Raw genomic sequence first — 229,566 nt, 5'->3', positions numbered from 1 at the left:
AGGTTTCATTGTGACCCAGTGCTGCTCAAAGAACCCTATCCTATGTAGTATAGAGGGTTGAAGTAGAGTTGGCTGCCTAGGAGAGAAAAACCCCATCCCCCTGCATTCTTAGTGTGGCTTCATAATACCTTGATTTTAAAGCTGGGGTCAGGGCAGAGAGGGCAAGGTCTGTGACTCTGCAATAATTCCCAAGCATTGCACATGGCAGCCCAGAGGTAGACAAGTTATCAACAGTAGACAAGTTATCAGCAGAAACTGGTTAAGGAATATGAAATCCTCCTTAATGATGGTGACAGTGGATTACCCCTTATTTTTACATGGATGTAAATGAAATTACGCCCCCAAATATTTAAGACGTATGAAGCAGTACAGCTAATGGACTAAATATAGTGCTGCATAAATGACAAACCCAAATCATAATTAGCAAAATAAGACACTGTAAAACTAGGAGAAGATTGAACATAGTTGAATACGAAGATGTTCCTAGGTGATAAGGAAAGGTGTGTTCAAATCACAGGGAAAGCATGTGTTGCCTGTAAACGATGATAGCTCATCTCTGCACAGTACCTCTGCCTCAGGCTCTCTGGCAGCTTCTTCTTGTTGATTTGTAAATAGATGTGTCCCTGATGATAACTAGAACTGCACCACTTATGAAATACTAATAACCTGGAATTCTGTCTCTTCTTTTCATTGAAAATGGGGAAACTGTAAAATATATTACGAAAAAAATAGCATCAGTTTGTTTAAGATGAAATTATTATGAGTATTTTTTGTGCTAACTGTACTATGAGTATTGTTTTGTGCTAACTTCTGTTATGCCTTTGACACAAGAATTATGAGAACTGAAATTTGAGGGAAAATCTCAGTTGGTAAGAAGGGAAGACAACGATGAAAGTTGTTAGAAACGCTAAGGCATTACATAATATATAGTTTTTCCTATGTATTTATATCTAAATTCAACCATTTTATTGGGTATGTTAATAGTTTCAGAGAAAGCATTATCACTTATCACAGATATTTAGCATTCTCTAATAAATATATACATAATTGTACTATATGTAATATAGCATATCTATAATTAATGTGATGGGTATCCTAAAATTAATTTGGAAACCATAAATACAAGCTTGAGGAGAGGGTTTTAAACAGATGCTCTAGGGTACAGAGTGTCATAGAATAAAGGACAAAGGAGTGATGCTCATAGAAAGGACTGCCAAGATTTTCTGCATGAAATTAAATAAACTAAGAATCACAATCACAAATCACAAATCATCCTGTTATTCGTCGATTGCCTCGAGCAGGCCCCAGTAACGACTCCTTCATCCTAGCCCTGAGATTATATTCAAGGCTCTTCAGGAGAATGAGACCCATCATTGTTACTGGTATTTGGCATATTGGGTACGCCACAGGGAGTTTGCCAGACTCTGCCGTGTGGGCAGGCTACATTCGGTAGCCTGCCAGTTTGTCCAAAGTAGGAATAAGATGTCATAAAAAGATGTCACGCGGCCGCGAATGCAGCCACGTGGTTCCGGGAGCTGGTTTTTACAGTCTCTGAGTCTTGGCCGTTGATGGGATTACACAGCGCCAGGGGGCCAGGTGGTGGGTGTGACCCCCGCCTATTGGAATTTGGAGGATCTGGGTGGAGGATGCTCGGCCCCAATCCGAGTAGGCTTGGAGATCTCGGCCCCGGAACCCGCGTGGCTTTGTCCCTCTGCCAGTACCTTCATGTGTGCAGAGAGTGGTCTCAGCATGGTGGTGGCTGGTCCTGGAGGTCTTCGGCTGCTGGAGCCCTGGTGGGGGTGGGGAGGAAAGCTCAACCCGCTCCCCTCCAAGGAGTCCCGGCAAGGACAGCCAGGTGCGGGGGCAGGAGACTGCACTGTTCTCTTCCCGGGAGCTGGTTTTTATAGTCTCTGAGTCTTGGCCGTTGATAGGATTACACGGCGCTAGGGGGCCAGGTGGTGGGTGTGACCCCCGCCTACTAAGAATATAATGTATTTTGTGGGGCCACATTTGGTGGTACTCAGAGCTTATTCCTGGCTCTGCACTCAGAGATCACTCCTGGTGGGATCAGGGTGGGGCATATAGGGTGTTGGGGATCAAGTCTGAGTATACCACATGCAAGCAAATGCCCTACCCACTGTACTATCACTTTGACCAGTCCCATATGCTTATGATTCTTACTGCTTAAATTGGAAAGTATTCTATGTCAGGAATCCATAGCAGTATGGAATGGGGGAACATGAGGCATGATGGTATGACAGTGAAAATAAAAAAAATAGACATTATTAAATAAGGAGTCAGGTACATAACTCAGCAGTAGAGCACTTCATATGTCTGGCTTGAACTGTGTTGTGTGTGTGTATGTGTATGTGTGCTTGTGTGCATGAGAGAGAGAGAGAGAGAGAGAGAATAATAAAAATTCTTAGAGCCAAGTATACAAGGAAGAATATGTCTCTTAGAATATTCTTAGAAAAGTCTTAGAAAATGCTCTTAGAAGACTTACACTGGGCCTCTTAGTGCTTACCACAGGCTGTGTTCTTTACATCGACTGCACAGAGAGAAAAGGCACAGGAAAGAAATAGTGTAACTAGTAGGACATTTGTCTTGCATGCGGCTGACCTGGGATCAATCCCAGCATCACATGCAGTCCCCTGAGCCCACCAGGAGAGTGATCCCTGAGTACTGAGTCAGAAGTAAATCCTGAGTACCTCTAGGTGTGGCCCAACATAAATAAAAAGGAGACACAGGAAACCCACCCTATATACACCTCAGCCTAGCCCTGTACTGTGAATGCAGGGATATGGGGGGAGACTGAAAGAAAAGATATAGATCACAATTAAAAGGCACAAAGTAAAATATTTCCATCTGCTGTCAAGAGAGTAAGATAAAATATAAAAACACAAAAGATAGAGCAGGAGATGAGCACAGAGTTTGCATGGATCAATCCCCAGAACCCCAAGTTCCTGGGAGTACCACCATGAGTGATCAAGCAGTGAACCAGGGTAAGCCCCTGAGCTGTGCTTGGTGTGGCACAAAACAACAAAAACTATAAAACATAACTTGTGGATCAAGTGATTAGAAAAGTTTTAGATACAGAGCTGTGGGTTTTCTGGCTGTTGAAAACTAAAGGACTTTCCATTAGGGAAAGAGATGAGAGAAGCATTCAGCTAACAGGATCGTAAAAGCAAAACAGGAAGGCAGAAGTGTGGATGGGAGATCATGAACAACTCAAACTGGAGACAGGAGTCCATGTGGGGAGAGAGAATGGGCAAATACAGAGAACCTGAAGTAGCAAAACAACAAATTTGGACTTCATCGAGGTGGCCATGGTAGCTACTGAAGGGCCAGTGGAAACATGATGAAAAGAGCTCTCAAAAGCAAGCCGACAGAGGTGACTTTTTCACCCTTGGTTTTCATTACTGCTCCTCCCCTAATAAGGAAGTTTAGGCCTCGTTCCCCTACTCTCTTATTCCCTCTGAAATTCTAGTACTAGAGAGACAGATTTATCCATTATATCCTATCTCTGAGCAGCTTCCCTTGACCTCCAGGAGTTAAAGTGTAGGCCCTCTTGGATGTTGGAGACACTGTGGGATTGTGACCATGAAGACCTGGAGGGATGCAAGCACTTCTGCATCCCCTGAACTGTCCCATGTGTGAAGAGCTGCTGTCTGGGTGAGAATGAGCTAAGAAAGGGACCTGAGCAGTAGGAACTACCCAGAGGACCTGAGGGATGGAGAGCAGCAGCAAACCCTGGATTTCCAGATGGGGTAAGGGGCCAGGGACAACACACAGTGCCAGGGAACTGGAGACAGGTTTAGTCCACTAGCTTAAAAATGGCAATGTTGTTTTATACATACACAGGTTTTCTAAACAGACACAAGCACATAATTCACAGGGAAGGAAACATTTATTTTCCATTCATCTTTTGAACACAATTACACTCAGTTTTCTATGAGTGTAGGAGGAAATTGATCAATCCTTCCAGTTCACAATTTCAAAGTTAAGGTTCCGAATAAGACAATATGGCAGCTAATTAGATATAAATGAAGTTTTCATTAAAGGCTAAAAGCAGTCTAACCTCTTAAGGCAAATATATATAATCTAGGCTTTAGACTTAGTAATATATAAATGAGCCAGGCTTAGACTTCATTTCATTGTACTTCAGTTAACAATCACAGAGCAAGAAGCACCTCTCTGTTCTCCTACATCGGTCATTCACATGCTAGTATGAATAAGGCATTGTGCAGACTCTACAGGAGCAGTGCGGTGAGTGTGCTGGGGTAGGGCGGTGGCAGGCACAGTGCAGGGTCTCTCTCGGGTGGTGGCTCAGCTCAGTCATCTTCTCCTCCACAGAGCAGCAAGAGGGCTTTCTTATAGTCCCCAGATGTATCACCCTGAAACAACAATGTCCTCCTTAAGCACTCTGCCCATATTCCCGTCTATGGGAGTGGGTGGGGGAAGGGATGGATAGGGAATCAGAAAGCCTTGGGCCAAATTTTATTGTTAGCATGATGAGGAACCTAGACCCCAGCCCTCATTTCAAACAGGTTAACACCAGAGGTGCAAGAACTGCGAGAGACATATATGGACACAGAATGCATTTGGGATGTCCTTGATATGGTTATATTCTTGCTTTGTGACTGCAGAATGTACACCAAATGTGCTCATGCCCTTGAAATAGTCTCGACCTTGCTTTGCCTTGTAAATGACATGCCTGGAAATTTCTGCTTCTGTATTTGGTTCCCATCTGCTTTCAGACGGTACTTCCACCATCAGATATCATATAAAACTGAATCCCCACCTTGTCCAGGGTCCAGTTTTCAAGCAGGAGCTCTGCTTGGCCCACCAGCATAATAAACCTGAGCTGTTTTTTGCTAGTCACATCTGTCAAACCCCTGAAATTTAGACTTATCATTAGAGTCAAGTTCTCTCAGCCATGACATGAATGCTATAATATTTTTCTGTTATGGATTTCTAAACATCACTTACATAAAAGTTCTACTACCTTAATCATGGAATAAAGAGAAGTGGCAAAATTCTTCCTAAATTCCTTCCTTATGTTAAACAGATCAATCTCACTCCTGGACACCACAACTCTGATGAGGGTATGATCATCTGTTCCAGCTCCCTTTAAGAAAGAAAAATAAATTAAATGGAAAGAGAGGTACATTGTTTAAAAATAATATCAGGTACTGCATCAAAATACCCTGAACAGGGGTGAATCAATAAAGCAAATCAATACTAAAGAACTAAACAAGTTTTAAGGAGGGAAAAACAAAACCCAAAGTCTATCTTTAAAACAATCATTGTAAAAGGACAATAACAGAGAGAGAAATTAGTTTAATAGACAAGTCAAAGTATTCACTTACTTTCATTGCATAGTAAAGTGTTTCTGCCAGATAGGCAGGTATGCTTCGAATCGATTTCACTAGGAAAATAAAAAATACAATGGTTATTTTGCAATTTTTCCTTTCAAAGTATTGAAAAAATCAACATCAGATTACTTCTCTATGTAAACTTTAACAACCATTTTCAATCTTACTCTAGGTCTCTCCCATTAAATTATTAGACATGTTCTTTTATATCTACAGGTTACATAGGACAGCATTTTTACTATCTTCCCCAATGCTTAATGAAAACACTAACATAAAAAGTATCAATTTTGGATTATGTTAAGTCTAGTAGAAAACAAAGAACCGTTTTCTATTAATGGCCATTTTCCATTAATGGTCATTAACTGCAGGTACAAATGAAAGTCTACCATTAATGAAAATTGATTTGAACTCAACTTAGATTATTTTCCAAAAGATGGATACCACTATAGCTTAAGCATAGCACAAAGAACAGGAACAAAGAGCAAAGGAAGTTCACTTTAACCTGTAAGAAAATTAAGATCACTGGGAAAGAAAAAACTAGATTGTCCTTGTATTTGGAGAGAATATATTACTAAAATAGAACAGACAAACTCAGTTCTCTAATGTTTTCATTCTATTTTGAATATCTAATTAAAATAATATTTGATCTGAAAACTACCACCACCATATCTTCCATTATTATGTCAAATATTTTTTCTGGTGAAATTTTTCAGTCTGTTTAAAACTTTATGAAGACAGTACTTAAAAGAATACGAAAATTATACAGGCATCAGAAATAACATTTATAAGCCTCTCAAATGTTTACTCATAATAAAGGACTAGTTTTTGGGGGCTGGAGCGATAGCACAGCGGGTAGGGCGTTTGCTTTGCACGCGGCCAACCCAAGTTTTATTCCCAGCATCCCATATGGTCCCCCGAGGACCACCAGGAGTAATTCTTGAGTGTAGGGCCAGGAGTAACCCCTGAGCATCACTGAGTGTGACCCAAAAAAAGAAAGAAAGAAATGAAAAAGAAATGAAGGACTAGTTTTGTACAAAGGCCACACTCAGCAGTACTAGGCTGAGAGTGACCACAGGGATTACTCCCCAAAAGATTGTGCCTATTATACATGCCTGATGGATCACTAATTCCAAGCCCAGAGCTGTGATGCAGAGAGACTAGGAGGCATTCATTTGAAGGCATTTGGGGGCCACAGGAGCAGAGGGTAGGAAGGGAACAGGGTATCAAGGATAGTGAGCCATGCACATTAGGTATGTGCTCCATCCCTTTGAAGCATATCCCTGGCCCCCAAACAGTAATAAATTTAATGCAACTTCAAAGATAACTTTGTGTGTGTGTGTGTGTGTGTGTGTGCACATGTGGTTCCAGGGATCTCAAACATTTAACGGTCTCAAACATTTAAGGAACACTTTCTACCACTGAGCCAGCATCTCAAAAATTATTTTTAAACAACTGCTTACTATTTTCATAGAATTAGATAAGCTTATCACTTACCATTTCCATAGGATTAGATGGGTTGGAAACTACATGTTTCTAACATCAAACCAGATTTTAAGAGTTATCTCAAGGAGCTCACTGCACGCAAAAAAAGCAAGAGGTGGACCCAGGTTCAATCCCTGGCACCACATTGTCTGCTAAGAACCACCAGAAGCAGCTCCCTAATACAGACTCATGAGTAGCTGGGCACAACAACCACAAAAAAAAAATCAGGTCAACCTCCAATTTTCATGAAAAACTTTTTCAGATACACTTTTAGGTAATAATGTAAACATTATAAACATTCTAAGATTACCTACCAACAGCAAGGAGAAGTTGCTCCAAATTACCAGAGGTCTCTCGGTCAATGGTTTCCTCAATCTGAAATCCTGATATGGTCATGTATTTGTCAAACACTAGAAAACAGGAAAGTCATTTCTTATCATGGAAGTTTCATGCTTTCCAGAAAAAAGATAACTGAACTATATATTATCCGGCAAAAATGCAAACTTCCCTTCTCCCATCTGGCAGAACCCTGACCTTTTCAAAGCATCAATGCATCAATCTGAGTGCCCCCAACAATGGGTTAAACTGCTCTTTGTTCACTGACTTCCTAGTCTCCTTATTAGCTACATCAGTGAGACCTTTCTGGAAGGTCATCTTGCTGGAAAGGATACTAAAAAATATTTCTTTCCCTTTAAAAACTCATACAGCTATAACTGCTTTTACCCCTTTCTTTTCTTTGAGCTTTGAAAAGTGCTGATGAATGATAAAAACAGCATATCAATGAAGTACTGAGCAGGAGCAAGAAACAAACAAACAAAGAGTAGAGGAGTAGAAAGACAAAGCTTGGATACTGATGAATTAGTCAAGGGGTCCTCCTTACAGAAAGTCCAATTGTTATTTATGTATTTATTCATTTGGGTTTGGGGGCCACACCTGGCAGTGCTCAGCAATGACTTCTTGCATTGTTAGAGGACCATATAGTGGTGCTGGGAATTGGGCCAGGTTCAGCCAGCCAAAGTACATGCATACAAGGGAGGTGTCAAGTGCTGTGCCTCCTGAACTCTCTCCAGTCCAGAAAGTACACTTTTAAAACCCACTATCTGGGGGCTGGAGCAATAGTACAGCGGATAGGGCACCTGTCTTGAATGCAGTTCAATCCCTGGTATTCCATATGGTCCCCTGAGCAACTCCAGTAAGTCCTGAGTGCAGAGACAGGAGTAAGCACTGGTGATCATCAGCTGTGGCCCCAAAACAAAACAAGCTAAAAAGCCACTATTTGTAGGATTTCTGTCACTTACCACTGAACTAATAAGCACAGTACAAGAGCTGAGAAAGAGGTGGAGAAGAGAGATCTTGGTTACTACTGTCAAAGGAGATCCTTGCAGGGAGATACAGCTGGGAATAGCATAACAGTGTAACATCTCTTCATGCTCAGTATTTCTGATTTTACAAACTACAAGAGCAGCAGAAAGAACTGAAATTTCTCTGCTGAACATCAAGGAAAGTATCTATTTGTAGTATACATATTTTACCACTCACCCCTTCTCAGGTGAGAAACACTTCTTGTTCCAAAGATTGTGATAAACTTTTCCTCATCGGTTCCCCATTTCAGCTCTCCGGCCTGAAACAGAGCCTGTGAAAATTTAACATTAATTAATAATCTGTTTTACCACTTTATTTTTTTCCTGATTTTCGTTTGTTTTGGGGCCACACTAGGCAATGCTCAGAGGTTACTCCTAGCTCTAAACTCAGGGATCACTTCTGGTAGTGCTCAGGGAACCATATGGGAAGATGGAGATCAAACCCATATTGGCCTCATGCAAGTCAAGCACTCTATCCACTATATTGTCACTCCAACCCCTCATTTCCACATTTTTTCTTAAACACTGAGATTCATGAAGTTGTTCACAATACAGTTCAATATTCCAATACCAGTCCAAACACCAAAGTCCCCTTCCCTCTACCAATGTCCCCAGTTTTCCACCTACCCTCAAGCCTTCTCCCTTAGCAGTCAAAATAGTTTCTTTTATATTGCTTGATGTAACATATGGAGCGATGGCTGGAGCAATAGCACAGCGGTAGGGCATTTGCCTTGTGCAAGGCCGGCCCACCCGAGCCGGGTTCAATTCCTCCACCCCTCTCAAAGAGCCTGGCAAGCTACTGAGAGTATCTAGCCTGCACGGCAAGCATATTCGATATGCCAAACACAGTAAAAACAAGTCTCACAATGGAGACGTTACTGGGCCCGCTCGAGCAAATTGATGAACAACGGGAGGACAGTGCTACAGTACTACAGATGTAACATATATCTCATAATGGTGTTGTTAAAGTCATGCTCTGAGGATTTACTGGGCTGTTAGATGTGATCTGGGCCTTCTGTGGTACTGTTTTCATTCACTGAGCTTAGTGGCATCTACTCAATTTTCCCATCTAATTTTCTATGCTTTTAAGTGGCTGTCAGCTCTGTGAAATATGGAGGTGATACATAGCCACGCAATTTCGGAGCTTTGGAACTTGGACTGCAGGTGTCTCTGTAGCATTTCTCTGGTGTCTCTCCAAAATCAGTCCTGAAGATGGGCTGTTTCTCTGGCAGTGGTGGGAGCCAGATGTGGGTAGGTGGAATGCTGAGCGTTTGACAGGGGAGGGACTTGGTCTGGCCCTCTCCCCTAAAGTTACAGAGATCTGACCCAGTAGCAACTGGGCGTACTTGGAAAGACTCAGTTGCCAGCATCTCACCACCAGAGCAAGAGCCAGATCTCATTTCCACTTTCTTAACTACACTTGTAAATACTCCCTACTCTGAAACTCTGCTTATTGAGTCTGTAGCTACTTTGGAGCTTACCCCTAAACAGTGTGCCCTAGAGGAAGAATGAATCAAAGCAACAGAGTCACACAACAGTTCACGGCTAGAGGCTTCCTGTACAGCTATAATTACTTGTGATCTCCAAGGAACAGTGGTATGGTAGCAGAAAGTTCTGATTATAACCCTAATTGTGGATATATCCCATCTACAGGCTGAATTTCTGTTATACTTGCTCTGAGCCTGGTCACTAACACAGGATAGGTAGTAAAATCCACATTTTCTCACTTACAAACAGGACTTAACTAAAGTTAACTACAAAGAATTTGTGTAGGCATGGGAGATGGTTCAAAGGGTTGGAGCACATACTTTGTATATAGGAACCACATGTTTGATTCCTGGAAACACATGAGCCTCTAAGCACAGTCAAGAATGATCTCTAAGCAGTGAGCCAGGAGGAGCCCCTGAGTATCACCAGTGTGTGTGTGTGTTTGGGGGGCTGGGGGAGGTGGGGAAGAGGAGGAGGAGGGGAAGGAGGAAGAAGGGGAGGAAGAGGAGGAGGGGGGAGGGTTGTCCAGTCTCTGGCAGAGGAAGCTTTATGAGCAGTCTCTCCTGGGTAGGTGAAACTTCCCTATGGGCCAATGGAACAGGAGAGGGGAAAGGCAGAAGTAGCTTTGAATGCAACTGGTGTGGTGGAGGGGGGTGGGGGTCGGGAGTGACACTTTGTGAACAATTTTAAGCAGAAAAACTTTAACTCTGACTCTTTAAGTGAACAACCTGCCTTTAAGAGTTAATTTTCTCCCCATCCTCTAAGAGTTTCTCTCCAGAGAAGGTATGTAACAAAGATTGGGTATAGGAAGAAGTAAAATCAGTTTAACACATTAAAAATGTAAAGGGTTGTGGCTGGAGAAATAGTCCAGTGGGTAAGGCACTTGCCTAACATTCAGCCAACCACTTAAGGTAAGACTCCAGCATTCCATGTCTCTGAGTACTGCCATGAGTGATTTCTGACTACAGAGACAGGAGTAACCCCTGAACATCTCGGGGCATAGCCAAAACAAACCCTCCAAACAAAATCACCACCCTCCCCACCCCTGGCAAAGAGGTAAAAGGATCAAGGAGATGGCCAAAGGACTGAAGCACATGGTTTAAATTCCTGGCACTACATGGTCCCCTGAGTAGCACCAAAAGTGAGCAAAAAACAAAACAAAATTAAAAACATGCTGTACTAGTAAAGCAGTAGGGCACTTGCCTTGCACAAACCAGACCTGGGTTTGATCACTGGCACACCATACAGTCTACCAGGAGTGACCCCTGAGTACAGAGCCAGGGGCAAGTCCTGAGCACAGCTGGGTGTGGCCTCCAAACCAAAATAAACAAACAAAAAAGTGAATTATCAACAAAATGTTCAACTCCCAGGTGGAAGAATCACTGCGGCTTATTAAAACTATGAAAGAATAGAAACCCTCTTAAAGCCAAGTATCAGTAGAGAAAAAAAAATTCAAAAGTTTATGAAAGGGCCCTTGAGTCACCTCAGATTAATCTCAGCTAAAAAGAAAAAAAGGAAAGGTAAGATTCCCACTGGTGGAGGGTGTGCTGGACTGGTGGGGGGGGGCACAACAGTACAAGAGATAGGGTGTTTTTCTTGCATCTTACCCACCCAGCACTTAGGAGTAATCCCTGAGCACAGAGCTAGGAGTAAGCCCTAAGCATGGCCAGGTGTGGCCCCCAAAAACAAACAAACAAAAAAGACTACTACTAAAGTAACAGTCCAGCTGCTCTGGCTTTGAGAGCCAACAGGGTGTGTTTCTTTTTTTGTTCTGCTTAGATTTGATTTGGGGCCACAACTGGCTTGGGAGCTGTTCCCATCTGGCACTAAGGAACAAGGGGGTAGGGGGGTGGCCGTGGGGGATGGGGCACCAGGCACTGAACCCAGGGCCCAACACATTCAATCAAGAGCTACACTGCTGGACTACATCCCTCGCCTTTGTTCTAAGATATAACAGAATGCTTTCAACACATTTAGTGGAATAATAATAGTAATACTTTTGTTTTTTGTTTTAGGGACACAGCCAGCAGTACTCAGGGCTTACTTCTGGCTCTGCATTCAGGGATCACTCCTGGAGGGTTCACGGGATCATATGGGATGCCAGGGATCAAAATAGGGTCTGCCACACACAAGGCTACCCACTGTACTATGGCTCCAATCCCTATAGTGAGACATTTTAAAGAAACGAAGACAAATAGGCCCTGGGACTAAGTAAGAGTATGGATTCTATTCAAAGTATATTTGGTTTGATTTGGTTTGTTTTGGGGTCACAGCTGGCAGTGATCAGAGGCTATTCCTGGCTTGCTGTTTGGGGGCATTCCTGGAGGAACACATGTGTTACTGGGGAATTAAACATATGCCTCCTGCTTGCAAAGCATGTGCTCAGTCTATTGAGCTATATTCTGTGCCATGAAGGGTCATTTTAAAGGAAGTTTCTAAGGCAGCTTTTATATGCACAGTTCTGTGTAGGGTGCTGAGTGATCGTAACCACCATACTGGACAGAGTATCCTCAGCTCTCAGAGTGGTCTGAAGACCAGCCTGGTCCCAAAGCTTGAGAAATGCAGACTCCCAGGTCCCACTTGGAAGCAGGGGACAGTAGCTGCAAGGTCAGGTCAGACAAGTGCCGCTCCACTCTGAATACTCGGAGAAATCAATAAGAACAAGATTCTCTCCTTCCCACTCAGGAGCATCAATGCTCACATTGCAGCCCCATCACACTTGGAAATCTGCCCACTGCCTGCCCACGCACACGCCCACCAGCTGTCATTGGAATTTGCTGGAGTGGTTCCACCTTTGTTCCATCTGACCCTGAAAAAGCACTCAGAATTCCTCTCCTGGGACACACACTGCTTCCTGTAGAGCCAGATTACTAATGTCCAAAAAGCAATGTCACTGGAAATAAGTGGCTCTAGCATTTTCCATACAAGAAGTTATCACATGAGGTGGGTGCTCCCATCTCAAGACTGCTGCTTAGAGAAAGAGGGCTTTGGGTGAGAGAGGCCCATCAGGAACACATTCAGTGAAGGTTTGCTTGTGTCTTGAATGCCTGTACTTTCTTCATCATAAGAAAAGGAACATTTCCCCCTGGACCTTAGAATACCTCCCCTTAGAAAGCCCTTTACATGTCTGCAGGAATGCAATCCCAGGTCTACTGAGTGCCTCTGGCTACACTAAGAGAGCTCCATGTTAGGGCTGGAGCAATAGTACAGCGGGTAGGGCGTTTGCCTTGCACGTGGCCAACCTGGGTTCAAATCCTAGCATCCCATCTGGTCCCCTGAGCACCGCCAGGAGTGATTCCTAAGTGCAGAGTCAGGAGTAACCCCTGAGCATCGCTGGGCGTGACCCAAAAAGCAAATAAATAAATAAGAACCATTTATTAGAGAGAGAGAGAGAGAGAGAGAGAGAGAGAGAGAGAGAGAGCGCTCCATGTCGAGAAGCAATGACAAGGTAAGTCTGAAAGATACTTCAGTCTCCCCCATCGGAGCACCTAATATATACGGAAGCAGCAAATCTGAGGACTGACTCTGGAGAGGAATCAGCTGAAGTAGGGGGAGAGAGGAGGGGAGAGAGGCTGGAAGTGTAAGAAAGCAGAAAAAAAAAAGAAGCTTGGAGGACCAACTTAAGGAGCCTGGGGTTTTCCCTGAGACTGAAGGGAAGGAAACAAGGAAGAGTTTAAAGGTTCCGAGCAGCAGCATTTTTGGAGCCTTAGGGCAGTGAGGAAGGTGCTTGCCTAGCAAGAGGCTGACCCAGGTTCAATCCTCAGCACCCTAAATGGTCCCCCAAGTCCACCAGGAGTGATTCCTGAGCATAGTCAGGAATAAGCTCTGAGCACCACTGGGTGTGGCCGAAAAACAGAAACAGCAGCATCACATAAATGGCTTGCATTTTGTATACGTTGAATGAGGCACTAGTCCAATGCTACAGACAGCCAACCAGTAAACATTCTTTCCCTTCTTTTGGTTAAGATTAAGAAGTTTGCTTAATCAAGCATACCAAAACAAGGTTTATGGTGGAAAACAACAGGTTTTATTCACCTGTGGGCTGGGTTCAGGCAGCAAGGGTATCTGAGAACATTAGGAGAGAGTCCAACAGGCAGAAAAACAATGAGGTTGAATCACAAAGTGCCTTCAGTACCTTTTATCTCCCCTCCCTGGATGGGCTTCCCAAGGAAAGTCTTTAATTCCCCTTCCCAGAAAAGTTGGGAGCCCTCTCCCCAAAAGTTTCATGCAGAAAGGTTTTGGGGAGTGAGAGTTCTTCCCTGGAAGGATTTCTCAAGCATGTCTCTCAGATACAACCAATGGCTTGAAGAAGCCCATAGGTGACTAAAACCTGTTTGCTTTCTAGCCATAAACGGTTTTAGTGTGCCTGATTAAGCAAACTGTCAGTATAACACTCCCTCTCTCTAGCCAGTCAAAGCAATGATGGCATTCTGAGCCAATGAAAGCTGACCCACCCCCAAAGAACAATATTGTTCTCCTCTTCTACAGTAGCAAGGTCCAGATCACATATTCAGTTATTATTAAGAAAGAACAGTCACCTGGGGGAATGAACATGGCTCTTCCTTGTTTGATGGTAGATGACTAATTATTAAGAATTGTGAATGGGGGACAGAGCAATTGTATATGAGGGAGTATGCTACAGCAGGTAGGGTGTTCGCCTTGTATGTGTCAACCCAGATTCGATCCCTGGCGCTACATATGGTCTCCTGAGTCCCTACAGGAGTACTCCTAAGTACAGAGCCAGGAATAAGTCCTGAACACCACCCAGTGTGGCTGAAAATAACAACAACAACAACAACAACAACAACAATTGTGTAGGGACCAGAAAGTACAAGGGTTTTGAAGTGCTTGCCTTACACAGGGCCAATTTCAAATTTCATCCCCAGCATATATATATATATATATATATATATATATATATGATCCCCCAAGGAATGCCAAGATTAATCCCTGAGAAACATAGGTATAGCCCTCCCCCCCCCCCCCAAAAAAAAAACCCAAAGAATCAAGTACTGGGCCTAAAAGACAGTTCTATGCTATGTAGGAGGAAAGCCCATTTCAATCATCTGGTTCCCCAAAAACCACCAAGAGCAATCCCCAGTATGGCAGTATGTGGTCCAAAAAGTCAAACATATTAAGTATTACTTACCTGAGCATCTTGTTCAACCAGAGCTTCATCAATTCCAGTATCAGGGTCTCTATTGGCCTAAAAGAGATAATATTTCAATTAATTATTTTCATTCAGAAGGAGAAATGATTACATTTGAAGGTTATTTACATAAAGCTTTTCATGGATTTTTAATTCTATCGGGGGGAACAAAAGGACAGAGATCTTCAAAAAGAAATTATGAGTCAGCTACTAAGAGTTTAGGCCAATACTCAGACACAGACACAGGCAGCACAATCAAAGAGAATAAATGATTATAAGAATTTTAAGAGTCCTTACTTGAATATAGTCAGACAAGATTGGACTTGGACTCTTTGTTGTTTAAAGTTTTCTGGGGAATTTTTGTTTTGTTTTGTTTTAGGGCCACACCAGTGGTGCTCAGGACTTATTCCTGACTCTGTGCTCAAGGATCACTCCTGGTGGTGCTGGGAGGATCATATAGGCCCTGGGAAATCAAACCTGGGTTGGGTTGGTCACATGCAAGGCAAATGCCCTACCTTCTGTACTATCTCTACAGTCCTGGCTACATGCTTTTTAAAAAATTAAATTGTACACAGTTTCCAACTGATACCTGAAGGAGAACCACCAACATCCTCTGGTAGTAACCTGAAGTGTCCCCCACTACATCGTCTTCCAGGCTTGAACCATATTCTGAAACAGAATAATTTGAAATCAACTTATACCTTTCTTCAACTGGAAAAATATAACTTTCCCTATTACCTAAATGGAAGTGACATAAAGGAAGAAGATTTGATTACCATGAATGTTCCTTCTCTATTCCATCTCTAAATATCCTGGAGACTATAAGCAAATGCTTTGAGTGGCAAGATGAAAACAAACTGAAGCCTCCAAAAGCAGCTATCAGGCCAAACACATGACTTGGTGATTCAGAAATGCTATCAATAAATGCAGTTACAATACCATCCCTTTACCGGCATACATCTCCCACCACCAATGTCCCCAGTTTCCCTCCTGCCACCTCCCCATCCCCAGAAGGCACTTTTCTTCTGTCTTTCTCTCTCACTCTTTTTCCTCTGAAACCCAATCATCAACAACTTTGTAACTGTGTATCTCACAGTGAGTCAATTTAAAAAATGTAGTTACTAATCTATCACACATGGTAGTACTACAACACTTCTAAAATACTTCACTTCATATTTTAAAAAATTTTTTTGCTTTCTTTCAAATGTTTTCATGATTATTTTCCAAAGATCTTCCATCCTCTGTTTTCTGAAAATATTATTTGGGCATGGCCATTCCTTCCTCCTAAGATGATACTTTTCCTCTGACCTCAGCATTAATTACAGATTTTTTAATATATTTCTTCCTACATCTTCTTGCAACTATTCAACAGAAGATTATAGGAAAGAGGAGGATCTGATCCAGAAGTCTAAAGCTCTTCCTCCAATTCTAAAACAGCTGCTAGTAGGGTGAGAGAAACATTCCAATGGGCTAAGTACATACTTTGCATGAAGGAGGCCTGAGTTTGATTCCTAGCCCATGATCTCCTGAGCACTTCCAGAATAATAAACCCCCGACCTATGAGTCAGGAACATCAACCAGGACTGTCGGGAGTGGCCCAAAATTCAATTAGCTGCTACTGAAGGAAAGTACATATTTCTCTAGGGCATTTAAATATTTAATCATTATTTGAAAGCAGGCAAGATTTAAAAGCCTACAACCTCTATTTTAAAAGCTCCAAGATTTACACATTTATTTCAATGAGTTACTAAAAACAAAACCCTATAAGAATATTCAATTTCTTCCTCTAATGGTACCTATCAAATTCTTTCGAGTATTTCTCCATTCTCTGATTTGTCCCCCTACACCCACTTGAGATGGACAATAACCATCTGACTTATCTCCCACATACACTCTGTCACCTAATCTGCTTTCTCTCTTTTGAAGGGAATGGCGGGGGTACACCTCGTGGTGCTCTGGGCTTACTCCTGGTTCTGTGCTCAGAGGTCACTCCTGGTGGTGCTCAGGAAATCACATGCAGTGCCAGGGATTGAACTGTGCTCAGTCACATGCATGACAAGTGCTTTAATCCTGCTCTATCTCTCCAGACCCACCTGACCCATATTTAACTTATGTCTCCCTCCTCCCTCAACTGGCTCTTCTATCTCCACTGCCCATTCAGGAACTTACCATTCCCTTCATTACGTTCAAACTTTTAATCCAGTTCTACAAAAACATCTGCACTGTAGCACTGTCCTCTCGTTGTTCGATTTGCTCGAGTGGGTACCAGTAATATCTCACAACAAACTGTGAAACTTGCTGTTACTATTTTTGGCATATCGAATACGTCATGGGAAGCTTGCCAGGCTTTGCCGTGCAGGCGAGATACTCTTGGTAGCTTGCTGGGCTCTCCAAGAGGGGCGGAGGAATTGAACTCGGGTCGGCAGCATGCAAGGCAAATGCCTTACCCACTTGTTATAGCTCCAGCCCACAAAAACATCTATAACTTAAAAATTGTGCCTATTCTGTTTCTCTCCTACAATGACCATGCATACATCTTCCATCATATTCTTTCTATCCCCTCAATATACTCTTCGTGCGGAGTTCATGCACAATTCAATCAGCCTAATCAGTGGCTGAATAAATAGCAATACTCCTACATAAAAAAAAAAATTGCTCTTCGTGGTCCAGTCTCCACGCCACTGCACAAAGACCAAAATACCACATGCCAAAATAGCCTTCATCAGCAACCAAGTCCACCACTCCTGAAATCTGTTCAGTAATTAATGGCATCACTAAGTTTCTCTCAACTTTCAGAGCCATGAAGATCTCTCTCCTTTCAATGCTATGGGGTGGGGGGTGGGGGAGCAAGGGGTTGGTCACACCACCTGGCTGTGCTCAGGGCTTATCCTGTTTGGGCTGAAGGGACCATAAGGGATGCCAGTGATCAAACCCATATTGAAAAGACCTTTTAGATTATCACAGCTTCTACTAAGATAAAGTAACTGTTTATTTTGGGGCCACATTCAGGTGATGTTCAGGGGTTACTCCTGGCTCTGCACTCAGGAATAATTCCTGGTGGTGCTCAGGGAACCATATAAGATGCTGATGATCAAATCTGGGTTGACCATATGCAAGGCAATTGCCTTATCCAGTGTACTATCTCTCCAGCCCCTATACATAATCTTTAAGGAATAAAAATTACTTGCACACTTAAAATTTAAAATCAAAGAGAACCTGTAAGCATATCCTTACATACTTGTAGTCACAAATCCTATGCAAAGAAAACTCCACAGGAAACTTTTTATAAACACTGAAATAGGTCCTCATGGTTGGAAGCCTCTTCAAGTGCTGGGGGAGAAGGCAATTGGCATAGAGAAGGGACCATTATGACAAAGATAGTTGGAAATGATTGCTCCAGATAAGAATTGCGTGCTGAAAGTAGGTAAAGGTACAAACACGATAACCTCTCAGTATCTATATTGCAAACCATAATGCCCAAAAGGGGAGGGGGGTGAGGAGAGAGCGACACAGAGAGAGACAGAGACAGACAGAGAAAAGGAAAGTACCTGCATAGAGACAGGCTGGAAGGTGGGCGAAGAGGGGTGGTGGGAGGGAAACTGGGGACACTGGTGGTGCAAAATGTACACTGATGGAGGGATGGGTGTTGGGACATTGTATGACTGAAACCTGATCATGAACAGCTTTGTAACTGTATATCTCATGGTAGCACTGTCTGTAGCACTGTCCTCCCATTGTTCATGATTTGCTTGAGCAGGCAACAGTAATGTCTCCATTGTAAGACTTGTTGTTACTGTTTTTGGCATATCGGAGCTTGCCAGGCTCTGCCTTGCGGGTGGGATACTCTCAGTAGCTTGCTGGGTGAGAGGGACGGAGGCATCGAACCCTGGTTGACCACGTGCAAGGCCCTACCTGCTGTGCTATTGCTCCAGCCCATATCTCATGGTGATTCAATAAAACAGTAGTAATAATAATTTTCTTAAAAAGAAAGTTATAGATCCAGAAAAAGACAGTCCTTCCTAATGAGGAAACAAACATGGTCAATAAACAGTGTATTCATTCATACATTCACACCCAGCAACCTGAGGGGCCTGTCACCTGTGGCTCTGAGTAGCTACAATCCTTATGAGGAGAGAGCATCCTTAGGGATGAAGGGAAACAGTCGTAATACTCGCCTTCTTCATAGACTTGCTTTATGGCTGTCAGTTCTGCAGGGGTCCTCGAGGCAATGATTTCCGTCAGGACTTTCTCATCTGTCCCAGCTCCCTGTTTGGAGATTCATTTTTTTATAGAGAAAACATGTTGCATGTCGATAACATTAAGTTATTTTCCTGGATCAGAACTTACCAAAACTGAATGATTATATAATCACTCCCTAACATAACATTCACAACTTTTTTTAAACATTCACAACTTTCTATGCAATATATATTACAGAAATAATAAATATTGTCTCGAGGACAATTTTATCCTTTTGTGTAATAAGTCTATTGAATTATGTGTGTATACATATGATATGTGTCATCTGTTCGCTTAATTATAGACAGCTTAAAACATTTTAATGAAATAATTAAAAAGTCTAAATAAAAATTTGAAACTTTATACACCTCTACATAGAAAAACAATGATACTTAAATAATTTGTTATTAAAAGTGCAAACCCTTGTTCCCAAAATGAATTCTCTATGGACCTCAGAGAAATTATGCAGCAAAAGTAGAAATAAAAACACACATTGTTAGCGAGAATCTGGAAGCTATATTATCTCCTTGTTGTTAGATCTGTTTATTCACTCAAAATCTAACCGCTATCAAGTGAATTACTCACTGTTCCCTAAGTATACACAAACAGCTCTATTAATGACCTGACTGCACAAAAAAGATTAAATGACAAACCATTTTCTCCTTATCGCCTCCCTTCTACAGTTTTGTTCATTAAAAAGCACTCACTGAAATAACACACACACACACACACACACACACACACGTCTGATCTCAGAACCTCAACACAAGAAACCTGCACTCAATCACAATCACTGAGCCACATCTCCAGACCCCAGACCTCACATAAATATACTGTTTGGGAATTGCAGTGTATGAAGCTAGAGTTCGCTCCCAGCTCAGTGCTAGGAAGTCATTCCTGGAGGTTTTTGGGTACTGGAGGGAACACAGGGTGCAGGGATCAAGCCGAGGCCTCCTGCCTGAACAGTATTCACTCAAGCTCTCTCAGCCATCTTTCTGACCATCTCATACTTTCAACAAAGAGCTAAGATGAAGTCATCATAAATCCAACCTGCTAGACTCAAGGTGGCAAAGTCCCCACAGCCTTTACCTTTAGAGCATGCTTCAGCTCATAGGCATCATACAGCTGAGATGGTTTCATCAGAGCCACAATCAATTTTTCAAATTTTCCAGTTAATTCTGATTTCAGGTCATCTAGAAGGTCCTAAATCAGAAAATACAAATGTCAGATAAGGCAGACATTCTAAGAAACTGTGCTTAAACATGATGATACCCCTTTGCTACAATCAACAATATGTTACTGTCACCAAGTGTGGCACATGAGCTAACCAAAATCCGCTTGCTCATATAATGTATTTGACTCATCTGACAGAAAGCCTAAGCTTAAGAGCAGAAGAGTAAATAACCCTGAGTGGGAGGCACAGAAGAGGAGCAGCTGTCACCACAGGGTCAGCGCACACCTCTGCAAGCACCCAGCATGGAGGAAAGGTGATGAACACTGTACACCAAAAGCTCTGAATGTAGAGGGAACTGGAGTAGGGAAAGGTGGAGATGGACAGTTAGAATCACAGGAGCACCTTATAGGAAAAGATGCTTACAAAAATATTAGCCGATGGTGGGGGGGGCAGAGCAACAGTCCAGAGGGAAGGGTGTTTGCCTTCCACGCGGCCAACCTAGGTTTGACACTGGCATCCCATATGGTCCCCCAAGCATTGCCAGGGGCAATTCCTGAGTGCACAGCCAAGAGTAGCCCCTGAGCATTGCCAGGTGTGACCCAAAGAACAAAAAAATAAAATAAAATAAAAAATATTAGCGGATTACAAAATCTCCTTAAAGCATATAGCTGCTTTCACATTGAACCTGTGGTGAACATGGTCTTACCCGGCCAAACAGAGTTTTAAATGCCACTGCAATTTCCTGGCGCTGGGCATTGCTTCGGGATGTCAGCAGAGTCAGGATGCTCTCCTCATCAGTACCTGCAACCAACATTGAGACCATGGCCTCTGCCCAGACATCTACCCTCTCAATGGTCTTTGTAAGAAGCTCCCCATCACTTTAAATCCTTACCTCACAAAATATGCCTTACTGAACAATTCATTAAACTCTGAAATGCTGTCGCTACAGTAGACATGACTCCCATTTGGGATGGACTGAAAGAAGCGAGTCAGAGAACATGCCTTACTTTAACAGGCAGAGTGCACCTATTTTCTTGAAATAATGTTACAGTGCAAAATGTAGTCTTACTGGGGACAAGCATTTCAAAGTACAGACATCCTTGAGTAAAAATACAAAAAGTCATGGGCTAAGACAGTGTAACAAGAGTCTCAGGATAGATCCCAGTGTTAAATGGAATTCAAGGAAGGTCCTAACTGATAGGGCGCAGAAGGTACTTCTGGGGAAAAAAGATGGAGAAAGGCATCCCCAAAGCAGTTCTGAGGGCTCTAACCACTGTGTATGGCATGCAGGCAAGCCTCCCTGCAGGAGATCACAGGGCGCTCAGAAATAGAAGAGACCCAGGATGCCTGGGCTAGAAGTTTGCCCCTGCTCCTGCTATGACAGGAAACACACAAGACATTCAGAAAGGAGAGCAAGGTGTCAGGGTCTAAGTCGTAGGGAGGAATCACAACATGTGGGGTCCATTAGATGTGGGGACATTCTCAGAGAAAGGCTTTATAACATCTAGAAGACTGGAACTGGGGGACTGGAACCAAAGAGACTTGCTGAACCATTATGTGACTGGTGCAGGGGACAAAATGCCTAGAGCCAAGAACTGTTACCAGTCACTTTCAGGAACTGTTACCTGCTGCTCCCAGAATTTTTACTAGGCAAGTGAGGCTAATAACTCAAGTGTAACAGCATTATAGATCTTTACCTTATCATCTCTCTTCTCCTCCTATGAATCAGTAACTCTTTGGAAAAACAAATGTCACCATTTTTAGAACAAGGAAGCTAAAGTTACCTAAGCCTTTCATGGCCTTCCGAAGAGTTTCAGCATCAGCACGCTCATCAAATCCCGGGAAGTCTGTAACAGTGCCTCTGAGACCCTGGAAAGACACAGCAACATTAATCACAGATTGACACACAGAAAATGAGATCAACAGCCACACTTCAAATAAACCTGCGATTTGATAAGATAGGTAACCCCTTTGATAAAGGCAACTGGACCGTATATGGTGTGGACCAGCAGGACTACTATGGTGCAGGACCTGTCCTGGGCCACTTATATGTCTATGGGAAGGAAGGCACCCACAGCCTCTTCCCAAGGGCAACTTCTCTATGATAAAGGTCCCCCAGTCCCTCACAAAGTTTGTTTATGACGGGATCCTCCCCACAGGTTCCCTTTCCATTAAACCTCTCAGCACTTTGACCTAGGAACTCACTGTACCTGGAAGAAAACCTGAGGTCTACCCTAAGGCTCACACCAAAAGCAATGCTGTGATCAGTAACTTTGAGTCCAGTCCCATTTCTTCATATTTACAAAGAAATTTTTGTCAGCTTGTTCTGTTTTTGGAGACATACAAATAAGTGCTCATGGGGTAGTTCTGTGCTCAGGGTCACTCCCAGCAGTGCTCAGGGGACCATGTACCCTGTATGCAAACCATGCACTCAGCCCACTGAGCCATCTCTCCTGCCCTAATTAGGAATTTTAAGATTAAGTGACTAAGTCTGAGAAGATACTCAGTAGCTCATTGTGAGAGAAAAATACAAATATATTTTAACTTGGAACTTTATAAATGGATGATAGGTAACATACTCTCCAAGGTTCTCATCATACATTATTTTTCTTTTTTTCTTTCTTTCTCTTCCTTCCTTCCTTCCTTCTGCTTTTTGGGTCACACCCAGCAGTAGTGCTCAGGGGGCCATATGGGATGCCAGAGATTGAACCCGGGTCAGTCACATGCTAGGTAAACACCCTACCTGCTGTACTATCTCTCCGCCCCCCCCCCCTCGTTATTTTACTTCTTATACACTGAAATGATGCCTTTGGGAGACTATGCAAGTCTTTCACTCGACTAATACTCTACTCTACTCTGAACCAGTAATCTAGACAGTAAATGTAGGGCTGGCAAAATAGCTCAAAGGACTAAACATAGCCTTTGGATGTGGGGATATCAAGTTCAACCCCCTAGTACCAAATGGTCACTCAAGCTACACTGGGAGTGACCCCTGAATACCAAGCCAGAAGTAGCTCCTGAGCACCACCAGGTGTGGCCCCAAAACAAAATATGAACAAAAATTCAGAAAACAAAATTTTCTGAATTCTGTGAGCCAAAAAACAAATGTGTCACCCCTTGGAGGAGTTACTGAGTCCTTCATACTACAGATGGTCTATCAGAGAAACAGGTGACATCCTGGACTGCCATCAGGAGTGTATATGTTGAGGGAAGGGTAGGCAGTCTTACAAGACTGAAACCTTAACCTGTGAATCTCTGAGTTTATAAAGAGAAATCAGAATACCCAGCTTAGCCTCCATTTTCGCATTTAATTGGGTGTGTGTCAGGGGCAGGAGGGGGGAGGGCGATGACAGTAAGATAGTACAGTGGTCAAGGAACTTGCTTTCACAAAGCCAACAAAGGTTCAATCCCCAGCATCCCATAAGGTCTCCATGGTACTGCCATGCGTTATTCTTGAGTGCAGAGCCAGGAGTAACCCCTAAGCACTGCCAGATTTGTCCCGATCCAAGTCCCCTTCCTGTCCCCCCCCACAAAAAAATGCCACCACAAATGGGCCCAACCAAAAGTAGAATGGGTAGGTTACTTGCCTTCCAGGGGACTTACCACTTTGGTCCCCAGAGACTGCCAAGAGTAATCCCTGAACACAGAGCCAGAAATAAACCCTGAGCACTGCTTGGAGTGGCCCAAATTCAAAAAAACGAAAAACAAAAAAAAGATCAAAAGTTCAGATGAATCAGAGCAACAAATTCTCTTTCATTCATTCTAAAGCTTGAACCATGTGGAGTACACTGATTGGGTACTTGCAGTTTTGTATAGTTAGACATTTTTTTTAAATATTTTTTTTTGTTTTGTTTTGTTTTTGTTTTGGGCCATACCTGGTCATGGTCAGGGGTTATCCCTGGCTCTGCACACAGAAATTACTCCTAGTGAGGTTTGATGGTGGCAGGAGTCTAACCTCAGTTGGCAACATGGGAGGCAAGCCCTACTTGCTGTACTGTCTCTCCAGCCCCTAGTTGGACATTCTTTTCTTAAAAGTATTACATATGCAGAATGATCAGTAACAGTCCTTCAAAAATGGCATGGGCTGGGAAAATTCTTTCTCTTGGGTGAGAGTGAAACATTTAAAGAATGTGTCAAACAATTAAGAGTACATCATGGACCTGAGAGGGAAGACAAGAAGCTGAGCTCACGCCTTGCATTTGGTGCAACACCTGGGACCACATACGGTCCCCTGAGCACTGCCAGGAGTGATTCCCCCGAGCACAGAGCCAGGAGTAAGTCCTGAAAAACACTGCGTGCGGCCCAAACCCTCTCCCTCTCCCCCCACGAAAGTGAATCAGGATGGGAGGGAAGTACAATGGGTAGGGCACTTTCCCTGCATGCTACAGACCTGGGTTCCATCCCTGGCACCACATATGGTCCTGAGACCACCAGGAGTGATACCTAAGTATTAAGCCAACAGCCAAACTAGACGGGAGACAGGCCTGTGAGAAGTAGTGGGGTAGAGGGGATGACTGGGGCTGTGTGCTATCACCTACAGCCGTAAGGGGAAAGCAAATAATTACAAGAGAAGGAAAAGATATCTACCATCTGAATGGTAGCTCTGCCAGGTCTGGCCATGAGCAAAGCACATATACAGAACTGCATAGTCGTTGAGATCCCAATTTTAAAATTTTTATTCAGGGGGCCGAAGTGACAGTACCGCAGTCAAATAAGGTGCTTATTTTGCATGAGGCTGAACTGGGTTTCATCTACGACACCCCACAAGGTCCCCTGGACCCCTCTAAGAGTGATTCCTGAACACAGAGCCAGGAGCAAGCCCTGAGAACCACCAAGGTGTGGCCCAACACCTCACCCCGATTTTTTTAAATAAAAAATTTTATCCGGTTAGTTAATAAGCAGTGACGAGGCTGCCAGAAGATACCTTAACCCCAGAGGATAGGTTATGAGCAGAGACAGAAGGAAGGTGCCTCAAGAGAAGAGATATCTGGGGTTGGAGAGATAGTACAGTGGGCAGGGAACTTGCCTTGTATCAGGTCAACCCAGGTTCAAGTCCTGGCAACACATATGGTCTCCAGAGCCATGCCAGAAGTGAGTCCTGAGTGCAGACTCAGAAATAAGCACTGATCACCACTGGGTGTTGACGTCCAACCCCCCTCCCAACACATACACACAGAAAAAGAGATTATCTTGCCCCTGAATCTGAGGGGAAATGAAGTGAAAGAAAGAAAAGATATATCCTCATAATCTCTGGGGAAAATAATAGCTGTTTATATTTTTGAGTAAATTTTATATTTTTTATATTTGTTTATATATATACTTTTATATTTGTTTATATATATACTTTTTAAATGGCCAAGTCTCTCACATAAGCCACATTCCTCATAACTAGAGTGGAATTCTTCAAGAGAAATCACATAGCGGAACTCAAGGGCCGGACATGAGTCTGACATGAATCACAGGGCACAGCCTCAGCCTGGACATGGGCCAAACCCCACTCAAAATCTCTGGCCTGGGAAATGTGACTTTCAATGACTCACCCAAGAGGGTTTTCCCTGTTTCTTTTCCCTGGCCCTGCCTCAAGTCCAACCACTGTCCCTTATACAAGTTCATTCCAGTCACAGTACGAGCTAATTCTCTGTTCCCCCTTAGTTCATGCTCAGCCTCCTCTATCTGCCTCCAAGAACTTAGCAAGGGTCACAATCTAGGGAACACATAAGCCACTCTGCACCCTCTCACTATCAAAATTTCCTATCTTCTAACTCTCTGTTGGCTTTTAATTCCTTTAAATAGAAAATATCATTTACCCTAAAAGGCCAGTTGTAATTATAAATCATAGTATCTAAATAAGAAATAAGGAACAAAATAAATGATCAGTTATGCCAAATAAATAAAGCTAAGCAAAAACAAAACAAAAAAACAAACCATGATACCAAAGGGTTCCTCTTCTAATCAAAGATTTTAACGACCAGGGCCACTGGAGGGATAGTACAGCAGGTAGGTAAGGAGCTTGCCTTCCACATGCTCAACCTGAGTCCAATAGTCAGCATCACATATGATCACAGAGCCCCTCCTGAAATGATCCCTGAAGGCAGAGCTAGGAATAAGCCCTGAACACTGCCATGAGGTTTGGCCCCAAAACAAAGATAAATAATTTTAAAACATTTTCAATGACATGGGAATAATATATGGATAGCTAGTTCAAGGAAAAGAAAACACCCATTCATCTCCTGAGAAACATTTAACTTAGAGCAGAAAGGGAAAGAAAAGTATTTCCATTTGTTTCCTGGTTCAATTAAATCAGTAGTAATCCAACACCAAGGCAACATCCCACACAATGCTCATCAGGAGGTGCACCAGTTGCCCGGGGCACAGGAGAAGCAGGAGGGCAGACCAAGAAAGCAGAGCTCTGCTTCACCTGGTCCAAAAAGCTGAGAGTAGCCCCCAGCAACAGTGGGTGGAACCCAAAAACAACAACACAAAATCAAAAAACAAGAGAGCCTAAAACCTAAGGGCACAGAACAGACCAGGAATAACAGTTCCCATGATTACTAGTCATGTGAAATAAAATGAAAGGAAAATACAGCACCAAGAAAGGAAAGAGAGGAGCAAGACATAAGGAGCAAGACAAAGTCAGTTTGACATGATATTACCTGAGCTGCAAAGTAAATTCAAGTTCAGGGCGGAAAGCTAGGACCGCTCAAAGGACTGAGGATGCAAACATATTCCAGGGTTAGAGGGAAGACCTCAAGCCTGACCCTTTCCCCCTGGAGAAAGTGACCATCCACTGAACTCTAACTAGTGCTGAGTTTGCCTAACTTTCTTCCCTTTCATACTTCTTACCATCTGTTTCTTTTCATCTTACCTAATTATCCCACTACCTTTGATTTCTTAAAACCAAGTGCGTTCACAAAAGTTGGTGTTTTGAGTCAGTTCAAGGGGCCAAAGAGCTCTTTAAGAGAGATTCTTTAAGGCTAGAGATAGTGGGTTGGGTGCTTGCCTTGCATGCAACTGACCTGGGTTCAATCCTTGCCAACCCATTTGGTACCCTGAGCATCGCCAGGAGTAATTCCTGAGTCCAGAGCCGGGAGTAAGGTAGGGAACATGGCTGACCTGGATTCAATCCCCAGCATCCCATATGGTCCCTGATCCCCACCAGGAGTGACCCCTGAACACAGTAGGAGTAAGCCCTGCACATAGCCAAGTATGACCACCCCCCACCCTAAAAATAATGGAGGCAGAAGAGAGTACATGTACAGACATTAAGGTACACATCTTACATATGGAGAATCCCAGTTTGGTCCCCAGCACTGACTATGGTTCTCCAACATTGTCAGGAGTAGCCCCTGAGCATTTCTGGCTGTGGCCCAAAAAACAAAGTCAAACAGCACATGCTTTTCATGAAGGAGCCCCAGTGAGATCCTAATGGTTCTTATGTTGTCCTGACATCATAAGGATTGATCCCAGCACTGAACTCAGAGTAGCCCCCAGGATTAGTTGGTGGAACCCGAAAACAATAACAAAAATTCAAAGACAAGAGAGCCTAAAACTGAATTTAATTCAACTCTATTAAATGGATCACTAATCTAGAGAATGAAGACAGTTCCTGATTCTTCTAAATACAGAAAAATGTACTTAAAATTTTGGGGGTGGGTGGGGGAGGAATGGTATTTGGGACACACCTTACTGTGCTCAGAGATCACTTCTGGTGGTGCTTGGGGAACCATATGGGGTTCCAGGGATCAGATCTGAGGAGGCCACATGCAAAGCAAGTACCATACCCACTGTACCATAGCTCATTTCTTTAAATATTTAAATAAATTTTTAAGTCTGAGTACTTATGAAATATTCAGACTCTAGATAAGTAGTGGAATGAAAAATCTTTATGAGCAAGTTAAGCAAAAAGACAAAGAATAAATAAGGACTCTACTTAATAAATTCCACTGAAGGGGCAGGAGTGATGGAACAATGGGTAGGGCGCTTACTTTGCACATGGCCATCTCAGGTTCAATCCTCGACATCTCATATGGTTCCCCAAGCACTATCAGAAGTAAGTCCAGAGCACAGAGTCAGGAGTAACCCCTTATTATCACTGTGTGTGGAAAATAAAAAAAGAAAGAATTCCCACTCAAGGGACCAGAGAGCTACTACAGCAGGTAAGGCACTTGCCTTGCACATGGCTGACCCAAGTTCAATCCCCAGCATCCCATATGGTTCCCTGAGCCCCAACAGGAGTGACCCCTGAGTGCAGAGCCAGTAGTAACCCCTGAGCACCATTGGACGTAGCCTAAACACCAATGAATTAAAAAATAATTTACTACGAAATCAGGCAATTGTCAGAAGTCCTTTGGCCATTCTTAGTAAACATCATGAACTACCTTATACCCAAATTTAACATAATAGAGAATGTTACTTTCTAATCCAATAACCATGGTAAAATTGTACGCTTAAACAACTCAAATGTCAGGGGGAGAGTGTGGGGGGGGGGCAGAAAAGAGGAAAAAATTTAATGTGTCCTAAGATATGTTATTGCTAAGGAAATCTTGAAAGCAAATTTGGGTGGGAATCTAAGCCTTAAGCCAGAGAAATAACTCAATGGGCTGGGCACACAATTTACATCCAAGGGGGTAGTGTTCAATCCATAGCATCACATGGTACCTGGAGAACCACTGGTAGCTACTGGACATGCAGGCAAACACTGCCCTGATGAGGCTCAAAATCTAAGATATAAGGGTTAATTGAAATCATTTACGTAGACTGAGTCTTTCCTCTTGTTCTATCTAATCCTGGCAGTGAACTTTGGCTTTTAGATAAGTGATACAAATGTACACCACTTGGTTATTCACTATTAAAATGAAATACTTGCAAACTGGTGAGTGTACTCAAGAAAAATTTTAAGCGCTCCCAATCCAAATTTCTTACTGACAAAAGAAAGAAAACAAGCAAGGAAGCAAGAGAGTGAGCAGGAACTGGAGTAATAATAGTACAAGAGATAGGATGCTTGCCTTGTACTCAGTCTTCCCAGATCCAATCCCCAGCAGTCCTGGGCTGCCAAGTATGATTCCTGAGAGCAGAGTCAGGAGTAACCCCTGAGCACCACTGGGTGTGGCCCAAAATAATTAAAAGGAAAGCAAGCAAGCTATTATGGGCAGTTTAGGAAAAAAATATTAGATAATATAATACCTAAAATTCTATCTCTTTTTTTTGTTGGCAAACCCAGCCAACTCCTAGGCCTACTCCTAGCTCTGTGCTGGGGGACATGAGTGCCAGGTATCTAACCAAAGGGAAAGCACTCACTATCTCTTTAGCATAAAATTATGTCCTAATAACAAATTTGGCCTTGTTTTTACAATGATGTAAAACGTTTTCAAAGACATCAGTGGCCACAAAGTACCCCTGAATTTGAAAAATCCAGATATCTCAAGGGAAAAAAAAAGCATGAGAGTAAGAACTGATTGGTCCCATAGAAATAAGATAAGAAAATCACATTCTTGCTTTGCATATGGGCAGCCGGATTCAGCCCTAGGCATGCATGCTCTCCTCCTCTAGCACTGGCAGGTGAGGTCCCAGAAAACAAAGGAATTAGTCTCTCCCGTAGTCTTCATAATCTGTCTTTTGAAATCTTCATGAGAAAAAATGTTATGTGCAGAATGAAATTTTCTTCTACTCTTGCTTGTCATTCAAGAACTGTACAGGGTATATACACTGTCAATTTGCTCAAGCAGGCCCAGCAACGTCTCCATTTTTTGAGACTTGTTGTTACTGTGTTTGGCATATTGAATACGTCACGGGTAGCTTGCCAGGCTTTGCCGTGTGCGCGAGATACTCTCGGTAGCTTGCTGGGCTCTCCGAGAGGGGCGAAGAAATCGAACCTGGCTCGGCCAGGCTGGCTGTGCTCAAGGCAAACACCCTACTGCTGTGCTATCACTCCAGCCCACCGGGTATATAGTAGAAGGCAAATATCCATGACCAAGGAAAACAGGGGCAAGGAGGACTGGCCAATGATTGGAATCAACCACAGAAGTGTGAAGGGCAGAGGGTAGGTAGGATGGTGAAGAGAGAGCATAACAATGACAGATGAGAATGAGCATGCTGGACAAGAACTGAGTGTTGAAAGTAGATAGAGGGATGTTCCTGATAGCCTTTCAGTATCTATACTGCAAACCACAAAGCCCAGAAGTAGAGAGAGAAAGAGAGAGGGTGGGGAGAAGGAGAGGGAGGGAGGGAAGGAAGGGGGAGAGGGAGAGGGAGAGGGAGAGGGAGAGGGAGAGAGGGAGAGAGAAGGAGAGAGAGAGAGAGAGAGAGAGAGAGAGAGAGAGAGAGAGAGAGAGAGAGAGAGAAGTGCCTGCCATAGAGACAGGCTGGGGGGTGGGGGGGAATGGAGGGAAACTGGGACACTGGTGCTGGAAAATGTACTCTGGTGGAGGGATGGGTGTTGGAACACTGTATGACCAAAATCTGATCATAAACAGCTTTGTAAGGGTCTATCTCACAGTAATCAAAAAAAATTTATTTTTATTTAAAATTTTAAAAAGACTGTGCAAGGTCTTGAGAATTGAACAGATGCAAGGGCTTTATTACTATCGACTTTTGGGGGTTATCTAGTTCTTTTCTGTGAGGATTTCACTGCAGCTGAACAGGGAACTTATGCTAAAGTATAAGAATCTTAACTTACTGGGCACAGGGATAACACAGCAAGTAGGGCACTTGCCTTGCATGATGCCTGACACTGCCTATGGTCCCCCAAGCTGTAGTTGCCTTGCCTTGCATGATCCCTGAGCATGAGTTGGGGGATTCTGGAAGGGGAGTTCAGAGCACACTCAGTAATGCTCAGGGGGTACTACAGGTTGTGCACTCAGGGGTCGCTCATGCAGGTCCTCAGAGAGCAGCATGTGGTGCTAGAAATCAAACCAAAGTCAGCTACACACAAGGGAAGCTCCTTACCCTTATTGTATTATTATCTCTCTGACCCTAACTGTAATTTTTATAGAAAATAATCCTGTAATACTGCTAGAGAATTTCACATATTAAAAAATAGGTACTATTCTCCAGGTGTTGTATATAGATAAGAACTTACTTGTTTTGGGACCACACCTAGTGTTGCTCAGGGCTTACTTCTGCCTCTGCACTCAGGGATCACTCCTGTCAGGGATTGGGGGGAGGGGGGCAATATGGCGAGCTGGAGATCAAACCTGGGAAGACCAAGGGGATCGAATAGGGTACTGGAGATCAAACCTATGTCAGCCACATGCAAAGCACACAGCCTGCTGTACTATCCCTCTGGCCCCTATAAAAACTGCTTTTATACTACGCTCATTCTTCGAAATTATTAACATCCACAACTGGAAAAGTGTGGTCATTCATGCTATCCTGGGTTAACTAAAGCAACTGATTGAAAACTTCAGACCACTGAGTGAAGAGATTTGAGATGCAGCAAAACGAGGAAGAATAAAGGAAAGTATTCTTTGATGCTTATTCAATCATCATATACATCACCACACTGGCATATCAAGATAGGAAAAATAATTCTTAGGAAAGAAGTTAATTCCACATAAAACAATCCTTTATCTGAGAAAGAGCCTAAACCAAAGTTTGCAGTAGAGTCATATGAGAACTGGTTTGCTGCAGTATTTCTTAGTGCAAAAGAAAACAAAGAATAGAAGCACTGTAAGAATTTAATCAAGTCACAACTTATCTTAATCCTCCCATTTTCTTTTAGAAAAGACCATGAAACCTTTTAAATTTTGACAAGTCAATCTGAACAATCCAAAAGATCAAAAACCAAGAGCTGGCTCTTGGAGAAAATAGATTAATCTGATATTTTTGTAACATGAACTAATAAATGAAAGAGGTTACTGTTTAGTTAGAACACTTGTTTTCTTTAAAAAAAAAAAAAAGATATTGACTGTAGCAAGCCAGACTGACGAAATGCATAAACTTAACCCTTGGGTGGAGTCAAGCACTAACTTTGTTCGCAACAGATTACATAATACAGTTAATTTTCACAGATTGCGTGTAAATTAAAAGACTTTCTCTTTCCTCAGCATTGATAAATGTTAAGAAAGGAGGGGACCATCTTGACAGTCAATTCTGAAAGAGCCTCAAGTCGAATTCAAGTCAGAACTCGTCCTCCGAGTTCACCTCTTCAGAAAAGCAGTTTTCCTGCTTAATCTTCCGGAAAAAGAAATCAGCGCCAACGCTGCACAGTTCCTTTCGGTAAAACGGGCGGAGCAAGTGGAAACAGCCCGCGCCGGTTCCTCGGAACCCGCAAGGCCCACCCTGGCCGGCGAATCCAACACGGAAATCTGGAGAACAAGGAAACCCCAACTCCACGCAAAGCTCGGCATTAGCTCACAGGACCGGAGGAGCCGTCCCGGCTCCGCTTCTCATTTCAGCGAGTCAGGGTCCCGGAGCGCAGCCCCCGCCCGCGGCCCGGGGACGCGCCCACCGCCACGTCTGCAGCGGGCAGTCGGGGCACGCGCAAAGGAGAGCGCGGAGGACACGTCCCAAAGCAGATTCCCGCTACCCTGAACTCGCCCAGCTTCCAGCCCAAATGCAGACGCAGCTCGCAAGGTTTACCTGGGCCATGGCGACGGCTTGGTGCTGGCAGGGGGGTGCGGCTGCAAGAAAAGAGAAACAGCTGCTGGGGCGCCAGACCGGCGCTGCCCCGTCCCGGGGAGCTCGTCCTGGGGAGCCCGCCCCGGGGAACTCGTCCTGGGGTGCCCGCCCCGGGGAACTCGTCCCGGGGAGCCCGTCCCGGGGAGCCCGCCCCGGGGAACTCGTCCCGGAGAGCCCGTCCCGGAGAGCCCGTCCCGGGGAGCCCGTCCCGGGGAGCCCGTCCCGGGAGCCCGCCCCGGGGAACCCGTCCCGCGGCGCCCACCCGGGGAACCCGTCCCTTGGGACCACGAGCCCTGGGGGCGCTCACTGCCGAGGGGCCACGGGTCCGCACCTTCGAGCGTGGACGCGGCGCAAGGCAGGACGAGACACAACTGGACCGCTCTGGAGCGCGCAGCGGAGATGCGCCCAAACCCTCTCAGCCGCGCCCAGCCCGCTCGGAGCAGCGGAACCGCCCCCGGCCGGACCCGAGCGGCTGGGGCCTCGCCCCCGGCCCCGCCCCGCGCCTGCGCCGCGGCCGGCAACGCGGGTGCCGGCGCTCCGAGGCCCCCGCCTGCACACACCGTCCGCCTGCGCCTGCGCCCGCCGGCCCTGCTCCCGGGTGTGGCACCGTCCGAGTGCGCTTGTGCGTGGTCCTTGCCAGCGCAAGGCCAGGGGTGCCCAGGCGGCGAGCACTGCGGGGCCGCGGGGCACCGCCCGAAAGGAGGGTGAGGCCGAGTCAGCCTCGTAATCGTGAGGAACCTGCCCTGTTCTCGGATTAGGGGAACTGGAACCATTTCCTGCCCTGCGTGGCCGTGGGTCAGTCGCCTCTCCAGTCTGGGAACCTTTCGGAGACAGTCACTGCCGCCTAGGAGAGGGCCTTTTGACTAGGACCTCCGTTAACACTCATTTCTCAAATTTATTTTTAACTTTGTGGAGCGTTGCTTTTTAACTGGCAGTGGTTCCTTCCTGGACATGTACATATACTTCCTTGGTGACTTGTGAAGGATATTCCAAAACCTCACCCTGGTTTCTGCCCTCAAAACTAGCTTACTGTGACTTTATTTAAAGGCATTCCGGGTAATCCATATGAAATGTTTATGAGTATGAAAGAGGTGGGAGAAGTAGAAAGGGAGGAAAGAGGGAGGATGAGAGAGGAAAGCAAAGACAGAACATGCCCTGCTGGGACCGCTGAGGAGTTGGAGGCACCAGGGCAGGGGTTACAAGGCTAGAGGACGGCAGCTTACAACTCGGAGCAGAAAAACATTTTAGAATGAGATCACTTACAAGGCGGAGCACATGCTTCAATCCCCCTTAACCTTCTGAAACAACCCAGAGCACCTCTGGGCATGACTCAAAACCAGTAATTTTTTCAAAGGATGTAGTGAAAGAACTCAGAGGAGACCCACCACACTTCACACTTCATTCGAAGTTCTGTCAATGGAGGGTCCTGACACTAGAGAAAATCTTGCCCTTCCACAGATGGAAACTGTTGCATGCTCTTAACTACCTAGAATGAAGGTTTGGGAGCACTCTCCAGATGGGGGGAGATGTCAGTATATTCAACCCTGTTCCTTCGGTCTTCAGCTCTGCCTTTGTTCCAGTACCATGCTGTTTTAATTATTACTGCTTTGTAGTAGAGTTTGAAGTTAGGGACGTTGATTCCTCCCATTTTCTTTTTCCCAAGAATTGCTTTAGCTATTCGTGGGGGCTTATTGTTCCATATAAATTTCAGGAGTGTTTGCTCCATTTCTTTGAAAAATGTCATGCCCTCCCCATTTCTTAGATCAGGGTTTAAGTCCTGTTCTCCCAACTAAGTGTGAGTGATCAGTCTATGTGGATGCTTTCTGAACTTATGTTATCACATTTTTACCTTTTGCCAACGAGTCTGATATTTTTGGAGGAGGGGCGTACTAGGGGGACCACATGGTGTCGTGATCCCACATGCAAAGAGCCATCCCCCTTGACTGCTAGGCCAGCCTTCAGAGACCTCAGATGTGTGGGAGGATGTCCACCTGTGGCTCTACAGACAAGATATAGCCTGCTTTGGGGAATAGAGAAGTTTTATGAAGAAGTATGGTAGTTCTTGATACAGAACTCCACATTTGCTTCCTCATGGGAGCTACAGGCTTAATCAGGCCCCAAGAGAATCACCAAAGGTGGCCATCTAGAAAGGGAAGTAACATGCAAATATGTGAGGCTCCCTCACACATGTCCCCCAACCCTCACCTTCCCTTTGAGCCTGCCTTTCTCCTCCATGGGAGCCTTGCTCCATCATCCAATGTCTCTCTGAGTTTCAGCACCCAAAACAGCAGCCTCACAGATATTCTGCAGGCCTGGCATGTGAAGTTGGCCTGGATATCTTTTTCTAGTCACTCATACTTTTCTCCTCTCTGCCTTGACCAATGAGAGCAGAGCATTTCCTCTAGCCTAGATGATTCTTTACCCACACATGGCCTGAACTCCACTTTCTCACTTTCTATTCTCAGCATATCAGGATAAGACAAAACCTCAGTGGGGGCTAGAGCAACAGTACAGTGGGTAGGATGTTTGCCTTGCCAGGTTCAATCCCTGTTGTCCCATATGGTCTCCCAAGCACTGCCAGAAGTAATTCCTGAGTGCAGAGCCAGGAGTAACCCCTGATTATCACTGGGTCTGGCCAAAAAAGAAAAAATAAAAAAAGACAAAGCCTCAGTGATCCCATTCTTACAGTCTGGCTGATTTTCTAGGGAGATGATGACTCAGCTTGCAATATCACCTAATCAAAACTAGACATGAACACATCACTAAGAATACTTGCCTTGCACATGGCCAACCGAGGTTCAATTCTCACCATCCCATATGGTCTCCAGAGCACCACCAGTAGGGATTCCTGAGTGCAGAGCCAGAAGTAATCCCTGAGAATCACAAAGTGTGCCCCAACTCCCAAAACAGAAACTGTCCAGATAGATGAACATTCAGATTTAAAGAAACAATTGAGCTTCGTGGACAGGCAAAATCTTAGGAAATTCATTATGGGAGCATCTTTAAAGGAAAAGAAAGGACACTGCCAAATAGGACTTGGGACCTGCAACTGTTCAGCCTTGAAAGGGATCACAGTGTAGCCTGAGAGACATGAGAAGTCGATCAATTATTCACAGTTTGATGACTCTGACAGTGATGATGACTTTGTCGCTGCTAATGCCCCTTTAAACAACAAACTCGGGACAAAAGTAAAAGAGGAGAAATAAAACCCCAAACTGAAAACTCTCCAGAGAGAAGACATGCCTCAATAGGAAATTTGAAAAAAGAAGAAAAAAAGGATGGCTCTGTATTAGAAGCTCTAAAGAGAGACTTAGAAATTGCCCTCACTCTGTCCATGAAGGAATGTTCAACAGTCACCATTCATGTGGAGGAGTCTCAGGGGGAAAAAAGCATTAAAAAACTAGGCAATGGTGAAATAGAAATAATGACTAAGTCCTCCCATATCTCTAATTGCAGTGTAACCATCGATTATTTAGATCTGAATAAAAGTACTGAAGAAGATTATTTCCATGGTGTTCAAGGAAAAAACAAAGCACCATCTAAAGCTGTGGACCAACAGAGAAAGATGCTTCTGGAAGGCAGTGATGGTAATACATCTGAGGACTCTGAGCCAGACTTTGAGTCTGAGGGTGATTCTGACTTTGGAGATTGTGAAGATGAGGGAGAAAACTACTGTGAGAAAAGAAGCAAAGCTAAAGTGAAAAAGAAAGAACTGAAGGTAAAAAAATAAAACCAGTTATAAAGAAAAGAAACCCATATCAAAATGTAATGCTTTCACCAAAGCTTTCACCATAGCTAGTCTCTACCCCAGCTGCTATCAAGTGAGAATGTCTGCCATGATCAAAAATGGGGTCTTTTTCTTCAGAGGCCCCTGGAATACCATTGCAAACACACAGTGCTCCCACTGAGAGTGAGCAAGTGACCAAAGTGGGTCCTACCAGTCATATCTGGAAGTGTCAATGGGGGTTGTCCCCCACCCCCCGGCAGCAATGTCTGTTAAGTCTCCAAGTCAGAGTTTTCACCTTGGCCTGTCCAGACTCACCAGAATTAAATCTTTACATCTCAATGCCACAAGTCTGTTAACGTGCCCTGCAAAGAAATGGTCAAGGAAGAGTCTCGGATTTTGCAGGGGTGTTTACATTTGATTTGTATTTATATTTGTGGAAGTTATTGAAATATAAAGGAATCCTTTAACCTTGTCTCACATAAATTATCTACCCATTATGATTGTGTCCTCTGGAAAGCTGTTCAAATCGTCCTGAGAGATTTGTTTATATGACTTGTCTTGCAGTGTCATTTTCTTCTGGAACTCATATTCTATTGTCCTTCTGTGTAATTGTCATTGTCCTTCAGCAGTTTGACATGGAGAAGGGTCCCCTTACATGCTCTCCTTCCTCATGGCACCTTACCTATTTAGAGTTTGTCTGACAATAAGGGCTTGTTCCATTTCATCCAGAAGACAATTCTGAAATGTGTGAGTTACTTAAGTTTCACTGGAAGTTATGAAAAATAAGGATGTTTCATATTTTAGTCATATGTTTTACAGTAATAATTCAGAATTATTTTCTAAGTTAAAACAATTGCTCTCCATGGTATATGACATCTATTTAGAAGCAGATGTTATTGTATAGCAAATGAACTGCCTTGGCTTCATATGAAATCCTCACTGTCAAAACCATCAATAAAAGTGAAAGTGTAAAAAATAAAGACAAACGACAGAGGCCCAGCTCTGGGCAACAAAGCTGAACAGCTCCAATTCCAACAGGTACAGCCCGCCCCCAAGGGCCTGGGTCCCTCTCTGGGCACGCGCAGCTAGAACCAGCCCCTAGAAAGCCGGTTTTCAACCCCTGATCTGTGTGGGACGGGCACAGAGGCCCAGCTCTGGGCCACAAAGCTGAATGGCTCCAATTCCAAACAGAAGACGTTCCCAACTCCTCGCCCAGTGCCAGGGACTCTTTCCGGAGCCGCGGCCGCTAACGCGGCCACAAAATATTTTCCCACTACATATGCCTTAAGAACCATAAGCTACCTTCTTAGATGGAAACTTCTCTATTTTAGCTCAGCCACTAGAAACACAGTAGCCAATAACTCATAAGCCTATCTTAACTCACACTGCATATCAAGCAGAATAGTAACAGTGAACGTGAAGGACTAAACCACACCTCTCACAATGGTAAAGCAACGCAAAAGCCCACCAAACTTTCATATTGAAGAGTCTAGCCCAGATGACACCAACAGTACTGTAGTGTTAGACAACCTCTCTGACAAGGAATTCAGAAGGGAGCTACTTAGGATGCTTAGGGAATTAAAAGAAACAATGGAAAGCAATGCCAATAGAAGACAAGAGGATCTGAAGGCAGAAATGAGGAAAATGCAATCAGAAATGTCAGACCTGAAAAATCTCGTAGGCGAATTGAAAAGCTCAGTGGAAGGCCTCAGCAGCAGAGTAAGTGCGGCTGAGAACAGAATCAGTGAGCTCGAAGATAAAGTTCAGAGACTCTCCAGAAAAGAGCAGAAAATGGAAAAGAGACTCACAATTCGGGAACAGATGGCAAGAGAAGATCGTGATGAAGCCAAGAGGGGTAACATAAGAATTATTGGAGTCCCAGAGGTACAGGAAGAAAACCTCGATGAAGAAGAAACTGTCAAAGACATCATTGCTACAACATTCCCAGAGCTGAAGAAAACTTGTGACCACATTCAGGAGGCCCGAAGGGTACCAGCTAGAAGAAATCCGAATAAAAATACCCCAAGACACTTAATCACTTAATCACTTAACTTCCCGTTAGTCGTCGATTTGCTCGAGCGGGTGCCAGTAACGTCTCCATTTGTCCCTGTCGCGTGCTAGTGTAGCCCAATGGCATCTCTTCGCTCCGGGAACATGGAGGGCCTCAAACCGATCGTTCATGACCTTGACAAAGAAGTCTGACCATCTGGTAGGTGGGCGGCCACGCGGTCTCTTGACATCCCGTGGAATCCAATCAGTAACAGCTCTAGTCCAACGGTCGTCTTTAAATCTCATTACGTGACCAGCCCATCTGATTTTCGACACCTTGGCAAATGAGACAGCATCCCTGATCCTTGATCGTCGACGGATGTCAGAACTCCGGATTCGTTCTCTCATTTGAGTGAAACGTGATATTCCAAGTATAGCTCTTTCTATTCTTCTTTGGGAGACCTGAATGGCGTTCTCATCTTGTTTGCGTAGGGCCCAGGTCTCTGAGGCATATGTTAATGCAGGAAGAACAGTGGAATCAAAGAGATGTGCCCGGAGCCGGAGGTTCTTCGTCCTCTTAGCTATTTCTTCGACGTTCTTGAAGGCGTTCCAAGCCGCTCTCTTCCTCCTGCGCAGCTCGGGTGCCAGATCATTTGTCATGTTGACCTCTCGACCTAGGTACACATAGCTGTTGCATTCGGAGATGGCCGTTCCATTGAGAGCGAATGGGGCGTCAGGAACAAAGCTGTTTCTCATAAACATTGTCTTCGTAAGATTCAGCTGTAGTCCTACCTTTCCACACTCACGGTCAAAGTCGGCCAGCATTTGTGCCGCTTGGCTGATGTTTGGTGTTATTAAAACAATGTCATCAGCAAAGCGGAGGTGGTGTAGTTGCCGACCATCTATCTTCACTCCCATTCCTTCCCATTCCAGTCGTCGCATGATGTTCTCGAGGGTGGCACTGAAGAGTTTTGGTGAAATGGTATCACCCTGCCTCACCCCTCTCTTGACATCAACGATCACTTCTTTGTAGAATGGTGAGATCCTGGTAGTGAATCCGCAATACAGCTCACGGAGGATCCTGATGTATTGGGCTTGAATGCCCTGATTGGCTAGGGCTTCAATGACCGCTTCCGTCTCAACAGAATCAAAGGCCTTCTTTAAATCAATGAACGTTAAGCAGAGCGGCATCTTGAACTCCCGAGAAACCTCAATGAGTTTGGTTATCGTGTGGATATGGTCGATGGTGCTGAATCCTTTGCGGAACCCTGCTTGCTCACATGGTTGTCCTTCATCTAGTGTTCTGCCAATCCTATTCAGGATGACTCGAGTGAACAACTTGTAGATGACAGACAATAGGCAGATCGGGCGATAGTTGCCAATGTCATGGATGTCTCCCTTCTTGAACAGTAGTACGGTCCTGCTGGTTTTCCATTGAGATGGAACCTTGCATTCAGACAGGTAGCGAGTGAAGAGCCGAGCCAGTGTATTGATGAGTACTGACGGCAGGTTCTTCAGGTGTTCAGGTCTGACCTTGTCTGGGCCGGGTGCTGTTTGCTTCTTTACTGACGAAATGGCGTGTCGGATTTCGGAAGGGAGAACGTTGGGAACGACATACCCATCCTGTGGAATTTGGTATGTCGGCAAGTGGACATGGCTATCGAAGAGATTTGAGTAGAAGTCATGGATAATCTTCACCATTGCCGTTCTGGAGGATGTGATGGATCCATCAGGACGTCGGAGGGCAGTCATCTTGGTCTTATAGTTGGCGAAGGACAGGCGGGCGTTACGAATACTTTTCCCGGCTTCTGCCGCATCTACCAGTACTTCTGCTCTTCTCTCTTTGAGGTCTTCCTTGATCGCATCTCTGCACTGCTTTGCAAGCTCGGACGTTAGCTTGCGGTTGCCTGAGGCATGCGCCAAACCACGCTGGCGAATTAGCTCAAGAGTTTTCGAAGATAGGCGACTTTTTGTGGCTATCTCTCTCTTGGCGTTCCTCGCACATTCATGGAGGTGCTGAACCAGTCGATTGTATTCCTCGTCAATGTTGTCAACAATGGCATCTTCCCATGTTGCCGCAATAGTACCAAAGAGTTCCCAGTTGGTGGTCGTTCTGGGAGTTCTCTTTTTGAACTTTGCAGCCCTTTCTCCCCGCTCTGTGAAGTAGAATTTTGCACGAAGGAGACGGTGGTCCGATCCCGTTCGAAATTTTGGGACAACAGCGACATCAGTCAGGCAAAACCGTCGATTGAATATGATGTGGTCTATTTCGTTGTGGAATCGTCCACCGGGAGACTCCCATGTCCATCGTTTAGATTCTGCCTTCTGGAACTGTGAGTTACCATGAATGGTCTTGGTCGACATGATGAACTCAGACAGTCTCTCACCCTGTTCGTTCCATTCTAGGCCATGGGTTCCGATGTGAAGTTCTTCAGCTGATCTTCTCGGTCCTATCTTGGCATTAAAATCACCCACAATGATCTTGTAGAAGGTGTGGTCTTCTTTATAGAACTTCTCTAGCTCCATGTAGAACTTCTCGATTTCTCTTTCATCATAATGAGATGTTGGTGCGTAGACAACGAAGATAGAAACTGCAGGCAGTGAGCCACATCTATTCAAATGTAAACGTCCGATTCGGGTTGTTAGGCATTCGAATGAATCAATGCTCTTGGCCAAGTTTGTGTTGACAAGGACACCGACGCCTCCAACACCTCTTTTATCGCATGTTCCAAGGAACAATTCTTCTCCAGTGTCGAAAACGGCATGGTGTGATTCGTGTCTTCTTGTCTCGGTCAGACCAATGATGTCGTACTTGATCATTCGCGCTTGTACCATCAGGTCCTCGATGGATGTATCTGATGCTAGCGTACGTGCATTGAAAGTACAGACGATCATTTTTGTCTTCCTTCGTTGTGGCAGCCTAGGTCGGCCTTGAGTTGTCGGCCTCTCCTTTCTCATCCTTCTCAGTGCTGCCATGTTGGTGAAGCCTTCAGGGTCAGGTGAATGAGACCAGTTGTAGTTATCAACCACCCAGGGATCGAATTGTGCACAGGAGACCCACCCTACCCAGATAAATACCCCACTGGCAGACTTCCACTCTCGACACTACTTCCACTACCCAGCCGTCACCACACTCCAGGACGCTTTCCGGACCCGCGCGGCAGCTCCGGCCGAGACCCACGCACAACTGAAGACCCACAGAACAAGGTAAGCGGAACTCTCTGAGACCTTGGACTCCAGGCTCGGCGGACCCAGGGACAGAGCTTCTCTGCGTGCTCCCACCACCACAGGTGACAAAGGGATTCTAATCAGGAGCCCCACCCTACCCTGCCCTGTCTGCTTCCATCAACCACCCAGGGATCGAATTGTGCACAGGAGACCCACCCTACCCAGATAAATACCCCACTGGCAGACTTCCACTCTCGACACTACTTCCACTACCCAGCCGTCGCCACACTCCAGGACGCTTTCCGGACCCGTGCGGCCGCAAGCGGCCGCGCGACACATCATAAGACACTAAATACCCGTCTTCTGGAATTGTCGTACCATATTTGATAGGGTTCAAATATGGTAACACCTACAAGGGTGATTAGAGGTCACCCCAAAAGCCTCTATACCTCTCGGAAAGACTGGCAAGCTACCGAGAGTATTCCGCCCGCACGGAAGAGCCTGGCAAGCTATCCGCTGTGTATTCGATATGCCAAAACCAGTAACCCCAAGACACATTCTGATCAAAATGACCAAAACCTTAGACAGAGACAAAATTCTGAAAGCAGCAAGATCGAAGAAAGGAATCTCTTACAAAGGAGCATCCTTAAAATTCACAGCTGATTTTTCTGATGAAACCCTCATGGCCCGAAAACAGTGGTGGGACATAGTAAAAAAACTCAATGAAATAAATGCCTCCCCAAAAATACTTTTCCCAGCAAGACTCTCATTCATAATAGAAGGAACAACACACAGTTTCACAGACAAACAACAGCTCAGGAACTTCATAGACTCAAAACCATGGTTACAAGAACAACTAAATGGGCTACTTTAAGGCAAGAAAGGCCCCTCAAATACACCAAATTTTAACAGAACAATGGGACAAAATCCCATAACAATAATCTCTCTCAATGTCAATGGGCTAAACGCACCAATTAAAAGACATAGAGTGGCAGGATGGATTAGAAAATTGAACCCAACATTCTGCTGCCTGCAAGAAACGCATCTCAATAGTCAAAGCAAACACAGACTCAGAGTCAAAGGCTGGAAAACAATCCTACAGGCAAACAGCTCCCATAAAAAAGCTGGGGTAGCCATCCTTATATCAGACCACATCGATTTCAGAGTGAGGAAGGTCATAAGAGACAGTGAAGGCCATTTCTTATTGATCAAAGGATCTGTACAACAGGAAGAACTCACAATAATAAATGTATATGCACCTAATGAGAGACCAGCAAAGTACTTAAAACAACTACTCATAGATTTGGAAAAAGACATCAATAGCAACACAATACTAGTGGGAGACTTCAACACTGCTTTGTCACCTCTTGATAGATCAACCAGACTCAAGCTTAGCAAGGACATACTTCATTTGAGGGAAACAATGGAAGAAAGGGACTTAGTAGATATATACAGGACACTTCATCCACAAAAAGCTGAATACACATTCTTCTCAAGCGTCCATGGAACATTCTCCAAGATAGACCACATGCTGAGCCACAAAACATGCCTCCATAAAATTAAGAAGGTAGAGATTGTATCAACAATCTTCTCAGACCATAATGTGCTGAAATTAGAAGTAAATCACACACAAAAACAGAAAACTAAATCAAACACCTGGAAATTAAACAGTGCACTATTGAACAAAGAGTGGATTAGACAGGAAATCAAAGAGGAAATCAAAAGATTCCTAGAAACGAATGAAAATGAGAACACGAGTTACCAAAACTTATGGGACACAGCAAAGGCTGTGTTAAGAGGAAAGTTTATAGCTCTACAAGCATTCCTCAGGAAGGAGGAGCGAGCACACATAAGTAACCTAACCTCACAGCTTAAGAGCTTGGAGAAGGACCAAAAAAAGGAGCACAATCCGAACAGGAGAAAGGAAATAATAAAACTCAGAGCAGAGATTAACGAGATGGAAACCCAAAAAACAATCCGAAAGATCAATGAAACCAAAAGCTGGTTCTTTGAGAAAATTAACAAGATCGATAAGCCTCTAGCAAAACTCACAAAGAAAGGGAGAGAGAAAACCCTAATAAACCGAATCAGAAATGAAAAGGGGGTCATTACAACAGAAACCACAGAAATTCAGAGGATCCTCAGGGAGTACTTTGAGAAGCTTTATGCCACGGAACATCAAAACCTCGAGGAAATGGATAAATTCCTAGACTCCTACAGACTCCCAAGGCTGAACCAAGAAGACCTGGAATACCTGAGCAGACCTATCACCATCAAGGAAATCGAAATGGTAATAAAAACTCTCCCCAAGCACAAAAGTCCTGGCCCGGATGGATTCACTAGTGAATTCTTCCAAATCTTTAAAGAGGACTTACTCCCGATGCTCTTTAAGCTTTTCCACGAAATTGAAATATCAAAAACACTTCCGAACAGTTTCTACGAAGCAAATATCACACTGATACCAAAAGCAGACAGAGATACCACAAAGAAAGAGAATTACAGGCCGATATCCCTGATGAACACAGATGCAAAGATCCTCAACAAACTACTAGCAAATAGAATCCAACTACTCATCAAAAAGATCATACACCATGACCAAGTAGGATTCATCCCAGGGATGCAAGGATGGTTTAACATTCGGAAATCAATCAACATAATCCACCATATCAACAAAAGAAAAGATAAAACGCATATGATCATATCAATAGATGCAGAGAAAGCATTTGATAAGATCCAGCACCCCTTTATGATGAAAACCCTAGCCAAAATGGGTATAGAGGGGACCTTCCTCAACAGAATTAAAGCCATCTACCACAAGCCTACAGCAAGCATCATCTTCAATGGGGAAAAACTGAGAGCCTTCCCTCTAAGATCAGGGACGAGACAGGGATGCCCACTCTCTCCACTGCTGTTCAATATAGTACTGGAAGTACTTGCAATAGCGATTAGGCAGGAAAAAGATATTAAGGGCATTCAGGTAGGAAAGGAAGAAATCAAGCTCTCACTATTCGCAGATGATATGATACTCTACTTAGAGAACCCAATAACCTCCACCAAAAAACTCCTAGAAACAATAGACTCGTATAGTAAAGTTGCAGGTTATAAAATCAATACCCAAAAGTCCATGGCTTTCCTATACGCAAACAGTGAGAGAGAAGAAAGCAACATGAAAAAAACAATCCCGTTCACAATTGTGCCCCAGAAAATCAAGTACCTAGGAATCAGCTTAACTAAGGAAGTAAAGGACCTCTACAAAGAAAACTACAAAACGCTACTTCAGGAAATAAAAGAGGACATGAGGAAATGGAAAGATATCCCCTGCTCATGGGTCGGGAGACTTAACATTGTCAAAATGGCAATACTACCGAAAGCATTGTATAAATTCAATGCAATCCCTATAAGGATACCCATGACGTTCTTCAAAGAAATGGAGCAAACACTCCTGAAATTTATATGGAACAATAAGCCCCCACGAATAGCTAAAGCAATTCTTGGGAAAAAGAAAATGGGAGGAATCAACCTCCCGAACTTCAAACTGTACTACAAAGCAGTAATAATTAAAACAGCATGGTACTGGAACAAAAGCAGAACTGCAGACCAATGGAACAGGGTTGAATACACTGACATCTCCCCTCAATCATATGCTCATCTAATCTTTGATAAAGGTGCAAGTAATGTGAAGTGGAGTAAGGAAAGCCTCTTTAATAAATTGTGTTGGCATCACTGGACGGCTACATGCAAAAATATAGGCTCAGATCTCTGCCTAACACCATGTACAAAAGTAAGATCAAAATGGATTAAAGACCTCAACATCAGACCAGAAACGATAAGGTACATTGAAGATAAAGTTGGCAAAACCCTCCATGACATTGAAGCTAATGGTATCTTCAAAGATGCCACGCCACTGGCCAAGCAAGTGAAAACAGAGGTAGATAAATGGGACTATCTTAAACTAAGAAGCTTCTGCACCTCCAAAGAAACAGTGACCAAACTACAAAGACAGTCTACAGAATGGGAAAGGATATTCACCGAATACACATCTGACAAGGGGTTGATATCCAGGATATACAAAATACTGGTTAAACTCCACAAGAAGAAAACATCCAACCCCATCCAAAAATGGGGCAATGAAATGAACAGAAACTTTCTCAAAGAAGAAATCCGAATGGCAAAAAAGCACATGAGAAAATGCTCTACATCATTAATCATCAGGGAGATGCAGATCAAAACCACAATGAGATACCATCTCACACCTCAGAGACTGGCCCACATTCAAAAGAACAAAAGCAACCGATGCTGGTGTGGATGTGGCGAGAAAGGGACACTGTTTCACTGTTGGTGGGAATGTCGACTGGTTCAGCCCTTCTGGAAAACAGTATGGACGATTCTCAAAAAATTAGAAATTGAGCTCCCATTTGACCCAGCAATACCACTCCTGGGAATATATCCCAGAGAGGCAAAAATGTATAGTCGAAGTGACATCTGCACTTGTTTGTTCATTGCAGCACTCTTTACAATAGCCAGAAACTGGAAGAAACCTGAATGCCCAAGAACAGATGACTGGTTAAAGAAACTTTGGTACATCTACACAATGGAGTACTATGTAGCTGTTAGAAAAGATGAAGTCATGAAATTTACATACAAGTGGTACAATATGGAAAGTATCATGCTAAGCGAAATGAGTCAGAAAGAGAGGGTTAGACATAGAAAGATTGCATTCATCTGGGGGATATAAAGTAACAAAGTATGAGATTAATACCCAAGAATAGCTGAGATCAGCACCAGGAGGATTACTCCATAACTTAGAGGCCAGCTGGGTATCCTAGAGGAAAGGGCAGTTCAGATAGAGAAGGGATCACCAAATAAAGGATGTTTGGAGGATCCTCCCAGGAGGGGAGATGCATGTCGAAAGTAGACTATGGACTGAACATGTTTGCCACTCAATGCCTCTTTTGCAGACCACAACACCCAAAAGGAGAGAGAGAACACAGGGGATTGCCCTGCCACAGAGACAGGGGGGATGGGGGGATGGGGGTGGGAGGGATATTATCCATGGTGGTGGAAAATGGGCACTGGTGGAGGGATGGGTATCTGATCATTGTATAATTGAAACCAAAGCACAAAAAATTGTAAATCTACAACTGTAAAAAAAATAAAATAAAATAAAGGGAAAAAAATAAAGACAAACTTCTCATCACTTTGTTATTTAGTGTGGTGTTGACTCATGGCTCTCATAAATGTTCTCTACTGGATTAAGAAAGGTTTTGGGGAAGACTTAGTCATTATTTCTAATTCACCATTGCCTAGTTTTTTAATGCTTTTTTTCCTGAGACTCCTCCACATGAATGGTGACTGCTGAACATTTCTTCATGGACAGAGCGAGGGCAATTTCTAAGTCTCTCTTTAGAGCTTCTAATACAGAGCCATCCTTTTTTTTAACTGGGTTTGATACCTGTCAAACTATATGGTCCCTGAGTAATAGAACCAAAAGTAAGTTCTGAGTATCACCAAGTGGGGCCCCAACACAAACCATGAAATTTGGTTTATTCCTAGATTGCTAATGGATTTTATACATTTTAACAATGAACTAATGTTCCATTTATACTGAGTTTTTTTTTTAAATCAGTCTTCTGATAGGTGTTGGAGCGATAGCACAGTGGCTAGAGTGTTTGCCTTGCACGCGGCCAACCTGGCTAACCCAGGTTCGCTTCCTCCGCCCCTCTTGGAGAGTCCAGCAAGCTACCGAGAGTATCTCGCCCACATGGCAAAGCCTGGCAAGCTACCCATGATGTATTCAATATGCCAAACACAGTAACAAGTGTCACAATGGAGATGTTACTGGGCCCACTCGAGCAAATCAATGAACAACGGGAGGACAGTGACAGTGACAGTGACTTCTGATAGTACAGCCCTGTACCAAGAAAAATATTTGTGACCATTATATATAAGCTTTCTGTCTCTCCTCCATCCCATCTTCCTTCCTCCCTCATTTCCTTTCTTCCTTCCTTCCAAATCTGATAGTGCTGGGGGCTTCTCCCAGCTGTACTCAGACCCCACTTGCAATGATGATCGGAGGAACATGTGGTGCCTGGGGTCAAACCCAGACCTCCTGCATTCAAGACATGAGCTTTCTTTTAGTCACCAGGTCCCTCCTCCTACAACAAGATTCATGCAAGAAGTTTCCCTAAAATTTATACCCTTTTTGGTGGGATAAGGTGTGTTTTGCCAGAACAGTGTTAGAACCTAGGGGAGACTTGTTTATCTTGAGGCTAGCAGTGCATGCACTCAGTCTGTGTGCTTGTTTCCAACTTCTAAGTGCTTTTTTGGTGGAAAGCCACAGTGCATCATAGACAGGCGTTCCTGGAATAATGGCTTTTCCTCAACCCACAATTTTCCTCCACACCATCAGTGGGAATAAGAAACGCTCAATCATGTTCTGGGTGAGTAGCATCCCTGAGAAGAAGCCCAGCCACTTTACACTTCCCTAACAATTCCAAAAACAATTAGTAAACACAGAAAGTGGCCCAACAGAGAAAGTGCATAATCCAAAACATTTCTTTTTCACTTCCTCCTTCTTCAGGTCATCAATTTAAAGTATAACACTGAAAATACAGTTTCATAAGAGAATATAAACATCAAATCACAGCATTTTAAAAAGGAATAGATTGAGTGTCTGTTTATCGGTTTTGTTAATAAAGATAACATCAACTACCTAGCTTCTAAGTTATGTAACATTTTATAATCAGTCTTCCCAGGGGAAAAAAAAGAAATAATCTGGGTAGTAAAATAATGGAAAAGTAACAAAAAATGACTAACTTGTCTCTAAGTAGATTCAGACTGAATTACTAGGGCTGACCTGCTCTTGATCCCTTGTTCTACCTGAAAAGAACCCACAACAGAACCCACAGCACATCAATCTGTTTAATCAACCCCAAGGTCCACTCTCTCAGGAGGACACTATCCATAGTTGAGGAGACGTTGCTAGTACTGCCAATTTATCTAATATTGACTTCCAGCACTCTTATCTCTTAATAAGGAAATTATTTCTGCACATGCAGGCTCATTATATTGTGAGCTCATTATCTCACTTATCTTTATAGTTTCAGTGTAGCCAAGTTACTGTTCAATATGTGTTTTGGGGGTAAATAAGCCAAACAATGAGAGATAATCGGATCATGAGGCCCAAGATGAAGTATTTTGCGGTGTTGGCGCAGATGTGGCAAGAAAGGGGCCCTCCTCCACTGCTGGTGGGAATGCCAACTGGTTCAGCCCTTCTGGAAAACAGTACGGATGATTCTCAAAAAATTAGAAATTGAGCTCCCATTTGATCCAGCAATACCACTCCTGGGAATATATCCCAGAAGGCAAAAAAGTATAGTCGAAGTGACATCTGCACTTGTTTGTTCACTGCAGCACTCTTTACAATAGCCAGAATCTGGAAAGAAAAAAAACCCCGAGTGCCTGAGAACAGATGACTGGTTAAAGAAACTTTGGTACATCTACACAATGAAGTACCATATAGCTGTTAGAAAAGATGAAGTCATGAAACTTACATACAAGTGGTACTACATGGAAAGTATCATGCTAAGCGTAATGAGTCAGAAAGAGAGGGATAGACATAGAAAGATTGCATTCATCTGGGGAACATAAAGTAACAAAATAGGAGTCTAACACCCAAGAATAGCCAAGATAAGTACCAGGAGGTTCACTCCATGGCTTGGAGGCCAGCCACACATGCTAGGGGAAAAGGGAGCTCAGATAGAGAAGGGAGCACCAAATAAAGGGTGTTGGAAGGATCCTCCCAGGATGGGAGATGCATGCTGAAAGCAGACTATAGACCGAACGTGATTGCCACTCAATGCCTCTTTTGCAAACCACAGCACCCAAAAGGAGAGAGAGAACAAAAGGGAATGCCCTGCCACAGAGGCAGGAGGGATGGGAGGAAGGGGGTGGGAAGGATACTGGAACCAGTGGTGGTGGAAAATGGGCATTGGTGGAGGGATAGGTACTTTCAACGCCCCTACTGGAAGAATTGCTAACATGGGTTGATGTGTCTTCCATATACCCTCTTCCTAATCAGACATGGTATCTTCTTCATTGTCACCATCTCCACCAGAAGAGACAGCAGGTGCTATGATGAACTACATGGCTCTCAGAGTTTATACTTGGGTTCACTCAATGTTGTACATTGTTTAAGTAAATGTATGATATCATCTTACTGCCCTGAAGATACTATACCTTTCTTCCATTTTCTACATAATATTCTTTTTTTAAAAATTATTATTCTAATTAATTCCCAAGAAACCTCAATGAGCTTGGTCACCGTGTGGATATGGTCGATCGTACTGAATCCTTTTTGGAACCCAGCTTGCTCACATGGTTGTCCTTCATCTACTGTTCTGCCAATCCTATTAGGGATGAGTTGAGTGAACAGTTTGTAGACGATGGACAACAGGCAGATCAGGCAACAGTTGCCAATGTCGTGGATGTCTCCCTTCTTGTACATTAGAGCAGTCCTGCAGGTTTTCCATTGGGATAGAACCTTGCATTCAGACAGGTAGCGTGTGAAGAGCTGAACCAGTGTATTGATGAGTACTGATGGCAGGTTCTTCAGGTGTTCGGGTCGAACCTTGTCTGGGCCGGGTGCTGTTTGCTTCTTTACTGACGAATTGGTGTGTCAGATTTTGGAAGGGAGAACATTGGGAACGACATATCCATCCCGCGGAATCTGGTATGTGGGCAGGCAGATGTGGCTATCAAAGAGACAAGAGTAGAAGTCATGGATAATCTTCTTCATTGCCCTTCTGGAATATGTGATAGATCCATCAGGACGTCAGAGGGCAGTCATCTTGGTCTTGTAGTTGGTGAAGGACAGGTGGGCATTGCCAATACTTTTCCCAGCTTCTGCCACAACTGCCAGCACTGCTTCTCTTCTCTCTTTGAGGTCTTCCTTTATTGCTTCTCTGCACTGCTTTGCGAACTTGGGCATTAGCTTGTGATTGCCAGAGGTTCGCCGTGCCAAGCCACATTGGCGAATGACTTTGAGAGTTTCCGAAGACAGGTATCTTTTTGTGGCTTTCTTTCTCTCGGCACTCCTCGCACAATCATAGAGGTGCTGAACCAGTCAATCTTATTCCTCGTTGATGTCATCAACGTTCAAGATGCTGCTCTGTCTAATGTTCATTGATCTAAAGAAGGCCTTTGATTCTGTTGAGACAAAAGTGGACATTGAAGCCCTAGCCAAAAGGGTGTTCAAACTCAGTACATCAAGATCCTCCATGAGCTGTACTACTGATTCACGACCAAGTTCTCACCATTCTACAAGGAAGTGATCATCAACATAGAGAGGGATTCAGCAGGGCGATACCATTTCACCAAAACTCTTCAGTGCCACCCTCGAGAATGTCTGGACATTCTTGAATTTGATGACTGGAATGGGAAGAAACGGGAGTGAAGATAGATGGTCGGCAACTACACCACCTCCGCTTCACTGGTGACATCATTCTAATAACACCAAACATTAGCCAAGTGGCACAAATGCTGGCTAGCTTTGACCATGAATGTGGAAAGGTCGGACTGCAGCTGAATCTCACCAAGACAATGTTCATGAAAAATGGACTGGTTCCTGACATTCCATTCGCTCTCAACAGAATGAACATCTTCGAATGTGGCAGTTATGTGGACCTAGGTCAAGAACTCAACATGACAAATGACCTGGCACCTGAGCTGCGCAGGAGGAAGAGAGCAGCATGGAACACCTTCAAGATCATCGAAGAAATTGCTAAGAGGACAAAGAACCTATAGCTCTGGGCACATCTATTTGACTCCACCATTCTCCCTGCACTAACATATGCCTCAGAGACCTGGGCCCTACAAAAACAGGATGAGAACGCTATTTGCATCACCCAAAGAGGAATCGAAAGAGCTATGCTTAGAGTATCTTGCTTCACTCAAGTGAGAGAAGGAATCCGGAGTTCTGACTTCTGTCAACGATTGAGAATCAGGGATGCTGTTTCATTTGCCAGTCGTTGAAAATCAGATGGGCTGGACACATAATGCGATTTGAAAATGACCGCTGGACTAGAGCCGTTACTAACTGGATTCCATGAGATGTCAAAAGAATGCGTGGTCGCCCACCTACGAGATGGTCAGACTTCTTCATCAAGACTCTGAACGAACAGTTTGAGGCTCTTCGTGTTCCTAGAGCGAGCAGATGCCACTGGGCTACATTAGCACGTGACAAGGATGAATGGACACGTTACTGGAACCTGCTCAAGTAAATCAATGAGTAACGGGATGTCAGGTGATCAAGTGATTATAATTAATTATTATTCCCATTCTTCCAAAATGAGGAAAACAAGGGTCAGAAAGCTTAAACAATTTGCTGAAGCTCATAGACCCATGAACAATTGGACTGTCTAATCCCAACCATGGCCCTCTGTCCTAGATTATTGCCTGGGAAACATGCAGAAGAGGGATACAGTTTTGTAGGTGAATATTCCTGAAAGCAAAGTGTTCAGGACTAGATAGATAGACAGACAGAGGAGTCAGCCAGGATAGGTAGTTTTGGGGACCTTTAAACCCAGAATGCTAGTGCGCAGGGAGAATGCTGCCTCAGTGGGGGTCCTGTAACTATCTCTGCTCCCTCTCCTGGAATAATCTCCTCTAGAAAAAGCCCATTACAAAAATGTTTGTTCCAATAAACTAAAAGTTTAACTCAATGGATAAAGATAGGCATATGACCAAAGAATGGTGTTCTTCCCCTGATGATAACTGATTCCAAGCAATAAATATTGTACATGTAGGGCAGTGAGGACACTCAGTTTATGAGGATGTTAGTCCCCTGGCCCCATGTTTTTCTCCCTTATTTTTGTCTCTTTTCTTGATCCTCATGGCATCTCTGCTTCTGGCCTGTTTACCCAGGGCCAGTCTCTGGCAGCAATGGCCATCTTGGAGGACATCAGCCAGTGTAGTTCCCAAAACTGTAATGCCCAAGTTACAGAGGTTCCTAGACTTCTCTCCAGTCATAAATGAAGTTTCTTGGTTATATTCTAGAAATTGAAGTATTCAATGTGAAAGGAAATATCTCAATCTCAATAATCATAAAGTGATTATACAGCAACAATTATATAATTAATAATGTATAAAATTTCTTTGGGAGAGAACAGAGAGACAGTTCAAAGTGTTGGAGCACATTCTTTGCTTGCAGGAACCCTGGGTTTGATCCCTGACACCACATGGTTTCCCAAGAATTGTGGGGAGAAACCCTTGACCACTCACCCTATAAACCCATAAGCAGTGGCTCCAAAGAAGAAATAATCAAAATGAATTTTACCAGGAGTATTCAGAACTATGCTATGCCTAACTACACAATTCTATAGATTGAGTTCATGGACTCTAGCATAAATCAGACATAGTCCAGTGTTTAAAGAGGCACTGATAAATCCAGTTGTTTGATAATCATAGCACTGTCTGTCAAGTGGTAAAAGCTATTATCTTCATTTTATGGGCCCAGAAGTTGATTCTTTTAGGGTCAGTCAAATTTGCACTTAGGATCAGAGAAGAACCAAAACTCAGAGTTTAGCTTCCATACTGCCTCTCAGTGCTTAAGCATTTCTTGGAAAAGAACTCTGGAACAAGCACCAAGCTGAGAACTAGAAATGGAAATGCAATTAAGACATCTACTTTAGGACACACCTTCCATAATCTGGGAACTTCCCTGCATTTCTTTTCCCTTCTTTGATTTCCTTCTCTAAATACAATTTTTACTGAACTTGGGGATTAAGACATAGCTTCTACCCTGGTTGTGCCTATAATTATAATAAATGTAAGAATAGTAATAGAAGAAAGATATACATGTATATATGTACATATGTATGTATGTATGTATGTATGTATGTATGTATAATGCCACTACAACACATGAAATTCTTTAAAAAGGATGTGCATTTGAACTGGGTGTTGGAGAATGAGTTGGGTTTGTCCAGAAAGAAGACTGCACTTAAAGAAGAAGGCTATGCTTGTGTGCGAAATATGCAAGAAATTGAGAGGCTGCAGAGATAGGACAACGGGTAAAGCATTATCCTTGCATGCAGCTAACTTGGGTTCAATCATTATGATTCAATTCCTATGCACCCACTATGGTCCCATGAGCCTGCCAGGAGTGATCTCTGAGCACAGAGCCAGGAGTAAGCCTTGAGCATAGCTGAGTGTAGCCACTGATGCCCCTTGCTTTATAAAAAGAGAGAGGAAGAGAAAGAGAGAGATAAGAAACTATAAGCATGATTTCTTGATTCTTGTCACATTAATAAAGGGGAAAGCTTTTTACTTACGCAGATATTTGATTCTTTGGTTTGGGGGTCACATCTGGTAGGAGTTCTCAGGGGATATTCCCAGCTCTTTGCTGGGGTAGAGGGGTGAGGGTGACCCTGCGGTACCAGGGATCAAGCCAGAGATTCCTTGGGAATTATACTTTAGGATACACCTTCCATAATCTGGGAACTTCCCTGCATTCCTTTTCTCTTCTTTGCTTTCCTTCTCTAAATACAGTTTTTACTGAATTTGGGGGTGGGGAAGGGGAAACACAGGATTCCCACATGAAAAGTATGTGCTAAGCTCATTGATCCATTTCTCTAGCACAAGTGAAAGCCTTTAAAATCATATTATTTATAATACAACATAATAAACCTTGCAAATTACCCTTTAATGGGATCTTCTGGATAAATTTTTGTATATCAGATACATAAATATGTAGGAAACCAGCCTCCCACACACACACCCCAAAGAATGATGTGACCTGAAAGGTCAGTTGTGCTGTGATTCTCCATAGACTTCCAACAAGTCCTAAGCAAGAGCCTCCCCCAAACCAAAGCATAGGTGGTTAATTTCAGAGGCATCGCACAGGAGCTGAGCCAACTCTTTGTTCACAGCCTGGAAAAAAGCCAGCTCTGCTTATCTATGTGCAAAATAACACGCAGCAAAGACATTTCAAAGCAGAGGGTCAGGGGTTCTGAGAACCACACGTATTCAAAATCAAGGCTTGGATGGTTTATCTAATAAGCAAAGCTGCGAAGCTAAGTGCTGAAGTCCACTTTCTGCTTAGATGACACATGGATAATGTTCTTCTGTTTTCCTCTTTACCTGATAGCTGCAGAAACTGACATTACCGAGCATAGTTCTATTTTCTCTGAATTATCTGAATGAAACTGCCCCTACATTACATTTCTCTTTTTTTCTTTTTTGGAGGGAGGGCATAACTGGCAATGATCATGAGTTACCCCTGGATCTTCACTCAGGAATCAATCTCCCTGTGGCATATTCAATGTGCCAGAAACAGTACCAACAATTCTTACAATGGAGACATTACTGGTGCCGCTTGAGCAAATCGATGAACAATGGGAGGACAGTGCTACAGTGCTACGGTGCAGTGCTCAGAAGTAATATGAGATTCTAGAGATCAAACCCATGTTGGCCACCTGCAGAGCAAAAGCCTATCTGCTGTACTATCTCTCCAGCCCCTGCATGATACTTTTATTGCATTTTCTGCTGCTTCAGACTACTCCTGAGAGTGAGAGGAAATCCTCAGGTATCCCACCAGAAAACACTGAGTAGCACATATAAATTCAGGGTATCAGTTCTCTCAGGACCAGCAGAAGGTAATGCAGTCCTCAAATGAGTGGATTTAGAAACTGACACCCAATTCTGAGGGTATCCATCTGTCAAGCTGGGTGGTATCTTCTCATAAGGTTCTCACCCTCAAGGAATTTGTAGAGAAAAAAATATTAGCTCCTATTCCACAGAAGTTTACATTTCGATCGATGAACCACTAACCATCCTCAATAGATTCCAGACAAGTTTTGGCTTTTAAGCAAAGACAACTTACTTAGGGGGATTTGACTTCTTATAAATTGAGTATTAGGATTTGAGGAGCGTTTAGGTTCCAGAGTGGCCTGATCTGAGAGTTTTATTTACTAACTTTTTGGAGGGCCAAATCTGGTGGTACTTGGGGGCTATTTCCCGTGGTGCTTGGGGCCCATGATATGCTGGTTACTGATCAAACTGGGCCTCCAAAATGCAAGCAAGCTTTTCCATGCTAGACTGGGAGCTCTAGAGTAGAGGAGCCTGGAGTAAGGGTATCCAAGGAAACTGGCACAAGGCCCTTTACCAAGGGCACCATAGAAGAGAATGTCTCAGCCCTGTAATAGTTTTCAAACATTTTGTCCTGCTCCCAGAAGTTTCATAGAACAATGTTAGAGAAGAGGCAGTATAGAAAACTACTGTTAAAAACAAAAATTACTATTTCATGTGCCTAACAACAAAAAGGCTTGAGACTCCACCCCATGCAGTTCTGTGCTGACCAACTCTGACAGAGTGAGGGTTTTTGGAAAGCCAGTTCCAGAAGCTTTTGGAGGATGGTCACTGGGGAGAATCATGACTCTATTTTGGGAAGGTGGCATTTTAGGGCCACACCTGGCTGTGTTCAGGGCTTACTCCTGTACTCACTCGTAGTGAGTTTGGGGAGCCATATGGGATGCTGGAGACTGAACCTGGGTCAGATGCACACAAGGGAAGCACCATACCTACTGTCCTATCTATCCAGCCCTTACGAGCTAATTTTTTAGGCACTTACCTTGCCTGTGGGTTCAATCCCCAGGACCAAATATGGTCCCCAGAGTATGACCAGAAGTGGTTCCTGAGCAGCTAAGTCTGAATACAGTCCTAGGCAGTGAGGTTTGGCCCTAAAACCCAAACCCAAAACCAACTCCAAGAATGATGTCCCTCCCTCCTTCACTGCTGGTAGGAACGCCGACTGGTTCAGCCCTTTTGGAAAACAGTATGGACGATTCTCAAAAAATTAGAAATTGAGCTCCCATTTGACCCAGCAATACCACTCCTGGGAATATATCCCAGAGAGGCAAAAAAAGTATAGTCGAAGTGACATCTGCACTTGTTTGTTCACTGCAGCACTCTTTACAATAGTCAGAATCTGGAAAAAACCTGAGTGCCCGAGAACAGATGACTGGTTAAAGAAACTTTGGTACATTTACACAATGGAGTACTATGTAGCTATTAGAAAAGATGAAGTCATGAAATTTACAAACAAGTGGTACTACATGGAAAGTATCATGCTAAGTGTAATGAGTCAGAAAGAGAGGGATAGACATAGAAAGATTGCATTCATCTGGGGAACATAAAGTAACAAAATAGGAGACTAACACCCAAGAATAGCCAAGATAAGTACCAGGAGGTTTGCTCCACGGCTTGGAGGCCAGCCACACATGCTAGGGGAAAGGGGAGCTCAGATAGAGAAGGGAGCACCAAATAAAGGGTGTTGGAAGGATCCTCCCAGGTTGGGAGAAGTAGACTATAAACCGAACATGATTGCCACTCAATGCCTTTTTTGCAAACCACAGCACCCAAAAGGAGAGAGAGAACAAAAGGGAATGCCCTGCCACAGAGGCAGGGTGTGGGATTGGGAGGATGGGGGGTGGGAGGGATACTGGTACCCATGGTGGTGGAAAATGGGCACTGGTGGAGGAATGGGTATTTGGTCATTGTATAATTGAAACCCAAGCACAAAAATTTGTAAGTCTACAACTGTACCTCATGGTGTTTCACTAATAAAAATTTTTAAAAATTTTTTAAAAAGCATGTCCCTGTGTCATTTTTCTCTCCAATAAGCTCCAACTTAATATTAACCTAGCTTCAGAGTGGGATGCTAACAACCATATCTTTTGTGAGCAAGTGTGTAGTCCTGATACACTTGCAGCTTCACCACCACCCAGACAAACTAGAGTAGGCACCCGCCCCCCTTAAGCATATTTCTCTCCCTAGTCAGATCACTCCTAAGAAGGCTGGACCCCAAAGTCCATTGAGGAAATTTTTCTAGAGCTCACTGTCAAGTCTCCATGTATACTTCCCATCTCTCCGATTAGTCACTCTGCTGTTACCTGCAATGACTTGCCCTTGGTTTCTCTCTCTAGCAAGGACAGATAAATGGACGTATGGAATGAAGGCAGGGGTTTGCACTGCACAACTTTCTTCAGGGAACAACTTTGTTGCTGCAGCACTCTTGGACTAAAACTTCATTATACTGATTTCTTTACTTCAGAAGACCAAGAATGTGATTTTCTGGGAACCAGAGCAATAATACAGCGGGTAAGGCATCTGCCTTGCAAGCAGCTGACCTGGGTTCAATCTCTGGCATTGTAAATGGTCCCTTGAGCCTGGCAGGGCAAATTCCCAAGCAGAGAGCCAGGAGTAATCCCTGAACATCACTAGGTGTAGTCCAATAACCAAAAAAGAAAAAAAGAAAAGAAAAGAAAATGATTTACTCAGACAAGTGCCATGTTTACATCTTTGGTTCCTGATTTTGTTTGGGGGACACAGTTCCACTCAGGGTTTAAGCCTGACGCTTCATTCAGGAATTACTCCGGAGGGTTTGGGCGGGGGGACCTATTGGGTGCTGAAATCAAGGAAAGCACCTTACCTGCCGTATTATCTATCCAGTACCCCACACTTACATCTGTTTGTGGATCTGAATGAGTTAGATTCCATTCCTACCTGGATTCCAAGGCTCTCCTGAGATGCAGGGTGGCAGGAGTTAAGTCCTGGGCAAAAGAGATGAAGTGGAGGTAGGGGTCGCCTGAGGCCGGTTTACAGAGTCCTTCCTTCTCTCTTTGAGGTAAGAACAGTTACACTTTCTATATGCATCACGCTGACACTTTCTACTTTGGTCCTTTTCTTGCATTTCATTTTCTCCATCTCCCCCATAACTCTCAACACCTCCCCGTTCACTCACTAATTGAATTCCAAAATCTATTAGCTTTTGTCAGAAAGAACCTGCTGTCCAGAAAGGAGCCTCCGCAGGTGAGGCAGCCCTTCTCTGGTACAGTTTCTGAGCCAAGGTTGGCAGCTTTGGCACCTGAGTCTTCGAATAGGGCTCCACATTGGACTGTGATAAAATGTCGCCCCCAAGTGGTTTCTCGTGAGTTATCCTGGGACAGGGCCCTCTTGGACTATCAATCACAGAGGGCAGTACTGTGGTGCTGAGTTAAGAAATTCATTTCTGGGAGACTGTAACAAAATCTATAATACTGACATACCCAGCAGGCACGGTGCTTGCCTTGCATGCAGCTGACCCAGGTTTAATCTCTGGAAGCCCATAAGGTACCCTGAGCTATTTCAGGAGTGATCCCTGAGCAGAAGTCAGGAGTAAGCCCAGAGCACATGGCTGTGGCCCAAACAAAATTCATTTCTATTGATCTAACCAAAATATGCTAGAAATAAATAATAGTTGCTCGGCCATAATGCTTAATAATAAAACACAATTAAGGACTGGGGAGACAACATAAATGGGCTGAATGCATGTTTCACATATGTGAACATGTATAACCAGTGCATTGATCTATCTCTCTGATCCTAAGGTTGATTTAATTATATTCTTGGGAGATGGGTTATTGGGCTGCACTCCACCATACCCAGAATCTATTCATGGCTCTATGATCAGGTTTAATCCCTGGCAGGGATTCAGGGACCTTGTGGAATTCCAAGGATCAACTGCAAGCAAGGCAACTGCCTTACCTTCACCCAATTATACACCTACCTGTGTTTTCCCTACATTAAACTGTATTTGAAATTAGTGAGATAAAATAAAATTATCTCAATGCTATAATTATAAAATTATAATTATAAAAATGCTATAATTCAGAAGTATTTGAAATAAAAGGAGTGACCCATGTTTTCCCAAGTATTTTACATATTTTGTTTGTTCAGTTTTTGGTTTTTGAACTATATGAGAATGGAACCCAGGGCTTTACATGTGAAAGACTAATGCTGTACCAATAACTACAACCCTGGCCCCCAAAATGATCAAGACTAAGTTTGAAATGACTAATTCCTGCTTGAAATTATTTTCTTTTGAAAGTAATTTTGTCAACCTTTTTTTTGTCAACCCTTTCTTTTGAAAATGTTTATTTTAAATTTTCTATTGCCACTTCCCTCTCCTGAAAAGTCGTATTCCGAGCACATGGTTGGTTTCCTGAGTACCTCTGAGAGTGACTCAGCACTGAGATGGAAGCACACTTCAACATACTTCTCATTAGCACATGCCACCAACCAATGTTTTGAGGGAAGGAATGTGCCTCAGGATGTGTCTTGAAAGATTAGGGGGAAAAGAGAAGGGTAATGGGGGATGTGAGAAATGACCAACAGCTTTCATTTGGGCGTAGGTGATTTCAGGATTCTGGAACAGCGAATGCCTTCAGAAGTCAGAGTATTTTACGTAGACTGAAGGGAATTCATTTGACAGAATGACAAATCAGAAACGTGCATATAATGAAAAGTGGCCAGACAAAAACAGATAAAGGGCACCAGTTATGGCACATGAATGACAGTAATGAGAGCACTAGTGAGTATTAGCAGAAAATAGTGAAGTACACTGAGAACAGTGCTATGAGGCACATGTCTGCATATAAATGGGCAGAGTCTAGGCTACAAATCAAATGAATCAGACATTTTAGCAAAAGGAGGTGAATGTGGAATCAGACAAAAGAATAGGTCTAGACAGAGCATATAGCTTGGAGATAGTAGTCACTTTTGAGGTACAGTGGAGCTTAGCAGCAGGGCTCCACAGGTGTGAAGCCCAGCACCACAAAGCAGGGCAGCAATGGAGTACTAGCTATTGGCTACTCAACACCTGCTCTTCAGAAAAGACATTTTAGAAGTGTGTCTGTCCTTGTCCAATAGTGGACTGATGTACAGAGAACTGATGGAAATAGTGCCTAAGCCTGTGTTTGCCAAAGTGGGAGACACCTCTCCCAAAGTCACTGAAGCTGTACAGAGAAACGTCCTCTGGCACAATTAGGGGCACTTTGTTTTCTTAAAGAAGGTAGATTTTCAGGAGGTGATAAATAATTAACTTTTAGTTGAATCACCAGAAGTTACAAAGTTACAAAGTAACTCATGATTTAGTTTCAGATATACAATGTTCTAATACCAATCCCTTCACCAGTGCTGACTTCCCTTCACCAATAACTCTAGTCATCTCACTCCCTGCCCCCCCACCTGCTTCTATGACAGGCACTACTTTCTTTTTTATTGAATCACCATGAGATATAGTTACAAAGCTTTCTTGTTTGAGTTTCAGTCATACAATGATCGAATACCCATCCCTCCACCAGTGAAAATTTTCCACCATCAATAACCCGAGTATCCTCCCCCTTCTCACCCCCCCCCCGCCTCTATGGCAGATAATTTACCCCATACTCTCTCTCTCTACTTTTGAGCATTATGGTTTGCAATATAGATAATGAGCGGCTATCATGTTTGGTCCTTTATCTACTTTCAGTACACATCTCCCATTCTGAACGATTCCTTCAACCATTGGATCATTGACTTAGAGATCGCTTCTCTATTCCAGCAAATTTTATGACTTCATCTTTCCTAACAGCTGCATAGTATTCCATTGTGCAGGTGTACCAAAGTTTTTTTTTTAACTAGTCGTCTTTTCTCGGGCACTCGGGTTGTTTCCAGATTCTGGCTATTGTAAACAAGCATACTTTCTTTTGGAGCACTTTGGTTTACAGTTTTGTTACCTATCCCTTACACCTCTTGTCAGTTGCACAGTAAATTTTTTAAAAGGAGCCAAATAAGTTTGGAAACCTCTGATATGAGTGGTGAAGTCCCAGGGTCTATGTTTTACAGCTCTGACTCTTTAGTAGACAATAGCTAGCCCAGAGAAGGTGAGAGAAACAGACCTACCACAGAGTGGTGTCACTGTGAGATCACTTTAGTTAGAAATAAAGTGAGAGAGAAAGAAAAGTGGGATTCTTGTAAGATTGGCACCCTGGCCAGGCGTCAATGTAATTACAGAGAAACAGCTGTCTTGGGGACCACTGTTGCCCTGAGTGACGCTGGCCACCAGGGAGGCTGTGGTCAGGGCACCATGGGTGGGCAAGGTGGGCAGTGAAACAGGAAAGCAGGGTGAGGCCCACGGATTTGGAAGCAGGCAAATGGCCAAGTTCTCACAAAGCTGACAAAGAGAGGAAGGGTGAAGAAAGTCTGGAAATCATATGAAGTCTGAAAGGCAATCCAAAATTCTATTATTAAAAATATGGTTCGTGAACATTTGAACAAAACCATCCCAGAACCTTGAGCTATACTTGGTATTTTGTAGGCTGGAAATGACATTCTAGAGGTAGGTAAGTGAGTGGTTTTTGCTCCCTTTACCTTAAGTCTTTTGTTGAGGACTGGTCTTGTTTAGGCCAAGACTCAGAGACTATAAAATCCAGATCCCGGACGAGAGCAGTGCAGTCTCTGCCCCCGCGCTTCGGTGTTCCTTCCCGGAGTCCCTTGGAGGGGAGCGGGTTGAGCTTTCCTCCCCGCCCCGGCCAGGGCTACGGCAGCCGGAGACCTCCAGGACCAGCCACCACCATGCTGAGACCACTCTCCGCACACCTGAAGGTACTGGCAGAGGGACAAAGCCACGCGGGTTCCGGGGCCGAGACCTCCAAGCCTACTCGAATTGGAGTCGAGCATCTTCCACCCAGATCCTCCAAATTCCAGTAGGCGGGGGTCACACCCACCACCTGGCCCCCTGGCGCCGTGTAATCCCATCAGCGGCCAAGACTCAGAGACTATAAAATCCAGATCCCGGAACCGCGCGGCCGGTTATCTCATTCCTACTTTGGACAAACTTGCAGGCTGTCGAATGTAGCCTGCCCACAGGGCAGAGTCTGGCAAACTCCCCGTGGCCTACCAAATATGCCAAATACCAGTAACAATGATGGGTCTCATTCTCCTAAAGAGCCCTGAATATAATCTCAGGGCTAGGATGAAAGAGACGTTACTGGGGCCTGCTCGAGGCAATCGACGATTAACAGGATGATGAAATGAAATGAAATGAAATGGTCTTGTTAGCCCCTGCGTGTTTTCCCTGAGAAGGGAATGAGCAGGGGGAAAACTTGGCATGTAGGAGTGCCATGCCCTGGCAGTTGACCTTGTTAAGGGGGGCCAAAGGGAAGGCTGCACCTGATCCGCCTTGGTTGGGTGAGAAGCCACGTTCTCATTCCTGACCTGTTTCGCTAAGAAAGTTCAAGGAACTTCCCGCATACACAGCTGCAAAACAGAATAAGAGATAGTGTAACTCACCCAACTTGTAACTTGGTTTTCCCAAAAAATGCCTACTGCATACTATAAAAGTCAATGAGAAGGTATGGGTGTTTCATTGTATGACCAAGACTTAAACCCAAAAGCTTTTTAACTGCTCTCACAGTGATTCAATAAATAAAATTATAAAAAATCAAAAAAAAGGTGGAGTTCATGCCCAATTCAATCAGCCTAATCAGTGGCTGAATAAATGAATATATAGAAGTACTCCTACATTAAAAAAAAGTCAATGAGTTTTGCAATAAAGTCGCTGTATGCTTCATACAGTCCTCCCTACCCTGTCTTTGCAGCTCTCATTCCCTCTCTTGGGCTAATGCCCGACTAGCTGCGTGGGTTGCAGCAGTCTTTTTTCCCCCTTGGGCAGCAGGGGTTAGGTGTTGAGCCACATCTGGCCTGGCTCTGTGCTCAGGAATCACTCCTGATGGGTCTCAGGGATCAACATGACCTGCGTTTGACTCCTGGCATCACCTGGTATCCCAAGCACCATGAGGTATGGCCCAGAAGACCCCTGGCACTGCTAGTAAAGGTACAAATAGCCCCCAAATTGCAGGGACTTAAAATAATTGCATCTTTACAACAACTTAAATTTAGTAAACATTATGGAGAAGAAATCACAGCTCTGGGCCAGAGCAATAGTTTAGCAAGTAGGGCACTTGCCTTGCACACTACCAACCTGGTTTCTATCCCCGACATCCAATATAGTTCCCTGAGCCTCACCAGGAGTAAACACTGACTGCAGATCCATAAATAAGCCTTGAGCATAGTTGGGGTGGCCCAAAATAAAAAACAAAAACAAAAGGTGGGGGCAGAGGAGAGTATTGTGGATAGGGTGTTTGCCTTGCATACAGTTGACTTGGGTTCAATCCCCAGCACCCCAAATGGTTCCCAGAGCCTTTGCAGGAGTGATCCCTAAATACAGAGCCAGAACTAAGCCTGAGCACTGCCCCAAAACAAAACAAAACCCCAAAACCACAAGTCTTAATAAATTGCATTATGATTTTATGGACAATTATAAATAACCACTATAAAGTCCTATAAATGCTTCATGTCCTCCATAAAAATCAGCACTGTGATGGTACAGAGGCTAAGGCTCATGTGTGGAGCACACACCTAGAATGTGTGAGTCACTGACTTAATCCCCAGCAAAGAATTGCCCCCAAGCATTGCTAGGTATAACACTGGTAGCCCTCAGAGCACTGCCAGGTGTGGTTCCTATAAAGAATTTGGCATCATGGAAAACTAATTTTAGCATTAGTAATCTCCAATTAAGCTCATGTTAACCATAAATTCATCTTTTGAAAGTATAATTAGAGTTATTCAGAATTACCACTACATGAATAATATGTTGCAGGAGTAAATAGAGTAATTGCTTGAGAAACTTGAGGTTCTGTAGAGGACCATGAGAAATATTCTTCTTGTATCTCCCCTACATGGACAGGATTGAGACATCTGCTCCCTGCTCCCTGCACAAGGATAAGAGAAATATGAGTTCCTCTGAGAATGTTTCATGTCTGATGCACTTTTGAGACAGTTGATCCAAGTCTCAGCAGGACTGATTTCCTCTTCAGTCTTTCCTAGGCTGGAGGAGAAGTCTTCTCCTATTATACCTTGATTATGTTTCTGTCTTAACATTCTCTTCTTCTAAGGACACTAGTCAGATTGGGTTAGGCCCCACCTGACCTGATGACCTACTTTGTTTGGTTAGCAATTGCAGCTACAATCTTAGGCTAATAGGTAAAGATGTCATCAATATATGAATTGATGGGGGAACACAATTAAGTCCAAAATATGTGTGTGTGTATATAATATCACATTTTTTAATTTTTTATTTTATTTATAATGTAGGAACACTGCTATTTATTCAGCCATTGATTAAGCTGTTGTTACTGTGTCTGGCATATCGAATACTCTCGGTAGCTTGCCGGGCTCTCCGAGAGGGGCGGAGGAATCGAACTCGGGTCGGCCATGTTGGCCGCTTGTAAGGCGAACGCCCTACTGCTGTGCTATCGCTCCAGCCCAACATGCTCATTATTATAATAAATATTTTAGTAAATTTTTATGTATATTTTTACTATCATATAAATAATATATTGCATAACATTAAGAAGACAGAATGTGGGGCTGGAGTGATAGCACAGCGGGTAGGGCATTTGCCTTGCATGCAGCCTGACCCGGGTTCGATTCCCAGCATCCCATATGGTCCCCTGAGCACGGCCAGGAGTAATTCCTGAGTGTATGAACTAGGAGTAACCCCTGTGCATCACTAGGTGTGACCCGAAAAGCAAAAAAAAAAAAAAAAAAAAGCAAGCGCCTTAACCCCACTATACTATTTCATAGCACTGCACTGTAGCACTGTCCTCCCATTGTTCACCGATTTGCTCGAGTGGGCCCAGTAATGTCTCCATTTTGAGACTTGTTACCATGCTTAGCATATTGAATATGTCACGGGTACCTTGCCAGGCTTTGCCGTGTGGGCGAGATACTCTCGGTAGCTTGCTAGGCTCTCCGAGAGGGGTGGAGAAATCGAACCCGGCTCGGCCTATGGTATCAGAGATAAATTAACAGATATTATGTCACTGAAGATAGTCTTATTTGTGCAGCAGACTGCCTCTGAAGAGATATTCCAAGGTCCTTGGACCATACCTGGTGATTTTCAGTCGAGATGGCATTTTAATGCCTGGGAATGTGGAACCGCTAAGGCTCCATGTTGGAGAGTACACAGGCCACACTGGTGGTGCTTGACAGACTCTAGGATTATCCCTGATGATCCTTTTCCATTTGTTTTTTGCTTTTGGGCCACACCAGCAATGCTCAGGGAGTAACTTCTGGCTCTGCACTCAGGAATGACCATATGGGATGGCGGGGATTGAACCTGGGTGGCTGCTTACAAGGCAAATGCCCTCCCTGCTATATCTCTGACACAGAAAATCTTATAGAACAGTAAGGATCTAACTATATTCTGCGTCAAGAGTGTCCTGCTAGCACATCATCACGATTATCACAATTTAATATTCCTTAGGCAATACACTATACTATTTCATATTTCATAGAAATGCAAATGAGCATTACCTTTAATGAAATTAATATGAAATACATAGGTAGAAAACTATTTACTAGTTATATTAGTGTGTGTATGTAATGAAATACTATGCATTTAAAATTATCAAAATGGGGCCTGGAGAGGTAGTACAGCAGGTAGGGCACTTACCTTGCATGCAGCTGACCCAAGTCTGATCCTCAGCATTCCATACGGTCTCCAGAGCACTGCTAGAAGTAATTCCTGAGTGCAAACTCTTAAACATTGCCAGGTGTGACCAAAAATCCAAATTTAAAAAAATGATCAACATACTTCTGGATTTGGAAAACTATTTACAATATACAATTGAGTGAATAAATTTTTATAAAAATAATGAAAATTCCCACTAAACAAAAAGAAAAATCTGAATACTCCAGCAAATAGTATATTACTGGTCAAACACTAGAATTGCGATGATCACGAAAATTACGAATAGATAAAGACAAGAGTGCTCTTTATTGGTTTGGGGAGATTTATCAGAGAGTTAAGCACATGCTTTGCATGCAGTGGGCCCAGATTTTATCTCCAGCATTGCATGGTTCCCCAAGTACCACCAGGAGCAACCCCTGAGCACTGAGCTGGGACTGATCCCTGAACAATGCCAGTGTGACACAATCCCCACTAAAAAATAAACAATGCCTCTTATAATCACTAATATAAAACAAAAACTAGTGTCCTGACCACTGTAATATGAAAAGAAACTAAATCCACTGCATAGACATAAACTGCAAAGTAACAAAAGCTAATTATTTACACTACATGATTGATGACCTAGGAAAATCCAATAAAAAAATATTATGACAATAAAAATTGTTTAAAGGGATCAAGTAAAATGCCATTGTCTTAAACAAACATCATTTCTTTCTTCAGTTAACAATAGCCACCAATATCCCCTATACATCATCATGAAAAATCATAAAATACTTATACATTAAGGCATGCAGGAATGTCCAAGAGTTCCCACAGGTGGAAAACATTGAGACTGTCACTCTCTGAGACATGATTTAGTTGCAATCAACACCGATACCCACTCCATAGATTTCTAACAAACATCATTAGGTGCTCAAACTCTCACATGTGGTGCAAATATCAGCATCAATTGACTGACACCAGTCAGGGCACTTTGGTCTGGGTCATATTTAGATTGACAGAGAAGCTGAACCCTAACAACTCATGAATTTTTGTTTTATTTTTGTATTATTTTAGCTTTTTAGTAAAAGTCCTTCTGAAAAGTAAACTTTTCTCTCAACTGCCATAACTTAAAGAGGATATTTGACACTGATCAGGAGAGATAGAGACTTAAGGACAACCTCTGACCAAATGCTTCCCCAGATCAAGACTCAGATGGTAGTGGCTAGCAGGAGCAAGAATAAAGGAAGTATGGTAGAAAGGTGTGTATGGGGTTCTAATAGAATTAAAGTTATTATTATTATTATTTCAATTAAACTTATTAAAGTCTCATTTTTTGTGTTTGCTCAGCCTAGAGTAGTAGCTTATTTCAAAAGTTCAAGTTCATGCCTTTATTTTATTCAATACCAAGATTCGCTGCAAAACTACAGGAATCAGGATAGTGGAAATACCTGGGATGGGTGGAGAGTTCAGCAATGATTGTGCACATACACAGTAGTCTGAGGTTTGACCGAGATGCCAAAGCAACCCAACAGGGAAAGGAAAGTGCTTTCTGCAGGCAGGAGTGAGCAGGAGAGAAACTGCTTATCTATATGGGGGAAGCATTAATTCTCCCCTTCCACCATACAAAAAAATTCATTGTGGATGGATACTGTACCAAGAAAACTAGAAGTATAAAATTTCTTTTCTAGGAGAAAGCACAGGAGAGCATTTTTGTGACTTAGAGAAAAGTCAAAAGTTCCCTGGAGAAAACACAGAAACAAACAAAAAGTAGATACATTTAACTTAAAATTTAAGAACTTCTCTGGGGGTATGGTGCTGCCAGCAGGTCAATCTATACCTGTGAGGCGAGTGCATCAGCAGCCTGATGGCACCTTCAGACTTCCAGATACCCCAAAATTGCCGCTGTGCCTTTGGCCAGACCCCAAAAACTTGGGGCAAAGTTTACCAAGAAAGTAAATGGCCAAAAGTTAGGTATTGGGAAACACACCCACAAACCACCTCCGGCTCAGCTATATAATTGGAGGCATGGCCTCTCTGGTTCCTGATTGAACTGCTTAATGGCAATGATCCCAGAGACTCAGAAACAAATCTCAAAACCCAGCGGCATTTGGCAGAAATGCATCCAGTTCCTGCAGTAGGTTACCGGTGCTGGGTCAACCCAGGTGGGAATAGGTTTCGTGCCTTGACCTGTTCCCCCTGGCGGCCCGGTGGCCGCCACCCTCTAGAGGCCACTGGACAGTGAGGTTTGGGCCCGCAGTGACGAGACATTTTGGGCCTCATGGGATGGGGGTGGAGCCGGTCCTGTCCTCCCCACTCCAACGAGACCCCAAGTCATTGCCCACGAACGGCCTTTCTGGCTCCTAATCAAGCTGCTTAATGGCCATGATCCCAGAAACTCAGGAGCAAATTTCGGAACCCAGCAGGTTTTGGCATAAATCCCTCCAGATTTAAGTGTTAAAATGTTGGAATTTCAAACTCGCACGGCCACTACTGCAGCCACATGGCATCATATGTTATTCATAACCAGCAATAGAAAACAAATTGTCTACTGTTGCCTTTCAGCAGATCTGAGTGTTGGGGTAAAATCTCAAATAATAATGGTGTTCTGGTGTCAAAATATTGAATGTGATCAAAGTAGAGAGAGTAATGTTGAAATCATCTGCCCCACAGGTAGGGGGAGGGTGTGGGATGGGGTATACTGGGGTTGTTGAGGGTGGAGAATGGACACTGGTGAAGGTATGGGTGTTTCATTGTATGACTGAGACTTAGACCCAAAAGCTTTGTAACTGCTCTCACAGTGATTCAATAAAAAACATTATATTATAAAAAATGAAAAAAAATTTAAGAACTTCTCTTAAAAAGACTTTGTTCAGAAAATGAACACGGAGTTCAGGCAGATGACTTAAAGAACTAATATAAAAACAATTATTTGGGGGGTCAGAACAATGGTATAGGGTTAAGATACTTACCTTATATGAAGTTGACCTTGGTTCAATTCTCAGCATCATATATGGTCCCCTGAGGAGTGCAAGCAGTGGGCTCTCACCACAGAACCAGAAGTACTCTTTTAACACTGTCAGATGTGGCTCTAAAATATCCCCCAAATTACTCTTATGCATTAGTCTCATCCTACATTTGCAAGGGCTGGAGCAATAGCACAGTGGGTATCTCAAATAATAATGGTGTTCTGGTCCATTAGTCTCATCCTACATTTGCAAGGGCTGGAGCGATAGCACAGCGGGTAGTGGCCAACATGGCCGAGCTAAGTTTGATTTCTCCGCCCCTCTCAGAGAGCCCGGCAAGCTACCGAGAGTATCTTGCCCTCACGGCAGAGCCTGGTAAGCTACCCGTGACATATTCGATATGCCAAACACAGTAACAATTGTCACAATGGAGACGTTACTGGACCCTCTCGAGCAAATCAATAAACAATGGGAGGACAGTGATATATACAGTGATATACATCTGCAAGTAGATATGGACAATATGCAGCAAAAATCCAAGTCTGTAACATAAACTACAATATGCATACAGTCTGTAAAATAAACTCTAACATAAAATTAGTGGTCTTTTACAAAACATAAGCCATTAAGTAAAGTATTCTGAAAATACATGCAGAATGATTACTGAGCATGGATAATAGCACAAATCTAAAGTAACAGAGAGTGCACTGGCCAGCCAGGCTGCAAGTCACTGGCAACTCTGCTAGAAAAGCAAGAAGGGTTAGTGACCAGCACCACCACTTCCCCTTAAAACCCATCACAGACCTGCTCCCAGGAGACACTGCACATATGCAGCAACATATGCAGCTACAGATTTCAAGACAGTCTCTTGAATTTAATTCCTGGAACACCATTTCCCTTTTCCTCTGGGAGATAAGTTCAGTGGCAGGTGGGATGAAGAAGGCTGTGACCATCACACACACAAATGGTTGCCAGATGGCTCTATAGGACAGCACATAGAGGAAGTGTCTCATGTGATCTAAAACAATAGCTACTACCCACATGTGATCTTTACACTAAAATTAGTTGAAATGAAATGAAAATCCGTGATTTCCTCAGTCACTCTTGCTACATGTGGCTGGTGGCCACCATCTCAGCGGTAAAAACATGGAACATTTCTGGATTCACAGGAAGCTCTCGGTGTGGGAAGTGTTTCTTCTCCCTGTATGGAGCTGAGTGGAGGCTGCTATTCAAGCAGCTCTAAGAAGCAACTCCTCTCCAAGGTACTCCTACGCTGGTGGTGGCCACAGAAAGGGGAAAGGAAGACTTTCTTGACTTAGATTACCTCTCCTTGGGTGTGAAATGCGTATGTGGAGATCAAATATACCGACCAGGTTCCCCCAGAAATCTGTTGGGAGAATTAGAAGGGAGATTAATGAAAAAGTAAAAACTCATAAGGAAGGACTCTCTTTATTTCATTTCAAACCTTATAAAGAATTCCCTAATGCAGGAGCAGGCAGACACCCAGAACCCTCCTCTGGAAATTCTACTGTGGGCAACCACCCTTGGTGAGAAGGTTGGTGCAGGCCAGTATTTCCCAGAAAAATTCAGCATGTTTCGTTCACAGCAGGGCAGTCCTGCTAGAATGCCTGGGAAGGGAAAGGAGCTACCTTCCCATCTGGTCCAAACATTACGATCCTTGACGACTACTGTTATCCAGAGCAGACTTCACTCCAGACCAACTATTTCCTTATCTTCATTCTTGGATTTTTGTTGAGGGCAGCTATAAGTCCAACTACAAAAACAATTTCTCAGGCAGCTTTGTAGATAGAAGTAACGCAGTCTGTCAGTGAGACATCAACACAAGGTGCTGGGAAGCTCAGAAATCTCTCTAAAAGAACACGGAATCAGGCTGCATGCCCTCTCTCGCTCAGGCTTCCTCCATCTTGCAGTAAGCACGGTAATCTTCTCTGAACCTAGGGGGAAAGTCAAGGTATATCAGTGCCCACCTTGGCTTTGATGTTTCTGAGCTGCTGAACCAATGCCAGTTTCAGTCGACCCCTGCTGCCCTGTGACAAGAGAAAACAAAGAAACTTCAACTTTGTTCAAGCCCTTATTTAGTCCAGTAATTGAGATAGCAATGCAATAGGAAATTTCCAATAGGAAAGCAAAATTTCCATCTACAAGTTAAAAATGGCTTGCCTGATGAATATATATATATATATATATATATATATTCCATAAGTTCAAGTAACTCTACAGAGTCAGGCAAACAAAAATATAAATTACATAGAAGAACTTTCACTTGAAGCCACCTGAGACTTCAGGGTTATACACAGCGACCTAGAATAGAATATATGATTATGTTCATTAGGTAGAAGCACGTGCTGTTTCTATAAAGGGAAGAAGAGGAATGTTTTAGCTAAATCCTCCAGAAAGCTTTTATCTGAGTACCTGTTGTGCTTTGATTATTCTTCTATACACAGGTCTGCCCTTCTGATAACCCATACTCCTATAAGGTAAAATACTAACTACTTGTATAATTAATCAGATAATTACTGAATCTATAATTTTATTGCATGCACACAAAGGAATGGAAACATTCAAACCAAAAAAAAAATCAACATCAACGTTTAGTTTATGAGCCATATCCTGTGGTGCTCAGGGACTAAGTCCTAGCTCTGTGCTTGGGAATGATGCTTGGTTATACTCATGGAACCATATGAAGTTCCAGGGATAAGATTGAAACCAGGGTCCATCATATGCAAGGCAAGGGCCTCACATCCTATACTATCTCTCTGCCCTAGAACTCATTTTTATTTATTTATTTATTTTTTATTTTTATTTTTTTGCTTTTTGGGTCACACCCAGTGATGCTCAGGGGTTACTCCTGACTCATACACTCAGGAATTTCTCCTGGCGGTGCTCAGGGGACCATAAGGGATGCTGGGAATCGAACTTGAGTCGGCCATGTTGGCTGTGTGCAAGGCAAACGCCCTACCCGCTGTGCTATCGCTACAGCCCCTAGAACTCATTTTTAAATACACAACAGTGATCCCATAATAATCCCTGAGTTTTTGATTGTGGGTTTAACTTTAACATGTAGTTCAGAGTAACTATGAAATTTGGAAACAGTCTCTGTAAATACTTTCCCTATACCACATTAGGACTTTAGCGCTATAAACATGCCACATTAGCAAGTATGAGAGTTAGAAAAGGTAAGCATTTTCCACCATCCTAAATGGTTTGACCATTTACAATACTTAACCTTTTGCCATTAAAAATGTAACTATTGTTCTTATTGTGAAACTATAGGCAAATTTGGAAGCATAGAATGTCAAGCTAAAAACGGGATAACACATAATTTTCACTCACCTAGTTCCAAGTTTCCACCCCTGCAAATGAACCAAAAACAAATCCTGGCACCTTGTCATTCCCAGAAAAGACCGTGCACAGCATACTTAGGATACATTTTGTCTCTTATTCTGTGGACTCACACCAGATGGCATCAGTCCTGTACCTACAGCTGTGCCCTAAAATTAAAGTCCACACAGAATAATCTACTTTAGGAGACATTTTGGATTTTGCAGGTGTGAGTGCGATGTCATTCTCATTCACCTTGCAACTGGATCTCTGAGTAGAGCTGCAGATTCATTATGCTTACAAGTTTGGAAACTGGTGGGTTGTCAAGAATTGCCTCATAAAATTATGGATTATTTTAAGCAGCTGAAATTTATTAACAACAATGAAATAAGAACACTGAAAGAAGATACTAAATTACTTAATAAATTAATTTTGGCCCAGTTTCTTATAATGTCAGAAATTCAGATCAGCTTCTAAAACTGCTGGAGTTACTAAATAAATCATGGTGTCTAAAATAATATTAAAAGAAAAAACTATCTTTCATTGAAAATAAGATAGGAATCTTCTATGACTGAATTATACTTATCTGACCAACAGATGTTTGAATTGTTCTGGCTTGTCTAATGTTTTGATGCTTGGCTCGTATCTACACTGCCTTCAAAAACAGAAGGCAGTGTATCAGGATCATCAGGACCAGCATGTGACCAGTGGATTGGTGGAGTAGGCAACATGTAAAATCCAGACGCAGACCAAGAATGCAGACAGGCAGCAAAAAAATGTGAGTACAAGGGTAGTTCAAATCTGAGAGATGAAATAATACTGGGTTTTGGAAAAATAACAACTGAAAAAATGAAGAAAAAAGACAGCTTGCACACAGACATCAAAGTTTCTAAAGGAGTGTCTAAAACAACACCAAGTCATAGCCAGAGACAGACAGCAACAATTCTCAGAGCAGGTGTGAGAGCTTCCTTCCCAGAGGTCATGGTCAAGTTCCAGGCAGGGACTGGGCAACAGAAAAGAACAACCACTACTTTGCCTGACAAACAGGAACTTAATCACTCATAAATTCTAAATAGCTTTGGACACAAGGTGCCCTTTCAGTGGAAACTACGTGGTGGGAACAGCAGAGGTGTCACACTGGGGGGACTTCCCCAATGACTGCTATCTAGAAAGAACCCAGGGATAAGGGGGTGCTAGGAAGACTGGACTATCACAAAGCCAAGAAATTGCAAAGTGTTTAAAATAATCTGCACTTGGTTCATTGATGTAGTACGAAGTAACTGTTTTTTATCCTTGCAAACAATAATAACTGCCAATTAATTATGCTCACATTGAGCTTCAATGTTCATGTTCGTCATACAACTTGGCCTTAAACTAAAGGTCAAGTCAGTGTCCACCAATTAGAGGCACCAAGCAATCAGACCACTATTGTTCAAAGGATAATATTAAATTGATGCAACTGACTCTGGAATTGAAACTGGGAATTCAAGTCAAGCCTATTGGTCTGATAACGAAAGGTATATAATTTGCTCACATTCTAAATAAAATAAGCCATTCACTTTATCATTAACAAGTCTATTTGGTCAAAGTGAAATTGGGGAATTATCTTAATATTTCGGGTTAAAAGTTTTCACTATAATTATACACCTAGGATAAAAATGTATCCTGGAAGACCATTTATATCTGAATTTCATAGTTACTTGTACTCCAATAGAGCCGAATTTTGGTTAAGAACACAAAGCCCTACTGCACTGTTTCTCTGGTATCCAGAGTGGGGACATGTAGACCCACTGCATAGAACCCATGGGGTATGCGTGGAAATCCCCCCTACATCCTGCCCATTTCCTCTGTCCCAATGATTGGCTCTGAGTCCTGGGTTTCAGGTGGTTAGGTAACAAGCAGGAGCAGCATAGAGTGTGGGGTCATCCTGGATGACGCAGCATGCTCTCCAGCTGTGCCCACTTCCTTGTTAGGTCTTGACACAGCTTGGTCACAGAGCTTGGGACCATGGACATCTAGGAAAGAGTGTCTTAGTGACGAGTCACCCCTAACATTGTGGGGGCAGGTGCTAGGAGATGCTCCTCTGAGCTGCTCCCCCACACCTCAGACCACAGAACAGTCACTCCCGGGAACCCAGAGACTTGCCCTAAAGCTTGTCCTCTCACCACTCTGGCTCCAATTGGCCTGTGACTAAAACTAGAGCAGAGTTAAAGGTAGGAAGGGTTTCCATAAAAAAACAAAGTCGCATGGGTTTGAAGTGATGGTACAGTGAGTAAAGCACTTGCCTTGCATGTGGCTGACCCAGATTTGACTCCCAGAATCCCATTGGTCCCAGGAATAAGGCCTAAGCACCACCAAGTGTGGCCCAAAACCAAAATAAATAAATAAAGCCACAGAGTAAAATAAATGATAAGATCATGTAATTTGCCGCTACAAGGATGGATCTGGAGAACATCATGCTTGAGTGACGTTAGCCAGAAGGAGAAGGACAGACAGAGAATGATCTCCTGCATATGTGGGCTAGCAAGAGATGTAGTAAGAGAATAACAAATGACCAATCACTGTCACTGTCACTGTCCTCCCGTTGATCATCGATTTTCTCCAGCGGGCCCAGTAATGTCTCCATTGTGAGACTTTGTTGTTACTGTGTTTGGCATATCGAGTACATCGTGGGTAGCTTGCCAGGCTTTGCCATGCGGGTGAGATAACAAATGACCAAAGGCTCCAAAAACTGAGAACTGGTTTCAGTAGGAAGTTTGGAATTGGGGATTGGAAGGTGGAATACTGAGACAATGGTGGAGGGGACCAGAGAGAGTGTGGGTCTGGAATGTATTCTCCAAGAAACCCTGCATGAACAGAGTTGTAAATCACAGCAACTAAAATGAACAAATTGCCACGGAGACTCCATGCCCAGCATATGGGTACCTCAGGTGGTGAACCCTACTGCAAGTTTTTTAAATTGAAAAACGGTTCAAGAAATAGTAGAAGGAATTTGTATTGCATGCAGCTGACCAAGTGCTAGATCCCAGCACTTGCAGGAGTGACTCCCAACACAGAACCACAAGCAGCCCCTAGCACTATCAGGTGTGATCCAATCCCACCCCCAGGCCAAATTATAAAACCAAACCCAAGCAAACAAAGTAAAATGGCCACTCACTTCTCTCCCCTTAGTCCTTAGAACTGCATCAACCAAAGCGCTCCCAAATGTAAAATGGAATCCGGAGTATTTCAAAAGCGCTCAGCTTCCTCCTGCCTTTTTCTCAGAAATCTGGATATTCAGACTGATACTCGATTTTGCGTGGAAGTGACTGGACGGAGTTATGTAAATAACTCCGTCTTCCACCTCTTACAGACAATAAGCTGAAGGCAGTTGCACCTGCGACAAGGTCACCTACCCCCGCCGCACCTGGGCGCGCCTCACCTGCCCCGCCCGCACCTGGACGCGCCTCACCCGCCCCGCCGCACCTGGACCGGCCTCACCTGAACGCGCCTCACCTGCCCCGCCCGCACCTGGACGCGCCTCACCTGCCCCGCCCGCGGCAGCCGGGCCTCCCGCGGCTCACACCGCCTGCTCTCGGGAGAAGCCCCAAGGCTCCCGGTGCAGCGAGGGGCGCCCGGGCTGGAGAGCCCCTGCTGTGCCCGCCACGGAGTTCTTCAGCTGCTTGATGACCACGAAGAGCAGGAGGAAAAGAAGGAACAGCAGGAAGAAGAAGAGCGCCAGGTAGAGCAGCAGGTTGAGCTCCCACTCCATGCCGGGGCGCCGGCGCGCACCCGCACGGCGGACCGGGCGGACCGGGCGGACCCGGCGCCCGCGCGCGCAGACGGGGTCGGCAGTGGGCCCCCACCGCGGGTCACTGCGCAGACCCCGGGGCAGGCCCCCAGACCCGGCGTCCAACTCGCAGAACCTCCCGCGCGCGCTGCGGGCCACCGGCGGAGGGAAGACGGTCCAGCTCTGGGCGGAGGGGCGGTCGGAGCTCAGACTCCAGGGGTGGTCGGGGCTGCTGCTCGGCAAAGGATCTCTAGAGCTCCACCCCGTAACTTCCAGCGGGGTTCCTAGGACTGCCTTCAAATGGATTTCGTTCACGTCGCCAGCCCTGGGCTTCCCGAGCACTGGCGACGCGAGGGCCAGAGACCCACGATGGAAGGCGACAGCAAAGGAGAGAAGTGGGCTCTGCAGAGCTGGAGATGACGTGGCGGAGCCCGTGGGCTTAGTCCCTGCTGCCGCGGGGACGCGGGAGGAAGCCTGCACTTCTCCGTGGACAGCCGGCAGTTGACAGAAGGAATCAGGATAACGCATTTTAAGAGGGCGTCTACAAAGTTTTTGTTTTCTGTTGGTTTGGGGGGCCACACCCAGCAGTGGTCAGGGGCTACTCCTGGCTCTGTGCACAAGAGACCATATTCAGCGCTGGGGATTGAACCAGGATCAGCAGCATGAAGGTAAGTACCCTACCTGCTGCACTATCTATTTCTCCAGCCCCAATCTACGGAAGTTTTTGAATGTTGGCTTTGAATGATGAATGCATTTCTTTGGTGAAAAGCAGACCAAACTGTCACAATAGATCTAATTTAAGGTAAATACTCCTTAATCTCCAGCACCTCTTCGTATCTGAGGTCACCCAAAACCCATTTCCTGCAGCTCTGGGGGAAGAAATCCAGTGTTTCACTGTGATTCAATTAAAAAAATAATTAATTTTTAAAAATTTAGAAAAAAAAAGAAATCCAGAGTAACAAACTACTCTGCAGCTGAGGAGGTGTATGGGGGCTGGATCACCAATACCCAGAGTGCACCCTCACCCCCCCGCTGAATACACAAGCTCACTCACCACTTAGTGAGTCTTCTGCAGGGCCCTCCTGAGGCTCAGAAGTGCTGTGCGCTGGGGCAGGTGCTGCCCAGAAGCCCCATCCACGGCACAGCTCTCATCGCTTTGCTATGTTCTTTCCACCCACCCTCACCTCTAATAGGAAAGAGGTTCCTACCACTGCAGGCATTAAGAGTATTTCTCAGGAGTGGTACTAGTAGCTATCAGCTATTATAAATCTATCAAAAATCCCAGGTGTTAGAGCAGGAGAGATAGCTCCAAGGGCAAAGCACCTGCTTTACATGCAAGAGCAGTGGGTTTGATTCCCAACACCACAAGGTTTCCCCCCACCCAGACCCCCAAATCCCATGATGGAATCCACCTGGATGCACCCAGATGGAAGATGTTCCCCAAAGGCAAAGGAAGGCTGAGGAATGAAAGGAGTATCAGAGGAAATGAGATTTCCAGGGACCTTTGTGAGATTGACGCAGTTTTACCTGAAATGAACAAAATGAAATAGAAAAAATATTTTGCAGCATTTTTGAAACCTGGAGATGTGTTTTCCTTTGTATGTTTTTGTTTTAGGCCACATCTAGCCATACATAATCAGGGAATACTCCAGGTTCTGGCTCAGAGATTGCTCTCTGTGAAGTCAGGACTCAAACCCAGACCTCCTGCATGCAAAGCAAGTATTCAGCCTCTTGGGCTATTTCTGTGAACCCTGGAAATGTGTTCTTGACCCTAATTGGTAAAACTTGCTCTTGAGTAACTATTTGTCTTCACATAAAGATTGCAGGCTACCGAATGTAGCCTGCCCACATGGCAGAGTCTGGCAAACTCCCCGTGGCGTACCCAATATGCCAAATACCAGTAACAATGATGGATCTCATTCTCCTAAAGAGCCTTGAATATAATCTCAGGGCTAGGATGAAAGAGACGTTACTGGGGCCTGCTCGAGGCAATTGAAAGAAAGGAAGGGGGTAAATATGAGGAATATAGTTATTTTGAAGGGTATAAGAAAGACAATCCTGTGTAAATAGACTTCAAAATTCATAATTCACCAAAAAATAAATCTCGGGGGGGGGCGGGGTGGGAGAGGGGGGTCAAACAACAGTACAGTGCTACAGTGGGTAGTGGGTAGGGTGTTTATGTTGCATGTGGCCAACCTGGTTTCAATCCCCAGCATCCCATTTGGTCCCTGAGTCTGCCAGGAGTAATTCTTGATTGCAGAGCCAGGAGTAACCCCTGAGCATTGCTGGGTTAGGTCCCAACCAACAACAACAACAACAACAACAACAACACTCCCCCACCACAAAAATTACTCTGTGGGAAAGCCAACAGTGCTGGATTTCTTTGGGCCTAGAATGTCTTAAAATACAAGAGAATATGTCTTAAGTCTGTTCAATATTGAAAAAGAAAAATATTACGGTAGATACAGAAATATGATTTTTAGATTTTTTTCCAGAAGAGTAACAGAACAATGAGTAACTGACTCTACACTTAATAAATACTATGTTCTATAGCAAAATTATAACTTTGATCTTAGGAGTAACACAATCCAGCCTGACTTTAATATTGCTAGAAGAGTCACCACTCGTGGAGGGTCTGCATGTCCATATGAGCTGCTGCTGAACTCTTGACCAGCACATGCATGCACGGACATGCACACGCGCGCGCACACATACACACACACACACACACACACACACACACACACAATTTTTTTGCTCCATGGAAAAAAACTGAAAAACATGATTAGGGTGAACCTAGACCTTTTAATCAGATGACAACATGTGAGACAGGCCAGATCTAAATGGATCCATACTACCGCCAGACACTGGGGTATAGACAGGAAGCAAAGAGACCCATGTCTAGACCCACGTGGCATGTGCTACACAAGACAATACTTGGTAGTGTGCATCCCTAGAATCTATTGTGCAGAGTGTGAAGTGAGAATCCAAAGACTGTTGCTCAGGATTATTTTAGAATTATTTTCTGCCCTGCTAATTTCAAATCTGTCCCCATTAAACCATAACTCTCCTGCATCCTTCCTCGTATACCATGGGCACCCACCATTCTACTTTGTAGACTATGGCTAGGCACCTAGTCATATTCTAGGAACTGGATTTGTGCTATGTGATGGACTTTTTTAATGAATCTCAAGGTTCATCCCTGTTGTACCATGTCAAAGTTTTGATATTTTAAAAACGAATTGGTACTCATGATAGGTAATTTCATGTTCAGTTTGTTTTCTCTCTTCCTGCCCTCAGACTGAACTGGAACATTAGCTCTTCTTGGGACCTGAATTATTGTGTTTTAGACTGAAACTACATCAATAGCAATCCTAGAACTACAAATTACTAATCATACATCTTAGAACTTCTAACCTTCCATCATCAAGAGTCAAATAACACACATATACACACACAGACACATACACACATAAATTTTGGGCAAACCCAGCAGTACTCAGGGGGTTACTCCTGTCTCTGCACTCAGTGATTACTCCTGCCAGATTTGGGGGACCATATGGGCTGTGGGGGATCGGGCTCAGATCAGCCACATGCAATACAATACACAATAGTTTCTTGTGAAAGAATCTATGGACTCCACTTGGAAGTATATCTGGTATTCCTTTCATGATACACCATAAACCAGCTACCAAAGGACAAACCACTTCCCCAGCCCAGGCTTCCTGGTGGTTCTTATGCACATCATACTTTTTCCTTTTTTTTTGGCTTCTTTTGGGGGGAAAGAAGGGGCCACATCCAGCTACTAGCTCTGCCTCAGGAATTATTCCTAGCACGGCTTGGGGAACCTGATGGGATGCCAAGGATGGAAGCCAGGTCAGTTGTGTGCAAGGCAAGTGCCTTACCTACAGCGCTATCTATCCAGCCCCTAAATGTACCACCTTGAAGTCACTGGGAATTGTCCAAGGAACCTCCTAATCTTCTCCACTGTAATACTCTCTCCTACTAGAGGCATTGGCTTGACATATGTGCTTCACTCATGTGCTTTCTCTTAGCTAGTGGATATGAGCACCTAAACATCAAGATGATCAGCATCATGGTAGGGCAACCTTGAAGGCATTTTCAAGAATTCAAAAGCTTGGAGTGAAGAGACAGTTCAATAGGCTGGAACACACATTTTGCATAAAGTTTTGATCCTTGAGCACCACCAGGATCAATCCCACAATCACTAAACTGTGAGCACTAAATGCTCTGAGCACTAAGTCAGGAGTAGTTTCAATCAGTAGCTGCTAACCTACTCTTCAGTTCTTTGTGTTTTCATTTTCCTCTGCCTAGATGTTTTGTCGCATAAAAAAAAAAAAAAGCCTGATTTTTGAACCTGAGACAGTACAGGCTTTTGCATATGGCCAACCCTGATTAAATCCCTCTCTCTGCATATGATCCCTTGGGCATCTCTAGGAGTTGCTGGGTAACATTGCTTTGTCCTTCCACAAGAAGCTTAGGTTTATCTGGTTACACCCATTAATCTGGTTACACCCATCACAGTGCTCCTGAAGCACTTCCACTTCCATTGTGTTTATCTGTAAACAGTCTTCCCTATGCTCTCCTTCCCACCCAGTTAATCAGCTTTCCCCCTAATCAGACTTTGTTAATTTGTAAGATCAGTTTCCCAGAAATCTATGATTTTATATGTATGAGTGAAATATTGCCTTTCTCCTCTCCTTATGCCTTATGAACAGTTTACTTTAAAGTAATATCCTTTTTGTATAGATACAGGAAGACCGTTAACATTATGCTTTGTAAATTAGGATTTGATTGGCCTTGAATACTATTCACTCCCGGGCATCTGCTTTCTCGACTTAAGCCTCAGTTGCCTTTAATTCCTAACACCCCAAAAGCAGGGTCCCGACGAGGGACTGAATGGACCCAGGGCAAGCGGTGAGCTACCCTGGCAGCGAAATGGGCCAGGCCAAGGTGCCGCGATTCTTAACTATAAGTTAAGAGTTTGATCATAGACAAATGCTGTCATGATCCAAAGGTAACGACAAAACTAGGATCCTGCTAGGGGTGGGAAAGACTATCTGGCCTGAGCACCGTAGTCTGAGATCGAGATGGTTCTACGAGTGCAATTCTATAAGTTTAAGATATTTCTTACTGTATCCATACAAAATGATTTATATTATAGTCTTATATGCTTGTCAGACAAGGAGAGAAGAGATACACCCTTGGGATTCCGCTCTAGGGTGGGTCCTCCTGCTGAGAGAGGATCTGTCCTAGGAGCGGCCTTCCCTGAGGCCAAGATTTCTACCCCTGTTGATCTCCACCCCTATTGATTGTGACCACACCTATATGTAATTGTTTCCCCCAGTCTCTTGGAGAGAGATATAAGGAGACTGTAGATTGGGAAGGGGGTGCAGAGACAGAAGGAGAAGAGACAGATGAGGAGAGAATCAGAATAAACTACGACTAATACCTACCAGCCTGGCCCTCGTTCCTTCCTCCGCCTGACCATCGCCATCGACCTCTCCGGGGTGGGAGAAGGGTGAGACTACCGAACGCGGGCGGCGGGAGAGATAGAGCCACCACCGCAGTGTGTGTGTGTGTGTGCTGTGCCCCCTCTTGTGTGAGATTACACAAGGAGTGATCCCTGAGCACAGAGGCAGGAGTTAGCCCTGAACACTTCCATGTCTGACCCTTAAAACACAACAAAAATCTATTTAAAATAATCTGTTTCAAGATACAACTATCTTGGCTGTAGTTACTAGTATGAGTTTTTTCCTTCAAGTTTTTTATTTCTGGTGTCAGGGAAATCTCAATGCTTGAAATTTTAAAGCCTTAGCTTCTGACCATCTCCTGCTACATGGGTTATATAACATTGGCTATGTCCTTAAAGCTTGATGTTTCTGTTCCCTAAATTAGAGGATTGAACATCATTATTTCATAGCCCTTCTAGTTCCAAAATTTAAACGACAGAATTTTTACTGCCAAAACCAAGGGTGTTGAAAGAGTGAGATTATCTGTGTGAATTGCTCCCAGCTGTACTGATGACAGGGTCGCCATGGAACCTGGAGGAACTTCTTTCATGAGGGCAAGTTAGTCTGGGAAGGGCCTCTGACACATTAGCAGGACAGTTAACTACTGCTTGCATACAGCTAGACACTTTGCCTTTTATTGAGCATTATTAAAGCAAAACCTTACATTATCAGCTACTCCCAAAGCAACCACCCAGTCCCCAGGAGTAACTCACTACGCAAGATTCAGCATAAGATTAGCTCCCACGACAGATGCCACTTTCCCTCAGGATAACACTGAGTAACTGAAGTTGGAGGGAGCCTACAGAGCCACACCTGAGGTACCCAAGCTTGGTGTCTGTGCGCTCTCTTAAGTCTGTCTTCCTCAACAGAATTACTACTTCTCCCACCTTTGTTTTCTTGGTGTGCCGGAAACTGAAGCACTAACGTCAAGGAATGTGAGACAGAAGCTGCTGTGTCAGTAAGATGTTCCAGGCAGGCTGCCTGAGACAGGACCTTGTGTGCAGGCTAACTGCATGCCCTGTGTTCATTCTTTCTCATAGTAGACAAAATACCTTTGTATGGTTTACAATGAAGCTGTTTACATTCCTACCTCCTGCATAAGAAAGATTAATCGATAGCACAGCGGGTAGGATGTTTGCCTTGCATGCAGCCGACCCGGGTTTGATTCCTCTGCCCGTCTTGGAGAGCCTGGCAAGCTACCAAGAGTATCTCGCCCACACAGCATTAGCCTGGAAAGCTACCCATGACGTATTAAATATGCCAAACACAGTAACAACAAGTCTCACAATGGAGACGTTACTGAGCCTGCTCGAGCAAATCGATGAACAACGGGAGGACAGTGCTACAGTGCTACATCCAATTTTGAACAAAAAAATGACCTCATCTGACAGGTTAATTCATATCAATATGTTTCGAAGACAGGCGTCTTTGGAAACTCTAGAGTTCATTCGCCGACGCTGCTTGGCGCAAGCCTCAGGCAACTACAAGCTAATGTCCGAGCTTGCAAAGCAGTGCAGAGAAGTGATAAAGGAAGACCTCAAAGGGAGGACAGCAGTAGTGCTGGCAGATGTGGCAGAAGCCAGGAAAAGCATTCATAATGCCCGCCTGTCCTTTGCCAACTATAAGACCAAGATCAATATGTTACCAAGCAGTTATTCATATACATTTATTATTTCTTCTTAGCGCAGTTGTAGGGCATTTTCCTTACCCACAGCCGGCTCGGCCAAGCTGGGTTAAATTCCTCCACCCCTCTTGGAGAGCCCAGCAAGCTACCGAGAGTATCTCGCCCGCACGGCAAAGCCTGGCAAGCTACCTGTGACGTATTCAATATGCCAAACACAGTAACAAGTCTCACGATGGAGACGTTACTGGGCCTGCTCGAGCAAATCGATGAACAACGGGAGGACAGTGACAGTAATACCACAGTAACCACTGGGATCATTAGTGGTAGAGAATGGGCACTGGTGGGGGGATGGGTACTCAATCATTGTATAACTGAAACCCAACACGAAAGTTTGTAAGTCTACAACCGTACCTCATGGTGTTTCATTAATAAAAACAACAACAACAAAGCCCCCACAAAAAACCACAATAACCATATCAAAATAATTTTTTCTTTGCTTTATTTGGTGGCATGGGGGGGGTGAATTTGGCCCACACCTGGTGCTCAGGTGTTAGTCCTGGCTGCTCTGAGCTCAAGGATCACTCCTGGAGAGCTGCATGCAAGGAAAGTGCTTCTCCTGTTGTACTCTCTCTAGCTCCTCATGAGAATTTTATAGCCAGTGCCTTTGTTTTCTTGTCTGTTTGGGGACACACTTCACAGTGCTCTGGGTCTCTCCCAGTAGTGCCAGGAATTAAAGTTGTGTCTCCTGAGTGCAAAATATGAGCTCAGCCCGCTGAACCACACCTAGGCACAAATCAGCATATGTGGATGTACTTGGTTTGCAATTCAATCTGACAAGGAAACAATAGGACTGCATTTGCTCTCAGCTTCTACAGAAATTGAGTATTAATTCAACTGACACGTTTGCCACCATCTGTGATTCACAATGAAAAGTCTACAATGTAATTCATGCCTAATAGAAATGTTTCTAAAACTTCTACATACGAATTTTAAAAAGTAATCATAAATTATATTACTGTCACAAATCGGGCTGGAGTGATAGCACAGCGGGTAGGGTGTTTGCCTTGCAAGCAGCCAACATGGCTGACCCGAGTTCGATTCCTCCGCCCCTCTCGGAGAGCTCGGCAAGCTACTAAGATTATCTCGCTCGTATGGCAAAGTCTGGAAAGCTACCCGTGACATATTCGATATGCCAAACACAGTAACAACAAAGTCTCATGATGGAGACATTACTGGGGCCGCTCAAGAAAATCGATGAACAACGGGAGGACAGTAACAGTGACAATCACAAATCATTACTATACAATAATTTTAAATTATCTTTTGAAAAGATGTTAAAATTATACAATTCAGTTAGCAAAATGTATCAAGAAATGAAATATTTCTCAGTGAAGTATTAAGTGAAAATCCAGTGTATTGATTTATTGTGTTTAGGAGCCCACATCCAGAGGTACCATGGGGTCATTCCTGACTTTGTCAAGGGGACCATGTGGTGCCAGCGATTAAACCTGAGCATCTAACATGCAAAATATGCACTCAACCCCCACCTCTGGAAATTACCAATCTGTTTTTTGTTTTCTATTGTATTGGGACCACACCCAGTGGTGTTCAGGGGTTGCTTCTGGCTCTGCACTCAGGAATCACTCCTGGTGGTGCTCAGGGGACCAGATAAAAGGATGGGGATTGAATGCAGGTCAGCAGTATGCAAGGCAAGCATCCTGCCCACTGTGCTGTCTCTCGGGCCCCTGTAAATTCATTTTAATCTTACGTGATTTTTAAAAGAATATTTATTCTTTGTCCAAATGTGACAATAAAACCAGGTAGAAAAGCATGTTTTTACAACTAGAGGAAAAAAAGTACAAATGGTATTTGACCATTAACAGCTATTAACAATGGGTGGGTGGGAGAACACAAGTTTTTTCAGATTACATCACTGTATCACTGTATCACTGTCCTCCCGTTGTTCATTGATTCGCTCGAGCAGGCCCAGTAACGAATCATGAGACTTGTTGTTATTGTGTTTGGCATATCGAATACGTCATGGGTAGCTTGCCAGGCTTTGGCCGTGTGGGCGAGATACTCTCGGTAGCTTGCCGGGCTCTCCGAGAGGGGCGGAGGAATCGAACTTGGGTCGGTCAGCCAGGTTGGCCGCTTGTAAGGCAAACGCCCTACTGCTGTGCTATCGCTCCAGCCCATCAGTTTATTTATTAAATTAAAATATTAATCAAGTCAAAAAAAAAAGGCCCTCCCGTTGATCGTCGATTTGCTCGAGCGGGCCCAGTAACGTCTCCATTGGGGACTTTGTTGTTACTGTGTCTGGCATATCGAATACCCTCGGTAGCTTGCCGGGCTCTCCGAGAGGGGCGGAGGAATCGAACTCGGGTTGGCCATGTTGGCTGCATGCAAGGCAAATGCCCTACCCACTGTGCTATCGTTCCAGCCCTCAGATTACATACTTCTCTCAAATCCTAACCCTAACACTTGCTTACCAAAAGATACTCACAGCTGACTCACATTGTAGAGTCTTGAACTTAAATAAGACAATTAGAAAAACTTAGACCAGCTAATATGTGCTGCAGCCCATGTACCACTAGGCATAGCTCAGAAGACTTAGAATGGGTAAGCTGGACACTCAAGATCCAGGAGTTAATACATCCCACATCCAGATAAGGGATCTGAAGTCAACAAAACATACCCGTGTTACTAAACTCAAGTTATGGTGCTCACCAACTGAAGGCAATACTTGAGAGCGTTAATGTGAGAAAAACTTATTCAGGTGCAAGCAATTTGAGAGGATGGTGGATTTCTTGTCCTTAAAAAACAAAACAACAAAACCCATGGTGAAAGAGGTGTGTGGAGTACATCTTCACTTCCTACAGCAGTATACCACTGGGCTGTTCAGGGACAAGCAGGCCCTCAAGTTCATCAAGAAAGTTGGGGATCAAAGAGATGGTTCAAAGGATTGGAGCCCATGCTTAACAAATGAGGCCTAGGTTTGAACACTAGAACCACATGGTCCCCCTGAGCACTGCTGGCTCTGCAACCCTTCCCCTGCACTCCCACCCCACCCCTCAAAAAGTGGGGAATCTGTGCCAAGAGGAAGAGAAAGATGAACATGGGCCTGGCTGTCATGAGAAAGGCAGCTGTTATGGACTGAGCTGCCTCATAACCATTTCATTTCATTTTTCATTTCATCATCCTGTTATTCGTCGATTGCCTCGAGCAGGCCCCAGTAACGTCTCTTTCATCCTAGCCCTGAGATTATATTCAAGGCTATGTAGGAGAATGAGACCCATCATTGTTACTGGTATTTGGCATATTTGGTATGCCACGGGGAGTTTGCCAGACTCTGCCCTGTGGGCAGGCTACATTCGATAGCCTGCAAGTTTGTCCAAAGTAGTAATGAGACAATAAGATGTCATTAAAAAAAAAGTTCTGATAAGAGGTCCATGCGTGAATTAAATCTTTTCAAAACAAAATTTTAAAAACAATTTGTGCGGCATGTAGCATTTCTGGTTAGTAACCAATAAGTATGGGCCAACTCATCTGTGGCGGTAATGACTGGAACAATTCCTAGCAATTTCTGAGTGACCCAGGAAGAAAATACGAGTTACATGAAAAAAATCTCTGAGATTTTGAAATGTTCCATCTGGCAAGGAGACAGTGTATTAAGAAATATAACTCTCATCACTCCTATTTACTAATTTCAAATGTTCCTCCCCTCTGGGGCAGCAAAAAGTCAGTCATGGAAAGTACTTAATACCAAAAGAAAACCCAGTAAGTTTACATTTTGATGTGCATTAAAGCATGTCTTCTGTGTTCATAAAGATATATAGGATACCTTAAAGACCTCCTACTCTTTCTTCCTAGGCTGTCTATTAGCTCTAATTTGAGTGTTGATATATATTCCCGTGAGTTGCTGCCCTGCAGATTCCATGATGGTGCTACAAGGCGGTCTAACATCAGATCCCCCAGTTCATGGCACAAAGAAAGCACTAAGTAGATGCTGGTTAAAGAATGCTTGGAATCCTGTCTGTAAACCATTTCATATACACTCTGGCTCTTAACATGCAGACAGTAAACGATCACTTGATCACTTGACATCCCGTTACTTATCGATTTGCTCAAGCGGGTGCCAGTAACGTCTCCATTCATCCCTGTCGCGTGCTAGTGTAGCCCAATGGCATCTGCTCATTCTAGGAACACAAAGAGCCTCAAACTGATCGTTCAGGGTCTTGACGAAAAAGTCTGACCATCTTGTAGGTGGGCGGTCATGAGATATTTTTACATCCCATGGAATCCAGTAATGGCTCTAGTCCAGCGGTCGCCTCCAAATCTCATTACATGTCCAGCCCATCTCATTTTCGACGCCTTGGCAAACGAGACAGCGTCCCTGATTCTTGACCGTCGATGGAGGTCAGAACTCCAGATTCCTTCTCTCATTTGAGTGAAGCGTGATACTCCAAGCATAGCTCTTTCAATTCCTCTTTGGGAGACCCGAATAGCATTCTCATTCTGTTTTCATAGGGCCCAGGTCTCTGAGATGTATGTTAATGCAGGAAGAACAGTGGAATCGAAGAGATGTGCCCGAAGCCGGAGGCTCTTCGTCCTCTTAGCTATTTCTTCCACGCTCTTGATGGCGTTCCAAGCCGCTCTCTTCCTCCTGCACAACTCAGGTGCCAGGTCATTTGTTATGTGGACTTCTCGACCTAGGTACACATAACTGTTCATTTTGTTGTGAGCGAATGGAACGTCAGGAACGAGACCATTTCTCATAAACATTGTCTTTGTGAGATTCAGCTGTAGTCCGACCTTTCCACACTCATGGTCGAAGTCGGCCAGCATTTGTGGCTCTTGGCTAATGTTTGATGTTATTGGAATGATGTCATCAGTGAAACACAGGTGGTGTAGTTGCCGACTGTCTACTTCATTCCCATTCCTTCCCATTCCAGTCATTGCATGACATTCTCGAGGGTGGCACTGAAGAGTTTCGGTGAAATGGTATCACCCTGCCAAAACCCTCTCTTGACATGGATGATCACTTCCTTGTAGAATGCTAAGTTCCTGGTAGTGAATCCATAATACAGCTCATGGAGGATCTACTGAGTTTGAATGCCTTGTTTGGCTAGGGTTTCAATGACCACTTTCGTCTCAACAGAATCAAAGGCCTTTTTTAAATCAATGAACGTTAGACAGAGCAGCATCTTGAACTCCCGAGAAACCTCAATGAGCTTGGTTATCGTGTGGATATGGTCGATCATGTTGAATCCTTCTCTGAACCCGGATTGCTCGCATGGCTGTCCTTCATCTAGTGTTCTGCCAATCCTATTCAGGATGACTCGAGTGAACAACTTGTGGATGACAGACAACAGGCAGATCGGGTGATAGTTGCCAATGTCGTGGATATCTCCCTTCTTGTACAGTAGTACAGTCCTGTTGATTTTCCATTGGGACGGAAACTTCCATCCAGATAGGTAGCATGTGAAGAGCCAAACCAGTGTATTGATGAGTACTGACGGCAGGTTCTTCAGGTGTTCGGGTCGGACCTTGTCTGGGCTGGGTGCTGTACGCTTCTTTACTGACAAAATGGCGTGTCAGATTTTGGAAGGGAGAATGTTGGGAACGACACATCCATCCTATGGAATTTGGTATGTGGGCAGGTGCACATGGCTATCGAAGAGATCCAAGTAGAAGTTGTGGATAATCTTCTCCATTGCCCTTCTGGAAGATGTGATAGATTCATCAGGATGTCGGAGGGCGGTCATCTTGGTCTTGTAGTTGGCAAAGGACAGGCGGGAGTTGCGAATGCTTTTCTGCATCTGCCAGCACTGCTGCTCTACTCTCTTTGAGGTCTTCCTTTATCGCTTCTCTGCACTGCTTTGCGAGCTCAGACATTAGCTTGCAGTTGCCTGAAGCTTGCGCCAAGCCACGTTGGCGAATGAGCTCTAGAGTTTTCAAAGACAGGCATCTTTTTGTGGCTATCTCTCTCTCCTCTTGGCGTTCCTCGCACAATCATGGAACTGCTAAACCAGTCGATCGTATTCTTTGTCAATGTTGTCAATGATGGCATCTTCCCATATTGCCATAACACTGCCAAAGAGCTCCCAGTTGGTGGTCATTCTGGGAGTTCTCTTCTTAAACTTTGCAGCCCTTTCTCCCCACTCCATGAAGTAGAATTTTGCCTGAAGGAGACGGTGGTCCAATCCTGTTTGGAATCTGTACTGATCCACGAATAAACGAGAAATAATAAGTTTCTACTAGGAATGTAAACATGCATTTAGTCACAATTACCATCTGTAATCCACAAAAACAATCATTTGAGCAAAAGTTGCTTAAGTACCTGGACTGACACATTTTTTAAAAGCCAGATTTATTGAGATAGTATAATATAAAGTTTAATTCTTAAAGTATTTAACTCAGTGGTTTTTAGCATGCTACAGACTTATGCAATGATCACCATAATCTTTGTTTAGGAGGCTGTGTATGTGTGTGTGCGTGGTGTCAGGAATAGAACCCAGGGCCTCGTATATGCAAGACAAGTACTCTAACAACGAAATACATTCTTGACCACATAATTTTAGGGCATATTCATCATCTTCCAAAACCACCTTGTACTGTCAGTCACTGTCCATTCTTCCTTTTCCCACCACCCTTGCCCAGGCTTACTTTCTCCCCACCCTCTACCTATCCGACAAGTCCACTTTACCCCCATAGACATATCTTTTCTAGATATTTCAGATTGTAGGACCATACAAAATAGTAGTCCTCTGTGGCTGTCTTTCACTTTAGTTTTTGAGATTTCTCTCTTGTGGGATAGAACAAGGAACAATTCGTCACCTGGTTTTAATGCAAAATAATATTATTTTGTATGGATGCAACACATTTTGTTTTGCACATTTTGCACACATTTGGCCATCCAGCTCATGGCCATTCATGTTATCTACTTTTTGACTATAATGAATGCTTTGAATAATACTGTACAAGTTTTGGGGTGAACATGTTTTCATGTGTAGAAGTGCAGTTGGTGGGTGACAACAGTAACTTGATGGGAACAAATTCCATTTCACATTCCCATCAGCATGTTCTGGCTCTCTGTCATCTCCTCACCAACATTTGCTCTGTCTCTCTCTCCCCCTCTTTGACCATAGCAAACTTTGTGGGTGTGAAGTAATCAACTAACCTTAATCCAGATTCACTAAATGGTGTGGAACTCTCCTTCATTCGAACTAATAGATTTACAGTTTACAAAGCCAAAAGTGGTGTCTTTTAAAGCCACTACATCAACAAATATGTTGATCACAATTACGTTCTCTATGAAGGTGACTTCCAAAACTTAAAATACTAATATTTTTGAAAAACTGATATGTTTCCATGTACACAGTCATCTAAAATAAACAAAAGCCTTCCAAAGGAATGATATGGAGACCAGTGGTGTCCTTAGGTACTATTAGGGTTGCTTTCTGTTTGTTTGAAAGTGTATTTCCAGGAAGGCTTTGATTTCTCTTTTTTGTGAAAGGGGCCAGTAGACCCAGTAAGAATCTTTGATCTAATGGAACATACACTATGCTAGAAACGAAGCAAGAAAAACAACAGGTATCAATTCTCCCTTCTGTATCATCCACAATTCACCCTTTGTGCTTATAGCACAACAAAAAAATAAAAGATAAATTATTATCCTTAAGGAATTTTTATCTCTTGCTAAGGAAGAGGCTAAATTCAGAGCTAAAAAAAAAAAATAACCCAAAGTAGATAATGGTTGAGTGGAATATGGAAAAAGCTATATAATTTTATATAGAATGCATTAGGGCTGGAGCCATAGCACAGCAGTAGGGCTCTTGCCTTGCATGCGGCCGGCCTGGCCGAGCTGGGTTCGATTCCTTCGCCCCTCTCAGAGAGCCCGGCAAGCTACCGAGAGTATCTCGCCCGCACGGCAAAGCCTGGCAAGCTCCTCGTGTCATATTTGATATGCAAAACACAGTAGCAAGTCTCACAATGTTGCTGGGCCCACTTGAGCAAATCAGTGAACAACAAGAGGACAGTGACAGTGTATGTATTAAAGTGGTATCAACAGGCAGAATGAATTTGGATTCATAAGAAAAAAACAGATAAACATTTAAAGGTCTTCCAGTTGATTTCTTTTGGACTTCTGCTTATTACTGGGCTGCCAAGATATAACTATGGTGGTTGGGCAGAACAACAACAAAAAGGCATAAGGATTCCCATGGCACAAAAATGCCTATGAGGTGACTGTTCTTGTTTATGCTATTTTCAAGTGAGTTTATCTGGTTAACTAGACTCTACTTATCTGCTCTGGTAAGGCTGGGAGACCCCAGGGTTCCCCCTCTTCTGGAATAGAAGCCACATACTTACAGCTCCAACAGGCTGCTTCTCTGACTGTCCTTCTCTGACTGTTGCAAATATGTCAGGAGCCTGCCATGGTCACCTGACTTTCCGAGCCAGTCTCCAAAGTTCCTTACAGTATCACTGAAATTGACAAAACTCTTTACCTCAGTGAACCTTTTGACCATGATTCAGTTAAACCACAGCATGACATATACTGCCCCCCACCCCACTTGCTACGTGTCAGTCATGGAAGGTCACTCCCATCCCTCTGTCCTTGGCAACAGGGTTTTGTTACTTCCTCTTCCTGCTCTGCCCATCCAGCCAACCATAGGTACTCTCCTGGGACCTAATGTTACCAGAACAATACTCTGCTTCTCTCTGGTTGCTCCTCTATTTCTACCTCCCACACACACACACACAGTATGATGCCCACAATTTGAACTGGGGAGCTCTCAACCCCCAGCATCTATCCCTGGACTCCATCGAAAGTTCCTAAATACCTATCTATTTGCTACTGAACTCAGGCCTTTTGCAGAATTTGGAGTAAATCAGTATGCAGTTTGCTTTATGCCTTGGGACACAATGGAATCTCATTAACTAGCACTAGCAGATCTGTTTTCTCATAAATGGGCGTTGGGGGTGGGGGAAGGCAGAGACAGATGTTTGACCCTGTTCTGGGACTGTGTTGGCCAGACTTTATATTTCTTCTTCACTTCCATCAATCACACAAATGACACACAACCAAAGTGGTTGTGGGGGCACTATCCCTCTAATATGGTCATGGTTCATGTTTCATAGAATTCTTTTCAGATGGGTTATTTTTACATATTGTCTTCAACAAGCTGGTCTTTCAGGATAAAGCTAAAAGTGTCATCATTTAAAAAATAATACATCAACAAATATGTCGATCACTATCTCCTTCTCTGTGAAAAGCAGACTTTCATGTATTAATTTCTAAAATATTGACAAATATTTTGAAAAAACTGAGTGTACTCAGCAGCTTGCAAAAATACACTTTGAATAGCTAAGTATGTTATGGGTTTCTGAGGATTCTGTGAAGTTTTCCAGTTCTGAACATCTTCACATATTTTAATGAATATCCTGGTTCTACAGTATTTGATTCTGTATCCTCCATATTACTAAGGATCAGGAGAACACCATCTGTCCTTGAGAGATTTTGAAACTCTTTTGAATAATGGGGGGTAGTTTCACTGAAATTTTTCTCTATTGAATAATGTCAACTAAAAGGCTTGAGAAATAATCTAAGAGTTCTCATAATAAGGATGTAAGCATACTTTATTTATTTAGGTTGAATATGCTCCCACCCTTAGCCTAATCCTGTGCTTCTATTATTCTTGCAAACTTTAATAAGTAGCATTATGTTTCAGGTCCAGATACTACGGAAAGTGTATTAAACATACACTTCCATGGATTTTAGTGAGTTATACCCAGGTAAGTAGACCACTTTAAACACATGCCATTAATGGTCTAAAGCACAGAGGGGGGCGTGCTGTTGACCAGAATGAGGTTTCAAGAGGTTACATTCTCTGAGCTGAAGCCTGAAGAATGGTTAGATGCTGACTAGATAGAAAAGATTTGGGAAAGTATTTCAAGTGGAGCGAATGCTAATATGAATGCCTAGAAGTGAAAGATCCTGTAAGTAACTGAAAATCATTTAATGAAGCAAAAGATTAGAGAGAGCAGTGTTTACAGAAAGGATTGGGAAAATACTCAGGTACTAGATTACAAAAGATGCTATAAATCATGCAGTGCAGTTTGGAATTTACAATGAAAATATGCGAAGTCATGGAAGATTGTATGTAAAACAGCATGGCGAGATCTGTGTTTTAGAAGCATTAAGTATAATAGGAAAATGAACTAAAAGAATGTGAGAATGGTTATTGGAAGTATTAGGAACGCAGCTGATACAAAAATTTAGACAAGAAAACAGAAGTAACCTGAATTATGGCTGTGATGATGGGACTGGAGGAAATAAAAGCATATCTTAGTAGGTGTTTCATTTGGAGTTGTTTGTTTATGAGAAGAGGTGGGTGTGGTGAGGAAGGGTCTGCTCACTGCTTGAGTGTTTCCAATCACTAGAGAAAACACAAGTTTGGGAAAAAGAGAATGAGTTCAGTTATAGATAACTTGAATTTGAAATGTCCATACAACATCTAGGAGTTAACAATAAGAAAGTGTTAAATCAATGTAAATTAGGCAAATACCCAAACATAAGCACATGCACTAGACTTTATATCCTTAAATATTAGATGAGGGCTGGAGCGATAGCACAGTGGGTAGGGCGTTTGCCTTGCATGCAGCCAACCTGGGTTCGGTTCCCAGCATCCCATATGGTCCCCTGTGCACCACCAGGGATAATTCCTGAGTGCAGACCCAGGGGTAACCCCTGTACATTGCCGGGTGTGACCCAAAAAGCAAAAAAAAAAAAAATAGATGAGTGCTCGTTTAGGCTCCCCAAGTTCAGCTCTTCTTTGTTTTAACATTCCCACCCTTTGTAGTGGCAGCTCATCCACAGTCCTCGGAACTGCCAAAGAAAAAAGGAGAACAGAGATTCCATGACCAAGGCAAAATCCATCTCACTGCTCTTTGATTCGAACTGCTGGGACAAAACTTTCCTAGTTAAAGAAAAGTCTTATCATTTCACAGGTGAACTGGAGAAAGGAAATGTTAACTTGACTCACTAACTTATAAAGTTGGAAACAACGTTGAAAAAATTATTGAGACGATTATACATTTTAACATTTCAGAACTTTTACTACTAACTATACAGAGAGATGAATAGGGGTAAGGGTCTTACTTTGCATATGGCCAACACCTGTTCAATCCCTGGAACCATATACAGTGCCCCAAGCTTCACCAGTAGTGGCCCCTGAGAACAGAGCCAGGAATAACTCCTGAGCACCTGCAGAGGGGTGGCTCAGCCTCTCAGGCCCCTCCCTACAAAGTAACATATAGAAAGAACAAACAATCCATAATTAATTTTCTCATTACATTAAACATTCACGGCTGGAGCGATAGCACAGCAGGTAGGGCATTTGCCTTGCACGCAACCGACCTGGCTATCCCTGGTTCAATTCCTCCGCCCCTCTTGGAGAGCCTGGCAAGCTACTGAGAGTATCTCGCCCGCACGGCAAAGCCTGGCAAGCTACCCGTGATGAATTCGATATGCCAAACACAGTAACAACAAGTCTCACAATGGAGATGTTACTGGGCCTGCTTGAGCAAATTGATGAACAATGGGAGGACAGTAACAGTGCATTGTTATTAAACATTCACAAGCTATTCTGGAAAAATCATATAGTTGGAGAAAATTGCTGTAAAGAAAATTACCTAATTTCAAAGATAATTTTGAGAAAAATATCTAATTGGTCAAGAGATCCAAAGGATTAAAAATTAATTTTTATTTTCTAACACCTTTGAAACATATGGTTTAATTACATGAAATGTTTTATTTAGATAGCAGAGGAATGTCAGATTGATGACTCATATTCTACCTAAATTTTCCTTTTGGAAATTTTCCTCTAACTGATGAGTAATCTTATTAATGCTGGATCAGCTCCATGATTTGATGCAAAGGGTTGGAGTGACTGCTTAACATGCTGGAGTCCCAAGTTTAATCCAACTATCCCATTACTGCTGGAGTAACCTCTAAGGACTAGTAGGTGTGGCCCAAAAATAAATTCAGTGTTGAGTGTTTTTTTATCAATGACTTTCAATTTGATATTTCTGATCCAAACTCTTAATTTACATAGATGTTCATTTTCATTAAATTATCACTTTATATTCAAAAATTAAATTTAAAAAAAGTAAAGAAATATAGTCTATGCAATTATTTATCACACAGGAATGAGAAGTAACAACACTTTTAGGCAATAATATTCATAAATCTCACAAACATAGTTGTGAGCATAAGAGGACAACTACAAAAGAAAAACACAGCTTGAAAATTCCAATTTGTACAAAAAATCAGGTGAAAACAGACTAGACATTAAAAAGTATAAATAATGGGAGACAGGACACAAGGGCTTAGTTATTATCAATTGTGCACTTATAGAATGTATGATTTTCTATACATATATTATCCTCCAATTAAATATGTGTGGCCATACTTGAATTACATAGATGTAACATTTATGTGCTGTAAAATCTTATCATGTAGAAGGTTGTGTATTCACGGGCTCACTGGATGGCTCTTTCTCACCGCCTGCGTTCTGTGCTCTTGAGCCCTGTGTGTGGCCTGGATCGGGACGGCTGTTCTTTCTCTCAAGCTTGAGCCCCTCTCACTCTGACTCCCTCTCCGAGCTTACAATCTTAGTTTATATAGCACTTAAGGCGGTGACTTAAAGGTTGGTTGAATAGTGACAAATCAACAATGAGAGGTAAAACCACTCCTCCAGGAGATTAACTCAAGGATAAAATCTCATCTAAAGAGATTACTCCAGATTACTAGGAGATCTGCTTAAGGGTGGGATCCTAACAAGGGTGTGTTCTTTCCTCAGCTAGTAATCTACTTAAATAGTTGTAGTAAATCTACTTCTAATATTTCTGGCAATGTCATTCTGTGTGAGCACAGTAAGAGATATAAACATCCCATTATACATTCCGCAGTCCTCAGGCCAGGTTAGTCTTCCTAGCCCTACCAGGGTCCAAGTCTTGTCGTTACTTACTTTGGATCATGACAGCATTTGTCCATGATCATGCCCTCAACTTATAGTTGAGTATCGTGGTGCTTTGGCCTGGCCCATTTCGATGCCAGGGTAGCTCACAGCTTGCTCTGGGTCCATTCAGTCCATCGTCGGGACCCTGCTTTGGGGGTGCTAGGAATTAAGGGCAACAGAGTCAAGAAAGCAGATGCCCAGGAGTAAATATTATTTGGAGTCAATCAACTCCCAAGTTACAAAGCATAATATTAACTGTCTTCCTGTGTCCACACAAGTTCAGTGTCCTTAGATGGGTGTGACCTGATAAACCTAAGCTACCTGAGGAAGGACAAAACACTGTTATCCTACAATGTGCTACAAATTTTTTTACATACAAATTTCAGTAGCATATTGATGACCTCAGAAGCTGCGAATGTCAAATAAAGGTTTTCTTCACACTTTCATCAAAATGAGAAGAATCTGTGCTGGAAGCTGCATTGCTAACTGTTTCTTAGGAGTCACCAACACACATTCAACATCTTCCAGTTCTGAGATTTACAAGTTGAAGCGCAACTTAGCTGACTGTGCTTAACAGTTTCTCTCTATGCTTGCTTTTGGGCTGCTCTCAGTGATATTCAGGAACTACTAATTTCTCTGTTCTCAGAGATCACTCCTGGTAATGCTCATGGGACCACCAGGACTCAAAGCCAGAATCAGCAGTGTGTGCAAGGCAAGTGCCTTACTTCTCTGTTTCCTCTCTGCCCCTTAATAGTTTCTCCTAAGGCTACAATCCAGATGTCATCTAAGGCCTAGGCTAACCCTTTGGAAAGCACTGATTTCCAAGCTCACTTATACGATTATTTGTGGGATTCAATTTCACTCGGGTCATGGATTGATAGCCTTAATATCTACATTACAATTGGCTGGGGTTATATATCAAGTCAACAAGGGATTTTGACTACCAAAACTAAAGTTACAGTCTCCTGTGACCTAATCACCTAAGTGTCAATCCTCAATGTTTGAGAACCCTACTACTAGAAACACAAGTCAGGGACACTGGGGGATAGGGATCATTGAGGTCCATTTTGCTACATTCATATCACTTAATCACTATCCCCAATAATAATACATTGCCTATGAAAGGTATAATTATGCCACCTTCTGACCTGGCTTGATTGATCACTGTCACTCACCAAGGCCAGCAGCGTCTAGTTTGCTCCCACTTTTGCTGGTTAAAGTCTTCCTTCCCACCCAACTTTAAAAGGAAAACAGGGCAAAACAAGATAAAGTAGAAAAATTTCCTTTTAAAGCATTAATGTGAATAAAGAATTTACATATACTAGAAGATATCTCAATCCAGAGCACCAACAGTTTTGCAGACACTTTGGTGTAAATGCAGGCGTCATTGAGAAGAGGCAACCAGAATAGTCTGGTGTTTGATATATCATCATAGGCTATCCGACTTCTTGCATCTGACAAAACTGTACCACTGTAGCACTCACTGTCCTCCCGTTGTCCATCGATTTTTTTCGAGCGGGCCCAGTAACGTCTCTATCATGAGACTTGTTACTCTTTGGCATATTGAATATGTCATGGGTAGCTTGCCACGCTTTGCCGTGCAGGCGAGATGACAAAACTAGGCTGCTCCAAATCTGTCTGGTCTCTAAGCACTGTTAGATTTAAGTGCCATCAAATCATCATTCCTAGCCACCATGTTGAGCATCACTTGGAATAATCCCCATGAAGGAACAAAACTGAACACAACAGTTTGAAAAGACATAAGTCATGACTAGACTTATAAATGGCAGGAATGTGAGAACTATCAGACCAGAAATTTAAAATCGCTACTAACAAAAGTATTAAAAAACAAATACGGCTGGAGCGATAGCACAGTGGGGAGGGCATTTGCCTTGCACACAGCCAACCTGGGCCGACCCAGGTTCAATTTTTCTGCCCCTCTTGGAGAGCCCGGCAAGCTACTGAGAGTATCTTGCCTGCACGGCAAAGCCTGGCAAGCTACCCCTGACGTATTCGATATGCCAAAAACAGTAACAACCAATCTAACAATGGAGACGTTACTGGTGCCTGCTTGAGCAAATCGATGAACGGGAAGACAATGCTACAGTGCTACTAACAAATATACTAAGGACTCTAATGGAAAAAGTAGACAGCTTTCACAGAGTTTCTTAGAAAATCTAGATGATCCTTGAGTTGGGAAATGATTTTATATACAACACTAAGGACACAAACTGATCAGTTAGACATGAGAATGAAGAACTTCTGCTCTAACAGTGTCAACAGGAAGAACAGACAGGCCACAGACTGGGAGAAAATGAATGTGATATCTTGTGACATATCTAATAAGGAACTATTACCTAAGATATACAAAGAACTTCTAAAACTCAACAATAAAGGCATATAAAACTCAATTTAAAAATGAGCAAGGGGCTACAGTAATAGCATAGCAGGTAGGGCATTTGCCTTGCACATGGCCAACCTGGGTTCAATCTCCAGCATTTCATATGGTCTCCCAAGCCTGCCAGGAGTGACCCCTGAGTATTGCCGGGAGTGGTCCACCCTCCCCCCCATAGATAAAGGGCAAAAGAGGGGTTCAGATATAGTTGAATATGTCAAGAAGTTGTGATAATATAGATACAATGGACTAGCATGCAGTTCTAAGTAAAACAAAATCATATAATTTGCCTCAATTTGAATGGAACTAGAAGATAACATGCTGAATTAAGTGTCAGAAAGAAAGGAATAGATACACTGTGATCTCTTTAATATATGGGAATCAAAGATACACAACAGTTAGTAGTAACAAAGATCAATGGGAGAAATGATCCACACAACTGAGTTGGTGATTATGGTGGGAGTTGGGGGAGGGAGGGTTTTGAAACAGAGGAGTGTTGGTGTCCTTGGGGGAGGGAGGTGGTGTTGGAATTATGTGCACACAAAAAAATCATTAACAGTAGTATAAATCAAAGAATCTCAATAAATTTAAAAAATGGGGGAAAAAAGAGGGCTGGAAATATTCTGCAGTGGCAGAACACGTGCTTTGTAAGTTTGAGACTCTAGGTCCCATCCTTGGCAGTACTCTCCCAAATAAGAAAATTGGGCAAAAGATCTGAAAAGACACCTCACCAAAGATTTTCAAGAATTTTTAGGTGGTAAATCAACATCTGTATTTGCTTAACATCATCTTTCTTTACAGAATTGAACTTAATTAACAACACAATTTACCTATTAGAATGAACCACACACTGATTGAAATGCTAGTGTGCTTATTGAAGTCACAATAATCTCTTATTGTCAAGTCATTTCAAGGGAAGCCTTTCCCAAATAATTTTTTTAAATGGAGAAAATTAACATCTTAATAGTTACTGCATCTAATATACTGTGCTAAATTCTGACATTCAGACCACATAAAAGACTACACACAATACAGGACTTGAAGCATAGAAGGATTAACTCCTCAAACTTCCATTGTTTTGGAGGGAGGGGGTGTTAGTTGGACCACACTTGGTGGTGCTCAGGACTTAATACTGGTTCTGCACTCAGGGATCATTCCTGGTGGTGCCTGGGGTACCATAAGCAGTGTTGGGATTCAAACCAAGGTGAAATATGCAACACAAACGCCCTAACCTCTGTACCATTTATCTACCTCCATCCAAAGTACATTTTAACTGATACTTTTCAAAAGCCAAAATTCATTCTTTTCTCACTACCGAGTTTCAGAAAGGCAGACTGTTTCTACATATTTTAATTTCTCAAAAGACTAAATAAATGTCTACTAAAGAATTCAAGCACTTAATAGTCAAAGTGACATCTGCACTTGTTTGTTCATTGCAGCACACTTTACAATAGCCAGAATCTGGAAAAAACCTGAATGTGAGAACAGATGACTGGTTAAAGAAACTTTGGTACATTTACACAATGGAGTACTATGTAGCTGTTAGAAAAGATGAAGTCACGAAATTTACATACGAGTGGTACTACATGGAAAGTATCATGTTAAGTGAAATGACTCACAAAGAAAGGGATAGACACAGAATATTGCATTCATCTGGGGAACATAAAGTAACAAAATAGGAGACTAGCACCCAAGAGTGACCAAGATTAGTACCAGGAATTTTGCTTCATGGCTTGGAGGCCAGCCACACATGCTAGGGGAAAAGGGAGCTCAGATAGAGAAGGGAGCACCAAATAAAGGGTGTTGGGAGGATCCTTCCAGGATGGGAGAAGCATGCTGAAAGTAGACTATAGACCAAACATGATTGCCACTCAATGTCTCTTTTGCAAACCGGGGGATAGGCGGTGGGAGGGATACTGGAACCCGTGGTGGTGGAAAATGGGCACTGGTGAAGGGATGGGTACTTGATCACTGTATTACTGAAACCCAAGCACAAAAATTTGTAAGTCTACAACTGTACCTCATGGTGTTTCACTAATAAAAAAAAAAATAAAAATTTTAAAAAATAAACGATTTTAAAAAAGAATTCAAGCACTTAAATGAACACAATTTCCTGCCCCCGTGCCTGGCTGTCCCCGCCAGGGCCCCTTGGAGGGGGGTGGATCGAGTCCCCCCTCCCATCCCCACCCCGACACTTACAGAACCCCGGCAGCCGAAGACCTCCAGAACCAGCCACAACCATGCTGGGACCACTCTCCACACACATGAAGGTACCCTCAGAGGAACAAAGGCATGCGGGTCCCAGGGCCGAGATCTTCATTCTTACTTTGGACAACCTGGCAGGCTACCAAACGTAAACTGCCCACACGGCAGAGTCTGGCAAACTCCCCGTGGGGTACCCAATATGCCAAATACCAGTAACAATGATGGGTCTCATTCTCCTAACCCTGAAAGAGCCTTGAATATGGCACTTTTTAAAATCTCAGGGCTAGGGCGAAGGAGACGTTACTGGTGCCTGCTTGAGGCAATCCACGAACAACAGGATGATGGTGATCATGAAATGAACACAGTTCTTTCTTTACTACACATGGGGACTTAGGTTTCAAAGAGCTTAAATGGCCCGTCCCCTCTAACCTCACTGTCTGGTGTGAAAATCAACTGTTTAAACTCTTGGACATAATCTCTTATCTTTCCTCATCCCTGTCTCCAGACCACGATCCGCCTATCATTTCTCCTGCTTCACTTTTGTTTTCCTGTAGATGGCAGCACGTTGCAGCTTCTCCTCAATAAAGGTTTTACTCAAAAATCACCTCCCCAAAGGCACTCCTACCTGCAATTATCCCTATTAAAACTGTATCCCCGTAATTGGGAGTACTGTGAGTGAAACTATTACTACTTGTATCCTTCATGGAAAACACCCCAGTTTCTCAAGAATTTGAATTTTCTCCGGGCACAAACACCGTAAGTAATTTACTGCCTAGATGGTTTGCAAGAGGGACACATGAAACTACAATGTATCACAGTAGATTAGACGTGCAGGAGAAACAGTGCCCAGAGAGCCTGATACATAACCATGCGCGAGGCAACACTGTACCCTCTGCCAGCCCGTCTTACTCGAGGTAAACAGATTTCTCACTCTTCCTTTGCAGATGACTAAACCCAATTAGGGTGTCATTCAACGGGGAGGCCGGAATTTGGACCTGGTAGAAGAGCAAAGGGGCCGCCCGGAGGGACACACAGTGGCTAAAGGTGACCGGGGACAGTCAGCGACACTGACCGAGTTTCGGACGGGCCGCCGGGCCCGGCCCCCTGAGTCACGGCGCGGGGACAGCCCCGACCCCGCGGCCGGCGCGGGCTTCTCACCCGGGGCTCGGGGCGTTTCTCCCAGGCCAGCGGCCGGCGTGTCGCGGGCTGAGTGCGGGCGCGGCGTGGGCGGCGCCCCACCACTGGCGGTCGGCGGGCTTCTTTCCTCCCTGGCCCCGTGGGCAGGATAAGGAGGCAAAGCCCGCGCGGCCCACACGCCCCACCGGAGGCCCCGGCCCCGGCTCCGCGCCTGCGCCGTCGGCCCCGTCCCCGCCGCGCGGCGATGAGGTCAGCGGCTGACGTCACCCCGGGCGTCTCCGCGCCCCGCGCGCCGTGGTGACGCGTCCCCGCGCGGGCCCCGCGCTGCTGGCCCGTGCTCGCGCGCTCGGGCCGTGCGGGAGCGACCGGCGCGATGAAGGAGACGCCGCTGTCCAACTGCGAGCGCCGCTTCCTGCTCCGCGCCATCGAGGAGAAGAAGGTAAAGGCGCGCGCCGGGCCCCGCCGCTGCGGGCCGGCGCGGGCGCGGGAGTGAGGCCGCCGTTGTCTTTCAGCGCCTGGACGGCCGGCAGACCTACGACTACCGGAGCCTGCGCGTCTCCTTCGGGACGGACTATGGGTGCTGCGTGGTGGAGCTGGGCAGGACCAGGTGACGGCGGGCCGGGTCGGGCGCCCCTGGGTGCTGCCTGGGGGAGCTGGGGAGGACCGGGTGGCGGCGGGCCGGGTCGGGCGCCCCTGGGTGCTGCCTGGGGGAGCTGGGGAGGACCGGGTGGCGGCGGGCCGGGTCGGGCGCCCCTGGGTGCTGCCTGGGGGAGCTGGGGAGGACCGGGTGGCGGCGGGCCGGGTCGGGCGCCCCTGGGTGCTGCGTGGGGCAGCTGGGGAGGACCGGGTGGCGGCGGGCCGGGTCGGGCGCGGCGGGGGCCTTCGGGGTCGTGGGCGCCGCACGCCCGCCCGGCGCTGCGGGTTGTCGGAACCACACTCGAGTGGGACCCGCCGGCGTCCCGGTGTTAGGGCCATACTTGTTGCGTATGATTACGCTTAAAAGTACATTTTCTTGCATGAGCATTGTCACTTGGTTTTTATTTTGGGGTCACCTCCGGCTGTGCTCAGGGATCTCTCCTGGTGGGCTTCGGGGGAACATGTGCAGTGCCAGGGCTCGAACCCGCGTTGGCCGCGGGCAGGAGAAGCAGCCGACCCTCTGTACTATCGCCCCCGCCTCTGTGACATAATTGTTCAGATCATATAAAGCACTACAAGCACCAGGGATCACACCAAATCTTTAGTTTGGGGCCGCTGTGGCCCCAGAACAACAAAAAAACTTAAACTTTTTTGAAGTTTAAGTTGAAGTTGAAGTTTTGCCATCTCGTATCAATAAACATTTTACTTAGAAAAGGGAAGGAACGGTTATAGTGTGTTTTAATCTGTCGGAATATTTTAGTAATTACTTTTTTCTGTCAGATTTTAGTATTATACCAATGTGTGTAGTTACTGTACACATACAGGTACATATTAAACATGCATATATAATTTCAACTAACTATAATAACATGTTAAGTGTGTTACTAGGGTAAGATTGAAAGTTAATTTTCTGTTTGTCTTCTTTTTTAATTCGGAAGGAAATATATTTAACACATTTCGACTTTATGTTTGCAGAGTTCTTGGACAGGTTTCCTGTGAACTTGTTTCTCCAAAACTCAATAGGGCAACAGAAGGTATTCTTTTTTTCAACCTTGAACTTTCTCAGATGGCTGCCCCAGCTTTTGAGCCTGGCAGGTATTTAAATCTTTATCTTAAACTGCTTTAGCCAGAGGAAGCCCAAACAACAGTGAACTGTTGTTTCAGTACCTGGTGTTCTTCCTTCTCGTAACAGTAGCCCATTCCTATTATTTTAGGCAGTCAGATCTTTTGGTGAAGTTGAATCGACTCTTGGAAAGATGTCTAAGAAATTCAAAGTGTATAGACACAGAATCTCTCTGTGTTGTTGCTGGTGAAAAGGTGGGTAATAGGCCCCAAATTCTTAATCTTAGTTTGAGGGTTATTGATTATTCCTTTTATCTTTGGAGATTCAGTTCATTCACATTTAATGTGGTTAATTTCAAATATTCATAAGCCTACCATAGAACTTTGTGTTTCATCGCTGAAAGGACAAGGTTGATGAAAGTAGCAACTTGGAAACTGGGGGAGGGGAGGGGGCCTCACTGAAAGCAAGGTATGTGCTCTACTACTTAGTTATATCCATGGCCCCAGGACGTAAAAATCCTAGAGTATTTTTGACTCCAGAGCAGGCCCTTGGCCTTCCCATAGTTCCATACTTGAATACAGTACTTCCTGTTTGTGTTCTCTAACTCCAAGCCTGATCTTTTTAATTGTGTCTCCTACTTTAAAGTTTTTGGAGCCAGAGCAGTAGGACAGCGGATCAGGTATTAACACTGCATGGTACAACCCCAGGTTTTATTCCCAGTTCCCCATATGGTCCTCTGTGCAACTGCCAGGAGAGATTCCTGAGCACAGAACCAGGAGTAAGCCCTGAGCACTGCCGAGTATGGGGACCCCCCCCACTCCATTCCTTCCTTCCCCCACCCCCCAATCTCAAACTTTTAGGCTATACTTGACAATGTTTATGATATCATGTGTGCCCCCCCATTTTATTTTTCTAGATAATTTTTTTATTGTTACACTAGTAAGTAGCCACATGCATTAATATCATAAGGAAAATTTGCAGTGTACTTATTTCTTATAAACAGCCACTGGTTGTGATTTAAATTTTTGTTTTAAATTCATATTCAGGTTTGGCAAATACGTGTGGATCTGCATTTATTAAATCATGATGGAAATATCATTGATGCTGCCAGCATTGCTGCAATTGTGGCCTTATGTCACTTCCGAAGGCCTGATGTCTCTGTTCAAGGAGATGAAGTAACTCTGGTAAGTAACCCGGGATGTGAACTAGGCTCCTTTCTGTAAATGAGTATTCTTATGTGCAGTAGCCAGTTATTAGGAAGTCTTATAGATGACCGGTAGATAGGATCTAAAATTTAATGATTACATGTGATCAGAATGGTCCTTGAAATGGCCCTTTCTTAGATCTTTGGTTTCTGGCAACACCCAGCAGTGCCCAGGGATTACTTCAAAGTCTGCACTCGGATCACTCTGTGTAGGCTCAGGTGACTATATGGGTGACAGGGATTGGACTGGGTCAGCCACATAAAAGACAAATGCCCTTCCCACTGTACTGTGGCCTTCTCTCTGGCCTCTTCTTTTTTTTTTAAAGAGTCTTTTGAGAGTGGGGACTCTTCACACATACTGTGCCATGAGTAGCATTTTGAAAAATACTTTAAAGTCCTGGAGTTACAAAGTCAGAAAGAAAAAGGTCACTTAGCTAACACTGAGCATTAAAGGAATTTAATTTTTAGATATTTGATGTGCAAGATGAATTTTTATATTTTGCGACAATGGTATTTGAATCTTTTTTTCCACAGTATACTCCTGAAGAGCGTGATCCTGTTCCATTGAGTATCCATCATATGCCCATTTGTGTCAGTTTTGCCTTCTTTCAGCAAGGGTACGTCTTACTCTCATTTTAAATGCATATGGGGACCAGAGCAATAGTATAGCAGGTAGGGAACTTGCATGCGACCAACCTAGGTTCAGTCCCTGGTGATCTCCAGTATCACCCCAGAGCAGTGCCAGGAGGGATTGAGCCCAGACTCCAGACATGCAAAGCATATGTTTAGCCCAGTGAGCTACTTCTCTCGCCTTGTTAGTCAATTTTTTATTAATATGCCACCAGTCATAATCAAAGTAAGTTTTCAGTTTAGATTATTATTTAAAAGCAAGTACAAAATTAATGTGATTTGTACTAATAGTACAAGCAGTACCGAGTTAGGATCAATCTTTTGTCCATTAGTTATTGGGCCAGGTTGTGGCTCAGTGCATGTCTAAGGATCTGTGTTCAGATCATTCCCAAGCAGCGCGAAAACTTGAAAAAAAATTTTTTTTGCTTTTTTTTCTTTTTAGATTTATTTCTGAGTCTCTGGGATCAAGGCCATTAAGCAGCTTGATCAGGAGCCAGAGGGGCCGTTCGTGGGCGATGATTTGGGGTCTCGTTGGGGTGGGGAAGACAGGCCCGGCTCCCCCCACCCCCACCCCCATCCCATGAGGCCCAACAAGTTTCGTCACTGCGGGCCCAAGCCTGACTGTCCAGTGGCCTCTGGAGGATGACTGCCACCGAGCCGCCAAGAGGGAGCAGGCGGAGTGACAACACCCTTTCCTCCCTGGGGTGGCCCTGGAGCGATAGCACAGCGGGTAGGGCGTTCGCCTTACAAGCGGCCAACATGGCCGACCCGAGTTCGATTCCTCTGCCCCTCTCGGAGAGCCCGGCAAGCTACCGAGAGTATTCGATATGCCAGACACAGTAACAGCAAAGTCTCCAATGGAGACGTTACTGGGCCCGCTCGAGCAAATCGACGATCAACGGGAGGGCCTTCTTCTTAGAGTGATTCATCCATATACTCAGACTATGCTCTTGACTTTTTTTATTATTTTTTAAATTATTTTTTTAAGGCAGCCAAGAGGGTTTATTTTGCTAGAATAAAATGCAAAGTTGCATGGAGATCAGGAGGAGGAACTGTTCTGAATAGTACCGACTTCATCAGGTGGGCTCTAGGCTCTGCGCTCCTAGGCCCCTCCCCCCCCACCACACACACACCAGAGAGGCTTCTTTTTTTTTTTAATGTAGGAGTACTGCTATTTATTCAGCCACTGATTAGCTGATTGAATTGTGCATGAACTCCACCTTACTTTTTTTTTTTTCATTTTTTATAATTTTATATATTGAATCACCGTGAGAGCAGTTACAAAGCTTTCGGGTCTAAGTCTCAGTCATACAATGAAACACCCGTACCTTCACCAGTGCCCATTCTCCACCACCAAAAACCCCAGTATACCCCCATCCCACACCCTCCCCCTACCTGTGGGGCAGATGATTTCCACATTACTCTCTCTACTTTGGTCACATTCAATATTTTGACACCAGACCCACCATTATTATTTGAGATTTTACCCTAACACTCAGATCTGCTGAAAAGGCAACAGTAGACAATTCGTGTTCTTTTGCTGGTTATGAATAACATATGATGTCTCGTGGTTGCAGTTGGGCCATGTGATTTTGAAATTCTGAAATTTTAACACTTAAATCTGGAGGGATTTCTGCCAAAAGCCACCGTGTTTTGAGATTTGCTCCTGAGTCTCTGGGATAATGGCCATTGAGCAGCTTGAACAGGAGCCAGAGGCCATTTGTGGGTGATGACTTGGGGTCTCGTTGGGGTGGGGAGGACAGGCCTGGCTCCACCCCCATCCTGTGAGGCCCAACAAGTTTTGTTACTGTGGACCCAGACCTGACTGTCCAATGGCCTCTGGAGGATGATGGCCACCGAGCCGCCAAGGGGGAGCAGGCAGAGGGACAACACCCTTTCCCTCCTGGGGTGGCCCAGCAACAGTAACCTACTACGTGGTTTGGATGCATTTCTGCCAAAAACTGCTGGGTTTTGAGATTTGTTTCTGAGTCTCTGGGATCAAGGCCATTAAGCAGCTTGATCAGGAGCCAGAGGGGCCGTTCGTGGGCGATGATTTGGGGTCTCGTTGGGGTGGGGAAGACAGGCCCGGCTCCCCCCACCCCCACCCCCATCCCATGAGGCCCAACAAGTTTCGTCACTGCGGGCCCAAGCCTGACTGTCCAGTGGCCTCTGGAGGATGACTGCCACCGAGCCGCCAAGAGGGAGCAGGCGGAGTGACAACACCCTTTCCTCCCTGGGGTGGCCCTGCGACAGTAACATACTGCGGGGTCCGGACGCAGTTCTGCCAAAAGCCACTTGGTTTCGAGGTTTGTTTCTGAATCTCTGAGATCATGGCCATTAAGCAGCTTGATCAGGAGCCAGAGAGGCCGTTCGTGGGCGATGACTTGGGGTGTCGTTGGGGTGGGGAGGACAGGACCGGCTCCCCCCACCCCCATCCCGTGAGACCCTGCATGTCTTGTCACTGGGCACCCAAACCTGACTGTCCGATGGCCTCTGAAGGATGGCGGCCACTGGGCCGCCAGGGGGAACAGGCCAAGGCATGAAACCTATTCCCACCTGGAGTGGCCCAGCACTGTTAACCTACTGCAGGGAGGTTTTGTTACTGTGCAGATACATTTCTGCCAAATGCGTTAACCTACTGCAGGGAGGTTTCGTTACTGTGCAGACGCATTTCTGCCAAAAGCTGCTGTGTTTCCAGATTTGTTTCTGAGTCTCTGGGATCATGGCTATTAAGCAGTTCAGTCAGGAACCAAAGAGGCCATGCCTCCAATTATATAGCTGAGCCGGAGGTGGTTTGTGGGTGTGTTTCCCACATACCTAACTTTTGGCCATTTACTTTCTTGGTAAACTTTGCTCCAAGTTTTTGGGGTCTGGCCAAAGGCACAGCAGCAATTTTTGGGTATCTGAAAGTCTGAAGGCGCCATCAGGCTGCTGATGCACTCGCCTCACAGGTACAGATTGACCTGCTGGTGGCACCATACCCCCATTGACTTTTTTAAAATGCTTTTAAAAATATCCATTATGTTAAAATTAGAAAACATTCAGTCTCAGATTTGTTCAGCTCCGTTTTGACATTTCTTTCAGAACATACTTACTGGTGGATCCCAATGAACGAGAAGAGCGTGTGATGGATGGCTTGTTGGTGATTGCCATGAATAAGCATCGAGAAATTTGTACCATCCAATCCAGTGGAGGGATAATGCTGCTGAAAGACCAAGTTAGTCATGACTTTCGCTCTTAAAAGCTTCCTGGGGGCATGCAAATGCTGCCTGATCCCATGTGCTGCTTGTGCCCACATGACCAAGCACATGTGCACGCATCTCCCCTCTTGAGATGTGTACTGCCATGCTTCCATATCTGATGCTGAGGTGTGTGTAGGAGCTTTTTCTGCCTTTAGAGAAGCCTGTGTTCTCACACTCCTCTCCCTCTTTTCCCTTCCTAAAAAACCTCCAAATGAAGTGTTTCACTTTAAAAAAAAAAAAGGCAGCTATGAAGCCAGCAATGTCTTAAACTAGATCTGTGGGTCATTCAAAGAAAGGAAAGTATACATCTCAGTGGATGATTTATGTGTGGCTTTATCTAGTGTCCCTTAAATTGTCTGCTGCTGCCAGACGTAAGTTCTATCACTGAGCTGCATCCTCAGCTCAGTCCTTCAAATATTTTAACTTCCACATCTTAATGTAATCTGTGTTTCCAGTGTATTGTTTTCATTTGAAAATAAAGGTTAGGCTAACTTACAAAGATACAAAAACTACTTTTCTTTCTTCGAATAGCTTTATCTTTAAATAAATGGAGTCTACTATTGCAACTAGGTTTTGAGATGCAGCAAAATAGCTGGTGTGAAAGTAGCAGAAATAACAGAGCTAATACAGAAAGCATTGGAGAATGATCAGAAAGTTAGGTAAGTTTAAATTTTTTTCAGAATTCATTGACCTTTCTATGCATTTTTCTGTTGACACTTATTACAAAAGGATAACCGTCAGTTTTTCACTTGAGTAATTGAGCTATTACTTTATTACAATTAAAAGCAAAAGTTTTAAATTAACTTTTTTTTGTGGTGGCGGGATGGTTGGTCCATATCTGATATATGCTCGGGGCTTACTCCTGGGAGTGCTTGGGGGACCAGATGTAGTGCTGGGGATTGAACCCAGGCAGGCCACATGCAAATCAAGTTTCCTATCTAGTATACTATTACTTCAGCCACAATGAACTTTTTCTTAAGGAAAAAGAATGTAGTGATTCAAATTAATAGAATAGAAAGCTGTGGTTGATATCAGTGTTTGCTCACTTGAAGAACGTAGTACATGCTTGGAACATAGTCTATTAAGTGGCAAATACAGCAAGTGGGGTGGGGAGGGCGTCAACACCCTGTTGATTTGGGGGACCAAGGATCAAACCCAGGGCCCCAGGGCTTCTGTGTATAAAGTATGCACTCCAGCCCTTAGAGAAAGCTCCCTGGTCCTCTACATATTTTTAATCTTACAGATTTTGAGGTTAACTTGCTAGCCAAACTTGTTTCATTTCAGATTCATCCCTCAGAGGCAAGGTGGTTAACTTTTTCCCCTTAGTCATTTATTCCCCTTCTAATATCCCCCGTCCTTACCTCATCTGGTTTCCACTCCCCCCTGAAATTTACACAGGAAAGAAGGTGGAAAGTGTGGCTTTGCAGAATCTATGGTACATCAAAGGATCACAGCATTTAAAATGGAAAAGGCCCCCGTTGATACCTCTGCTGTGGAGGAGAAGGCAGAAGAAATCATTGCTGAAGCTGAACCTCCTTCAGAAGTGTATCTTTGTTTTTAAATTTGGTGCAATCAGGGTATGTGAAGGGCTTGCTTAGTGAAATTTATTCTTTGAAACATAGTATTAGAAGATACTTAAGATAGAAGACAAAGATAGTGACGTGAAAAATTAAGGATATCCACCTCCTCTTCCATTCTTTTACTAAAAGTTATGAACATCCATAACGTGAAGAATAAGTTCTGTTCTTTAATCAGTTGTTTGGTCAAGCACTTGCTTTTACATATTCTTGAAGCTACTCATCCATATACCAGATTTCTCACTACAACTGAAAGGTTGAGAGCTAGTGTATGTGTTTTGCTAATTTCTCAGTTGCCATGAAATTTTACCAATTCTTTTTCTCTTTGTTCAGCTATCCCTATTATACGTATCATAATGGCTTCCTCTAAGAATTTAAGGCACAGGGATTGGAGGTGCTTACCTTAAACTTGGCTAAACTCTTTGATGCCTGGCACCGCATATGCTTCCTCAGGCATTACCAGAGTCCTTTGCGTAGAGCCAGGAGTAATCGGAGTACCACTGAATTGGATATGCTCTCCCCCAACACCCCCAAGATTTCAGGCATAATTGCAGTGTTCTTAAAAGGAAACTTTGATTCTGTTTTTCAGTACTGCATCAAATAGTATTTTATCCTTTAGTTTTCTTAACTTGTAAGTGTTTCTAAACCTATACTATGGACTCCTGGTACTGCCCAGATTGGAGAGGGCATAGAAAATACTTGGGGTGAACTTGAAGACTCTGAGAAAGAAGACGAGGATGAAGGTGGCAGTGAGGAAGCTATCGTTCTTGACAGTATCAGCATGGATACTGTAATGGAAGTCTCTAATAATGGAAGCCAAGGTAGGTGGTGCTTTATGGGTTTTGTTACCTAATGTCTGTTTCCTGGTCTCAGTGATTTATTATATTAGCAGTTCCTTTTTAGGAGAAAGTAAATAGGAGTTAAACGCAGTTAAGCTATTGAAGTTAATGCAGTTGTTAAGTTCTTTCCTACATTTACTTACCTTCACAGGGCAGCGGCACTTTGTTTTTTGGGCCGCATCAGACAGTATCAAGGCCCATGTTGTGCTGGGGATTTAAACCAGACCCGCTGCATGTTGTTGTTCTCTCAAGGCCCTTGAGTGGCACTTTACATCGTTAAAAAAGTTTTGCTTTTTTATTTGTATGTACCTGGGCTTGTTTTAGAGGGCTATGGTGTTTTTTTTGGGGGGGTGGGGGGTGTCATTTAGGAGTATACTTTGTGGTAAGTAAAGGTAAAGTAAAGGCCCTCCCGTTGATCGTCGATTTGCTCGAGCGGGCCCAGTAACGTCTCCATTGGAGACTTTGTTGTTACTGTGTCTGGCATATCGAATACTCTCGGTAGCTTGCCGGGCTCTCCGAGGGGCGGAGGAATCGAACTCGGGTCGGCCATGTTGGCTGCGTGCAAGGCAGACGCCCTACCCGCTGTGCTATTGTATACTTTGTGGTATCAGGGATCAAACTGCTCAGCAGCATACAACAGGGCAGGCACTTTAAAGGCCCTGTACAATCTCCAAGAATGAGGTTTCTTTAAATGATATCACTTCTGCATACCTCTCTACAGTACTTTCTAAATTCAAATATTAAAAAAAAAAAAACCATGTCATAATGTATTAGTGCTTTCCAAACAGGGCTTTCTGCATATAGAAATGTTTTTTGTCTATATGATCCAATATACATATACCTATTGAGCAATTAAAGTTTGACTTGTGTGAGGAATTGTTTTCATTTTATAATAAAAATTCTATAATACAAAAACAGCTGCAAGGTTTGATAGTACAGTGGGTAAAGCACTTGCCTGGAATGTAGATTATGCAGTTTGATCTTAGGCCTTGCATGTTCTTCGTGCACTTACAGGTGTGCACCCTGGGCACTGCTGAGTGTAGTTTCTCTAGCCAAAATGAAGGATAAGGCTGGTGGGGGCGACAAAAAAAAAAAACCCACATGCTACCATGGGAGCAATATGAGAACCTAACAGTTCTGCGAGTACCCAGGGCCTCACACATTTGATACACGTGCTTCTACTGGAGCCATATCCCATAGAACTGAAGACTAGACTTGTGGATACTTTTTGTTTTAAAACCAAACTCAGCAGGTAGGATGTTTGCCTTCATGTAGCAAAACTCTGGGAAGAAGCCCTTAGCACTCCTGGATATGGCCTCCAAAAACAACAGAACCACCAAATCCTTGAAAAACAGTCATGCATTTAAAAATAAAAAGGTACAAAACATACCAAGACATATAGGAACTGGACCAACCTCTAAAGGATACAGTGTAGAGAATTTTATAGCATTGAACAGGACTAATTTAATTACACCTATCTTGGTAATGTGTAGGTTTTTAATGTTAGAGGACCACAGCCAACATCTCTAACATGCTTAAGGAAAAGAAGACCAAAGATACAAAGAACTTCTGAACTACAAACATAACATTTCATGATAGATCCTGGCAGAAATAAATGCATTCAAAGGAGATAAGTAAGCACTTTTAGACTAGTGTCAACCGCAGTAAATGGAAAGAAATGAGGTCTTCATGAAGTATAAGTCGCATTAGTTTCTGGAGAATTTTAATGGAGGTTCTTCTTTCAGTGTTTGTAATTGTGGCGCCGTCTTGTGGAATACCATAAGGAATTCAATATTGTCTGTTTCCAAATTGGTTATATTAAACATGATTTATTTCTATTTTCTTCTCACTTTGCTGTCAGGACATGTGCCAAATGGTTCATGGGGAATAACCCTTGGAGGTGGGAAAGAACCAAGTTGGTCTGTGAGCCCCTACCCAAAGAGCAGCTCAGGCTGCTTGGTTGAAACTGGAATCTTCCAAATTTGGACAAATTTCAAGTTTTTCCCCCCCTTTCCTATCCCCCGCGCTCTTCTCCAGATGCCCCTATAGTACTCTCAGACAGCGAAGAAGAAGAAATGATCATTTTAGAACCAGACGAAAATCCAAAGAAAATAAGGTAACAAACAGATAACTTATTGAGGCTTATTCTGATTTTAGCCTGTCCAAGAGTGCCTTTCATTAGAAATCCAGCCTTCCTGTGGCTTTCAACCTGAGATTTAGAAAAAACATTAAGGCCTGATTCTGTAAGATAGATACCTTCTTCAGTTATGTATTTTACTGTTAATAAATGGCCATGTTACATTGTACCAGGGGACAGTAATTGAGGTTTTCTATTTTGATGATCCAAAATTTAATGTGCAGAACGGTGGGTTGTCGGTACATCAGCAGTAGAATCAGCTCCCAGTGTCATTATTGTGATTAAACTGCTTATTACTTTCTATTTACAGAACACAGGCTATCACTTTAAGAGAAGAAAAAGCACCCAGTAAAAAGCCAGTGAGAAAAAGAAAAAAGAAGAAAGCTGCTAATTAAAGTTCATACTTGTCTATTTGTATAACTATTAAAAAAAAGTTTATATAACTGCTAACAATGTACTTGGTGCTTAACTGCTTCTGAATTCACAAATCCAATACATAACCTGATTATCCAGTTTTTTTTTAACAGTAGTACGAGGGAAAAGGAAAAACCAAAAACCTGGAAAACATACGGGTTTTTAAATAACTCATTTCAATAAAGCATAAAAATAGATGAGGACTACAAAAGGCATTTTCATGTGCAAAAAGTGGAAAGAATTTTAAAAGACCTTCCGTAAGTGATAGTTGCTCAGTGCTGAAATCAAGTATGGGTTGATTTCAGATTATACCCAAGTCAGCAAACTCAGTTGCTTAGGAAAACAAATGTCTTCACTGAGATAGATGATGAGGGTCTATTTTCCTAAAGCTATTTTTAGGAAAAAATATTTGCCCTAATTTTTCTCAATGAAATTCTAGTCACATTTCAACCTCAAATTAAATTTGACTTATTCCAAGTTTTCCAAATCAATTTATTTATTTTTATCATCTTGACAGGTGTCATTAATGTTAATAAAACCACTTAAAATCAGCCAGATATCTAAGATAGTGTAAAATGTACAAAAGATACACAAATTTAACCCATTTAAAAAAAGCAATAGATACCATAATTTGTACTTGACTATAACTTCAGTATTCAGAAATGATTGTAAAACTTAAAACCTCAAATAAAAACTGTACATCATATACTTTGATTTACACCTTAGTAAACCAATATAGCCTCTGTCACACATTTAGTGTTTCTGGTGGGTTGAGGAGAGAAACGCCATGATACCTGCAAGTAAGGGAGAGAAATCTGTATTAGGAAACAGTGAGAAAACCATAGGGTTATATTAGAATCTCAACAATGTTATTTCTTGGGTCCAGGTATAGCTCAGTAATAGAGCAACTTCTACCTTACAGGCATGAGGCCACAAGTTCAAGCCCTGGCATTTTCCACATGCCAGATGCCACCCTGATAGCAAAGACATCTGGGATCCCTGGTACCAAAACGTATGCAATCTCTGGCAAGCTGCAAACAAATGTGCAAGTGAAAACTGTTCACTGACTAACAGAGGGAAGGAAAAGTGACGCTTCTATCATCGACCACCTAAAAGTACACATATACCCATGTCCCCTTTCACATCCTCAGCAGATGCAGGGCAGAAAGCATCTCACTGCTACCTAAACCAATGAATGTGGCCAGATGTGCTCAGGGATTGAACTTAGGCCGCCTCTATGGATAAGCATGTGCTCCAGCTCTTTGAGAAATGGCAAGGCCTCCTGACCCCATAGTTTTTGGAAAAGCAAGATTGTTTGGTACATAATTCTTACTTTGAGTGTTTGTACTTTTCTCTTATTGACTGCTGTGCATGCTGTGGTGCTCTGAGGTAGGTTTGGTGAAGGTCCATGAGACAAGGCTTAAGATTTTCCAGAGTATATCCAGTCTTTTGAACCAGTGATTCAGGCTACAGAGAAGGGAGAAGAGACAATGAATTTTGTTTAGTAAAACCTAAACACAATGGGTATTTAGCATTAAACTTGAGTTTGAAACTCCAGTACTAGAACTAACTTTTTTTTTGGGGGGGGGGGGGGAGTTGCGGGGGAATACACCCAGTGATGCTCAGGGGTTTCCATATGGGATGACAGGGATCGAACTTGGTCATCTGCCAGGCAAATAAATGCCCTCCCCGCTGTGCTACCGCTCAGGCCCCTCTCATGCCAGTTCTGATGGGCTTTTCCTCCTTTCCCTACTAGCAGGGAATTCTTTAAACACACCTTTCAAATCAAAACCTTTCAACCTTACATCATGTTAAATAAATAGAAAGTCACTTTAAGCAATGATACAGACATTACAACATTACAGCCATTATAATAGTTTTCTCAGTACAAGTTACCTGATAGTTGTCTTGGACCTAGCTTCTTAAATTGTGGGTCACAACCCCATGTGGGGTAGCATAAAAAAGAAAACTAAAAATCTGACAAGAGCAAATGAGTTTTGAACCTCCAATGACCAAAAATTATTTCAAAATCAATCACATTAGCTATAAATCTAAGGTGTGTCTAGAAGGGCTCACCCAAGTTCTTCGGCAAAATGAGTGGAAGAAGTTTACAAAGAGTCCTGTTCTAGAGACTTCATTCTGGCATTAGCATTACATCACTGGGAATAGGCAAAGATGTGATACATACCCAACTTTGTCCTGTAACAGTGTAGAGTGCTAAATGAAAGGCGGCCCCAGCAATAACGGATGGCAAATACTTGAGGTATGGCTCAGCATCTATCAGACTTAACTCTCCCAAAAACTGGAATGAAAAATGCATATGCTTTATGATCACAAGAATTCCAGGATTTAAATTTCAAATCCTTAGCATGTAAGTTTTTTAAAAAAATATCCGTCTTTTAAGATCAGCTCTATAGCAACAGAGGGAGATAAATTACAATAGCTCAATTTTTAATTTCACATACTATCTTTTAAAAAAAAAATTGGGGCCATACCCAGCTGTGCTCAGGGCTTACTCCAAGCTCTGCACTCCTAATGGGCTCAGGGACCATATGGGTGCTGGAGAATAAAACCAGGTCATCTCTTTATAAGGCAAGTGCCCTAGTCACGCAATAGTAGCTTCAGCCCTTTATTCGCAATTTTAATGTTTTCCCCATATTCATCTTTTATTTGTTCCCTTTTCTTTTTTGTGGGGGAGGAAAGTGTGATGCAGGGCTTTTCCAAGCAATGCTGAGATGACCCACGGGCCAGTTAGAGCGATTCTTAGCCAATGGGCTGGCAGTTTAATGAAGGTGGAGGTGCTGCTTAGGTCCAGTGGTATGGGGTCTCCAGGGCTGCACTCAGTGGTATTTAAGAAACACCTAGTGCTGAGGATTGAATTAGGATCAGCCTCATGCAATGCAAGTGCCTTAACCCTGCAATTATCTCTGGTCTTTTTAAATGATTCCTACAGCAATTATCCTGGTTGCCATCTTACAAGACTCGACACACTGCTATTCTTAGTTTTTGTCAACTTATATCGCCTTCGGCAAAGGTAGGCTTTCTCTTACTGCAGAGCACCAACCAGCCTGGGAATAATGAAAGAATCCCCTAATCAAAACTGCATAATAAAATCAAGGTTTTTCCATAATTATCATTACACCAAAGAGTATTATTCAATAAAATGAGAAGAACTTACCATTGCTAAACTTTCAACTTTGCAGTTTGCTGACTGCTGGTGTAGAAAGTATTGGGTAAGAAACTGATTTACTGTTGGTGCAGCCAAATCAAAAGCAAGGACTTTCAGAACTAGGTGCTCCATTCTCAGGACTTGTTTCTTGGTATAGGTATCATCTGTAATGTACACAAATTCTGCTACTTCGGGGGGGTATATTTCTTCAAACTTTCTACAATAAAGAGTTTTTAGCAATCAGTCCCCAAACAAGCACACTTCCTTATCCCAACTCTAGTCCCTTTAAGCACAATGAAGACCCCAAAGTCCCTCTCCAGTGACCTGTTCCCACTGACAGGTGACCATTTCCAACAGAAAATAATACATGTTTCATGTTTTTCTAAGTTCAACAGGGAGATTTAACTGGCAGAAAGCACTAGGAACCAGTCTTTTTAGTTCTTGTTTTGTTTCTTAGGTCACTTCTAACAGTGCTTAGGACATACTCCTGGCTCTGTTCGGGGAACCACATGTGGTACAAGGTACAAACACTGCCATAGGCAAGGCAAATGCTTCACCAACTATACTATCTCTTTGGCGCACACACAAGAAGTCTTTTAAACGTATGTAAACTAGTCCTAGTGTGTGTGGAAAAAGTAGCCAATAACCATGTTCATTAAAGGACCCACAGTATCCACATCTGGGAAAACTAATGTACTAAGGATTTTAGCCACAAATGCCAAAACTAAAGCAGGAAATTACTTTGTATGGTGTGCTAAAGCATCACAAAGTTTATAACTATCATTTCTTCCCTATGCAGAAAAGTAACAATCACTGAATCCAACAAACCAAGTTGTACTTACGAGGCCAACAGCATAGCCGCAGTGCCCACCAGCTGAAGTTTTCCTCTCAACACTGACATTGATGAGAGGAACCTATCAATGTAGTTCACTGCCAAATGCAGCGTCTCATTCTGTAGTTTATATTCTTCTCCTACTTCCACTAACCAGTCCACAAGGATAGCTCTCATACTGTTAGTGATATCTGGCTGTTTCTTCATGTAACCTACTTTAGGTTTACATTTAACCTGTTGAGAAAGTGTTAAAACTGAAATAAGACTATTTTACCATTAGCAAAGATTCTATGCGCTGGAAACAGTAAACTAGTCATTAGCAGTTACAAATATTAAACAACCTGTCAGTTTCATTCTTGTAGGTAATCTGTCACTGTCCTCCCGTTGTTCATCAATTTGCTCGTGCGGGCCCAGTAACATCGCCATCGTGAGACTTGTTGTTACTGTGTTTGGCATATTGAATATGTCACAGGTAGCTTGCCAAGCTTTGCCATGCGGGCAAGATACTCTCGGTAGCTTGCCGGGCTCTCCGAGAGGGGCGGAGGAATCGAACCAGGCTCTGCCGGGCCAGCTGTGCGCAAGGCAAACGCCCTACCGCTGTGCTATCGCTCCAGCCCCTTGTAAGCAATAGAATGGAAATTGTACTTACCTCCATCTCCCTAAGGTATGTGTGTATGTCCTCATGGTAGTCTGGTACGTCATTCACATTCACTGGTTTTTCATCTTCCAGAATAACTGACATGTCCATAGTGTGTGGGGACTCTGGGAGAAGTCAAAATGTGATCAAGCTCTTAGTAATTTGTTATTTAACAGTGAAGTGTGGATGCTCTTATCAGAAACTCTATGATCAATCAAAACATTCACTTCATCCCAACAGGTATGCACAAAAGCATACCTCACCATGGTTTTGTGCCCTGTACCTTTATTAAAAAATGACTTTAGAATGACTTTAATAATAAATAAAAGCTACTGGCCACACACAGGAAAGAATTTGAGGATGGGCTATTAGGCTGAAGAATGGAATAAAGGATGGCTGTTAGGACAGAGCTAACCCAAGTTTGGCGGTTTTAGCTCTGTCCTCATGTATGCAGACCCCAAAGACAGACTGACTCAGCGGGACTTAAGTGCTCACAACAGAGTTAAAATTTGTCCCAAAAACCTATACAAAAACTTACAAATTATTATTTTTGGCCTGGGGGATAATGCAGTGCTAGGGATTAACTTGGAGCTATATCCTTTGAACTATTTACTTACTTTTCAGTTACTTCTCTCATCAATGCAACTGAGTTGAACTGGATTGGATTTAGAGAGCTGCAGAGTTGACTGAAGAGCTTTATTTTAAAGAAACAGTACAAACCAGGCAGCACTGTCTGCAGCAGACACCCAAGTGTAAATTACAAATCAATTATAGTACTGGAGGACAATGTCCCTCCTACGTAATCAAACTGCCTTTTGGGGTGGAGGGTGGAGGGGTAGTGTCACGCCCATTGGTGCTCAGAGCTTACTCCCAGCTCTTGCACTCAGAGATTCCTCCTGGATGGGCTCAGGGAACCATATGGGATGCCAGGGTTCAAACCTGGGCTGGCCATAAAAGTAAGTAAAGGTAAAGGCCCTCCCCGTTGATCGTCGATTTGCTCGAGCGGGCCCAGTAACGTCTCCATTGGAGACTTTGTTGTTACTGTGTTTGGCATATCGAATACTCTCGGTAGCTTGCCGGGCTCTCCAAGAGGGGCGGAGGAATCGAACTCGGGTCGGCCATGTTGGCCGCTTGTAAGGCGAACGCCCTACCCGCTGTGCTATCGCTCCAGCCCATACTCAAGGCAAATGCCCTTTTTTTTTTTTTGCATCACACCGTGTAATCCCATCAACCAACGTAATCCCATCAATGGCCAAGACCAAGAGACTATAAAACCCAGCTCCAGGAAGCTCCCGACATCTTATTATCTCTCTCTTACTTTGGACAACCTGGCAGGCTACTGAATGCAACCTGCCCACATGGCAGAGTCTGGCAAACTCCCCGTGGGGTACCCAATATGCCAAATACCAGTAACAGTGATGGGTCTCATTCTTCTAACCCTGAAAGAGCCTTGAATATGGCACTTTTTAAAATCTCAGGGCTAGGGCGAAGGAGACGTTACTGGTGCCTGCTCGAGGCAATCCACGAACAACAGGATGATCGTGATCGTGATCGCGTCACACCCGGCAATGCACAGGGGTTACTCCTGGTTCATGCACCCAAGAATTACTTCTGGCGGTGCTCAGGGGACCATATTAGATGCTGGGAATCATACCCGGGTCAGCTGCGCACAAGGTAAATGCCCTACCCGCTGTGCTATCGCTCCAGCCCCATTTTTTCCCCAAATGCCCTTCTTGATGTATTATTAAACTGCTTTTATTGAAACAAATTTTAAGTTTGCAGGGGTGTTACATCTCACAGAATTTAAGGGTACACCCTCGCAGACCACTCTGAATAAAGTGTTCGTACAAAGTGAATACTGACTACAGCACCACCAAGCAAATACATCTAGAGTTAGAGTAAAATAAAATCCACAAAACCCTTTCATTAAGTACTAAGGATCAGCTAAGAAAGTAATTTTTTGGTTTGATTTGGGGCCACACCCTGTGGTGCTCAGGGGCAACTCTCAAGCCCAGATGGAGTGGTGTCATTCCTGAATGCTCAGGGGATGTCCGTGTGGTAGAAGGAAGACAGCCTGTACCCCAGCCCATGGAGGATCTCTCCAACCATTTTGTAGTATTTCTTAAGATGCAAAACACCACTAATTGAACCTACTTAATGATTACCTAATTTTCCCCTAAAACTTACCAAAACTACCATCCATTGGACAATCAAGAGGTACCAGTGGTTTTCTCGGTCCAGGTAAACTAATAGCTGAATTAAACGCCAGGATATCTTCGCATTCTTTTTTGGGTTCATCAGGCCTTTTCTGTGGCTCTTCTGCTTCATCCACGTGGATGGTGAATGCAGGCTGTTTACTGTTTGCTTTCCAGGGAGCAGCAGTGAGTTGCTCATCGTTTACAGGAAGATCCTTAAGAGGTGCAACCTGAAAAGAAACAGAGAGCTAGCTTTGAGCTATCGCATGGAAGTTTTGCTTCCTTTCCCTGTGCGCCTGAGCCTTTCCTTTGAGTTAAAAAACAAAGCCCAGACAAGCCCCAATGAGTAGAATTCAGAAAGGGGCTCTGCCGTCTATCACAAGCATCTCCACAACGGTCGGAGATACTGAGCGTAAAGGAACCGAGCGGACATGTAGGGAAGGGATGACAAAAGAAGGCTGTCGGCCACCGCTTTCACCGCAGGGTGGAACCCAGAACAAATCCGGCTAAAATGGCGCAATTTTCCAAAAAGTCAAGGTTTTCTTCACACCCTCCTACAGCGAGGCAGCCTCCGACCGAAGCGGGGCCGGGCCGGGTGCGAAAGGAGGCCGACCCGTGCAGCGGCAGGGCCGGACCCCGCGCGCCCGCCCCGCGCCCCGCGCCCAGCCCGGCCCGGCCCGGCCCGGCCCGGCCCGCCCGACTCACCCGGCGCGCCTTGGGCCGCTGCAGCTGCGGCGGCGGCGGCGGCGGCGGCCCGCGCAGGCTCCCGGCCTTGAGCACCGCCAGCGCGGCGCGGGTGCGCGGCTGCGGGGCGGGCGCCCGCGCAGGGTCCACATTCTCCTGGTCCTCCAGCGCCAGCAGCGCCGCGCCCGCCTCGCGGGCCGCAGAGCCGCCCAGCATCCCGGCTCCGGGCGCCGCCTGCAGCCGCGCCCCGCCGCCCCGCCGCCGCGGCCCGAGTGCGCGCCCCGTGATCGCGAGCCGAGCTGGAACGCGGCGCGGGCCGGAGCCGACAGAGCAGGAGCGAGCCGCCGCCGCAGTCCGGCAGTGCGCGCAGTTCAAGTGTCCCGCGACTATTGAAATGGACCAATCCGGGCGCCGCGCCCGTGACGTCACTCCGGCGCCGCGCCCGTAGCGAGCGAGGGCGGCGCGAAAGCCGGGGCGTGGGAGGAAACGCGCCTGCGCGGGCGGCGGCGGCGGCGGCGGGGCGGGGCGGGGTGGGGCGGGCGGGGCGGCGGCGAGCGCGCCTGCGCGGGCCGGGGCGGGCCGGGCCGGGCCGCGCCGCGCCGGCGCCCGCGCCGCTTGCTGGGCTGGCCTGATCCAGCCCCTTGGGCCCCACCCTCGCCCGCCCGGGAAGAAGCGGTGGGTTTAGGGCTCTGCCTGATCCGTTCTTAGCCGGCCATCCTCCAAGTCGGCAGCCAACATACAGCACCCAGTGTAATTCCGGAGGCCTGCACAAGCCGTGTTCCATTAAGAATTAAGGGTCGTGTGAAAAGACCGACTTGGAACTTGCAGCCGTCAAGGGCCACTGGGAGAGGGCAGCCAGTAAGGCGTTTGCCTTGCACGTGGTTTGACCCAGGGTTGATCCCTTGCACCCCCATAAAACCCCGCCAAGCGCACCATGAGTGATCCCTGGGTGTAGAGCCAGGAGTAAGCTCTGAACACTGCCAGCTGTGGCCAAAACGCCAAAAAACAAACCCAACCAAACAAAAACTTTCTAGCTACTTGTGCCTTTAGCAAATTTTCATATTTAATATACAAGGGAAAAAAAGACATATACTTAAGCTACTGTTTTCTAACATACATGAATCCCTCCTTTAAAATGAAAGTTTCCTTTTTTCCAGTATCATTTTTTTGGCACATAAAAAACAAAAGAATGCAACATTCCAGTCTGGGAATGGGATTTAGTAGTAGGGCCTTTGCTGGGAGGAATGAATTCTATCCACGCCTAAAAACAAAACAATTCCTCATATATAAATCAACGAGTTGAGATTAACAAAACTTCGTTAGCTATTTTTCCTATGTCCTCTGCTGACCATTTTAAAAACAGAATGTGTGTGTGTGTCTGTAATGTCACAGCTTAAAGCTTCAGTTTATAGTCATTGGTTTGCAAGATTTACAATTAGGAATGTTCAAGTACAAATTAAAATTTCTTTCCATTGCATAGGCTGAAAAAAGACATGAGTGCCTATTCCTAACCTAAGAAGCCATCACTAGTTCTGTACTGCTCACTTTGAGTACAGTTGAGCAACTCTACTGGTTACAGCATATCATTAAAATTCCCAAGTCTTATTTTTCTGGCCATGATTTACAACGCCAAGTCAACAGACATGGGTCACAAAACGTTATAAATCTAAGATCCTAGAGAAAAGTCACCCCTACCCCCCACCCCACTGGCTGACAACATGCATAGTTACTGGATGCAAACAGGCACCAGCACTTGGGTTCTACTTCTAGTCTTACAAAGTTAAGAGATGGCTAAGAGGGTGGGAGAGAGAGTACGGTGTATAGGGCACTTGCCTTGCACTCCATCGACCCAGGTTCAATCCCTGACATCCCATATAATCCCCTGAGCACTGCCAGGACTAATTCCTGAGCCAGAGCCAGGAGTAATGCTTGAGCATTACCATGTGTGGCTCAAAAACAAAAACAAAAACAAGCTAAAAAAAAAAAGCAGCAGGATGAGAAAGAATAAAATCATACAATTTTCCAAGACACTGACAGAGCTAGTGGGTCTTAAAGATACACAGCAAGGTAGCAGTCAAAAACACAAAAAAGAACCGATTCTTGTAAATGTGTTGTTGGTGGTGGGGTGGGGAGTGGTGTTTGAAAGGGACTAGGGAGGAGGGGGGTGGGTACACTGGTGTGGTGTTGGAATGATATGCATGGGAAACCATCATTAACAGTATGGTAACTCAAAGAACCTCAATCAATTAAAAAAAAAAAAAGTTAAAGCAAAACAAAATTAAGAGCAGGGCCAGAGAATGGTACAGCGTGTGAGGCATTTACTTGCCTTGCATGTGATGGACCTGGGTTGTATTCCCCTGGCAACAGACATGGTCCCCTGAACACCACCAAGAATGAGTCTTGAGAGCAGAACCAGGAGAAGCAAGCCCTGAGCACAGCGGGTATTGCCCCAAATCAAAATGATGTCAATATCAAATGACATAATGTGTATTAATGCATTTTGAAAGCTATAAAGTAGTTTATACATGTATGTATTGCAGTCTGTCAAATATTTAAACATTTTTATTTTCCAGTATTTCTCAATAAAGTTTAAAAATATCCATTTGCTAACAATTCACTAAAATCCATTATGACTCCAATTGCATTTAAAAAATTTTAAAAACTCTTAATTTTAAAGTTTCGTTTGTAAAAAAAAATAACATTACTAAAAAAGTCACATTCAAATATTATTTTAGGTGTTAAAAATCGCTTTAAAGGGCTGCATTGATAGCACAGCAGGTTGCCTTCCACCCAGCCAACCCAGGTTCGATTCCCAGCATCCCATATGGTCCCCTGAGCATCGCCAGGAGTAATTCCTGAGTGCAGAACCAGGAGTGACCCCTGTACATCGCCGGGTGTGACCCAAAAAGCAAAAAAAAAAAAAAATCGCTTTAAGTTATAGTATATTTAGCTTATAATTCAGCTTCAACTTTTTAAAATTTCAACCGCCAACGTTTTTAGAACTTTACCTGGTTTATAAATCATGCAGCATCAAAAAAAGCAATCAAAGCATTTTGGTCATAACTGTCCAAAATCTCCAATAAAAGAGGTACTTTGGTTTTGACATTGGTGCCTTTGAACTTGAATTTGTCTATGAAAAGATCGGTGATCATACCTATAAGAAAGACATTAATTTTCTATTACTGATTAGTTTTAATTAATGACATATGATAAAAGTGAATGCTTGAGAATATATTTCCAAGTACCCATAACTCTACTATTTTAACATAAACAAATTTTGAAAGGATAGTTTTTTTCTTTTTAGATTTTTATTAAACGGATAGATTTTTTAAAAAAATTTATTTGGGGAATTTTGAAGCAAATTAAAAAATATTAAGTATTTTGCTAATAATCCTTGTAAACTGCAAAAACTGATTATAAGCTATTAATTTAGACTGCTGCTGGCCAGTTTTGAACTGCTAGTGGTATATTTCACATGACAATGACTTATTTCTCCCACCAAGCAGATTATTTTGACATTGTATAGAAAAATCCTATTCTAACAACTTTATTTGCATTGAAATATTCCATCAAATGTGCTGGCCATTCTTAGAATTTGACTTATTCCTGGGTTGAAAGATCTCCTGAAATTATTTCACCTTTGAGTTCTCTCAGACATAAAATGAAAACAATTCAAGCTATCAACTCTTTATCTAAAATCCTCGATGCAAGATACATTTCTGATTTTTTCACATTTTAGAAAGATAATAAGGAGAGTAAATCACATTATGGCATAATACCTAAGAGGAACTGAAGGAGTATTTAAAACATAGCAATGTGTCTGTAACAAAATATTTGGATAAATATTCACAATGCATGGAGTAAGACCATAAATAGCTCCATGTTAATTTAACTGAGGTTTCATCATTAAATTAACTCAAATCATGCAGGCTTCCTGCCTCCTGACTTAATAAAAACCTTTGGTTTGGAAAAAGTAAAGCTTTGGTTTTCAAAGCATTCTGGATTTTTTGGTTTTGGGATCACACCTGGCTGTGTTCAGGGTTTATTTCTTCTGCTCTGAACTCAGGAATCACTCCTGGTGGTGCTTGGGAGACAGTACGGGGTGCCCAGGCCGGCTATATGCAAGGAAACCACTTGATCTACCTGCTTTACTACCTATCATTGAAGCCCTAGTTTTCTGTAATTTTTTTAGCTATTTTTTTCTTCTTTGCAGTTCTAGGAATCAAACCCGGGGTCTCACACATGAAAGCACCCCACCACTGAACTACAGCCCTGATCAAGGTAATGACTCTGTGCTACTCATTTTTCAAGTTTCCAAGGTATCATAAGAATAAATGTACTTCCCGCATAGGAAGTGCTAAATACACTAAATAATAACAGATACTTCTGTCTCAATTTTTGAGGTAAAAATTGTGGAAAATGGGGGCTGGAATAATAGTATAGCAAGTAAGATGTTTGCCTTGTACAGTCAACCTGGTCCCCTGAGCTAGGAATGATCCCTGAGAGTGAAGCCAAAGAGTTAGCCATAAGGACTACTGAGTGTGTCCTCCTCCAAAAAAATTACATAAGTGAAGAAAACATGCCATTGCAGTACAGTGCTGTTACAAATATTAAATATCTCAATGTATAATAAATAGGGTGTAAACAGGTGTTCTATGCACAATAAATCCTAATTTTTAATGCAAAGGTTTATTTTTTAAATTTATTTTAATTTTATTAATATATTTATAAAATTATAATACAAGTCCTTAGGATGTTCTCATTTCCCTCTCATTGTCTTTCTCTTGTTATATCTCTCAGTATAAAGTAAAATACCCAACTTCAGGGCTGGAGCAATAGTACAGCTGGTGGGGCATTTTTGCCTTGCACATGGCCAAGCCGGGTTTAATCCTCGGCATCCCATATGGTCCCGCAAGCACCATGAGAAATAATTCCTGAGTGCAGAGCCAGGAATAACCCCTGAGCATTGCTGGGTGTGACCCAAAAAGAAAAAAAATATCCAACTTCTTACCACTAAAGCAGAATAATGCTGAACCATAAATTAATGTCACACTGATATATACATTATTAAATCTTTCATAAAAATATATGTTTCACTTGACATTTCACAATAGCAAAACCTGAAAGTTGTGTGACAGAATCTAAATTGTGATACATCTGATTATATTCATTCAAATCAGGTTTCTCCATATATAAAGAAATTTACTGCTTAACACTTATTTCACTTATATTTTACCATATGAAGTTGCTGAGTATTAACTTGAAACAATGTTCTGTGCAGTAAATTGTTGTTACTAACGACTAATGGAATCTATGCTTCTCCGGTTTTTCTCACATGATCCTTTGCAAATAGACAGTGGGAAAAACATGAGGACCTTTGGGGTAGTCAGTTGGCTGAGAGTGCCTGTCTTCCAAGTGATAAGGCCTGGAGTTCAATGCCCAGTACTGTTGCCAATCCCTGCAGTCTGTGTTCCCCACACTGCATGCGATTTCTAGTTGCACTACAGCAAAGTATATGTGAGTACCACAACAAAAAGGGTGCAGCCCCTGGTGAACACAGGTACAAGTACCACTGCTAAAGGAGGACAACCCTCGATGGGCCCTGAAGTCAAGTTTAGGAGCACAACAACCTGATACAGGACTCCCAGGGAGCAGCATGACAGAATGTGTGAACACCACAGTCAGGCATATGTGTGAGCCCTGAACACTGCAACAGCAACAATCAGGCAAGGGGAGGAAGTGAATATCTTAAATACTTCACTATATCTTCATGGTCATCAGAAAAAAATATACAACAGGTATTTTAATACAGTCCACTAACCATACAGTCTTTCAAGATGAGCAGGCTGCTTTCTGTATTCTTCCTGTAGATGATCTGCCTCTTCCAAAATACAGCGATATTCCGGTATCAAAAAGTTTGTATTTCCCTCATGAACTTGCAATTCCTATTTAATATTAAAATAAAAGTACCTCAAAGTTCAAAATTCAATCGAGTATAATGTTACAGTCTTTACATCTTTAGAAATCTCATCAAAATAAAATTATTAGATCATGAGCCCATTACACATATACTTACTTTTAAAGCATCAATTAACTGCACCTTTTTAGCCAAAAGCAACTGGTACTCCAGCTTTGGGTGAATTAACTTTAAAGTATGCTTGACTGAGACTTCATTTATTTCTAGGAGTTGAGTCAGACACAATTAGATAAATCACTATAAAACATTCTTATTGTAGCAATCATGAAAAAAAAAAAACAGAAACTGATTTTCCTTTTACCGTATGATATGTTGAGGTTAATTTTCCTTTTTGTAGCTTCTTTAGAAAGCACATCTTTCAGAATGGATATAGTAGAAATGTTGTCAGATTTAAAAACTCCTTCTCCTTTTCTATAAAATCAATATGTCTAGTAAGTATTGACATATTGACAAAGTAAAGACATATTCTGGAACTAGTATCTCATGATTGAGTTTTATCTGATTTGATATCTTTATATGTATCTCATTAATACAAAGTATTAAACATGTAACCCTTTACTATTATATTAATTTCAGAACATAATTATAAAACTTGAGATGTTAGATTTGTTCCTCTAAAAAAACATAGCAGTGTATAAAACTTCATTTAGAACAACTTTTTTTCTTCAGTTTCACTGATAAGGTTGTTAATAGCTGCTTATTTTTGTTTTTTGGGCTACATCCAGCAATGCTAAAGGCTAGGCCTTTAGCATTGCTGGATGTAGCACTCCTGGTTCTGCATTCAGGGATCACTCCCAGTGTGCTCGGGGCACCATATGAGGTTCTGGGGATCCAAACTGTGTGCAAGGAAAATGTCCTACCCCCATAAACTGCTCTCCCTCTCTCTCTCTCTCTCTCGCTCTTTTTTTTGGGGGGGGGGGGAAGCGAGATGGTTTTTACTGAAACTTATTTATATAGGTATGGAGGTGGAAGGGGGAGGGAGGAAGAGGGGTGGGGGAGATGTTCAGTAGAGAACACAGGCTTCTTCAGAGTAGAAACAGGCAAGCAAAGAAACATAAAGAGAAGCCAGTGAGATACTTGTTCAAGGATAAACACAGGCTTGAAGAGTAAGCCAAGAACTGTTCTATTTCTTCTATGTGTTTCTTAGGTATGAGCACATATATTATAGCACAGCTACATGTTTCCACCATAAAAGAAAGGTAATATCAAATCTAAGAGTATGTTTTGTTCTTTGTCTACACCTGGCTTTCTTTGCCCTTTCTTATGGTCACAGGATCCTTTTATATTTTTTTGTCTTTTGAGTCACAGATGACGATGCTCAGGAGCTACTCCTGACTTAGTGCTCTGGAATCACCCCTAGCTGTCCTCTAGAAACCCTGCAGTGCGAGGGGTGGAATCTGGGGCATTCCACATGCAGAGTACATGTTCTGCCTTCTGTGCCATCTCCCCAGCTCTGGAATCTTGTATTTTGTGGAGGGCATTCCTCCTCTTTTTTTTTCACCTTCTCAGTAACAGTCTAACTGGAACTGGCCTCCATATCCTGTTTCTGGATTTCAGAAGATTTCACATATAGTTCCCTGAGCACTGCCAGGAGTATGTTCCCTGACTATACCAACAAGAGTATAGTCCCCTTAAGCACTGCCAAGAGTAAGTTCTGAGCATGGCAGAGTGTGATCCCCAAACCAAAAACAAAACAAAAAACCCAAGAATAAGAATAAGATGTTAGAGGAACAGAGTCTCAAGATAGGCTTAAAAATGTAGTTGTGCAGGCTGGAGAGATAATACAGCGGGTAGGGTGTTTGCCTTGCACAAGGCCGACCGGGTTCAATTTCCAGCATCCCATATGGTCCCTGAGCACTGCCAGGAGTAATTCCTGAGTGCAAAGCCATGAGTAATTCCTGTGTATCGCTGGGTGTGACCCAAAAAGAAAAAAAAAAGTAGCTATTCAGCCAGGGAGACAGCTCAAAGGGCTGGAGTGCTTTGCATGCTGAAGCCCTGCGTTCGATCCCTGGTGCTACATGGTCTCCCTAGCATGGCTGAGTAACTCATAAGCATCACAAGGCGTATTCCCTGGAACCACCCCAAAAAGCAGATACTTAGTTGGGACTCTAAGTAGAATCTTGATTGTCAAGGAAAGAATATGTAAGGAGGGGGCGAGATTAATAGCACAGCAAGTAGGGGGCACTTGCCTTGCACACGGCCAAACTGGGTTTAATCCCTGTCATCCTGTCACCCCCTAGGGTCCCTCAAGCCTGCCAGAGTCAGGAGTAAGCCCTGAGCACTGCCAGGTGTGGCCAACAAAACATAATAATAATAATAATAATAATAATAATAATAGAAGTCATAAAAAATGGAATAGCAAAGAACAAGGGATGCTGTTATAAAAAATGTATAGTTATGTAGGAACCTGTCAAATTGCCTACCATGATTAAAGCCTAATATTCTCGTCACTATTACAACTGCAGACACAGCTAAGATTCCCTGAAAAGTAACAGTGAAATACCTCAAAAGAACTGATGCTAAAGCCAATTAAATTCTGGAGAACTCTTAATCCCAAAAGATTTCAATCTGAGACAATTTCACAGCTGTTTTTATAGTCTAACACAATCAAGTCTCAGCTAGGACACCAGAAGTTTATTTAAGGAAAAGGATAAACATTCACTTCTCCCAAGCAAAACAAAAACAAAAATAAATGATCAAACAAATGAAAGCTATCAATAGGTTTGACAATTTTGTGTGTCATTTTATGTTTTCATATTGATGATGACCAGAAGATACCACTACCACTCTCTTTAATCATTCATGTCAATAAAATTTCAACTTTCTTTAGATACTATATATATCTGTATATATATATTTCTTCTTTCTCTCATCTTTTTTTTGGGGAGGGAGGGTGAGGAAGGAGTTGGTACACCCCAGCAATGCTCAGGGATCATTCCTCGTGGGGCTCTGAGAGACTTTTCTTTTTTCTTTTTTATTTTTGCTTTTTTGGTCACACCTGGCAATGCACAGGGGTTACTCCTGGCTCTGCACTCAGAAGTTACTCCTGGCGGTGCTCAGGGGACCATATGGGATGCTGGGAATCAAACTCGGGTTGGCCGCATGCAAGGCAAACGCCCTACCCGCTGTGCTATCTCTCCAGCCCCTCAGAGAGACTTTTTGTGGAACCAGGAATCAAACCTAGGTTGGCTGAATGAAAGGCAAACACTTTACCTACTGTACTATTTTCCTGGCCTACAATGTACCTGTTTTAAGGAATATTCCTGAGGATCTTAGGAAGTGATATTGTTATTCCTCTTCTGAAAATATCTTTTAAAACAGATTACCTCTGATGCCAGAGAGATAGTATGGTTATTTTCTTGCATGTGTCTGACCTGAGTCTGATCTGTGGTAACCCATAGGGTCCCTGAGCCCTGTCAGGAGTGATCCCTGAGCAGAGAGTCAGGAGTAAGTCCCAAGAACCACCAGGTGTGGATCTAATAACAAAAACAAAACAAAACAGACTACTTCCTAACTCATTACTACTGGCAATAAGTACTGACCTTTCACATTCACCTCTATTCATTTTCTCTGAACTGACTAATTCTCCTAACTTTTTAGTTTATTCACTTGAACATTGATTTCTATTACTTTATTTGCAGATTACACCCTTCCTAAATGAGCCTTTAAAGCTCCACTTAAATAAATCAATAACAAGTTTTATTTACCTGTAAGTACTTTCAAGCTGTGTATCCAGAAAGGTGTTCTGAAAGTAAAATGTCACACATTCCCCTGCTGGGGGTTTTTCAGGAACTTCAGGCAGGCAAAATACCACCCAAGAGTGGATTTCAGCAAAACTGAACTGGCCTGTCAAAGTCAGTGTATTCATGGGTCTGTGATTTAATGAGAGGGACACATTTTTATGTTGCAATGACTATACAATGTATGTGCAAAAACATCACCAAATAATGCTGTGCAATAGTGGCCAGGCAAATACAACCATATCCATTCAAGATTTCTTTAAATGATTTTATATAATAACTGAGTATTTCAATTGAAATACATCATTTTAATACATAAATGAGAATTAAAAATATGCTTTTATTGTGTTTTAATGCATCAAAATATAGCTTATTCCATTATAATATGCTTTCCAAATAAAATCTGGTCTACTTTTAAGTTCATCTAATATTTCTATTACATAAATTACAAAACATGTTTATACAAGACTCTAATAAGATTCTACTTAGGAAAATAATCAGCAAAATTTGAAGGCAGAAGTTGGAGCTATTGGGACCAGAGGGAGAGTACAGCAGGTAAGGCTCTTGTCTTACAACCAACTGACCAATATTTGATCCAATATTTGGCACAACACAGGGTACCCCAAAATCACCAGGAGTGATTCCTAAACTCAAAGCCAGAAATAAGCCTGAGCACTACCATGTGTGGCCAAAAACAACAATAACAACAACAACAACAAAATGGGCTTTTAAAAGTAGAACAAACTTAGATTAGAAACTCTACTCAAGTATTTACTGTGACTACTGGGCAAGCTAAGGAACAGTACATGGGATTTTATGGTATAACTGAAGTGCATGGAAGTATATGGGATAATCCCATAATATATATGGAATAATATATCCCATATAACTTGCAAGTATATGGGATAATTCTGTTTCAGAGTCTGTGTTCTCCCTTTCTCTCACCCCTTCCTTCCATCTCTCTCTCTCTAACACATACACACATGCATGTAAATCAAATACATTTAAAGTAAATAGATTATCAAAAAGAGGAGAATACAGTTTATGGACTTAAAAGAGTTGGGAGGAACTCTAAGAGGCATATAGTAAAGAACTATAAAAGACAGAATGACTTCTGAGATCATCCGGACCAACTCTCTCAATTGCAGATGGGAAAACTGGAGCCCAAGAAATAACACTGATCCACAAAGTCACACGGAACAGTTATGAGATTGTAACACAAATTTCTTCACTCCCAGTCTGTTCCTTCCAGCACTCCATGATGCTCCCTTGAACAACAGCCTTAACTTTTAAACACAGATACCACCAAAAGAATCAATCTCTTTAATATTTTTTGAAAATATTTTGAGAAAATTTTTCAATACTTCTACTCTAAATTATCTATATTTAATAGTACGTGGATTTTGTTTGGCCAGAAATCACTGCTCTCTTTCTTCTTTCACAAAATTACCTGCTTTTCCAAGTCTCCATTTCTTATTTGTAAAAGGGAGACACTTCTCACTGTCTTGCTCTATGTGATTGTGCTGAAGCACCTAGAATAAGCACCTAGAATAATGCATGGCACAACAATTCAATAATTTTGCAGTTCTTCCCCTTCTTCCATTTCAGCCCACGGTCTCACATCTCCAAAAGAAAAAAAAAACTACAACAGGGGGCTGAAGTCAGATATCAGGGGCAGAATACACCAATTGTTCACTGGCTTTCCTTGAAAGGTAATACAATGCCTGAAGCTAATACTAAGATCCTGCCCATGATTTAAATGCCAGAGTGTTTGCTTAGAATACAGCGAGAGCTATCATATCACTAACATCAGAATCGTAATTTATGAGAACTCAAACTAGTCTCTAAAAGGTGATAATGTGCCTATTAGAACCATTGATCCAGAGCATTTAAATAGAGAACAAATAACTATCAGTATTTATACAATGTATTCAAATTGTGTTATATCCTAAAAAATAAGTTACTCCCTCTTTTTATTTTTTCCCTACCTGTCATGATCAATATAGTGAGTTCTTTGATGGAGAGAAAGCGGTTTGATAAGATACTGGCGGACTTGACACGTTTTGGGTTGAATTCTTGGAGTCACATAGGCTTGTAGTGTGCCATACTGGCCTTCAATAGAGCGAATCTAACAACATAAAAGAGAAAAGAAGAATAATCTAGCACATAAATGTTATCTTTAAAACATTTATCAGGTAATCAAGTATTATACCATAATCTTTCTTATAATGTTCTGATGGAAACAGACTTACTACTAAATGACTATTTGTTATCCCTAAAATAAAAGAAAGACTTTAAAGATTTGTCAGTCAAGCGCACAACTGTCAACCTGGAAGAACTCACTGATGGCATGGAGGATTAGTGTAGTGTCAGAACACCCTGAGTTTAAATCCCTGGTGTCCCCCACCACATGTGCAGTGTGATGCTGGCAATTCAGCTAACACAGAAGTGAATGTAAATACAACAAAAGGAAATATGATCCCGAGCAAGGCAAGCATATGTGTGAGCACAAAGTGACTGTGGTAAGCACCACAACTAAAAAGATGTGCAAGTGCCACAACTTAGAAGAATAAGCCCGGAAAGGCTTATGTGGAAACACTCAGTGAGCACTACTGAGCACCACGACCACAACTTGTATACCTCAAATAAGCATGTAAGCGTGTGTGCAAGCATACACAAAAAAGGGCAAGCCTCAGTTTCTGCACTCAGCCAAGCACTGCAGTCCAGTGCACAAAGCCCCACAATCTGATGTGCAGCTTCCAGCAAGCACAAACAGAAATGTGCAAGTCCTGCTCATGAAGGGGGAGGAGGAGGGTGGAAAGAACTAAAAAAAAAAAAAAGAAAAAAACTTAAGTTACCCCATAGAATATGTTTATCCCATATTCTACACTGCAATGTCTGCCATTCCAACGGACACACAGTGCTGTGTATTACTCTATCACATCTGAAAACACAGACGCATAGAGGTATATTTTATAAGATTCCTGGGCCCAAGCATTATCATAAAGCTAGGCCCCAGTACTGTACCATCAGGCCCAAACTGCCTACGTGGCATGCTTGCCTTGCATGCAGCTGACCCAGGTTTGATCCTGGCACCTAATATGGTGCCCTGAACACTGCAGGAGTGATTCCCAAGTAACCCCTAAGCCAGAGTAACCCCTAAGCATTTCCAGGTGTGGCCCCAAAACCAAAAATGAAATACCCTGCCCATGCCAAAAAGAAAGGACGGAAACGAGTTTGTTGTTGCTGTTGCTGAAGGTATAAGAGAGTTTTCAAATTTTCAATTTTTTCAAATTTTTCAAATTTTCAAATATCCTGAAATTTTCTTTAATTTATTCTTTCAAATAACTTAATTTTCTAAGAAACAGCACACAACTGTTATTATCAAAATCTATTTCCAGGGCTCAGGATATATTGTTAAAGTGGCAGAGCAAATGTTTAACGTGTGAAGCTCTACTTTTATTCACTGGTATCACATCGCTCCTGAGTTAGAAGTAATAAAAATATATTGGCAAAAAAAAATCCAAAATAAAAACACGCACCTGGCTCTGCTCAGGGCATACTACTGGCTCTGCTCTCAGGATCAATCCTGATCGGGCTAAGAGGACAATATGGGGTCGCGAAAATCTGAACCCAGGTCAGCTGTGTGGAAGGCAAGCATCTACTCATTATACAATCACTCCAGTACCACATTTATATTTTATTTTGTCACTGTCACTGTCCTCCCGTTGTTCATCGATTTGCTCGAGCGGGCCAGTAACATCTCCATTGGAGACTTTGTTGTTACTGTGTTTGGCATATCGAATACATCACGGGTAGCTTGCCAGGCTCTGCCGTGCGGGCGAAATACTCTCGGTAGCTTGCCAGGCTCTCCAAGAGGGGCGGAGGAATCGAACCCGGCTTGGCTGGGCTGGCTGCACGCAAGGCAAATGCCCTACCACTGTACTATCACTCCAGCTCTATTGTGAACAACTTTATAAAATTTAAAAAAATAAAAATAAGTGGTAGTAAGATATATAAAATAGTGGTAGAACTCTACAAGAAAAACATTCAACCCAATCAAAAAATGGGTAGTAGAGATGAACAGAAACTTCTTCAATGAAGAAAAACAAATGGCCAAAAAGCATATAAAAAAGAGACTCAAATAAATCTCACAAGAGATCAACAAGCTGGAGAAATGATTCCAGACCCCATGCCAGGCTGATCTCATATCTGGGGCACCCTGGAGAGGGGTAGGTGAGCCTATCACCCGTCCAAACGAAACCCAGACAGTGAAAGCCTCCATAACCCAATCAATGCCATGCTCACAGCAGGGCTCCACAGATTCATCCACAGGCTCATTTCAACAGATTCATTCATCCAGGAATGAATATGTTGAAAAACTCAGGTATGTGGTTTTTGTGACTGAAATCTCCAGGATCTCATGGATTTGGGGAGGGGCAATCTCCCCCCCATCACCCTATTCTTCCAGGAGCCTCCCAGTCATGCCCATGAACCAGTCATGATTAACCGGCCATGATTCAGAAACTAAATAAGTCTCAGAAGAGATCAGCATGCTGCAGAGATGCTTCGGGATTCAAAGTCACCATCCAGTTAAAAATTTAACTCTAGCTGTATCACTGTAGCACTGTAGCACTGTCCTCCCGTTGTTCACCGATTTGCTAGAGCGGGCCCAGTAACATCTCCATCGTGAGACTTGTTACCCCATTCAAAATTTTAGAATTCCTGGAGTAACATCTCTTTCTCTCTCCTGCGTAGCACTCTCTGAACTTGCTGCTCTCTCAGATAGGGCTGTTTACTCCCCCCCCAACCCCAAAACATGGCCCAATACAGGTAGGTCACATAGGCCCAAACAGGGCTAGGGGGCTCGTGCACATGGCTGTGGACTGAGACTGAGGAAAGTTTACATGGGATAGAGAAAGCAGAGCAGGAAACGGACTTGGCCATCGTACATGGGAGGCAAGCAGACTGCATGGGACAGATAGGGAAGTCATTCATGGAATGGGCAGCATCAGGGGCAGGACCTGGTAATCATCCACAGGGAAAATAGAAGCCTGAACATCTGGGGAGGGACCTGAACCCTTCTACCTTTATCTGTATAATAAACTCTAACTTTTCATTTACCGAGTTTTGTATGCAAATCCTTCATACAATTCTCAAGAAGCCACCAGTGTAGGAAAATGTACTTTTGTGGTAACAACCTCACACCACAGAGACTGGCACTCATCAAAAGTAACAACCACCAGTGTTGGCAAGGATGTGGGGGGGGAAAGGGACTCTCATTTACTGTAGATGGAAATAGTCTAGCCTTTTTGGAAGACAATATGGATATTCCTCAAAAAAACAAGAAATTCAGTGTCCATATGACACTGGTAGGACTATACCCCAAGGGCCCAAAAGCACAAATTAGAAAATATATCTGCACTCCAATATTCACTGCAGCACTATATACAATAGCCAAACTATGGAAACATCCCAAACGCCCACAGATGACTAGATACCGATATACAACAGAGGGCCCAAACAATGCTACAGCAGGGAGAGCACTTACCTTGCACATGGCCAAACCGGGTTTGATTCCCAGAATCCCATGTGGTCCCCCAGCACCGTCAGAAGTTATTCTTGAGTGCAAAACCAGGAGTGACCTTTGACCATCATTTGGTGTGACCCAAACCCCAAAACAAACAAAGAACAACCCCCCACCACATACACAGTGGAATATTATGCACCCTTGAACAAAGATAAAGTTATGCAATTTGCTGCAATCTGGATGGATCTGGAGAGTACCATGTTGAGTGAAATCAGCCAGAGGGAGAGGGAACAGCCTCAGAATGATCTCTCTCATATGTGGGATATATAGAAACCTCATAGGGGAATATCAAATGCCCAATTACAATAGAAATGAAAAGAAAACTAGTCTGGAGTAGGAAGCTAGGCACTGGGTAAAGGTGAGAGGAATAAGTTAGGAAATGGAACACTAGGACAATGGAGGAGGGGAAAAGTGCCTGCCACAGAGGCTGGGTGATAGAGAAACTGGGGACATGGGTGAAGGGTTGTGGACACTAGTGTTGGAACAACGTTCGCCTGAAACTCAACCACAAATAGCTTTGTCACTTTGTAATTCACAATGAGTCAATTAAAAAAATAATGGTGGTAGTAAATGATAATACTGGAATGTGATGAGAAAAATTTGTAGTGAAAAGGTTATGTTAGGGACTGGGAAATAGTGCAGAGGTTAGGATGCATAGCATGCACCTGACCCAGGTTCAATTCCCAGCAACACAGGGTTTCCCCCACAAGCATCAAACGCAACACCACTGGGATGGCCTGAATATCCCAGGCAATGCAGGGCCCAAGCAACAGTACATTCTCTTGCATTGCCCAATGGGGGGATTCTCTCTCGCTGCTGAGGATGCTGGTGGGCTACCTCCTCCCTCCAGCCTCCTGAGCACTGCTTGGAAAACTCCCTCAAAAACAAAAACATATGGCAAGTGCTCAGCTACTTCAGTATCAAAATTTCCTTATTTGGACCAGGCTGCATACAACAAAGTGAAAAAAAAAAAACCTGAATTACGGTTGTACTGCCAGTACCACATGGTCCCAGAGTACAAAACCTGGAGCAGCCATTGAGCAATGTTGGGCATACCCAAAATACAAAAACACAAAACAAAACAATAGCAACCCCGCTAAATTTGAGCATGAAGTACCTTATGATACAAAAGAATTATAAAATATTCGAGGAGAGATAATAATATTTCAGTTAAAAATTGTTTTCTCATCTCTAGATATATGCATGGAAATATGTATAAGCAAAATTATAAAATATCTTGTATGGCTTCAAAATAATTTGGGAAAGAGTAATAACATAAATAATATGGTTATTAACTGATCACTGCTAAAGTAATTATTTTTAATGTATGTTTGAAACACTCTATTAAAAAACTAGAAAATAAATCCAGTCATAAATTTAAGACTGAGAATTCAGAGGTTATTAGTTGAGTTTTAAGAGCAGAGAGTGATTGAGTTTAAATCTAGCAGGCCATTTAAAAGTCATTACTCCAAAATAAATAATTTCAGGGTGTAATTTATCACTGTCACTGTCACTGTCCTCCCATTGTTCATCAATTTGCTCGAGTGGGCCCAGTAACATTGTAAGACTTGTTACTGTGTTTGGCATATTGAATGCATCACGGGTAGCTTGCCAGGCTTTGCCGTGCGGATGAGATTCTCTCAGTAGCTTGCCCAGCTCTCCAAGAGGGGCAGAGGAATCAAACTCGGGTTGGCCGTGTTGGCTGCGTGCAAGGCAAACGCCCTACCCACTGTGATAAAATAAACAAATAAAGTAGAATTCCATACTGCAAGATAATACCAAATGAAAAACAGATACTATCAAATATTTTTACCTTGAGTTCCAGCCTTGTGGTATTTGCCTGGCACCGATAAGTAGCAAGAAGAAAGTTGTCACTTGACTGGGAAGGATTCAAAGTTGAGGAAAAGAATTAACCCATGCTTTAAACAATAAAAACAGTATTATTTATTATTGACAATGGTTACTGATTACCAAGTATCTATTATTTGGGTGACAGCAGGGAAACTTTTTACTCATTTCTCAAACGAACCTTCTGTAGCAAATTTTAATATATGAATAGAGGCATAAGGTATTATGTAAATTTCTCAAATCGTCAGATAACTCATGTTTTCATCAAGTCTCTAAAAGAACAATTTTGTGTAGGGGATGGGGCCTTGGGCAATACCCAGCAGTGTTGAGGTTTCTTCTGGCTCTGTGCTCACATGAGGTGCCCAGGCTTGAAACAGGTTGGTTAAGTACAAGGCAAGCACTTAAGCACTATTCTATGGCTCTGGCCCTCTACAATAACATTTTTAAACATTAAGAGTTTTTCTACAAATTTAACTAGTAGTACAAATACCTAATGGTTTATATTATAAAGACTAATGCATCAATATTAGATATTGAACCTCTTTGACTAATTGTTTTTCAAAGAACCATCTCCTCTCTTAATTCCCAGCAGAGAGCACACGTGGCGTACTGTTGGCAGTCAGTCTACTTTATTGAATTAAAATGAAACTATTACTTCAAGTATAGTAATTTCTTGAGACTGAGTTATTAAACTACTTAAAAATAGAAAAATATATCCTGGTACATGAATTGAAAAGCTGGGTGAAGTAATGTAAAATGTTTTATAGAAATTTCTTATACTGCTACTCCCTATTTTTGTTAAGTATCCAAAGAAACATAAAGTGTAGGATAACAAAGGGTTTGTCCTTTCAGCCTTGTCGCAGGGAACTTAGTTTACCTTAAAGCAATGTCCTTTCTGAATGGATACAAGAAGACAGTTAATATTATGCTTTGTAACTTGTGAGCTGATTAACTCCAATAATATTTACTCCTGGGAATCTGCTCTCTTGACTCAGTTGCCCTTAGTTCCTAGCATCCCAAAAGCAGGGTCCCGAGGAGGGACTGAATGGACCCAGGGCAAGCTGTGAGGTACCCTGACATTGAAATGGGCCAGGCAAAAGCACAATACTCAACTGTAAGCTAAGAGCATGATCATAGACAAATGCTGTCATGATCCAAAAGTAACGACAAGACCAGGACCCTCCTAGGGTTAGGAGGACTAACCTGGCCTGAGGACTGTGGTAAGACGGCCTCAGGAAGAACCAAACTTTAAGTTGATATATCTCTTACTGTGCTCACACAGAATGACATTGCTAGAAATATTAGAAGTAGATTTACTACAACTATTTAAGTGGATTACTAGCTGAGGAAAGAAAGCGACACACCCTGAATGGGATCCCGCCCTTAAGCAGATCTCCTAGTAATCCAAAGTAATCTCTTTAGATGAGATTTTATCCTTGAGTTAATCTCCTGGAGAAGTGGTCTCACCTCTCTTTGTTGATTTGTTAATGTTCAACCCACCTTTGTGTCACCACCCTATGTGATTGCTATATAAACTAAGACTGTAAGAGCGGAGAGGGCCAGAGTCAGAATCCAGGAGAAGAGTCAGAATCCAGGGGGCAGAGTCAGAATCCAGAGCAAAGGGTTCCAGAGAGAGAGAGATCGGAAGAGACCAGAGGAGAAACTACTGAGACAGAGTCAGAAATAGAGAGACAGACAGAAGAGAGCACAGCGGCACACACAGAAGCAAAGCACAAAAGAGGAGCCATCATGATCCGGTCCATACACAGCAACTCAAGAGCACCAAACGCGGGCGGCGAAAGAGAGCTGCCCCCAGAGCCGCTAACAACACATCATCATCTTCACATCCCTCCACTGCGCATGTAAGGTATTTTTTACAATAAAGGATCTAACAAAAATATTGGAGAGTTTAAATTTCAACTTATTTAAACTCAATAAAACACAAACATTGGGGCCAAAGCGAAGTGCAGTGGTAAGGTGCATGCCTTGTGCACGGCTGACCCAGGTTCAATCCCTGGCACCATTTAACCCCACTGCCTCCCCCATCCCAAGTCCCGCCAGGCATAATCTGAGCAAAGAACCAGAAAAGCCCTGAAAATAGTCAGATGTGCCCCTCCACAAACAAACAAAAACACATAGGTCAATTACTTTAAAATATGGTTTTGTATTATTAAGAACAAATGCCACAGAGTAAAAGAGTAAAATCTTAGGTTTGGGATGGGCAGGGAGCATGAAAAGCATAAAACAAGACTGGCTACATGCTGAAGAGAGGGACCAGTACATGAAGGCCACAGATGCCAACCTTTCTACTATGGTATGTGCTTGATGGCACTGTACACTTTTTTTTTTAAAGTCATCATTTTAGAAAATAGGTTTGCCATAAAAATACGCATTTCAAAAATTCTTTCAGTGATGTGAACAATACAGGTTAATTTTGCAGTAATCTGAAAACTATAATTTTTTTCATTTTGGGAGGACTTAGGAGTGGGGGCATACTCAGCAGTACTCAGGGCTGACTCTTAGCTCTGTGTTCAGGAAACACTTTCCTGGCAGGCTCACAAGACCACATAGAGGTGGATGTGCCAGGATTGATGAGCACTCTCTCTAGCCCCTATATTAACTAATTATAATTAAAAAAATAATAATCTTGATGAAAACAGTACAAAAGATGTTTGTATTCCAGGGAGGTCTTTCTGGAGGTGAGATAGAGGAGTGGAGCCAAGACATAAAACACAGTGAAGAGGCACACGCAGAGGTAGAAGAGAGAAAAACTAGTGACTGCATGGGGCGCCCCAGAGGGAGATAGGTGAGAGCCCTCCCTGCCCCAAGTGACCCAGCTCCGGCAGCCAAAAACCTCCACAACCCAACTGCCTCCATGCTCAAGGTCACTCCCCATGCGCTCGGGTGGAACCTCACATATGAGTGAAGTCCTACGGAACCCAGGTAATGTGGAACTCTGTGACCTTGGACTCTGGGCTCAACGAAAGTCAGCATACATGAGGCCCCCATAACCATGCCACTGGATTCCTCACCAGGCTGTTTCACCTGGGGTGTCCCAGAGAGGGGCGAGTGAGAGCCCTCCCCTCCTTAAGGGACCCAGCTCCAGCAGCCAAAAACCTCCATAACCCAACCGCTGCCAGGCTCAAGGCCGCTCTTCATGTGCTCAGAACAAGCCTCACATGAGTAAACACATTCCTGATCCACACAGGCGCTTTTGTGCCGTATGACACATCATAAAACACTCCCTACCCACTCTCCATAATAACCACACCACATTTGATGGGGTTCAGATAGTAGGCAACAAATCATAGAAGGAAATATATATATGATTATATACATATTTTCAGATATATATACCAAAGCTCACACCACCCAAGCTTTAACAACATATTAGTGATATCCTATGGAGTGTCTTGATGGCTCCTGCCAAAATAGAACAATCTTCACACTGTTTCCTATATGAAAATTCTTTTGTAAGCATGTTCAACAGTTCATAACAGACAATACAAAATATATTATTTCTGTTGTGTTTTTGGAGACGGATTGGGGTTTGGGATGGAAACATCCCAAATTTGGTGGTGGGAAGGTGTAATGGTAGTGGGATGGGTGTCTGAATTTTGAATGTAATCAAACATTGTGAACTAACTTATAAAATAAATAAATAAATAAATAAAGTAACGTGGAGTTCATGTCCAATTCAATCAGCTTAATCAATGGCTGAATAAATAGCAGTGTGCCTATATTATTTAAAAAAAAAACCAAACTAGAAACCTAGTGACTGACAAGAGGTGAGACAAAAAAAAAGGTCAGGTTCAACACCCAATTTGGTAATGTGGGAATAGGGATAGAAAACAGTAGAATTTAAAGAAAAGTTTATGAAAAATTGATGAAAAAACATCAAACCTAAGTTAACTTTAATAGATTTCACTCAAAACAGTGCAACTGGAATAAAAGCATGTGGAAAATTCTTGTTTACTTACCTCAGAATCACAGCTGCTAAAGCTGACAACAGCAGAATTTTTATCCACATCAAGTAAATCTATTGGAACGTCACTCTAACATCAATATTTTAAAAAAGAAAAAAGTTCAGATTAAAAAGTGAAAATTATCACAAAATATTTTCTCTAAAGATTCTTCTTCATTCTATATTCCTCTATAAATCTGAGAGTATGAATTCTCATATATATGACAGTATATAAAGTATATGTAAAGTATGTGTTTGACAGTACTTAAGAAATAACTATATGAAAGAAACGCTATATTGCAAACCTTTGGTTCCTAACTTGGATCATATCAGAGATCACAGACTATCATCTTATCACCTCTGAAATAATGCCATAATAATGTCACCATGGGCTGTGAGTGATTTGGCAATTAAGATGATGTTAGCGATAGCACAGTGGTAGGGCATCTGCCTTGCACGCAGCCAGCCCGGCCAAGTCAGGTTCGATTCCTCTGACCCTCTCAGAGAGCCCGGCAAGCTACCGAGTATCTCGCCCGCACGCAATATGCCAAACAACAAGTAACAACGGTAACAACAAGTCTCAAAAATGGAGACATTACTGGGCCCACTTGAGCAAATCAGTGAACAACAGGAGGACAGTGACGTTCATTTTTATCAATCTTCATTTCACGTATAAGACTGAAAGTAGGTATATTCTGGTCTTCTCCAGAAGGGTTTCAAAGACAATGCTGATGTGTTAGATTATCTGTGAATTATGCTCACAGAGGTTTGCAGACAGCAGCCTTGACCTAGCATTACTGAGGAGAGAGTGCTACCTGGGAATTTCAATGAATAATTTGGTGTTTTCCACACTTTTTCTTTTCTTTCTTTCTTTTTGTTTTTTTACCCAGGGCTCAGGATACCATATGAAGGAGACCAAATGGGATATTGCAGATTACACCTGGGTCCGTCACATGCAAGGCAAGTGCTCTAGCCCTGTACTATCTTGCTGGCCTCTCCACACATATTTTTAAACCTTGCCTTCTTTTTCCTTTTTCCCTTTCACAGTTTCTATTAGATTTCCTATCTCTTTTGTTTGTTCTTCATTGATCCATCATCGTTTGCAGCCCCTGAATATCTTCCAACTTAAAATAGTAAGTATACTGATAAGTGGAATTATTATGGAATAAATTTGGAATATACTATTGAATAGTATCTGTCACTGTCACTGTCATAAAAATTGATAAATTAATACGTAAACTGTACAACATGCTGTCATTTTGTATTTAGAACTCTAATAAGGACATTAAAATATAATAATATGATATCTATTAAGATTTTCCTAAATATTAGTCAAAGAACAAAACCTTTAATGTCCAAGGAGGTCAGTGAGATAGTATAGTGGATAAGTGCCTGCCTTGAGCACAGCTGACCTGGGTTTGATCCCTAGCATCTCATAGGGTCCCCCAAGCACTGCCAGGAGTAATCCCTGAGCTCAGAACCAGGTATAAGTCCTGAGTACAGTCGGGTGTGGACCACAATGAAACAAAACAAAACAAAATTTTTAATGTCCTTTCTGACTTTTCCAGAAACTTACGTCCATCAGTGTTCTGTTTAATATATATTCATAAATAAAAAGCAAAGATACAGATTAAATGATCTAGAAGAACAAATCACAAATCATCCTGTTATTCGTCGATTGCCTCGAGCAGGCCCCAGTAACGTCTCTTTCATCCTAGCCCTGAGATTATATTCAAGGCTCTTTAGGAGAATGAGACCCATCATTGTTACTGGTATTTGGCATATTGGGTACGCCACGGGGAGTTTTCCAGACTCTGCCGTGTGGGCAGGCTACATTTGGTAGCCTGCCAGTTTGTCCAAAGTAGGAATGAGATAATAAGATGTCATAAGATGTCGTGCGGCCGCATTTGCGGCCGCGTGGTTCCGGGATCTGGTTTTTATAGTCTCTGAGTCTTGGCCATTGATGGGATTACACGGCACCAGGGGGCCAGTTGGTGGGTGTGACCCCCGCCTACTGGAATTGGGAGGATCTGGGTGGAAGATGCTCAGCCCAAATCCGAGTAGGCTTGGAGATCTCGGCCCCAGAACCCGCGTGACTTTGTCCCTCTGCCAGTACCTTCATGTGTGCGGAGAGTGGTCTCAGCATGGTGGTATACCCTAATGACATAAATATGACAACATTTATATTGTGTTCTTTCATCCTGAAGTATATATTTGTTTCATTCTTTTCTAGGGTTTTAAGTATTTAGTGCTTCTAGCCAGTCTTTTTGGTCTGGTTTGTTTTGCCAGTAGTTTTCCTGGTTAGCTAAGACTTGAGTATTTTTTTTTCCTTCCCTTAAAGACATTTTAATTGTAGCTAAGTGTGTAGTTTTTTTCTTGCATGTAATGAATCCAGCGGTTCTTGGAACTTAGCAGGCAACATAATCATAAAGTGAAATTAATCTGAGTTTGTGATATGGGTGGGCTGGAGAGCAATCTCATTCATGGATTGTTCTCATCCTGGAATGTAACTCAGTATTTTCAAATCTTCCCATTGCACATAGAAGCCATAATTCCCCTATTTTGGGGTGTGACTAGCTGATAATAGTTTTTTGTTCAGAGCTTTGGAAATACTTGTCACAAAATGAAATCTGTGACCCCTCAGTGTTCACTTGTTACACAGATTCTGCATTTGGTATCTATGTCTGTACTTTTACTTAACCTTCACAGTGTTAAAGTTAATCCAATACATTCTTTGGTGGTGATATTGAGGCTCCCTGATGTGTTCTCAGGAGCCACCCGGTGTGATTCTGGTGTCACTCTCAGTAATAATAAGAAATTATTTAAAGAAATGTTTTTTAGTGGGGGAACTGCCTAACCTGTATTTAGTGGTCTAGGCAACACTCCCAGAACTACCAAAAATTGAGTTGCAAGGTTCTGTGCTAGGACCCTGAGGGTAAGGTGCTGCTCCTGTGGTGCCAGAGACCACACCTGTAGGGGAGGATATGAAGTGTGAGGGATTGAATTTGTATCCTGGGCATTCAAGATGTGTACCCCAGACACCTGTGCTAACTCCTCCACCCATAAACATAATTTTTTAAAAAGCATTTATGCTTTCTGGCTATTGAGTCTCCTGCCCCCGTGCCAGGCTGTCCTCACCGGGGCCCCTTGGAGGGGAGCGGGTTGAGCTTTCCTCCCCACCCTGACCAGGGCTCTGGCAGCCAAAGATCTAGAAGAACAATGATTATCTAATAAAAGATTAAGGTGAACACTTAAATTACTATATAAACTATAGATCACATTTCAAAGACAAATGTTTAAAATTACTGTCTTATAAGACCAATTAGTGGAAACCAGAAAGGAAGGGGAAAGTGAAGTGAAGAAAAAGGGACAACTGTCTGGTGAAGGACAAAACTGGACACTGAGTAGTGAACTTAATGTAGTACACACAGATGCTGATTTTCAATGATGTGTACCTGAAACCTAGACAATATTACAATGCAATATTACTTCAATTAAAAAAATTTTAAGTTCCATCTGAAATTAAATGTGCTCAATATTAATTCATATAACTGCTGTATAAGTAGATCCAATCAGAAACAAACAGTTGGCTTACCTGTACTAAGACATTATCTATTGCTGTTTGCACCTCTAAGGTAAGGCTATAGCTGGCATCATCTCTGTTTAATGTGAACTTGTCATTGACACTAAATGAAGGTGCTGCTGACTTTGCTTTACTTGACTGAGATGACTGCTGATATTTCTCTCTTTCCTGTAGGACCTTATACTGCAGCTGTTCCAACTCACTCCTGAAGAAAAATGTACATAAGGCTGTCACCCAGAAGTTAAATGTTTCAGTTCCTTAAAATATTTATAAAAATTAGAGACATTTATTCTGCAAAAAAGAATTTTATTCATTGAGCTAGAAAAAGGAATAAATTTTTGCTCCTATGACAGCCCAAATAATGATTATTTCTAATCTAAAATTTAAAACATCTACTCAATTCCACATAGCAATATTAATAAAAAGTTATACCTATCAAGGCTGGATACAAATAATTCTAATGCATGAATCTAATTAGGTACGTAGAGTACTAATCACAAAAAAAAAAAACCATTGGGGCAGAGGATATATTAGATTTAATGAGAACAGAGGAAGTGTGTGAAACTAGTACACAGATACTTTTTAGTAACAGAGAAGAGATAGACACAATCAGATGACAGTGTATTACCTAGGGGATTATAAGGATATTGTGAGTCAGCAGCTGCAGAAACTCTACTGTATAAGCTCTTTGGTTATGTGAGAGGCCACATAAACAGAAAAAAGATTTGTACAACAAAGAAAAAGATTACTTGATCGAATGTAAATATTTACAAAATGCTTTCATACGCCTAAGTGGCAGGAACTAAGAGCACAGCAGACATAAGCCTCTTATGGGTTTACCTCCCATCTGGAAAAGGAAGTCTTGGTTATAAATAGAAAGGACTACTGAAGATGTGAAAAGTAGGTTCTCCACTATGTGTCCCTTGGTGGCTCTGGTGAACTGCTGGTGTGACTTTAGTGAGTCAGTACCTTTGCCACTGAACTGCCTGTATGCTCATTTTCCATGTGCAATGGGAAATGCTGTTGCAGGGTCACAGGACTTACCAACATTAGAGTGAATGCTAACACAGAGCATTCTCCGAGTCAATGTCTGTGAGAAACAAAACCACAACTACCACTGTCCAAAACTGAACAAAGAATGTAAGTATTAGGCCACAAGTCCAGCCCTATTGCTGTTGCTATGTATGTTTGCAATCCTGACAACTCTGCCTTCTGTAATCCCTAATGCTGTGTGTGTGGTCACCACAAATAAAAAGATGTAAGAGCACCACAACTAGAACACCACCCCCGGCAAGCCTAAATGTGAGAACAACTCAAGTGTGAGGCTTCTGACCACCACTACAACCAGAATGTGCCAGAACACCACAACTAGAGGGATGTGATCCTTGGTGAGCACTGCAGCCAGATGTACAATCCCAGGGAGTAACGCCAACTAAAGGTGCAAGCACTACAGTCAGACAACTGTGTCACACTACATCCCTACCCTATCTGCACAACAACGACAATTAAAGAAAGGGAAAAACAGACAAACAAGTGACAAAATATTAATTCTAAAACTAAAAAAATTCAACAAAGAATGAAACATAGGCTTGCTCTTCAAACCTGTGTTCTCTGTTAAACATATAACTTGCTTGCTTGTCTTGATGTTTATGTGCTTGCCTATTTCCACTGGAGAAGCCTGTGCTCTCTCCTGAACATGTACTTCTCTCTCTCTCTCTACTCATATCTTTTTAAATAAGTTTCAATAGAAACTCTCTTGCTCCACAAAAAAAAAAGAATAAACACAAATAAATATAAGTCAAAGCAAATAAAAATTAAAATAAATAAAAACATTTAACATTTTTTTAAAAACATAGAAACACACACAAAATAAATAGTATGATTTCTGACTTCAAAAAAATCAGCTCTAGGCTGGAGCAATAGAACAGCATGTAGGATGCTTGCCTTGCACATGGCCTACCCAGATTCGATCCTTAACCCCCCCCATATGGTCACCTGAGCACACCAGGAGTGATACCTGAGCTCAGAGTCAGAAATAAGCCCTGTGTACCACTAGGTGTACCCCAAAAGCAAAAAACAATAACAACAAAACAAAAAATAGCCGTTTCTGTTAATTTTCTGAAATTAATACATTTTGATGTTAAAAAGCAATAAATTATACAATTTCTTACATCTACTGAATTACAAATAGGTGAAAAAAAATACAAAATTACCTTAAAGAAGAAATTTTACTCTGAGTCTCCTGATTAATTTTCAATTCTTCTCCTGGTCCACATTCCTTCTGAATAGGTTCTGTCGTCAGAGTGGTAACCCAGCCTGTGGAGAGGAATTAACAGGATATGCTACTAAGTACTGCAAGTATGAGAGAAAACACCAACATACCCCCTGCCCGGGCTTTTGCCTTACAAGCGGCCAACATGGCCGACCCGAGTTCGATTCCTCCGTCCCTCTCGGAGAGCCCGGCAAGCTACCGAGAGTATTCGATATGCCAGACACAGTAACAACAAAGTCTCCAATGGAGACGTTACTGGGCCCGCTCGAGCAAATCGACGATCAACGGGAGGGCCTTTACTTACTTTTACTTACCCCCTGCCCACCACCACCACCACTAACTACTGCCCAAATACCACCCTCACTTAGCCTTAGGACTTAACTCTTCTTTAAAAAGCAAAGAAAAATATCAAGATGTAAAATACCCAGACCATAAATAAATAATTTAAATCATTTTGTGATGATTTTTGTTTTAACTAAACTATTATAATGCTACGATTATGGAGATCATTCATTACTTAATTTATAGTTTTACATTTTCAAGTATGGAAGGAGTCAATACACTCTAGCAAATGTAAAAATCAGTGATGAATACAAAAATCACTTTAATGAAAACTTAAACTCCAAGCAAATTTTTTAAGAGATGAAAATAGTAAAAAAAAAAAAAAACCTAATTTATATTTCAGTAAATATTTCTTCCTAAACCTAACAATATCATTTTCAAACATACCACAGATATGCTAAGTACTCCTACAAAGCAGTATTCAAATATTTATTATTCTGTAAATCAAAACACTCCTCTCATTTTTAATCAATAAAGATTTTAATACTATAGGCAACTTACTAATAATTTTTTTAAAAGCAGTCACTGACATCATATAGAATCATTCATTCCATATCTTCTATTACTGATTCTGTCTTTTATTACCTATAATCATTTATCTTACCTGAATATGTAGAGACCACAATTTCATCATAGCCATCTTTTCCTACACAACCACCCTGGATAGAGGTGACACTTTCAGACAATGTCTAAAATAAATAACATCAAGCACTTCATTAGTGATTAAAATTTTTCAGATATACTAAAGTAAGCCACAAAACTTATTCTCATGTCTCTGATATTTAAAGTATTTACTGAATTCCTATTAGATGCAAACCCTGAGACCAAAAAGGCAAAAATCCTACACAAATTGCAGAATATTACAGTGTTTCCAAACCATGTGTATCATTATACCATTGTACCATTCAGCCACAATACAGCCATTAAATGAGCAAAAATCATTTACATGTAAACTATTTTATTTATTAATTTTTTAGTGGTTTGGGGGCCACACCTGGCAGTGCTCAGGACTCATTTCTGGCTCTGCTCAGGGATCACTCCTGGCAGGGTTCTGGGGTCCATATGGAGTACAAGGAATTTAATCCAAGTCAGCTGCATGTAAGGCAAGCTTCAAATGTGCTGTACTACCTCTCTGGCCCCAATCAAAAAAACTGTATTTTTAAAAAGTTTTATAGAAACTTCCTAGCAATGTTAAGGTTGGGGTCCATTCTCAGTGGTATCTGGCAGTGTAGTGCTACCAGTATCATACTAGGTAATACCCAGAATTAAACTTGAGTTTTCATGCATGCAGGCATGTACCCCACCTCTTCAGGTTATTTCTCTGCCACTGGATAAAGATGCACAGCAGAGCCTGGCAAGCTCCCCATGGCATATTTGATATGCCAAAAACAGTAACAATAACGGGCCTCATTCCCCTGGCCCTGAAAGAGCCTCCAATACGGCAGCATTGGGAAGGACAAGTAAGGAGAGGCTGCTAAAAATCTCAGGACGTGGATGAATGAAGACATTACTGGCACCCACTTGAGCAAATCAATGACCAATGGTACCACAGTGATACAGTGATATAAAGATAGTTAAAGAGAGAGGTCTGCAGAGAAAGTTCAACAGGCTGAGCACATACTTTGCATGCAGAAGAGGCCAGATTTTGATGCCTACCACTCCATGGTCCTCTGAGCTCTACCATGAGTGAATCCTGTGCACAGGTAGAGGAGTATACCCCTCGGCATGGCTGGGTATGTATGGCCCCCCAAATCAAAACAAACAAAACAACTTCACAGGCAAAACTCTTAGAAGGTGGAATGTATTATTTCAAAAAGCACCACTTGTGTTTTCTACAAATAGTTTTATTTTTTTGCAGTGGGTCTGCCCAACAGGGGGCCATTGGGTCACTCTCAACAATACTGGCCCAACCAGGTCATTGGTTCAATGCTAGGGCCTGACAAGCTTCTTAGGTTTGTGCTGCCAGAGACCACCAGGGTCATCCTGTGGTGCTTGGGTTCTTCAAAGTTACATCCAGTGATGCTCAAGAGGCCATGTGATGTTAGAGGTCAAATTCAGGAAGGGTACATTTCAGGTATACACCTTACAGCCACTGTACTGTCTCTTGGTCCCCAAAAATTTACTTTGTTTAGGGTCCAGAGCTGGTGGCACTCAGGGGTGACTCCCAGTAAGTGTTCATATGGCGCTTGGGTCACACCAGGGCCTCCTGCATAGAAAGCAGGTGCTCTAGTCCATGAGCTATCTCTATAGCTTCAGAAACAGTAAGGATATGGTGCTGCACAGGTCCTGTGGTGCCAGGATACCTGGGCCACACAGTGCTGGGGACCTCCAGGGCGATATCCAGCTCAGGGGATTATCTGGTTCTGGGAATTAAACCTAATATTCTAAGCTTTATTATCTCTTTGCACCCCCCACCCCTAATGAGTTTTTTTTTTCTTGCTTTTTTGGGTCACACCCGCCAATGCTCAGGGGTTAATCCTGGTTCTACACTCAGGAATTACTCCTGGCAGTGCTCAGGGGACCATATCGAATGCTGGGAATGGAACTTGGGTTGGCCGCGTGCAAGGCAAATGCCCTACCCGCTGTGCTATCACTCCAGCCCCCCAATAGGTTTTTTAGATGAATAAAGGTCATCAATCCCTTGTATTGCAATAAAGGGAGGGCGGGAGAGAAGGAGGGAGTGAAGAAGGCAAGAAGGCAAGAAGGCAGGAGGCAGGCAGGAAGGAAAAACCAAAAAGAAAAAGGAAGATAACCTTATGAAAACCTTTTAAAAATGGCTCAGGGCTTACATCTCTTTTAAGCAAAATCCCAGATGTTCAAAATGGAAAGACAAATTCGTATTTACCTGTTGGAAACTTTACATGACTACTTTTTTCCCCTGAACCTTTTTTTATTTATTCCATTTCCCCATGTATATTTATCTTAATGTAATATATTCATGTGTCTAATTTTTACTCTTCACAACCAAAAAATTGAAATTTTTCTGTTCTGTAATCCAAAAGTTCTAAGCATTAGGAATTTGTACCATTATTATGGTAATATGATATTATGTGATAAGGTATATAGTATTATGGGATATTATGGGATAGAACAGATAATTATATAAATTTCAGTATGTAATAGTCAAAAAAGTAAAATTTTACAGAAAATGTTGATTCATGAGATAAATGGAAATTTAAAAAAATATTTTGGGGTGTAGAGTTGGAGGGGGGTGACACTCAGGGGCTATTCCAGGGCTCTGTGCTCAGGAATGACTGCTGGCAGTGTTCAGGGACTGACCATATGTGGTGCCGCAGAGTCCATGAAGCACGGCCATGACCATGACAGCCACAGGCAAGGCAAGCGCCTAACTGCCAACACTATCCAAAGTTTTTCAACTATGCAGTCTCACTTAAGCTATGTAACTCAACTAGTCTGTTATGCATTACAGACATTAAGACAAAAATTTTTAATACTTTAGATATATACTATTTAGAAACTTAATAAAGTAAATCATTTCTCAGCTTGAAAGACTATTATTTAAATACAAAACACTATAAAGAATATTTTGATAATATTGAAACAGCAATATTTTAAGCCGAACAAAAAATTTTAATATTTTCATTTTAAAAAACTCAAAGAATCATAATCATTTCTCCAATTATTTGATGAACACCAAGTATAGTACTCAGGGGGGATTGGTAGTTGGGTTACACCTGGCAGTGATCCTGCTTTGGCTTTGGAATCACTCCAGTGGTACTGGGGCTCAAGAGGATGAGATAACTCTTCAGTACTGGAGACCGGACTCGGGCCTCCTATACTCAAAACAAGTGCTCAGCCCAGAAAACTCTCTCTCCCACCCTATATAATCCTTTGTTATGAACTTACCTGAAAAAATCGTAGGACAGGCTCATTTGCATTATCAAAACTATACACTTCCACTACTCCATCATCCCTTCCAACAAGTAAATCTTTAACACCATCACCCACAATGTCAAAGCTGTCAACACATAAAATACCTAAAAAAATAAATGGTAAATGGTAAAGTGACTAATAAACTACGAGTTACAGTCAAGTAAGTATCAATGAAGAATTTTTAAAATGTATATATCAAATGGGCTGGAGCGATAGCACAGCAGGTAAGGTGTTTGCCTTGCACGTGGCCACCTGGGTTTGATTCCTCCGTCCCTCTCGGAGAGCCCGGCAAGCTACCGACAATATCCCGCTCGCACAGCAGAGCCTGGAAAGCTCCCCGTGGTGTATTCGATATGCCAAAAACAGTAACAACAAATCTCACAAAGGAGACGCTACTGGTGCCCGCTTGCAAATCGATGAACAATGGGAGGACAGTGCTACAGTGCTATATATCAAATCTGAATAGGGAAAAACACTAATGAAGACTTTGAACATATCAGCTATCCTCTTTTTTCATCTATCTTCTTTTCCAAGTCTCTCTATCACATTTCTATTTCTGAACTTTCCCAGGGCCCCTAACTCTCACATCCAGGTCTCTTAGCAATGTCTCTTAAGAACTGAACTGCATCTGGGTCAGATTGATAACACAGCTAGTAAGAAGAACACTTGCTTTGCCCACACTGACCAGGGTTCTGTCCCTGGCATATCCTATATGGTCCCCTGAGCCCTAACAGTGTTGAGTGTAGAGACAGGAGTAAACCACACCACCTGGCATGACCCAAAAACTCAAGAGAAAAAGGAAAAAGAAACTGAGCTACATCTCAGATATTTCCAGGCCCCAAATCTCTCCCTCTCTCCCTCTTTCATATATCTATATCTATGTATATGTATACACGTATATACATACACACATATATACATATACATACATATATATATATATATATAGAGAGAGAGAGAGAGAGAGAGAGAGAGAGTGTGTGTGTGTTAGTTTTGTTTTGGGGCCCCACCTGGCAATTCTATGGCTTATTCCCACTCTGTGCTCGAGGATCACTCCTGCTGGGCTCAGGGGACCACATAGTATGCTGGGGATCAAACTCCAGGTCAGTTGTGTGCAAGGTAAGCACCTTACCCACTATACTACTGCTCTGGCCCTTCAGTTCCCATTTATTTCAAAAGAGGAATATTACCTCACCAGCTGCAATTCTTACTTAACTCATACCTAGAACCCAGATCCCAGTTCATTCTCCACATCAAACAAAATAATTTTAGCATAAAATGAAACTATAGAAAGGCATTAGCCTATTACAAACTTAATATCATTTTTTACCTTAAAAAACTAGGTTTAAGAAAATGTCATTAAGAAAATAACAGACTAGCTAAATAAATCTGAGGTACCTTTATCAACTACTACATAAAATAAAATGAACTATATAAGGTATTTTATTTTTGTTGTTTTTTTCATTTGTTTGTTTTTCTTTGGGGGGGGGGGACGCATACCTGGCCGTGCTCTGTGCTCAAGGATCACTCCTGTGGGCTCAGAGGATCATATGCTGCGCCAGTGATCGAACCGAGGTGGGTTGCCAGGGATCAAATCCAGGTGGGTTACATGCAAGGGAAATGCCCTACCCACTGTATTATTACTTGGCCCCAAGATAACCACCGAAATTTTAAAAGATAAAGTACATGAACAACATACCTCCCCTCTTTTTCTCATTTTGAATTTCCCACTTGTGTACTGGTTTGGATGCCGTAATCTGAATTAGTCCAAGTTTCCCATCCGATGTTCCAAACAAAAGGTCTTCTCCAGAGTCACCTATAGTTAAAATCAACAACCATTCCACAACTCACAACGTATCTTTAAAATCAAGTACTTTCCACATGTATGTTCTACATGCAAAAGTCTCACTTAACAATAAAAAGTGGGCTAGAGAGAGTGTAGTGGGTAGGGTGATTTGCTTATTTTAGGCTCAACCCCTAGTACTCCACCTGATCCCCAAGCCTTGCCAGGAGTGGCCCCCGAGTGCAGAGTCAGGAGTTAGCTCTGAGAACAGCCAGGTGTGGCCACAAAACAACCCGAACAGGTGCCGGAGAGATAGTACAGCAGGTAGGGTGCTTGCCTTACACATGGCTGACCCGGGTTTGATCCCTGGCATCCAATATGATCCTCTGTGTATTGTCAGGAGTGATTTCTGAGCACAGAGCCAGGAGTAACCACTGAGCATCACCAGGTGTAGCCCCAAAACCAAACCAAACTAACAAAAACCAAAAAATAGAAAAGAAATGGGCTAAGAATGTGGCACCTGCCTTTGTATGCAAGGCCCTGGGATCAATCATTGACACTGTGGGGACCTCAAGCACCCTAGCAGCAACAACAAAAACATGCTTAAAGATGGAAAACTCTAGCGAGGAGAGCAGTATAGTCACAAAATTTTACAATCATAAGAAATAAGGGCCTTTCCCATTAATTAGTATTAAGATGAGGAAAATGAAAATTGCAGTTCAAAAGCTCAATATCAGTTACTGCCAAGTTATTGGAAGTCAAGTGTCTCAATTCTAGGTCAGATTCTTCCACAGTTTCTGATTTTTACTTACTATCTTTCATCACATAGTTAATGATTAAAAACCTGAATGCACTGGGCCTAAGTAACATAACGGGTCCCTTATCTGTGAAAAATGAAATCCTGTTTTACCGCCATTCCCATTGTGTAGTGCTAAGACAGTCGGTGGACCTGGAACTTCAACTTCATATGTCACATCAGATCCCTAAAGGAGAACAAGTATTTTAAAGGTTGAACAATGTAGTACTATAAAGATTCATAAATACTAATATTCATATAAATAAAAAAATGAAAAGAATTAGGTTAAATATTCATTAACTTGTAGTAATAATTATGTATTCAAGAACTTTGGGCTGGAGCAATAGCACAGTGGGTAGGGCATTTGCCTTGCACACAGCCGACCCGGGTTCGATTCCTCTGTCCCTCTCGAAGAGCCCGTATCTCAAGATACCGAGAGTATCCCGCCCGCATGGCAAAGCCTGGCAAACTACTTGTGATGTATTTGATATGCCAAAAACAGTAACAACAAGTCTCACATGGAGACATTACTGGTGGCACTCGAGCAAATCGATGAACAATGGGAGGAGAGTACTACAGTGCTACATTCAAGAATTTAAAATTAAGAAAAACATAGCACAGCAGTAGGGCGTTTGCCATGCACGCAGCCAGCATGGCCGATTCAAGTTCGATTCCTCCGCCCCTCTCGGAGAGCCCGGCAAGCTACCGAGAGTATCTCGCCCGCATGTCAGAGCCTGGCAAGCTCCCTGCGATGTATTCGATATGCCAGACACAGTAACAACAAAGTCTCCAATGGAGACATTACTGGGCCCACTCGAGTAAATCATATCTAAAATGTAAAAACTAAGGAGAGATTTGTAATATTCTCCATTTTCAATACTTAAATTAATATATTTTGCATGAAAATTTGATACTACTAAATTTCCTATCAAAATTTTCAAAAAGGGGCTGAGGTTGTGGGGCAAGTGATAAGAGCATGTGCTGATCATGTGTGAGGTTCTGAGTTCATCTGAGCTCTCTAAGCTCCTGAGCACTGCTGAAAATGCCTCTATTAACATTTTTAAAATAAAAGCTGTATTTTCTGCTCTAACTTACGGTGTTCTAGAGCACATTTAAATGTTTGAACAAACCCATAATTATTTTCTAAGGAAAATTTTGACCTTGGCTTTGGATACTTCCTAAACTCCAGTGAAAGGTAGAATTGTTTAGGTAAGAACAAGTTTTTATTTTATTTTTAAAATATTTTAAAATTTAAATAATTATTTTATTTTATTTACCTTTTTTCAATTTTTCTGCATGTAAATCCTGTGATTTAGTGCACAGTTTTTGTGAATGTGTTAAAGAATAAGTCAGAAGTACTAACACATAGAAAATATACAACTGTTGAAAAAATTGCAATATTGTAGTATATTATTTGTTAAAAATGTTTATATATATAAAGTCTATATAAAGCACCATGTTTTATTTTTTTTAATTTTGCTTTTTGGGTCACACCTGGCGATGCACAGGGGTCACTCCCAGCTCTGCACTCAGGAATTACCCCTGGCAGTGCTCAGGGGACCATATGGGATGCTGGGAATCGAACCCAGGTCAGCCACATGCAAGGCCCTACCCGCTGTGCTATTGCTCCAGCCCATGTTTTATTATGATTTAAAATATTCAAAATTATGTTATCTACATACATCCACAAAAACACAAGTTAAAACTGGCTATTAATCACTTAATCACTTAACTTCCCGTTAGTCGTCGATTTGCTCGAGCAGGTGCCAGTAACGTCTCCATTTGTCCCTGTCGCGTGCTAGTGTAGCCCAATGGCATCTGTTCGCTCTGGGAACATGAAGAGCCTCAAACCGATCGTTCATGATCTTGACAAAGAAGTCTGACCATCTGGTAGGTGGGCGGCCACGCGGTCTTTTGACATCCCGTGGAATCCAGTCAGTAACAGCTCTAGTCCAGCAGTCATCTTTAAATCTCATTACGTTACCAGTCCATCTGATTTTTGACACTTGGCAAATGAGACAGCGTCCCTGATTCTTGATCGTCGACGGATGTCGGAACTCTGGATTCTTTATCTCATTTGAGTGAAACGTGATATTCCAAGCAGAGCTCTTTCTATTCTTCTTTGGGAGACCTGAATAGCGTTCTCATCCTGTTTGCGCAGTACCCAGGTCTCTGAGGCATATGTTAATGCAGGAAGAACAGTGGAATCAAAGAGATGTGCCTGGAGACGGAGGTTCTTCATCCTCTTAGCTATTTCTTCGATGTTCTTGAAGGCGTTCCAAGCCGCTCTCTTCCTCCTGCGCAGCTCAGGTGCCAGGTCATTTGTCATGTTGATTTCTCGACCTAGGTACACATAGCTGTTGCATTTGGAGATGGTCGTTCCGTTGAGAGCGAATGGGGCATCAGGAATGAGGCTGTTTCTCATAAACATTGTCTTCGTAAGATTCAGCTGTAGTCCTACCTTTCCACACTCACGGTCAAAGTCGGCCAGCATTTGTGCCACTTGGCTGATGTTTGGTGTTATTAAAACAATGTCATCAGCAAAGCAGAGGTGGTGTAGTTGCCGACCATCTATCTTCACTCCCATTCCTTCCCATTCCAGTCGTCGCATGATGTTCTCGAGGGTGGCACTGAAGAGTTTCGGTGAAATGGTATCACCCTGCCGAACCCCTCTCTTGACATCAACGATCACTTCTTTGTAGAATGGTGAGATCCTGGTAGTAAATCCGCAATACGGCTCACGGAGGATCTTGATGTATTGGGCTTGAATGCCCTGATTGGCTAGGGCTTCAATGACCGCTTCCGTCTCAACAGAATCAAAGGCCTTCTTTAAATCAATGAACGTTAAACAGAGCGGCATCTTGAACTCCCGAGAAACCTCAATGAGCTTGGTTATCGCGTGGATATGGTCGATGGTGCTGAATCCTTTGCGGAACCTGGCTTGCTCGCATGGTTGTCCTTCATCTAGTGTTCTGCCAATCCTATTTAGGATGACTTGAGTGAACAACTTGTAGATGACAGACAATAGGCAGATCGGGCGATAGTTGCCAATGTCATGGATGTCTCCCTTCTTGAAGAGTAGTACGGTCCTGCTGGTTTTCCATTGGGACGGAACCTTGCATTCAGACAGGTAGCGTGTGAAGAGCCGAGCCAGTGTATTGATGAGTACTGACGGTAGGTTCTTCAGGTGTTCAGGTCTGACCTTGTCTGGGCCGGGTGCTGTTTGTTTCTTTACCGACGAAATGGCATGTCGGATTTCGGAAGGGAGAACGTTGGGAACGACATATCCATCCTGTGGAATTTGGTATGTCGGCAAGTGGACATGGCTATCGAAGAGATTTGAGTAGAAGTCATGGATAATCTTCTCCATTGCCGTTCTGGAGGATGTGATGGATCCATCAGGACGTCGGAGGGCAGTCATCTTGGTCTTATAGTTGGCGGACAGGCGGGCGTTACGAATACTTTTCCCGGCTTCTGCCGCATCTACCAGTACTTCTGCTCTTCTCTCTTTGAGGTCTTCCTTGATCGCATCTCTACACTGCTTTGCGAGCTCGGACGTTAGCTTGCGGTTGCCTGAGGCATGCGCCAAACCACGCTGGCGAATTAGCTCAAGAGTTTTCGAAGACAGGCATTTTTTTGTGGCTATCTCTCTCTTGGCATTCCTCGCACATTCATGTAGGTGCTGAACCAGTCGATCGTATTCCTCGTCAGTGTTGTCAACAATGGCATCTTCCCATGTTGCCGCAATAGTGCCAAAGAGTTCCCAGTTGGTGGTCGTTCTGGGAGTTCTCTTTTTGAACTTTGCAGCCCTTTCTCCCCGCTCTGTGAAGTAGAATTTTGCACGAAGGAGACGGTGGTCCGATCCCATTCAAAATTTTGGGACAACAGCGACATCAGTCAGGCAAAACCGTCGATTGAATATGATGTGGTCTATTTCGTTGTGGAATCGTCCACTGGGAGACTCCCATGTCCAGTGGTTAGATTCTGCCTTCTGGAACTGTGAGTTACCATGAATGGTCTTGGTCGACATGATGAACTCAGACAGTCTCTCACCCTGTTCGTTCCATTCTAGGCCATGGGTCCCGATGTGAAGTTCTTCAGCTGATCTTCTCGGTCCTATCTTGGCATTAAAATCAACCACAATGATCTTGTAGAAGGTGTGGTCTTCTTTATAGAACTTCTCCAGCTCCATGTATAACTTCTCGATTTCTCTTTCATCATAATGAGATGTTGGTGTGTAGACAACGAAGATAGAAACTGCAGGCAGTGAGCCACATCTATTCAAATGTAAACATCCGATTCGGGTTGTTAGGCATTCGAATGAATCAATGCTCTTGGCCAAGTTTGTGTTGACAAGGACACCAACGCCTCCGACACCTCTTTTATCGCATGTTCCGAGGAACAATTCTTCTCCGTTGTGTATTCGATATGCCAAAATCAGTAACTACAACTGGTCTCATTCACCTGATCCTGAAGGCTTCACCGACATGGCAGAACTGAGAAGGATGAGAAAGGAGAGGCCGAGAAAATCTCAAGGCCGAACTAGGCTGCCACAACGAAGGAAGACAAAAATGATCGTCTGTACTTTCAATGCACGTATGCTAGCGTCAGATGCATCCGTCGAGGACCTGATGGTACAAGCGCGAATGATCAAGTACGACATCATTGGTCTGACCGAGACAAGAAGGCACGAATCTCACCATGTTTTTTTCGACACTGGAGAAACTGGCTATTACTGAAACAAATTATAGGCTATAAAGCAGGTGAGAAGTAGGGAAGAAGAGGGAGGGCAGAGGAAAGATTTCAACTTTTGACTGTCCATAAATCCTCAGTGATTCTTTTTTCTTTTTGCAATAAGCATGTGGATTTCTTCTTATTAAACTACAAAGCATCTTAGCATCAGCCATGTTTCTACTTGTATGGTAACCAGCTCCTGTTTAAAGGTTTATTCTGGGGTCAGAGAGATAGCTCAGTGGGCTGACATGCTTTGCATGCAGGAGGCCCAGTTTCAATCCCCAGCACCACACCTTTTCCCTTCATATCCTGTATAATCTCCAGAAGTGACCCATGAGCACTGAGCTGGGAGTACCATGAACACTGTCATGTGTGATCTCAAAACTAAAAAACAAGTTAAAAAAAGTTTTATTCAAGCAATTCATATTTGAGAGGACAGGCTAGAAGAGAAATCACTTTTGCCTCTAAAATGAATCTTGATCATTCAATTCCCCTAGGGAAAAATATATTAGCGCTTTCCCTTCTACAAGGAGGGGGTGTAATCCTTTTCAATCTATAAAATCTAATCTAAAGAAGCTGATGCCAGGAAATGACCACTGAGTCCTGAGATTACAGTGTGAGATACCACGTGGGGGTTATGAATGAACTTTGTTCCACAGCGCTACTATCAGCCAAAGCTTCTCATTGAGCAAATTCAACTGATACATGTTTATACTTAAGCCTATTTTGTGGGGGTAAATATATTTATATATATTTTGTCTGGGGGCCACACCCAGCAATGCTCAGGGCTTATAATGAGCATTGTGTATGGGATTTGGGGATCCTATGTTGTGTCAGGGATCAAATCTGGGTCAATGGGAGGTAAGGTTAGCCACCAACCTGCTGTACTATTACTCAGGCCTGAGATATGTATATTCTTATGAACATATATATATTTTATAGACATGCAGTAACTATTTTTACTAAAATAATCTGAAGCAGTTGTTACAGCATAACAGTTTTGGGGATTCTTTTTAGTTTTGGGGCCACTTCTGAGAAGGTTACTCCCAACTCCCATATTCTGAGTCGCCATGCCCAGGGGACCAAACCTGGGGTCCTTGCACCCAAAGCCTGTGCCCTAGCCCAACCTGGCAACAGGAATTTTCTTTTTCTTTTGGATGATACCCACGGTTCTTGGGGATTGTTCCTAGCATTACTGCTGTGGACCATGTGGTGCTAGAGATCAAACCAGGGCCTCCTGCTTGCATCTTGAGTCATCTCCCCAGCCCTCATAGTTGGGTTTGTTTTTCTGGGGGAGGGTGGTGGGAGGGGATGTAAAATAGTTTTATTTAGAAAAATGTAAGGAAAGTCAAGGAAAGAGGATGGGTTAAAGGAGAGGGGGGTATACATTTCAGGTTGTGATGCAGGCAGCAGAGAATAAGAGAAATATTAAGATAGTAAAATTATTTTCCCCTCCGTTGCTCACATAATTCACCAAATACTTTCTACTATCATAAACATGGATAAATTAAAATGATATAATCTTCATTTTAACTATTCTTGTTAAAGCCTGACCCCCTTTCCCTGTTCCCATGCCTTCTTTACTTTTATTTTATGAGAGGGATGGGGAAGGGGAGGAAAGAAGATCTTAGAAGGGTTCTCTGTAGAAAAAGTTCTTCACTCTGATTCTACTAGCTTAAAATCATGCATGGTGTGTGTGTGTGTGTGTGTGTGTGTGTGTGTGTGTGTGTGTGTGCGAGCGAAGGGTATGATTCTTTTTCATCTATATGCTTTTCTAAAACCCAAAATCTCAAACTGCCTGAAAAAGTTATCAATTAAAATCACTGTATCACTGTATCACTGTCCTCCCGTTGTTCATTGATTTGCTCGAGCGGGCCAAGTAACATTGTGAGACTGTGTTTGGCATACTGAATATGTCACGGGGAGCTTGCCAGGCTTTGCTGTGCAGGCGAGATACTTTCGGTAGCTTGCCAGGCTCTCCGAGAGGGGCGGAGGAATCGAACTCGGGCCGGCCATGTTGGCTGCGTGCAAGGCAAACGCCCTACCCGCTGTGCTATCGCTCCAGCAGATCAAGTGTAGTATCAATTAAAATATTCTTTTAAAATTTCCAGTTTTTTGTAAAAAATACTACTATCTAAAGTAATATTAATCACTAAAGCAATTTACCTCAACTATATGTTGTTTACTGATATTTATTTAATTTATAAATAGTAGAAAAACACAGATAACATCACCTGTAAAACTCTGAGCACTCTATCCTGGCAAGCCAGCACTGGTGTAATACGAAGTAATCTTTCCACTGGAAGGCAGATGACATCGTTGATTTTGTCCCCAGAAAGATAGTAATGCTGGTCTTTGCAGTCACAATAATGGTTATAGATGTAACTTGCACTGAGAAAGAGATCTGAGCCACATATGTGCCTGAGAACATCAAAATAATAATTTAAAAATCCGTATTTTTAAAAATAATAGGAAATGAGGTTTTTTTTTTTTTGCAGAAATGAAGATGGTTTCTTTATAAAGTTACTATCATTTTATCAGACATACATAGGGTTTTCTGGGTTGGTCTATCTTTAACAATTATTTTCTAAAGAGCATCATTTTATATCCTGATTTTCTCTTTTAAAAGATCTGCCTTGCTTTGTCAGCTCTAGGTATGATTTCAGCAGTCTTCTTAATATCATTGTATTTAACCTCATGAAATTCCTTTTGAAGCCTATTTAATTTTATTTTCCTAAGTGCTACCTGAAAACCACTATTGTTGCTAAGAATGGGGATAAATGAAAACATAAATAGGAATAGAAAGTTAGTAGTAACCAACTTCTAAGTTACCAGTTCCCTTAAGCAATGTTTTCAAGTTATATACCGCCTTCCTATGCACACTTACTAATGTGGAGATTCAGAAAACATATACTAAAAACTTATTAAAATATCTGGAGACTTGACTCAGTGGTAGAGTGAATGTCCTGTTTGAGGTTATGGGTTCAGTGCCTAAAATCACACACACACACACACACACACACACACACACACACACACACACATTCAAGACTGGTTAAAGAGCCTTTCCATAACACTTGTTATTTCAATAAAAATATTTTAGAAACTAGCCAAAGGCACTATTGACTCAGGGTCAGGGGGTGGCTTAAAGGACTGAAGCAACTGAATTGCATGCAAGTTCCATTGCGGTACTGCCTGGTCTTCCAGCACCATTGGGTGAGCTGACCACTAAAAGAGACAATTGGTTGGGAAACTCTTATCTTCTTCACACTAATGTCCTTAAACCTTTCAGAAAGTGAAACTGATTACTTTTATTTTAAAAAATTCTTTAAAATAATTTACAATTATCAATGACCAAGTCTACCTACAAAAGAATTTCAAAATTTTATATTATTGTTACTATAGTTTGGGGGCAACACTGAGTGGTGCTCAAAAGCTACTCCCAGTTCAGTATTTGGGATCATGCAGTGCTGGGATAGAAGTCAAGGTCTCACACATGCAAGGCACGTGCTCTACCACCGAGTCAATTCCTGGCACCTAAAAGATCATACTCTGGTCTCACCACTAAAATGACTTCTACCTGCTGCAGTTTATTTCATACATAATCTCATCAAGCCAAAGTTTCCACCACACAGACATCAACTATGTTGTGCATTGCAGAGAACTACACAGGACTCTTTTACATGCCACAAAATTCTGGAATGATTAGTTCACATTAAGGTCTATTTATTTGTAAAACTTGGCTACATGAAGTTCAAATGAGTAAGTTTTTATTTTAATTCACTTTTATTATTCTGATTCTGTAGATCTGAAATAGGACAAGGAATTTACTGTTCTATTGAGTTAAGTTTACAAGGGACTCATTAAGAGGTCTGAGAAACAATTATGGGATGGAAGGATGAGAAGAACGTTAAAGCCCTTCCCAGGCCCTGAAATTTAAAACCTTAAAATTTAATTACAAACTATTACAGATTAGAAGCTATTAAAGAGAGCTAGTTTTCAATTATAGTTTACCTAATTCATCTGATATTATGTCACCAATCTTTAGAGACTTTTAACAAGATGTACTACCTCAAAGCCAGAACTACCATAGACTGCAAAGATACAGAAACCTACATTTTGGACTCTTCTCAATCCCACATATCCCTTCTTTGTTACACAAAAATCATGGAATCATAATTGAACAAACTAGTTAAAAAAAGTAACTATAGGCTAGTAACATGGTCTGATGGTAATGCTTATGCCTTGCATATATAAGGGCCTGAGTTTATTCCTAAACTACCAGGGGAAAAATTATTCACCAAAAAGATTTTAGAGCAATTACAAGTGGTTTTATAGCTTTTCCTCAAAAAGAAAACATTTCAACTATTTTATATTGATTCCAGGTAAAATTTAATTTCTAACAAGTGAATTTAATTTCCCAGAAAACTTAAGATATGGTCCAACATCAGCTGAAAATATTATACATGGGTATGTAAAAATAAGAAAATAACAAACATACATAGCTTTAATGCTTTCAGTGAGGTTTGTTTCAAAAGAGAGAAACTGCTTTCCTCTCTTTGTGAAGCCTCTAATCTCAGAACCTGCAGCAATAAAAATTTTCTCCTGAGGAGTATTAAGAACTCCTCCCAGTTCCAGTCTTGCTATCTTCTGCCCTGGTAAAGTCTTGAACACTGCCTGCAAAAACCATTAAGGAAAAAAAAAAGAAGTACATAAATTTATTGTGAGCATTTTGTTTTACCATTTAAAAATGCTATGAATTTTTAGAGTTCACCTCTCAGATTCACCACTTATAAGTCAGAACTACCTTAACTAACTACTACTATAAGTGTGATCTGTAAATATGATGTAATAACCACCCTCTTGCTTATGTTACATTAAACAGCAAAGACATAAATGTGATAGCACTTCCAAGTTATTCTGTTATAAAACAGACCTTCTAAAACTTTTTTTTATTTGTAATTCCTTTTCACCTGAACAATGCTATACAGGTGAGTGCTGCCAGAAACATCTGAAATTCATTATGCAGTTGACTTTTAACTTTTGAACCACTGATGTTCAGAAGAAATCCTTTACTGCGACCAAATTTTTCATGTTTCTTACTTACATGTTCACTTACATGTTCCCATATGGGGCCATGACTCACCGTTTAAGAAGCCAGGCTTAGAACCCTGGGCTCCTGAGACAAAGACACTGTGAAATAACAAATGTGTGTATTTTTGCACTTTTAAGCTTGAGGAAAAGTATTGTATTACATAAAAAATTGGCTAATATATCATCCTGGACTTTCAAAAGTGTTTTACAACTAACAAACAACTTGTGTGTTTCCTGAAACCTTATCATTCATGACTACTTCCCTCACATCTACAACTTCAATTTGTAGTTTAAAAACATTTTAAACTGAGATTCAGTAAGTGGTATTTTTTCTTTCAGAAAACTCTTTCCCCTTCTTTTAAAAAAAAAAGCTATACATACTACTGCTTCTCCTTTCTTCATGCCAAAGCACATAATAACCCCATCATGATCTCCAATAACCACCTGCAACAGATTGATAAGAATCTAGGATGACTATTTATGTTCTAGTAATTGGATATGGGAAAAACAAGATTCTCAAAATATAAATTAGGATTTTCAAAGTAGAGATCAGAACACCTAAGACAGAAAATAATAGAAATTAATAATTATGGGGCTATAGAGATAGTAGTGGAAAAGGTGCTTGTCTTGTATGTGGCTGATCTCAGCATTACACATGGTCCTTAGAGCACTGTCAGAAGTGATCCTTGAGCACAGAACCAAGAGTAAGCCTTGAGTACAATTAGGCATGGCCTAAAAAAAAAAAAAAACAAAGGAAAATGATACAGATCAAAAACACAATTACCTCTGATCTAATATCAATGGGTCATGAATTTTGGTTGTGTGTGTGTGTGTGTGTGTGTGCAAGAATCTTATATGTAGAGTGCATACTTTGCATGTATGAGATCCTGAGGTTGGGCCCTAATGTCAAAACAAAATAATATTATTTTTAATCATGAATGTTCTTTTTTCACTATACTGATATGTGCAGTGATGGTATAGATGTGGTGGTGGATAAAACTGCTGGTCTTGGCAGCAGAAATCAAAACAATGATGCTTTATATAAATGGTCACTGTAATTGTCAACTCCAGTTGAGAGTAAAGGGGAAAAAATCTACTTTCATAAAAGAATGTCATTCATAAAGTAACAAAATAGGAGATGAATACCCAAGAATAGCAGAGATCAGTACCAAGAGGATTACTCCGTGGCTTAGAGGCCAGCCGGGCATTCTAGGGGGAAGGGCAGCCCAGATAGAGAAGGGAGCACCAAATAAAGGGTGTTTGGAGGATCCTTCCAGGATGGGAGATGCATGTTGAAACTAGACTATGGACCAAACATGACTGTCACTCAATGCCTCTTTTGCACACCACAACACCCAAAAGGAGAGAGAAAACAAAAGGGAATGCCTTGCCACAGAGGCAGGAGGGATGGGGGGGGCAAGGGGGTGGGAGGGATACTGGGATCCATGGTGGTGGAAAATGGGCACTGGTAGAGGAATGGGTATTTGATCACTGTATAATCAAAACCCAAGCACAAAAATTTGTAAGTCTACAACTGTACCTCATGGTGTTTCACTAATAAAAATATTTAAAAAAGAATGTCATTATGAGGCAATAATAATTATTAAATTTTGACCCTTAAGTACACATGTATGATGCTCTATACCTGAAACATATATATATACACACATATTTATTATAAACCAATGTTACTTCAATAAAAGTAAAGTAAAGTAAAGTAAAGGCCCTCCCGTTGATCGTCGATTTGCTCGAGCGGGCCCAGTAACGTCTCCATTGGAGACTTTTGTTGTTACTGTGTCTGGCATATCGAATACTCTCGGTAGCTTGCCAGGCTCTCCAAGAGGGGCGGAGGAATCGAACTCGGGTCGGCCATGTTGGCCACTTGTAAGGCGAACGCCCTACCCGCTGTGCTATCGCTCCAGGGCCACCCCAGGGAGGAAAGGGTGTTGTCACTCCGCCTAATTAGTACCATTGTGTTGCATTTTTCAGAATCAAAATTCTACCATTAACAAAGTAACCTGGATTCCCTTGTCTTCCATAGTCAGTTTGTCATTTTAAGTTAAAGTAGGAGAAAATCCAGCTCACAGATACATAGGAAGGGGTATTTACGTATCTTTTCTAAACAATCATGGCTCTTCATATTTGATGCAACATATATACTTCAATAAAAAAATTTTTAAAAAATCTATGTCTTTTCAAGTATATATTTTTATAAAAGTAATCAATAGTTAAAACTTTTAAAATCAAAATACAAAATATTTCTAATATTTAAGAGTTACTAGAGATATTTTGATATCAAAATATTTCTAATATGAAGTTGTATGGGCTAGAACAATAGTACAATGGGTCTGGAACTTTTCCTTCCATTCTGCCGACCAACTGGGTTCGATCCCTCACATCCCATACAGTCCCTCAAGCACTGCCAGGAGTAATTGCTGAGTGCAGATCCAGGGGTAACCCTGAGCAGTGCCAGGAGTGGCCCCAAAACAACAACAACAACAACAACAACAACAAAAAGTAGTTTTTTTAAAAAAGTATTTTTCTTTACAATACTGCCTCTTTCTCTTTTTTTCTAATACACAATCTGGTATACAAAAGTAAATAGCAGAAAAACCCACAAGTATGTTTTTTTTTAAACAAATCTGTTTTACTAATTATAAATAAGTACAGTCACATTTCCAATATTTCAGTCAACACCACACCCTATGTACATGGCCCAAACAGGGTACACAATAAAGTCCAAGTATGGCATACAACCACTTGCACAAGGACTAGAGTCATCTATACACATTTCCCATCCATATGCGAAAAAGTCACTGCCACTAACTGGTTTTCAACTGCCAGCACAAAAAGATGGAATACCAGCCTCTAGAGCTGTTTAATTATATACTCTATGATGTTGGCAGGATGATGAAATCACCTACAGGAGCATTTCCTCGTCTCTGATTACTGCAGCAAATGTCCAGAATGTATTTCCATTTTAACATGGGTGGGCCATGCCTAGGGTTGTGCTGGGACTGACCCTATGCGGTGCCGGGGATAAAACCAGGATCTACATTTTAAAACTGTCTTGACCCCGGCAGGATCTCTCTAACCCCAAATTAACGTTATACAAGAACAGTTTACTAACAATGGAATATAACCTGTCCTCTGTCCAAGGTAAGATGTGGAAATATCAGTATTTCTAGAGTACCTTTTGCGTACCGCTATTTCTAGAAGCAGGAAGCAGCTTCATAGTCTTCGGAGATGTCACTCCCACCTAAGAAAACACACCAGCCAAAAGAAACACAGAAGAGTTTTGCTAAGAGACGAGCAAGAGGGTGGCTTGATATACGACATAACTAACCCACGAGAAGAGGTAAGAGAAGGAAAGTTGTGGGCTCGTTCACAGGGCAGTGCCCCTAGCGATGCTGTTGGAAGAGGAAGGGGCCGACAGAGGGGTGGGAGAGAATGCCCTGCTACAGTTGGTTCTGTACTTCGGCACACTCACTTCTGATCCGTCTAGAGCTGTTTGTTTGAAACATCAACAAGTGAAGAATGGCCCAAAAGGGAAAAGTGCTGGAAGTTGGGAGTGGGGGTTGCCAGAGTGGGTGAACACTGAAGGGTGCAGGGCTGAATCAGGCCCCAGGCATGGTGCTGGGCTGAGGGGAGACAGACTCAGGGACAGTGCTGGACTGAGGGAGGGCACATAAAGGAATGGTGCAGGGCTGAGGGGAGGCAGATCCAGGCCTGACACCAGGCTGAGGTGGGACAGATGCAGCAATAACAGCCGGCGTAGGGGGGACAGACCCAGGAATGGTGTGGAGCTGAGCTGAGGGAGGGCAGATACAGGAATGGTGCGGAAGTGAGGGGGGACAGATTCAGGGATGAGACCGGACTGAGAGGGGACAGATCCCAGCATGACACAGGGCTGAGGGGGAACAGACTCTGACATGACACAGGACTGCTGTGGGACAGATCCCGGCATGACAAGCGGCGGAGCGGGCACAGATCTCAGCATGACAAGAGGCTGAGGGGGCACGGATCCCCGCGTGGCGCGGGGCTGAGGGGGCACGGACCCACGCACGACACGGGGCTGAGGGGGCATGGATCCCGCTGAGGGGGCACAGATCTCAGCATGACAAGGGGCTGAGAGGGCACGGATCCCCGCGTGGCGCGGGGCTGAGGGCGCACGGACCCACACACGACACGGGGCTGAGGGGGCATGGATCCCGCTGAGGGGGCACAGATCTCAGCATGACAAGGGGCTGAGAGGGCACGGATCCCCGCGTGGCGCGGGGCTGAGGGCGCACGGACCCACGCACGACACGGGGCTGAGGGGGCATGGATCCCGCTGAGGGGGCACAGATCTCAGCATGACAAGGGGCTGAGAGGGCACGGATCCCCGCGTGGCGCGGGGCTGAGGGCGCACGGACCCACACACGACACGGGGCCGAGGGGGCATGGATCCCGCTGAGGGGGCACAGATCTCAGCATGACAAGGGGCTGAGGGGGCACGGATCCCCGCGTGGCGCGGGGCTGAGGACGCACGGACCCACGCACGACACGGGGCCGAGGGGGCATGGATCCCGCTGAGGGGGCACAGATCTCAGCATGACAAGGGGCTGAGGGGGCACGGATCCCCGCGTGGCGCGGGGCTGAGGGGACACGGACCCACGCACGACACGGGGCTGAGGGGGCATGGATCCCGCTGAGGGGGCACAGATCTCAGCATGACAAGGGGCTGAGGGGGCACGGATCCCCGCGTGGCGCGAGGCTGAGGGGCGCATCCAGGGCTCGGCGGCGCGGGAAACCATCGGCTGCAGGCGCCCCGCCTGAAGCCCAGGACAGTGACCGTTAGCGGCGTTGGAACAGCAGGACGCTGGGTCGGCAGACGCGAGGGACACGGGGCAGCGGGGGGGGGGGGGGGGGGGGGGTGACAGGAGCCCTCGCCCGCCCCGGCGCGCCCGCCCGAGCTCCGGCCATCCCGGCCGGGAGACCCCGCGCACAGGTCCCGGCGGCCCGCGAGCTCAGACTCCCGCAGAGGCCCGGCGGGGCGGGGCGGCCACGGGCCCGGGGGCTGAGAGGCGGCGAGACCCGCCGCGGGCCTCTCCGGGCGCGCCGCGCTCGCCGGGCCGGGCTACCTGCACGTAGTCGGCTCGGCTGAGGCTCAGCTCCATGACGGCGAGCGCCGGCTAAGCCTCCGCGTCCCACCGCGCAGCGCGACCAGCCCAGAAAACCGGCCGCGGCGTCCGCGAGACGTCCACGCGTTCTCGCGAGCGGAGCGCGCGACGCACCGCCCCGCGAGAGCCCGCCCACCGGGCAGCGCGCTCCAATCGGAGGTGGCCGGAGACACGCCCACCAGGCTTCCTAGGAGACCGAGACGCGCCCGCGAGGGCGGTGGTGAAGTGGGGAGGGCGCTGGGCTGCTTCTCGGTGTGCGCATTAATTCACAGAAGCGGGCCTGGGACTGTTAATCTTAGGGAAGCACTGTAGCACTGTCCCCCTTCTTTCATTGATTTGCTCAAGCGCGCCCAGTAACTCTCTATCGGGAGACTTGTTGTTACTGTGTTTGGCATATCCAATACCTCACGGGTAGCTTGCCAGGTTTTGCCAGGCGGGGGAAATACTCTCAGTAGCTTGCTGGGCTCTGGGAGAGGGGCGGAGGAATTGAACCTGGCTTGGCCAAGCCTGCGTTTACAAGGCAACCGCCCTACCGCTGTGGTATCGCTCCAGCCCCGGTCTAAGGGAAAACTTAAAAAAAAAAAAAATCGGGGGTCAGGGGTGCGAGCAGCCGGAGCAATGGTACAGCAGCACTTGCACATATGGTCCCGGAAACCTGAGCGCAGAACCAGGACTAAGGCCTGGGCATGGCCGGCTGTGGCCCCAAAGCAAAAACCAAAAAAAGGTTTTGTGGACGTGAGAGCTCAATGGGATTAATGCAAGGTTTGGTTTCCCAGGCAGACGCCAGGTGCGGCCCTCAAAAGAAAAGAAAACAAAAAAAAATTATCCAGTACTCTAACAATCTTTTGTTTATGCGCCATAGATTAATGTTTACTAATTGATATAAAAATTTCTGTTGATCTTGAAATTATAACTGAAAGTTTAAATATGTTTCAAAAAAAGACCATGACATAACTATTTTCAGAAATAAAGGCAAGAAGCTCTTCTCAGCTATCTAAACTAGTCCTAGTCACAACTTTCAGGAGCTGCTCTATTTGCTTTGATGTGAAAACCACATGAAACTTGCCATTCTGGTCTACCACTTGGTTCCTTACCTTATGTACCCCTATGCACACAGAATTAAAACATTCTTTTCTCTTGTTAATCTCTCGTGTCAATTTATGGTTGGAACAGCCAAAGAAACCAAAGAACATGAGTGCTAGATATCACCCTACTCCCTACTTTTCCTTCATAAAAAAGAGACACTTTCCTACAGATGGCGTGAGAAGATGTTCCTAGGTTGCAGGATGTTCTGGATAGTTCATTTTATGTGCCTAAATGAATAAACAAAATTGCTAAAGGAGAAAATGGATTAGATGTATAGTAATCAGAAGGAAATATCCAACAAAAATGAAAGGTAAAGGTAAAGGCCCTCCCGTTGTTCATCGATTTGCTCGAGCGGACCCAGTAACGTTTCCATTGGAGACTTTGTTGTTACTGTGTCTGGCATATCGAATACGTCACAGGGAGCTTGCCAGGCTCTGCCGTGTGGGCGAGATACTCTCAGTAGCTTGCCGGGCTCTCCGAGAGGGGCGAAGGAATCGAACTCGGGTCGGCCGTGTTGGCTGCGTGCAAGGCAAACGCCCTACCTGCTGTGCTATCGCTCCAGCCCAACAAAAATAGAAATAAATTTAAAAGTAAGCTGAAAAATAAAGTATTACACAAAACGGAGAAAATAAAACTATGAAGTCTGTCACAATTGACAAGTAATCAGATTTCAGTTCTCTGAACACACTCTATTATATGCACTTTGCCTTCCCACTCACATTATTTTGATTTGCACATTCAAAATAATATATTGAACATGGCAAGATGAGTTATTCTAAGCTGTATTAAATGTGCCTATAATGATCATTAGAGATATGTGTAATTTCTAAGGTTTTTTAACTACACAGAAATCGTTCCCTATTTAAATTCAGTACACCTGTTAAAACAGGGAGTGTATCATAACTTGCTGGCCTCAAATTATCATTTGTTTCAAAGAGCACTTGCTCTGCAACAATCACCTTAACTAACCCTCAGCTAGATGATCCACAGCTGGCCCCACTAAGTAACATCTATGACTTAGGGAGGTCCCTATACGTAAAGACTGTCACTGTCACTGTCCTCCCGTTGTTCATCGATTTGCTTGAGTGGGCCCAGTAACGTCTCCATTGTGAGACTTGTTACTCTGTTTGGCATACCTAAAGACAGTCAGCCAAATTTGGAAACCATTATTTTTTTCTTCTGCTCCTTTTTTTTTCTGAAACTCAGGGTCTCACATATGCAAGGAAAGTGCTACTTTCTGAGGTATTCTCTCAGGAGGAAAGACAAGGTGGGTGATACAGGATAAGATAGAGAAGAGGAAGAAGCAGAACAAAGATTTCATCTTCGCTGAGTATGAGCTCTTTTGAGATTTCTCAGGCATAATCTGTACCAGAAGCTGGCCCTGCACTGAACAAGTGACCACTTTTCTGTGCCCCCATCCCAGTCGTGAGTGTGGGCAGGGCCATAATATGCAGGAAAAATGGGCTTCCTTTTGCTTGAAGGCACTCTTAAGCCTAATAACCACAAATTAAGAAAAATACCCAAAGCAAGCCAGTTTTACTCGACCATTATGAATGAAGGGATAGCATCTTTCGTTGAGAGCTCTACAGCTGTGAGGCTGTAGAGTACAAACAAACCATCTGTCTGTGTTCCCAGGCATGAATGCCAAGAGCTTTGTCTCATTTACACTTTCAGAGCTCTAGGCTTAATTGGATATGTTCTTATTTAATATCTTTCCAAACCTAATTTAGAATTACTAAATACTGCTCCCTAGTTATAAGAAAGAACTTCCAAGCTTGGAATTCTAGAGCATATTATCAGACTTAAGGTATTATCTATTACAGAAATTCATATATTTAGTTTTAATACAAAGTATAGTAACATAGAACAATAACAAATTCAGTACTTTAATCAGTTCTGAGAAATAACATAAAATTCATAAAGTTTGAAAAATGTTTAAGACAAATACCATCAGCAAAGCACAAAAGTCAATAATCTACAATGGTAGTAAAAATATAGGAAGTTTTTCTCTTAACTGTTTTAACTCCTAAAGTAGAAATTAAGAAACAATCATTAGAGAGCTGTATGCAGTTCCATTTAGTGTTTATTTTTGTTTCCATATCCAGAAAGCCTTCCTGTAAGATAGCACAATGATCTCAAAAGTATCATGTGCCCAGTTGGATTTTGGGAACTAGAGTGAGCACAAGGATGTTAACCAGAACTCCAAGCTGGTTACAACTTGGTGTGTCTGTGGCCTGGGAGAAGAGGGAACTTACAGACCTCCTATCCCCCTTCCTCTTAAAGCCTTTAGGCATTGTAGGTATTCCTGGCATTCAGCTCAGTCATCCACCTAGTCAAAAAGGGACATAAAACAATCTATCCTGGGTAGAAGAGCACTTAAAATGCTTTGTTAAGAAAAGGATGTAATCAAATAAGCAGATATGGCAAGGAACCCTCAAATGGAAATGATACATGCCTGGTGATGCTGGCACCTGTCCCTCCAGGTACACATCATTCTTTTTCCTTTCCTTTCTTGGTGGGGTTGAGAATCCGATCCAGCATCTCACACATGAGAGACATGTGCTCTGCTACTGAGTTACATGCCCAGGTTATTCTTCCCTGTCTCTTTCTGCACCATATTCTCCATATCTCTGATTGAGGCTAATAGGTAAGTAGTTGTTGATATATTAATTAGTACTAATAAGAAGTATCAGAGGCAGATGAAGTTGGAATAATCTCAAATAACCAAGTAAAACCCCTAACTTATAGAATTTCACCATGCCACCGACTAGTGGAAAACAACACATGAATGAATGTCTAGGCAGACAACAAACAGTACATACTTTAGAAAAATTTTAATGTGCCATTCTGAACAATTCCATAAAACTTAAATTCATGTTAATTATATTGTTTATTAGCTCGTTTTATTGTTAAAATCTTCAGTGAGAGCTGAAAGGTTCTAGGATCATTGGTGATACTAAAAATTCTAAGAAAATCTCACCAAGTTTCAGATGGTTGTAAAATTTCTTGATTTTCTACTTAAAAAAAACATGTCTTCCACATTTGAACAAGAAAAAGTATGCTACATAGTGATTGATGGGTTTTGATTGGCAGTTCAGCTGGTTTCAACAAATTTGAGTACCAACTGTGTACCAGGCACTGCACTAGATGCTGGAGACACAAAGGGGAGTAAATCATGGTCCCTGTCCTCAAGGTACTAATAGTCTCCTGGAGGCAAACACACAGTGCAAAGACTCAATGTTTATATTACATTGACAAAAATATTATCATTGTTGGGCCTTTAAATACGGGGGCATGTTACTATTTGTAATGTGAAGGCAGAAAAAAATGAGGATCATTTTCATGTGAGCAAACAGTAAAATCATTAAGACCTAACTTTCAAAGACTCACATGATCAAGGTAGTTGATATTCAACATACATCATCATTTTTCAAGTATTATAAACTTAGGAATATTATTGCCCACAGTTGTGCTACAGTCAGAGCCATAGTCCCAGGCGGGGAATCATTCACCTCTCAGCACGCTGGGACTCAACTTCTCACTGAGTTTATGAATTAGAACTGCTAATTCCTCAGTTGCTTGGTTCTTGTCCTCCAAAAGTTCATATCGAAGGCTGGAGATATCTTGCTTGATTTCTTTTAATTCACCTATAGAATGTATTTAAAAATATGCAATTTGTCATTTGTTCCTTGGATTCAAAAAAGAAAGTTTAATCATATAATGTGAACACATTTGCTTCCTGAAGTACCCAGAGTAACTCAATTGACTCCTCTGACTTTTAACAGAACAGAGACTGGTTTCTCTGGTCTGTAACAAGTGTGTCTCCCTTCTGTCTACAAGAGCTTTTGGTTCCCTCCATCATGATCATGGACACTAACCTCTATCATCTTCTATGGTTAGGATAGAAGGAAATGCAAGCAAAACTAAACTTTAACAGGAAAATATTAAAATGGAAGAAGTAAATTTGGGTGTGTGTGTGGATTATTAGGCTACATCGAGCAGTGTTCAGTGTTTAATTCTATCCCTGTGCTCAGGGATCACTCCTAGTGGTGGGGGACCATAGCAATGCCAGGGATCAAGCCTGGGTCACCACATGCAAGGCAAGTGGCTCAAAAGAAGTAAATTTTAAGTCATTTGGAAAAAAGAAAGGGAGGAAACTGAATATGGTTATTTAATAGGGGTGGAAATGGTGATGATCATAGACTAACAAACTGAGTGACACAGAGAATAGAAAGACACAGAGTATAGGAAGTATCAAGAAACAGTGAAATTAGGAAGTTTAGACATAATCTCTTAGGCAATGTGATCTCTACAGCTGTTCAACTCAACAATCCCCATATTCAGCTGGGTTGTCTTCTGAGCATATTGCAACTGAAACCTGAATTCTCTCGGAAATGACTGCAATGACCATGACAAGCCATTGACCATGTAAGGCAAACTCTAGGGCAGGAATCTTAATCTAAGAAATGATTTCCAAGTCTTTGTATTTTAACAGATTCTTTGGAATAAAATCACATGTAAAACAAACCTTTCATGACATTTCTTGGTATCTCTATGATGCCTTTAAGTTTAATTTTCATGCCCTTTATTCAATAAAGCCAGACCTTTTAATTATATTTTTTCATTTTGGGGGTCCACACCCAGCTGTACTCAGAGCTTGCCCCTAACTCTACACTCAGGGTTCACTCCTGGCCCTGCTCAGGGTACCACATGCAGTGGTTAGGATTGAACCTAGTCAATTTTGTGTATGGCAAATACCTTTCCCACCACAGTATCTCTCCAGCCCATGACTTTTTTATTTCCAGGAACAAACTGATCTGATAAAGGAGATTGTCACACTATCAAGCATCAGATTCTGCACTCTTCTGACTATTTCTTACCCTTCAACCTTGTTTCAAGTTATGGGGAGGCTTTAGCTCAGTGTGGGTGATCTCTGCCAATACAAAAAGCAAACTGTTGACCTCTCTGGACTTGTACTCCTCATTTATAATTATTTATATATTTATGACTATTTATATTTATGGGGCTGGAGCAATAGCACAGCAGGTAGTGCATTTGCCTTGCAAGCGGCCAACATGGTCGACCCAAGTTCGATTCCTCCGCCCCTCTCGGAGAGCCCGACAAGCTACCGAGAGTATCTCGCCCACACAGCAAAGCCTGGCTTGCTACCCATGATGTATTCAATATGCCAAACACAGTAACAACAAGTCGCAAGATGGAGACGTTACTGGGCCCGCTCAAGCAAATCAATGAACAACGGGAGGACCGTGATTGTTTTTGTTTTTTGTTTTTATATTTATAGTTATATATTTATAAATTTATAACTACTTATAAAATGGGGAGTTTAAGCTGTGATAATCTTCCTTAGAAATTTGTTCAAAACTATAGTCAGTTTGTGACAGTTTCTACTATTTTTTTTCTTTTTGGGTCACATCCAGCGATACATAGGAGTTACTCCTGGCTTGTACACTCAGGAATTACTCCTGGCAATGCTTGGGGACCATGTGGGCTGCTGGGAATTGAACCCCGGTCAGTCACGTGCAAGGCAAATACCCTACCCACTGTGCTACTGCTCCAGTCCTGTAACAGTTTCTACTTTTTTTTTTCTTTTTGGGTCACACCTGGCAATGCACAGGAGTTACTCCTGGCTCTACACTCAGGAATTACCCCTGGCGGTGCTCAGGGAACCATATGGAATGCTGGGAATTGAACCTGGGTTGGCAGTGTGCAAGGCAAACGCCCTACCCGCTGTGCTATTGCTCCAGCCCCGACAGTTTCTACTTTTAAGGAACTTATTTCTCCTAGATTAATGTTTCTCCTAACTCTGGGCAATGATTCCAGCTATTATCCATCCCTTGATTAAAAAGGTATCCAATCCAGAGAGATGCTCTGCCTCAGAGATATCTAGAAAATGGGCACAAGTGAGGAAGGAACTAAGGAGAAAAGGACAGGGCAACAGAGAAACACCTACCCAGGAAAAGTGGCGACAGTTTCTGGATTACAAAGTAGAGATTCTTCTGAAAAAATGTGAATTCTGGAAGCTGGAGCGATAGCACAGCAGGTAGGGCATTTGCTGTGCACACGGCTGACCCGGGTTCAATTCCCAGCATTCCATATGGTCTCCCGAGCACCACCAGGAGTGATTCCTGAGTGCATAGCCAGAAGTAACCACTGAGCATTGCTGGGTGTGACCCAAATAGTAAAAAAAAAGTGAATTCTCCTTGGGCCAATCATTGTTCTCCCTGCATCTCTGGGAACTGAGCACAGAGGAGCTGAGGTGATGCCCTCTGCTCCAGATGCTCTGGTAAGCGACATCTCACTCTCAGAGACACGAGAGGATTTTGGGCAGGGGAAAACTGTCCCTGTCCCTCACTGAAATATTGATAGCTGCTTCTTCAAAAACACAGTATTGGGGGCCAGAATAATAGTACAGAAAGTAAAGCACTTTCCTTGCATATGGCCGACCTGGGTTTAATCCCTGGCACCACATGTGGTCCCCTGAGCCTGCCAGGAATGATCCCTGAGCAGAGTAAGCCCTGAGAATCACTGCGTGTGACTCAAAAAAGCCAATAAAAAATAATAAAATAAAAGCACAGTATTTTAGAAGTGCTATCTAATTCTCCAATCTTAGAGTACCCCAAATTGATCCTGAAATTGGATTTTTAAGTATCCTTCATATGGCATTTCCAAACCTTATTTTTGGTCGTAAAAGTTATGACTCTCAAGTTGAAGAGGCTTACCTTCATTAACTTCATCATTTTCTTTGTCCACTTGTGCTTTCAAAACATATCGCTTTATAAGTCTTTTCATTATTTGCTGTTGGGCAAAAAGAGATTATTGTAGGGACTGGAGTGATAGCACAGCGGGTAGGACATTTGCCTTGCACACGGCCGACCGGGTTCAATTCCCAGCATCCCATATGGTCCCCTGAGTACTGCCAGGAGTAATTCCTGAGTGCAGAGCCAGGAGTAACCCCTGAGCACTGCCAAAAACCAAAACAAAACAAAAAAGAGATTACTGTAGCAACAGTGATCAAAGTAGCCTCCATCTTCTTGTCCCAGGGGCCTTACACACACAAGGAGTAAAATACTTAGTCAGAGAATGTTTACAAATCTTCACAGAATTGCCCAGATTTCAGAACTTAATGCTTTTACCTTGATTGCCTGGATTTCAGAACTTAACCCTGAGATTTATACAAAATCCACACTTTTTTTTGTTCTTTCTTTTGGAGGGGTAGGGAATGGGGAGATATCTGGGCCATACCCAGCAGTGCTCCAGGCTAATTCCTGGCTCTGTAGTCAAGAATCACTCTTGATAGTGCTTGGGAGACCATATGTAGTGCTTGGAATTCGACTTGGAATGGTCTCAGATATAACTGAGCTTGTAATGCAAGCATCTTAACCTCTGTATTATCTCTACTAATAGTTTTGAAGTAAAGATTTGTTAGTGTAATATCATTTTTAGCCTTGAAAATAAAAATAATTTGGTTCTCCAGCATTTGGAGAGCCTGGAAATAAATCTAATAGACATAAGGATTTAGGAAATGATGAAGGAGGTATTTCAATCAGCAGATAAAGTAGGTGTTTGGCATGCCTATCTATATGCTTTACATGGGGGGAAAATGGATCTTCAACCCCCATGTTACACCAAAATAAACCCAATGTGGACCACATATTTTCATATGAAAATTATGAAACCAAGAAAATGGGGGTAAAAAAATAAGTGAAGATCTTTACAAAGAGGACATAATGCCTGAAGTCATAATTTTCTTTTTTTTTTGCTTTCTGGGTCACACTGGCGATGCATAGGGGAAGTCATAATATTTTTGAAAATCCAGATATACACAGATAAAAAAGGGGGGAAATAGGTTAAATATGATTAATTACAATTTATTAGTTCTTGATGAACTCTGCTTAATTTAAGACAAAAGCCAATTGAGAAAACAAATACATATTGGATCTCAAGTACAGAAAGCACTAAATACGAAAACATGGTACAGCCCACTCACTATGAAGAATGTAGAACAGGCCCATACTGAGGCATCATTTTACTCCTACTTGGCTGAAATAAACATTTTTGGTTCATACCATGGTAAATTAGGGAGAAAACAGGCACTTTAATATATTTATTGTAATATATTTATTTATATTTAATATATTTATTTAATATATATTTAAAGTCAGTTTTATCTATCTAAAAAATTAAAATGCACATGTGTATTAACGAGACAATTTGACAATTTGCACTTTGGAGTGTCAAATCTACACAGTCACTGAGTTCTGCTTGCCAAATTAAATGGTGTTACTATGTTCTCATTCCTTCAATAGCAGATCAATAAATGAAGAATAGCTACATAATTGAATATAGTGTAACTATTAAAAATAAATTAAAAATAAAGCTTTGAGAATCAGTGTGTCAAGCAATTTAACAGAATTTACAGGTCCCAAGAAAAATGTATAAAAGAGGATATCTCCACTCAACATCATAATTCTCTCTAAGTTCTTTGATCCTCATTCTTGTTGTCTTGTACAAATCAGAAATCATAAGTCTATAATTAAAAATGGTCAGCCAGATAGAAAATAAAAGACTCTTCTGTGTTGGAGAAGAGTATTCAAGTATCAGATCTCACATCAAAATGCAAAAGGTTTTTGAAAGCAATACCAACTAAGCAGTATAGCCTAAGATCTATCTGAATGGGGGAGAGGGGGTGTCTGAAAGAAAACCAGGAGAAAAAAATGAGAGCTCGCCACTATGTGGACACTATTTACTGCCCACTGCTCTCTCCAGCTCAGGGCCAACTGTAGATGTTCTCTGAAGTAACAGCAATACTTTGCTTCTGTTACTGCAAAAGAATTCTTCTTCCACAACTGAAAAATGGAGGAGAGAGACTCTGATTTCAAGGTAGTAAATCTGTTTTGTCTTCATATTTCCTCCAAAGACTATAATTCTCACAGATGTGTGGGCACATGTGTGACCACACACTTGCCCACACACATGTGTGAGTTACAGATAGGAAGATAATGTCTCATGCTTACCTGATAACGTGTTGGCTGATTGAGGATGCTGTTAAAACTGTGCGATTCAAAAACTCTCGAATTAGACTGAGTGACGAGGTTTAACTAGGAAAGAATACAATTCATTTGGTAAAATAAAATACAATCATTTGGAAATCAGATACATTGCCTGATTGAGTACTTTATTCTCATTGATAATCTTCCTGGAGTCAATATTTCTTTTCTTTTTTCTTTTTTGTTCTTTTTTTCTTTTAAGCTACACTTATACTAACTGGAGGGATTGCACAGTGGGACTGGAGCAACAGCACAGATAATAGGGCATCTGCTTTGCACGTAGCTGAACCAGCTTCGATTCCTCTGTCCCTCTCGGAGAGCCCTGCAAGCTGCCAAGAGTATCCCGCTTGTACGGCAGAGCCTGGCAAGCTCCCATTAACGTATCTGATATGCCAAAAACTGTGACAACAAGTCTCACAATGAAGACATTACTGGTGCACGCTCGAGCAATTCGATGAATAACGGGAGGACAGTGCTACAGTGCTATGCTACACCTGGCTGTGCACAGTGTTTACTCTTGGCTCTGCACTCATGGATCACTCCTGGCAGGGCTTGGTGGACAATATGGGGTACTGGGGATCAAACATAGGTCAGCCACAAGCAAGGCAAGTTTCCCAGCCACTGTTTTGACTCCAGCCCCCAGAGTCAGTATTTCTGAGGCACATTTTGTTGAAAATTGATTTGTAAGTGATCCATTATATCTCCAAAGGTAAAAATGTCAGCAACAATTTCCCAACTTATCAAAATGTTGGAAAATGCACCTATATAACTGATTAGCTAAAAATCAATATCTTGGGGGGGGGTGGGTAGGAGGTCTACATTCAGCGGGGCTTGGGGGTCAATGCTGGGGGTCAAACCCAGGCCCTCATACATTCTGGCTCTTGAAAAATGTTTTTTTAAAGTGGGCTCATACTAGACATCATGATATGGGGGACTTTGCTGACTTTACTGAGATGCACCCTTGGTATCCTGTAGGCCAGATGCACAGAAGCTGCTCTGCCTGCTCTACGCCTGAACCCCCAGACACCTGAAGCACCGAGTTCAGGAGAAGCATCTTGTATTCTGTGGCCCTAGCACATCTTCCCAAATACTGTGACTTGATACAAGATTCACACCTTAAGAGACAATTGGGGTAAACGTTTTTCCCCCCACTTTTAAGGTTTAACTTGAGTGCCTGCAAGAACAGAAAGCCAAGAGAAACCATGACTATGGACCCTACTGGGTGGGCACAATACTCACATATGTGCAAGCTGATCCCTGCACATGTGTCCAAAGCAGGGCCTGTCCTAGTCCCTCCTCTGCCCTCCTCCACTTCCCCATAACCTGGAAGGATCTCCAAGGCAGGGAGGGAAGACTACAAGGCCCAGCTGAGAAAGCTGCTAATAAGAGAATTCTCCCACTGCCACTGGGGGTCAGCATCTGACTGCTCTCAGCTGTATTTAGCCAAAATTTAAGATTCTTTCCTGCCCTCTAGTACAGCATCTCCAGAGCTGTACTAGACTCTGTACACAGACAGTCTCTGAGACTATGAACACAGAAGAGAGACGTAGGCTGTAAGTCAGACCAGGGCTCCTGAGAGACGAAGTGGAGTCCTCCGTTTCCTCTCCGAGTCAAGCTCTTATTCTTGCCAATGGTGCAGCAGGAAACTGCCTCCCAGAAACCACTCCCAGGCACGGCTGTGTGTCCTTGGTGGGGCCTCAGAGTCCCTCTGCCTGACTCGGCCCCTCCACTCTGAGAGCTGACAGCTGCCTTCAGGAAGCAGAATGAACACTGGTTGCAGAGCTTCAGGTCCCAAGCTAGACCAGACCTTAGAAGTAAGCAGCTGCAGTAAATCCCAAGATCAGAGAGGCTACCAAATAGTCATTGCAGTAGCAGTGGGCATTACCCACAGAGCAGTTAGGGGCTAGCTTATCTCCAAGGCAGCTGGAGGGTGGGGGGAGGGCACAGCTGCTGGGGGCTGCAGGTACAGACATCCTCAGAAATCCAGCCGACATTGAATTCCTCCAGTGCCAGGGCAGCCTTATTTATGGAACAGAGTGACACCATTTACCACACAGCAGTGCACAGGACTCACATGTGCTGCAGGACATTTTGTGAACCGTGATGAGATGGGGGTGGGGCTGCATCTCTGGGATCCCTTATGCTCATCACATCCCTGCAATGTTCTCCCTTCCCATGAGACCATTAAAGCTTAGCATGCTGGAGCGACTAGCCTATGCCAGCTGTGCATGAGGCCCGAGTGCCATGGCTCAGCTCCCTGCATCACACAGCTACTCACTGCACACACCTGAGGTGTCAACTGAAATCATTAGCAGTCGTGGTCATCACTGCTTTCCAGGCGCAGGACCTCAGGACTGCCAGTCAGGCAAATCAGAGTGTAAAAGACCCTTCCTGAATGCACTGCTAAACTTTGAAATGCATGTTCAATTTTAAAAGTGAGAAGTAAAATGCATAAACTTGCTCTTTTTCTTCAGCTTCAACCGAAAATGACGAATTCACCTCAGACTACAGGGCAGCACTCCAAGGGTCAATGTTGCCACCTATGTGTTCCTGGAACATTTATTATGGTAGGCCTAAGAAATACTTCACCCTCACATATTTGCTCATACCTGCATCCCTCCATAGTCTTTACCATTCTCCCCACATTTTTCTGTGTCATATACCAAGTCTATCTCAGAATACTCATGATAATGTGCTTAGATGAAGCTCCTCATTTCAAACATCCTAGTGTGACTCTGCTGGGATAACCCAAGGGTAAACCGAGCGATAGCACAGCAGTAGGGCGTTCGCCTTACAAGCGGCCAAGATGGCCGACCCGAGTTCGATTCCTCTGCCCCTCTCGGAGAGCCCGGCAAGCTACCGAGAGTATTCGATATGCCAGACACAGTAACAACAAAGTCTCCAATGGAGACGTTACTGGGCCCGCTTGAGCAAATCGACGATCAACGGGAGGGCCTTTACCTTTTACCTTTTATTCACAAAAAACAGTATTTGTATGTAATATCTGAGGACATATTTAGACCTGTGCCAATAAGATTAAATTATTTAGCATTTCTACTCATAAAGTATTTCTTTTAAAAAGACTAGAGTTGTGGGTTTGCAGACAGAGGAAGATGTGAGACTGAAACTGTAGCATAATAATCACTGTCACTGTCCTGTTGTTCATCAATTTGCTCGAGCGGGCCCAGTAACATCTCCATTGTGACACCTGTTACTGTGTTTGGCATATCGAATATGTCATGGGAAGCTTGCCAGGATTTACCATGTGGGCGAGATACTCTCGGTTGCTTTGATTGCCAGGGTTGATTCAGCTGATCTGGCTGGCTAGGTGGTGTCCCCTTTTTCCTCACTGATGGCCTTCCCCTAATAGAGACGGACCGGTCTTCGGTCGAGGGTATATGAGTAGCTGCACTCCCCTGCTAGGACCTCCAAACAAGCTTAATAATAATAGCTGAGAAATGTAGAGTGTGTTTTCAAGCAATGCCTTTTCTGTTTACTTTTAATAAGAGTAGTTTTTGTCAGCTTGCTTTTAATCTGACACTGCAGATGAAATTTTGACCAAAGATTTGAAACATTTGGAAGATCCAGAAACATTCTAAAGGTATGTGGCCCCACTATTTTCACTGAAGAGCTATTCTACTCTGAGAGCACAGTGTGCTCTAAAATATACAGGATGTGGGTTCCACTAAGGGCAAAGCATCAAGAGTCGCTGGTCATTAACCTGGAGGAAGTTCAAATGACCATGAAGGAAGGCATCAAAGTAAGTCCTATCTAAAATAGAAGAAATGGTGGTTTCTAGAATACCAAGATTGAAAAGATTAAAATTCAAAAGATTGAAACTTTCTGAAGGTCTTAAGTTAGAGGTCTAGGAAAGTCCATACAATGGACAGTAACTTTCAACATCTTCTAAGTCTATACATGGGAACTACTGAGTACAGCTCATGACAAGGAGAAAGAGACTATGCATCCTAAGGTCTTGGCAAGTTTTTAGTACTCACCCTGGACTTTGAGTTGCCCATTCCTATTTCTGTATCCTTCTGAAATCTTCTCCTTCTGCATTTGGGGAAGTTAATGATCCTCATGAAAAAATACACAAATGACTTTGGACTAGGAACTAGGCTGAATGGTGGAGGCAATGTCTTTCCATCATCAAAATAAGACAGCCAAAGTTTGGAGCGTGCAAACTTCCATTCCACATCACTGTCATCCTGCTCAAAAGAAGAGAAAGGACATTTAGGAGCCCATTACAGACCTGGCCATTCTAGGGCTAAGACTGAGGCTTACTGAGGGACACAGTGCATGTCTTACAAGTGTGAGGCCCTAGGCTCAATCCCTGGCACCTCAAAACCCCAAACTTGCAAATCTTACATAACTATTCCCACAGGGTCTTACAACAAACTAAATTTATGCCTTTGAAACAGACAGGTGGCTTATATACATTTATCTGTATATTATTTCTACTGGCCTACATACTGTTTTTAGTATTGCTTATGATCCCCAAATAACAACATTAAATAACAAAACAAATAAGACATTACAAAAGTTAAATAACAAAAATTCCTCTTCCTGAAGCTCTAAAATTTAACCAGAACTTCCTACCTCTCATCCCAAACTAAAGTAAACACAGGGAAAACTCAAGCAGGATGGAAAGTCTCACACTCCTCACTTGGCCATCTGCCTGTCCAGACACATGTAGAGGATGTTCTCTAATTCTCCCCCAGCAAGCCTCCCCACAGCCATGGGCACAGCACAGTACATACCAAAGGCTCAGGGAAAATGACTCTCAGGTGAAGTATGACTTGTGGTTTCTTCCTGTCACAAAGCCCTCACACCCACCTGTGTCCTCAGGGTGCTGTGGGAGTGACTGCACAGCTGTCCCTAGCAACTAGAGGGACCGAGAAAGCCAAGGCTAAAGGACCACACTCAGGTGTTGTTCCACCATTTTCACTGAAGAACTAACTCTACTCTGGGAGCACAGTGTGCTCTAAAATGTACAGGATGTGGGTTCCACTAAGAGCAAAGCATCAAGAGTCGCTGGTCATTAACCTGGAGGAAGCTCAAATGATCATGAAGGAAGGCATCAAAGTAAGTCCTATTCAAAATAGAAGACATGGTGGTTTCTAGAATACCAAGAACCCTGACTTTAGATTACATGGTTGGTTACAGTGCTTGGCAGATACCTACTAATCCTCTCTAAGACAGGCTACCAGCCCCTGAGAGAGAACTTCCCTACGGTCAGTCTCTCCTCTAGCCATTTGTTTCATGGGTGCAGCAGCACAGCCAGGCAAAGACAGCACATTTGAGGGTGTCCCTGTGGGGCCCTGCCATGCTCCCACAGATGCTGGACCACATAGGGCATCTGGGCCTCCCGGGCCTCCCTCTATCCCCCAGTTGGACCATGTGCTGCACTCTGGGTTACTCCTCTGTCCCCGATATAGCCCCCCGGCATGGAGCAGCTGCTGCGTGTGCAGCATGGTGGGTGAGGGAAGGCACCTAGAGCATGGCTCACCTCAATCTCCTGGTAGGAGCTGTTGATCATGGCGATCAGCATGTTGAGTAGCACCACCACCATGGTGACATTGTAAATGCCATAGAGGACGTAGCCGATATTCTCAATAAATTTGTGGTCATATTTGAGCACGACGGACGTGACTTCAGACAACCCAAATATTGACCAAAACAGCGTCTTGAAACTTTCTTCTACACTGTTGAAAGAACAGGTACATAGTGAGTAAACAAACAGGTTTCAGTGTGCAGAAGTCAATGGTAAAAGCAAGATAGACATGGAAAACTGCACGGGTGCAGAATGCCATCATAATAACCCTCACACTTAGGATCATTTCACTGTCAGAGTTAATAACAATCACCCTCTCAGTTTTAGGAGAAAGCATTAAGTGAAACTTAGGTTGCACCACCATGCCTTGATCTGGGGTCTAGAGCAATGGAAGTTTGGAGTGTGGCTTTTTTAGATGGTACGAGATTTAAGTCAGGTTTCTGGAGTAGTCCATGGAGAAATGAAACAATGCACCAGGAACCCTGTGGGAACCACTCCAGAAAAGAGGTTCGATGGGGTTGCAGACTACACAAGTCATGAGAAAGGTAGACAAAAAGGGGAGCAATCTACCACGAGGGAAAGAGAGGGGCACAATAGAGCTGCCTTTCTTCTTTCTTCCTTTGGTTAATTTGGGGCTTTCTCCTGGCTTACTCAAGGACCACTTCTGGGGGGACCAGAGGGCCACATGAGGTGCTGGAGGTAGAACCTGGGTTGGCGCCCTATTCACTGTACTGTCTCTCTGGCCCTATTTCTGTCCTTTATGCACAATTCAGAGAATCCAGAGGACCCTGAAAGCCTGGGATGGAGGGAGGTGGCAGGATGTTCAGTCAGTGCCTCTTCACTCTAGTGTGTCCTCAGTTTGTATCATCTACGGAAAGTTATGCTTCACTGGAACGGAGGAAGAGAGAGATGTCTGTCTTTCCCCCAAATCTATCATGTCTGACTCATCCATCTTAGGAGAGGGCCCACACAGGGCCTCATGAAATGAATGATCTGCTTTCAAGTCCCTGAGTGACCACAGCTAACTAGGCCTGGCTGGCTTTATCATACAGCCAAATTGGTTGTACTATATGAGAAAGCACTGGTCTGTGCATGGAAAGGTAATCCTTCGATCGAATAATTACACATGCAAAATTCCATTACAAAGAAAACTTTGAATATATTTTTTCTAAAAAAATTTATGCAAGAAATACATTTTTGATTTGTTATAACAGATTCTAAATAACAATTCTATAGGCTTACTTAATTACCTGGACTTGCCAGTGAGACATTAAACAAAGCTTAAGTACTGGTTTATATATTAATTTACTAAACAAACATTGAAGAGCACTACTATTATTACTATGTTCTAGAAATAATGCTGCTTTCTGGGAAAAGGTTGGATGAAAGGCTCCTGTTAGTTCTTTGTGTTTTGAAACATTTCACTCTTTGATGCCAGAGCATAAAGGCTAAATGGGGACTAAGGAAAACTAGAGCCATTTTATTCATCCTACTAATGTAACCACATCACAAATCCTGTCTCCTTTCTCTAGTTCTTTTGACCGTCCAGCCCCCAACCTCATCCTTTGACTGGACCAGAGTGAGAGTGTGGGGAAAGGGATGGAGAAGAGGAAGGACCTGAAGGGGTGGAGGTGGACAGAGATGAGAAAGGACCTGAAGGGGCTGAGGGGGCAGAGAAGAGAAAGGACCTGAAGGGGCTGAGGGGCCAGAGAAGAAAAAGGAACTAGAGAGTCTGAGCTCTGACTGTGAGTAAGAGTCTCCACCCAGTCACCCATATGGAATCCCCCCGGCTTTGAGTTGTATTTTGCCCCATCTTGTTTTAAAAGTGAGGGACACCGTATTGAGAAATGTGCAGTATCTGAGCCTGGGGCCAGGCCTGCTCATTTTGCTGTCTCTCTCTCCCCTCCCTCAGGAAACAAGGGGAAACCAAGAGCTTAGTGGCTTCTAGAGCAGTCCTATGGGGCAGCAAACAGAGCTTTTCAACCAAAATGGAGTTTCAGTTCTGCTACCACCAAGACCTGCTCCATAGGAGCCATCAGAAAGAAATAATTATAGCATCTTGGAGGCTAACCCACTTGAGTTGATAGGACATGGGCGTTTGTCTCCAGTGAGGGTCAGAGGCACAGCAGGACTGCTGAGGTTAGGATACCCTCTGGGAAACCCTTTTTCTGAGAAGGAAGCACAGGGAAAGGCTCTCAGGCTGGAAATCTGGTGGATGGGTGGGGAATGAAGGGACCCAAGACCAAGGAATCGTGCCCAGCTTCCTGGAAGGGGAGTCTCGGGGGCAAAAACCAGAATAAGCAATAGCAAGATAGGACATATACTAGCACGGGCTGTAAAACATGTAGTTACTGTTCCTTCTTACTTAATTCCCCGGACTTGCCAGTGAGACATTAAACAAAGCTGAAAATTCTTTATGAAATACTAGTAATGGCTATAAAAATGATGAAGCTAAATTTAATGTTATAAATGATACAAGAGGTGTCTAGTATTAAAAATTTGTTTCCTAATGCTCTTAAAATAGCCCATCTTATCTAGGATTTTTCTAAATTCTGCTCTGTTCTGTCGCCAAATACTGAGCTCACAAGAGCCTTCAGATTAATCACAGCAGACACTGGTTTTTTTTCAGCTTTTGAAAACGTATTTATTACAATCACTGAAATTTTCCTTTCTAGAATTGTGAGACTGTCTCTCCATCACATTGCTTTAATAAGATGCTTTACTTACGTGGTAAAAGCAGCATTAACTTTAGCCCCAAGGTAGTAAGAATAAAGGATGAACATGCCGATCATAAAGGCAAGAAACACCATGATGAAGAGGACCATGAACTTGAATATGTCCTTCACGGTTCTCCCGAGAGAGATCTGTAAGGGTCCAAAGCTCTCATTGGCAGGGAGGATGTAGGCGATCCGAGAGAAGCTGAGCACAACTGCAATGGCATAGAGACCTTCAGATATGATCTGAGGGTCTGAGGGGAGCCATTTGTCTCTGGCTAGAAGAGAAGGGAAAGAAGTTGAAGACAGGCTTTCTGTTCGTGGCTTATAATGCAAGATAGCATCTAAATAGTCTCTATCGGGGGTGGGGGCGTTGAAATAACTCTACATCTGATGAACTGAGGGCATTGTTTTTTATGCAAAACCAGAACCAAGAATCCCACACACAGAAAATCTTTCAATGTGGGGAACATACTCACTGAGATAATGAGCCAAGTTCACATGGAGCAGAGATAGAATAAAGTGCAGATCCAAAGGAGAGGGTGCTTTGTGAGGGAGCAGGGGTCAGCAGAACAGTGTCCATAGTGACTGGATTCACTGACCAGCTATTCTGCTCCCTGGAACTTGTTGTTACAAGATTTAATTTCCACATGTCATGGGGAAATTAGTTCATCTGACAGATTAGACAAGCAAAATGTAACCTCAGGGGAAGTGAAGGTGTTTCTGAATCACAGGGGTGCTGTCAGTGTAACTCTGAGTGACAGAACTTGTTTCTGGAAGACATAAATATGACTGGGGCAAATACTGTGAAGGTTGATTCTATATGAGGACACTTAAGCCCCTCAAGGTCACTTAGCTCAAACAGAAAGATTTTTCCTGGGCATCCTCGAGAACTCTGGCTTCCTGGGTGATGGGGATGCTCCCAGAAGATGGATGCATTGAGAACATTTGCAGTCACAACAGAAACCAATAGCATTTGCTGCTATTAGCAAGTGTATAAATATTGTCATTACTAGCCTCTTCTAAGATGCAAAACCCAAGTACCAGAAAGTTTAGAAACTTGACCAGAATGTACATGTGATCAATAAGTAGTGAAGCCCGATTTAATAAATTTTCCTCCAAATGATTGTATGTGTGCATGTGTTTGTGTGTGTGTGTTTGTGTATGTATGAATAAATTTGAATAACTAGGTTATCAAAGTAGTCAAAACACAAAAGTACCATCATGGCACAAAAGTACCAGCTAGCTAAATTCTCCTCTCCCATGGAACTGACTTACTGCTCTGGTTGCTGTCTGAGCACGTACATTCCAGCTCACTAACTGCATGTGGTAAAGTGTCCAATTCTCTGAGGTTCGAGGCTCCTGTCCTGACGGAAGGAACTGTAGTTCTTTAGGATCTCTCCAGCATATCTGCATTCGCCTAAGCTGGCAACCCTACCCACAGCCACACCTGCTCTATTAAAATAGAGGGGGGCCCCCTCACTCCATGTTTGCTCTCTTCATCTGTGAGCAGGTCTGACACTCCTGAGCCCTTACTCTCAGGGACATGTCTTACCCCTCATTCAGACACTTTCATACCCCAAGAGTACTAGGAATCATAATTTTTTCACTTTCCATAACTTCTTCTCAACAATGTGACCTCTGAGGCACAGATTAACTAGAACCAAGGGACACAGCAATGGAGAGTCACAGCCTTGGTGTGAAACAGCCCGGTTGGTTAAAGTGCCTGCTGTTGTGCTGTCACCATCAACACACCTCCCCCAGGAAGCCAACTCTAAACCTTTCTGGACCCTCCTCCCCTCACTTGTGCTAACAACTCACCGTACGTGAAATACTGGATCTCTGGTGGGAGCGTGACTTCACTGAGGTCGCTCTCCTGGACAAAACTGTCCACATACTGCTGTGCCTTGGTGGCCTGAAGGAAGGCTAGGAACCTGGCCGTGAAGGCAGCGATGAAGATGGAGAGCATCCCGAAGTCCAGCACATTCCACAGCTGCAGGATGTATTCCCGTGGCCCCTCCAGCCAGAGCTCCTTGCACTCAGACCACATCATCCCTGCCATACCAGCCACAGGTTAGTGTCACTCCACATTCGGCCCTATCTCAGCAAGACCCTAGGGGGCCCCCAAGAGCCATGGCGGCCCCATCTGAAATCAGAGATGTGTGGCCAGCTCCATCCAGGGCAGCAGAAAAAGTGTGGCGGCACAAGGCAACCCCAAGGGCTCTGGTCACAGCCTGAGTCCTCACACCATCAGGATTCCTTGGGACACAACCATCAAAACAATTTGAAAATGCTCAAGTATATTCGCAACAAAAACCATCCCAGACCCCTGAAACACTTTCACTCCCCAACCGCCTTCTCTTGGCAAGGAACCCCTTGAGTGGGCCCAGCTGAAAGTGAAAATGCCAAACAACACCTGGGAGCAAGACTGTGGCTTGTGAAAAGAAGTATAATAGTGCAAAGTACATTCATAAAATGACAACTTAACCCGAACTGAGCTCAGAGGAGTGAGTGAGGGGTAAATGGAGAAGACCCTAAGAAGCAAGCAGGGTCAAGCTGAGAGAACATAAAAATGATCTGCATTCGTGATCAATAGATAAATGCTAAATCAATGGACTTACAGGTTTTTTTCTCACACTAATAATAAATTTGACTTTGATAGAGACATGGGGACAGAGAGATTGGACAGCAGATAGGGTGTTTTTCATACATGCAACCAACCCAGGTTCCATCTCTACAAGGGGTGATTCATGAGTACAGAGCCAGGAGTCAGCCCTAAGAACTGCTGGGTGTAGCTCCAAAACAAATAAAAAAAAACCCAAAAGGGGCTATTGTGAGGGAAAGGAACACTCTGAAAATGGAAAGTGTTCTTAAGTTCTAAAACTAAAACAATATAAATGTTCTTTAATCATCAGATAGTAGCCATGGGATTGTTTCACAAGTTTTCAGTGAAATATTTGGCCATTATAGGAAGCTATAGCACAGCATGTAGGGCATTTGCCTTGCACACAGCTGACCTGGGTTCAATTCCTCCATCCCTCTCCGAGAGCTGGGCAAGCTACCGAGAGTATCCCACCTGCACGGCAGAGCCTGGCAATCTCCCCATGGCATATTCAATATGCCAAAAACAGTAACAAGTCTCACAATGGAGACATGGAGATATTACTGGTGCCCACTCAAGCAAATCGATGAACAACGGGAGGACAGTGCTACAGTACTATTTGTTCAATGATTAAGGTTTATCTATAATTGGGCTCATGTTACCAAAAAAGTAGTTATCACCATGAAGGAATATACTTGAGCATTTTCAAATTGTCAAATATTGTTAGTCTACCTACCTCTCTTATGATGGCAATGATGTCATGCCAAGTATAGCAATACTTAAAGTAGAAAACCACAGAGTTCTGTAGCATTATTTTGATAGAACTTGGAGCAAGGCTTACCCAGAACCCAGACCATGATGAGCATTTCCGTCCAGGTGAACTGGGTGGTTTTCACCCTGAAGATCTGTTTGGGGTAATCCACGACGGTCATATTGGGCAATGTTGTGATGCCCTCAAATCGATCAGAGGCATTGAACACCAGCAGGCCCAAGAAGATGATGAAGGATGCAGCATGAGCCACAAACTTCATGAACGGGCTACGCAGAATCTTCCCCAGCTGTGACAACACAAACAGGAAACTAATTGCAGAAAATCTTCCTCAGTACATGAAAGTGAACACACAAGAGGAAAAATGGCACTGCTTCTATCCAGGAACAGAAATACATCATAAAGGGACTCTTGGTTTTTCCTCCAAAAGCCTTCAAACATGTTCCTGAACAGTTTGCCATGGGATATCATAGCACTAACAGATGCATTTCTAAAAATCATATGGCATAGACTATTTATCTTATTTGTATATAAAAGACTATTCAATGCCAAAAATTTTAGAAACTAAGAAACTCCAATTTTGTAACATGAAATTCTCTATTGATTTATGTTAAAATCTTATGACATGTGGGGTTCTTTTTTGCTTTTTGGGTCACACCCGGCGATGCAAAGGGGTTACTCCTGACTCTGCACTCAGGAGTTACTCCTGGTGGTACTCGGGGGACCTTATGGGATGCTGGGAATCAAACTCAGATTGGCTGCGTGCAAGGTAAACGCCCTACCCGCTGTACTATTGCTCCAGCCCCCTTATGATATGTTTGTAGCACACCAAAAAGCCTTTGGAGATTGAAAAAATACTTACTAGAGCAAGGTAAATTTTAATTCACATTTATATGATAAAGTCAAGAAAGTAGAATCAAGACAGATATTTTATCTGTTGCTATCATAATGAAGAGAAAGATATGTAAAAATTAAACCTCTGTGTACATAGAAGAACCGATAAGTGAGTGGATAAACATGTGTCTTATGTACACAATGGAAAAGTATTCAGTCATAAGATGAAAGATTTAGTGGAAGGAAGTGGACACTGGTAAAGGGATATGTATTGAAACATTATATACTTAAAACTTAATAATTAATAACTTTTCTAACTGTCATTTATAGATTAAAAATTCAAAAAGTAGTTTTAAAAAATGAAATTTTACCATTTGCACCAAAATAGAAGGTTCTCTAGGTGATAAGACTAAGTGAAATGAATGAGAAGGGAGGAAAGCAGTCATTGGATGATCTCATTCATATGTCCGATACAAGGAGACAAAACAAGCTAAGCAGACAAAACAAACAGAGAAGTAAATTATGATCGTGGATCTGAGGTCCCTAGAAAGGAAGAGGATGGGAGTTGCTAACCCAGCAGAGAAGGGATCGATGGATGCTTGTTTAATAATTTTTTTAAATTTAAGTAGGTTAACTTGAAGTGATCTCTGCGTTTGAAAAATCATGAAAATAGTACGAAAGGCTTTCTAAAGTTCAATTAATAAATGTTGTAGGGTGACTCCTTTGAAATTCCATGTCTGTTATAGAGAAAACAAAAGCAATTCCTCCTGTCCATCCACAGCTCAGAAACTGGGTGTATCTGATAGAACTGATCCCAGAAGTTTTCTGTTCTACACCCTCAGAGCCTCTGTTTTTCATTGTCATTAAAGCACTGTGGTTTACAAAGTAATTCATAGTTGAGTTTTGGGCGTGCAATATTGCAGCACCGATCCCACCCATCAGTGTCAACTTCCCTCTGCCAATGCTCTTAGGTTCTCTCCTGTATCCCCCACCAGCCTGCCCTCCTGACAGGCACCTTTCTAAGTTGGGTTGTTAAAATGAAGGCCTCTTGGTGTCAGTGCTGTTGACTCTGTGGTTTGAACATTGGGCTCTGTCATTCCTTAGCACCACCTTTGCACCTGGCTCCTATCTGGCCCCTACTGCTTCTCATCTCTCTTCTCCCTCTCCCCTCCTCTCTTCCTGTCCTTCCCCTCCCTACAGTCTGGGGCCAAGGTTGATCAGGGCATCCCTCCTTTCGCACTCTGTCTATGACCCTAAAACATGCCAAAGGCTGCATTCAAGAGATGACTTCAGGTAGCCATGTGTGCTGAGGACCAGAGTACATCTGGATTTCAGGATGGCACAGGGAACACATGCTATATTTTCCACCATGGACACAGAGTAGGGACAGCAGTGCACAGGCCTCTGGAGGGCTTACAACTGCAGGGAGCTGTGGAGGGTATGAACTATCTGCAGCATAGCCATTTCTCAGGAACTACCAAGACTGAGTTCTGAGAGGTTGGTCATTAAAGCTCTAACCACATGAGGATAAAGCAGCTTGCTTACCTGGACACAGCATCCAAAGGAGAGCTACCCTGTGAGGCAAGGTTTATAGGGTCTCGTATACCAAATGAGACAGGCCTGAACTGTCCACTCATGTCACCCAGAAAGGGAAGTCACAAGTGGGGTTAAGATTTTTGCTCTAAAGCAACCTTTCTCATATTCATTTCTAGTCTCCACCTTTCTGTATTTGAAAAATCCTGAGGTCACATTCCATAATACATGTCAAAGAAACTTGGCTGAGTTATCAAAATTGGTCCCAATGCTCAACTCTGCTTTTACTGCAAGGGCTACTCTGAAGCAATGGCAAGGATTTGTGCCATTGCCAACCCTATCATAAGCAAGACTAGGTTCACAGAGCAAGGAGGGATCAAAAGTCACAGAGCAACTGCTGCTCCAAACGGACTGTGGTACGACTACCACACACATCCTGGGTAGAGCCCCCAGCCCAACTTAATCCACTCCATACCAGCAGAAGGGAGGGCAGAAGGGGACAAGATGAAGCACTTCAACCCCGCCAGCCCCAAATGTTGAGAATCCGGTGCTGGGCACAGGAAGACAGAAAAACCCTCCCCGGACCCTCCCTGATGAAGCTCAGGGAGCCTCTTCCCTCCTGCTTTGCACCTTCACTGCAGAGCTGCCCTATGCCTCCACCCCAGCCCTGGGACCCTCTTTTAGAGTCAGCACAAGTGGGGCTGTCTTGGGCAGCATTCCCTCTGCACACCAAGGATTTTGTCTTAAAAGTGAGTATCACATGCCCAGCAGTGTGACTCTCCCCCTGGCACTAAAGCTGCTTTCATCCTTTGAATAGATCTAGTTGTTAAAAAGCAGAATTCAGGTCATCAACACTCAGGCAAAACTGGCAAGGTTCTAAGTAGGAAGCTTTTCCCACTTCCTTCCCAGAGAAAACGAGGCACGAGTGGCAGGAAAAGGCAGAGCAAAAGTAGCAGGAAAGCCATACCCTGCTGCATGGAGCGATCCAGTAGCCGATAGCCAGGAATGGGAGACCCAGTGCCACAACTAGCACCACCAGACACTTGATGGCCACCGTCTGTTCCCGCAGGCCTGAGAGATTCTCATACCAGATGGTCAGGAGCTGCTGCTGGCAGTTGGGGTGGGCCACAAACTGTGGAAGGAGAGAAAGAAGAGAGAGAGAAGGAGGTGGGCTTCTGCAACTGTTAGTTTACATTCCCCAGGGACGGTCCCAACCTGCAGACACTCGTGCACCCTCCCAGCAATTCATGACATTCAACTGTCAGGATCATGCTGGTGTGAAATTACTTATTTCCCTAAATTATGGGGGAAAGGTGTTTAGTCACAAAAGGATTAAGGTCTTTTTGTGTCCTAACCAGCAGGATGAAAAAGAAGAATGCAGCTGTTAGAAAGGACCAGTGACACACTCATGTCTCTGGAGGCAGAGGGGCTTCCATGTCCAGGGACATCTCCAATGGTTCTAGTTAGGGATTCCAAGGGATCCTAGCAACCCCCAGGGACTGGGTTTTCTCTGACAGTTTGCCTGCAAGGAGAGAAACAGTTCCCACCTACCAGTGTTGTGCCCCATCAACTCTGATTATAAAAGAACCAGAAACCAAAACCAAACCCATGCCCAGGGAGGCAGAGGGCTACAGTCTCCCCCAAATCTGCTCTCTTGCCCATGACCAGGAGGATAGCCTGACAACCACCAAACCATAGGATGAAAACATGTTAACAAATCTCAGTTTGAAATTCTTAATGGAATTCATTTTAATCAGACACACTAGGAGGGCTTGGGAGAGTCCGAGTATGAAAAAGAAGATGCTATCTTTCCTCACTTGCTCATTTCCTTGGGTAAAAACATATTTTATCTTCTTGAGTTCTTTTCACCTTAATCATGGAAATCCTTGCAAGGTACTGCACACATACCAAATCTCCCAAAACGGGATTCTGTTACTCTTCCAAGGGTCTAAGTTTTGAAAATGGTATTTCAAGACAAACACAATTATGACTGGGACTCGGGATAAAACGTGTGGCTATAATCCAGCTTGAAGATTCCTGAGTCTATGAGACAACCTCCTTGGTTTCCTGCTGGGAATGTCTGCAGACTTCCACTTCTGCCCATACTCTGTGGAAATTTCCTTCTTGCTTTAACTTCCTACCATCTGTGTGAAAGCCCTCGTCCCCTGAACAGTTCCTAAAAGTCTATCTCATCTTTCATCCATTCACTCATTCACATGCTCACTCTTCGAATACCCTCAGGCCCTCCTGGAGACCAGACAGCAAGGCTCTGCTGGGGGTCATGGTGAGCCAGCAGTAGATGTGGTGGGGTCCCTGTGCTGCCACAGTCAATAGCATTAACACTGAAGCACCTAGTCTGATGTGAGTGTAAGTTTTTGGTGTTTGCAGGGTCTGCTTTTCTGGGGAGTTGGAAGTATGAAAATAAGAGATTGTCTTAAAATCCCAGTCCTTGTTTTTGTCATGCTACAAATTCTAGCTCTTAATTGACTCTGTGGCTATTGTTGTTTTTATTTAATATATTTTAAAAAGCACAAATGAATATTTCTTTCCATTATTTAAAGTGCTAGGCTAGAGCGATAGCACAGCGGGTAGGGAGTTTGCCTCGCATGCAGCCGACCCGGGTTTGATTCCTCCACCCCTCTCAGAGGGCCTGGCAAGCTACTGAGAGTTATCCCGCCCGCATAGCAGAACCTGGCAAGCTCCCCATAGCATATTCAATATGCCAAAAATAGTAACAACAAGCCTCACCATGGAGACGTTACTGGTGCCCACTGGAGCAAATTGATGAACAACAGGAGGACAGTGCTACAGTGCTACATTTAAAGTGCTAAAACAAGTACCTAAGAAACGCTGGTGAAAAAATTAAATGGGCAATACAAAAGTAGCAAGTTAGGGCAAAAAAGCTAAACTCTTCAGGAAATGAATTTTTCTCCTTTCAATTACTTCAGAAATGGGCTATGACCTTTATCTCTTAGGCTTTTCACCTCCCCCAAATCTCCTGCAGTCATACCAGCTGAAGAGAGTTGCATGACATGTGGACGTTGTTCCCAGCTTCAATGCTTCTCACATGAAAGGGCCACATACCACAGACAGGACTCAGGCTTCCCTCTCTATCCAGCATGTGCGGGGGAGAGAATTCTCTACTGGGGCTACAAAGTTCTATCACAAGGTCAGTTCTGGACCTGGTTCTGGTGAGATTTCTGGATGCACAGCTTGGACAAGTTTACTAATCCAACCCTCCTGAGAGCCATGAGTCTCTGGTGTCACTGCAGCGCTTTGTGCTCAAACTGGTGATAGTCTGCCACTAAGGACCAGCACTGTGTGGTGAACAATTACAACAAACATGCAGCAGTTGTTGGGTGAACTTGTAAGGACTCATCCCAGGAGGGAATTTTGTAATGTGAAAGTGTCGCTCCAAATACTTGAATGCCACCAAGTACTAAACTCTGCACATCACTGCATATGCATTAGCTTATCAACCATCCAGTACCTAAGAAGCACTCATTCTTACCTTGGTCTATAACCATAACCCTGGTCTGACCTCTTAAGACCCTTACCATACTGCAGAGAGATGACAGACCTGGATGGACCCATTGACAAAACTGGCTCCATTCCGGATAACAGCTTTCTTCTATAAGGTTGGTCAAGTTCTCTTATAATATAAAAGCATTATTGTTATCTAGTACATATAAGCTACTGGAATCTAGATAACTGAATTTTGCGCGTTGTTTCTGGATGACACCTGGCAGTGCACCGGAATCCCTCTTTCAGTGACTGGAGGACCACATGATGCTGGGGAATCAAACTGGGAGCCTAACACAGCCTCACACATCTAAGGCAAGTGATCTACCACTGAACTACATCACTAAATTCCCAAATGATATTTTCATTTTTTAAACAACCATAAAGTGTGGGACCATAATAATAGTACAGTGAGCAAAACACTTGCCTTGCATGAGGTCAACCTGGATTCAAGCCCTGGTTCCCCATATGGTCCCCCAAGCCTTGCTAGGACTGATCCCTAAGTGCAGAGCCACGAGGAAGCCCTAAGAACAAATGAGTGTGGCCTCCAAACAAACAAACAAACAAACAAACAAAAAACAACAACACAAGTGAAATACAGCTACATTTTCTATGAATTATTCAAAAGCCCCATACAAACCAGAGTAAAAGGGAATCATAATTTTTATTTCTTGAAAATGCATGTTTGACTGCTTAATGCTGTATCCTGAGATAATGTCACAGAGCATGGTGAACCTTGGCTTCCATGGTAAGTGGGATCTTACGGCTCATCTCAGCTATTTTACCAGTGAGGAGGGTAACTCAGGGTTACTGCAGGGATTAATCTGACAATTCAGGTAACAGTCTTACCAAAAAAAAAAAAAAAAAAAAAAGCACGGGCTGCTTCTCTTAGCACACTGTAATGAACTTGGTACAAAATTCCTTTGCAAACATCTGAATCTAGTGACATTCCATCAAGACTCAGACATGTAAGAGATACCACCCTCTTTCTATGAGGAACTGAAAGTGAAGGTGTACGACCTATTCAAGTTCCCACAAAGCAGAAAAGCAGACTGGATCTGAAGGTAAGTATCTGACTCAAAACAATTCTTCCCTTAATTTCTTCGACAAAGGGAAAAGCTCTTCTTTACTTATTACTTATTTGAAGCAACGGTAAGGTCCCAGAACTGTGTACTGCTAAGATGTGGGTGCGCTGGGCTTGGCACCTCTGAGATAAGGGCGGGGTGGGGGGACAGTGAGACTGCTGAGAGGCAGGGACTACTTTCCTTTTATTTTTCCCTTTGGGTTACACCTGCAATGCTCAGGGATTACTTCTGCTCTGCACTCAGGAATTACTCCTGGCAGTGTTTGGGGGACCATATTGGGTGTGGGTGACTGAACCTGAGTCGGTCATGTGCAAGGAAAATGCCCTACCCGCTGTGCTATTGCTCCAGCCCCATTACTCACCTTCTTGACTTCATACTTAATGGCCAACTTGACACGACTGAGAGAGACTTTATGCCTGTGCAGTTCCAGAGGTTCGGTGGATTCCAGGTCTCCGTTCAGAATAGCTTCCACCTCTTCTGAATCTCGGCACAGGTCCAGCACACCCACTACAAAGTCTTTGCACTGCATGGAGAGCTTCCGATAATCATTCTACAGGAAAAGAGGCAGGGTTTACAGTGAGGACAGCGGGTCAGGAGAGGGTTCTTCCAGGGGAACAGCAGCAGCCCCACCTGCATGTGGGCTCTAGAGTCAGACCAGGCTGTCCTTAGCCAGGCCCTCCTGTGACCTGTGGCCCAGGGCATGGCTCTGGAAGTGCTTACTTCAATGCCTCTGTTCCTTGTGCAGAAATGCCAGCTACATGCATATGCTGAAAAGCCTAAGCATCAAAAGGAGTTGTAGTTCTCTTGTAAAAATTAATCTGAAGTCAAATAGACCATTTTTGGAATAGTAATTTGCCTAAAATGGAAAGATTTCTAAAGCATTCTTTGGCCTAGAAGATTGGCACTTGACACTAAAGCATCGAGTTTGTTGTCCTTGCCTCACAGGAGATGACGCAGGTCTAGATCAGGTCTCTAGCACAACACCTGGGTGCTAGACCCCTATGAACAAATATGGAGCTCTTCTCAGCTGCCTCTCAGATGTGAGTTTGGGAACAACAGTTCTGTAGGGAGGGAGAGAGCTGGACAGAGACCTGCAGAGAGAAGGGGCTTTCCTGGGTTGTGTGAAGATCCTGCTACCAGAACCTGAGAAAGTGGAAGGAAAGGAATGAAACATAAATGAACTCTCATGGGCTGCAGAATATTGATGCCTAAGAGAGCAATTTCCAGGCTACTGGAACTAACACCTCGCTAAATATACCCTATGAGTCTTTAATTCCATTAGCATATTACATGGCACTTGGACCAGGAAGAGGCCTGGCCTAAACGAAGTTCCTTCTAGCCTCCTGGGTCCAGTTTAAAGCCAGTGACCAACTCGAGAGAAAGTGTCTCACTCCCAGGAACCCAGCCTCACTTCTATGACTTCCCCTAAACAAACCACTGAGAAAGTTAGATGCACAATAGTCTAATTTGGTACATCTGAGGCAAACAGAATCTCCCTTTCAACATAGCCTGAGGTTGTGAGATGTGTATACTAAATAAAATGTGGCACAGCAGAATTTCCAGGCTTCCAAAAGTCTCATTTTTTAAAAGGACATGAGTAATTAAAACTCTCCCCTTAAATAATTAATCTGATTCGATGGGCAAAAGCACATCATTGACTCAAATAAACAAGATGAGGAGACACTGTTTAAGGTTACCCAAACTATAATCATTTCCATTCCAGATATCAGAAATTCAGATAAAGAACAGGTGCAGTTAATCCTTTCCCCTCATTAGGGAACAGATAAAATAAATAAAAACTTCACCTTGGCTTTCGTTCAGGTTGGTACCATACAACTAATAAATAAAATGACCGGTTTGGTTCTTGTGCAGGATGTAAGTTAAATATCCATGAGCTTTCCATTCCTTGAAGACTAATGAAATATTTTACTATACCATCACGTAGAAGCACTAAATCCTGTTTACATACACAGTATGTAAATTGTGCTCCCTTCCGGTACATCTTTCAGATGAAACATGCACTTCAGTTCAGACTACTCTAGAACATTTGGGTGGTCTTTTCTCTGACGTAAAGAGGCTATTCTCTATGCTTGAAGAAAACTTAGTACCACTTCTGTAGTCATATTTAAATGATGACCTTTAAAATTTAAATAATGATTTAAATCATCACTTAAATGATGATCTTCAAACACTCTGGGTCTATAAATCGTCCGGTCTAACTGGTGATCTTCCAGCTGCACAAACAACTATGAATTCTACAACCATTTCAGCAGGTCCTGCAGGAAAACATCTGTCATCCAAGTTCAGAAACACTCATAGCTGAGATAACTGTGCTTTCTCTCATTGAACTCATGGGTCATTGTGTTTTCTGTGCTCAAGCAGCACAATGGGAGGGGGTTGAAGGCAGTGGGGAGAAAAGCACTTGACCCTCCTGGGCTGCAGAGGGAGCCACACCTCCTGGGCTGCTCGGCTCAGGCTCAGGCTGTCAATGATTTCCCTTAACTCAGTGCTGAGAAGTCTTCAGTGATTGCCTTATTCACAAAGTGGCTGGCTGGATGCTCTGCAGAGTACGGATGCAGTCCCAAGGTCTGCTCAAGCTGAAGAGGAAGCGGCTGAGTTCTGGGCCCCCGTGGGCATCCTACACCCCGAAGCTGCTACCTGACCCCACCCACTTTGTGGGAAGACTTCCCAATAGGCTCTGTGAGAATGTGTTTGGGCCAAGTCAGCACTGCAGGAGAGCTCAGGGCTCACACACAAATAAATTATTCTAAGGAAATTCTTCAACTGGGACCCCAAATACGCGGCAGGCAGGATTAGTGCCAAAGTGAATTTTTTCTGCGCTCATGGGCTCTTGAGAATTTATAAAAGATCTGCAGAATTTATAAATGAATCTGGAGCGATAGCACAGCGGTAGTGCGTTTGCCTTACACACAGCCAGCCCGGCTGAGCCGGGTTCAATTCCTCCGCCCCTCTCTGAGAACCCGGCAGGCTACCGAGAGTATCTGCCAAAGACAGTAACAACAAGTCTCAAAATGGAGATGTTACTGGGCCCGCTTGAGCAAATCAATGAACAACAGGAGGACAGTGGTTTTTTTGTTTGTTTGTTTGTTTTGCAGACAAAACTCAGAAGCTTATGTTAGAGTTTATCAGACAGTTCAAGTAGATGGTTCCAGGTCTCTCCCCAATGTTCAGACATCTCCTTTCACCTGTGTAAAGGACATCACTCATCCTATCCCCTGATACCCAGTCCAGTGTACAACATCTTAAGTCCTGTCCCTCACTGTCCGCTCACCTCCATTTGGGGACCACGGCTGGTCTGGTCCCGTCCCTACACCGTTCTCTATCCAGTGTATGCTGTCTTAGTCTGAAATCTTGTTGCAGGGCCCCTTTAGGGTGGTACCCTGGCAGTCGCCTGCTGTCCTGCTTTCCTTAGTCTCCAGCATCACCCATGTGTGGTCCTACATCTGGGCATAAGAACCCTGCCCGAGGCTGCCATCTGAATGGGCATAAGAACCTTGCATGGCCCTTCTCTCTGTCTGAGCCTAGGTCAGTGGGTGAAGAGCGTGAGAGAGACTGGTTAGGGGCTTCCTTTATCTGCTGTTATCTCCCACCTCCAGCGACCTCTTTATCTATTTTGACTGAAGACCTTTCTGGTGGCGGAGATTTAAAGTAATGGACTAAATTTCCTAGCTCACCTGCGCTCCATGCTTGCACTCCACTGTACCAGACTGCAGATGCTGTCCTCTCCTGGAAGTCTGTAGAGTCAGCTGGAGAATCTCTTTGCTATAAAATACCTCTTGCTTTTAGATTATTTCCCTTTTTCTCTTTCTGCCAGCCTCCTGTGCTATAAGTTAAAGTTGCTTTGCGTCTTTATAACTTATATTTATTTATTTATTTTTCTTTTTGGGTCACATCCGGCGATGCTCAGGGGTTACTCCTGGCTCTGTACTCAGGAATTACTCCTGGTGGTGCTCGGGGGACCATATGGGATGCTGGGAATCGAACCCGGGTCAGCCGTGTGCAAGGCAAACGCCCTACCTGCTATACTATCACTCCAGCCCCCTATAACTTATATTTATAGTTATTTTATGCCTAGTTTATTCCAAGGCCATAATATTTTGCTTCTTCTGTTTCTTCTATGGTATCTTTTTCTTCTGTGCAAATATGTCTTGTGGTTTAGAGAGAATTTTCTCTTTGTGAAGGATCTTCTCCACAAAACTGAGAGATCTGAGGCAGAGTCAATTTGACTGTGAGCCAAGAAAAACACACCAAAGGGTATGTTTTGGGGCATGGTTCACCTGGTTGTGCTCAATGATCAGGGAATCTACATCTAAACCCTTAAATTTAGCATTACCCTGCATTTTTTAAGTATATGCAGTCAGCATCCTTCTTGGGCCACTCAGCTTATGTCCAGCACCACTGTTTGACCTGGACACACCAGCTCTAGGACTGTGAAGAGGGAGAGGCACAGGCTGCTTCTGCAGAGTGAGATCTTTCAGGGCTGGGCAGCTTTGGGGGACATGCAGGTCCCGGATGCCACAGACAGTTTCACATGTGTTCTCAGATTGAACATGAAGCTTTGAACCTGCATGATTTTGTAGTATTTTCTGAGCCAAGCGAATAGCAAAGCATTTTGAGACCACCTAAGGTTACTTATGGAAAGAAGAGAAAGGCAACCACACGGAAGAAAAATGCTTCTTGGGATAGGGGTAGGGGCAAAGAATTACAAATTTTCATTTTGTGGTCTCACAGGCTTAATAGATTACTGACTTCTTTGCCACTGACATTTGGTCTTCTACCTGTAGTTCATCCTGTTCAATGTGCAGTTTCTCAAAACAGCTTCCTTCTGTCAACAGTGCTTTCAAACCCAAACATTTTTTAAATAACCTGTTACCAAGTCATCCTCCACTAACTCCTCCAAATCTCCAGTCTGAAACACTTGGCCTCCTGGGGAAATGGCCTTCCTCAGTGCCCACACCTGCCTCCTGCACACCTCACACAATGGCCGGCTCATCTTAGAGTTCTGTGACAGCAATTAGCGACTCAGGTCCAGATCTCAGAGGCAGCCGCAAATACTACAGGTGAGGGTGTCACCTCCTCTCCTCACGAGGGAACACTCACTGGTCCTTTTTCACTTCCAGGTGGTACTGTATGCCGAGACTCTGTGAACAGGAGCTGGATAGCACCGCAGAGTGGGCAAGGGGTCCTACTGCTGCTCTGCTCTCCCCACTGCCCAGTAAAGGGCCCAGCAAAACACTAGGGAAACACTGTCCATATGTTGAAAGCCCGAACAGATGGACATGAGGTAAGAGGGCTCCGGTGAAAGGAAGGCTCAGAACATGGAAGAACCAGAACAGCCAGAGGGAGAAGCAAAGGGTTGCTCTGAATCATGGAGAGGGTCTGGATGGGGCTTGAGAGGGCCGGCCCTGGCCATGTCAGCAGCAACTACTTCCGTGCTGGCCATGGGTCCCACGAAGGGTCCCCCAAGATTTTTTCTCTGCATGCCTTTAGGTATTTGGATGTTTTATGTTTGCAATCTTAAAGCAACTACTTTCTTGGAATTTTTTGTCTTATGGTATCTCCCCACTTTTGAAACTTATTACAGGTTAAGTTGGGGAGAGGGAGTCGCTGGAAGCATTCTGGGTAGGATTTGCCAGCTTCCATGGGGAGTCCCATAGCAAGGACTCGCCATTAAGCCTTCTGCCTCACTGTTTTTAAGAGAGGAATAAAGATGATCTTGGAATCGCTCCCACTGGTGGAATCTCTTTCACAGATGTCTGTTGTTTATCAAGTAAGAATTCATAGAAATAAAGTTTGAATGCACTTTAAATAGGGGCAAATAAACAAATTTACAATTATATGCTATTACTATGTCAAAATAAAAAAGTAAATTTAGATCTATTTTGTTTGGATGTTTTTCTATATTCTCTAAACAGAACTAGAAGTATACGATTTGCTTTGAGTTTGTCTAAAAACTAGTTCATTTGGGGATCCAAGGAAATAAGCCTTTTCAAACATCACAAGATGAACTTCTTTAAAGGGAGTAAAAATAAAGGGCTGTTTATTTTCTTTTATAAATTGGCCCCAATTTTCTGAAAAATTGAGATAAACGTGGAGTTTCTGTGTCAGAAAAGTGTGTCTTGGAAGAACAACTACAAGTATACCAAGACCAGACATCCACCAGGCCAAGGTGAGGGTTATGGGTATGGAGGGGATTTGTTGTGTTGGAAATCCCAGAATCCTAGTTTTCATGTGATCTCTTCACCCCAATCACACTGCTGATTGCAGCTGTTAAATGTCACAACAGTGTTTAAACTCGTAAGACCTGAAAGACAGTCTAATCACTTTCTACGATCTGAAATGACAACTATGCTAAAATGGTGATAAACTGGTTACCAGACAGCAGCAACATGTGCACTACCTCGTACTTGTGGCTCGTGAATTATTCAAGGAACTAATGTTCCCAGCCAACTTCTCAGGTAGAGAACAAGGACAAGAGCTAGCTCAAAGAGTCTGACAGGTTTTGATCAGAACCAGGAACTCCCCCTATGCCACAGACTTGACGGACTCATCCAAAACATGGAAAAGGACGTGGCAACTGAATAAAAAAAAAGTGTTCATGATTAATGAATCAATTTTCCTGGTCATGATGTCCAAAAAAGAAAGATGACACATTAATAATACCCATTAAAGATGACACATTAATAATGCCCATCAAAAATGATTATCTTCATACTGTCCTTGACTTTGGGATGGGCCTGGTCTGCGGCTTATCACTGTTACACACAACGGCCATGCGAACGGAATGACTGATGCCCGCACATTTTGTGTTCCCTTTGACTTTTCACAACGAGGGATGCAAAGGGAGCCTTCCAAAAGGACACTGCTACGCGAGGCATCACCGTAAACGTAAGAAAGGGGAGAACCTGGAAGGGAGAAGGTGTAATTGCTACTCCCAACTGTTGAGGTTTTGTTCTTGACTAACAATGTGAAACAGGATGGGCAGAGCAAGACCAGAATGGGCAGAGAGTAAGATGAGAATGGGGGAGAGTAAGATGAGAATGGGGGCCCCCTTCCTTGGCCTCCCCGGCGGTGTGCAGGGGCTACTGCTGGCCCGGAGGGCGGGGGCGCGGCGGGGCCCACCTTGAACTCCTTCTCGATGTTGGCCAGCTTGGCCAGCTCGTTGCTGAGCTCCAGGGCGGTGAGCACGGGGTCCTCGCTGGACAGGGACAGGTAGGCCGGGCTGGCCAGCCCCTTGTAGGCGTTGATCCGGGAGCGCGAGTGGCTGAAGGCGTCCAGGCGCTGGCGGTCGGCGCACTCGGCGCACTTGCAGAAGTAGTCGTGCGGGCGCTCGATGCGCGCGCCGCGCAGCAGCAGCATGTGCACCACCTCGTACTTGTGGCAGTGCGCCGCCAGGATGATGGGCGTGATGTCGGGCGAGAAGCGCGTGCCGTCCTCGTCGTAGGCGTAGAAGTCGTCGTCCTGCAGCTCCTGCTCGCAGGGGCTCAGGGTCAGGCGGCCGCTGGCGGCGAAGCCGGGGTGGTTGAGGATGGCCTCCACGATGCGCACGTAGCCCTTGCTGATGGCCAGCAGCAGCGCGTCGCCGATGCGCGCCAGGTTCTCCTTCTTGAGCAGCAGCTCGGTGACCTCCAGGTGCTCGTTGCCCACGGCCAGCTGCAGCGCGTTCTGGCCCATGTAGTCCACGCAGTTGACGTTGAGCGAGTGCGAGTCCTCCAGCATCTTGCGCACCACCGGGATGTTGCCGTACTCGGCCGCGTCCAGAAAACGCTCCTCCTCGGCCGTGAGGCTCGTGCCGCGCTCGTGAAACATAAAGGCGGGACCCCGCACGGCCTGGCGCCGGCCCTTCTCGCGCGGGAGCGCCGAGCGCCGCTGGGCTGGGCTTCCCTCCATGGACCTGCACACAGAGACAGGCTTCGTGGGTCCCTCCTGGCAGAGCCACCACCTGCCCCGGCCCTAAAGCTGCAGGGAACCCTGTCCCGGGACGCCCACTGGGCCCCACTGGCCCTGGGGCTGCAGGGACCCCTGTCCCGGGACACCCGTCGGCCCCGACCCTGGAGCTGCATGGACCCCTGCCCCGGGACACCCGCTGGCCCCCGCAGGCCCTGGAGCTGGACCTCAGTGCAAACTGCCTCTTATACGTCTCAAAAACCTGGGGAGGGGAAGCTGGCAGCACCTGGCCCAAAGCACTAGGCTTGAAACCTAAATAACGTGAATTTGTTCAAGAATTAGGCGGGATTAGAACCTCTCCAGTCACTGAATTAACTAAACAAAATCAGTTGTTTTTTTTATGTTTTTGTTTTTTAAAAAAGACCCAGCATTTTAGGCCAAGTACCATCATCTTTCTGGATCTTGGGTTTTCGATCTTTTCCTCTTAAAGTTCCCTGGGTTCCCTGACACCACTGTCCACGCCTCTCCCCTATACCACACTCACAAAACCAACCAAACAACACAACTCAAGATCTGAGGCTTCAGGAATACAGATAAGATTTAGCAACCACGAAGTACGAGCTTCAATTTGGATTTATTTCAAGACAAACTGTGCCAGTATAATTTAACTTTTAATAAAATCATAAAGGTTTTTTGTGTGTTCAAAAAGTAGGGTGCACCACCAGCAGTCGGTGGCCTTGAGCCAGCTTCCCTACCCAGGCTGGCAGCCAGGGCGGGAGGCATGAAGAAGGGAGCAGGGTCGCCATCTGGGTGGTGACCAGCTGCTATTTATTCCAACATCCATCTCCATACCAGACTCAGACTCCACTTATCCAGGTCTCCCACTCCCCACGCAGTTTCACCCTCTCCATCCAGTTTCACTCTCCCCCACTCTCATCTTACTCTCTGCCCCATTCTGGTCTTGCTCTGCCCATCCTGTTTCACATTGTTAGTTAAGAGCAAAACCTCAACAGTTGGGAGTAGCAATTAAACATAGGTGAGGTGCTGACCAAGCAAGTGGAAACAAACATAAACAAGTGGGACTACATCAAACTAAGAAGTTTCTGCACTTCAAGAGAAACAGTGACTAAAATACAGAGAGAGCCCACAGAATGGGAAAGAATACTTACCCAATATCCTTCTAACAGGGATTAATATCCAGAATACACAAGAGAATAGTAGAATTGGGCTGGAGCGATAGCACAGTGGTAGGGCATTTGCCTTGCACACAGCCAGCCCAGCCGGGCCGGGTTCGATTCCTCCTCCCCTCTCGGACAGCCCGGCAAGCTACCAAGAGTATCTCGCCCACACGGCAAAGCCTGGCAAGCTACCCGTGACATATTCGATATGCCAAACACAGTAACAACAAAGTCTCACAATGGAGACGTTACTGGGCCCGCTCGAGAAAATCAATGAACAACGGGAGGACAGTGACAGTGACAGTAGAATTGTACAAGAAAAAAACCTCCAATCCCATCAAAAGTTGGGGAGAAGAAATTAACAGAAGCTTCCTCAAAAAAGAAATACAAATGGCCAAAAAGCACATGAAAAAAATGCTCCACATCACTAATCATCAGGGAGATGCAGATCAAAACAACAATGAGATATCATCTCACACCACAGAGACTGGTACACATTCAAAAGAACAAAAGCAACCAGTGCTGGTGTGGATGTGGGGAAAAAGGGATGCTCTTTCACTGTTGGTGGGAATGCCCACTGGTCCAGCCCTTCTGGAAAACAATTTAGACATTCCTTCAAAAACTAGAAATTGAGCTTCCATATAATCCTGCAATACCACTTTTGGGAATATATCCTGAGGATGCAAAAAAGCATAGTAGAAATGACATCTATACCTTTATGTTCACTGCAGCACTGCTCACAATAGCCAGAATCTGGAAGTAACTCAAGTTTCCGAGAACAGACGACTGGTTAAAGAAACTTTGGTAAATCTACACAATGGAATACTATGCAGATGTTAGGAGAGATAAAGTCATGAAATTTGCTCACAAGTGGATAGATATGGAAATTTTCAGGCTAAGTGAAATGAGTCAGAAAGAGAGGGACAGATATAGAAGGACTGCACTCATTTGTGGAGTACAAAATAACTTAACATGAGACTGACACCCAAGGACAGTAGGCACAAGGGCCAGGAATATTGCTCCATAGTTGGAAGCCTGCCTCATGAGTAGTGGGGGGAGGGAGGCAGCTGGAATGCAGAAGGGATCACTAAGAAAATGATGGTTGGAAGGATTGGTTGGGATGGGAGATGTGTGCTGAAAGTAGATAAAGGACCAGCAGTGATGGTCTCTTGGTATCTGTGTTGCAAATCATAATGCCAACAAAGTAGAGAGAAAGTATGGGAAAAATTGTCTGCCAGGGAGGCAAGGGGAGGGTGGGAAAGGAGGAATATACTGGGGAGATTGGTGGTGGGGAATGTGCACTGGTGCAGGGATGGGTGTTTGAACATTGTATGATTGAAACTCAAACATGAAAGCTTGTAACTATCTCACGGTGGTTCAATAAAATAAAATAAAATAAAGTAGGTGAGGTAGCACAATTAACATATGAAAAACCCGTCCTTCCAGGGAAGCTCTTCTAGAACAAAATCCCATCCAGATAGGAGATCCACCCAAGGGCAAAATTTCATCTAAGGGCATATTTCTCTTTTCCTTAGTCTAAATCTATTTAAATAGTCATCTTAAATTTACTTCTTAACATTTTTTCCAGTCATTTTGTATGGACACAGTAAGAGATGTATTAAACTTAAAGGGCGGCTCTCCTTAGGACATCTCACTATATACCCCAGACTATAGTCCTCAGGTCACATTAGTCTTTCCTAACCCCAGCAGGGTTCATTCAGTTGCTTCTTTTGGGGTCATGACAGAGTCTGTCCATGACTGTGCTCCTAACTAATTATAAGTTTTATGGCACTTGGCCTGTCCCTTTTTGATGCCAGGGTAGCTTACGGCGTGCCCTCCTTTTGGGGTGCTAGGAACTAAAGGCAACTGAGGCCTAAGTAGGGTGAATATGGCAGATGCCCAAGAGTAAATATTATTAGGAGTCAACCAACTCAAGATACAAAAGCATAGCCTTAACTGTCTTCCACTATGTATACAAAAAAGACATTGCTCTAAAGTAAGCTATGCAAAAAACAAAGGAAAGAGAAAAGCACTATTTCACTTCCATATATAAAATCCAGAGTCCTTAGAAGAATGGACCTTACAAATCACAGGGTTAGAGTAGGGGAAATGAGCGATTAACTGATAGGGGAAGCAGAACACAAAGGAGAAGTTAAAGCCTAACAGGAATGCTTTGGGAGCACTGTGGTGCATATTTCTCAGTAAACTTAAGCCCCCTGTGGAGGAAAAAGGACTGACCAATGCTATCCAACAGTTTTCCTTCTTGGTTTTTTGATGCTTGTGGGGGAACACTCAGCAGTGTTTAGGTCTTATTCCTGGCTCTGTGCTCAGGGATCACTTCTGGTGGGGCTCAGAATTATATAGGCAAGTAGGTTAGGAAAGGGCCTCCCATATCATGGCAATGAAATTTCTGGAAAGAAATAAAGCCACCAGTCCTAAATTTGACCCATCATGTGGATACAGAAAGCAAGACCTGATAAGACCTTCTCCAGCATCAGACCCTGAGAAGACTAGACTCCTCCCTATAGAAAGGGCCTGAAGGAAATGACTCGAGAAGCCTCAATTCCTTCCTTTGATCTGATTAACTCTCAGCTAGCCCAGGCCAGAGAGGGCTGGACTTATGTGCTGAGAGAAGATCCAGCAGGAACAAAGGCCAAGAAAAGGAGTTTCAGTGATTGCCACTCAATTCCTCTTTTGCAAACCACAGCACCCAAAAGGAGAGAGAGAGAACAAAAGGGAGTGCCCTGCCACAGAGGCAGGGTGGGATGGCGGGATGGAGGGTGGGAGGGATACTGGGACCCATGGTGGTGGAAAATGGGCACTGGTGAAGGGATGGGTACTCGATCATTGTATAACTGAAACCCAAGCACAAAAATTTGTAAGTCTACAACTGTACCTCATGGTGTTTCACTAATAAAAATTTTAAAAAAAAGAAAAGAAAAGGAGTTTCAAAGAAGACCACTCCCAACTCTACCCACTTAGCAACAACCCTAACAATGGACTCTTATCTAGCTAGAAAGTCCCACGTGGGGGCAGTTTGGAAAAACCCTATACAAGCCACCTTGAACAAAGGGAGGGCATGTATATGCTGCCCAAGCCCATGTGCTGCTTGTGCCCACGTGAACGAGCACATGTGGCACCAGAGCATATGTGGCGCCTTTATCTTCCCTCTTGAGGTGTGAACTTTCCTATCTAATGCTGGGATGTGTGTAGGGGCTCTCTCTGCCCCATGGAGAAGCCCACGTTCTCCCTTGAGTGCGTTGCTTTCACTCTTGGTTTCCCTCTCTCCTTGCCTCGAAAAAACCTCCAAATAAAATCTGTTCTACTTCACTGCTCAGCTGCTCCTGAAATTCTTTTCTGGGAGGCGAGATAGGAACCCGGTAACCTTGGGTAGGGTCTAGGACTGACTTTCCTTTTCTGCAAAGAGCAATTCCTTGTCCCAACCTGAGTCCATGGGTCCCCGAGAAATCAGGTGGCGGGGATCAACTCTTGTGCCTAGAAGACCAAGTGGACGTCAGGTGTGGCTTGACAGCCACCTGGTGAGGCTGGTAGGGCTTTGGCCTGTGCCAATCAGGGGCTTGGCGAAGACTTTATCCATCGTAGTCTTCCCAGCTGGGTCTTGGGGTGACAAAGGTGGATCAGGAGAAAGTGACGGTCTCTCTCCTCCCTGCCTCACACAAGCCACTCATCAGGCCCACCAATATCAAGAGGATCATATACGGTGCTAGGGATTGAACCTAGGTCAGGTGTGTGTGCAAGGCAAACATCCTAGCCACTGCACTATCTCTCCAGTCCTAAAGCTGCTTTTATGAACTGAAGGAATGTAGTGTGATAATTAGTAAGTAAAGTAAAGGCCCTCCCGTTGATCATCGATTTGCTCGAGCGGGCCCAGTAACGTCTCCAATGGAGACTTTGTTGTTACTGTGTCTGGCATATCGAATACTCTCGGTAGCTTGCCGGGCTCTCCGAGAGGGGCGGAGGAATCGAGCTCGGGTCGGCCATGTTGGCTGCGTGCAAGGCAGACGCCCTACCCGCTGTGCTATCGCTCCAGCCAAAAACCAATAATGTTACTTTCAGAATAAAAAATAAAGCAACTAGGCGTAGGTCTAGAACATCTGCACTGAAACCACCTTATGCTCACTTTTGCTATAAAGTTTCCTCATGAACTGATTCAGGATTCCAGCTCACATTTAAGCTTCTGTGATGGAAGGAGAAGAATTTCACTTCCCTTGGCTTCTGCCCCATGTATAAAATGAAAAACTTACAAAATTCTCCAGATTTTCCTCATGAGTCATAAAAAGCTTTTGAGTAAGTCCTGATTTTAAAAGGCTATAAGGAAAGTGTAATTTTAGCATTAGGATGCTGATATTACAGTGACTTTTAGGCTGCAACTTTACCACTATTCTTTATTGCTGCCTAGAATACTGCACATGGATGTAAAAATCTTTGTCTGAGTCACACCAGATAAAGTTCTGGTCACTCTGCTGACTTTAAAGGCAAAAGGAGTGACCAGTTAAACATGAGTGTCTGGGGAAATAATTTCTTTCTATATTAGACACTCCTGCTGCAGAGCAAATGGTGCTCTAGGCGGGGGAACAGCACTCTCCAGAAGGCTGGGATGAGCATGAGGAAGACTGTCTGTAGGAGAGCCCAGGTGGGGCAGCCCCACAGGCACTGAGGCCTGCAGACAGAGACTCCTGCAGAGACCAGGGAACCTGAATCTACAGCACGAGGAAGCCACCAAGGCAGGTCTTCAGAGCCCATAGCAAGATATCCAAGTGACTGCGGCCCGCTTTACCTGTTAACTGAGGTCAGGTGGTCAGCTTTGACAAAGTGAGCAACATTCTGCATAAATTACATGTACATGTGCATCACTGTACACACACCTACCTATTTGTAGCCATTTCTGAAGAGCAATGAAGAAAGCTTTCACTTGTTACACACACTGAAAGTGGGACTTCAGAGCCAAGAGTGAGTGGGGTTGGATTTCTGCTGGTTACTTAGACCCTCTTGTACTTTTTGATTAGTTTTTTTTAATTGAATATTTTAATGAAAAATAAAGTCTATGTTTTAAATTTTATTGATCTTAATTCATTAGGAGACATGAGTTTTAAAATAGAGGTACTGGGATAAATATTGCTCAAGTGGTAGAGCAGGTCTTGGCATACGTAAGGCCAAGTTCAATTTCCTAGCACGGCACAGCTCCTAACCCCAAACATGGGGTATGGCTCTTGTGGCCCCTGTGCAATTAAAATGGAAAAACAAACCATAGGTACTTATTGAGTACCTATGACTGTTACATTACAGTCTTTTTGGAGCTAAATGTGATGCCTGACAGGCTTGAGTGGGATGAGACATATGGTGACTATGAGAGACCAGGACATACAAGATGTGTGTGTGTGCGCACACATGTGTATACACATGTGTCTACGTGTGAGGACACAAGGATGATTTGAATAGTTAAGAACTGGGAAACAGCATTCATCGAACTGTACTGTTTATTTTTAAATTTATTTTATTTCTTTTGTTTTGGAGCCACACCCAGCAATACTCAGGGGTAACATTACCCCTGCATCTGCACTCAGAAATTACTCCTGGTGGTGCTTGGGAGACCACATGGGATGGCAGGGATTGAACTGGGTTGGTTGCATGCAAGGCAAGAACGCTATTCACTGTTCTATCGCTCTGGCTCTGTACTGAGTTTAGTTTCATGACCAAACTCTATGACAAAAGTTCTCAGCATCTTTTCATTGAGTAAAGAGTATTTCCTTACTATCAATCGGACTTACTTCACTGGATTAACATTTTCCCTGCTAAGCTACAGAGTGGGATACTCTAAATGCCTAGAATGTCTATCTTGGATAAAAGGTGAATTTTGTGCTTGACTCTGATCATCTAACAACATTTTCTATGCCCACACAATACATCTGCAGAGGGTATGTGACAGCAGAACCTAGTCTACTCCAATGGGTGATCTTGGGGAAACAAACTCATCATTGAAGCAACACATTTTAATGGAAAGGGCTTTATCTAGTGATTGCAATTCACAGAAAAATCATGTAGAAAATCTTTTCTCCCAAAATAGAGTATTATAAAATAACCAGAAAAGACCTCCAGAACCAGCCACCACCATGCTGAGACCACTCTCCGCACACATGAAGGTACTGGCAGAGGGACAAAGTCACGCGGGTTCCGGAGCCGAGATCTCCAAGCCTACTCGGATTTGGGCCGAGCATCCTCCACCCAGATCCTCCAAATTCCAGTGGGCGGGGGTCACACCCACTAACTGGCCCCCTGGCGTCGTGTAATCCCATCAATGGCCAAGACTATAAAAACCAGCTCCCGGACATCTTATTATGACATTTTATTATCTCATTCCTACTTTGGACAAACTGGCAGGCTACCGAATGTAGCCTGCCCACACGGCAGAGTCTGGCAAACTCCCCGTGGCGTACCCAATATGCCAAATACCAGTAACAATGATGGATCTCATTCTCCTAAAGAGCCTTGAATATAATCTCAGGGCTAGGATGAAGGAGACACTACTGGGGCCTGCTCGAGGCAATCGACAAATAACAGGAGCTACTACTACTACTACTTAACCAGGAAATATTTCTCCTGGAAATTTCTTAGTACTTTAGGTTTTTCCCTCAGTACTTCTTTTGAAACCATGTGTCCATACCGTCTTTTTGACTGGAAGTGTGATGTTAGTACTTTATACCACACATCACGAGTCATTTTGATTCAGTCTTTAATAGATCCTAACACTGAGTTAAGTGTGAAGCCAGGTTTCTCAATTAGAGCAAATTATACTGCTATTTTAGAAAAAGAGAGCAGACTTAATGCTACTTATCCTAGTGGTGAGCCTGCCTAGCAAGAGTTTTTCTGGAACACTTCCCAGGGTGCTGAGGCAGGATTTTCTGGATAGGGGGAGCAGAGGGGGCTCAGTTCCCCAACATGGAGCAGGCCCTGGGTCTGGATCTCAGACTTGCATGCAGTGAGGAGTGAGGTGAGGAAGAGGTGACGATGGTGGTAAGGAAATACACGAGGCAACTGTGCCAAACCTTTAGATGCCTGTCCCTGACCCCCAGCTCACCATCACCCCAGATGGCTCCTACCCCTCATCTCTGAATCTCAGTGAGTTGCTCACACTTAGCATGTCTGTGTCATCTCTTGGTCTTGATTCTGTCAGTTTCAACATTCTGAAGTTCTTCTTAAGAATGATCTATATACAGAACCCTTCCCCTGGCCCTCCCACAGGCAACACCCTCCAGCAGGTCACAGCCTGCTTCTTGGGGCAGCTCCCTGGGTGCATGGGGGCATCCTGCTAGAGCTCACACTTGTATTTGAACCTGGAGCCAGGAACTTTCAGTTCTCAGTCGAACAAGCAGCAATGAAGGTATAAACAAATATCTCCAGCAGACAGGGAGATAAAGCAGGAAGTAAGGCACATAGCTTGCACACACTAACACAATTCCATCCCTAGCATCATGTGGTTCCCCAGTATCGCAGATGTGCCCCTGAAGACCGCAGGTGCGCCCCTGCATCCCTGGACTCCTGCAGTCAGCAGCTGGTCAAGTTGGCTGAGAATCACTGGTAGGGCCAGGTTCTTCTGACTACTGTTTGGAGATGAGCATCTGCCACCCCAAAGGGGAACCCAAAAGCAAATGCCCAGGGCAACAAACAGAGTCAAATGCAGAGATGGTGCAGCTGCAGTGCCCTGTCATCCCGCTAGCACCATTTCACTGCATCACATTCCCCAAATCTAAACCAACATGCTGTAACCTCCCAGACAAGAATGCTCTCAGGGAGCAGATGGCTGCCAGCCTGCCGACCAACCTCCTGTCCTCACCACTGACTCTTGAAAGGGTGTCCTCCCAACTCAAACTGTGCTTCTGTTCACTGGGAGTCTGGGGGAAAACCAGAAAGATTTTCTCCTTCACACAAAGCCTCAGGTTGGCTCAGGTTCTCTTCCGGGCCTGGACTGGTAGGGCTCCGCAGAGTTAGCAGTGTGGCTTTTTGTTTTGTCTTTTTCGATTTGTTTGGTTTTGGGTTACACTTGGTGGTACTCAGGACTTCTTTCTCTATGCTCAGAGGCTACTCCCGGTGGAGCTCAGGGAACCATAAGCAGTACTAAGGATGGAACCTAGGTCACCCAGATGGGGCAAGTGCCCTCCCTGCTGTACTAGCTCTCTGGATCCAGCAGTGTGTTTGAGGGACATGAAGAGGAGGGGGAAAGAGGCCATGTTCAGCCTTTTAACCTCCACAAAATTTGATTTTTACAACAAAGGTTAGATGAAGAGAAATCATCTTAAGGAAGAATCTGCTCAATTTCTCTCTGTCCTGAACTAATACTGAAAGGATCCGAGGACAAGAGTCTTATTTCAAAGAGAAGCAAGCACCCTCATTCACAGAGAGATGGGGGCTCATTCCATATGCCAAGAGAATCACGGGAAGACAGGGGAGAGAATCACAGGGCGACAAGGCCTCGCTCCCCATCCCTAGGTAGTGAGGACATGCACACTCCCGGGAGACCTGCTCCTCCTGCTTCTACGGCTTCTGGCCCTGCCTACGGGCTGCACTGTCTCCTCTGGGGTGCACCGTGATTGTGTCCTTCTCAGAACAGTCTGGGCCAGTTCCCTGTCCCACTCACATGACACTTACGTCAGAGAGAGCAGAGTTTCTGTCCCTCTCCAAACACTGCACTTAGACCCTCACTGAAACTTCCTGTGACCCCTTCTGCCTGGGCTCTGAAAGCACAGTTCTACACAGACCTGAGTCCACCTCTTTCGACTCTCATTTCCGATTAGCATGGCACATCCATCAGGTTGAGCATAAGCTCCATGTTTCCGACCACAGTGCAGTGACTTCAAAGGGCCTGCATCTGTCCTGGACTCTCTGGGGAAGGAGCATCATCAGGGCAATGCCCTGCTCTAGCCAGTCCCTGGGAAGAAGCAGAGGTGGCCACTCTCCCCACACTGCCTGTGCCTCTCAGGAGGTAAATGACAGGCCGCAACTCAAACATTAAAATACAGACTTGGTGCACACATGGGGACTTTTTGGGTCTTTAAGGAACATCTTCTAAAAAGGCTCTTTGTATTGAATCACATTCCTCTCATGCAGCAAAAAGGAACATTATTGAGGAAATCCCCCTGAGTCCTTCATTAGTGAGGGAAAAATCCATTCCACACACGTTTGAAAAGTGAGATGCCGCCTTTGAGTCAGAATGCTGAGATGACACTTCCAGTGATTCCTCCTCAGGGCATCCACTGAAGATGGTGTATGTGCCAGGATCAGGCAGTTGCCAGGATTGGGTGTGTGCCAGAATCAGGCTGCCAGTGGGAAGGGTGAGAAGGGCTTGATGTCAGGGAAAGTGGGGCTTATGGCTATGGCCATGTAGAAGTGCTGCCCAGCTGAACCTTCACACTTAGTGAGGGTGGAAGAGGGGAGGGAGCAGCAGGAGAGAAGAAAGGACAGGAAAGTCAGAGATGGGGTGGGGGGTCACAGCCAAAGAGCACCCAGTGCCTCAGGACCGCTGACAACCACGTGTCATGTGCTGGGCTGGGACAGAGTGTAAGAAAGGGGATGTGGAAGGTGCTGTTTCATGATGACACCCCTTCATCTCCCAAGAAAAGTCCCAACAAAACTAACTTACAATGACGTAGATAAGTTTATGTTGGACTATTTAAATACAAGCTCCATCACCATGGATGCTGTGTAGATGAGCTCCTCAGGCATCACAGTGGATGTTGTGTAGGCAAGTTTAGGAGTCACTTGTAGATGCTGTGTCGATGAGCTTGGAAATCACTGTGGATGTTGTATAGACAATCTCAGGTGCCACTGTGCCATCTGTATAGACAAACTCAGAAATCACCATGGATGTTGTGTAGACAAGATCAGGACTCAGTGTGGATGCTGTGTAGACAGTCTCAGGGGCCACTATGGATGCTGTGTTGACAAGCTCAGGAGTCACTCTGAATTTTGTAGGGCTGAGCTTTCCAGGCATCTGAACTTAGGTTGTTAGTTCCTGCCATTATTGAAGTGGAAGTCTCAGAAGCTCCACTCACTGTTTTCCCTACAACCTGCTTTATCAGGGTTCCCTTGTTCAACTCAGTGTAGCTAGAAATGCAGAACTTGAGAAGTTAGCACCGTGGGGTCTGCTCCCAGATTACACAAACATACATTTCAGTGTAATCTGTTGGAAAGATCTGGATCCAAACCAGACCATCATCCCGTATTTGAACAGTGCAAAGGAAATGGGGAGGCTTCCCAGACGGGGGTTCTTTTGACCAGACACTGGAAGACCAAAATCTTTGACCTGGATGCTGAAAGAAAACACTGCCGACACACATTTTCATCAGCCGCTGAAGAACCTTACGTCTAAGTATGCCGTAGCCCCCCGACACCTTCCTTTGAACCACACTCCTGTGTGTGCCCTACCTTCTCACCGACCCTACTCCTGCAGGCTGGCAGAGAGAAGTGCTCAAACTTGTGGGGTGGTTCACAAGGAAAAGCTGGCTGGGAGGAGAGCTGATCCCCACTGAGTGTGCTCCCTAGTCCCTAGTCCTGACCAAGAGGCCAAGGGAAAGGGGCCAGAAAATGCTGGACTCCTTCCTTCAAGGGGCAAAGGAGCTCCTTGAAAGTTTTTGTCCTTCCATTATATCCCTAGGAATTTTGTGGCTCATGGGAGAGTGCAGACGTAGAAAAAAATTCACTGTCACTGTCACTGTCCTCCTGTTGTTCATCGATTTGCTCGAACGGGCCCAGTCACATTGTGAAACTTGTTACTGTGTTTGGCATATCGAATACGTCACAAGTAGCTTGCCAGGCTTTGCAGTGTGGGCAAGATACTCTCAGTAGCTTGCCGAGCTCTCTGAGAGGGGCGGAGGAATCGAACTCGGCTTGGCCATGTTGGCCGCGTGCAAGGCATATGTCCTACTACTGTGATATTGCTCCATCCCAGAAAAAAAATAGGAATTAGAAATAATAGAGAGAAAAGGCAGATGGACACATACTGCCCTATACTGCCCTAGCACAGGTATAAAAAACTCCCTGAATTCTAACTCGGTCCTCCTATGCTGGCCCAGTCCTGACACAGGGCAAAGAAAAACCCCTACTCCCTATGGGCAAGGGGACACCCCTTTCTCATCCCTCTCTTCTTCTTAGTCCTCCTACTTAAGGCAGCAACAGCTGATCTGCCAGCAGCAGCAGTCAAATTGGAATGATGAATTATTTGGCTCTTTCCACAAGTGATGCTAATTAGTCATTTCCTGTGTTGTTCCTCCCAGGAGTAAACACATTTAAAACTTCTGGGAGGAAGAAAGGAAAAAAAAGCTTAACACTAAAGAGGCCACAGTGTGTCTCCCTGGAGGTTGGACCCGGATGTGAGGTGGAGGCTGAGCTCCAGCAACAGCTCCCAACTCTGAGACTGGTGGGATGTGTCCACTCCTGTTTTCTTCCAACAATACTCTGAATGAGTTCAGTTAAGCAAGTTGGAGGCAAGATGGCTTTAGGTGGGGGCTTCCGCTAACCCTCAGACCCGCAGTTTTGGAGCCCAGCTGCTCCTGATCAGAATGATCATTCCCCTCCTGCTAGCAGTGCTACTTTGGTCACCAGGTTCCAACACACCCGGAACACAGCAGCAGGGAGTCCGGTCCTGGAGAAGCAAGGTCCTGCTCTCCCTTCTCTCCAATAAGAGGGAACCCAGCTTCACCCGTCAGCAGGCAGAAGGCCCTGAAACTGGAGCCCCTTGGGAAGAGGGAGATGTTAGGCCTGGAAAAGGGCTGTGGAGAGAAGGAAAGTCGAAAGAAAGAAAGAAAGAAAGAAAGAAAGAAAGAAAGAAAGAAGTGGGCAGACGCATCCTGCTCTCTTCAGGAGAGACCCAGAAACTGAAGGCTTGAGCACGACTCCAAAATGTCAAAGGAGGAGGAGACTCCCTTGGTACCTAACACCTAATCAGTATGATCAAGTGACAGTGTCCAGCCTGTGAGAAGGAAAGAAAGTAAAATCTCTGGGACAGTGATACAGAGATGCTTCAGGCATGGGTATAACTGATGTAGGGTACAGGGATTGAGAACAGGGTCCCTGTGAGCGAGCCCCAGAACTCCAGCGGTCAAGTTCATGGTTCAGTAACCCCAGCTCTGGGCACAATTAGGAAATACTCCTTTCCTGAAATAAGAATACTATCACAATACTATCACAAAAGAAAAATATGCCAATAAAGGAACCCGAGAGATTACAAATACAATAGCTAAATGAAAACATTTCTGTGGAAGAACTGGGAAATGGAAGCAAGGAAATATCTCAGAAAACAAGAAAAGTCAAGCATGGGGAAAAAAAGAGAAGAAAAGAAGAGACACAGATTCAGGGATCAGCAAACAGATAATGGAAACCCCAAAAAGAGAAGAACAACTATCACATGGGGTACTTCAAGAAGTGACACGTCTCCAGCTCTTGCAGACAGAGACCCCACATGGCACATTAGCTCCAATGTCGGAACAGCACCAATGCAGAGATAGGCAGGAAGCTCCCGCTCAAGGGAGTTGGGGGAGTCCTTTAGAAGGAAGGAAAAACCTACAACTGGAGACTGTAGGAGGTTTCGCTAAAGAAGGGAATGATGGAGCCATATTTATCCCAAGAAAAGTGAGATGCTAAAAAGGCAAAGACATGTCATCATTCTGCATGTCTTGTCTGGCCAGCAGTGAGAAAGAACCCTTTATTCCTGTGCTGGAATAAAGAAGTCTTAGCCCAGAGGCCAGCCAGCAGCTGTGTGACAGGAGACAGCAGAACAGAGGTAAGCTGAGCTGAGCCAATCATCATTCTCCCCAGGATGGCAAAGCTGGAGGCAGGGGAAAAGTGGTGAAAGGAGGAGCTCAGGAGAGGACCCAGGAAAGCCCTGGGCTTCCTGGGGTCTTGGAGTCTCAGTACTAACGTCTAAATCTATCACTGTGTGTTACTTTGATATTATACAAAAATAACTTGCAACAAAAGTGCCATCTATCACTGCTCCAGGGGACAGACCAATGATGTGATGCAGTTTCAGAGAGTCAAGGTCTCAAGTCTAGTGCCCCGCTGTGCCGATATTCAGAGAAACCCGCCTCTTCCTTAAAAACGAGTTTCACCGCGTCCCTGGAGTCCACTCTCCTGTCCTGACTCAGAGGTCAGATGGAGAATCTCTGAATTCATTTGTGGGAGGATTTGATGCCGGCAACTCGCAGGTTGCTTGCTGGTCCCACGGCTAAAGGCATGCAGGGGACCTCAGGAGAGCCAGAGCAGCACACTGAGCACATATCAGCCCATCACAGACAGAGGGCGCTGTCAATACGCCCAGTCTCCAAATCGTTAGCTCCTTATTTGTAATCAAGAATCTGTAGCATCTAAGATGAACAACATGACGATTGGGGTGGGAAGGGGGCAGACACCCATTGGATCTCAGGGCTTATTGCTGGTTCTGTGATCAGGGCTCATTCATCAAGGCTCAGGGGACCAGATGGGCTGTTGGGGATTGAACCCAGGTCGGCTGTATGCAAGGAAAGCAAGCACTCTATGCACTGTAGTATCACTCTGGCCCACTGTACTTTTGCTGTGGCCCTGCAGCATGGTGATTTGATATACACAGGCATAGTGGAATGCATATGCATCTCCTCAGTTATCTTTATGTGAGTGTGTGTGGTGATAGCTTCTAAAATCTTAGCAAGCAACTAGGATACGGAAGTAACCAAAGTATAGGTTGACAAATGAATGAACAAAGAAAATGTGCTAACCCCCCTCCCACACACACACATTCAAAACAGATGGTTCAGTCCCAATAAGAGGAGATTTTACCGTTTGTGCCAATATGAATAAAATGACTTCGTGCCGACTGAAATAAGAGACTCTCACTTACGTGTGGCCTTAAAAGATAATGAGCACAAGGTGGGGAGGTGGGCAGTAGGGGAAGTCAGTGGCCAGAGGGCACCGAGCTGCAGCTGTGCAGGAGAAAAGAGCAGAGCAGAGCACACAGTGCAATGACTGGAGATCCAGTCTGTGAGCAGAGACGCTTCGTCACCGATCTGCTGAGGGACTTTAGAGAGTGACTGCTTCTTTGTTACCAGCTTTCTCATCTGACAACGGATGGCAATCAGGAGACCCGCTTTGAGCTAAGGAGTATGAATGACTGTACCCAGTACGAATAGACACATCACTGCTACTGCCACGATGACCTGCGGCAGTCCCCTTCGGTAGTAGAACCAAGCAGAACTCTCTTTCAAGAAGGTCTTGAACCTTGGGTTCCCTGGTTCTCTCAACTTGTCCAGCACTTACCACCATGGGCGCACATCTTCCTCTCCTGGAAGGCCCCTCTGGGCACTCTCAATGAGGCTTGCTCCCCCCGCCTCCTTCTATGTTGGTGACTTTGCTCCTTTCCTCTCTGTCCTCTAAACAAATGATTCTACTAGAAGACAGCCCAGATCCCCAACTCTCCTCCTGTTATGCCCATGAGACAGTTGCCTCAAATTTCCCCAAGCTCCGAGGCTGTATTTCCATTCTCCCACTGACACCTCTACCAGAATTCTCTCTGAGAGACTGGAGACTTTCCCCAACCATTTATCTGCCATCTTCATAGTCCAGGTCACAATGACAGTGTCATTTCTGGTCCTGCTTTCTTTCTAACCATTCATGAGTAGGTCCTGGAACTTCCCTCATCTCTGTCTCTTCTCTTCCAAACTCTCTACTTTCCCTCCTACCTGCACCTGTAATGGTTTCCCATTCTGTCCATCCTGATCTGATTGCTTTGATCATGCTGCTTCTCTGTAAGGATCAGTGGTTCCCTATAGTTGCCTTCTGCAAACACCAACCTCCATAGCTGATGCCTTGATTCACTTCTGTCCCCAGCTTCTCACTAAACACTATCTCGTATCCTGTCTGTTAAGACCACAGAGTTCTCCTTCTTTTCCCCCACGAATTCAGGCTGTCTGTCGGTGGCTCTGACCCCTTACAGCTCCACACCGGCTTCTTGGCATCATATTTCACTCTGAGGCAGGGCGGCTGCAGCCCCACCTCTTCCCCACCAGAGTATGGCTGTGCTCCAGCTATGCTTGGGCTGTGGCTTGCATCCAGACTGCAGTTTGTACAAGCAGGTGCCTAAGAAATGTCTTTGAATGAAAACTCAGGACTGCCTTCAAGTGCCTTTTTGGAGCTCATCAGATAGAGCTAATAACTAAAACCTTCTATCTGGTGTATACTCTAGCCAGGACATAAATCTTGGTCATGGGTTTACAAACTATTGCGCTGGGAAAGCCAGAGGTCGAAAGGGGACTTGAATCAAGGTGGTGATGACATGGTTAGTGCCTTGGCAGACCCCAGGTATGGTCCTTCTCTCCCAGGGTTTACAGTCCCTGGCTAGCACAGCAGAGCACAGACTGAAGGAGCAGCTGAGGGTCTAGGCTTCTGCCTGCTTCAGTAGAGAGGGATTCTAGGATTGGCCTTGCAGAGTTCTTAATTCAGCCACCCTATTCTGCCGCTGAAAATGGCCCTGGAAGGAGACAGACTGGGCACAGCAGTCGCTCACCTTCAGCCAGCTCTACTGCACTAACTTCTAAGCCTCAAACAGAGACTATTCCACTCACAGGCACAAAAGAGAGTGAATCTCCGCAGGGATCTGCCCCCACCCTCCGTAGTTCCCCCAAAGACCAGCAGACAAGGAATGGGGTGCAGATAAACACACAGATGCAATCTCTAGAGACTGCTCCACAGCCTTTGGTTGCTCCGCTCAGGCTGGCCTTTCTGGATGAGCTCTGCTGGCAGTGACAGATACCCAGAGCAGAACCTGACAGTCTCTCTTGGTAACGGAACTCTGGCTTCAAAAGGCAAAGGAGGGCATCACCCACTGACCTTATTCCCTTAGAGAAGCACTCCGACCCTACTCGGCCGAGTTTAAGATAAAAGGGGGGGAAAGGCAAGTAACTCACTGCGGTGATAAAGAGCGCTTTGGAAAGGCACTTGACAGGCACCGAAGCTTGGGGAGGCGCTGGCCAATGCAGCCAGCGCCCGAACCCCCAACCCTGTGCAGGTTCCCCCTTCCCAGTACCCAGGCGCTCCCTCTCGCCACAGCTGAATCTCCACATCCATGCGCTAGGGCCTGGGACCCCCAGAAAACTGCATTCCCGCAGTACAACCGGGGTTCTCCGGCTGGGCGTGGGAGGGGGCAGTCTCTGCCCCTGGCACCTCTGCCCTCCTCGTAGCTCTTCCGGTAACTCAACGGCTCCCTACTCTCCCGAGGTGCAGGCAAGTCGCTGCCTCCAGCACGCAGCAGCCCCGCACCAGGCCCCGCGTCCTGCGCCCCTGTTCCGGGGACTCTCCCAGCCCTCTTCCTGGGGCGCGCCTCGGCCACTCTCGGGATGCTCCTCTTCTCTCCCCCACTCTCCCCGCTCCCTGGCCGGTCCCCTTGGAGGGGAGTGCCCGTCAGGGAGGAGACCGCGGGCAGCCCTTCCACCAGCCGCTCGCATCCGGCCCGAACCCGCTAGGAGGGCGGCGTGCAAGTGCGCTCCGGGGTCTGCGCGGACCTCCCCTGCCTCGCCCCTGCCAAGCTCGGCTGGGGTCTCCGCGGGAACGGTCCTGCGGGTGTCCTGGCCACAGGCGAGGCAGTGCCGGGCGGAGGAGGGATGCAGGACCAAAGCCTACTCTCCGGGCAGCACCGAGCGGCGCGCCCCAGCCCAGCTCTGCCCCAGGTCGCCACGACTCCAGCTCAGCGGTCCCCAGGGCCCCTCGGTACTCACAGGCCGGAGCCCGGCAGCCGGGCGGATCCCGCTGCAGGGGTAGAGCGGCTCCCGCGCCCCGTGGACGCCCCCCCGGCCCCGCGGGCGGCGCTGCGGCTCCGCGCCCGCTCCTCGCGTCCGCGCTCTCCGCCGCCGCTGGAAGGTCACCCTGCCCGCCGCCCGCTCGCCGCGCCTCCGGCCCCGCGGACCGCAGGATGCGCCCCGCGCGCCCCGCCCCGCGGCCCCGCGCTCCCGCGCCCCGCGGACCCCCGCCGCGCGCCTCGGGCCTGGCGGCGGGCAGGGGTCGGAGGAAGGCGCCACGCGTGAAGGCAGAGGGGGCCGGGTGCAGGTGGGCGGGTGCGGGCTCGCCTTAGCGCCAGCGACTGGCCTCGGGTCTTCTCCCGGCAGCTGGTCCGCCCAGGGCAACCCTAGTTTGTTTCCACAAGCATCACGGGTCCTCACTCCGAAAGAGCAGAGCGGAGGTCGGACCCGAGCCCGCGGCCCCGGAGTGGTGATGTCTCTCTCAAAGGCGCCCGATGCTCGGGTCTGGATACTTTCCGCAAAATCCCGGCTCTTTTCTGAATCTGAAACAGTACAAGCAAGCGTGAAGAAACTCCAGAACCCGAGGGGTGCCTGGTTAGGAGTCAGGGCACAAAGCGGGGAGCCAGGGCGCGCTGGGCGGCAGACACCTCTACCCGAGACACGGCCTCAGGCCACCAGACGGCTTTGGGGAGAGAAAATAAAATGTTCATTTCCGGCTGCCTGAAACTCTACTGCTGGGCCACAGCAATAGTACGGCGGGGAGGGCGTTTGCCTTGCATGCGGCCAACCTGCGTTGGATCCCCGGTATCCCAAATGGTTGCGTCACCAGGAGTAATTCCGAAGTACAGAACCAGAGTAACCCCTGAGCATCGCCGGGTATGACCCAAAAAAGCATGTATAAATAAAAAATAAATAAAATTATACTGCTCATTTTGTTTCTGTTTAAGAAGCAACTTTTCCCAAACTTGAGTAAAACATAATGAATTTGGTAATTAAAAAGTCAGTTTCTGCCCGGAGGGGAAAGGGTGTTGGTCCCTTCCGCCCTCCTCCCTCTGGAAAGAAAGATGGCGGCCACATGGGAGCCTTGTGGACAGCAGGTATGAGCCGGGGGTGTGGGGGCAACTAAAACCTCATGGGAAGGGGGGCGTTCCGGTCCGTCCTTCACGCCCTACCGAGGTCACCAGTCGCCCCCCGCGAGCGGCTCTCCAGCACGGCCACGGCCCCAGAAGCACAAGGACTTAATGCAGAACCCGGCAGCTTGGAGCAGAAAAGTGAACGGACTATGCGTTAATCCAGGCCATCAGGTCTGTCGGGAGGGGAAAGGGTGTTGCCCCAGTCGCCTTCTCCTCTCTGGAAAGAAAGATGGCAGCCGCATGGGAGCCTTGTGGACAGCAGGTATGAGCTGGGGGACTGGGGGGCGACTAAAACCTCATGGGAAGGGGGGCGTTTCGGTCCGCCCTTCACGCCCTACCGAGGCCACCAGTTGCCCCCCACTAGCGGCTCTCCAGCACGGCCACGACTCCAGAGCATAGAAACCAATTTCTTAACTATCTGACTTTCAGTAGAAATACTTCCAGGGTCAATAAGTAAAATAGCAGAAATCCAAAACCAACATATAATTCTTGAACCCAGCTGTAGAAAGCAAATCACTTCACAATGCTTTGTCAGCATGTCTGATTCGGGGGGCAGGGGGGCGGTAAACTCTAAATAATAGTGGTGAATCTTTTATTGAAACAATGAATCTAATCAAAGCAGATAGAGTGTTAACTAGAATTCATCTGCCCCACAGGGACTGGGAGGGGTGGGGGGTGGGGTTTTATTGGGGTTCTTCATGGTAAAAAATAAGTTTTGGTAAAGGGAAATGTGCTTGATATTTGCATGACTGAGACCTAAACCTGAAAGCTTTGTAACCTTTCCCATGGTGATTCAATAAATAAATAAATAAATAAAAATAAATAAATAAAAAATAAAAAATAAATTAAAAAAAAAGTCAGTAAAATATAGTGCTGGAGGGATACCAGTAGGGCACTTGCTCTGCATGCTATCAACCTGGGTTCATCCCCAGCACCCTAAATAATTTTCCTAGCCCTCCAGGAGTTAACCCTAATGCACAGCCAGGAGTAAGCCTGAACACCACTGGGTTGTCCAAAAAGAAGAGAAAAAAAGATTAAATATTGCACTTTTTTAAGTGGGTAGTATGTGTATTTAAGGAAACAATGATACTCATATATCTGATGGTAAAAATCACAAGAAAATACTCTCTGCTCTTCCTTGAGTTCAGAGAAAGGTGAATCAGATCCTTTGATCACAGAGGTAAGGCTCTCTGCACCAGCCCAGGCACCATGTGTCCCTCACCCTGCTCTCCTGGCCCTGGTGTCTGCTACACTCTATCCACCCTCTGAGCACTGGGGACCTCACCAGGCAAGTCTGATCAGGACTGTTCTCTGTACAGACACTGCTGGCTTCCACGCTTCTAGGTTATGTCCAAATTTAGCATGGCCTTTGCTTTATGCCATGCCCCAGTTTTTCCTCTTTCCACCACAGCCCCCATACACATTGCGGCTCTGTCCCCTCCACTCCTGCCAGGTCCTGCTCTGTCCCTGGGATCTCTTCTTTTCCCTGGCATACTTTTTCTCAAAGACCTAAGTTACATTGACTTTTAGTCTGACAATCTCTCAAGTGCCAGGGACTTTCTGTAATGATTGTCCCTACCTATGGCGCTGTGTGAATATGGCCATACTAGTGGCTTCTGAGGTGACTCTTCATGTTTGTCTCCTTTGTAGTTTCAGAATTTGTAAGATAACGTTGGTTTGTCCTTTCTCTCTTGCCACAGGGAGCTTAGGTTTATTGGGTTATACCCATCACAGTGCTCCCGAGTCACTCTCATTCCTCTGTTTATCTGTAAACTCTTCTCCTGCCCTCCTCCCCAGCCAGTTAATCACCTTTTCTCCCTAATCAGATTCTGTTAGCTTGTAAGATCAGATTCTTCTAAGGACACTGAACTTGTATTGTAAGTTATGTCCTTTGCATGGTTTACCTTAAAGCGATGTCCTTTCTGCATGGACACAGGAAGACAGTTAATATTATGCTTTGTAACTTGGGAGTTGATTGACTCCAAATAATATTTACTCCTGGGCATCTGCTTTCTTGATTCAATTGCCCGTAGTTCCTAGCTCCCCCAAAGCAGGGTCCCAACGAGGGACTGAATGGACCCAGGGCAAGCTGTGAGTCACCCTGGCATTGGAATAAGGCAGGTCAAAGTGCCACAATACTCAACTATAAGTTGAGGGCATGGTAATAGACAAATGCTCTAATGATCCAAAGGTAACGACAAGACTAGAACTCTGGTGTGAGATATATATATATATATATATATATATATATATACATACATATATATATATATCGGAATATAAAGTGAGACGTCTTCAGGAAGAACCAAATTGTAAGTTTATATCTCTTACTGTGCTCATACAGAATGACATTGCTAGAAATATTGGAAGTAGATTTACTACAACTATTTAAGTGGATTACTAGCTGAGGAAAGAACACACCCTCATTGGGATCCCACCCTTGAGAGGATCTCCTAGTAATCTGGAGTAATCTCTTTAGATGAGATTTTATTCTTGAGATAATCTCCTGGAGGAGTGGTCTTACCTCTCTTTGTTGATTTGTTAATGTTCAACCCACCTTTGTGTCAACACCCTGCGTGGTGATTGTTGTATAAACCAAGACTGTAAGATCGGAGGGAGCTGGGGCTTGGGCTCAGGCTCCAGAGGGCAGAGTCAGAGGTGAGAGGGGCTCAGGCTTGAGAGAGAGAAGCAGAAGGGGAGTGAAGATTGGAATAAACTACAATTGATACCTCCTGGCCCTTGTTTCCTTCCTTCGCCTGCCCATCGCCATGCCATCGACCTCTCCAGGGTGGGGTAAGCCGCCTGAGACGACCGAACGTGGGCGGCGAAAGAGATAGAACACTGCTGGACTTTTGAAAACACACAAGAATTCCTTGATCATTTAAGGCCTAATTCACTCTGGTCTCTTTGGGAGCTCAATTCCTGACAACAGGCGGTACAAGATCCTTTCGTGTTTGTGGTGACTCGGGAGAGCACTGGCTCTTTGCGACTCTGTAACAAGACACATGGACTATGAGGAGGCTCTGGATTAGAGCATGGGGAGACATTGGAGTTCCCCTACAAAACATGTCCCATGCTGTGGGGACACATGACAGAGTTCAGGCATCCCCAGAAACCACGTCCTATACTGGGGACACGTGACAGCACCAGGTGTTTGTTGTAAGCCACAAACTATGTCCCATGCTGGGAGAACACAGTGACAGGGCACCATGTGTCACCCAAAAACCACGTCCTGTGCTGGTAGAACACAGTGACAGGGCACAGGTATACCCGACAAGCCACGTCCCCATGCTGATGGGACACATGATGTAGCACCAGATATCCCCACAAACCACATTCTGATACTGGTGGCAGAGTGACGGATCACTAAGTGTCTCCACAAACCACATCCTGTGCTGGGGGTGGAGCATGCAGACCAGGCATGGTAGAACAAAGATATTGTGTGTCTGCATCTGGGCTACAAGTTCAAGATCCAAATGCTAGCAGGGCAGTTGGGGCCTGTCTCTCCCTCTTTACGTAGTGTACAACACACTCTTCTGAGGACCATGTTCATATTTGATTAGAGACGACCCTTATGACCTCATTCCTCAAGGCCTCTTAAAAAACTCAGCTTCACAGATAGTACCATTC

General features: G+C 43.8%; 6 protein-coding genes and 2 pseudogenes across 7 annotated transcripts; 3 read left to right on the top strand and 5 right to left on the bottom strand.

Moving 5' to 3' along the window:
• Positions 1-2,507: 2,507 nt before the first annotated feature.
• On the top strand, positions 2,508-2,601 carry LOC130042385 (uncharacterized; annotated as a pseudogene).
• A 1,293-nt stretch (positions 2,602-3,894) lies between these two features.
• ANXA5 (annexin A5) lies at positions 3,895-33,347 on the bottom strand. Its single transcript, XM_056134507.1, has 13 exons — positions 33,218-33,347; positions 32,848-32,888; positions 22,053-22,137; positions 20,975-21,069; positions 20,184-20,297; positions 19,031-19,121; positions 15,445-15,524; positions 14,856-14,912; positions 8,397-8,490; positions 7,172-7,267; positions 5,370-5,428; positions 5,006-5,128; positions 3,895-4,394 (listed from the first exon to the last, which is right to left on the bottom strand). Exons 2-13 carry the CDS (start codon positions 32,854-32,856, stop codon positions 4,332-4,334), a joined length of 966 nt encoding a protein of 321 aa, XP_055990482.1. The 5' UTR covers positions 32,857-32,888; positions 33,218-33,347; the 3' UTR covers positions 3,895-4,331.
• Positions 32,855-36,795, top strand: LOC130042365 (MAP7 domain-containing protein 1-like; annotated as a pseudogene).
• Positions 36,796-76,008: 39,213 nt separating this feature from the next.
• Positions 76,009-76,239, bottom strand: SMIM43 (small integral membrane protein 43). Its single transcript, XM_056134496.1, has one exon. The coding sequence runs from the start codon at positions 76,200-76,202 to the stop codon at positions 76,011-76,013; it is 192 nt and encodes a 63-aa protein (XP_055990471.1). The 5' UTR covers positions 76,203-76,239; the 3' UTR covers positions 76,009-76,010.
• A 26,205-nt stretch (positions 76,240-102,444) lies between these two features.
• EXOSC9 (exosome component 9) lies at positions 102,445-113,916 on the top strand. Its single transcript, XM_056134494.1, has 12 exons — positions 102,445-102,576; positions 102,650-102,744; positions 103,749-103,868; positions 103,988-104,090; positions 104,883-105,020; positions 105,575-105,657; positions 108,755-108,887; positions 109,483-109,571; positions 110,311-110,457; positions 111,126-111,310; positions 113,366-113,444; positions 113,776-113,916. The coding sequence occupies exons 1-12, from the start codon at positions 102,511-102,513 to the stop codon at positions 113,858-113,860; spliced, it is 1,323 nt and encodes a 440-aa protein (XP_055990469.1). The 5' UTR covers positions 102,445-102,510; the 3' UTR covers positions 113,861-113,916.
• Positions 113,917-114,336: 420 nt separating this feature from the next.
• CCNA2 (cyclin A2) lies at positions 114,337-121,686 on the bottom strand. Its single transcript, XM_056134497.1, has 8 exons — positions 121,418-121,686; positions 120,705-120,942; positions 118,530-118,642; positions 117,891-118,114; positions 117,058-117,265; positions 116,068-116,181; positions 115,213-115,346; positions 114,337-114,673 (listed from the first exon to the last, which is right to left on the bottom strand). The coding sequence occupies exons 1-8, from the start codon at positions 121,610-121,612 to the stop codon at positions 114,625-114,627; spliced, it is 1,275 nt and encodes a 424-aa protein (XP_055990472.1). The 5' UTR covers positions 121,613-121,686; the 3' UTR covers positions 114,337-114,624.
• On the bottom strand, positions 120,833-170,258 carry BBS7 (Bardet-Biedl syndrome 7). Of its 2 annotated transcripts, XM_056134493.1 has the most exons (20): positions 170,137-170,258; positions 168,207-168,272; positions 165,395-165,457; positions 164,421-164,596; positions 162,154-162,340; positions 155,300-155,372; positions 154,306-154,422; positions 152,580-152,710; positions 149,317-149,401; positions 148,312-148,414; positions 146,111-146,303; positions 142,532-142,606; positions 138,517-138,582; positions 133,102-133,241; positions 131,081-131,245; positions 127,675-127,784; positions 127,473-127,576; positions 127,218-127,341; positions 124,405-124,550; positions 120,833-120,942 (listed from the first exon to the last, which is right to left on the bottom strand). In XM_056134493.1, the coding sequence occupies exons 1-19, from the start codon at positions 170,170-170,172 to the stop codon at positions 124,417-124,419; spliced, it is 2,148 nt and encodes a 715-aa protein (XP_055990468.1). In that variant the 5' UTR covers positions 170,173-170,258; the 3' UTR covers positions 120,833-120,942; positions 124,405-124,416. The 2 variants fall into 2 exon arrangements, with proteins under 2 accessions (XP_055990468.1, XP_055990467.1); XM_056134492.1 differs by lacking the exon at positions 120,833-120,942 and having other exon boundaries at positions 124,085-124,550.
• On the bottom strand, positions 164,554-224,901 carry TRPC3 (transient receptor potential cation channel subfamily C member 3). Its single transcript, XM_056134491.1, has 14 exons — positions 224,783-224,901; positions 206,086-206,857; positions 199,304-199,492; positions 195,303-195,467; positions 192,041-192,257; positions 190,419-190,652; positions 188,611-188,875; positions 185,839-186,034; positions 184,328-184,537; positions 180,297-180,380; positions 178,002-178,077; positions 174,774-174,908; positions 165,395-165,457; positions 164,554-164,596 (listed from the first exon to the last, which is right to left on the bottom strand). Exons 2-13 carry the CDS (start codon positions 206,851-206,853, stop codon positions 165,438-165,440), a joined length of 2,559 nt encoding a protein of 852 aa, XP_055990466.1. The 5' UTR covers positions 206,854-206,857; positions 224,783-224,901; the 3' UTR covers positions 164,554-164,596; positions 165,395-165,437.
• Positions 224,902-229,566: the final 4,665 nt, after the last annotated feature.

This window comes from Sorex fumeus, unplaced genomic scaffold, assembly GCF_029834395.1.
Source record: "Sorex fumeus unplaced genomic scaffold, SorFum_2.1 ptg000099l, whole genome shotgun sequence".
Classification (NCBI taxonomy): Eukaryota; Metazoa; Chordata; class Mammalia; order Eulipotyphla; family Soricidae; genus Sorex; species Sorex fumeus.
Note: the sequence above shows the minus strand (reverse complement) of the source record. Positions and strands in the feature narration are given on the sequence as shown.

What these genes read in the sequence shown, in the direction of transcription:
- ANXA5 (XM_056134507.1), bottom strand. An exon ending in AGCTGAAGCATGCTCTAAAG is followed by an intron (nt 19,122 to 20,183) that starts GTAAAGGCTGTG and finishes ATCTCCAAACAG; the next exon opens with GGAGCTGGGACAGATGAGAA. An exon ending in GCAACTTCTCCTTGCTGTTG is followed by an intron (nt 5,429 to 7,171) that starts GTAGGTAATCTT and finishes TTATTTTCCTAG; the next exon opens with TGAAATCGATTCGAAGCATA.
- SMIM43 (XM_056134496.1), bottom strand. Translation starts at nt 76,202, where the DNA reads ATGGAGTGGGAGCTCAACCTGCTGCTCTACCTGGCGCTCTTCTTCTTC.
- EXOSC9 (XM_056134494.1), top strand. Translation starts at nt 102,511, where the DNA reads ATGAAGGAGACGCCGCTGTCCAACTGCGAGCGCCGCTTCCTGCTCCGC. An exon ending in GCTGAACCTCCTTCAGAAGT is followed by an intron (nt 110,458 to 111,125) that starts GTATCTTTGTTT and finishes TTAACTTGTAAG; the next exon opens with TGTTTCTAAACCTATACTAT. An exon ending in GAAAATCCAAAGAAAATAAG is followed by an intron (nt 113,445 to 113,775) that starts GTAACAAACAGA and finishes TTCTATTTACAG; the next exon opens with AACACAGGCTATCACTTTAA.
- CCNA2 (XM_056134497.1), bottom strand. Translation starts at nt 121,612, where the DNA reads ATGCTGGGCGGCTCTGCGGCCCGCGAGGCGGGCGCGGCGCTGCTGGCG. An exon ending in CTGTTACAGGACAAAGTTGG is followed by an intron (nt 115,347 to 116,067) that starts GTATGTATCACA and finishes CCTTCTCTGTAG; the next exon opens with CCTGAATCACTGGTTCAAAA. An exon ending in GAAAAGTACAAACACTCAAA is followed by an intron (nt 114,674 to 115,212) that starts GTAAGAATTATG and finishes CCTTACTTGCAG; the next exon opens with GTATCATGGCGTTTCTCTCC.
- BBS7 (XM_056134493.1), bottom strand. Translation starts at nt 170,172, where the DNA reads ATGGAGCTGAGCCTCAGCCGAGCCGACTACGTGCAG. An exon ending in GAGTGCTCAGAGTTTTACAG is followed by an intron (nt 155,373 to 162,153) that starts GTGATGTTATCT and finishes GTTCTCCTTTAG; the next exon opens with GGATCTGATGTGACATATGA. An exon ending in TAACCTCAACATATCATACG is followed by an intron (nt 127,577 to 127,674) that starts GTAAAAGGAAAA and finishes CTCAACTCCTAG; the next exon opens with AAATAAATGAAGTCTCAGTC.
- TRPC3 (XM_056134491.1), bottom strand. Translation starts at nt 206,853, where the DNA reads ATGGAGGGAAGCCCAGCCCAGCGGCGCTCGGCGCTCCCGCGCGAGAAG. An exon ending in GATCCAGTATTTCACGTACG is followed by an intron (nt 188,876 to 190,418) that starts GTGAGTTGTTAG and finishes CTTCTCTTCTAG; the next exon opens with CCAGAGACAAATGGCTCCCC. An exon ending in AAATGATGAAGTTAATGAAG is followed by an intron (nt 174,909 to 178,001) that starts GTAAGCCTCTTC and finishes TACATTCTATAG; the next exon opens with GTGAATTAAAAGAAATCAAG.